Below are 226477 nucleotides of genomic sequence, written 5' to 3' on the forward strand. Positions count from 1 at the left end.
TGCTTAGCCCACTGCTCTACTCTCTGTATACACATGACTGTGTGGCTAGGTATAGCTCAAATACCATCTATAAATTTCCTGACAATACAGCCATTGTTTGTAGAATTTCAGGTGGTGATGAGAGGGCTTACAGGAGTGAGATATGCCAACTAGTGGAATGGTGCCACAGTAACAACCTGGCACTCAACATCAGTAAGACGAAAGAGCTGATTGTGGACTTCAGGAAGGGTAAGATGAAGGAACACACACCAATCCTCATTGAGGGATCAGAAGTGGAGAGAGTAAGCAACTTCAAGTCCCTGGTTGTCAAGATCTCTGAGGAACTAACCTGGTCCCAACATATCGATGTAGTCATAAAGAAGGCAAGACAGCGACTATATTAGGAGTTTGAAACAGTTTGGCATGTCAACAAATACGCTCAAAAACTTCTATAGTTGCACTGTGGACAGCATTCTGACAGGCTGCATCATTGTCTGGTATGGAGGGGCTACTGCACAGGACCGAAAGAAGCTGCAGAAGGTTGTAAATCTAGTCAGCTCCATCTTGGGTACTAGCCTACATAGTACCCAGGACACCTTTAGGAAGTGGTGTCTCAGAAAGGCAGCATCCGTTATTAAAGAACTCCAGCACCCAGGGCATACCCTTTTCTCACAGTTGAAGTGTGTGAAGGCACACACTCAGCAATTCAGGAACAGCTTCTTCTCCTCTGCCATCCGATTCCTGAATGGACATTGAATCTTTGGACACTAACTCAGTTTTTTAATATATAGTATTTCTGTTTTTGCACATTTTTAATAATCTATTCAATATACATAATTGATCTACTTGTTTATTTATAATGTTTTCTTTTATTATTCTCTCTCTCTCTCTCTCTCTCTCTCTCTCTCCCTCTCCCTCTCCCTCTCCCTCTCCCTCTCCCTCTCCCTCTCCCTCTCCCTCTCCCTCTCCCTCTCTCCCTCTCCTAGATTATGTATTGCATTGAACTGCTGCTGCTAAGTTAACAAATTTCACATCACATGCCGGTGATAATAAACCTGATTCTGATTCTGAACTCAGTGTTGCCAATATGTGAAACATAGCAAAATTGATTGTGGTTCGGGGCCAGACATCAAACACACAAAAAACAAAATCAAACTTAAATAAATATGAACATATGAACAGACTCAACAATTACCAGGAGAACAAGGAGAGTGGCAAACACCATTTAGTGGACAGTTGGTTATTAGACCTGAGTGAGTTTGTTGAGAAGCTGGGTAGCAACAGGAAAGACGTTTCAGAGATAAGATGTGGTCCTGGTGGTGATGGACTTGTGGTGTCTCCTTGATGGCAATTTGGTGCATAGGTGACTGCTAGGGTGGGTGGAGTCAGCAGTAAAGTTTTCAGCTCTTTTCTTCTTTCTGGCAATGAACAGATATAGTGGGTATTTCTTGTAGCCGTACACGTCATTGCACTGGTCAGAATACAGAGCAGGTTCACCAGGACTGAGTCATAGAGCCACAGAGCACTCTGGCACTGAAGCAGGCCCTTCAGCCCATCTAATCCAAGCCAAACTGTCATTGTGCCCAGATCTGTCAATCCACATCTGGACGACAGCTCTCCATACCCCTCCCATCCATGTACTTATCCGAACCCTCTTCTCATTGCTACCATCAGGGAGGAGGTACAGGAGCCTGAAGACACACACTGAACATTTCAGAAACAGCTTCGTTCCCTCCGCCATCAGATTTCCGAATGGACAATGAACCCATAGGCACTGCCTCACTATTTTATTTATCTTTCTTGCACTACTTATGTGATTATATATAGCTATAGTAATTTATAAGTTTTATTATTATGTATTGTGCTGCATTGCAGCTGAAAAACAACAAATTTCACAGCATGTGCCAATGATATTAAACCTGATAGTGAATAAATGTTGTAATCAACGTTGTGGGTTGAAGGGCTGTATCTGTAGGGAGAGATTGAACAGGCATGTTCCCTGGCAGAAGGAGGTCGAGGGGGGTGACCCAATAGATAGACATACATAAAAATATGAGGCATAGAAAGGCATAAAGGCATAGTGAGAATCTTTTATCCATGATAGGAGTATCAAAAACAAGAAGATAAAGGATCTGAGTGGAATGTTATTTGCACAATGTGATATCTAGATCTCACTGCATGAGTGTGTGCATCAATCATTCACTCTACAGCTTTGAGACGTTTAAACACTTCAACTGACAAAGTATAGAAATATACAGTCCTATTGAGTGCAAATGGAAATAGTTCAATGGGCAAAATAGTCATAAACAAAGGGGGCTGAAGAGTTTTTTTCTATGCTCTACCACCTTTGACTCAGTTCTGGTCCCATCATTATAGGAAGGATACGGAAGCTTGAGGGTGCAGAGGAGATTCACCAGGATGCTGCCTGGACGAGAGCTTTAGAGAGGGTGACTGTATTTGATACTTCTATTAAATTTGAAAAGATATGGAGACCATTTATTCAATATTTTCATATGATGTAATGGCCCTGTGCCAGGCTTATTGGTTTTTTCAGCCTTAATCGTATGTATGTTGAGAGGATCAGAGTTGACGACATTGATGTTTATGTATGCTTGTGAGATACTATGAACAGCCCTTTTTTTTCTTCTCTTTTTTTTAGTTTTTTCTTCCTCTTTTGTTTTTTTTTCTTAGATATTAGATTAGTAGATTAGTTAACTTTCATATATAGATTTATTTTTTTTCTCTTTTTTTATATTATATATGATGGAATATCTAGACTTACCTTGTTCATATATACACTATATGGTTTATGTTTGGGAAAGCTTACTTATACTGTATTCATTGTTTATGTATTCCTTCATGTGTAATGGGAGTTTATATGTTTGTAATCCATTATTAATATTTTAATTGTATTTTGTTCATAATATTTTTAATACTAATAAAAAGATTAAAAGAGAGAGGGTTGCCCGGACTACAGGGCTTTAGAGAGGGTGCAGAGGAGATTCACCAGGATGCTGCCTGGACTAGAGGGCTTTAGAGAGGGTGCAGAGGAGACTCACCAGGATGCTGCCTGGACTAGAGGGCTTTAGAGAGGGTGCAGAGGAGATTCACCAGGATGCTGCCTGGACTAGAGGGCTTTAGAGAGGGTGCAGAGGAGATTCACCAGGATGCTGCCTGGACTAGAGGGCTTTAGAGAGGGTGCAGAGGAGATTCACCAGGATGCTGCCTGGACTAGAGGGCTTTAGAGAGGGTGCAGAGGAGATTCACCAGGATGCTGCCTGGACTAGAGGGCTTTAGAGAGGGTGCAGAGGAGATTCACCAGGATGCTGCCTGGACTAGAGGGCTTTAGAGAGGGTGCAGAGGAGATTCACCAGGATGCTGCCTGGACTAGAGGGCTTTAGAGAGGGTGCAGAGGAGATTCACCAGGATGCTGCCTGGACTAGAGGGCTTTAGAGAGGGTGCAGAGGAGATTCACCAGGATGCTGCCTGGACTAGAGGGCTTTAGAGAGGGTGCAGAGGAGATTCACCAGGATGCTGCCTGGACTAGAGGGCTTTAGAGAGGGTGCAGAGGAGATTCACCAGGATGCTGCCTGGACTAGTGGGCTTTAGAGAGGGTGCAGAGGAGATTCACCAGGATGCTGCCTGGACTAGAGGGCTTTAGAGAGGGTGCAGAGGAGATTCACCAGGATGCTGCCTGGACTAGAGGGCTTTAGAGAGGGTGCAGAGGAGATTCACCAGGATGCTGCCTGGACTAGTGGGCTTTAGAGAGGGTGCAGAGGAGATTCACCAGGATGCTGCCTGGACTAGAGGGCTTTAGAGAGGGTGCAGAGGAGATTCACCAGGATGCTGCCTAGACTAGAGGGCTTTAGAGAGGGTGCAGAGGAGATTCACCAGGATGCTGCCTGGACTAGAGGGCTTTAGAGAGGGTGCAGAGGAGATTCACCAGGATGCTGCCTGGACTAGAGGGCTTTAGAGAGGGTGCAGAGGAGATTCACCAGGATGCTGCCTGGACTAGAGGGCTTTAGAGAGGGTGCAGAGGAGATTCACCAGGATGCTGCCTGGACTAGTGGGCTTTAGAGAGGGTGCAGAGGAGATTCACCAGGATGCTGCCTGGACTAGAGGGCTTTAGAGAGGGTGCAGAGGAGATTCACCAGGATGCTGCCTGGACTAGAGGGCTTTAGAGAGGGTGCAGAGGAGATTCACCAGGATGCTGCCTGGACTAGAGGGCTTTAGAGAGGGTGCAGAGGAGATTCACCAGGATGCTGCCTGGACTTGAAAGCATGTTTAATGAGCACAGGTTGAGAAGCTAGGTCTTTTCTCTTAGGAGTGAAAGAGGATGAGATAGAGATGATAAGGGGCATAGATATGGACAGCCAGGGCAGAAGTAGCTAATATGAGGGGGCATCATTTTAAGATTATCAGTGGGGAATGTCGGGGTAGATTTTTTTACACAGTTTGGTGGGTGCATGGATTGCAGTGCCAGGGGTGGTGGTAGAGGCAAATAATATAAGGGGCATTTCAGACACTCCTAGATGGTCATATGGATGAAAGGAAAATGGATGGTGTGTAAGAAGGAACGGTCAGATTGATCTTGGAGTAGGTTAAAAGGTTGGCACAGCATTGTGAGCCAAAGGGCTTGAGCTGTACTGTACTGTACTGTATTGTACTGTATTGTACTGTATTGTACTGTATTGTACTGTACTGTACTGTGCTGTACTGTGCTGTGCTGTACTGTACTGTACTGTATTGTACTGTATTGTACTGTACTGTACTGTGCTGTACTGTGCTGTGCTGTACTGTACTGTACTGTATTGTACTGTATTGTACTGTACTGTACTGTGCTGTGCTGTGCTGTACTGTACTGTACTGTACTGTACTGTACTGTGCTGTACTGTATTGTACTGTACTGTACTGTATTGTACTGTACTGTACTGTGCAGTGCTGTACTGTGCTGTACTGTGCTGCAGAGTTCTGTACTGTACTGTGCTGTACTGTACTGTGCTGTGCTGTACTGTGCTGTACTGTGCTGTACTGTACTGTACTGTGCTGTGCTGTACTGTGCTGCAGAGTTCTGTACTGTACTGTGCTGTACTGTACTGTGCTGTGCTGTACTGTGCTGTACTGTACTGTACTGTACTGTACTGTGCTGTGCTGTACTGTGCTGCAGAGTTCTGTACTGTGCTGTGCTGTACTGTACTGTACTGTGCTGTACTGTACTGTACTGTACTGTGCTGTGCTGTACTGTGCTGCAGAGTTCTGTACTGTGCTGTACTGTGCTGTACTGTGCTGTACTGTACTCTGCTGTGCTGCAGTGTTCTATCTTCTAGGACCTGGAGGCTCTCAACCTAGGGACGACAACACCCACAGTTAATGGTAAGGCCCAGCAGCATAAGAAAGGTTTGGACCCCCCGCAAAAGGGTAGAAGAATGAATGGTGCTCGAGGCACCTGGATGAACGTAATTCCACAGAACGAACATAGAAGTTCAGAAACAAATTAGAAAAGTATTGCTGACATTTTCGTCAGAAGATTTGAGGCCAAGTGCTGAGACATCTCATTCCAACTGGATGGAGTCCCAGAGAGACTGCACCTGTTACAAGCTTGCTCTCCCTGTCCAAGGAAGCATGTACTTGTGATTGACCAAGACTCGCCATTGATTCCTGGAACAGCAGTGTTGGCAAAGAGATCAACATTAAATAGACGGCATCCTGAAACATCACCCCTAACTGAGCATCTGCCCCCACTGTTCCTGTGTATCTTGGTATGGTGTCCTTTGTATTCCTGTGCAGCAAGGTGCAAATTAATTCCAGATTCTGGGCTGTGTTGCTCTTCCCACAGAGAACTGCCTGGCTGTGAGGATGCAGATGAAAGACAGAGGGTGACACCACCCATAGAGTCACCAAGTCCACTTGTGGGGGCTGTTTACACTGGTACATACAAATGTGTTCAATATTGTCACAGGTACTGAGGTTCAGTGAAATCTTTGTTTTACCATCTGAACAGACCTTTTCATCTCGGAGTCCTGCCATGTGCAGAAGTTCGCTGATGACACGGCCATAGTGGGGTGTGTCAGGAATGGACAGGAGGAGGAGTATAGGAAACTGATACAGGACTTTGTGATATGGTGCAACTCAAACTACCTGCGTCTCAATATCACCAAGACCAAGGAGATGGTGGTGGACTTTAGGAGATCTAGGCCTCATATGGAGCCAGTGATCATTAATGGAGAATGTGTGGAGCAGGTTAAGACCTACAAGTATCTGGGAGTACAGTTAGACGAGAAGCTAGACTGGACTGCCAACACAGATGCCTTGTGCAGGAAGGCCAGAGTCGACTGTACTTCCTAAGAAGGTTGGCGTCATTCAATGTCTGTAGTGAGATGCTGAAGATGTTCTATAGGTCAGTTGTGGAGAGCGCCCTCTTCTTTGTGGTGGCGTGTTGGGGAGGAAGCATTAAGAAGAGGGACGCCTCACGTCTTAATAAGCTGGTAAGGAAGGCGGGCTCTGTCGTGGGCAAAGTACTGGAGAGTTTAACATCGGTAGCTGAGCGAAGGGCGCTGAGTAGGCTACGGTCAATTATGGATAACTCTGAACATCCTCTACATAGCACCATCCAGAGACAGAGAAGCAGTTTCAGCGACAGGTTACTATCGATGCAATGCTCCTCAGACAGGATGAAGAGGTCAATACTCCCCAATGCCATTAGGCTTTACAATTCTACCGCCAGGACTTAAGAACTTTTTAAAAGCTATTATTAATGCTTTTTGAGATAGTGATTTAGATGCATATCATATTTTTTTACTGAGTTAAGTATTGTATGTAATTAGTTTTGCTACAACAAGTGTATGGGACATTGGAAAAAAAGTTGAATTTCCCCATGGGGATGAATAAAGTATCTATCTATCTATCTATCTATCTATCTATCTATCTATCTATCTATCTATCTATCAGTGCATTGAGATAGTAGAGGGGAAAACAATAACTGAATGCAGAATAAATTCCATTTCAGATTCAGATACAGTTATTTACCACATGTACATTGAAACATACAGTGAAAGCACTGCTTGCATTAACAACTAAGGATGTGCTGGGGCAGCCCCTAGGTGTTGCCACACATTCCAGCACCAACATGGCATGTTCACTATGTTCAGCAGAACAACAAAAACATCAACAACAACAACAAAACAAAAATGGCAGAACAAGCCCAATTCCCAATCACAGGCCTCCAACCCTAGGACAAGAGTTACAGTTCCAGAGAAAGTGCAGTGCCAGCAGACCATAAGGTGCAAGGTCATAACCAGGGAGATTGTGAGGTCAAGGGTCCATCATATCGTACTGGGAAATGGTTCAAGGTTCTGATAACAGTGGGGTAGAAGCTGTCCTTGAGCCAGGTGGTATGTGCTTTCTGGCTTTTAGACCTCCTGCCTGCTGGAAGGGGGGGAGAAGAGGCAGTATTCAAGGTTTTTGATTATGTTAACTGCTTTACCAAGACAGTGAGTAGAATAGACAGAGTTCTTGGTGGAAACTCATTGGGTTTATTTAAAACACGGGTTGATAGGTTCTTGATTAGTCAGGGCATCAAAGGTTCTGAGAAGAAATCTGGAGAATGGGGTTGATTGGACAAATAACTCAGCCAAGATCGAGTGGCAAAGAAGATTTGATGGGCTAAATGACCTCCTCCTGCTCCTATGTCTTACTGATTCTCTGAGTCAGCTTATAAACTTACTGCATGGAAGAGTTCAGTACAGCAATCTCCCCACTGTTCATGATCTACCGCAACCAGTCCTACGCAGTTCCACATTGCTGTGACCACCGGAGACTGGTCCACCTTCCCCAGAGGATTTCTGATGTAAAAGGCTGGAGTCCCCGATGGACTGACCTCCACTGGAGCCCACCGCTCTTGTCCCTCACCACCAGATGGTAGGATGGGTGCAGTGTTACCAGATGGCCCCCACCATCCAGGCCATGCTCTCTTTTCACTGATGCCATCAGGGAGAAGGTACAGGAGCCTCAGGACCTACACCACCAGGCTCAGGAACAGTTATTACCCCTCAACCATAGGGTTCCTGAACCGAAGGAGTAACTTCACTCAACATCACTCCCCCAACACTGAACTGACTATTTCCACAACCCATGGACTCACTCTCATGTTCTTGATAATTTTTTCCAATTTGTATTTGCACAGTTTGCTGTCTTTTGCACGTTGGTTGCGTGCAGAGAGGTGCCGGGCTCTCAGGCTTGCAGACACTGGGCCTGCAACTTCAGATTTCACCCAGCACTCACCACTCATGGGTTCAACCTTTGGGCCCTGAGCTCTGAGTCCAGGGGAGTCAGAGACAACTTGATGAGCCTGAATATCTGACTCGGGTGTTGTGGATGGCCATAGACTTGTAGCTGGTATCTAGACAATCTCTAGTTGGTGATGTCATTCCAGGAACATCCTGAGGGCCTCGTTCTCAACTTCCTGAAATGTCATTTATAGAAAACCTGAGGAAAGAAACAGTATTGAAAGAGATTTTGCAGATGCTGGAAATCCAGAGAAACACACTCAAAATGCTGTAAGATCATCAAGGACCCCCACCATCCAGGTCATTCTCTCTCTTGTTGTTGCTGTCAGGAATGAAGTACAGGAACCTCAGGACCCACACCACCAGGTTCAGGAAAAGTTACTACAGGGGTGTTCAGAAGCAGCCACATTCTGTCCCCTCAAAACTATTCAATAAGCTTCAAAACCTTGAATTCTATACCTTCTTGTGCAACCGGATCCTCAATTTCCTCACTTGCAGACTCCAGACAGATTGGCAACAACATGTCCTCCACCATCTTCATCAGCCCAAGAGCACCTCAAGGCTATGTGCTTACTCCCCTTCTCTGCTCACTCTATGCTTATGACTGTGTGGCTAAGCACAGCTCCAATGCAATATTTAAGTTTGCTGACAACACCTCTGTCATTGGCCAAATCAAAGGTTATGCATATGGGTCAGCATATGGGAGGGAGATTGAAAATTTGGCTGATTGGTGATACAACAAATACCTCTTACTCGATGTCAGCTGTGGTAAACTGTGTATACCTGTCTGGACACACCCCTCTGCTGACTGCTCCTGTGGCTCCTCCCACAGACCCCTGTATAAAGGCGATTGGAGGCACTGCTCCTCCCTCAGTCTCCGAGATGCTGTGCTCCGTTTTGCTGCTAATAAAAGCCTATCGTTCACCTCCAGTCTCCGAGAGTTATTGATGGTGCATCATCAGCAAGACCAAGGAGCTGATTATTGTCTCCAGGAGGAGGAAACCAGAGGCCTGCGAGCCAGTCCTCATTGGGGGGGGGGGGGGGCGTCAGCAATAAATTCCTCGGTGTTATCATTTCAGAGGATCTGTCCTGGGCCCAGCGTGTAAAGTCCATTATGAAGAAAGCATGGCAGCACCTCTAATTCCTTACAAGTTTGCTTAAATTCAGCATGACATCTAAAATGTTGACAAACTTTTATAAGATGTGTGGTGGAGAGTAAATATACTGGCTGCATGACAGCCTGGTATGGAAACACCAATGCCCTTGAACAGAAAATGCTACCAAGTGTATTGGGTACAACCCGGTCCATCATGGGTAAAGCGCTTCCCACCACTGAGAATATCTGCATGGAGCATCGTTACAGGAAAGTAGCATCCATCGTCAGGGACCTCACCATCCAGGACATGCTTCCTTCTTGCTGCTGCCGTCCGGAAGGTGGTACAGGAGCCTCAGGATTCACATCGCTAGGTTCAGGAACAGTTACTGCCCCTGAAGCATCAGGCTCTTGAACCAGAGGGATAATTTCACCCAACTTCACTCACCACAACACTGAACTGTTCCCACAACCTATGGACTCACTTTCAAGGACTCTTCATCTCATGTTTTTGATATTTATTGGATTTTTTTCTTTTGTATTTGCACAGTTTGCTGTCTATTGCAATTTGACTGTTGGGTGTGGGCTTTTATTGATTCTATTGTGTTCCTCTGTATTTCATGTGAATGTAAAGATTGTGAGAGGGAGTAGGTTGAAAGGGGTTGCCCTGGTTCGGAGAGCGCTGGCTGCCGGGACATTGGGAGAGGCAAATACATTGGACATTTAGAAGGGGCACATGAACGTGAGGAAGATGAAGGCATATGAACACTGTGTAGGTAGGAGGGATTAGTTTCTCGCAGGGGGTTGATTTACTTTTTATCTGGTTCAGCACAACATTGTGGGCCGAATGGCCTCTTCCTGTGCTGTACTGTTCTAGTTTCTATGTTCCACATAATGTCCACAGGAAAATGAATCTCGGGGTTGCATATGGTGATATATATGTACTTTGATAAGAAATTCACTTTGAGCTTTGAACTGCCTACTCAGGACACAACTAGATAGCAAGTTCAAGTTTACAGACATTCAATGGTACACATGTATATTGTATACATCTCAACTGTCTGCAGTCTGCAAGTGAGAAAATCGAGGATCCAATTGCACAAGAAGGTGAAAAACACTACATATAGTTACACACAACACATACAGTGTAACTGTCGTTATGGTACAGCACATAGTTACAATGCAGCACGCATACTTACGATAAGCACATGTAGTTACAATACAGCACACATACTGTGGCATACAAAAGTTTGGGCACCCCAGTCAAAACTTCTGCTTCTGTGAATAGTTAAGTGAGTAGAAGATGAACTGATCTCCAAAAGTCATCAAGTTAAAGATGAAACATTCTTTTCAACATTTTAAGCAAGATTAGTGTATTATTTTTGTTTTGTACAATTTTAGAGTGAAAAAAAGGAAAGGAGCACCATGCAAAAATTTGGGCACCCCAAGAGATTTGAGCTCTCAGATAACTTTTACCAAGGTCTCAGACCTTAATTAGCTTGTTAGGGTTATGGCTTGTCCACAGCCATCGTTAGGAATGGCCAGGTGATGCATTTATAAATACCCTGACTCCTCAAACCTTGTCCCAACAATCAGCAGCTATGGGCTCCTCTAAGCAGCTGCCTAGCACTCTGAAAATTAAAATAAATGATGCCCACAAAGCAGGAGAAGGCTATAAGAAGATAGTAAAGTGTTTTCAGGTAGCCGTTTCCTCAGTTCGTAATGTAATTAAGAAATGGCAGTTAACAGGAATGGTAGAGGTCAAGTTGAGGTCTGGAAGACAAGAAAACGTTCTGAGAGAACTGCTTGTAGGATTGCTAGAAAGGCAAATCAAAACCCCCGTTTGACTGCAGAAGACCTTCAGGAAGATTTAGCAGACTCTGGAGTGGTGGTGCACTGTTCTACTGTGCAGCGACACCTGCACAAATATGACCTTCATGGAAGAGTCATCAGAAGAAAACCTTTCCTGTGTCCTGACCACAAAATTCAACATCAGAAGTTTGCAAAGGAGCATCTGAACAAGTCTGATGCAGTTTGGAAACAAGTCCTGTGGACTGATGAAGTTAAAACAGAACATTTTGGCCGCAATGAGCAAAGTTATGTTTGGAGAAAAAAGGGTGCAGAATTTCATGAAAAGAACACCTCTCCAACTGTTAAGCACGGGGGTGGATCGATCATGCTTTGGGCTTGTGTTGCAGCCAGTGGCACGGGGAACATTTCACTGGTAGAGGGAAGAATGAATTCAATTAAATACCAGCAAATTCTGGAAGCAAACATCATACCATCTGTAAAAAAAGCTAAAGATGAAAAGAGGATGGCTTCTACAACAGTATAATGATCCTAAACACACCTCAAAATCCACAGCACATAGTTACGATACCACACATAGTAACAATACAGCACAGATAGCTATGATACAGCACCGATAGCTATGATACAGCACATAGTTATGATACAGCACAGATAATTACAATACAGCACTCATAGTTACGATACAGTATACATAGTTACAATAAAGCACAGTTATGGTACAGTACACATAGGTACGATACAGCATACATAGTTACAATAAAGCACAGTTACGGTACAGCACAGATGGTTTAAATTCAAAGTTCACAGTACGTTTATTATCTAATTATGCATGCCATATACAATACGATAAAGCACAATACAGTCACAGAATAATATTAGCACAAGTTCCTATGTGACGTAGCCGGTAGATTGATGGTGTCCTGGAGCCATGTTCCCTTTAGGTCAGGCATGCAGCATTTCCTCATCTGGCACTGGTTCAGTTGCAGACAAAGATATTCCAGTTTGTTTTCCGGGGAACAAACAATGGAGAGCCATGCTCTAGGTCCCACTAGACAGGCACACATCACACCTCTGGGAAGCTGCAGTTCAGATACACAGACATTCCAAAAATAGATGTCCCAGGATCACAGAGTGCTTTTAACAGTATTGATGTGAAAGCAACTCGTTAATCAGCCTGGAACTTCTTGTGCAGATGATTAATTCTGTTAAATTCTTTTTCTTTGCCCTTTCCTCAGACCTCATTCTGCAGTGATTGCGAAACCCTGCTGGATTCTGTGTCGACTTGTGATGATTTTCGTTGTTCAACTTCACCTATGCAAGTTTGTATTTTTATATAATCACTCATAGACATGATCATAATTCGAATCAGAATCAGGTTTAATATATCGGGCATATGTTGTGACATTTGCTGTTTTGTGGCAGCAGTACATTGTAATACAGAATCATAAAAACTGTAAATTGCCAAACTATATATATATATATATATATATACATACACACATACACACACTGCTTAGGGGAAGGCAGTAGAAAAATTTGCCAAGAACAATCATGGTCATGAGCTCATGATCATCTATGTCATATGACACGGCACATAATGATGATGATAGATACAGAGGGACAGACAGACAGACAGCCAGAGGAGAGATGAGTGGTGCAAGAAGAGAGGAGGAAAGACACTGAGGTAGTGTTCATGGGTTTGTTGCTCATTCAGAAATCTGATAGCAGAGGGGAAGAAGCTGTTCCTGAAACACTGAGAGTGTGTCTTTAGACTCCTGTACCTCCTCCCTGATGGTAGCAATAAGAAAAGGACATGTCCTGGGTGATGGGTGTCATGTAATTGTTCAGTGAATTTTACATTAATTACGGTACAGTTGCTTCTATATTTTTCTAGAAACTCAGCTTTTCTGTAGCAGGTGTCATATCATTTGAATCTGGCTACTTCATCGGTGAATTGTTCTCACTGGACTCCTGTTATCACTAGTCTGAGTAAAAGATGACAACAACTGCTTTTATTCTTTTCTTTGTTCTCTCAGTTCTCTTGTTCACTCTGCACTCTTGTAACATTTAATAAAATGGCCAAAAACAAGTTTTATGTTCATTCTTGACTTCCAAAGAACCTTTGGATCTGAAAAGTATCGAGATCCCACAACCCCACCCCTCCAGACATAGGGAACTGATTTTACATGCTTTGCCCAACACAACGTCCCTCAATGTAACCTCACAACCCTAACCTCCATGTACCACAATCCTCTCTCTATTTCTACTCTCCCCACAACAACAACCCTCTGCTTCTACTCCTTTCCCACCTCTGCAGGCCACCTCCATAGTAACCCTTAACTGCTGTAACCCTTCCTACCACACCCACCCAACTAACACAACCCCTTCCCTCTGCTGCATCTCCCAGTCCACTTATGGTGTGGCCCCTGCACCCAGCCTCCCTCCAATGCAATTCCTGCAAGCATCTCTCCCTGGACTGCAGCTTCTCTCTCCACTGCATGCCACTCTCTACTGTAAAGCCCCTCACCAGAGGGAATGTTTAAGGGGAACCTGTGGGGGAATAACTTCTCTCAGAGGATGCCATGTGTGTGGAATGAGCTGCTGGTGGACGTGGTTGATGTAGGTTCGATTGCAATATTTAAGAGAAGTTTGGATAGGTACCTGGATGGCAGGGGTAGGGAGTAGACAGAATAAAGGTTAACATGGGCCAAAGGGCCTGATTCCGTGCCATAGTGCTCTGTGACTCAGTACTGTACCTCAATTGTCAGGCTGGATAATGAGCAGAATCGTTTGGGATTTGAGACCAGGAGCTGGTGAGTGGGATGTCAGCATCTCCCTGCCGAGCAGAGGCAACCCCAGTCTGCTTCATGTCGGCAGAAACAGCCACTTCCTGCAGGCAAATCTTAAAATAAATCTGAAGAAACATCCACACTGGGAATCGTGTCCCCATAGCAACCACAACATATCACATGTCCTGCCTGTGATGGTAAGGTGGAGAGTGTTGGAGTGAAGTCGATGAGTGGGAAGTTTTCTGTGTACAGTCAGAACAGGGTGGATCGTAGTCTGTCTCCCCAGAGCTGGAGGACCAATCAGAGAGTGACCAAAGCAGTGGGTGTTGGGAGCTCAGAGCTCAGAGCAGGCTGGAAGTCGTCATCTTCTCTTGTAGGGAAGTTATGTGAACAGAGCAGATATTAATTCAAACTCAACCAGTCTTCAGTTCTTCATGTAAATTGTAAATTACAAGCAGTAAATTGAAGTTAAAAGCACATCTTTGCAAATAAACAATGCTGTCTGTAAGAGATATTGTTTACAAAGTGGTGATCATGATGTGTTTGCATATGCTTCAGCCAAATGTTAAGACAATGGGGTTGTGTTAACTGGCTTGCATCAGTTGAAGGCGCTTGAACCTTCAAGTTCACTTTCAAGTATAATTTTCATTCACCCAAATGAAACAGTATTTCTCCAGGGCCAAGGTGCAAAACACATTACATTCAGACCCTGCATAGCGCTGTTTCGTTACAACGGGGTTATTAAATTCTTTATTGAAATTTGTAAAAATGACAAAAATTCATTCTAAAGAATACTTGAAGCTTCTCAAGAGCAGCCACCATTAGAGTAAACATTCAATCAGCCAATGAGAGCACCTTACATACACTCTGGGCCACTCACAGCCAATCACATATTAGTTCACACTCTGCCTCTCCCGCACGTGTAAACATTCTTACTCTCTCACTAATTTATTCCTTGTTTTCACCCATAATGTCTGTAAAATGGACTGTAACTTCCAGTGAGGGTAGTACACCTAGGAAAAGCAATAACATGGATGATGATGTTGAAGAGTCAATAATGAAGACCTTTGAGAATTGGCAGAGCAATGCATCCTGGGTGAATCTGAGGACATGGATGGAGAAGAGGAAACACCGGTAAGAAACCTCACCACGAGATTCCTCAGCACTAGCATCACCATGATCACACAAATCATGGACCAGTTCATCGATAGTGACCCTGACTGAACTGCGAAGCAAAAGAGAGGTGTTCTCAACATGATTTTCTGCTACTGAGAGCTGCTTCATGACAGGAAACTTAAGAAAAGGCAGTCAAACATTGTAGCCTACTTGAATAAGAAGCCAGAGTTAGAGGAAGACTCACAGCCTGGTCCGGCCTCGCCAATGGAGTGCACCAACTTCTACTCCTCTCTCCTGGGCGGCTGTAAACAGGCAGCATGGCGCCTGAGAACCAGTCCTTGCTACAACCAAGGCCATCGCTACCATCCACCAATAAGTCAGTGAATCAGACTTGCAGCATTCCATGTTAACACTAAACAAAAGGGTCTTCCAATGTCTTGTCAACTACAAGGTGCTTCTACTGTAGGTATGTAACTCAAACAAACTATTTGTCACCAAAGTACTGGAATGAATGATGTCATTGTGACTATTGAAACTGTAATGAATCATCTTTGATCTGAAGGGTATTATGTTTGGTGAGGACTCTACCATAAGGGTCTCCAGAAGAATATCGGTTTGTTGTGATGAATAAAGACTTTCATATCCATAACTTCAGTGGCTCTCTGATGACTCTGATCACAGTTACAACATTGGGGAGCTCCTGAACAATGGTCCCTGCACAAACCGACCACAGACCAACAGGATCAGGGGAGACCAGACCCAAACATTAAGCAATAGGAGTTGGGAAAAGCAGATCCACCTACTGGCCAATGGAAACAAGGTGGGGGGGAGCAGATCCACCTACTGGTCAATGGAAACAAGGTTGGAGAGGAGCAGATCCACCTACTGGCCAATGGAAACAAGGTGGGGGGGAGCAGATCCACCTACTGGCCAATGGAAACAAGGTGGGGGAGGAGCAGATCCAATCATTGCCCAATGGAAATGGGGGAAAAGCATAAACATGAGAGATTCTGCAGATGCTGGAAATCCAGAGCAATAAACACAAAATGCTGGAAAAACCTAGCAGGTCAGGCAGCATCTATGGAATTGAATAAACGATCTATGTTTTGGGCCATGACCCTTCATCAGGACCGGAAAGGAAGGGGGAAGATGCCAGAAAAAAAAGATGGAGGGAGGGAAAGGTGTACAAGTTAGAAGGTCGACAGGCCCAATCACTGACCAATGGGAATGTACAAGGACAGCTCCAATCCTGACCAATGGGAATGTACAAGGACAGCTCCAATACTGACCAATGGGAATGTACAAGGACAGCTCCAATCCTGACCAATGGGAATGTACAAGGACAGCTCCAATACTGACCAATGGGAATTGAAGAAAACAGTGTTGGCCACTGATCAGTGGGTCTCATTTTTACTGGGTCCATCTTCCCTTGTGGATTTCTCTGCCTCTGTCCCATTCATTGAGCTCCATTCTCCCCTCTTATTCGTGTTGGCTATATTTCACTTATTGATGGCATTTTTCTGTATCATCCTAGTCCTAGAGTCGTACCCTTCAGCCCACCATGCCTACGCTGAACACCATGTCCATCTATAACATTCCCACTTGCCTGCATTCTTTCCCTGTCCCTCAGCGCCCAGTTCATTCAAGTACCAGTCCCAGTGTCAATTAAACACTGTGACTGTTCCTGCCTCCATCTCCTCCTCCAGCAGCTCATTCGACATCCAATCAGAATCAGGTTTAATATCTCTGAAATATGTCATGAAATGCAGCTGTACATTGCAATTTATAGTAACTAGGCTATGTATTACATTAAGAATACATAAAAATTAAATAAGTAGTGCAAAAAGAGAGGGAAAAATCTGAAGTAGCATTCATGGGGTCATTGTTCATTTAGAAATCTGATGGTGAAGGGGAAGAAGCTGTTCCTGAAATGTTGAGTGTGGGTCTCCTCCCTGATGGTAGCAATGAGAAGAGGGCATGTACTGTGTGATGAGGGTCCTTAGTGATGGATGCCACCTTTTTTGAGGCATCATCATTTGAAGGTGCCCTGGGGGATGGGGACTAGTGCCCATGATGGAGCTGGCTGAGTTTACAACTTTCCGATCCTGTGCAGTGGCCCCTCCGGACCAGACAGTAACACGGTAATCAGTGGGAATGCTGTCCACAGTGTAAAATAGGAGGAATTCTTTTAGCCAAAGGGTGGTGAATCTGTGGAATTCTTTGACACAGGTGGCTGTGGAGGCCATCATGGAGTATATTTAAAGTGGAAGTTGCTAGGTTCTTGATTAGTAACGGGGAAAAGGCAGGAGAATGGAGATGAGAGGGATGTTGCATTGTGGTCAGTACAACCCCTTACAGTGTCAGTGACCCCGATGCTGCCTGTAAGGATTTGTACGTTTGCTCCATGACCATATGGTTTTCTTCCAGGTGCTCTGGTTTCCTCCCACAAATCAAAGATGTAGCAGTTGATAGGTTAATTGGTCATTGCAAATCAATCGGGCAGGGGTGAAACTGGGGGTTGCTGGGTGGCATGGCCTGAAGGGCTGGAGTGGCCTGTTCCATGCTGTATCCCAATGGGAAGGCAGCACAGACTGAATGGGCTGAATGGCCTAATTTGCTCCCATATCTTATGGTTTTATTTACCCCTCAGTTCTTCTTTATACCTCCTCCCCTTCACCCTGGTCCATATAGTTTTTGACACTGGCCACTGACCATAAAACCCACCTATGCTTCTCAGAATCTGATAAATCTCCATCATATCACCTCTCAGCCTCCTTCCTTCCTTCCAGGGAAAAGAGTCCCACTCTGTCCACCTCTCCTTATAACTCCAGCCCTCCAGTCCAGGCGACATCCCTGTGAATCTTTTCTGCAACCCCTGAAATGTCTTCCTTTTCCTTAACTATGGTGGTTTCCTTAAGCAAACTCGAGCAAATCTGCAGATGTTGGAAATTCAAGCAACACACACCAAATGCTGGTGGAACGCAGCAGGCCAGGCAGCATCTATTGGAAGAAGCACTCTCCCTATAGATGCTGCCTGGCCTGCTGCATTCCACCAGCATTTTGTGTGTGTTGCTTGGTTTCCTTAAGGTTGTTCGAGCCGGGGTGAGGTGGGGCGTAGGTAGGGGGATCAGCTCTGCTACCTATGACACGCTCCTAATGTTTGTGTTTCAAGTAGCCTCCAACAACCAAGTCCAGCTCCTGGCCTTCACGTCCGGCTTAGCCTCTAAGCCCCGCAGAACATTTCCACTGACAGAAGAAGGTGAAAAGGCAGGTCACTGATGCTTTAAAACCAGGGGCTCTGGGGAAAAAGGGGCCTGTCAGCCATAGTTGACAGCTTATCCGGGAGAAGGAGAACTCTACCTCTGACCTCCGCTGCCTTGCAGCAATACCCACACATGGGGAAGGCTTTGGGACTAACCCTGAGGAAAACTCCGGAGCTGGAATCCCTGAGGCACTCCTACACTGAATTTAATGCTGATTTGCAACACCTGCAATGCCACTGGTGTCAAACCGCATCAGTCTCTGCCGTTCCTTCAGATTCATCAGCTGTGTGGAGAGGGGGAGCCTGTGCACGGGGCAACAGCTTGCTCTCCATATCGTACTGCCCTGGCTTGCGTATTGACACATCTATAGTCAACTCCAACGAATGCAGCCCAGGGTAAGTGATCAGAACTGCTCTGCAACGTGTCAGCATTCAGCCGTTTAGCCCAGCCGACACAGAGACTGTGCCTCTCTCCTCAGAGTGTCTCACACCTTAAAGAAAAGGCTGAGTTTCATTTGTCACATGCACATCGAAACACGCAGTGAAATGTGCCATTTGTGTCAATGACCCACACAGGGTGAGGATGCGCTGGGGGCAGCCTGCAAGTGTGACCACACTTCTGGTGCCAACATAGCGTGCCCACAGCATACTAAACTCAGCCTGTAAGTGTTTGTAATGTGGGAGGGAATGGCAGCACCTGGAGGAAACCCATAGGATCACGGAGTGAGTGTACAAACTCCTTTAGACAGCGGTCGCGGAGTGAGTGTACAAACTCCTTCAGACAGCGGTCACGGAGTGAGTGTGCAAACTCCTTCAGACAGCGGTCATGGAGTGAGTGTACAAACTCCTTTAGACAGCGGTCACGGAGTGAGTGTACAAACTCCTTCAGACAGCGGTCACGGAGTGAGTGTACAAACTCCTTCAGACAGCGGTCACCGAGTGAGTGTACAAACTCCTTCAGACAGCGGTCACCGAGTGAGTGTACAAACTCCTTTAGGCAGCGGTCATGGAGTGAGTGTACAAACTCCTTCAGACAGCGGTCACGGAGTGAGTGTACAAACTCCTTCAGACAGCGGTCACCGAGTGAGTGTACAAACTCCTTTAGGCAGCGGTCACGGAGTGAGTGTACAAACTCCTTCAGACAGCGGTCACGGAGTGAGTGTACAAACTCCTTCAGACAGCGGTCGCGGAGTGAGTGTACAAACTCCTTCAGACAGCGGTCGCGGAGTGAGTGTACAAACTCCTTCAGACAGCGGTCACGGAGTGAGTGTGCAAACTCCTTCAGACAGCGGTCATGGAGTGAGTGTACAAACTCCTTTAGACAGCGGTCACGGAGTGAGTGTACAAACTCCTTCAGACAGCGGTCACGGAGTGAGTGTACAAACTCCTTCAGACAGCGGTCACCGAGTGAGTGTACAAACTCCTTCAGACAGCGGTCACCGAGTGAGTGTACAAACTCCTTTAGGCAGCGGTCATGGAGTGAGTGTACAAACTCCTTCAGACAGCGGTCACGGAGTGAGTGTACAAACTCCTTCAGACAGCGGTCACCGAGTGAGTGTACAAACTCCTTTAGGCAGCGGTCACGGAGTGAGTGTACAAACTCCTTCAGACAGCGGTCACGGAGTGAGTGTACAAACTCCTTCAGACAGCGGTCGCGGAGTGAGTGTACAAACTCCTTCAGACAGCGGTCACCGAGTGAGTGTACAAACTCCTTTAGGCAGCGGTCACGGAGTGAGTGTACAAACTCCTTCAGACAGCGGTCACGGAGTGAGTGTACAAACTCCTTCAGACAGCGGTCACCGAGTGAGTGTACAAACTCCTTTAGGCAGCGGTCACGGAGTGAGTGTACAAACTCCTTCAGACAGCGGTCACGGAGTGAGTGTACAAACTCCTTCAGACAGCGGTCGCGGAGTGAGTGTACAAACTCCTTCAGACAGCGGTCACCGAGTGAGTGTACAAACTCCTTTAGGCAGCGGTCACGGAGTGAATGTACAAACTCCTTCAGGCAGCGGTCACGGAGTGAGTGTGCAAACTCCTTCAGACAGCGGTCATGGAGTGAGTGTGCAAACTCCTTCAGACAGCGGTCACGGAGTGAGTGTACAAACTTATTCAGACAGCGGTCACGGAGTGAGTGTACAAACTCCTTCAGACAGCGGTCGTGGAGTGAGTGTACAAACTCCTTCAGACAGCGGTCACGGAGTGAGTGTACAAACTCCTTCAGACAGCTGTCGTGGAGTGAGTGTACAAACTCCTTCAGACAGCGGTCACGGAGTGAGTGTACAAACTCCTTCAGACAGCTTTCGTGGAGTGAGTGTACAAACTCCTTTAGACAGCGGTCACGGAGTGAGTGTACAAACTCCTTCAGACAGCTGTCGTGGAGTGAGTGTACAAACTCCTTTAGACAGCGGTCACGGAGTGAGTGTACAAACTCCTTCAGACAGCGGTCACGGAGTGAGTGTACAAACTCCTTCAGACAGCGGTCACGGAGTGAGTGTACAAATTCCTTCAGACAGCTGTCACGGAGTGAGTGTACAAACTCCTTCAGACAGCGGTCACGGAGTGAGTGTACAAACTCCTTCAGACAGCGGTCACGGAGTGAGTGTGCAAACTCCTTCAGACAGCGGTCACGGAGTGAGTGTACAAACTCCTTCAGACAGCGGTCACGGAGTGAGTGTACAAACTCCTTCAGACAGCTGTCGTGGAGTGAGTGTACAAACTCCTTTAGACAGCGGTCACGGAGTGAGTGTACAAACTCCTTCAGACAGCTGTCGTGGAGTGAGTGTACAAACTCCTTTAGACAGCGGTCACGGAGTGAGTGTACAAACTCCTTCAGACAGCTGTCGTGGAGTGAGTGTACAAACTCCTTCAGACAGCTGTCGTGGAGTGAGTGTACAAACTCCTTTAGACAGCGGTCACGGAGTGAGTGTACAAACTCCTTCAGACAGCTGTCGTGGAGTGAGTGTACAAACTCCTTTAGACAGCGGTCACGGAGTGAGTGTACAAACTCCTTCAGACAGCTGTCGTGGAGTGAGTGTACAAACTCCTTTAGACAGCGGTCACGGAGTGAGTGTACAAACTCCTTCAGACAGCTGTCGTGGAGTGAGTGTACAAACTCCTTTAGACAGCGGTCACGGAGTGAGTGTACAAACTCCTTCAGACAGCGGTCACGGAGTGAGTGTACAAACTCCTTCAGACAGCGGTCACGGAGTGAGTGTACAAACTCCTTCAGACAGCGGTCACGGAGTGAGTGTACAAACTCCTTCAGACAGCGGTCACGGAGTGAACGTACAAATTCCTTCAGACAGCTGTCACGGAGTGAGTGTACAAACTCCTTTAGACAGCTGTCGTGGAGTGAGTGTACATATTCCTTCAGACAGCTGTCATGGAGTGAGTGTACAAACTCCTTTAGACAGCGGTCGGGGGTAAGCGTACAAACGCACAGCTCTTCACTCCCTCTGCACCAATCCTAACCTCACCATCAAACCTGCAGATAAGGGAAGTGCTGTAGTAGTCTGGCGGACTGACCCCTACCTTGCTGAGGCCCAGCGCCAACTCTCAGACCCCTCCTCTTACTTACCCCTCCAACAGGACCCCACTAAGGAGAATCCAGGCATTGTCTCCCACACCATCAACATTATTGTCTCTGGGGACCTTCTATCCACTGCCATCAACCTCAAGGTTCTCGCACCCCAAACCTCCCGTTTCTACCTCCTACCAAAGATCCACAAACCTGCTTGCCCAGACCCATTGTTTCAGCTTGTCCCTGCCCCACAGAACTCATATCGGCATACCTTGACTCTGTTTTATCTCCCCTAGTTCAGTCCCTTCCTACCTACATCCTCGACACTTCACACGCTCCAGACCTTTTCAATGATTTCAGGTTCCCTGGCCCCCATCATCTTAATTTTACTATGGATGTCCAGTCCCTATGCGTCTCCATCCCCCACCAGGAAGGCCTCAAAGCTCTCCACTTCTTTCTGGACACCAGACCCAACCAGTTCCCCTCCACAGCCATTCTCCTCCGTCTAGTGGAACTTGTCCTCACTCTAAATTATTGTTCCTTTGGCTCCTCCCACATCCTTCAAACAAAAGGGTTGCCATGGTCACTCTCAAGGGTCCCAGCTAGGCCTGCCTGTTTGTCGGCTACCTGGAACAATCGATGTTCCAAGCCTACACTGGTGGCCGTCCCACACCTTTCCTGCGCTCCATCGACAACTGCATTGGTGCTGCTTCCTGCACCCATGCTGAACTCGTCAATTTCATCCACTTTGCCTCCAACTTCCACTCTGGCCCACTTCTGATACTACCCTTCCCTTTTTCAATCTCACTGTCTCTATCTTTGGAGACAGCATATCCACCAATGTCTATTATAAACCCACTCACTCGCACAGCTACCTGGACTATACCTCATCCCACCCTCCATCTCCACCACATCTGCTCTCAGGATGAAGCTTTTCATTCTAGAATGAAGGAGATGTCCTCATTTTTCAAAGAAAGGGGCTTCCCTTCCTCTACCATCAACACTGCCCTCAACTGCATCTCTCCATTTCACACATGTCTGCTCTTACTCCATCGTCCCAGTCCGTCGTCGTGGCTCTCCCTCGAGGTCAAGGATGATGGTCTTCGGACAGAGCGAAGACGCCTGTGCTTGTATTTGTTTAATGTGTACTCGAGGTTGCAGTCCAAGAAGTACACGATACTTCACAAATCAACCAACTGATTCCAATGGCATGGAATCCATGACGATTGGAGCCAATGGATTTGTTGCAGCCTTCATCCACCTTCACAGCCGTTGAGTTCGAAGTAACTTTGTCCGCCTGTTCCACCGTTGAGGTCTTGGTTGGATTGTTCTTTGTCAGGGACCTCACCCTCGACCTTACCACCATGGGTGACCCTACCAGGGGCATAGCTCCAGATGGCATCGCTCTCGGGATCTCAGGACTACACAAGCTTCTCCACGACAAGGTGACAATCCATGGAGAAGATCCTCCCAGCACCCTACCATGGACAGGGTTCTTCTTGTCCTCACCTACCACCCCACCAGCTTCCACGTCCAGCGCATAATTCTCCGAAACTTCCACCATCTCCAACTGGATCCCACCACCAAACACATCTCCCGCCCCCCCCCCCCCAACTTTCTGCTTTCTGCAGGGATCACTCCCTATGCAACTCCTTTGTCCTTTCGTCCCTCCCCACTGATCTCCTTACTGGCACTTATCCTTGCAAGTGGAACAAGTGCTACATCTGCCCATACATCTCCTCCCTCACTACCAGTCAGGGCCCCAAACAGTCCTTCCAGGTGAGGTGACACTTCACCTGTGTGTCTGTTGGGGTCATTTACTGTGTTTGGTGCTCCTGGTGTTGCCTCCTGTACATTGGTGAGACCCGACATAGATTGGGAGACCGCTTCGCTGAGCATCTACGCTCCGTTCACCAGAACAAGTGGGATCTCCCAGTGGCCACCCATTTTAATTCCACTTCCCATTCCCATTCCGATATGTCCATCCATGGCCTTCTCCACTGTCGTGTGATGAGGCCACATTTAGGTTAAAGGAACAACACCTTATATTCTGAGCAAACACGAGGAAATCTGCAGATGCTGGAAATTCAAACAACACACACAAAATGCTGGTGGAACACAGCAGGCCAGGCAGCATCTATAAGGAGAAGCCCTGTCGACGTTTCGGGCTGTCAACAATGGTTCTCCTTATAGATGCTGCCTGGCCTGCTGTGTTCCACCTTATATTCTGTTTGGGTAACCTCCAACCTGATGGCATGAACATTGATTTCTCAAACTTCCGGTAATGCCCCCTCCCCTCCTTCACCATTTCTATCCCCTTTTCCCTCTCTTACGTTATCTCCTTGTCCACCCATCACCTCCCTCTGGTGCTCCTCCCCCCCTTTCTTTTCTTCCATGGCCTTCTGCCTCTTTCACCAATCAATTCTCCAGCTCTTTGCTTCATCCCTCCCCCTCCAAGTTTTACTTATCACCTGGTGTTTCTCTCTCCCCTCCCCCACCTTTCGAATTTACTCCCCAGCTTTATTTCTCCAGCCCTGTCAAAGGGTCTCGGCCTGAAACATTGACTGTGCTTTGTTCCATGGATGCTGCCTGGCCTGCTGAGTTCCTCCAGCACTCTGTGTGTGTTGCTCATACATTAACCCTTTAATTTCCACGATCATTCCCATGAACCTCCTCTGGACCCTTTCCAATGCCAACACATCCTTTCTTCCAGGGCAGCCCACTCTCTCCCCTATATGGAGCAAGGCTTCTCAAAAATGCTGGAATGGCCAGTAATCTCCACTCATTCCCATAGATTCACCTGTCACCAGCCTTACTCTGAGAGATCCCTGCCTCCATAATCCCTCCATGGACTGTCTATTTTCACTTGGTTGCCATGAGCAACAGACAAGCTGGTGAGGAGTGGGCAGATGTAAAGTGCTTCTCAGTCCAAATCCTCTTCTGAGGATCGTGCCGCAGTTTTAAATTTTAATTGAATGCTCAGAGGGTTGGAATTTGTTTAAATCTCTGATGAATAATTGAAGGAAAGAACCCACTGGTGACAATGATAATGAAAAAGTGCAAAGCAATATTTGTCCTTAATCTATTTCTACAGTTTCTGGGAGCCTTACTCTGAATCGGTTCTATCCCTGAGCTGTAACTGTGCAATAGGACAGTGTACAGGAGCTTTACTCTGTAATTAACCAGATTCAGAATCTGATCAGCTTCATTAGCACGGACTTATGTCCCAAAATTTGTTGTTTTGCAGTGCTGTATAGTACAATACATAAAATTGGTATAAATTACAAGAAGAATATATTTTAAAAAAGCATAAAAATAATAGCAAAGTTACAATAACAACTATAAAATATAATAAATAGGGCAAAAAGAGAGCCAAATAGTGAGGGTTTATAGACTATTCAGAAATCTGACAGCTGTTCGTGAATTGTTGAGAGTACCTTCAGTCTCCTGTACCTCCTCCCTGATGGTAGTGATGAGAAGAGGGCCTGTCCTTAATGATGGATGCTGCCTTCTCGAGGCATCACCTTTGAAGGGGTCTTTAATGGTGCAGATCTGAGTGCCCATGATGCATCTGGCTGAGTTTACACCCCTCTACAACTTTTTTGTACTCGTGCTTTGGAGCCTCCATATTAGATGGTGATGCCACCAGTCAGAAGCTTCTCCGCAGTACATCTGTAGAAGTTTTCTATAGTCTTTGGTGACAGACCAACCTCACTCCACTCACTAAGAAAAAAAGGCAGGCAGAAGAAAGAAAATCATGGACCAATTGGCCTGACCTCAGTTGTAGGGAAGTTGTTAGATTCAATTGTTGAGGATGAGGTTTCAGGTTACTTGGAGGCTCAAGATAAAATTAGATTAGATTAGATTCAACTTTATTGTCATTGTGCAGAGTACAGATTCAAAGCCTCTGAAATGCAGTTAGCATCTAACCAGAAGTGCAAAGGAATAGTTTTATTTACAAAATATCTGCAAATAAAAATTAAGTGCTACAGCACACAAATATAAAAGTACTGAGACAGTCCAATATGGGTGCAATATTGCTCTGCGCTGTGATGTGAGGTTCAGCGGGGTCACAGCCTCAGGGAAGAAGCTCTTCCTGTGCCTGCTGGTGCAGGAGCGGAGGCTCCTGAAGCGCCTACCGGATGGGAGGAGAGTAAAAAGTCCATGGTTAGGGTGAGATGCATCCTTGATATGCTTTTCGCTCTGCCCAGGCAGCATTTATGGTAGATGTTTTCAATGGTGGGCAATTGGGTGCCGATAATCCGCTGGGCAGTTTTCACCACCCGCTGGAGTGCTTTGCGGTCCGATACGGGACAATTGCCATACCACACTGAGATGCAGTTGGTGAGTATGCTCTCAATGGTACAGCGGTAAAAGTCCATCAGTATCCTGTTACAGAGGTGATCTTTCTTGATGCTCTGCAGGAAATAAAGGCACTTTTGTGCCTTTTTGATCAGGATGAAGGAGTTCAGGGACCAGGTGAGATCATCGGAAATGTGGACACCAAGGAATTTGAAGCTTGATACACGCTCCACTGCAGCTCCGTTGATGTAGATGGGGATGTGAGTGTGGCTCCTAGCATGCCTGAAGTCCACAATGTTCTCCTTGGTCTTCTGGGTGTTAAGATTCAGGTTGTTATCGACACACCACACGGCCAGGTGCTGGACCTAGTCCCTGTAGGCCATCTCACCATCCCCTCTGATCAAGCCAACCACTGTGGTGTCATCTGTGAACTTGATTATGGAGTTAGAACCGTGTACAGGACCGCAGTCATAGGTGAAAAGGGAGTACAGAAGAGGGCTCAGCACACAACCTTGAGGCACGCTGGTGTTCAGGGTGAGAATGGAGGAGGAGAGGTTGTCTAACTTAACAGATTGGGGTCTGTTAGTCAGAAAGTCCAAGGTCCAATTGCAGAGGGATGAGCTGATACCAAGCTGGCGAAGTTTGGCAATCAGCTTGGAGGGGGTTACAGTATTGAATGCCGAACTAAAGTCAATGAACAGCATTCTGATGTAAGAGTTGGGGCTGTCCAGGTGGGTCAGGGCAGAGTGAAGTGCTGTGGAGATGGCATCCTCTGTTGACTTGTTGGTGCGATAGGCAAATGGTGGGGGTCCAGGGTAGTGGGCAGACAGGATTTCAGATGTGATAGAGCCAGTCTCTCAAAGCACTTTGCAATGATGGGGGTTAGTGCAAGTCATTCAGGCTCGTGGCAGTGGAATGCTTTGGCACTGGCACGATGGTGTCATTCTTAAAGCTTGTGGGACAACTGCCTGGGCCAGGGACAGATTGTAAATGTCCGTGAGGACCCCGGCCAACTGCCCTGCACAGACTCTGAGCACACGGCCAGGTATTCCATCCGGACCATCTGCCTTCCGTACATTCACCCTGCTCAGGGTGAAAACCCCGGCCAACTGCCCTACACAGACTCTGAGCACACGGCCAGGTATTCCATCCGGACCAGCTGCCTTCCGTACATTCACCCTGCTCAGGGTGAAAACCCCGGCCAACTGCCCTACACAGACTCTGAGCACACGGCCAGGTATTCCATCCGGACCAGCTGCCTTCCGTACATTCACCCTGCTCAGGGTGAAAACCCCGGCCAACTGCCCTGCGCAGACTCTGAGCACATGGCCAGGTATTCCATCCGAACCAGCTGCCTTCCGTACATTCACCCTGCTCAGGGTGAAAACCCCGGCCAACTGCCCTGCACAGACTCTGAGCACACGGCCAGGTATTCCATCCGGACCAGCTGCCTTCCGTACATTCACCCTGCTCAGGGTGAAAACCCCGGCCAACTGCCCTACACAGACACTGAGCACACGGCCAGGTATTCCATCCCGACCAGCTGCCTTCCGTACATTCACCCTGCTCAGGGTGAAAACCCCGGCCAACTGCCCTACACAGACTCTGAGCACACGGCCAGGTATTCCATCTGGATCGGACCAGCTGCCTTCCGTACATTCACCCTGCTCAGGGTGAAAACCCCGGCCAACTGCCCTGCACAGACTCTGAGCACACGGCCAGGTATTCCATACAGACCAGCTGCCTTCCGTACATTCACCCTGCTCAGGGTGCCGCAAACGTCGGAGGTGGAAAGTGAGAGAGGCAGTTCACCAGGTGGGAAATCCGCTTTGAGGGTGACCTCCTTGTTCTCTCGGTCAAAGCGAGCATAGAAGAAAAGGGCCAAAGTCAGCATGGTTTCCTTAAGGGAAGATCTTACCTGACAAATCTGTTGGAATTCTTTGAAGAAATAGCAAGCAAAGGAGAATTGGTTGGTATTGTGTACTTGGATTTTCAGAAGGCCTTTTAGAAGGTGCCATGCATGAGACTGCTTAACAAGGTAAGAGACCATGGTATTAAAGGAAAGATTCTAGCGTGGATAGAAGATTGGCTGACTGGCAGGAAGTATGAATAAAGGGGGCCTATTCTGGTTGGCTGCTGGTGACTAGAGGTGTTCCGCAGGGGCCTGTGTTGGGACTGCTTCTATTCGATGATTTGGATGAAGGAATTAATGGCTTTGTGTCCAGTTTTGCGGATGATATGAAGATAGGTGGAGGGGTAGGTAGCACTGAGGAGGCAGGGAGTCTGAAGAAGAACTTAGACAAGTTTGGACAATGGGCAAAGAAGTGGCAGTTGGAATACAGTGTCAGGGCGGGCACTTTAGTAGAAGGAATAAAACAGTAAATGGGAAGAACATTCAGAAATCAAAGGTGTAAAGGGACTTGGGAGTCCTCATGCATGATTCCCTAAAGTTTAATTTGCAGGTGGAGTTCGTGGTAAGGAAGGCAAATGCAAACTTAACATTCATTTTGAGTGGACTAGAATATAAAAGCAAAGATATAATAGGAATGGGAATATAATGTGGAATGGGTTGCCGGCAATGGTGGTGGTGGCAGATATGATTGGGATCTTTTAACAGGCTTTTAGATAGGTAAATGGAGCTTAGTAAAATAGAGGGCTATAGGTAAGCCTAGTAATTTCTAGTCTGAAGAAGGACTAGTAATTTCTAAGGTAGGGACATGTTTGGCACAACTTTTGTGGGCTGAAGGGCTTGTACTGTGCTGTAGGTTTTCTATAGGGGCAAGAGAGGGAGGTGTTGCATTGCTTGTCCGAGAAAATATTACAGAGGTGCTTTGGCAGGATAGATTAGAGTGCTTGTCTAGGGAGGTTACTTGGGTGGAATTGAGGAATGGGAAAGGTGTAGTAACACTTATAGGGGTGTATTATAGACCACCTAATGGGGAGCGAGAATTGGAGGAGCAAATTTGTAAGGAGACAGCAGATATTTGTAGTAAGCACAAGGTTATGATTGTGGGAGATTTTAATTTTCCACACATTGATTGGGAAGCCCATTCTGTAAAAGGGCTGGATGGTTTGGAGTTTGTAAAATGTGCACAGGATAGTTTTTTGCAGCAATACATAGAGGTACCAACTAGAGAAGGGGCAGTGTTGGATTTCCTGTTAGGGAATGAGATAGGTCAGGTGACGGAGGTATGTGTTGGGGAGCACTTCGGGTCCAGTGATCACAATACCATTAGTTTCAATATAATTATGGAGAAGGATAGGACTGGACCCAGGGTTGAGATTTTTGATTGGAGAAAGGCTAACTTTGAGGAAACGCGAAAGGATTTAGAAGGAGTGGATTGGGACAATTTGTTTTATGGGAAAGATGTAATAGAGAAATGGAGGTCACTTAAAGGTGAAATTTTGAGGGTACAGAATCTTTATTTAGGTTGAATCTGTTAGGTTGAAAGGAAAGGTTAAAAGTTTGAGAGAGTCATGGTTTTCAAGGGATATCGGAAACTTGGTTCAGAAAAAAAGAGAGATCTACAATAAATATAGGCAGCATGGAATAAATGAGGTGCTCAAGGAATATAAAGAATAAAGAATGAAGAGGAGCATCCCTCCCCCTCTGGATGAACCAGACCTGGTGGCATCGAGATTCATCGTCACCGAGGAGGACGTTAGAACGGCCTTCCTGAAGATAATTCCAAGGAAGGCGACGGGCCCAGGTGGCATCCTGGGACGGGTTCTCCGGGCCTGTGCAAGTGAGCTAGCTGGAGTGTTTGCTGACATCTTCACTGCTCCTTGCTTCAGTCTAAGATCCCCTCGTGTTTTAAGAAGGCAACGATAATCCTGGTGCCAAAGAAAAGCAAGGTGACATGCCTGAATGACTATCGACCTGTGGCTCTGACATCAATTGCTATGAAGTGCTTCGAGCAATTGGTTACGGCACACATCAACCATAACCTACCGGTCAACCTCAACACTTTGCAATTCGCCTACCGGAGCAACAGGTCAATGGCAGATGCCATCTCTCTGGCACTACCTTCCCCCTTAGAACACCTGGAGAATAAAGACGCATATGTAAAGCTCCTTTTCATTGACTGCCTTTAATACCATCATTCCAAATAAACTGATTCCTAAGCACCGGAACTTGGGTCTTAGCACTCAGATCTGCAGCTGGATCTTCAACTTCCTCACAGACAGGACCCAGGCTGTAAAAATAGGGGACAAGCTCTCCTCTATAATCACTCTGAGCACTGGTGCCCCACAAGGCTGTGTACTCAGCCCCCTGCTGTACTCACTGTACACCCATGATTGTGTAGCCAAGTTTCCATCGAACTCAATATATGAGTTTGCTGATGACTCCACAATTGTAGGCCGTATCTTGGGTAATGATGGGTCTGAGTACAGAGAGGAAATTAAGAACCTGGTGGCATGGTGCGAAGACAATAACCTATCCCTCAACGTCAGCAAGATGAAGGAATTGGTTGTTGACTTCAGAAGGAGTAGCAGACCGCATGACCCCATCTACATCGGTGGTGCACAGGTGGAAAGGGTCAAAAGCTCTAAGTTCCTTGGGGTGAATATCACAAGTGACCTGACTTGGTCTAACCAAGCAGAGTCCACTGCCAAGAAGGCCCACCAGCGCCTTTACTTCCTGAGAAAGCTGAAGAAATTTGGCCAGTCCCCTAAAATCCTCACTAATTTTTATAGATGCACTGTAGAAAGCATTCTTTTAGGGTGCATCACAACCTGGTATGGAAGTTGTCCTGTCCAAGACCGGAAGAAGCTGCAGAAGATCATGAACATAGCCCAGCACATCACACAAACCAATCTTCCATCCTTGGACTCACTTTACACTGCACGCTGTCGGAGCAGTGCTGCCAGGATAATCAAGGACACGACCCACTCAGCTAACACACTTTTTGTCCCTCTTCCCTCCAGGAGAAGGTTCAGGAGCATGAAGATTCATATGGCCAGATTTGGGAACAGCTTCTTTCCAACTGTGATAAGACTGTTGAACAGATCCTGACCCGGATCTGGGCTGTACCTTCCAAATATCCGGACCTGACTTGCACTACCTTACTTTCCCTTTTCTATTTTCTAATTATGATTTATAATTTAAATTTTTATTATATTTACTTCAATTTGTACTTCAGGGAGCGCGAAGTGCAGAATCAAATATTGCTCTGATGATTATACGCTCTAGTATCAATTGTTTGGTGACAATAAAGTAAAGCTGTGATTTCTGCCTATCTGAACTTGTCCTTCCCACAGCATGACTTTCCCTCAGTATCACCCCTCCCTCAATACCACCCTTCCCACAATGTGACCCTCCCTCGGTACCACCCCCCACAGTGTGACCCTCCCTCAGTAACACCCTTCCCACAGTGTGACCCTCCCTCGGTACCAACCCTCCCTCAGTGCCACCCCTCCACACAGTGTGACCCTCCCTCAGTAACACCCTCCCACAGTGTGACCCTCCCTCAGTGCCACCCCTCCACACAGTGTGACCATCCCTCGGTACCACCTCCCACAGTGTGACCCGCCCTCAGTAACACCCTCCCACAGTGTGACCCTCCCTCGGTACCAACCCTCCCTCAGTGCCACCCCTCCACACGGTGTGACCCTCCCTCGGTACCACCTCCCACAGTGTGACCCTCCCACAGTAACACCCTCCCACAGTGTGACCCTCCCTCGGTACCACCTCCCACAGTGTGACCCTCCCTCGGTCCCACCCCTCCCACAGTGTGACTCTTCCCTCGCTGCCCCTCTGTCTGTGCTCAATACCTCCCCCTGTTGGTTACAGTGTTGGAGACGACCATTGGGCGGTAGGAAACTGGGTGGCGCGGTGCGTTCTGGGATCAGTAGTCCGCCCTCTTTTCTGAGAGCCCTTGACTCCGCCCCGTCCGATCTGATTGGTTATCGAATGTCGAGGCGGAGCGCTCCTGCTGAATTAAGCACATGACAAGTCAAATGACCAGTCACATGAGAGATCTGTGGCAAGATGTCTACGGTTGAGCGGTAAGCTGTGTTCGGTTGTTAGGAATGCGTTTGAGAGAAAGTAGCTGGCGTTGTGTCGGGGACGAGGACAGGATATAGTGGCCAGGTCATTACCAGGGCCGCGCTTTTAGCCAGGATTTGGGGAAAGGGGACTAGCCGAGATGGGGTGGTCGCCCGGTGTGTGGGCTGCGTGTAAGGTAAGGGGGCCAGGCTTTGTACGAGTCATGATCCACGGACTTTTACTAAGATAGTTCTGACTACACGGCTACCGTCTGAAGGTTTGTAAAACTCAACCGCAAGTCGGCGTTGGCCTCTTGTTGGAGTGTTGAACCTCCTGGAGAATGAAGAGCCTCTCTCAATCTCCAACACTTGGTGCTCCGATACCAAACTTGTAATTATGTTCAGTTCTTGATTATTGACAATTCCAATAGAATTTGCTAGAGTGGGTGAGATACAGAAGAGGCCCCAAAGTTATTGTAAGTTGGCTGGTCTCTGATTGACTTGGGTGTCCAATTTGTTGTGCCGGCCCATTAACCCAAGATCAATCTAACCTTCCCTCCCAACATAGCCCTTCATTTTTCTTTTCTCTAGGCGCCTAAAGAATCTCTTAAATGTCCCTGATGTATCTGCCTTTATCGTCACACCTGGCAGTGGTTTCTATGTGTTTACTGTGTAATTTTTTAAAAAAACTACCCTCTGACATTCCTCTAGTCACCTTAAATAGTCAGCTTCCTAATGGTCTCTGTCATCAAGGGGAAAAAGTGTGGCTATGCACTCGATGCTGCTGGTCAGCTTGTACACCTCTTTCAAGTTTTTTTCTTTAGGCAGAAACCTGGTAAATGCTCTCTGCTCCCACTTTTTAAAATTTCTGTATTCTTTATAATGTGGTAACCAGAATTGAGCACGATACTCCCAGTGTGGTCAAACCAGAGTTTTATAGAGCTACAACAATGTTTTCAAAGGGGGCATGCCTTCTGGGCAAGTAGAAGTGTGGTGAGCTCTTTCGGCTGTGGTGTTTAATATGACCCGAGCAGGGTATTGATGATGTTCACACGTAGGAATTTGAAGCTCTCAAACCTAGACCTCAGCACTGTTGATGGCAACATGAACGTGCACCACCCTCCCTTCCCGAGCTTAATGACCAACTTTTGTTTTGCTGACAGTGAAGAACGTTGAGATGCCATGCCCCTTAGCTGTTAAAAGGGAAAGTGGTGGGTGTAGTCGGTCTAATTTTCTAAAAGCACTTACTTAGGGTTGACAAAATAAGGGTTGGTGATTAATGGTTGGGGATAGTTAAATGATAGAAGTCAGTTGAGGATGGTTGGCTTTGTTGGGGGGGGGGGGGGCTCCCGACATCAGTTGTTGGTGCTTGGGTATTTGCACTCTATTTCTTTTCTATTCTTGTGAACTCGTCCATTCTCTGCATCTGTTGAAGTAAAATTTATTATCCAAATTCCTATGTTACCATACCTGAGATTAATTTTCTTTCAGACATTTACAGGGAACTAAAGGAATACACTGGAATCTACAAAAAAAAAACTATGCATAAACACTGACAAACAACCAATGTGCAAAAGATGTCAAATGGTGCAACTAAAATTAACTGGGAGCACGAGTTGTTGAAAGTGAGTCTGGTCAGAGTTGTGAGTGAAGTTGTCCATGGTGGGGAAAGTCTTGTAGAGATTGAACAGGAATCAGTTCAATGATTCCTGTTGTAACAGTCTGCAGGCTTGAACTTATCTCTGCCATAAAGTGTAGCTGCTTTGCCTGTGCAGAATTAAGTGGTTGTCTTAAGAGAGGGTAAGAGTGGCTTCTACATGGTGGGTAAAAAGGAGCATCGGTGTGATAGGGTTTCACTGTAACACCTCAGATTAGATACAAAATTCTGCTGACATAGTGAAATTTGTTTTGTGGCAGGAGTACAGTGTAATGCACAAATACTGCAAGTTACAATAATAAATATTAAAAAATAAGTAGTACAAAATAGTAGGAAGCAACACATGTTTGTGCCTGAATGTTGACTGTTTATTCCCCTCCATGAATTCTGAGTTTCTCCAGTGTTTTAAGGTCAGATTAAACTTCTTTACATGTATTAAATGTTTGTAATTGGACACATCCAGCAGGGCAGACCGTAAGACAGCAACAGTTGGGCCACTTGATCTATTGAGTCTGCTCCACCATTCCAACCTGGCTGCTTTATTCTCCCTCTCAACCTCATTCTCTCCTGCCTTCTCACTAAACCTTTTCCCTGTCTAATCAATCACCACCGTAAATATACCCAGTGACTTGGCCTCCACAGCAGTCTGTGGAATTAAAATCAAATAAATATGATTTTAATTTTAACTGGCATGAAATGTGCTTAACGCCCTGTCTTGGAAAGTGGGGCTGGAATCAGTGCCTTGTATCAGTACATTGGAATCAGTTCCTTGATTATAGGCAATACTCTAGATTTATAGAGTGAGATAATGTCTGATAAGACATTCTTAGTAATGATTCCAGTGTCTGAATCTTGCTGATCTCTTACGATTGTTCATTGCCCTAGTGAACCTCATTCCAAACTCTGTCATACCCATTCCTTGGGGTGGAGATCCAATGTCTGAAAGTCCAGAGCCAAGGACTTGAAGGGGGCCTGCCTCTCTGATGGGTGGTTAGGAGAGTGGAAAGGGGCTTGTTTCTGCCGTTGTTGCTGCTTGTGGTGTTTACAGGCCCTGTGACCATTGTGGGCATGTGTTGGTGCCAGAATGTGTGACAACACTTGTGGGTTGCCTTGCATGTGTTGGTGGTTACTGCAAACATTGTTTTGATGTACACATGATAAATTGAATTGACTTTAGTTCTTACATCTTCACCTGAGGATTAAAAGTCTTTGTTATGTCTCGTCTAAATGTGCAATCATAGTAATTTATAATAGAACAGTCAATGTAACATAGAGTATACTCAAATCAGCATAAGGTAATGAATCTGATGGCCTGGTGGAAGAAGCTGTCCCGGAGCCTGTTGGTCTTGGCTTTTATGGTGCAGTACCAATTCCTGAATGGTAGCAGTTGGAACAGTTTCTGGTTGGGGTGACTCGGGTCCCCAGTGATCCTTCATGCCCTTTTATACATCAGTCTTTGTAAATGTCCTAAATCATCAGAAGTTCACAGCTACAGATGCTCTGGGCTGTCTGCACCACTCTCTGCAGATTTACAAGGATGTTGCCTGGATTGGGAAGCATGTCTTAAGAGAATAGGTTGAGTGAACTTGGCCTTTTTTCCTTGGAGTGATGGAGGATGAGAGGTGACCTGATAGAGGTGTATAAGATGATGGGGCATTGATCATGTGAATAGTCAGAGACTTTTTCCCAGGGCTAAAATGGCTAACATGAGAGGGCATAGTTTTAAGGTGCTTGGAAGTAGGCACAGAGGAGATGTTGGGTAAGGTTTTTACGCAGAGAGTGGTGAGTGCATGGAATGAGCTGCTGGCAATGGTGGTGGAGGCGGAAACGATAGGGTCTTTTAAGAGGCTCCTGAATAGGTACATGGAGCTTAGAAAAATTAGAGGGCTATGGGTAACCCTAGGTAATTCCTAAAGTAAGGACATGTTCGGCACAGCTTTGTGGGCTGAAGGGCCTGTATTGTGCTGATGAAGGGTCTCGGCCCGAAACGTCGACAATGCTTCTCCTTATAGATGCTGCCTGGCCTGCTGTATTCCACCAGCATTTTGTGTGTGTTGTTTGAATTTCCAGCATCTGCAGATTTCCTCGTGTTTGCTCTGTAATATGTTGTAGGTTTACTATGTTTCTGTGCAGGGTCCTGCAATTAAGGGAAGTACAGTTCCCATACCAGGCAGTGATGCAGCCAGTCAGGATCCTCTCAATTGTGCCCCTGTAGAAAGTTCATAGGATTTGGGGTCTCATACCAAACTTCTTCAGCCGTCTGAGGTGAAAGAGGCGCTGTTGTGTTTTTATTAGTTCTTATTAGTCAGAGTGTCCAGAAGGCAGGAGAATTGGGTTGAGGGGGATAAGAAATCAGCCCTGATGGAATGGTAGGCTAGCCCTGATGGGCCGATTGGCCTAATTCTGCTCCTATTGTTGGAGCTCTTGTCATTGCTGAGGACAAGATTGCAGTGTCACTTCCTGGTGCAATGTTTGAGCTGTTGTCGGTGAGTGCGGGGGGTGTGGACACATCGGGAGAACGTGAGGAGAAGGGCTAAGGAGGACAGTCTTGTTCCAGAATAGTCTGGGGATATGATTGAGCTGAGAGGAGCAACGTAAAAGGAAGTCGGGCAGCTTTTCTCACAGTGGTGTGTATATGGAGTGTAGTAGATGTGGGTACAATATCAACATTTAAAAGGCATTTGGACAGGTGCGTGGATAGGAAGGGTTTAAGGGGATATGGGCAGAGTGCAGGCAAATGGAACTTCAATTAAGACATCTTGGTCAGCATGGATGCATTGGGCTGAAGGGCCTGTGTCTTCATGGATATTGGAGAGGCTGGACATATAGTTATTCACTTTTGTGGACTGGATGTGCCAAATGGTCTGATCGGAGTTAATAATCAGGTTCATTATCACTAACGTTTGTTGGGAAATTATTTTGTGGCATTAATTACCATAAGCTCATAAAGATGTTTAATGTTGTGGGCCCATGGACCCCTCGGACATCTAGTAATGGAAGAAGCTGTTTCTAAAACGTCGAGTGTGGGTCTTCGGGCTTCTCTACCACCTTCCTGGTGATAGCAATGAGAAGAGGGCATGTCCTGGGTGATGGGGGTCCTTCATGATGGCTGCTGGTTGATCTCCTCTGGGGAGGGTTGTGCCCTCGATGGATGCTGCCTTCTCCCGTTGATCTCCTCTCTGCCATACAGCCCTCTACTTTTCTATCCTCTTTGTTTCTTAAATGCCTTTCATGTACCTCCCTCTACCACCACCCCTGGCAGTGTGTTCCACGCACCCACCACTCTGTATTAGAGAAAACGGCTGCTTCTGTTTTCCCCAGCCCCGGACATTCTACCAATCACCTTAAAATTGAGGGATATTATCATTTTCCATCTCTGAAAGATCTCTGGTTATCCACTCTAATGTGCCTCTTGTTGTCCTGTACACCTCTATATTTTTACAAGCTAATAGACTTGGAAATTCACATGTCTATACATTGCCAAGGAATCATAACGCAAAGATTTTTACTCCTCGTTGTGGGATGGATGTAAGGTTTAAATAAATTCAATTCCATCTAGTCACCTGTCAACCTTCGCTTCAAAGAGAAATGCATTGGCTCGCTCAACCTATTCTCATCTCAATGTTGAGTCTTTTTGTTCCTTGGGATTCCAATCTTCTCCTCAAAACATCCCTTTTTGCTCTTTCTCCTACCCTTTTTCTCCAGCTTGCATCTGCCCTTTTCCTGGGCCTGTTGCATGTCTTCCCTCCCCCGTTGTGCTGAGCTTGCCACTCTGACTAGATCTTGCACTGTGAGTGCTGTGTCAGCACAATGAGCTGCAATTAATCCTGCAATTGCTTCCAGGCCTTTCTCCTGGCTGCTTATGATGGGTCAATGTTTAATCTAAGCACTAAACTCCTCTAATTTGTATTGATGAGAGTTCATCAAAGATGAAGATGAGTTTTATTTAGCATTGAAACATGCAGTGAAATTCATTGTTTGTGTCTGAGGATGAGCTGGGAGGAAGTGTAGCTATGATTCCAACGCCAACATCGTGCTCACAGCTTGCTCACCCTAATCCCTACGTCGCTGGAACGTGGAAGGAAACGTAAACCATCAGCAGGATCCCGCACTGTCACAGGGAATGTACCAAATCCTTACAGACAGCGTCAGGAAGCGGACCCTGATTGCGACAGCTGTCTCTGTAAAGTGTTGTCTGTGCTACCACACTGCTTGATCAGGATAGTTTATGAAAACACAAATCTCTTGCCGGTTGTCGTGCTGGGGAGGTCCCTTGTCACTGGGCCGTGCTCAGTTATGGCTGACCATTCATTCTGCCCCAAGTACTCCGGCGTGTCCGTCTCCCTGGATTGCTGATTGTCACTTACAGGCTGTTCCAAGTTTTATCAAAATACCACCATGTACAGCCCTGAGATTCATTTTCTTGTGGGCATTCACAAGAATTAGGAAAAAATTCAATAGGATCAATGAAAGACTGTATCTAACAGGACAAACAACCAATGTGCCAAAGACAACAAACTGCATAGATGAAATGAGGGGGGAAAAAGCAATAAATAGAGAACAAGTTGTAGAGCCCTTAAGTGTGTGTATAGATTGTGGGAAGAGTTCACTGATGGGGTGAGTGAAGCTATCTCCACAGGTTCAAGAGCCTGATGGTTCTGGGGTAATAATTCTCCCTGAACCTGGAAGGTGAGTCCTGAGGCTCCTGGTGGCAAAGGTGAGAAGAGCATGGACTGGGTGGTAAGGGCCCCTGATGATAGACACTGCTTTCCTGCTCTTTGGTGGGGAGGGCTTCACCCGTGATGGACTGGACTGTATCCACCACTACTTGTAGCATTTTTCATTCAGGGGCATTGGTGTTTCTATACCAGGCTGTGATGCAACCAGCCAATATACTCTCCACCACACATCTATCGATGTCATGCCAAATCGTCACAAACTCCTAAGGAACTAGAGGCACTGCTGTGCTTTCTTCATAATTGCACTTGTGTGCTGGGCCCAGGACAGGACCTCCAAAATAATAATACGGAGGGGCTTCTGCTGACCCCCTCCACCTGATGAGGATTGGCTCATGGACCTCAGATTTCCTCCTGCTGGAAATCTATAATCAGCTCCTTGGCCTTGCTGATGTTGAGAGGTTGTTGTGGCATCACTCGGCCAGATTTTGTCCCCCTTCTATACGCTGATTCATCCCGATTTTTGATTCAGCCTCTGACAGTGGTGTCTTCAGCAAACTTAAATGTGGCATTGGAGCTGTGCTTAGCCACGCAGTCATAAGAGTAGAGCAGGGAGCTAAACACACAACCTTGTGGTGCACCTGTGCTGACAGTGATCGTGGGGGAGATGTTGTCACCAGTCTGAACTGACTGAGGTCTGCAAGTAAGGAAATTGAGGATCCAATTGCACAAGGAACAAGCATTCATTCCTGGGGGAGGCAAAGTTCTCCCCTTTACCCATTCTGGGAATACAGGTTCAAAATTCCTTGAACGTGGCATCATAGGTTAGATGAGTTTGCAAAGAGCTTTTGGGACTTGGTTAAGGTTTAATTAAAGTGGTTTGTGGATTGAACTCTAGTTCATGTTAGTCTTTTGTGCAGTTTGGATTGGGGCAGACTGCAGTCAATGAATGATGGTGTTAAATTGAACTGAATGAATGAATTGAATTGAACATCCTCTACATAGCACCATCCAGAGACAGAGAAGCAGTTTCAGCGACAGGTTACTATCGATGCAATGCTCCTCAGACAGGATGAAGAGGTCAATACTCCCCAATGCCATTAGGCTTTACAATTCTACCGCCAGGACTTAAGAACTTTTAAAAATCTATTATTAATGCTTTTTGAGATAGTGATTTAGATACATATCAGATTTTTTACTGAGTTAAGTATTGTATGTAATTAGTTTTGCTACAACAAGTGTATGGGACATTGGAAAAAAGTTGAATTTCCCCATGGGGATGAATAAGTATCTATCTATCTATCTGAATGTTCCTGGACTGTTTCAGTGACTCTGATTCGATGTTTTGTCCCTCGCTCGCTTTTGGCTGCTAGTACGATTTGTATTTCTGCGCGTTTGATGTTTTCTCTGGGTTCCATGGTGTTTCTTGGCCGTCTGTGGGAAGATTAAACAATTGTATTCTATGTACTTTGAATCTTTGATTTGACGGGAGATTTGATAGGTGTACAGAATTGAGGGGTCTAGGCATAGGCAAGTGACGCTGCAGCTGTATAAACTTTGAGGCTACGTTACGGGTCATTCTGGTCACCCCATTACAGGAAGGACATAGAGACTTTGGAATGGCTGCAGAAGAGATTGAAAAGGTTATTGCCTGGATTAGACTATGTTGGTTGTAAGGATGGGTTGAGCAAACCTGGAATTTCCCCCCACCCCCTGGGAGGGTGAGCTGACTGGGTATAAAATTCAGAAGCTTGAGTTGTGCAAGTAGTCTTTTTTCCCTTGCCCAGCAAATGTCAAAACTAAAGGGCAGAGCATTGAGACAATCAGAGTTTAAAGGCGATGTACAAGGCAAGTTGCTATACGAGCCACGCAGGCCAGCTCCTCTCCAATGTCCATTGTCTGGAAGGTAAGCTGACTGCCTTCATCTGTGGCTGACCCAACATGAGATGAGGAGACGCTGTGTGTTTGTTCTTGCAGAAACAAGGCTCCAGACCCACATACATGCTCCAGCGATTTACAAGCCAGGCCATTCGGACTTGTGGTGACTGTATGTGTTGGATCATAACTATATGTATTGTGTGTGATTATGTAGCTGGCCCCAGAGGAACCCTGTTTCATTTTGACTGCAGAACTAGGCCATTTGGCCCATCAGTGTTATTATCTGTCTCAACCCCATTCTCCTGCCTTCTCCCTGTAACCTTTGCCCCACTAATCAAGAGCCTGTCAACCTCTGCTTTAAATATACCCAATGACTTGGCCTCTGCAGTTGTCTGTGGTATAAAATTCCACTGATTCACTATCCTCTGGAGAAAGACATCCTCATTGCTATTCTAAATGGACACCTCTCTATTCTGGGACCGTGTGCTTTGGTTGTAGACACATGTATGTTGGGTGACAATTAAATGAGGCGTTTAGAGAGATTGTGTCAGCACATGGGGTTGGCTTACACTGGTCAGCACTGATCGTGGGCTGAAGAGCCAGTTCTATCACCACTTGCTGGTCTTTCTCTTCCCCTTTATCAGCAGATTGTTCAGCAGTGGTGTGTGTTGTTTTTATTGTACTCATAAACCATTTTTCCTTGCTGACGGTTGCAAAATGGTCATTGGCGTTTACTGCCTGTCAGATAATGAAGCAATTGGTATGCTGCACAACATGTCAATATGAGGAACTGAGCAGGTCAGGCAGCATCCATGGAGATGAATAAACAGTCGCTGTTTTGGACTGAAACCCAGTCACAGACGTGTACTGCATTAAGCAGCAGTTTTAAGAATTTAATTTTTTAATGTATTTTTGTTGTAATTTATAATTTTTTATGTATGCTGCCCAAAACAAATTTCAATATGTACTCTCTCCCATGGTCCTCTTTCCTCTCCTATTAGATTCCTCCTTCAGCCGTTTGCTTTTACCACCTTTCACTTTCCAGCTTGCTCTCCTTCCCCTTCCACCACCTTACTGTTCTGGCATCTTCCCCTTTCCTTTCCAGTCCTGATAAAGGGTCTCAGCCCAAAACATCAACTCTTTATTCATTTCCATAGATGCCACCTGACCTGACTTCCTCCAGCATTTAGGCTACGTCCACACTAGACCAGATAATTTTGAAAACGCCGGTTTCACATAAAAACAACAGGTGTCCACACCAGATGTTTTTAAAAATACCTATTTGGCGAATATTTGGGTGAATCTCCTACTGGGCATGCACAGGATGCACAGAAAACAAGCGAAGAGGAAACAGTATACCTGGTGTGCGTTTGTCCGGTTACAGACTAGAAAAACTTAAAAGGAAATTGCCAAACGAAAGACTTGGTGCAAGTTTGTTTGTTCAGTTAGACTAGAAAAACTAAAAGGAAATTGCCAAACGAAAGACTTGGTGCAAGTTTGTTTGTTCAGTTAGACTAGAAAAACTAAAAGGAAATTGCCAAACGAAAGACTTGGTGCACGTTTGTTCAGAAACATTTCCTACAGACATAGTCTCTTCACCAATGAAAGGGACAACAGCTACAACTAAATGCAATAAGGCTTGTTACTGGGCAAAAGTGAGATTTGCTGTTTCCTCATTTGTTTGCCTTTACTTTTGCCATGTCTTTGTATTACTTTGCTGTATTTAATGTGCAATAAAACGCGTTACTGGGCAAAAGTGACTATTGCATCTATTGAATGTTTGCACAAGCAATACATTAATAAAGCACCTTGTTAAGTGTATAAGACATGGCTTCATCAGTGTTATCTTGTATTTCCATACAATGTTACGTTAGGCTGTTATACATCTATTGTCAGATATTGTTGTGGTGTTGGAGGTTGCGTTCAAGAAAACAATTAAATGCCCCGCTGCCGCCACCATTTGTTCCAGCACATCATGACAGTGGTTTTAAAAATAGCTGGTTACCCTGTAAGCACTATGCTGGGTTTTAGGCATTTTCAGATTTATTCACTCTGGAGAGCGTTTCTGAGAATCTCCGTTTTCGGGCAAGGAAAAAGCCTTTTCAGTGTGGACGGAGGGTCAAAACGAAGCAAAAAAGCTTTGGTTACAGATTTATCTGGTCTAGTGTGGACATAGCCTTAGTGTGGGTTGCTCTGGACTTCCAGAATCACATGTGTCTAATGAATATCGGTGACATTGTGACAGAGACCCCATATCCTGATGGGGCAGCGTGGTAGTGTAGGGGTTAGCACAACTGCTCCACACTGCCAGTGATCATGGCTCAATTCCTGCTGTTGTCTGTAAGGATTTTGTACTTTCTGACTGTTGGGGTTTCCTCCCACATTCCGAGCGTACAGGCAGGCTAGTAAGTTGTAGACGTGCTATGCTGGCGCCAGAATCAAGGTGACACTTGGCTGCCCCCAGCGCATCCTCGCGCCAATGGTCATTGACGCAAACAATGCATTTCACTGTGTTTTAATGTACACAGGACTCTTCTTTGAGAAGAGCAGTCTTCCCAAGGATATCCAGAGGATGAAATGTACCTCTTTACCCTCACTGCTATCCTTGCGCCATGCTTTTAGGCTTCTGCATCTTCTGCCCAATGGGAGAGGGGAGAAGAGAACGTCTGGGCTGGGTGAGTTCTGCTGGCTGCTTCGCTAAGGCAGGGAGAAGTGTAGTCATTGTCCATAAAGAAAAATGCAAAAACAGGTCAGGCAGCACCTAAATAAAGAGTTGACATCTTTAGGCCAAGACTTTGATTGGGACCCTTCCTGGTCCTGATGAAGGGTTTTGACCTGAAACACCAACTGTTTATTCAGGGATGCTGCCTGACCTGAGTTTCTCTAGCATTTTGTGTGTTGCTTTGGATTTCCAGCATCTGCAGATTCGTTATTTACCATAAAGAACATGAACTCCAATATGGGCTTTGGAGAGGGAGACTGGAAATATATAGACATGAGTAGAGCAGACCAAACTACGAGATGGCACATCGAGTCCCTTTCCAAGGAGAAGGGAGCATGGCCTAGGTGGTGAGGACCCTGCTTGATGATGGATGTAGATACGTTCGGTTTGCTAGAGCCGTTGACATACCAAATCTCCTCAAGCTAATGAAATGCACGTTGGGGATGAGTATACTATGATATGGCCCAGGTTTATGTCTCATCTGAAAGGTGATGTTTGGTCACCTGGTTGAGAGTACCCCTGCAGGGCCACCTCTGCTATCCAGGTGGTGGTGTTTCAAAGGTACATTTAATGTCAGAAATGTGGACAATATACATCCCGGAATTCTTTCTCTTTGCAACAATCCACAAAAACAGGAGTGCTGCAAAGAATGAATGACAGTTAAATGTTAGAACCCCAAAGCCCCCCCCCCCCACTGACAAATAAAAGGATTGGCACCCCCCCCCCCACACACCAAGCACTCTCTCCCTAATAAGGGAAAGAGGTGTCTCTGTTTCACAGTGAGGGGAGACATAACAAAATTTGCTGATTTACAATGTTAGAAGTCTGTTGCATCGCTTTTTCTGAGCTCTGTGCCCAAGGAACTCGGGTGTCTGGGCACACAAACAGCTCACTGCTTTCGATCTACCGACTCCCACGACGCCAGGTTCCTGCGGAGGCACTGACCTTGAGTGTCCCTGCCTCCAGAACCCCAAAGATGAGCTAGTCTTCTAGGCTGCACCGTTGGCGTGCCGAACAACGGCAGTCTTGAGATCCAGAGAGCGGGTCCCATTCCCACAAAGAACTGAAGTCAGCGTGCAACTCCAGATCAGGGTCTTCAAAAGAACACAAAGGGAAGTCTAGAGATATCACAGATGGAAATAGAGCTGCTTCCGAAGATGCAAGCAAAGGAGTCGTCGTTCGGTGCCATCATCTCCTGTTTATTGTGAATTTTGGGAGAGGTTTAATAAGAACCCAAGTGTGGTCAGTGTGTACAATGTGCTGCCACAAGATGTGATTGAGGCAGGTACATTAATAACTTTTAAAGGATACTTGGACAAGAACATGGATGGGCAAGATTAGGGGTATGGACCAAACATGGATAACTGAGATGGGAATCTAGATCATCACAGCCCAGCTGGGCCAAATGACCTGTTTCCCTGCTGTGTGACTGTTATTCATTTGTGTTGGGTTTTGATGTTTAGCCACTAATGCATTCCTTTTTTTTTTCAGGCCCTCCTTCTCAATGGGAAATGAGACCCTCAGGGTTCCCATGGCCCTATTTGCCTTGAACAGGCAGCGGCTGTGCGAAAAACTGCGGAAGAATGCGGAGGTGCCGAAGAAATCAGTGATGGTTCTGCAGGGGGGTGAGCAGACGCAGCGATACTGCACTGACACTGACATCATTTTCCGTCAGGTGGGTCTGGGTAATGGCCGCTCTGTTAATCAGGTTACAGGCAGGTTGGTGCTGAATCAAAGCACATCCACCATGCAAACAGTGCAGTTATCCTGACTGGTTTATACTCCAGGATTAATGGCAGGATTCTTAGCAGTGTGGAGGAACAGAAGAATCTTGGGGTCAGAATTTTCAGAATTCTACGGTTGGGGGATTAGATGATCAGGTTTTTCATTTATTTACCTTTAGTACAGGTTAAAGCCACCTCAGTCAACTTAAACTGCTTCACACTGTACAGTGTTATCATGGATCCTCCTTGTGGGGCAGATGCATGTTGATGAATATTCCAAAGAACAATATGGTCTCTGCATCTGCCGATATCAATAAATCACCCACTGCCAACTTGTACATATTCAGGATGGACCAGAATTCATAGAAAAGGATAGATTAAGATCTGAGCAGATGCTAGAAATCCAGAGTCACACACACACAATGCTGGAGGAACTCGGCAGGCCAGCTAGCAGCCATGGAGAGGAATAAACAGTCAGTGTTTCAGGCTGAGACCCTTCAACAGGACTCCGGACCGGGAAGATTCTGATGAAGGGTCTTGGCCCAAAGCATCAACTGTTCACTCTGTTCACTCTCCTCCATAGATGTTGCCTGACCTGATTTCCTCCTGCATTTTGTGCGTAACTCTGATTAAAATCCGGCATTCTGTCAGCAACCAAGGTGGATTCAATGGGGTGTGAGAGCTAAGAGCTCTGTCTCCTGGTCAAACGTTGTGCCGTGGAGATCTGGGAAAGGTTGCTGCCCTCACCGATAACTTGGTGTGTAGATAAATCAGCACATCATGATCCTTTAGCATTGGCAGGGGAAAAGTGGAAGCCAATGGGAAGAGGGTATAGAGTTCCGAGTGAGTAATGATGAGCCCATTGGTTCAGAGGCAGGTACATAGCAAGCCAATGGGAAGAGGGTATAGAGTTCCGAGTGAGTAATGATGAGCCCATTGGTTCAGAGGCAGGTACATAGCAAGCCAATGGGAAGAGGGTATAGAGTTCCGAGTGAGTAATGATGAGCCCATTGGTTCAGAGGCAGGTACATAGCAAGCCAATGGGAAGAGGGTATAGAGTTCTGAGTGAGTAATGATGAGCCCATTGGTTCAGAGGCAGGTACATAGCAAGCCAATGGGAAGAGGGTATAGAGTTCCGAGTGAGTAATGATGAGCCCATTGGTTCAGAGGCAGGTACATAGCAAGCCAATGGGAAGAGGGTATAGAGTTCCGAGTGAGTAATGATGAGCCCATTGGTTCAGAGGCAGGTACATAGCAAGCCGTCTGCCTTCTTTCATTCTGGACGGTGAGCAGAATTTATCTGCCAAGCTACAGAGAGACCTCCCAATAAAGGCAGGGTGATTTCCCTCAGCAATGAAAGGTATGACTGAGTTGAAAACACTGTAAACACAGTTGCTGTTCCCCAAGAGGTCCCAGAAGACGTAGGAGAATTAAGCCATTTGGCCTATCAAGTCTATTCTGCCATTCCATCATGGCTAAGTTATTATCTTCAGCCCCATTCTCCTGCCTTCTCCCCGTAACCTTTGACACCTTGTCGAATCAAGAATCTTTCAGCCTCAGCTTTAATGACGGCCTCCACAGTCATCTGTAGCAATGAATTCCACAGATTCACCATCCTCTGACTAAAGACATTCCTCCCATGTCTGTTCTAAATGGTTGACCCTCTGTTCTGAAGCTGTGCCCTCTAGTTGTAGACTCCGCCGTTAAAGGAAACATCCTCTCTACATCCACTCTATCGAAACCTTTCAATATTCAATAGGTTTCTATAAACCCTCCCCCCCCCCCCCCCCCTCATTCTTCTAAACTCCAGTGAGTACAGGCTCGGAGCCTTCAAACGGTCCTCACGAGGAGTATGTCATTTGAAACTCGGCTGCCAGGGAAGATGGAGAACAGAATGCAGCTTATAATCAGATCTCATTGACTTGGATGGGAGTTGGCACCTGATCCCTTCTGTCAGTGCAGCTGCAGTAATTAAAGGAGAGAAGTGTTACAGGAGAATCTGGCATTTAATTACCCTTACAGATAACTTAGTATTGCATGCCTTTGAGCGGCAGTGCGACAATGAGAGAACGAGGCTCTGAGTCTGGCTCTCTGTGTGTTGTGGGAGACGTGTTTGTTGGGTAGGAGGGTTGACTGGAAAACTCCAGATGACAAGGAACAGGTATCCAACATTGAGGGGTAGAGAGGGGGTGAATAGAAATTCAAAATTGAGTAGTGGGAGGGTATATAGGTATCCAAAATTGAGGCGTAGGGGGAGTGGATGAATAGGTATTCAAAATTGAGGGGTAGGAGGAGGGTAGATGTTTCAAAAATTGAGGGGTAGAGAGGGTAAATGGGTTTCCAAGACTGGGTGGTATAGATAGGATAAATCCAGGCTTTTCTGTTGAGGTGGGGTGAGACTACAACCAGAGGTCATGGGTTAAGGGTGAAAGGTGAACTGTTTAAGGGGACCATGGGGGGGAGGGGAGAGAGACTTCACTTAGGATGGTCGAGTGTGGAATGAGCTGCCAGAGTTGGACAGGTCAGAGGAGGAAAGTCATAGACCATTTCGGCACAGTGTAGGCCCTTGGGCCGACAATGTGCTGACATTTTGACCTACTTTAAGATCGATTTAACTTTTCCCTCCCATCTAGCCCTCCCCTTTTCTATCATGTATGTGCCTCCCGAAGAGTCTCTGAAATATTCAATGCCATCATCCCTGGCTGCATGCTCCGCATGCCCACCACACTCTGTAGTTTTAAAACAAAGTTTGCCTCAGACATCCCACTGTACATTCCTCCAAGCACCTGGAAAAGCTGTCCCTTGCACACCAGGGAAGCCTGTCCACACGACCTCTGGTTGTCATCCTCTACACTAATCATTGGAAACACTAGGAAGGATGCATCGCGTGAATGTCACAAATAATTGGATGAGGTTATGAAAATTAAAATCAATGTTCATTATGGCAAATGTAGGTCTGAATTAAAATTTCCAAGCCTGCCTATGTTGTCTGCCTCTTTGCCATGTTGATGTCAGAAACCTTTGCTTTTTTATGTGGGGTTGGGGGGGGTGGGGAAGAGGAAGGAGGGTTAGCTGGAAGTCGATGGGTGAAGCCAGGTGTGTGGGGGAAAGTAAAGGTCGAAACTGGGTCAGTACATGGTTGAGGTAAGAGAGCGAGCAGTGAGAGACTCGCTGAACTCCCATTAAAGATGATATAACCTTCAGGGTAGGCATCCCTCAATGTCCCATCTTCAACAGGAGTTCACTGAGACCCTTTCTCACTGCTCCTCCTCCTGTGACCTCTGCTGTTTTGACTCTTCGAGCACCTACTCAGCCTTTACTTTTCTCACCTACCTGGCTTCTAGCTGATCCTTCCCCTCCCCCATCTTATTCTGGCACTTCTCCCTTCCTTTCCAGCCCTGATGAAGGGTCTCAGCTTGAAACATCAACTCTTTATTCATCTCCATAGATGCTGCCTGCCTTTTGTATGCATTACTCTGGATTTCCAGCCTCTGCAGGATCCCTTGTTTGTTTTTCTGTGTTCCGTGTGTGATGTATGTACTGTTGTGCACCGTGGTCCCTGGGACACGTTTTGTTTAGCTGGGGTGCCATGGTAGCAGAGCGATCAGTGCAGTGGCTGCTCGACGTGGCAGAGTTCAGAGTTGAATTAGTGTCCTCTGTAAGCAAGTTCGTAAGTGTGTTCCCTTGTGTGCTCCGGTTTCCTCCCACAGTCCAAAGAGGAACCAGTTAGTAGGTTAATCGGTCATTGTAAATTGTCCTGTGATTAGGCTGAGGTTAAGTAGGTGGGTTGCTGGGCAGTGTGGCTTGAAAGGCCTTTTCTCTCATTAAAATAATTCCATGTGTACAGTTGAATGGCAGTAAACTTCAACTTGTTTTGAATGTGTATTCCTTGTTTTAGGAATCTTACTTCCACTGGACATTCGGCGTGACGGAGGGTGACTGCTATGGTGCTGTGGATGTTGCTACTGGCAAGTCCTTGCTGTTTGTGCCAAAACTACCAGAGAGCTATGCCACGTGGATGGGAACGTAAGGAACTTCTCTTCAGCTTGTTCTTCCTATTCCTGACTCGTGTTGACAGTCGTCCAAGAATCACAGCCTTGTATTCAAATTCTCCCACTTTCACTCCTCTCTCTCCTGTAATATCTTCCAGCTCCTCCAGAGTTAAAGATTAAATAGGTTAGGACTTCATTCCCTGGAACATAGGAGAATGAGGGGAGACTTGATAGCAGAATACAAAATTGTGTGGTATAGATAGGGTAAATGCAAGCGGGCTTGTTCCACTGAGGTTGGGTGAGTCTAGAACTGGAGGTCAGAGGTTAAGGTTGAAAGGTGAAATGTTTAAGATGAACATGGAGGGGAGGAGACCTTAATCAGAGGGTGGTGAGTGTATGGAACGAGCTGCTAACAAGAGATGTGGATTTGGGTTCAATTGCAACACTTAAGAGAAGTTTGGATAAGTATGTTGATGGGAGGGGTATGGAGGGCTATGCCCTGAGTGTAGTTCAATAGGTCTGGGCAGAATATGAGTTTGGAGATGACTAATGGGTTGGAGGGCTTGTGTCTGTGCTGCAGTGCTCTATAACTCTATGACCAAACTTTTGACCATCTTCATTCTATCTCCACATGTGGCCAAGTGTTGCTTTTGTGCTTAGTAAGTTCACAGCAGCTGGGTCTTGTGATGTTTGTGTTAACAGTTTCAGTTCTATTGTAACTCCTAATTTCTCTTTCCAAATGGTAGCTAAATTCCCAGTGATGTTTGCATCATTCCTGTACAGCTGCTGTTTCCATTTAGCATGGCCACAGTATCATGACAGCAAGGACACAGGGTCTTGTGCAGGGACCCAAAGGGGCTGTTTGCTGCTATCAAGCTTGCTTGCGGCATATTAATTGGGATGTTTGATTTTGACTGTTCAGGGCTCACATCCACTCTCTACACTTCTCTCTAAAATACACTGATTGACATGGAAACTTTTTTATCACCTCTTCTCCCCCCCTGACCCCCACCCCTCTTTCTCTCATGGTCCGCTCTTCCCTTCTGTCAGATACCTCCTCAAGCCCTTACCTTTTCCTCCTTCACCTTCCAGCTTCTTACTTTATCCCTCTTCCCCCACCCACCTTGCTTCACCTACCTTGTCTTCCTTCCCCTCCCCTCCCCCCTTCCTTTCCAGTCCTGATGAAAGGTCTTAGCCCAAAACAAGTTTGTTCCTGTCCATAGATGTTACCTGACTTGCAGAGTTCCTCCATTCTGTGTGTTGCTCTGGATTTCCTGCATATCCAGAATCTCTTGTGCTGTCTATTTAATTATCTCCTTTAGAGAATTTGAGATGTTCAGACTAGATCCTGATTGAAAGGAATTGGTGCAAGACCTGGGGAGAGGTAACAAAGGATATTTATCTTTATCTGGGGTGCATTTGGCCTCCATTGCTTCAGCAGTGGCTGCTTGTATTTTCCAGAGCTGGAATTGACAAGTATCTTGTAAGCCAGTGTTGTCAAAGACACCAGCGACGGCAAAGTCTGCAACCTGGAACAACAAACAATCTGCTGGAGAAACTCAGCAGGTCGAGCAGCATCCGTGGGGAGGAATGAAATTGTCAAAATCGGGTTTATTATCACTGACTTGTATGTCAGGAAATTTGTTTCTTGTCAGCAGAGATAACAATTTCTATGAATTTCAAAATGAATAGTCCAAGTAAAGTGAATGTAATGGACACAACCTGTGGACTCACTTTCAAGGACTTCATCTCATGTTTTCAATAGTTATTGCTCATTTATTAATATTTCTCTATTTGCAGTTTGTCTTCTGTACTCTAGTTGAATGTTTGTAGTTTTGCATCAATTCTGTTATGGTTGCTATTCTATATATTGAGTATGCCTGCAACAAAATGAATCTCAGGATTGTATATGGCGACTTATGTTCTTTGATTATAAATGTGAACAATGCATGTTTAAAGACAGCCCTGTTGCATAGTTCGATGTAACCTCGTCTCGTTACGCAGTGTGTGCCTGTACAGAAGAAAGCCACAGAAGACGACGTCAGCTCGAGGTTCCCTATGTACAGGAGATCGAGAGATACAGACAAAACATTTCCTCTTTATCACATCACTTTGATTAACGAGGCAGATGGAGTTCAGTCTAGAAAAGTGCGAAATGATACATTTGGAAGATCAAATTTGAAGGCAAAGTACAGGGTTAATGACAGGATTCCTAATGAGAGGAAAGAAAAGGATCTTGGGTCCCATGTCCGTGGGACCCCTCAGAGTTGATAAGAAGGCGTATGGTGTGCTGGCCTTCGTTAGAAACATAGAAAACATACAGCACAGTACAGGCCCTTTGGCCCACAATGCTGTGCTGAACATGTCCCAACCTTAGAAATTACCTAGCGTTACCCATAGCACTCTTTTTTTTCTCTGACCTCTTGCATACCTATCCAGGAATGTTTTTAAAGACCATATGAGAGAAGCTCCGACGGGCCTCCACCACCGCCACCGGCAGCCCATTCCACACACTCACCATTCCCTGCGTAAAAAAACCTACCCCTGACATCTCCTCTGTACCTACTTCCAAGCACCTTAACACTGTGCCCTCTTGTGCTAGACATTTCAGCCCTGGGGAAAAGCCTCTGACTATCCACACGATCAATGCCTCTCATCTTATACACCTCTATCAGGTCACCTCTCATCCTCTGTCGCTCCAAGGAGAAAAGGCCAAGTTCACTCAACCTATTCTCATAAGGCATGCTCCCCAATTCAGGCAACATCCTTATAAATCTCCTCTACACCCTTTCTATAGTTTCCACATCCTTCCTGTAGTGAGGCGACCAGAACTGAGCACAGTATTCCAAGTGGGGTCTGACCAGGATCCCATATTGCTGCAACATTACCTCTTGGCTCTTAAACTCAATTGCACAGTTGATGAAGGCCAATGCACTGTATGCCTTCTTAACCACAGAGTCAACCTGCGTAGCAGCTTTGAGTGTCCTATGGACTCGGACTATAAGATCCCTCTGATCCTCCACACTGCCAAGAGTCTTACCGTTAATACTATATTCTGCCATCATATTTGACCTATCAAAATGAACCACCTCATACTTATCTGGGTTGAATTCCATCTGCCACTTCCCAGCCCAGTTTTGCATCCTATCAATGTCCTGCTGTAACCTCTGACAGCCCTCCACACGATCCACAACACCCCCAACCTTTGTGTCATCAGCAAATTTACTAACCCATCCCTCCACTTCCTCATCCAGGTCATTTATAAAAATCAAGAGTAGGGGTCCCAGAAAAGATCCCTTGAGGCACTCCACTGGTGAACGACCTCCATGCAGAATATGACCCATCCACATCCACTCTTTGCCTTCTCTGGGCAAGCCAGTTCCGGATCCACAAAGCAATGTCCCCTTGGATCCCATGCCTCCTTACTTTCTCAGTAAGCCTGCATGGGGAACCTTATCAAATGCCTTGCTGAAATCCATATACACTACATCTACTGCTCTTCCTTCATCAATGTGTTTAGTCACATCCTCAAAAAATTCAATGAGGCTCGTAAGGCATGACCTGCCCTTGACAAAGCAAGGGTCAGGTCATTCGGTTCAAGAGCCCCAAGGCAACTTTGCAGCTCTAACACCAGTTCGTCCAGACTTGGTGTTCAGTTCTGGTTACCTCATTAAAGAAAGAACGCAGATTCTGTGGAGAGGGTGCTGAGGGGGTTTACCAAAATGGCGTCTGGATGAGAGAGCATGTCCTAAGAGGAATGCATGAGTGAGTGAGCATGACTTTGGAGTGAAGGTGAGAAGCATCCTAACCCCAATGCAAGGTACAAGAGGAGAGGCATGGACAGAGCAGCCAGTCTTTTCCCCAGGTGGCAATAGCCAGTAGCAGAAGATGTGTTTGAGAAGAATGGAGGAAAGCTGAGGTGGGATGTGGGTGCCTGGGGGTGGGGGCAGAGGCTGACACAATAGAGATATTTAAGAGGCACTCGGGTACATGGAAGTGAGAGAAGAGGGTTGTGTGCTATATGGGGGGAAGGGATGGATTAATCATAGTGTAGCTGGATGGAAAGGGTGGGCCTGTATTGGGCTGTGCTGTATGTTCTGAGATAGGGTTCATGGACCATTCGGAAATCTGGTGAGGGGGAAGGAACAGAATGTCTTCAGGCTGCTGTGCCACTTCCCAGAGGGCACGGCCTGAATGTTAAGGGTCCCCAGTGACGGAGGCACGACTTTTTGGAAATGTCCTTTTTGGTGACGAGGCTAGTGTCTGTGTTGGAGCTGGCAGAGACTACAACCTTCAGCAGCCTCTTTCGATCCGTGCCTGGGAGCCTCCAGACCAGACAGTGATGCAACCGGTTAGAATGCTCCCCACAGTACTTTTGCAGACATTTGTAAGAGTCTCTGGAGACGTACCAAATCTCCTCGCAACTCCGAATGAAATACTGCATCGTTGTGTTGAGCCCAAGAACTTGAAACTGCTCACAATTTCCACTCCATGAGGACAGGTCTGCAACATCAACAATTCCTTTCCTCCCATAAATGCTGCTCGACCTACTGTCTGTAAGCCATTGTTAATAAGCCCATTACCCCTACTGGGTGGAAGACTGCAGAGTCCTGTGTCCTGAGCCGGTCTTTCACATTGTTTCCAGGAGTAGCCCATCTTCAAAGCTCCATCCTCTTCCAGGGGTGAGGTCTTCGGAGCTTCTGTTAGCATTTCTGTAGCTCCGGGTTTTACAGGATAGGGTCGCTAGCCTCAGCCTAACCCTCCTCCTTATAGTATCCCCAAGCCCCTCCTCTCACAGCCGGGCAGGGCACTGTCCACGGCAGAGTTATAGTATCCCCAAGCCCCTCCTCTCACAGCCGGGCTGGGCACTGTTCACAGCAGAGTTATAGTATCCCCAAGCCCCTCCTCTCACAGCCGGGCTGGGCACTGTCCACAGCAGAGTTATAGTATCCCCAAGCCCCTCCTCTCACAGCCGGGCTGGGCACCGTCCACGGCAGAGTTATAGTATCCCCAAGCCCCTCCTCTCACAGCCGGGCTCGGTACTGTCCACAGCAGAGTTACAGTATCCCCAATCCCCTCCTCTCACAGCCGGGCTGGGCACTGTCCACAGCAGAGTTATAGTATCCCCAAGCCCCTCCTCTCACAGCCGGGCTCGGTACTGTCCACAGCAGAGTTATAGTATCCCCAAGCCCCTCCTCTCACAGCCGGGCTGGGCACCGTCCACAGCAGAGTTACAGTATCCCCAAGCCCCTCCTCTCACAGCCGGGCTGGGCACTGTCCACAGCAGAGTTATAGTATCCCCAAGCCCCTCCTCTCACAGCCGGGCTGGGCACCGTCCACAGCAGAGTTATAGTATCCCCAAGCCCCTCCTCTCACAGCCGGGCTCGGTACTGTCCACAGCAGAGTTATAGTATCCCCAAGCCCCTCCTCTCACAGCCGGGCTGGGCACTGTCCACAGCAGAGTTATAGTATCCCCAAGCCCCTCCTCTCACAGCCGGGCTCGGTACTGTCCACAGCAGAGTTATAGTATCCCCAAGCCCCTCCTCTCACAGCCGGGCTGGGCACTGTCCACAGCAGAGTTACAGTATCCCCAAGCCCCTCCTCTCACAGCCGGGCTCGGCACTGTCCACAGCAGAGTTACAGTATCCCCAAGCCCCTCCTCTCTCAGCCGGGCTCGGCACTGTCCACAGCAGAGTTATAGTATCCCCAAGCCCCTCCTCTCACAGCCGGGCTCGGCACTGTCCACAGCAGAGTTACAGTATCCCCAAGCCCCTCCTCTCTCAGCCGGGCTCGGTACTGTCCACAGCAGAGTTATAGTATCCCCAAGCCCCTCCTCTCACAGCCGGGCTCGGTACTGTCCACAGCAGAGTTACAGTATCCCCAAGCCCCTCCTCTCACAGCCGGGCTGGGCACCGTCCACAGCAGAGTTATAGTATCCCCAAGCCCCTCCTCTCTCAGCCGGGCTCGGCACTGTCCACAGCAGAGTTATAGTATCCCCAAGCCCCTCCTCTCACAGCCGGGCTGGGCACTGTCCACAGCAGAGTTATAGTATCCCCAAGCCCCTCCTCTCACAGCCGGGCTGGGCACTGTCCACAGCAGAGTTATAGTATCCCCAAGCCCCTCCTCTCACAGCCGGGCTGGGCACTGTCCACGGCAGAGTTATAGTATCCCCAAGCCCCTCCTCTCACAGCCGGGCTGGGCACTGTTCACAGCAGAGTTACAGTATCCCCAAGCCCCTCCTCTCACAGCCGGGCTGGGCACCGTCCACAGCAGAGTTATAGTATCCCCAAGCCCCTCCTCTCTCAGCCGGGCTCGGCACTGTCCACAGCAGAGTTATAGTATCCCCAAGCCCCTCCTCTCACAGCCGGGCTGGGCACCGTCCACAGCAGAGTTATAGTATCCCCAAGCCCCTCCTCTCACAGCCGGGCTGGGCACTGTCCACGGCAGAGTTATAGTATCCCCAAGCCCCTCCTCTCACAGCCGGGCTGGGCACTGTCCACGGCAGAGTTATAGTATCCCCAAGCCCCTCCTCTCACAGCCGGGCTGGGCACTGTCCACAGCAGAGTTATAGTATCCCCAAGCCCCTCCTCTCACAGCCGGGCTGGGCACTGTTCACAGCAGAGTTACAGTATCCCCAAGCCCCTCCTCTCACAGCCGGGCTCGGCACTGTCCACAGCAGAGTTATAGTATCCCCAAGCCCCTCCTCTCACAGCCGGGCTCGGCACTGCCCACAGCAGAGTTATAGTATCCCCAAGCCCCTCCTCTCACAGCCGGGCTGGGCACTGCCCACAGAAGAGTTATAGTATCCCCAAGCCCCTCCTCTCTCAGCCAGGCTCGGTACCGTCCACAGCAGAGTTATAGTATCCCCAAGCCCCTCCTCTCTCAGCCGGGCTGGGCACCGTCCACAGCAGAGTTATAGTATCCCCAAGCCCCTCCTCTCACAGCCGGGCTGGGCACTGTCCACAGCAGAGTTATAGTATCCCCAAGCCCCTCCTCTCACAGCCGGGCTGGGTACCGTCCACAGCAGAGTTACAGTATCCCCAAGCCCCTCCTCTCACAGCCGGGCTGGGCACTGTCCATGGCAGAGTTATAGTATCCCCAAGCCCCTTCTCTCACAGCCGGGCTCGGCACTGTCCATGGCGGAGTTTGCCATTAGCACTCTCCTGCATTGTGGCGATGTCCACTGCTTGCTCCTCCTTGATCTCCTCACTTGTGCAAGAAGATCTGACTGAGTTGTGCAGGAATGGTGTTTATGGTTTGAGTGTTATGGCAAGTGGCCCCATGCCCTTTGGTGGCTTGTTTCTGCAGTACTTACTGAATTGTGTAATAGATTGATGGGATTCATTTTTCACGTGTACAGTGAAAAGCATCACTTTGTATCTATGACTATTACGGTTTGTAGATGTGCTGGGTGCAGCCCACAAGTGTCGCCACATTTCCTGCGCCAACATGGCATGCTGAGAAATTCCTAAACCTAACCTATGTCTTTGGAATGTGGGAGAAAACAGGAGCATCCGGAGGAAATCCACCACACGGTCGTGTCGTGGGTAGAATGTGCAAACTCTTTATGGACAGCGACGGGAGTTAAACTCTGACCACTGGTGTTGTAAAGCATAATGTTACTGTGTCACCCTGTACTGGACTCTCCCTGTAGTTTGAGCCCGGTGTGCTGGAGAGTGGTAGGGGCTGCGGGCTGCATGGGGCTGGGTGCCTGGACTGTTCGCTAACTCAGCTGATGAAGTGAGTCAGGAATTGCATCTTATAACTGCAGTTGTCCTTCTATGCTATAGCTGGGTGACCGTTTGTTCTAATTAAAATCAGCATTGTCTTGTCCTGTGCCTCTGGTGTGGGTCCTGAGGGTTCTGTATCACTTTCCTGATGGCACCAGCCAGAAGGGAGCACGGCCTTAGTTGAGGGGATGTTTCCTATACTGGGGAGTCTAGGACCTCAGAGCACAGCATCAGGGTAGAGAGACGTCCATTTAGAACAGAGATGAGGAATTTCCTTAGCCAGACAGTATGAATCTGTGGAATTCAATGCCCCAGGTGCCTGTGGAGGCCAAGTCATTGGGTATATTTAAATCAGAAGCTGATGAGTGTCAGTGTGCCAAAGATAATGGGGTTGAAAGGGTAATAAATTAGCCATAATGAGATAGCAGAGCAGACTGGATGGGCTGAATGGTGTGGTTCTGCTCCTATGTCTTATGGTCTATTGTTGAAATATCTACTGTCGCATAGTGGGACAAATGGCAAAAGTTCAACTTTAGACAAAGATGATGGAATAAAAAGCTGCCATTCCCCTGTTATTTGAGCTGGTCCAAAGGCCGGTGAGGTGAGGGTGCTGTGCTCTGTCTCTGTAACGTGGGACCAACTGAAATCCCAACCACTGAGCTCTCCAGTTAAGATTAACTTTATTGGTCTTATTTATCTATGCAGTGGATTCCGGTTAATCCTGGCAGCTGTTTAGTTGGGACAACCCTTAAAGAATAAAATCTATTCAAGAAAATAGGCAGGAAATTCTCTTTGTTTATTTAGACACAATGCCTCTTAATTGGGACAGCAGACTTGACAGACAATTAGTTTTTAACTAGTGCCAGTCATGTGCACTTGCTGTTGGACCCTACACCATGCTAAGAGTGAACAGCTTTTAAATAGTGTCAGTTGTGTGTGTGTTCAGAAAGCAGTGATTTTTGTCACTGATAGTTGGCAAGAAATAAGCAGTAAGACAATTCAAAACTGTTTTGTTCACTGTGGTTTCAAGCATCAGTCTTGGAGATGCCAGAAATGACCAGGAGAGAAAATGAAATTATTTCACTACTTCAGGTTAGGAATTACATACAGTTTGGTTTTGACAATCATCTTGAATATAAAATTGAAACTGAAGATTTGGAGGATACAATCATTGAATGCATTGTATGAAGACAGTTCATCTGCACTCGGTGTCTGTGCTGACTTTGTTCATTTACAGCAAATCAAAAGAACATGTCAGTGAACACTGGATGGATTCCTGTGTTATTGTTGGCACTAATGCACTTTTATAGACTGTAGTGGTGGTCTGTTCTAATTTGTTCTGTACTTCATTTATATAATTTCTTACTCAGTTAAATGGTAGTTTGTCTTTTTTTGTTAACTATTTGAATGAAACTTTGGCTAATTTGGGCCAAAATGGACTGGTCCTGATGTGTCCTGATTAACCTGGGATCCACTGTATTGTGATCCAAGGAGAGGAACGAGATCCTGAGAGCAATGGCATTTGGAGTTTAGCCTTATGGCGTTCAGTTCCTGGTAAGGTCACTCATTGCAGTAAAAGGTCAATGGGGAGGTTCCAGACGCAGTGATCACCAAGACCTCAGAGGTGGAACTGGCTGAAGATGATGACGCATCACAATGGCAGTGAAGGATCCCTGTGCCACTGGACCCTAACCCCAATCTGTCAACCACAGTGTGGCAGCTGCCTATGCTTCAGTCACACGTAGGTGAACTCCCTAACGTCCTGCTTGTGGATGCCAGATTGGCCTCTAGAGCCACCTGAGCATCCACCAAAGACAACTTCTTAAGAGAATGTCTTACTTGACTTGTGATCACACTAACACATTAAGAATGTGCTGTGGTGTCTTGGCACAGTATGCAACAAACAACATTCAACAATTAAAAGCATAAAGAACTATATAAAAATTGGAGGTTAAAGTACAGATATGATATAAAATGTGCAATAAATACCATGTATTTACAATGTAAGCAACATTATAAAAAGTTATTTAAAGTGTTGCTGTGTCCTGAGGTAATCAATAGGCGGGGGACTAACTAGAATGGTTGTTCAGATTAACTGCCTGGGTGAAGAAACTTGTTTGATGTGGGGTTGGTTTTTTGTTTTAATAGCCTTCTAGTGCTTTCTAGAGGGAACGTTTGGAAAAGGCAAGTTTGTTGGGTGGTTAGTATTCGTGATGTGAGGCAGACATACCCAGCCTTGCGCATCCTGTTCCATTTTGAGTGTCTTGAATCAGATTTATTTATTGCATTACATCAGGAAACAGTGAAATGTGTTAACAACCAGCAGTCTGAGGATGTGCTGGGGGCAGCCTGCAAGAGTTGCCACACATTCCAGCACCAACACAGCATATCGACAAAGTTCAGCAGAACACGGCACAAGCAAGAAAACCAGCCCCTTTGATCCCTCCCTGCCCCCTCAGAGGTGTTTCTTATGCCACTTCAAGCATCATCTCTCGCATTGCCCTTGGAATTGGTTTATTATTCTCACATTTATCAAGATACAGTGAAGGTCTAGTCTGGTTAGGATAGGCTGAGTGAGCAAATGCATTGCACAGATGGCTGTGGAGGCTAGGTCATTGGGTATATTTAAAATGCAGGTTGATGGGTTCTTGTTTAGTCAGCCTGTTAAAGGAGGCAGGAGAATGAGGTTGAGGGGGGAAATAAAGCACTCATGGAATGGCAGAGCCTGGTCTAATATTGTTTATGCAGATCAGATCATTACACAGTGCGGTGAGGTAGAACAAGGTAAAACAATAACAGAATGCAGAATAAAGTGTAACAGCTACAGAGAGAGTGCAGTGCAGATAGGTTGCAAGATCATAATGAGGTGGTTTGTGAGGTCAAAAGTCCATCTTCTTGTCGAGAGCCATTCAATAGTCTTTTGCAACAGAAAGTAAAAGTTTGGTGATGTGCTTTCAGGCTGTTGTATCTCCTGGAGAGGGTGAAGAGAGAAATTCCACAATGGATGAGTCTTTGATTATGCTGAGGCAGTGATAGAGGGGAGGCTGGTTTCCGTGAGCTGCCGATGAGCTTGGCGGTTTCTTGTGGTCATGTGCAGAGCAGTTGCTGTACCGAGCCTTCAGGGATGCAGATAGGAGGCTTTATGTGGTGCCTCTTGCTACCATCCTGGAAACGGTCCAGTTATTGACCTGAGCAGAGCCTTGCCTACAGAATTAATAATAGAGCAGAAAAGATTTGGAAAGTGTCAATTCCTGATTGGAGTTCTTGTTTAGTTCCTTTCGATTCTGGACCCATAGACTCTTCTGCAAATGTACTTCAATAAAAACATTCTCCAAGGAATCTTGAAAATGTTTAGGTAGTAAGATTGGGAAAGTCTGTGATGAGCAGCCGTGATCACTGCTGCTTGTATAGCTTAGCCAGGGTCTGGGCAAATTCAAATTTAATTCATTCAACCATAGAGCCAACTGAAACAGCTTGACTCTGGGTCCAAGGTGCAAAGCACAATACCAGCAGCCATACACAGCACAAGGCACATACAACACGGATAAGACAGCAGTAATCATAGTCACACAAAAAAAATACAGTATAGCCCAAGCTGCTGAGTGAAGTTTCCTGTAGATTGATGGTGCTTGGGATGTTGTCAGCAAGAACAAGTTCACAGCAGTCCAGCTTGTCTGCCTCTGAGTGAGCACTGGAGGGCAGCACTCACGCGAGGTGCCAGTAAGGAAGCAATGCCACATAGCCTCTGGAGTTTCCTCTCCCGGACAGCTACCGCTGGCGATGATGGCCTAGTCGCGCTACAGCTGCTGTTACGAAGCTCCCCCCCACCGTCGGTCCAGTGAACCAAACTTGCAGTATTCTACATTAAACAGAAAGGGGAGGAGCCTCTGCCAAAGGAGAGAAAAGGGACTGTGGGCAAAGGCAGGATCTTGGCATCATTCGAAGTGAGTGAATCGGTCTTCCTGGCAGCCAGGGAGCCACAGGAGATAGCGAAATGTGGAGTTGGACAGCTCACCAGCTCCCGGTGAAGGGAGGCAGGTCTTGGGGAAAGAGAAGACGTGCTCCTTCAGAATATCTGCAATATTGCCTTCCTGACTTCCCCTTGAGAGGTGTGCACGCTGATAGGAGGTGTAGATAGAGTGGGCAGCCAGAGACTTTTTCAGGGTATGAGAAGGCATAGTTTGAAGGTGATGGGTGATTGGGGACAAGTACGGGGGGATGACAGGGGTAAGCTCTTTTTTTCTTAACTTTTTTTAAAGAGTGATGGGTGTGTGGACCTGCCAGAGATAGAGGCAGATACATTAGACATATTTAAGAGACTTTTAGAAAGGCACATGGGTGATATAATAATGGGGGATTATACGGGAAAGAGAGGTTAGATTGACCGTGGAGTAGGTTAAAAAGTTGGTTCAACATTGTTGACCGAAGGTCTGATACCGTCTATGTTCTGTCACGTTGGGGATTGAACTAGGAGTGTGTCTGCTCTGTTGTTCTACAAGTTCCTGGCTGATCCTGTCTCTCAACTGCATGCCCACTTATCCCTCAGTTCCCACAAAGCACCTGTACTGTGTTTTAATTTTCAGTGTTCTCTCTCGCTCTCTGCAGGATTCACTCCCGTGAGCACTTCAAACGTAAATACGCTGTGGATGAAGTTCATTTTACCTGTGATGTAAGTATGACTCTTCAATCACAAGGAGCTGAGCAGTGCAGAGTCTGAGGGAGAGTCACAGGGCTGGAGGAGATCGGCCTCTGGGGGGGGGAGGATGGTAGCTTGCAATGGTGTCTGATTGGAGGGGATCGGCCTCTGGGGGGGGAGGGTGGGGAGGATGGTAGCTTGCAATGGTGTCTGATTGGAGGGGATCGGCCTCTGGGGGGGGAGGGTGGGGAGGATGGTAGCTTGCAATGGTGTCTGATTGGAGGGGATCGGCCTCTGGGGGGGGAGGGTGGGGAGGATGGTAGCTTGCAATGGTGTCTGATTGGAGGGGATCGGCCTCTGGGGGGGGAGGATGGTAGCTTGCAATGGTGTCTGATTGGAGGGGATCGGCCTCTGGGGGGGGAGGGTGGGGAGGATGGTAGCTTGCAATGGTGTCTGATTGGAGGGGATCGGCCTCTGGGGGGGGAGGGTGGGGAGGATGGTAGCTTGCAATGGTGTCTGATTGGAGGGGATCGGCCTCTGGGGGGGTGGAGAGGATGGTAGCTTGCAATGGTGTCTGATTGGAGGGGATCGGCCTCTGGGGGGGAGGATGGTAGCTTGCAATGGTGTCTGATTGGAGGGGATCGGCCTCTGGGGGGGGAGGGTGGGGAGGATGGTAGCTTGCAATGGTGTCTGATTGGAGGGGATCGGCCTCTGGGGGGGGAGGGTGGGGAGGATGGTAGCTTGCAATGGTGTCTGATTGGAGGGGATCGGCCTCTTGGGGGGGAGGATGGTAGCTTGCAATGGTGTCTGACTGGAGGGGATCGGCCTCTGGGGGAGAGGGTGGGGAGGATGGTAGCTTGCAATGGTGTCTGATTGGAGGGGATCGGCCTCTTGGGGGGGAGGATGGTAGCTTGCAATGGTGTCTGATTGGAGGGGATCGGCCTCTTGGGGGGGAGGATGGTAGCTTGCAATGGTGTCTGACTGGAGGGGATCGGCCTCTGGGGGGGAGGATGGTAGCTTGCAATGGTGTCTGACTGGAGGGGATCGGCCTCGGGGGGGGAGGGTGGGGAGGATGGTAGCTTGCAATGGTGTCTGATTGGAGGGGTGGGTGGGGGAGTTGGTGGAGAATGTGCATGGATGGAGTGTACACATTGATGACTCTGCTGTGGAGAGTGAAGAGCACAAAGTTCCTTGGTGTACACATAATGGACGATCTAATCTGGACCCACAGCACCACCTCACTAGTCAAGGCACAGCAGCATCTATACACTCTGAGGAGATTGGGCTCCCGTCTATATTCTAATAACGTTCTAAAGGAGCGCCATCGAGAGCGTCCTGTCTGGCTGCATCATTGTGTGGCACAGAGCTGCAGGGCATCGGACTGCAGAACCCAACAGGACAGAGACCAGCCGGCACCGGGAGGATTATTGGAGACTCCCCCACCTCCATCCATTTGTGACTTTTACTGGGAGTGTTGTAGATGAAAGGCCCAAAGCATTGGTGAGGATCTCTACCACCCAACCCACGATCTTTTTGACCCACTACTGTCAGGAAGGGGGTACGGGAGCTTCAGGATTAGGACTGTCAGTCTGGGTAACAGCTTCTTCCCTCAGGCTGGGAGACTAATGAATACCCTGCCACCTCCGGGCTGTTTACTGTTTACCTATGCTGTGCACTAAATACATTTCGAATTGTATTTTATTAACTTGTGATAGTATTGTTTTACATGTTGTGTGGAATATGTTGTGTGGGTGCACCATGGTCCAGAGGAATGTTGTTTCGTTTGGTTGTATATACGTACAGTCAGATGACAAACTTGACCTTGATGAAGGGTTTCAGCCCAAAACGCTGTTTATTCATTTCCATAGATGCTTCCTGATCTGAGTTTCTCTAGCATGTTGTCTGTGTGTTTCTCTACATTTCCAGCATCCGCAGAATCTGTTGTTTGTTAGTGCTTCCTAATGTTTGCCCACCTGCTTCCTGGCAAAGCTGCTGTGGACTCTGCCGCTCTACCCAGTTAGTGCTGACCGTGTCGGAGCTAATGCATGTCTTGAACAACAGCCCGGGTTTTCTGAATCTTTTAAAAGGTGGGCTATGAAAACAGAGACGTGGGCAAATCGGCTAAATCCTGAGAGGTCTCTGGGGTGGGGAGGCCTTCGGTTAACCAGGGAAGTGGGTGACGTGGTAACGTGTGAGGTTGAGTTGAAAGAAATCTCGCAAATGCAAGAGATTTGCTGCCGGTGTTATCTGGAATACTGCATGGTTGAGTTTATTCCTCAGACATGCAGATGAATGTCAGCACCAAAGGCTTACTGCTCTTGCTCCTTCTGCCCCTCCTGCACCCTGCTCGAATTGCTGTGGGTAAAGGGCTGGTTGCGGGCCATCTGACCTGAAGCACAGATTTATTTATTTCGAGATACAGCGAAACACACTGACTGCTTTGACCAGCAGCTCACCAACTTGACGCTAGCCTAATCACAAGACAATTTACTGTGAACAATTAATCTGCTAATCGGTAAATGGGAGGAGACCCATGGGCTCACGAGTTGAACATACAAACTATTTCCAGATGGCACCGGCTCCTCAAAGGACATTTTCAACCTCTCACTGCTACGGGTGGGTGGAAGTTCCCACTTCAAAAAGGCAACAGTTATACCAGTGCCCAAGAAGAATAATGTGGGCTGCCTTAATGACTATCGCCCAGTAGCACTCACATCGACAGAGATGAAATGCTTTGAGAGGTTGCTCATGACCAGTCTGAACTTCTGCCTCAGCAAGGGCCTGGACCGATCGCAATTTGCCTATCGTCACAATAGGTCAACGGCAGATGCAATCTCAACGGCTCTTCACACGGCCTTAGACCACCTGGACAATACAAATACCTGTGTCAGGATGCTGTTCATTGACTATAACTCAGGGCAGAAAGAAGCTGCAGAGGATTGTAAATTTAGTCAGCTCCGTCTTGGGTACTAGCCTATAATGTACCCAGGACATCTTCAAGAAAGAGTGTCTCAGAAAGGCAGCGTCCATTATTAAGGACCTCCAGCACCCAGGACATGCCCTTTTCTCACTGTTACCATCAGGTAGGAGACACAGAAGCCTGAAGGCACACACTCAGTGATTCAGGAACAGCTTCTTCCCCTCTGCCATCCAGTTCCTAAATGGACATTGAACCCTTGAACACTACCTCACTATTTTAATATTTTTCTGCTTTTTCACCTAATTTTTAATCTATTCAATATATATAGTAATTACAATAATTATTTTTCTCTGCTAGATTACGTATTGCATTGAACTGTTACTGCTAAGTTAAAACATTTCACATCACATGCTGGTGATAATAAACCTGATTCTGATTCTGACTCACTCAGAAGGTTGTGTGTGAGTGTGGAACAAACTGCCAGCACAAGGGTTCCATGTGAGCTTGATCTCAACGTTTAAGTGAAGTTTGGATAGATACAGATAGTAGGGATATGGAGAGCTATGGTCCCTGTGCAGGTTGATGGGAGTGGTAGTTTAAATGGTTTTGGCATGGACTAGATGGGCCGAAAGGCCTGTTTCTGTGCTGGTACTTCCCTATGACTACAAAGCCTCATTTGATGATAATACCTCTAACTGCATTCTCTCCTCACCGAGTTGGTTCCTTAAGGCTGTCATGGCTGGTGGGGGCTGGAGGCATCGCTGGTGAGGTGGGGATAAGCTCCCACTATCTATTAAATATTGCCAATGGCACGCACCTCAAATAGCTTCTGACAACCAAGTCCAGCATCTGCCCTTCAAGTGTGATTTTAGCTGCTAATCCTGCCAGAACTGTTTCTACTGACAGGAGGAGGAAAGGCGGGTTACTGGCACCTTAAAACCAGTCACTTTGGGCAGATGGGGCTCATCTAGGAGGAAAAAAAACTCGGATCTTAAACCCCCCCCCACTCCCTCGTGGCTTTACCCACTCGTGGGGAACAATCAGGATCTGGAGTCCCTGAGGCAGTCCTATGTTCGGTTGGAGGCTGACTGGCAACTCGTGTGATGCCAGTGGTGGCGAGTTGTATCGGTCACTGCTGCTCCTCTTGGATCCATCAGCTGCGTGGAGAGGGAGCCTGCTGCAACAGCAACGGCTTTCTCTCCATATTACACTGCCCAGGCTTGTGTAAGCAGCTAGGACACAACATCCATGGTCAACACTGATCAACAGAGGGGTTCTGTGTTTGTGGCGAAGGTTTATGTTCATTTCCAAATACCTTTTCTTTAATGTGCTTCCGAAGCTGCTGGGATTTAAGTTGATTGTTTGAGATTTCACATCCTAACCCAAGACCTTGCAAGTCCCACTTGACGTGTTCCAGAATCAGATTAAACCTTTCACGACTCGACACCGCTGACAGCTGGTGAACAGGCTGCTGTGAAGTAAGTATCTGATTCTGCATTTCAGATTCATCCTAGGATTGTCCCTGGAGAGGCTGCGTTTAAAGGCAGACCACAACGTCCAGGATGAGTGCTGAATGCCTGTCAATAGCATCGCTGTCCCTTCCTCTGCAAATATCTGTAGAATTGGGATTGAGGGGTGTATCCTGAATTAGAATCAGGTTTAATATGGCTGACATTTGTGGTGAAATTTGTTTTGTGGCAGCAGTACATTGCAATACATTAAATTACTGTAAGCTTCAATGAGAAGTATCAAAAAAAAAAGTAGTGAAAAGAGCAAAATAGTGATTAGTGTTCATGGCAAATTTCAGGTCACATGCCAGTGGGAATAAACCTGATTCTGATTCTGGACTATTCAGAAATCTGATGGCAGAGGGAAAGAAGCTGTTCCTGAAACAGTGTGTGTGTTCAGGCCCACCATGTAGTCGCCACCCCTTTGCTTCACACTCTCCCCCCAGCATATGGGAACTGTTTCTGACTTGCCTATCTCATTCCACTTTAACTAGTGACAGACTGTCTGTCTCTCCATTCTACTTGAAGTATCATCGTGGGCAGTGCTATAGTGTAGCAGCTTCACAATGCTGGCAATCGGCTCAGTCCCTGCCACACTGCAAGGAGTTTTTTTTTGTTCTCGATCACATGGGTTTTCCCCCCACATTCCAAAGGTGTATTGGTAGGGGTTACTAAGTTGTAGGCATGCAGTTTTGGTGACCGAAACATGGCGATACTTGGTGAGAGTGAAGTTGCCCTCTGATTCAAGAGCCTGGTGGTTGAGGGGTAATAACTGTTCCTGAACCTGGTGGTGTGGGTCCTGAGGCTCCTGTACCTTCTCCCTGAAGAGAGCGTGGGCTGGGTTGTGATGATGGATGCTGCTTCCTGTAGATGTGTTCAATGGTGGGGAGGGCTTTACAGGTGATGGACTGAGCCATATCTACTAGTTTTTGTTGGATTTTCCGTTCAAAGGGATTGAGGTTTCCATTAAAGGCTTTGATGTAACCAGTCAAAGCATAGAGGCGTTGGTTTCCTCAAACCTTAAAGGCAAAGAGAGACATGGGTTAGGTGGGGACTGAGGGATTGAGAATATTTTCCTTTATCTGCTGATCAGGAAGCCTCTGCCAGAGTTGTCTGTACTAAGGATCCCTACGTGAAATGCCGACCAGTTCTTTGCCTCCAGCAAATGCTGTTCAATAGGCCGCTGCTCGTACGGTACGGAGGCCCAGTCGCCGCTGCTCGTACGGTACGGTACGGAGGCCCAGTCGCCGCTGCTCGTACGGTACGGTACGGAGGCCCAGTCGCCGCTGCTCGTACGGTACGGTACGGAGGCCCAGTCGCCGCTGCTCGTACGGTACGGAGGCCCAGTCGCCGCTGCTCGTACGGTACGGTACGGAGGCCCAGTCGCCGCTGCTCGTACGGTACGGTACGGAGGCCCAGTCACCGCTGCTCGTACGGTGCGGTACGGAGGCCCAGTCACCGCTGCTCGTACGGTGCGGTACGGAGGCCCAGTCGCCGCTGCTCGTACGGTGCGGTACGGAGGCCCAGTCGCCGCTGCTCGTACGGTGCGGTACGGAGGCCCAGTCGCCGCTGCTCGTACGGTGCGGTACGGAGGCCCAGTCGCCGCTGCTCGTACGGTGCGGTACGGAGGCCCAGTCGCCGCTGCTCGTACGGTGCGGTACGGAGGCCCAGTCGCCGCTGCTCGTACGGTACGGAGGCCCAGTCACCGCTGCTCGTACGGTGCGGTACGGAGGCCCAGTCGCCGCTGCTCGTACGGTGCGGTACGGAGGCCCAGTCGCCGCTGCTCGTACGGTGCGGTACGGAGGCCCAGTCGCCGCTGCTCGTACGGTACGGTACGGAGGCCCGGTCGCCGCTGCTCGTACGGTACGGAGGCCCGGTCGCCGCTGCTCGTACGGTACGGAGGCCCAGTCGCCGCTGCTCGTGCGGTGCGGTACGGAGGCCCAGTCGCCGCTGCTCGTACGGTACGGAGGCCCGGTCGCGGCTGCTCGTACGGTACGGTAAGGAGGCCCAGTCGCGGCTGCTCGTACGGTACGGTACGGAGGCACGGTCGCGGCTGCTCGTGCGGTGCGGTACGGAGGCCCGGTCGCCGCTGCTCGTAAGGTACGGTACGGAGGCCCGGTCGCCGCTGCTCGTACGGTACGGTACGGAGGCCCGGTCGCCGCTGCTCGTACGGTACGGTACGGAGGCCCGGTCGCCGCTGCTCGTACGGTGCGGTACGGAGGCCCGGTCGCCGCTGCTCGTACGGTGCGGTACGGAGGCCCGGTCGCCGCTGCTCGTACGGTGCGGTACGGAGGCCCGGTCGCCGCTGCTCGTACGGTGCGGTACGGAGGCCCGGTCGCCGCTGCTCGTACGGTGCGGTACGGAGGCCCGGTCGCCGCTGCTCGTACGGTGCGGTACGGAGGCCCGGTCGCCGCTGCTCGTACGGTGCGGTACGGAGGCCCGGTCGCCGCTGCTCGTACGGTGCGGTACGGAGGCCCGGTCGCCGCTGCTCGTACGGTGCGGTACGGAGGCCCGGTCGCCGCTGCTCGTACGGTGCGGTACGGAGGCCCGGTCGCCGCTGCTCGTACGGTGCGGTACGGAGGCCCGGTCGCCGCTGCTCGTACGGTGCGGTACGGAGGCCCGGTCGCCGCTGCTCGTACGGTGCGGAGGCCCGGTCGCCGCTGCTCGTACGGTGCGGAGGCCCGGTCGCCGCTGCTCGTACGGTGCGGTACGGAGGCCCGGTCGCCGCTGCTCGTACGGTGCGGTACGGAGGCCCGGTCGCCGCTGCTCGTACGGTGCGGTACGGAGGCCCGGTCGCCGCTGCTCGTGCGGTGCGGTACGGAGGCCCGGTCGCCGCTGCTCGTGCGGTACGGTACGGAGGCCCGGTCGCCGCTGCTCGTACGGTACGGTACGGAGGCCCGGTCGCCGCTGCTCGTACGGTGCGGTACGGTACGGAGGCCCGGTCGCCGCTGCTCGTACGGTGCGGTACGGAGGCCCGGTCGCTGCTGGAGAAGGTGCAGCACAGGCTGGTGATGGATGCACATACAACTTTGGTATTTGAGACCATTAGGTAGGCACATGAGCGTGTGTAGGTGGAAGGGATTTATTGTGATTTGGCATTGTGTTCAGGGTGGATGTCCTGCTCTTGGAGCAGTCGGAGAAACTGATTAACAGCTGGTTTGAGTCGGATGGTCGGAAACTTGCCTCTGCAAGTGGGGCAGGTTCTACACCTGCCCCCACACCGCTATTCAGGGCTCAGAACAGTCCTTGCAGGTGAGGTGGCACTCTCCATCTACTGTATCCGGTGCTCTGGGTGCAGTCCCCTTGGTCTTATTGGTGAGACCCGAGGCAGGCTGGGGACCACTTCAACAAACTCCTTCACTCTATCCGCCACAAAATGTGGGATTTCCTGGTGGCCATTCCGCTCTGACTCGTCAGTCCACGGCCACCTCTTCTGCCATGATGAGGCACAGCACGTCATGTTCTGTCTGGGCAGCCTTCAACCTGATGGGTGAACATTGATTTCTCTAACTTCCGGTAACTTCTCTCACTATTCCACTTTCTCTTTTATCCATTTTCCACTCTGGTTCCCCTCTCACCTTCCCATCACCTCTCTCTGGTTCTCTCTTCTCCCCCCCCCCCCCCCCCCCCCCCACTCTCCCATGGTCTACTCTCCTCTCCTCTCCCAGCCCTTTTCCTTTCCGCCAATCTCCTCCCGCTCTGTACTTCACTCCCCCTGCCCCCTCACCTATCACCTGCCAGCTTGTACTCCCCTTCCCCTCCTCCCACCGTATTCTGGCTCCTGACCCTTCCTTCCCAGTCCTGATGAAGGGTCTTGGCCCAATTATCTATTCCTCTCCATAGACACTTCCTGACCTGCTGAGTTCCTCCAGCTTCTTGTGTGTGTTGCTCTGGATTTCCAGCATCTGCAGAATCTCCTGTGACTGCATTGCAAGAGTGAGGGAAGATAAATGAAAGGGATGAGCTCTGGAAATGCAGAATCCATAGCAGGTGACTGAGGATCAAAGGGAACGGCTGTTATAGATTAAGCTTAAGCCCATCTCCTCTATTGGAGCATAGGTCACCGAGAGCAGCTTGCCCTGGGCCTCCTCCCTGGCTCAGTCTTTCGTCTTTTTTCCAAAGTGTAGAGCATCTTCAAAGATCCTTCCTCTGCTGGGGATGAGGTCTTTGGAGCTTCTGTTGGTGTTTTGGTAGCTGTGGGTTTTTACTGGGGGGGGGGGGGGGGGGGGGAGGAGGTGAGTTCCTGTCCCCCATGCTCAACCCTTCTCCTTTCACAGCCCAGGCTTGGGACCATCGATGGTGGAGTTTAAAGCTTACCTTTGTTTGTCATATGTATGTTGAAACATAGTGAAATTTGTTGTCTGTCAAATCATATCAGCAAGAATGTGGTGGGGCCAGCCCACAGGTGTTGTCATGCACGTCCACAACTTACTAAACCGCAGCACTCAAAGTCACAGGGAGAATGTATCGGCTCCTTGCAGACTGTGACCCCTATAGTTCCTGTCAGGGGACAGGCGGGCAATTCTGAGCATGCGAAAAGGAAACACAGATGGTAGTTTGCCTCCAGGTACCAGGGTCTGCAATGTTTCTGAACGAGTCCACAACGTCCTGAAATGGGAGGGTGAGCAGCCTGAAGTCGTGGTACGTATTGGTACCAACGACCTGGGTAAAAAGGGGAGGATGTTCTGAAAACAGAATACAGGGATTTGGGAACAAAGCTGAGAAGTAGGACCTCAAGGGTTGTAATCCTGGGATTACAGTCTGTGCCATGCAACAGTGAGGACAGGAATAGATTGAGGTGGTGGTAAATGTGTGGCTGAAGAATTGGAGCAGGAGGCGGAGATTCAGATTTGTGGATAATGGGAACCGCCTCTGGGGCAGGTGGGACCTGTGCAAAAGGAATGGGTTGCACTTGAATCCAAGGGGACCAATATTCCTGCAGGCAGATTTACTAGGGCTGTTGGGAGTAGTTTAAACTAATATAGCAGGGGGATGGGAACCAGTATGACAGAGCTGAGGGTGAGCCAGCAGGTTTACAAGTAGATGATGGGTGTAACATGAATGTAAGGAAGGATAGGCCAATGCAGACAGCGCAATGTTAAATTGTACCACAGAGGCAAAATTCAGAAGGTTGAAGACTGTAGGACTAATGGTGCTAAACCTAAATGTGCTTAGCATTCGGAATAAGGTGGATAAACTCAGGGTGCAAATTAGAGATTGGTCGGTGTGACGTTGTGGGCAACACTGAGTCGTGGCTGAAAGAAGGCCATAGTTGGGAGCTTAACATCAAATAATATACTTTGTATTGAAAGGACAGGCAGGAAGGCATAGGTGGTGGTGTGGCTCTGTTGGTAAGAGATGAAATTACATCTTTAGTAAGAGGTGGTCAGAGAATGTTGAATCTTTATGGGTGGAGTTAAGAAACTACGAAGGTAAAAAAAAATTATGGGAATCATATAGGCCTCCAAATAGTAGCCAAGACGTGGGGTTGAGATTGCAAAGGAGCTGGAAAAGGCGTATAAGAAGGGTAGTGACACAATTGTAATGGGGAACTTCAGTATGCCAAGGGATTGGGAAAATCAGGTTGGTGTTGGATCACGAGGGAATTTGTTGAATGCCTACGAGATGGCTTTTTAGAGTAGCTTGTGCTTGAGCCTACTCAGAGAAAGGCTATCTCAGATTGGGTGTTGTGTAATAACCCAGATCTCATTAGAGAGCTTAATGTAAAGGAACCCTTGGGAGGCAGTGATCATAATATGATTGAATTAATACCGCAATTGGAGAGGGAGAAGCACAAGTCACGGGTATCAGTATTTCAGTGGAATAAAGGGAATTAGAGGCATGAGAGAGGAACTTGCCCAGGTGGATTGGAGGAGGATACTGGCGGCAGAAGTTTCTGGGAATAATTCACAAGGTGCAGGATAGATATGTCCACAGAGGAAGTTCTCAAGTGGTGGGGTAGGCAACTGTGGTTGACAAAGGAAGTTGAGAACTGCATGACAGCCAAGGAAAGGGCATATAGCATAGCAAAAGTGAGTGGGAGTTGGATGATTGGGAAGATTTTAAAATCCAACAAAGGGCAACTAAAAGAGCTACAAGAAGGTAAAAGATGAAGTGTGAGGGCAAACTAGCCAATAATATAAAGCAGGATACCAAATGTTTTACAGTTATTTAAAGAGGTAAAGGAAAGTGAGAGCTGATATTGAACAACTGGAAAATGATGCTGGTGAGGTAGTATTAGGGGACAAAGAAATGGCAGATTAACTTAATAGGTGCTTTGCAAACATGAGAAAATCTGCAGATGCTGGAAATTCAAGCAACACACACAAAATGCTGGCGGAACGCAGCAGGCCAGGCAGCATCTGTAGGAAGAAGTACAGTCGACGTTTCAGGCCGAGACCCTTTGTCAGTCCTGCTTCTCCCTATAGATGCTGCCTGGCCTGCTGTGTTCCACCAGCATTTTGTGTGTGTTGCAGGTACTTTGCATCTGTCTTCACTGTGGACGACACTAGCAGTGTGCCAGAGGTCCGTGAGTGTCAGGGAGCAGGAGTGAGTGCCATTGCCATTACAAAGAAAGTGCTAGGCAAACTGAACGGTCCTAAGGTGGATAAGTCACCTGGGCCAGATGAACTACATCCCAGAGTCCTGAGAGAGGTTGCTGAAGAGATAACGGATACACATTGGTAAGATTCAAGAATTACTTGATTCTGGCAAGGTCCTGGAGGATGGGAAGATTGTAAATGTCACTCCACTCTTTAAGGGAGGAAGGCAAAAGAAAGGAAATTATAGACCAGTTAGCCTAACCTGAGTGGTTGGGAAATTGTTGGAGTCTATTATTAAGGATGAGGATTCAGGGTACTTGGAGACTAATGATAAAATAAGTCAAAATCAGCATGGGTTCTGTAAAGGGAAAGCATGCCTGACAAATCAGTTAGAGTTCTTTGAGGAAGTAACAAGCAGGATGGACGAAAGAGTGGCAGTGGATGTCATTTACTTGGATTTTCAGAAGACATTTGATAAGGTGCCACACATGAGGCTGCTTAACAAGATGAAATCCTATGGCGTTACAGGAAAGATACCGGCATGGATAGAGGAATGGCTGACAGGCAGGAAGGCAGTGAGTGGGAATAAGAGGGGCACTTTCTGGTTGGTTGCTGGTGACTAGTGGTTCCTCAGGGGTCAGTAGTGAGACTGCTACCTTTCACATTGTGGTAAAGTTTGTGGATGATACAAAGAAAGGTGGGGCTGAGGAAGCAATACATTGCCAAGTTTGTGGGTGTATTTAAGGCAGAAGTTGGTAGTTTTCTGATCGGTCAGGGCATCAAAGGATGTGGTGAGAAGGCAGGTGTATGGGGTTGAGGGGGATCTGGGATCAGCCATGATGAAATGGTGGAGCAGACTGGATGGGCTTAATGGCCAAATTCTCCTATATTTTGTGGTCTTATGGACCCTGATGGTCCTGACAGATAATTAAATCCCGATCGCTGTTGCGGTAAGAGCAGTATGCTGCTATGCCACCCCGATTGTTGGTGCTGATCGGTGGGCCAGTTGCTGCGTTGGAACAGTAAAATGTGAGCAAGGAATTTAGAATGAAGCTGGCCAGACCTTCCTAATGGGCTGGATAATAGGCAGCCACTTCGGTGACAACAGCAATTACTGACTGCTGCAAGGGAGTGGAATTTGAAATTCTGCTTGAAAGGTCCTATCCTGTTAACTTGCCACAGTAACTATTTGACTCTGGTTCTCCAGTTTCATTACCACAGTGCAGTGGGATGATGTGTTTCCCAAGTATAATTAAAGCACCCAGCCCTGGGTGGCAGAATTATGAGATTCCTGATGTGTCACGGGCAAGTTTTTCTGTTCTGGCCACTTAGAATTCCCACTGTCAGTCAAGAAAACTAATCAGCCTTGAAGTTTCCTTTCCAAAGATGTTGTAAGTGAGGAAAGGAACACGAGGCATGGTAGTTGAACTGGATGCAGCATTTTGCCTCCGATCCTAAGCAGATTCTGGGTTCTCAGGGTTACGTGAGTTACAGGCAAGATTCCTAGCAGTGTGGAGGAACAGGGGTAGTGGGGTTGCCTATTGAGGGGACACTGGAGCTTGCTGTATGCTGTTGGGTTTGAGATTGCTGTTCACTCGGGGGACGAGCTGGACTGCGTTCGACTCCAGCTGCAGGAGTGTGTGATGAGTTGATGCAGAAATATGACTCCAGGGCAACATCCCTGCGCCATCAGTTGACAGGCCATGACAGTCAGGGACTTAGGCTAGATTATTGTTTTTTTATAACTATTTTCTGCTAACCTTCTTGTACTTGCTCTGTGTGCTGTGTGACTGTTGGTATTGTGTTTTTCACCCTGGCCCCGGAGGTCAGGTTGAATGACAATTAAACTTGAAATCCACATCCGTAGATCACTCAAAGTTCAAAGCATGTGTGTCAGTGTATTCAACCTTGAGATTCATTTTCTTCTGGGCATTCACAGTAAATCCATAGTAGAATCAATGAAAATCTGCACGAACCTGAGCGTTCAACCGGTGTGCAAAAAGCAAACTATGCAAATAAAAACAAATAATAATAACAAATAAATAAGCAATAAGTATTGAGAACATGAGATGAAGAGACCTTGAAAATGAGTCCAGAGAGTGTGGGAACCGATGAGGCAAGTGAAGTTATCCCCTTTCGTTGAAGAGCCTGATGGTTGAGGGGTAATTGTTCCTGCACGTGGCCCTGCAGGTCCTGAGGCTCCTGTACCTCCTTCCTGATGACTGAGGGGTAATGACTGTTCCTGAACCTGGTGGTGTAGGTCCTGAGGCTCCTGTACCTCCTTCCTGATGGCTGAGGGATGATAACTGTTCCTGAACCTGGTGATGCAGGTCCTGAGGCTCCAGTACCTTCTACCTGATGACAGCAGTGAGAAAAGTGCATGTCCTGGGTGGTGGGGGCCCCTGATGATGGATGCTGCTTTCCTGCAACAACATTTAGTGTAGATGTGCTCAATAGTTGGGAGGGTTTTACCTGTGATATACTGGGCTGTATCCACTACATTTTGTACGATTTTCTATTCAAAGGGATTGGTGTTTCCATACCAGGCTGATGCAGCCGGTCAATATACTCTTCACTGCACGTCAATCGAAGTCTGTCGTGGTTTTTGATGTCATGCAGAATCTTCGCAAACTCCTAAAGAAGACGAGGCGCAACCGTGCTAGAGACCTTTCCCAGGCGGAATGGCTAAAACGAGAAGGCACTTGGAGGGAAGTGTAGGGAGAATGTAAGAAAGTGTATTTTTGCACAGTAGTGGGTGTGTGGAACACCCTGCCAGGGTGGTGGTAGAGGGACATTTAAGAAACTCTTTAGTCAGTCACGTGGATGAAGGAAAAATGCAGGGCGATGTGGGAGGGAAGGGTTAGATTGATCTTGGAGTAGGTTAAAAGGTTAGCACATCCTTGTGGGCCGAAGGGCCTGTACTAAGCTGTAATGTTTTATGTTCACAGGTGGCAGAAGTGCTGAAGAAGCTGCAGCCTGATGTACTGCTCACCTTGGTGCGTAACCATGGAGTGGTAACCTGGGCAACCGAGGGTTGCGTACTTTTCCTGCCGCCCGGCTCTCTCGCGAGCTCCCCTCGCGGGCCCCCGCCCGGCTCTCTCGCGAGCTCCCCTCGCGGGCCCCCGCCCGGCTCTCTCGCGAGCTCCCCTCGCGGGCCCCCGCCCGGCTCTCTCGCGAGCTCCCCTCGCGGGCCCCCGCCCGGCTCTCTCGCGAGCTCCCCTCGCGGGCCCCCGCCCGGCTCTCTCGCGAGCTCCCCTCGCGGGCCCCCGCCCGGCTCTCTCGCGAGCTCCCCTCGCGGGCCCCCGCCCGGCTCTCTCGCGAGCTCCCCTCGCGGGCCCCCGCCCGGCTCTCTCGCGAGCTCCCCTCGCGGGCCCCCGCCCGGCTCTCTCGCGAGCTCCCCTCGCGGGCCCCCGCCCGGCTCTCTCGCGAGCTCCCCTCGCGGGCCCCCGCCCGGCTCTCTCGCGAGCTCCCCTCGCGGGCCCCCGCCCGGCTCTCTCGCGAGCTCCCCTCGCGGGCCCCCGCCCGGCTCTCTCGCGAGCTCCCCTCGCGGGCCCCCGCCCGGCTCTCTCGCGAGCTCCCCTCGCGACTGTAGATGCCTACCACTCCAACCCTGAGACTCCACGTGCTACCTTCGTGACTGCTTTCCTCCTGCACAGTATTGAGGGTGTGAGGACTGATGGGCTGTTATTATAATTTCAGCGTGGCCTCAACACTGACAGTGGGCACACCACACGAGAAGCCTCGTTCGAAGGGATCAGTCAGTAAGTGCTTGTGATACCTTTGCCATTCATATCATTGGGGCTCCTCCTGATTCGCTCAGTGCTGCCCTCCAGTGTTACTTGATGGAAGAACAAGCTGGACTCTCAGGGTCTGGGCTTCTTGATGACTGTTTTTCTGAAACTTTTACCATTTGTGGTATGTGCTGTTGGTAGTGTGTTTTGCACCTTGGCCCCAGAAGAATGCTGTTTCCTTTGGTTGAATGATAACTAACCTTGAACTTGATGCTGAATTTAACTTAATAGTTATGGCAATACTTCACTTCCAATCTCTGAGCAGACTGCACTCGTGTAGAATGACTGAAGGTTGGGTATACCTTGAAGCATCATCACAGTGGAGTCTCAAAACAGGCTTGAAGTGAAAAACAAGCTGCTGTAGGAAATCAGTCGGTCAGGCAGCATCTGTAGGAGGCAGAAGGATGGTCAGAGTTCATAGCAAGTTTGGTTCCTTTTAATATCAGCGAATGTATACAATATTCGTCTTCAAGTTCTTACTCTCTGCAGACATCCACAAAAAAGAAAAGCCCAAAGAATGAATGACAGTAAAACGTTAGAACCCCAAAGCCCCCCTCCCCCTCCTACACAGAAGTAGCAGCGAGGCATTAACCTTCTCCCCCCACCATGCAGGCAACAGCAGAGCCCCAAAAAAATCCATCAAAAACCACAGACTGGCTTGCTGTCTCGCTCAGGGGAGAGAGTTGTCACTCGCCACAATGAGAGGAAAGACCAACAGCTCAGTTAGATAGATAGATACTTTATTCATCCCCATGGGGAAATTCAACTTTTTTCCAATGTCCCATACACTTGTTGTAGCAAAACTAATTACATACAATACTTAACTCAGTAAAAAAATATGATATGCATCTAAATCACTATCTCAAAAAGCATTAATAATAGCTTTTAAAAAGTTCTTAAGTCCTGGCGGTTGAATTGTAAAGCCTAATGGCATTGGGGATTATTGACCTCTTCATCCTGTCTGAGGAGCATTGCATCGATAGTAACCTGTCGCTGAAACTGCTTCTCTGTCTCTGGATGGTGCTATGTAGAGGATGTTCAGAGTTATCCATAATTGACCGTAGCCTACTCAGCGCCCTTCGCTCAGCTACCGATGTTAAACTCTCCAGTACTTTGCCCACGACAGAGCCCGCCTTCCTTACCAGCTTATTAAGACGTGAGGCGTCCCTCTTCTTAATGCTTCCTCCCCAACACGCCACCACAAAGAAGAGGGCGCTCTCCACAACTGACCTATAGAACATCTTCAGCATCTCACTACAGACATTGAATGACGCCAACCTTCTTAGGAAGTACAGTCGACTCAGTGCCTTCCTGCACAAGGCATCTGTGTTGGCAGTCCAGTCTAGCTTCTCGTCTAACTGCACTCCCAGATACTTGTAGGTCTTAACCTGCTCCACACATTCTCCATTAATGATCACTGGCTCCATATGAGGCCTAGATCTCCTAAAGTCCACTACCATCTCCTTGGTCTTGGTGATATTGAGACGCAGGTAGTTTGAGTTGCACCATATCACAAAGTCCTGTATCAGTTTCCTATACTCCTCCTGTCCATTCCTGACACACCCCACTATGGCCGTGTCATCAGCGAACTTTTGCACATGGCAGGACTCCGAGTTATATTGGAAGTCTGATGTGTACAGGGTGAACAGGACCGGAGAGAGTACGGTTCCCTGCGGCGCCAATGTTACAGTCTGCAGTGTCACTTTATTTCGAGTTCCCCAACTTGAGAATCAACGAAGCTCTCTCCCTTCGAGGGAGAGTGATTGCCGACGGCCACAGTTTTGTTCCGATCTCTCACGATGCTGCTTTAGATGGCTGCTCCAGTGAGGAATGGATGCACGGGGCCACAACCCAAGGGCAAATGTCTTCCAGGCTGCCCCTGGAGAAATCCGAAGTGGCTACTTGGCGAGCTGTGAGAGTGGGAACCCGCCGCCGTGAAGGACTGCAGTTTGAGTGAACTCTGACAGGACCCCAGCCACCTGGAAAAGGAAAGAGGAGGCATTAGAGAGAAAATTTAGACGGATGTATATGTCACTACATGCCAACCCAGCATTCATTTTCAGAATCAGTCAGTTTAATCTCACTGGTATATTTCATACAGCAGCACCAGTACATTGCAATACATAATAAAATCTGTAAATTCCATTATGAAATTAAATAAGTAGTGAAAAATGAGAGCCAATGGTGAGGTTGTGTACATGGTTCATTGTCCGTTCAGAGATCTGATGGGCAGTGGGGAAGAAGCTGTTCCTGAAACGTGTGGCATTCACAGTAATTACGGGCACTCACAGTAAATACAGAAGGAAATGGAATCGGTGGAAACACTGTCCACAGACGGACAACTGATGTGCAAAAAACAGTGTTCAAATACAAAACAAAAGACCAATAATAAGTATATAAATAATGAAGTGACTCACCACTTTCACCTGTTCCAGTCCATCCAACTCAAACCAGTTGATCTCACTTTATCCCAAACATGAGAAAGTCTGCAGACTCTGGAAATCTCGAGCAACACACACATCGTGCTGGAGGAACTCAGCAGGTCAGGCAGCATCTATGGAGAGGAATAAGCAGTCGATGTTTCGGGCTGATACCCTTCATCAGGACAGTTTATTCAGATTTATCGGAACATTCCTATTAACTGATTTTCATACAGAACAGTACAGCATGGGGACAGGCCCTTTGGCCCACAATATCAGTTCTGAACACAGTGCTAAATTAAATTCCTTCTGCCTGTACACCTCCATTTCAACGATGCCTGTATAACTGCCCCTTAAGCGCCACCATTGTATCTGCTTCCACACCAGCTCTGGCAGCCTGGTCTTTATAAAATTGCTGCAGCACTCTGTCCAGTAGTCAGTGGACCTCCACGCCGAACTACAATAAACAGCTGTAGAGTCCTTGAAAGTGAGTCTACAGGTTGTGAATCATAACAGCGCGATGGTTCGGGGTGAGATTATGCATCTGTGTTGTTTCTGCAAGCGTTGGACGTTTCGATATGGATAGCTTGTGGGTTGGTATTCCAGTGTAGAAGGGGGAGCCAGACTTGAGCGAGTGATGAGGAACTGCTACTGCTCTTGCAGAAACATGGCTCCAGCACAACATCCTGGACACCATCGATCTACAGGCCGTGACTCTTAGGAACTTGGGCTATATTATAAGACGTAGGAGCAAAATTAGGCCATTCAGCCCATCGAGTCTGCTCTGTCACTTCAACATGGCCAATCCATTTCACTGTCAACCCCCATTCTCCTGCCTTCTCCCCATAACCTCTCGCACCCTGACTAACCAAGAATCTATCAATCTCCGCCTTAAACGTGGCAAAGGTGCCGAGCTCCGGGATGTTTCAGATCGCATCCAAGATATCCTGCAGTGGGAGGGAGAACAGCCAGAGGTCGTGGTACATATTGGTAACAATGACATAGGTAGGATAAGAGAAGAGGTCCTGAAAAAAAACTACAGGGAGTTGGGAAGGAAGTTGAGAAGCGGGACCACAAAGATAGCAATCTTAGGAATAGAATGAGGAGGCGGATAAATGCGTGGCTGAGGGATTGGAGCAGGGGGCAGGGATTCAGATTTCTGGATCATTGGGACCTCTTTTGGGGCAGGTGTGACCTGTACAAAAAGGACGGGTTGCACTTGAATCCCAGGGGGACCAATATCCTGGCAGAGAGGTTTGCTAGGGCTACTGGGGAGAGTTTAAACTAGAATTGTTGGGGGGTGGGAACCGAACTGAAGAGACTGGGGATGAGGAGGTTGGCTCACAAATACAGAAAGCTAGTAGACAGTGTGAGAGGGAGGATAGGCAGGTGATAGAGAAAGGTCGAGCTCAGACCAAAGGTTTGAGATGTGTCTATTTTAAAGCAAGGAGTGTTGTGATCAAAGCGGATGAGCTTAGAGCGTGGATCAGGACTTGGAGATATGATGTGGTGGCCATTACAGAGACTTGGATGGCTCAGGGACAGGAATGGTTACTTCAGTTGCCGGGTTTTAGATGTTTCAGAACGGCCAGGGAGGGAGGCAAAAGAGGTGGGGGTGTGGCACTGTTGATCAGAGATAGTGTCACAGCTGCAAGAAAGATGGACACCATGAAGGGTTTGTCTACGGAGTCTCTGTGGGTGGAGGTTAGGAACAGGAAGGGGTCAATAACTTTACTGGGTGTTTTTTATAGGCTGCCCAATAGTAACAGGGATATCGAGGAGCAGATAGGGAAACAGATCCTGGAAAGGTGTAATAATAACAGTGTTGTCGTGATGGGAGACTTTAATTTCCCAAATATAGATTGGCATCTCCAGCAAAGGGTTTAGATGGGGTGGAGTTTGTTAGGTGTGTTCAGGAAGGTTTCTTGACACAATATGTAGATAAGCCTACAAGAGGAGAGACTGTACTTGACTTGGTGTTGGGAAATGAACCTGGTCAGGTGTCAGATGTCTCAGTGGGAGAGCATTTTGGAGATAGTGATCATAATTCTATCTCCTTTACAAAAGCATTGGAGAGAGATTGGAACAGACAAATTAGAAAAGCATTTAATTGGGGTAAGGGGAATTGTGAGGCTATCGGGCAGGAAATTGGAGGCTTAAATTGGAAACATGTTCTCAGGGAAAAGTACGGAAGAAATGTGGCAAATATTCAGGGGATATTTGTGTGGAGTTCTGCATAGGTACGTTCCAATGAGACAGGGAAGTTATGGTAGGGTGCAGGAACCGTGGTGTACAAAGGCTGTAATAAATCTACTCAAGAAGAAAAGCTTACAAAAGGTTCAGAGAGCTAGGTAATGTTAGAGATCCAGAAGATCATAAGGCTAATAGGAAGGAGCTTAAGGGAAATTAGAGCCAGAAGGGGCCATGAGAAGGCCTTGGCGGGCAGGATTAAGGAAAACCTCAAGGCATTCTACAAGTATGTGAAGAGCAAGAGGATAAGACGTGAAAGAATAGGACCTATCAAGTGTGACAGTGGGAAAGTGTGTATGGAACCAGAGGAAATAGCAGAGGTACTTAATGATTACTTAAGTATTCACTATGGAAAAGGATCTTGTTGATTGTAGTGATGACTTGCAGCAGACTGAAAAGCTTGAGCATGTAGATATTAAGAAAGAAGATGTGTTGGGAGTTTTTGGAAAGCATCAAGTTGGATAAGTCATCAGGACCGGATGAGATGTACCCCAGGTTACTGTGGGAGGCGAGGGAGGAGATTGCTGAGCCTCTGGTGATGATCTTTGCATCTTCAATGGGGGCAGGAGAGGTTCCGGAGGATTGGAGGGTTGTGGATGTTGTTCCTTTATTCAGGAAAGGGAGTAGAGATAGCCCAGGAAATTATAGACCAGTGAGTCTTACTTCAGTGGTTGGTAAGTTGATGGAGAAGATCCTGAGAGGCAGGATTTATGAACATTTGGAGAGGTATAATATGATTAGGAATAGTCAGCATGGCTTTGTCAAGGGCAGGTCGTGCCTTATGAGCCTCATTGAATTTTCTGAGGATGTGACTAAACACATTGATGAAGGAAGAGCAGTAGATGTAGTGTATATGGATTTCAACAAGGTATTTGATAAGGTACCCCATGCAAGGCTTATTGAGAAAGTAAGGAGGCATGGGATCCAAGGGGACATTGCTTTGTGGATCCAGAACTGGCTTGCCTACAGAAGGTAAAGAGTGGTTGTAGACGGGTCATATTTTGCATGGAGGTCGGTCACAAGTGGAGTGCCTCAGGGATCTGTTCTGGGACTCTTACTCTGTGATTTTTTTTAATATAAATTATCTTTATGAGGAAGTGGAGGGATTGGTTAAGTAAGTTTGCTGATGATACAAAGGTTGGCGGTGTTGTGGATAGTGTGGAGGGCTGTCAGAGGTTACAGCAGGACATTGATAGGATGCAAAATTGGGCTGAGAAGTGGCTGATGGAGTTCAAAACAGTTAAGTGTGAGGTGGTTTATTTTGGTAGGTGAAATATGATGGCAGAATATAATATTAATGATAAGACTCTTGGCAGTGTGGAGGATCAGAGGGATCTTGGGGTCCGAGTCCATAGGACACTCAAAGCAGCTGTGCAGGTTGACTCTGTGATTAAGAAGGGGTACGGTATATTGGCCTTCATCAATTGTGGAATTGAATTTAGGAGCTGACAGGTAATGTTGCAGCTGTATAGGACCCTGGTCAGACCCCACTTGGAGTACTGTGCTCAGTTCTGGTCGCCTCACTACAGGAAGGATGTGGAAGCCATAGAGAGGGTGCAGAGGAGATTTACAAGGATGTTGCCTGGATTGAGGAGCATTCCTTATGAGAATAGGTTGAGTGAATTCAGACTTTTCTCCTTGAAGTGATGGAGGATGAGAGGTGACCCGATAGAGATGTACAAGATGATGAGAGGCATTGATCATGTGGATAGTCAGAGGCTTTTTCCCAGGGCTGAAAGAGGACACAGGTTTAAGGTGCTGGGGAATAAGTACAGAGGAGATGTCAGGGGTAAGTTTTTTTTACTCTGTGGTGAGCGCATGGAATGGGCTGCCGGTAACGGTGGTGGAGGTGGATCCAATAGGGTCTTTTAAGAGACTTCTGGGTAGGTACATGGAGCTTAGAAAAATAGAGGACTATAGGTAAGCTTAGTAATTTCTAAGGTAGGGACATATTCGGCACAACATTTTGGGCCGAAGGGCCTGTATTGTGCTGTAGGTTTTCTATGTTTAAACTCACCAACTGACCTGGCATCCATAGCCACCTGTGGTAACGAATTCCACAGATTCATCACGCTCTGGCTGAAGAAATCTCTCCTCATCTGTTCTTTTAAAAAAAAAAAAAAACATCTCTATTTTGAGGCTGTGTCCTCTGGTCCTTGACTCCCTCACCAAAGGAAACATCCTCTGCATCCTCTCTATCATTTCAGCATTCAATAGGTGTCAATGAGATTCCTGTTCATTCTTCTAAATTCCAGCAAGTACAGGCCCAGAGCCTTCAACCACTGATTGTATGATAACCCTTTCATTCCTGGAACCTCCTCTGGCCCCTCTCCAATGCCAACACATCCTTCCTTAAATAAGGGGCCCAAAACTGTTTTCAATATTCCAAGTGAGGCCTCACCAGTGCCTTATAAAGCCTCAGGATTACATCTTTGTTTTTATATTCTAGTCCTCCTGAAATGAATTCTAACATTGTATTTGCCTCCTTAACACCAATTCAACCTGCAAATTAACCTTTAGGTTAAAAAATATATTAAATAAATACGTATTATTTTTTGTAACGTTTTCTGCAATCATAATTGTAAGTGCTGTGTGTGATTGAATGGTCTGTGTCTTGTACCTTGGCCCTAGAGGAACACTTTTGTGTGGCTGTATTCATGTGTATGATTGAATGACAATTAATCTTGAAGCTGGGAGATCATTGCCCTGCTGGTAATGAATGCTTCGAGCAAGCTGAATGCTGGAAATTTGGCAGCGAGATTCAGGGAGAGTGGTCCCTGTGGGTAGGGGGAGGTGGTTCTTTACAAAGTTTGGCAGCGGGATTCAGGGAGAGTGGTCCCTGTGGGTAGGGGGAGATCACCCTTCTTGCCTTAGGATCAAGGACATTTTTCACAATAGAGGGAATATGCTAATAATGTGAGAGGTTGGCACTGTTGGCCCTTGGTGCTCAGGGTTGTCTGGTAGAAGCGAGTTTCAGGTCTAAGCTGTCAGTGGGAAGGGGCTTCCTATCATCTCCCTTGAGTTCTCCGATTCTCAGATTCATCTCCGTGGAGGGAGCAGGTCTTCGCCAACTGATTCTTCCTTGACCAAGGCAATTCAAATTCAGCCTGTTGTGAAGTAAGCCTCATAGTTGATCAGAATCAGGTTTATTATCACTGGCATTGCGGGGAAATTTAACTCATCATGCACAAACCAGCAGAATGCAAGAGCTGGAAGTTCAGTAAGTGGAGGGACAGTTGGGGGGTGGGAGAATGTCAGAGGTAAGTGTTGTGCACAGAGACTGGTGTGTGCCTGGAATCAGAATCATGTTTGTCATCACGTACATACACATCTTGAAAGTTGTTTGGTGGTTGCAGTCCATTGCAACATTTAGTATAAACTGCAATAAGAATGCTATAGTACATTACAATAAAATTTTATAATAGATATTAAATTATATTAAATAGACATTACATTATATTAAATAGATATTACATTATATTAAATAGATATTAATAGATATGATATTAAATAGAATGAGATGGAGGATAAATGTGTGGCTGAGGGATTGGAGCAGGGGTCAGGGATTCAGATTTCTGGATCATTGGGACCTCTTTTGGGGCGGGTGTGACCTGTACAAAAAGGACGGGTTGCACTTGAATCCCAGGGGGACCAATATCCTGGCGGGCAGGTTTGATAGAGCTGTTGGGGAGGGTTTAAACTAGTTTGGCAGGGGGGTGGGAATCAGAATGTGAGTGCAGGGATTGAGGTAGAAGAACAAGGGCATGATGCTAAGAGTTCTGAGTCGATGAGGAAGGACAGGCAGGGGACAGAACATAATTGTAGCCAGTTAAAGGGGTTGAAATGTGTCTATTTCAATGCTAGAAGTATTAGGAACAAGGAGGATGAACTTAGAGCATGGATTAGTACGTGGAACTACGATGTTGTGTCCATTACTGAAACTTGGTTGGAGGAAGGGATAGTATCATGGCTATAGAAATGGAGGACGCTGCAGAAGGAGTGTTCACGGAGTCAGTCTGGGTGGAAGTCAGAAATAGGAAGGGATCAATTACTGTGCTGGGAGTAGTCTATAGGCCCCCAAATGGCCCTCAGGACACCTAGGAGCAGATAAACAGGCAGATTTTAGAATGGTGCAGGGTAGTAGTTATGGGTGATTTCAAATTCCCTCATATTGACTGGCACCTCCTGAGTGCAAGGGGGATAGATGGGGCTGAATTTGTCAGGTGTGTTCAAGAAGGATTCCTGACACAGTATGTGGACTGGCCGACGAGAGGAGAGGCTATACTGGATCTAGTTCAGGTGACAGACCTCTTGGTGGGGGAGCATTTTGGTGACAGTGACCACAACTCCCTTAGCTTCAGCATAACTATGGAAAGGGATAAAATCAGACGAAATGGTAAAGTGCTTAACTGGGGAAGGGCTAACTTTGAAGGGATGAGGCAGGAACTAGTGAGAGTAAATTGGAAACAGATGTTCATAGGGGAAAGCACATAAGTAATGTGGGAGAAGTTTAGGGACCACTTGAGCAGGGTTCAGGATAGGTTTGTCCCACTGAGGCAAGGAAAAAATGGTAGGAAAAGGGAACTGTGGCTGACGAAACACGTGAGGCAACTCGTCAAGAGGAAAAAGGAAGTATATGTTAGATATAAGAAGCAGGAAGTAGGAGGGGCTTATGAGAAATATAGGGTAGCCAGGAAGGAGCTAAAGAAAGGACTTAGGAGAGCTCGAAGGGGGCATGAGAAAGCCTTGACATGTAGTATTAAGGAGAACCCCAAGGCATTCTGTGTGTATGTGAAGAACAGGATGACAAGAACGAAGGTGGGACCGCTAAAGAATAAAGAGGGAAACGTGCTTGGAAGCAGAGGAGGTTGGGGAGGTCCTAAATGAATACTTTGCTTCAGTATTCACAAGTGAAAAGGATCTTGATCAGGATGAGGTCGAAGTAGAGTGGGCCTGTGTGCTGGACAATGTGGAGATTAAGGAAGAAGAAGTGCTGGATCTTCTTAAAAACATTAAGATTGATAAATCCCCAGGGCCGGATATGATACACCCCAGGTTGTTGTGGGAATTGAGAGAAGAGATCGCAGGAGGTTTAGCTATGATCTTTGAATCCTCTTTGGCTGCAGGGGAAGTGCCGGAGGACTGGAGAATGGCAAATGTAGTTCCCTTGCTTAAAAAAGGTAATAGGGAGAAACCTGGGAACTATTGACCCGTGAGTCTTACGTCAGTCGTATGCAAACTACTGGAAAGGATTCTTAAGGATAGGATCTACAAGCATTTGAAGTACAGTCTACTCATGGATAGTCAACATGGCTTTGTGAAGGGAAGATCATGCCTCACAAGCCTGATTGAGTTTTTTGAAGAACTAACAAAAGAAATTGATGAGGGTAGGGCAGTGGATGTGGTCTACATGGACTTTAGCAAAGCATTTGACAAGGTCCCTCACGAGAGACTCATCCAGAATGTCATGAGGCATGGGATAAGTGAAACCTTGGCTGTTTGGATAAAAAATTGGTTTACAGGAAGAAAGCAGAGGGTAGTTGTGGAAGGTAAGTATTCTGCCTGGAGGTCGGTGACTAGGGGAGTGCCGCAGGGATCTGTCCTGGAACCCCTGCTATTTGTGATTTTTATAAATGACCTGGATGTAGAGGTGGAAGGATGGGTGAGTAAGTTTGTGGATGACATGAAGATTGGAGGAGTTATGGATGGATCTGCAGGTTGTCGAAGGTTACAAGAGGATATAGACAGGCTGCAGAGTTGGGCAGAAAAATGGCAGATGGAGTCCAATCCAGACAAGTATGAGGTGATGCATTTTGGAAGGACAAACCAGAAGGCTGAGTACAGGATTAATGGTCAGTTACTTAAGAGTGTGGATGAATGAAGGGACCTTGGGGTTCAAATCCATACATCCCTCAAGGTCGCCGCGCAGGTTGATAGGGTAGTTAAGAAGGCCTATGGGTTGCTAGGCTTCATTAACAGGGGGTTTGAGTTGGAGTAGAGAGGTCATGTTGCAACTCTACAAATCTCTGGTGAGACCGCACTTGGAGTATTGTGTTCAATTCTGCTCACCTCATTATAGGAAGGATGTGGAAGCTATGGAGAGGGTGCAGAGGAGATTTACCAGGATGTTGCCTGGTTTGGAGAACAAGTCATATGAAGCAAGGTTAGCAGAGCTGGGACTTTTCTCTTTGGAGCGTAGAAGAATGAGAGGGGACTTGATAGAGATCTACAAGATTATGAGAGGCATAGATAGGGTGGATAGTCAGTACCTGTTTCCCAGGGCACCAATAGCAAAGACCAGAGGGCATATGTACAAAATTAAGGGAGGGAAGTTTAGGGGAGATATCAGGGGTAAGTTTTTTTTTTACACAAGGTTGTGAGTGCCTGGAATGACTTGCCAGGGAAGGTGGTGGAGGCTAAAACATTAGGGGTATTTAAGAGCCTCTTGAACAGGCACATGGATGAAAGAAAAATGGAGGGGTAGTGTGGGTTTAGTACTTTTTTTGAAGGATTATATGGGTCAGCACAACATGGAGGGCTGAATGGCCTGTACTGTGCTGTAGTGTTCTATGGTTCTAAAGTAGTGAGCAAGGTAGTGAGGTTGTGTTCACAGGTTGGCTTGTCCATTCGGAAATCTGAAGGCAGAGGGACGAAGTTGGTCCTAAAATGCTGAGTGCCTTTGGGCTCCCATGCCACCCCAGTGAAGAGGACATGTCCTGGGTGATGGGATCCTTAATGACAGATGCCACCTTTTTGAGATCTCCTTTCCAAGATGTCTTCTGATGTGAGGTCAACGTCCATAATGGAGCTGGCTGAGTTTACTCCTCCAGGAGTAGTGGTAGAGGCAGATACAATAGAGACATTACATACACTAAGCAGGTGCATGGGTGTGAGAAAAGTGAAGGGTTAGGGGTTTGTGATTTGGGCAGATAGAGCTTATCAGCTGTGGTTGGCAGCTCATCTAGGAGAAGGAAACAGCTAGGACATAACATTGACCAACAGAGGACTTGTATGGGTTTGTGTAGGAGGGAGAGGGTATAGATTAGCACATTGTGCTGTGCTGTGGTGTTCTATGATGTGATCAGCACGCTGCTTCTCCACACTGCTACCTTTGCCTAACATGAGTCTCATACTGACGCCTCTGTACGAAGTCTCAAAATAGTTCATCTTTGTTACTGTGTCCCTGAGGGAACTGAGTATTCTGTGTCCCCAAGGAAAACATCACAATAGGCTTAAGACTGATGAATGATTTATTGTCTCTCGAATGGCCCAGCCACAGCGAGAGGTTGTACTTTTCTACAGAAATTGCCAGTGTGATTTAATGCAGGGAGAAGGTTAAGCAAAGTGAAATTTAATATCTGGATGACGCTGCCAGACTGAATCCTCCTCTTGATCAAACACAGTTAAAGAAAGAAGCTGCCTTTAGCTGGGAGAGGGGAAAGAATTTCATTTAAAGAATGATACTCTATAAAAGCACACACAAATGATTCTCACTTTGCTGGGTGAGTAGCTCCTCGTGAGTGAGATTTCTAACTGATGCTTTGCCCAAAAAAGTCTATCTGTGCTTGTGATGCCACTGGTGACAATGAGGTAACGTTCTGTATTTAGATTCGTCTTTCACACGAAATGTTCATCTTTCCTCAAGCATTAGCTCTGTGTCACGTGTACATTGAAACATAGTGAAATGTGCCCTTTGCAGTTGCAAGGAAATGTTTGTATCCTTTGCAATTACTTAGTTTTCTGCATTAATTACTCATAAAACATGGACCGGTCTTCTGGTGAAGATGGTGCCTGTGTACCATGCCTCTTGGGCCGACACCTTTTGGATAGATCAGGAAACCATATTTCACTTTATCTTTTTTACATCTGTTTTTCACCTTCAATGTGACTTTGAATTAATCAGAATCATCTTCATTATTACTGGCATGTGTTGTGAAATTTGTTAACTTAGCAGCAGCAGTTCAATGTGATACATAATATAGAAGAAAAAAATAAATCAATTACAGTATACATATATTGAATAGATTAAAAATTATGCAAAAAATCCCAGAAATAATATATATCAAAAAAGTAAGGTAGTGTTCAATATCCATTTAGGAATCGGATGGCAGAGGGGAAGAAGCTGTTCCTGAATCTCTGAGTGTGCGCCTTCAGGCTTCTGTACCTCCTACCTGATGGTAACAGTGAGAAAAGGGCATGTCCTGGGTGCAGGAGGTCCTTAATAATGGACACTGCCTTTCTGAGACACCACTCCCTCAAGATGTTCTGCGTACTTTGTAGGCTAGTACCCAAGATGGAGCTGACTACATTTACAACCTCCTGCAGCTTCTTTCAGTCCTGTGCAATACTCCCCCATACCAGACAGTGATGCAGCCTGTCGGAATGCTCTCCGTGGTACACCTATAGAAGTTTTTGAGTGTATTTGTTGACATAGCAAATCTCTTCAAACTCCTTATGGAGGATGGAGCCTGTGATTTGCAGCCTGGAGATCATTTGGGTGTTTCAGCACTCTGCAGTCTCAGAGGATTCCGGGAGACAGAGGTGGTGTGAGGGAACTTGGTAGCAAGAAGGCTGCAAGCCGATGATCAACTCCAGTTCGCCGATTAAGGAGGCGAGGGAGATTGAAACATTGAGGCGAATGAGGAAGGTGAACACGGGCTGCCTGCCTTTTTATCGCTGGTGGGGTGGGGGGGGGGGGGGGTTGCTCTTCTGCCGGAGAGGGGAGACTACCTTTCTGTTGCTGGTAAGATTACTCTGCTGCCAGAGAGGGAAAGGCCTACAGCTGTGCCCGGAGAATGTTATCCAGGTTTCCTGTGTTTTGGGATATGGGCTTGAACTGTAAACTTATTTTCCTGCCTTAATTTTTTTAAATTCTGTGTTTATTGCCCAATCTTTCTTGTCTTTTTGCAGGTGGGGTATTTTTGGGTAGATATCCCTGTTCTGTTTTTGTTCTTTTTGTGCGGGGAGGAGGGATTTCGAGGAGGTTCTGTGGTCATATTGCCGTTCTTTCTTGGTTTTGTGGCTATCCGGAGAAGATAGTTTTCAGAGTTGTATACTTTCATAATAAATGAACCTTTGAAACTTTGATCTTCTAAGTCACCATAACAGACAAACACAATCTGCCTGAATTAATAATACACAATTATACCTTCATGTCTTTATTGAACACATTGTTTAATCATTCACAGTCCAGGCTGAAAAATGTATGTGAACCCTTGTATTTAATAACTGGTAGAACCTCCCTTGGCAGCAGTAACCTCCGCCAAATGTTACCTGTAGCTGTTGATCAGTCTTGCACAACAGCGAAAAGGAATTTTTGACCATTCGTCCATACAAAACTGTTCCAGTTCATCAATATTTCTGAGATACCTTGCATGAACATCCTTCTTCAGGTCATGCCGCAGCATCTCAATTGGGTTAAGGTCTGGACTCTAATTTGGCCATTCCAAACACAAATTGTCTTTTTAAACTGTTTTGCTGTTGATTTACCCTTGTGTTTTGGATCATTGCCTTGTTGCATCGTCCAAGTTCTATTAAGGTTCAGATGACGGACCACTACCTGACATTCTCCTGTAAAGTGTCTTGATACAATTTTGAATTCATTGTCCCTCAATGATTGCAAGCTGTCCAGCCCCTGAGGCAGCAAAGTAGCCCCAGACAAAGTATGCCTGGAGTTTCCACTCATGGGTGTGTGAAGAGTCATGCTAACCATACTGGCCTCTAGCATATTTCAGGGTCTGGATGTGCTCTCCAATGTACTGGACAACCCTCCAGCCGGTATTTGTTGTTTATCTCAGGGCAATTTCTGGGACCTGACTGGTTTCTGTGTTTACTACATTTGAGATTATACAGTAACACTGATAAACCACTATCCCAGTGGTTTGACCTCTAGCTCATCAGGTGATGCTCTCTGTCCCCTCACTGGGTTCCTGGTTCATGAGCTCCTTTCCACTCGAGTTCAGTGGAAATATTATACATCTAAAGGAAAACAGAATTAAATATATGTTGCTGCATAACACAAAGGAGCAGGATTGGGCCAGTCAGCCCATCAAGTCTGCTTCACCATTCCATCATGGCTGATTCATTATCCCTCTCAATTCCATTCTGCTGCCTCTCCCTGTAACCGTTGATGCTCTGACTAATCAAGAACTTATCAACCTCTGTTTTAAATACACTCAATGACTTGGCCTCCACAGCCGTCTATGGCAATGAATTCCAAAGAATCACCACTCTCTGGCAAATGAAATTCCTCCTCATCTGTTTTAAAGGGACATCTTTGTATTCTGAGCCTGTGCCCTCTGGTTGTAGACTCCCCCACTATAGGAATCCTCCTCTCCACAGCCACTCCATCTAGGCCAATAGAGTGGACATGGAGAGGATATTCCTGATAGTCCAAAAATCCTGCACCACCAGTGTTGTGACTGTTAGATATTAGTTTTACTCTTTAATATGCACAGGGGTGTCCTGAGGCTCTGTCATTCATTATAGAAATGTAAAACTTTGTTAAATTTCTGAGAGGACAACCACAGCAAAAATTGTTCTCACCTGACGGACATTCCTAAACTTGAGACTGTGGTTGGCATGGATGTGTTCAACCTACACACTCATTTGCAAGGTCTCTACAATTCGTGTTTCTATTTGCACAATTTGTCACCTTCTGTACATTGGTAGTTTGTCAATCTTCATTTATGTTGTTTTTCATAAATTCAGTTGTATTTTGTTGTTTTCCTGTATATGCCTGCAGGAAAAGTATGTCAAGGGGGAATTTCTAGAATGCCTACGAGATGGGTTTTTAGAGCAACTTGTGTTTGAGCCCACTAGAGGATCAGCTATTCTGGACTGGATGTTGTGCAATGAACTGGAATTGATTAGAGAGCGTAAGGTAAAGGAACCTTTGGGAACCCGTGATCATAATATGATAGAATTCATCCTGTAATCTGAGGAGAAGCTAAGGTCAGATGTATCAGTATTACATGGAGTAAAGGGAATTACAGAGGCATGAGAGGAGCTAGCCAGAATTGATTGAAAAGGAACACTAGTGGGGATGACAGCAGAGCAGAACTGACTGAAATTTTTGGTACCAATTCATAAGGTCCAGAATTTACATGTCACAGAGTAAGAAGAGTTCTAAAGTCAGGATGACACAACCATGTCATAACTTTGAGAAGTCAAAGTTGAAATCAAAGCCAATAGGGCATATAATAGAGCAAAAATTAATGGGAAGTTAGAGAATTGGGAAGCTTTTAAAAACCAACAGAAAGCAATTAAAAAAAAAAACCCAGAAGGAATAGATGGAATATGAAGGTAAATTAGCCAATAATATTGAAGAGGATAACAAGTTTCTTGAGATACATTAAGTGTAAAGGAGAGGTGGGAATGGATATCAGACTACTGGAAAGGAATGCTAGAATGTTTGTAATGGGAAACAAGGAAATGACAGTCAAACTGATACCTATTTTGCATCAACCTTCACTGTGGAAGACACGAGCAGTATGCCAGAAGTTTGAGAGTGTCAGGAGGCTGAAGTGTGTGAAATCACTATTACTAGAAGATTCTTAGAAAACAAAGATCTGAAGGCATGTAAGCCCAGGGTTCTGAAAGATGTGGCTGAAGAGATTGTGGAGGTATTAGTAATGATCTTTAAAGAATCAATTGATTCTGGCATGGTTCCAGAGGAATGGAAAATTGAAAATGTCACTCCACTGTTGAAGGTAGAAAGGCAGAAGAAAGGAAATTATAGGCAGTTAGTCTGACCTCAGTGGTCAGGAAAATGTTGGAGTCAATTGTTAAAGGTGAGGTTTTTGGGGTACTTGGAGGCACATGATAAGATGGGCCATAGTATGGTTTCCTCAAGGGAAAATCTTGCCTGACAAGTCTGGTGGAATTTTTTGAAGAAATAACAAAGGAGAATTGGTTGAAGATATGTACTTGGGTTTTCAGAAGGCCTTCGGCAAGGTGCCGCACATGAGTCCATGTATTACAGGAAAGATACTAGCATGGAATAAAGGGAACCTTTTCTAGTTGGCTGCTGGTGATTAGTGATGTTCCACAGGGGTCTGTGATGGGACTGCTTTTTATATTGTATATCAGTGATCTGAATGATGGAATTGACGGCTTTGTTGCAAAGTTTGCAGATGATACGAAGATGGGTGGAGAGGCAGGTAGTTTTGAGGATATAGAGGGTACAGAAGGACTAGACAGATGAGAATGGGTTAAGAAGTGGTAGCTGGAATGCAGCGTCGGGAAGTGTATGGTCATGCAATTTGGTAAAAAGAATAAAAGCAAAAACTATTTTTTAAATGGAAAGAAAATTCAAAAATCAGAGGTGCAAAGGGACTTAGAGTTCTTGTGCACGATTCTCAAAAGGTTAATTTTCAGGTTGAGTTGGTGGTGAGGAAGACAAATGCGATATCAGAATCAGGTTTATTATCACTGGCGTACATCGTGAAATTTAACTTAGCAGCTGCAGTTCAATGCAATGCATGATAATAGAGAAAGAAAAGAAAATAGATAATTAAATCAATTACAGTAAATTTATGTATAATATAGATTAAGAATAGAGCAAAAAACAACAATATGTATTTTTTAAAATGTGAGGTAGTGTCCAAGGGTTTAATGTCCATTTAAGAATCGGATGGCAGAGGGGAAGAAGCTGTTCCTGAATCATTGAGTGCGTGCCTTTGGGCTTCTTGTACCTCCTTCCTGACAGTAACAGTGAGAAGAGGGCATGTCCTGGGTGTTGGGGGTCCTTAATAATGGATGCTGCCTTTCTGAGGCACCGTTCTTTGAAGATGTCTTGGGTACTATGGAGGCTCGTATCCAAGATGGAGCTGACTAATTTTATGACTTTATGTAGTTTATTTTGGTCCTGTGCCGAAGCACCCCCCCCACCCCCACCCCCAACACTCACCAGACAGGATGGTGATGCAGCCTGTCAGAATGCTCTCCATGGTACATCTGTAGAAATTTTCGAGTGTTTTAGGTGACAAACCAAATCTCTTCAAACTCCTAATGAAATATAGCCGCTGCCTTGCTTTCTTCATTGCTGCATCAGTATGTTAGGACCAGGTTAGATCCACAAATCGTAACACCCAGGACCTTGAAATTGTTCTCTCTTCAATTCTGATCCCTCTGAGGATTGGTTCACCCTTCCTGAAGCCAAAAGTCAGCTACTTGGTTCTACTGACATTGCGTGCCAGGTTGTTGCTGTGACACCACTCCACTAGTTGGTGTATCTCACTCCTGTACGCCCTCTTGTCTCCATCTGAGATTCTACCAACAATGATTGTATCACCAGTAAATTTACAGATGGTATTTGAGCTACGCCTAGCCACACAGTCATGTGTATGTAGAAAGTAGAGCAGTGGGCAAAGCACACACCCTTGAGGTGCCCCAGTGTTGATCGTCAGCAAGGAGCAGATGTTATCACTAATCTGCACAGATTGTGGTCTTCAAGTTGAGAAGTCGGGGATCCAGTTGCTAAGAGAGGTACAGAGGCCCAGGTTCTGTAGCTTATCGACCAGGACTCTAGGAATGATGGTGTTAAATGCTGAGCTATAGTCATTGACATAAGTGTTTGTGTTGGCCAGGTGATCTAAGGCCATGAGAAGAGCCATTGAGATTGCGTCTGCCGTTAACCTATTGTGGCGATAGGCAAATCGCAGTGGGTCCAGCTCCTTGATGAGGCAGGAGTTCATTCTAGTCATGATCAACCTCTCAGAGCATTTCATCACTGTAGATGTGAGTGCCACCGGGGGGTAGTCGTTAAGGCAGCTCACATTCTAATTAGGCACTGGTATAATCGTTGTGTTTTTGAAGCAGGTGGGAAGCTCTGACTGTTACAGTGAGAGGTTGAAAATGTTCTTGAATACTCCTGCCAGTTGGTACAGGTTTTTAGAGCCTGGTAAGGTACTGTCTCCTTGTGAGGGTTCACCGTCTTTAAAGACAGCCTAATATTGGCCTTTGGGTCAGAGATCACCTGGTCACCAGGAGCAGCTGTCATTGTGCAGTATTCAAGGCAGGCATAGAAAGGGTTCAGCTCATCTGGTCGTGAAGCATCGCTGCCATTCATGCTATTGGGTTTCGCTTTGTAGGAAGTAATGTCTTGCAAACTCTGCTAGAGTTGATGTGCACCCGATATCACCTCCAGCCTCGCTTGGAATTGTCTCTTCACTGTTGAAATGCCTTCTGTAAGTTATACCTGGTTTTCTTGTGCAGACCTGGGTCACCAGACTTTTAAATGCCACAGATCTGGCCCTCAGCAGATGACTTACCTCCTGGCTCATCCACAGCTTTTGGTTTGGTTTGGGAATTGCGCACACTACGAAGTTTTGAAGTGTGTGCACCTACTTTGTCAGCATTCATTTCCAGAGGACTGGAACAGAAAAGCAAGAATGTAATATTGAGGCTTTATAAGGCATTGCTGAGGCCTTATTTTGGAGTATTGTGATCAGCTTAATGCCCTTTATGTAAAAAAAAAAAGGAGGTGCTGACATAGGAGAGGGTTCAAAGTAGGTTTACAAAAATGATTCCGATATTAAAAGGCTTGTCATATGAAGACTGTTTGATGGTTCTGGGCCTTTACTCACTGGAATTCAGACAAATGAGGGGTGACCTCATTGAAGGCCAAGTCTCTGGATATGTTTGAGGCAGAGGTTGATAGATTCTTGATTTGCCAGGCATGAAATGATACAGGGCTGAGAGGGAAAATGGATCAGCCATGGTGAAATGGTGGAGCAGACTCAATGGGCCAAATGGCTGCCTGCTCCTCTAACTTAAGGTTATATGTTAACCTGTAGAACTGTCACTCACTGGACATTTTTTTTTGTTTTTTACATCATCCTCTGTAAACTCTGGAGACTGTGCATGAAAATCCCAGGAGATTAGCAGTTTCTGAGATACTCAAACCACCCTGTCTGGCACCAACAATGATTCCACAGTCAAAGTCACTTAGATCACATTTCTTCCCCATCCTGATGTTTGGTCTGAATAATGACCAAATGTCTTGACCATGTCTGCATCTTTTTATGCATTGGGCCACATGATTGGCTGATGAGACATTTGGATTATGAGCAGGTGGGCAGGTGTACCTAATAAAGTGGCCACTGAGTGAATGCATACTTTGATAATAAATTAACTTTGACTCTGTGTGCAGAGTTAATTCTTTGCAAGAATTGAACTGTCCATCCTTATTCCTGAGGGTTAAAAATAACAGTGCTGCAAGTATATTTCAGGGGAAAGAAAGAGAGAGTGATCTATTTATAACTGGTAGAACGCATTAGAGTCTGACTCATGCAGCCGATATCGTTACAGAGTCACATATACTATCTGAAAATCAATGTGCTCTCAGAATGGCCAATATTTATACTGAGATAATAAAACACGATTAGACTGGGAACCGTTTGTGCAGAAAGGTTAACTAGCCTGGCAGAAAAAAATGCACATTGTGAAATGTTTTATTGACTGCTAATCTGTTGCCCCTTTACCCTCTAGTGAAATTAGATTTCATAAGTCAGCTCATAAAGTACATCTGAAAGCTGCTAACAAGGCAGGCGCCAACCCCTTGCTCCAGACAGCGAACGTGGCTCCTGTCTCTGGGGTGAGCTACTGTTTCCTGACATCTCTCATCAACACCTTCCCATTATCCTGCATTTTCCCCCTCCTTCTCCTATTTTAGCCTCAAGACAAAGATGTCCCTTAGAACAAAGATGAGGAATTTCTTTAGCCAGAGGGTGGTGAATTTATGGAATTCATTGCCATAGGTGGCTGTGGAGGCCAAGTAATTCGGTATATTTAGGAGGAGGTTGATAGGTTTTTAATTAGTCGGTGCGTCAAAAGTTATGGAGGTGGGGGGAAAGCAGGAAAATAGGGTTGAGAGGGATAATAAATCAGCCATGATGGAATGGCAGACAGACTCGATGGGCTGAATGGCCTAATTCTGCTCCTATGTCTTATGGTCTTATTTTCATAAGGACTATGTTGGCCTGAAGAGCTATCCTATTCTCCCACCAATTATACCTTACTCCATAAATTCCCATCAGTTCCCCACTCCCCCCAGATTGATAGCAGCAAAGATCAAGTTGACAGCCAGCGACTTTTTCCCAGGATGAAAATAACTAATATGAAGAAGCATAATTTTAAGGTGATTGGAGGAGGGATGTTAGAGGTAGGTTTTAAACACTGAGTGGAAAGTGAGTGGTACACACAGACGGGTACATTAGACATTTAAGACTCTTAACATCTATACACCTTTCCTCCTCCTCTGCTTCAAACAAAACATGCCCTAACTCAACCCAACTACAGTGACTATAGGACATAGAAGCAGAATTAGACCATTCGACCCATCGAGTCTGCTCTGCCATTCCATCTCGGCTGATTTATTATCCTTTTCAACCCTGTTCTCCCGCCTTCTCCCCGTAACCTTTCACACCCTATCAAGAACCTATCAACTTCCGCTTTAAATATATCCAAGGACATGGCCGCCACAGCTGTCTGTGGCAATGAATTGCAGATTCACCATTCTGTGGCTGAAGAAATTCCTCATCTCAGTTCTAAATGGACATCTCTCTATTCTGAGACTGTGCCCTCTGGTCCTACTCTCTCCTACCAAAGGAAACATCTTTGCCACATCCACTATCTAGGCCTTTCAATATTCAATAGGTTTCAATAAGATTTCCCCTCTTATTCTTCTAAACTTCAATGAGTACAGGCCCGGAGCCATCAAGTGGTCCTATAGGCTAACCCATTCTTCCTGGAATCCTTCTTGTGGATCTCGTCCAGACCCTCTCCAAAGCCAGCACCTTTTTGCTTGGATAAGGGGCCCAGAACTGCTCACTGTAGTCCAAGTGCCTTCAAACCTCTGTTGTTGTAGGCTGAAATTATGGTTCTCAATTTTCTGGAACAGTATAGCACAGGAACAGGCCTTTCAGCCCACAATTTTGTGCTGAACCATTTAAATTCACAATCAAATGGCCAACTAAACTCAGCTCTTCTGCTTTCTCAATATCCATATCTGTCCATTTTCCTCTCATGCACGTGCTCATCTAAACGTCTCTTAAAATCTCTGTATCTGCCTCTGCCAGCACCCAGGAAGGGCACTTCAGGCACCCACTATTCTGTTCATTTAAAAAAAACCTTGCCCTCACATCTTCGTTGAAATTACTCTCTCTCACCTGAGGTGCATGCACTCTGGTATTAGATAATTCAAACCTGGGGGAGAAATACTGCCTATCTATATGTCTCATAATGTTAGAACCCTCTCTTCCTGGAATGGGACTTGGATCCATGATTACTTATTAATAAGTCCGACAGAGAAATGTACTTATTGAAACAAATGAGGATGCAGAGCTTAGTCATGGACTCAAGATTCTGCAGAGCATCGTACAGTTAGCACAATGTCGGCTGTTTGTTCCTTTTCCTGGATGTTGCCTGACCTGCTGAGTTCCTCCAGCAGTTTGTGTGTTGTAAGGCTTAGTGTTGCTGGGACTGTTTGAGGCAATTGGGTGTAATGTTTTCTAAAGGAGATGGGAGGTGTGTGTCACCATCGTTGTTCAGATCTGATGTCTGTCCCATTACAGCTGTTGACCTGTTCACCCTCAGGGCTTTTCAGTCTTTGCACTGTCATTGCTGTATTTTAGGATGTTCAAAGCAGTTTATAATCAAAGTACATAGAGTGTCAAAAAACGTGCCCACCATGAAACAAGGCATGAAAACTTCCAGGGGGGTGGATACTTTTTATAGGCACGATATGTCACCATATTCACAAAGAAACTAGAGAATCGTTGAAAGACCACACATACTAAGATGGGCAAACAACCAATGTGAAAAAGACAAAAAACTGCAAATAAAAAAGAAGCAGCAATAAATACTGGGAACATGAGATGAAGTCTTTGAAAGTGAATCCATAGTTGTGGGGACAGTTGAGTGTTGTGGTGAGTGAAGTTATCCCCCCTGGATCCAGAGTTCAGTGGTTGAGAGCTAATGACCACTGACCCTGATGTGGGTCCTGTACCACGTTACTGATGGAAGCAGTGAAAAGAGAGCCTGTCCCGATGGTGGGGGTCTCTGAATGTAGATGTGCTCAATGGTGGGGAGGGTTTTACCCCTGATGGACTGGGTTGTGTCCACTACTTTATTAGGATTTTCCACTCGAGTATTGTTGTTTGAGGAAGGTGATTGGAAGGGGGAAACTGCATTGAATTTCAGTGAAATTGATTATCTTTTCTTCTCTCCAGGTTTAATGTGAACAACGTTCTGCTTCACCCGGAGATGGCAGAGTGGTGAGTACCTGTTTAACCTTGTCTCTGGGTAGGCAGTGCAGGTGTCAGGGCAACGCGAGTACCACGCCACTCTGATGTCCCTGCCCAGTTACCACAGCAGTCGGCATTTGCATAGCACCTTGAATATCTGCTCGATCAGACTTGAGCTCCCCTCTGGTGACCAGTGGGCTCAGACCACTGGAGAGGGAGAGTTCTGCATTGACCATTACAGCACAGTGCAGGCCCTTTGGCCCACAATGTTGTGCTGACATCTTAACCTAGTCCAATGTCAATCTAACCCTTCACTCAGACATAACCCTCCATTTTTCTTTCACTTATGTGCTGATCTAAAAGTCATTAACTGCCCTTAAGGTATCTACCTCTGCCAGCACGTTCCACACACCCACCATTCTCATCCAGCGCATCTTGGTAAATCTCTGCATCTTCTCTGAAGCTTGATGATCCTGATCATTTTGGTGTCTCTTTGACTGATGGAAAATGAGCCTGGCTGAGCTGTGGGGAGCTGGAGTCTGTACTGACTGCAGACTGTGCTAATGGGACAAGTAACGTATCCAGGGAATTGGAAACGGGCCGGAACCTACTGGGTGAACCTGTGTAGCTCATCCTCATTCCCCTGCTCTCTTCTGATAGTTATCAGTCTTATCCTCCTTGGGATTACAAAAAAAAATGAAATGACCTCCACCTGACCCTCCTCAGGGGCAAGATGTTCCAGCATCCATGTCTGAAGAGATTTCTGAGGAACAGTGTCCTCATATTTTTAGTAAAATCAATCCCCGGCCGTGCCTGGCTGGCATTGAGTTGGCTTCGATTTCCTGCGCTGTGCTTCTGCTGTCACGTTACATTAGTCAAACGTAAAATCAGATTTGAATTTCGCAGAATGAGATGTTGTCTTTGGTGCTTTGGTTCTGAGGGGTCTGACCTTGAATGTGGGTGAACCGGACGAATCAGTTCGATATTGAGGCTGTGCTGTGACTGAGATTGTTTTAACAATGAAGTCTCAAGTTATCAGGTATCTAATAATGTCAGATTTCACAGCCCAGTGATACGGTAAATTTAGTAGTCAGCGAACGGGATATAAATTTGATTGTATGTGATTGGCTAGGATATCTCCCTCTGATTCCCAGAGCTTTTGTGGTGAACTGCTTTCAGCTAGGGATCAATGGCACCTTGCTGGACACATCTCCCCAGTTCCCAGGAGTCAATGCTCCTTGTTGGACACTTCTGTCCAGTTCCCAGGAGTCAGTGCTCCTTGTTGGACACATCTCCCCAGTTCCCAGGAGTCAGTGCTCCTTGTTGGACACATCTTCCCAGTTCCCAGGAGTCAGTGCTCCTTGTTGGACACATCTTCCCAGTTCCCAGGAGTCAGTGCTCCTTGTTGGACACATCTTCCCAGTTCCCAGGAGTCAGTGTTCCTTGTTGGACACATCTTCCCAGTTCCCAGGAGTCAATGCTCCTTGTTGGACTCTTCTCCCCAGTTCCCAGGAGTCAGTGCTCCTTGTTGGACACTTCTGTCCAGTTCCCAGGAGTCAGTGCTCCTTGTTGGACACTTCTGTCCAGTTCCCAGGAGTCAATGCTCCTTGTTGGACACTTCTGTCCAGTTCCCAGGAGTCAGTGCTCCTTGTTGGACACTTCTCCCCAGTTCCCAGGAGTCAGTGCTCCTTGTTGGACACATCTCCCCAGTTCCCAGGAGTCAATGCTCCTTGTTGGACACTTCTCCCCAGTTCCCAGGAGTCAATGCTCCTTGTTGGACACATCTCCCCAGTTCCCAGGAGTCAATGCTCCTTGTTGGACACTTCTGTCCAGTTCCCAGGAGTCAGTGCTCCTTGTTGGACACATCTCCCCAGTTCCCAGGAGTCAGTGCTCCTTGTTGGACACATCTCCCCAGTTCCCAGGAGTCAGTGCTCCTTGTTGGACACTTCTGTCCAGTTCCCAGGAGTCAGTGCTCCTTGTTGGACACTTCTGTCCAGTTCCCAGGAGTCAATGTTCCTTGTTGGACACTTCTCCCCAGTTCCCAGGAGTCAGTGCTCCTTGTTGGACACATCTCCCCAGTTCCCAGGAGTCAGTGCTCCTTGTTGGACACTTCTGTCCAGTTCCCAGGAGTCAGTGCTCCTTGTTGGACACATCTTCCCAGTTCCCAGGAGTCAATGCTCCTTGTTGGACACTTCTGTCCAGTTCCCAGGAGTCAGTGTTCCTTGTTGGACACTTCTGTCCAGTTCCCAGGAGTCAGTGCTCCTTGTTGGACACATCTTCCCAGTTCCCAGGAGTCAATGCTCCTTGTTGGACACTTCTCCCCAGTTCCCAGGAGTCAGTGCTCCTTGTTGGACACTTCTCCCCAGTTCCCAGGAGTCAGTGCTCCTTGTTGGACACTTCTCCCCAGTTCCCAGGAGTCAGTGCTCCTTGTTGGACACATCTCCCCAGTTCCCAGGAGTCAGTGCTCCTTGTTGGACACATCTTCCCAGTTCCCAGGAGTCAATGCTCCTTGTTGGACACATCTCCCCAGTTCCCAGGAGTCAGTGCTCCTTGTTGGACACTTCTGTCCAGTTCCCAGGAGTCAATGTTCCTTGTTGGACACTTCTCCCCAGTTCCCAGGAGTCAGTGCTCCTTGTTGGACACATCTCCCCAGTTCCCAGGAGTCAATGCTCCTTGTTGGACACTTCTGTCCAGTTCCCAGGAGTCAATGCTCCTTGTTGGACACTTCTGTCCAGTTCCCAGGAGTCAGTGCTCCTTGTTGGACACATCTTCCCAGTTCCCAGGAGTCAGTGCTCCTTGTTGGACACATCTTCCCAGTTCCCAGGAGTCAGTGCTCCTTGTTGGACACATCTTCCCAGTTCCCAGGAGTCAGTGCTCCTTGTTGGACACATCTTCCCAGTTCCCAGGAGTCAGTGCTCCTTGTTGGACACTTCTCCCCAGTTCCCAGGAGTCAGTGCTCCTTGTTGGACACTTCTCCCCAGTTCCCAGGAGTCAGTGCTCCTTGTTGGACACATCTCCCCAGTTCCCAGGAGTCAGTGCTCCTTGTTGGACACATCTTCCCAGTTCCCAGGAGTCAATGCTCCTTGTTGGACACATCTCCCCAGTTCCCAGGAGTCAGTGCTCCTTGTTGGACACATCTTCCCAGTTCCCAGGAGTCAGTGCTCCTTGTTGGACACATCTTCCCAGTTCCCAGGAGTCAGTGCTCCTTGTTGGACACATCTCCCCAGTTCCCAGGAGTCAATGCTCCTTGTTGGACACATCTCCCCAGTTCCCAGGAGTCAGTGCTCCTTGTTGGACACATCTTCCCAGTTCCCAGGAGTCAGTGCTCCTTGTTGGACACATCTCCCCAGTTCCCAGGAGTCAGTGCTCCTTGTTGGACACATCTTCCCAGTTCCCAGGAGTCAGTGCTCCTTGTTGGACACATCTTCCCAGTTCCCAGGAGTCAGTGTTCCTTGTTGGACACATCTCCCCAGTTCCCAGGAGTCAGTGCTCCTTGTTGGACACTTCTCCCCAGTTCCCAGGAGTCAGTGCTCCTTGTTGGACACTTCTGTCCAGTTCCCAGGAGTCAGTGCTCCTTGTTGGACACATCTTCCCAGTTCCCAGGAGTCAATGCTCCTTGTTGGACACTTCTCCCCAGTTCCCAGGAGTCAGTGCTCCTTGTTGGACACTTCTGTCCAGTTCCCAGGAGTCAGTGCTCCTTGTTGGACACTTCTGTCCAGTTCCCAGGAGTCAGTGCTTCTTGTTGGACACTTCTCCCCAGTTCCCAGGAGTCAGTGCTCCTTGTTGGACACTTCTGTCCAGTTCCCAGGAGTCAATGCTCCTTGTTGGACACTTCTGTCCAGTTCCCAGGAGTCAGTGCTCCTTGTTGGACACATCTCCCCAGTTCCCAGGAGTCAGTGCTCCTTGTTGGACACTTCTGTCCAGTTCCCAGGAGTCAGTGCTCCTTGTTGGACACTTCTGTCCAGTTCCCAGGAGTCAATGTTCCTTGTTGGACACTTCTCCCCAGTTCCCAGGAGTCAGTGCTCCTTGTTGGACACATCTCCCCAGTTCCCAGGAGTCAATGCTCCTTGTTGGACACTTCTGTCCAGTTCCCAGGAGTCAGTGCTCCTTGTTGGATACATCTTCCCAGTTCCCAGGAGTCAATGCTCCTTGTTGGACACTTCTCCCCAGTTCCCAGGAGTCAGTGCTCCTTGTTGGACACTTCTCCCCAGTTCCCAGGAGTCAGTGCTCCTTGTTGGACACTTCTCCCCAGTTCCCAGGAGTCAGTGCTCCTTGTTGGACACATCTCCCCAGTTCCCAGGAGTCAGTGCTCCTTGTTGGACACATCTTCCCAGTTCCCAGGAGTCAATGCTCCTTGTTGGTCACATCTTCCCAGTTCCCAGGAGTCAATGCTCCTTGTTGGACACTTCTCCCCAGTTCCCAGGAGTCAGTGCTCCTTGTTGGACACTTCTGTCCAGTTCCCAGGAGTCAGTGCTCCTTGTTGGACACATCTTCCCAGTTCCCAGGAGTCAATGCTCCTTGTTGGACACTTCTGTCCAGTTCCCAGGAGTCAATGCTCCTTGTTGGACACTTCTCCCCAGTTCCCAGGAGTCAGTGCTCCTTGTTGGACACATCTTCCCAGTTCCCAGGAGTCAATGCTCCTTGTTGGACACATCTTCCCAGTTCCCAGGAGTCAGTGCTCCTTGTTGGACACATCTTCCCAGTTCCCAGGAGTCAGTGTTCCTTGTTGGACACATCTTCCCAGTTCCCAGGAGTCAATGCTCCTTGTTGGACACTTCTCCCCAGTTCCCAGGAGTCAATGCTCCTTGTTGGACACTTCTGTCCAGTTCCCAGGAGTCAGTGCTCCTTGTTGGACACTTCTGTCCAGTTCCCAGGAGTCAATGCTCCTTGTTGGACACTTCTGTCCAGTTCCCAGGAGTCTGTTCCTGGCACCTATGCTTCATGAAAAGGTGCAGAGGAGGTAACTAAAAATGCTCTAAGAAGGGAAACGATGAAATATGAGGGCAGACTAACCAATAATATAAAGCAGGAAAGCAGGATACCAGAAGTTTTTTCAGTTATATAAAGAGTAACAGGGAGGTGAGGGTTGATATTGGACCACTGAAAAATGATGCTGCTGAGGTAGTAATGGGGGACAAAGAAATAGCAGATGAACTTAATAGATAGTTTGCAGCAGTCTTCACTGTGCAAGACACTAGCAGTGTGTCAGAGGTCTGTGAGTGTCAGGGAGCAGGAGTGAGTGCCATTGCTATTACAAAGGAAAACGTGCTAGACAAACTCAAAGGTCTTAAGGTGGATAAGTCACCTGGATCAGAACACCTGGATCTGTTGGAGTTTTCGAGGATGTAACCAGGAAGTTAGACGGGGGAGATCCAGTGGATGTAGTGTAACTCGATTTTCAGAAGACATTTGATAAGGTCCCACATAGAAGATTGGTGGGTAAAATCAAAGCTCAGGGCATCGGGGGGGAAGGCATTGACATGGATAGAAAACTGGTTGGCAGATAGAAAGCAAAGGGTAGCGGTGAATGGGTGTTTCTCGGAATGGTAGGTGGCGACTAGTGGGGTGCCACAGGGCTGGGTATTGGGACCACAGCTGTTTACCATTTACGTTAACGATTTGGATGAAGGCATAGAAAATAACATCAGCAAATTTGCTGATGATACTAAGCTGGGTGGCAGTGTGACATGTGATGAGGATGTTAGGAGAATTCAGGGTGACTTGGATAGGCTGGGTGAGTGGGCAGATACTTGGCAGATGGCGTTTAATGTGAATAAGTGTGAGGTTATCCACTTTGAGAGTAAGAACAGGAAGGCAGATTATTATCTGAATGGTGTAGAGTTGGGTAAGGGAGAAATACAAAGATCTCGGAGTCCTTGTTCATCAATCATTGAAGGTGAATGAGCAAGTGCAGCAGGCAGTGAAGAAGGCTAATGGAATGTTGGCCTTTATTACAAAGGGAATTGAGTACAAGAGCAAGGAAATCCTCTTGCAGTTATACAGAGCCCTGGTGAGACCACACCTGGAGTATTGTGTACAGTTTTGGTCTCCAGGGTTAAGGAAGGACATCCTGGCTGTAGAGGAAGTGCAGCGTAGATTCACGAGGTTAATTCCTGGGATGTCTGGACTGTCTTACGCAGAGAGGTTAGAGAGACTGGGCTTGTACACGCTGGAATTAAGGAGATTGAGAGGGAATCTGATTGAAACATATAAGATTATTAAGGGATTGGACAAGATAGAGGCAGGAAATACGTTCCAGATGCTGGGAGAGTCCAGTACCAAAGGGCATGGTTTGAGAATAAGGGGTAGGTCATTTAGGACAGAGTTAAGGAAAACCTTCTTCTCCCAGAGAGTTGTGGGGGTCTGGAATGCACTGCCTCGGAAGGTAGTGGAGGCCAGTTCTCTGGATGCTTTCAAGAAGGAGCTAGATAGGTATCTTATGGATAGGGGAATCAAGGGATATGGGGACAAGACAGGAACCGGGTATTGATAGTAGTTGATCAGCCATGATCTCAAAATGGCGGTGCAGGCTCGAAGGGCCGAATGGTCTACTTCTGCACCTATTGTCTATCAGAAGGCGTTTGTTAAGGTTCCATTCATGAAGCTGCTTCAGATAAAACGCTATGGTGTTACAGGAAAGATACTGGGTTGGATAGCAAAATGGCTGATAGGCAGGAGGCAGTGAGTGGGAATAAAATGGGCCTTTTCTAGTTGGCTGCTGGTGACGAGCGGTGTTCCTCAGGGGTCAGTATTGGGAACGCTCCTTTTCACGCTGTCAATGATTTAGATAGTGGCTTTGTGGCAAAGTTTGCAGAAGATACAAAGATAGGTGGAGGGGTAGGTAGTGCTAAGGAAGCAATGCGATTTCAACAGGACAGACAAATTGGAAGAATGGGCAAAAAAGTGGCAGATGGAACACAGTGTTGGGAAATGTATGATAATGCATTTTGGTGGAAGGAACAATAGTGTGGGCTATTACCCAATTTGGGAGGAGGTTCAAACGTCAGAGATGCAGAGGGACATAGGAGTCCTTGTGCAAAACTCCCAGAAGGTTAATTTACAGTTTGAATCTGTGATAAAGAAGGCAAATACTATGTTAGCATTTATTTCAAGGGCAATAGAATATAAAAGAAGGAGGTAATGCCAAAGCTTTATAAGACACTAGTCAGGCCACACTTGAAGTAATGTCAACAGTTTTGGGCCCCGTATATCAGATGAGATGTGTTGTTATTGGAGAGATTCATGATCTCTGGAATGAAGAGGTTAACCTATAAGACTGCTCCTTTCAATGAATGCTGCCCGACCTGCTGAGTTCATCCAGCTTGTTTGTACGTGTTTATCTAGCCACAGCATCTGCAGTGTACTTTGTGTAACCTATAAGCGTTCGGCAGCTTTGGGCCTGTACTCAGTCAAATTTAGAAGAATGTGTGGAGATCTCATTGAAACCTATCAAATGTTGAAAGGTCTAGATAGGGTGGATGTGGAGAGGATGTTTCCTGTGGTGGGGGTGTCCAGAACTAGAGGGCACAGCCACAAAATTAGGGGGTGATCTTTTAGAATGGATGTAAGGCAGAATTTTTCAGAGAGTACTGAATCTGTGGAATTCTCTGCCACAGGTTGTGGTGGAGGCCAACTCTGTGCATATATTTAAGATGGAAGTTGATCATTTCCTGATGGGTCAGGGCATCAAAGGACGTGGTGAGAAGGCAGGTGTATGGGGTTGAGTGGGATCTGGGATCAGCCATGATGGAATGACAGGGCAGACTCGATGTGTTGAATGGCCTAATTCTGCTCCTATGTCTTATGATCTTATGACCATGACCACTACTGTGCCTCGTCATACCATCACTCTCCCCGAAGCATTGCCGCACTACCTTCCAGGTCGTGGGATCTCACTGTAGATCCCATCTGCCCAGTCCGCCAGAGCTGACTGCACGTGCTAGGACAGACTTGTCCCTATCTCACTGTAGATCCCATCCGCCCAGTCCGCCAGAGCTGACTGCACGTGCTAGGACAGACTTGTCCCTATCTCACTGTAGATCCCATCCGCCCAGTCCGCTGGAGCTGACTGCACGTGCTAGGACAGGCTTGTCCCTATCTCACTGTAGTAACACCTGCACTTCAGCCTTCACATAGTGTCTAGCATTACCAGTGAATGTGTGAAGGCTGAATGCCAGTGTTGGCTGATGGTCACTTGGCGAGAGACAGGAAGAGTGTTGAAAAGCTGACAGGCTTGCTTGTGGGAATGGGTGTGTGAGGAATTTGAGTGTTAGTGTTGAGAGCTGTGGTTCCCTTTGTCTACACTGTGGGTGTCTGTGTGAGCTAGTTGTGAATTGTTACACTCCCATTCCCAGACTCCTCGGGTTGATCCTTGTACTTGGGGTGGCCATGCATTCTCATCCTGTTAATTTACCACCCTCCCTCAGTGTGAACGTTTGGGGCAGTACTGATTCATTTTCCTGCAGACATTTAAAACAAAACAATAGAATTTATGAAAAACATAATAAATACATAATATAAAAAATAAAAGATTTAAAGTAAAGACTGACAATGTGTAAAAGATGACAAATTGTGCAAATACAATTAATATTGAGTTCGTGAGTTTAAAGTGCTTGAAACTGAGTCTATAGGTTCTGGAGTCAGTTGAGTGGTGAGGTGAGAGGAGTGATCCACACTGGTTCAGGAGTCTGGTTGTGGGGTAATAACTGTTCCTGAACCTGGTGCTGTGGGACCTGAGGCGGCTCCTGTGTTACCTGCCTGATAGTAGCAGTGAGAAGAGGGTCTGGTCCGAGTGGTCGTGTGTGCTGGCGAGCTGTGATATCACATGGTGACTGTTGTCTTTCTCTCCTCTGCCCCCACCCCCATACCCCTGAAGCCGTGTGATAAAGACGGACATGGAACTGGAGCTCCTGCGTTACACCAACCGCATCTCCAGCGAGGCCCACAAAGAGGTGAGTGTCCAAAAATCTCCCAATGTATCTGTGAATGTTCGAGTCATAGGGCACTACAGCACAGAAACAGTTTTAATAACCACCTCGTCCATACTGACGTGATCTTCAAAGTCCCGTGGACCAGCATCTTGATCATCGCCCTCCATGTACCTATACAGTCGGCCCTCCTTATCCACGGGTTCCGCATGTGTGGATTCAACCAACCGTGGATCTGGAAAACCCGGAAGCTGAGCATTGTTCGCCTGGCATCTCATTCGTTCGCTCCTTGTGTTGTGAGCGAGAGGAAGGAATTTAAGGCTAGTAAGGGATGGCTGGCTAGCTATATAAAGCACTACAGCCTCAAGAACTTAAAGATCGCGGGACAATCGGGATTGGCTGATGCCGAGGCAGCATCAGCGTTCCCAGAAGAGCTACGATGGTTGCGTCTGTACTGAACATGTACAGACTTTTTTCTTGTCATTATTCCCTAAACAATACAGTATAACAACTATTTACATAGCATTTACGTTGTATTAGGTATTATAAGTAATCTAGAGATGATTTAAAGTATGCGGGAGGATGTGTGTAGGTTATATGCAAATACTACGCCATTTTATTTAAGGGACTTGAGCATCCAAGTTTTTTGGTATCCATGGGTGGTCCCGGAACCAATCCCCTGCAGATAAGGAGGGCCAACTGTATAAACTTCTCTTAAATGTTGAAATTGAGCCTGTATCCACCACTTCTGCTGGCAGCTTGTTCCACACCCACACCACCTTCTGAGTAAAGAAATTTCCTCTCTTATTCCCTTTCACCCTAAACCTGTGACCTGTATTTACCCCTCATAATTTTTGATCTACCATCAAGTCTCTAATTATCAGATCTTCCTTCATTCTGTGCAGTGCCTGCACTTGGAGATTAGAAGAAAGGGTGGGGGATCTCATTGAAATCTATTGAATATCGAAAGGCCTAGATAGAGTGGATGTGGAGAGGATGTTTCCCATACTGGTGGAGTCTAGGACCAGAGGACACAGCCTCAGAATAGGAGATCCCTTTAGAAGAGATGAGGAGGGATTTCTAACGGCAGAGGTTGGTGAATCCTTGGGATTCATTACTACAGATGGCTGTGGAGGCCAAGTCATTGGGTATTTTTAAAGCAGAGTCATTGTTACTAAGCACAGAAGAAGGCCATTTGGCCCATCTGGTCCATGTCTAACTATTATTCTCCATACATCCACTGACCTGCACTGGGTTCATAGCTCTCCATACCCCTCCTACCCACGTACCTATCCAAATTTCTCTCAAATGTTGAAATCACCACTTCCACTGGCAACTTGTTCCACACTCACACCACCCTCACTGACTGAAATCCCCCTAAACTCTTCACCTTTCACCCTTAACCCATAACCTCTAGTCTGAGTCTCACCCAGCCTCAGTGGAAAGAGCCCACTTGCATTTACCAAAGAGACAGAAGTTGATAGGTTGTTGATAGAAACGGCAGCAAAGGTTAGGACAGGGTTCCCGTGCTGGGGTCTACGGACCCCTTGGTTAACGGTAGAGGTCCATGGCATTAAAACGGGAACTGCTGGGTTACGAGGAGATTGGGGATAAAATATCTGCCACGATTGACTGGAAGTAAAGACTTAATGGGCCAAGTGGCCTAATTGTGCTCCTGTGTCTAAGGTGTTGTTGTACACGGAGTCTGATAACAGTGGGATGGAAACTGTCTTCCAGCTTGCTGGTAGGTGCTTTCAGGCTTCATATTTTCTGCACAGTGGAAGAGGGAGATGAACGTCAGGAATGAGTGGGGTCTTTGGTTCTGCTGACTGCTTTACTGAGGCAGTCCGTGAGACGAGGTTGGTTCCCGTGATGTGCTGAGCTGAATCTGCCCATCCAAGAGATAATCATAGCAGGGTACAGACGATGTTGGGCTGGCCTTTTAGTCAATATTATGCTTCTCTCCATTTTCTGTCATCCACGTGCCACTAAGCTGGGTTCGCAGTGTACAATTATTACAGCCCGAAACAGCGACTGGTTATTCCCTTCCATAGAAGCTGGCTGACCTGCAGAGTTCCTCCAGCACTTAGTGTGTGTTGCTCTGGATTTCCAGCATCTGTGAATCTTAACTTTACATTTTTGAGATAAGTTGAGTTATGAAACTTGTTGGGCATTTGTAAATTATTTAGGCCGTGGATTCAGGAGGAAAATGCGGTTCACCTTCATAGAGTAAGCAGTTTTCTCCCTCTGGTGGGGTTGTGGGAGTTGTCACTGACTGCCTGTTGACAATGAGTGGCAGAGTTCTCAGCTGAAATCATTCATCATGGCTGTCAAGTGCGGAGCTGACACACCAGCTGTGCTGTCTGACAATATGTGTGGACCCAGAGGAACAGCGTCGTGTGTGGGGGAGAGTAGTTCACCATCTGTAGAATCAGGCAGTGTCTGCTGCGTCCAACACTTGGAGCCGATGAGATGTATTAAATGTGCTGTGTGCACCACGGTCACAGTTTAACCATTGGCAGAATCTAACTTAGTCCTTTCAAACTGCACATTCCTGGTTATTGTTCAAACAAACCTACGACTTTATTCTTTGTTATCAACCAGGTTTTTTATTCCTTGGAAGGCAGGAAAATGGGTGTGGTTGGCTGTGATGTTATAGAAACACTTAAAACGGGAGGCATAGATCAGGTGGATGATAAATCTTTTCCGTAGGGTACGGGAGCCCAAAACTAGGGGGCACGGGTTTAGGGTGAGGGGGAAAGATTTGAAAGGGATCTGTGGGACAGCTTTTCACACAAAGTATAAGGAACGAGCTGCCGGAGGAAGTGGTTGATGCAGGTGCAGCAGTATCATTTAAGAAACGCTTGAAGGTACATCGAGAAAAGAGGCCTGGGGGTGCAGGAGCTGAATACAGGAAACAGGAGACGGTGCCTCGACTATCACTAATGGCCCCCACCATCTGGGACATACCATCTCATCAGAGTGAGTGGTACAGGAGCCTGAAGACAAACACTCGACGTTTCAGGAACGGCTTGTTCCCATTCCTGAATGGTCCATGAACACTACCCCATTATTCCTCCTTTGTACTCTTCTGCTGCCACAAAATGTCAAATTTCACAAAACAACTAATTTTGTCGGTGATGATGAGCCTGATTGTGAGCTGTGTGGACACCGTGGTCGCAGACTGGATGGACTGTTCAGCCTGTGTGCTGTAGTGCCCTATGATTGCAGGACATCACCTTTTTGTGTGACGCCCCCACCCTGGCCCATTTCCCAGAAGCAGCCTTCAGGGAACAGGTTCCAGATGTCCAGAACACAGAACAGTACAGCATCATCCAGGGTTTTTGTCCCATGGTGTTGTGTCGACCTTTTGACCTATTCTAAGATCAATCTTAACCCTTCAGTCCCTCTTAGTCCCCCGTTTGTCTATCATCCCTGTGCCCAAGAGTCTCTTAAATGCCCCTAACATATCTGCCTCTATGACACTTATAGATACATGAAAAGAAAAAGATTGGTCAAGACAAATGTAGGTCCTTTACAGTCAGAAACAGGTGAATTGATCATAGGGAACAAAGACATGGCAGACCAATTGAATAACTACTTTGGTTCTGTCTTCACTAAGGAGGACATAAATAATCTTCCGGAAATAGTAAGGGACCGAGGGTCTAGTGAGATGGAGGAACTGAGGGAAATACATGTTAGTAGAGAAGTGGTGTTAGGTAAATTGAAGGGATTAAAGGCAGATAAATCCCCAGGGCCAGATGGTCTGCATCCCAGAGTGCTTAAGGAAGTAGCCCAAGAAATAGTGGATGCATTAGTGATAATTTTTCAAAACTCCTTAGATTCTGGATTAGTTCCTGAGGATTGGAGGGTGGCTAATGTAACCCCACTTTTTAAAAAAGGAGGGAGAGAGAAACCGGGGAATTATAGACTGGTTAGTCTGACATCGGTGGTGGGGAAAATGCTAGAGTCGGTTATCAAAGATGTGATAACAGCACATTTGGAAAGAGGTGAAATCATCGGACAAAGTCAGCGTGGATTTGTGAGAGGAAAATCATGTCTGACGAATCTTATAGAATTTTTTGAAGATGTAACTAGTAGAGTGGATGGGGAGAGCCAGTGGATGTGGTATATTTAGATTTTCAAAAGGCTTTTGACCAGGCCCCACACAGGAGATTAGTGTGCAAACTTAAAGAACACGGTATTGGGGGTATGATATTGATGTGGATAGAGAATTGGTTGGCAGACAGGAAGCAGAGAGTGGAAGTAAACGGGACCTTTTCAGAATGGCTGGCAGTGACTGGTGGGGTACCGCAAGGCTCAGTGCTGGGACCCCAGTTGTTTACAATATATATTAATGATTTAGACGAGGCAATTAAATGCAGCATCTCCAAGTTTGCGGATGACACGAAGCTGGGCGGCGGTGTTAGCTGTGAGGAGGATGCTAAGAGGATGCAGGGTGACTTGGATAGGTTAGGTGAGTGGGCAAATTCATGGCAGATGCAATTTAATGTGGATAAATGTGAGGTTATCCACTTTGGTTGCAAGAACAGGAAAACAGATTATTATCTGAACGGTGGCCAATTAGGAAAAGGGGAGATGCAACGAGACCTGGGTGTCATTGTACACCAGTCATTGAAGTTGGGCATGCAGGTACAGCAGACGGTGAAAAAGGCAAATGGTATGTTGGCATTCATAGCAAAAGGATTTGAGTACAGGAGCAGGGAGGTTCTACTGCAGTTGTACAAGGCCTTGGTGAGACCGCACCTAGAATATTGTGTGCAGTTTTGGTCCCCTAATCTGAGAAAAGACATTCTTGCCATAGAGGGAGTACAGAAAAGGCTCACCAGATTGATTCCTGGGATGGCAGGACTTTCATATGAAGGAAGACTGGATCGACTAGGCTTATACTCACTGGAATTTAGAAGATTGAGGGGGGATCTTATTGAAACGTATAAAATTCTAAAGGGATTGGACAGGCTAGATGCAGGAAGATTGTTTCCGATGTTGGGGAAGTCCAGAACGAGGGGTCACAGTTTAAGGATAACGGGGAAGCCTTTTAGGACCGAAATGAGGAAAAACTTCTTCACACAGAGAGTGGTGAATCTGTGGAATTCTCTGCCGCAGGAAACAGTTGAGGCCAGTTCATTGGCTATATTTAAGAGGAAGTTAGATATGGCCCTTGTGGCTAAAGGGATCGGGGGTATGGAGAGAAAGCAGGTACAGGGTTCTGAGTTGGATGATCAGCCATGATCATACTGAATGGCGGTGCAGGCTCGAAGGGCCGAATGGCCTACTCCTGCACCTATTTTCTATGTTTCTACACCCCGGCAGGGTCACACCGCTCTCCCTAACGTGTCTGCCCCTGCAGCCACCCCGGCAGGGTCACACCGCTCTCTGTGTATAAAACAACTGCCTCTAGACTTCCAATCACTTTAAAAATGTGCGCACTCTTCGTAGCCATTTTCACCCTGGGGGGGGAAGTCTCTGGCTGTAAAATGTGCGCACTCTTCGTAGCCATTTTCACCCTGGGGGGGAAAGTCTCTGGCTGTAAAATGTGCGCACTCTTCGTAGCCATTTTCACCCTGGGGGGGGAAGTCTCTGGCTGTAAAATCGACCTGTGCCTCTTGTTTTGATGAAGGGGACTCTCCCCTCCCTCCATAGATGCTGTCCAACCTGCTGGTTTCCTCCAGCAATTTGTGTGTTACTCTGGATTTGTAGCATCTACAGACTCTCTTGTGTTTCTGATCAGTTGCCTCTTATCACCTTGTACCTCAGCTATGTCTTTGAGATTGTTGAATGTGGATTGTGATCTTTGTCTTGGGGAGCGATTAAACGGAGCGGGAGCGGGTCCCACTTACCCAGACGAGGAGCTCAGACATTCATTGTATGGCTGAGCTCTGCATGCTGAAGGTGTTTCTGCCTTTCACCTTGCTCTCTGATCTTCCTCCATGCAGAGTTAGCATTTGCACTTGCGAGTCTTTGCAAAGTGATTTATTGCTGGCAGAGCACCTTGGGGTTTCTGAGAGCTTGAGAGAGAGTGAATCCCGCGTGCTTGAACTGAAAGGAAGTTTATTGATATCTCTGGCCACTGGTGTTTGTGGTGATTGACAGGAGCTGTTCGGAAACCTCTCACAACCACTGAAGTAAGCACAAAGAGAGACTCTGGTAATCCTGACTCTGTTAAAGTCTTTATCTTTGATACAGAGCTGCTGTGAAATCCTCCGGGAACACTGATTTACACTTGCTTTATTTTCTCCCTCCATCTCCCAGGTGATGAAGGCGGTGCGTGTGGGGATGAAAGAATACGAACTGGAAAGGTCAGAGCGTCTCACTTCTGTTTTCAGCTTATTCAGTCATCTTCATGTGACTGGTTACAACTCCGAGGAAACATCTTTATGCTAATGTCATCTAGTTTATTATTTTATTTATTTATTTGGAGATAAAGCGCGGAACCATCCCTTTCGGCCTTATGAGCCGCACTGCCCAGCAACCCACTTATTTAACCCTAACCTAATCACTTGACAGTTTATAATGACCAATTGACCTACTAACTGGTATGTCTTAGGACTGTGGGAGGAAACCCATACAGTCACTGGGAGAACATACGAATTCCTTATGGCAGATACAGACTATGAACTCGAGGAAGTGCCCTCCCTGAGCTTAATAGCATTGTGCTAACCCCCACACTACCGTCACACCCACCTAGTCTGTTGCTAGTTGGGAACCCATTACTCAAGTCTATCTCCAATTTACTTATTTCTTAAACTGCTGATTGCAAGTTCTGAAATTGCTGTCAGTAATGATTAGCTGATGCACAGATTTTGAAATGCGATGTGGCAGTGAGAAAGAGCTGCAGTACAGATTTTGTCAGACATAGGATTTGTTTCTTAGATTCAGAATTATTTATCACATGTACATCGAAACGTACAGTGAACTACATTATTTGCGTTAACAGCCATCGTGACCCACTGTCCACAATGTTCAGCAGAATAACACTACAGCAACAAAACAACAACAGGGAAACAAGCCCCTTTCTTTCTCAGAGAGAGAGAGAGAGAGAGAGAGAGAGAGAGAGAGACACACACACACACACACACACACACACACACACACACACACACACACACACACACACACACACACACACACACACACACACACACACACACACACACAGTGATGAAGGCGGTACACGTGCGGATGAAAGAATATGGACTGGATACAGGGATCTAACAAGCCCCTGTTACCCAACAACAACACACCACATTTCCGTCTCTTTATTCAGAGATACATGACGATAACAAACCCACACTGGATTACCATCTCTTTATTCAGCGACAGAGGACAGTAACAAACCCACACTGGATTACCATCTCTTTATTCAGCGACAGAGGACAGTAACAAACCCACACCGGATTCCCATCTCTTTATTCAGCGACAGAGGACAGTAACAAACCCACACCGGATTCCCATCTCTTTACTCAGCGACAGAGGACAGTAACAAACCCACACCGGATTCCCATCTCTTTACTCAGCGACAGAGGGCAGTAACAAACCCACACTGGATTCCCATCTCTTTACTCAGCGACAGAGGACAGTAACAAACCCACACCGGATTCCCATCTCTTTACTCAGCGACAGAGGGCAGTAACAAACCCACACTGGATTCCCATCTCTTTACTCAGCGACAGAGGACAGTAACAAACCCACACTGGATTCACATCTCTTTATTCAGCGACAGAGGACAGTAACAAACCCACACCGGATTCCCATCTCTTTACTCAGCGACAGAGGACAGTAACAAACCCACACCGGATTCCCATCTCTTTACTCAGCGACAGAGGGCAGTAACAAACCCACACTGGATTCCCATCTCTTTACTCAGCGACAGAGGACAGTAACAAACCCACACTGGATTCCCATCTCTTTATTCAGCGACAGAGGACAGTAACAAACCCACACTGGATTCCCATCTCTTTATTCAGCGACAGAGGACAGTAACAAACCCACACTGGATTCCCATCTCTTTATTCAGCGACAGAGGACAGTAACAAACCCACACTGGATTCCCATCTCTTTATTCAGCGACAGAGGACAGTAACAAACCCACACCGGATTCCCATCTCTTTACTCAGCGACAGAGGACAGTAACAAACCCACACTGGATTCCCATCTCTTTATTCAGCGACAGAGGACAGTAACAAACCCACACTGGATTCCCATCTCTTTATTCAGCGACAGAGGACAGTAACAAACCCACACTGGATTCCCATCTCTTTATTCAGCGACAGAGGACAGTAACAAACCCACACTGGATTCCCATCTCTTTATTCAGCGACAGAGGACAGTAACAAACCCACACCGGATTCCCATCTCTTTACTCAGCGACAGAGGACAGTAACAAACCCACACTGGATTCCGATAGCTTTATTCAGAGATAGAGAACAGTAACAAACCCTTGTGGTTTGGCAAGCCTATGTTGGACTTATTTAAAGATACAGGGCAATAATAACCCCTGCAGCCTGCACTATTACACCCCTGTGACCAATTAATCTAGTAAACTGTGCATCTTTGTAATGTGGGAGGAAAATGCGGCACCCGGAGGAAACCATCCCTGCAGGCTGTGGCAGTATTTGAACCCGAATCAGAATCACGTTTATTGTCACTGATGTGTGTCATGAAATTTGTTGTTTTGCAGTGGCAGAATAGTGCAGGACATTATAAAAATGTTCTAAGTATAATAAGAACTTAAACAAAATGAGGGAAGAAAATAGTGGAGTCAAGTTCATGGGTGGATTCTCCATTAAGAAATCTGATGGTGGAGGGGAAGAAGCTGTTCCTGAATCACGGAGTGTGTGTCTTCGGGCTCCTGTACGTCCTCCTCGATGGTAGTGATGAGAAGAGGGCGTGTCCTGGGTGATGGGGGTCCTTAATGATGGATGCTGCCTACTGGCTAGGAAGGAGGTACAGCAGCTTTGGGACTTTCACTGCCGGGTGTAGGAACAATTATTACCCTTCGGCAATCAGACTCCTGAACCAGAGGATAAATTCAGTCACCGCCAACACTGAAATTTCCCACAGCCCAGTGACTCTCTTTCCAGGGCTCTTCATCTCATGTTCTTTATTTATTTCTTACTTTTTTTTTCCGTGTTTGCACAGTTTGGTGCCTTTTGCACACTGGTTGTCCACCCTGTTGGTGCCGTCTTTCATCGATTCTATTACGGTTATGAGATTTATCGAATATGCCCACATGAAAATGAATCTCAGGGTAATATATGGACTCTGAGGCATCGCCTGTTGTGGAGGTGACTGGCACTGAAAACCCAGTAACCCTCTGCTACCGTGTTCAGGGTTTGCCCCACAATCCATGCTACGTCAGTGTGCTCTGTGTTGACTGGGGTGTGACCATCCCACTGCAGTTGCCTCAACGTCCCTTTCTACAGGGGCCATCCTGACTGGCAGCATCACTGCCTGGTATGGGAACTGTACCTCCCTCAATCGCAGGACTCTGCAGAGAGTGGTGCAGACAGCTCAGCGCATCTGTAGATGTGAACCTCCCATGATTCAGGACATTTACAAAGACGGTGTGTAAAAAGGATCATTGGGGACCCGAGTCACCCCAACCACAATCTATTCCAGCTGCTACCATCTGGGAAATGGTACCACAGCATAAAAAGCCAGGACTAACAGGCCCTGGTACAGCTTCTTCAACCAGGGCATCTGACTGCTTAATTCATGCTGACAAAACTGTATTTCTATGTTATATTGACTATCCTGTTGTACATACTATTTATTACAAATTACTATAAATTGCACATTTAGAGAGAGACGTGATGTAAAGATTTTTACTCCTCATGGATAGGAAGGGTGTAGGTAATAAAGTCAGTTTAATTCAATTCACAATCCTGATCAATGCTCTCCCTTGCCTAAACATGAACGGACCAAGTACACTTCCCGCTGTTTGTGGGACCCCGCTATCTACGGGTTAGCGCAATGCTCTTACGGCTTGGGGCATTGGAATTCGGAGTTTAATCCCAGCATCGTCTAAAGATTTTGAATGCCCTCCTGTAGATTGCATGGATTTCCTCTGGGTGCTCTGGTTTCTTCCCAGAGTTCAAAGGCATACTGGTTAGTTGTCATTGTAAATTGATCTGTGATTACACTAGGGTTAAATCAGTGGGTTGCTGGAAGGGCTCTTCCCCAATGTGTATCTAAATAAATAATAAATATTTTAGATTAACTTCATTACTAGATGAAGAAGATTCAAAAATGAATAAGTTTTCTCTTCCTGGGCACTGAGTGCTGAGGCGCGTTGCAGTTGTACTGCTGGAGCTGGCTTTGTGTTCATTATCAAAGTACATCGATGTCACCACGTTCAGCCTGAGATTCATTTTCTTGTGGGCACTCACAGTAAATACAAGAAACACAATAGAATCAATGAAAGAACACACACAACAGGTCAGGCAAACAACTAACGTGCAAAAGACAACCTGTGCAAATGCAAAAGAAAATAAAATAAATAAACAATACATGGTGAGAACCTAGAACCATAGAACACTACAGCACAGTACAGGCCCTTCAGCCCTCCATGTTGTGCTGACCCATACAATCCTTAAAAAAAGTACTAAACCCACGCGACCCAATAACCCTCCATTCTTCTTTCATCCATGTGCCTGTCCAAGAGGTTCTTGATGAGATGGAGAATCCTTAAAAGTGAGTCTATAGGTTATGGGATGAGTTCAGTGTTGTAGTGAGTGAAGTTATCCCTCTGGTTCAAGAGCCTGATGGTCAAGGGTTAGTAACAGTTCCTGAACATGGTGGTGTGGGTCCTGAGGCGCCTCTACCTCCTTGCTGATGGCAGCTGTGAAAGGAGGGTATGGCCTGGGTGGATGGATGGGATGGTCCAAGGGAGAGCAGATGCACCTTTGGTTTTCTTGGCCTACGTGTTTTCCATGTATGCTAGTATGATTTCTTAATGTCGTTTGTTGTTAACACAGATGTGATTTGATTGTTGATGAATTATTTGTTAATTAAAGGCTTTGTGGAGAGTCAGTCACCTTGCAGGAGACGAGCTCCTTTCCACGAGTAACAGATTGGGGCTGATCATCTAACTATTAATGACATCGTTGCTCTGTTTGACAGTTCGGGTCAGACTGCACTCTGTTCCAGTGAGTGTTTATAGCGCTCAACAGCTGGTGATGAATTTCACTAAACGCTCATTCAGATTCATGTGTACATTAAACCAAACAGTGAAATGGGTCGTTTGCAAATGCAGGTTTTAGTCCCCGAGTTGTCGCTCTTCAAGGGCACACTGCTCACGGCTTTGATGGATCAGCGTTTGATGGCTCTGGGCCAGTACTCGTGGGAGTTTAGAAGAATGAGTGTGGATTTTATTGAAAGCTATCAAATATTGAAAAGCCTAGCTAGAGTGGATGTGAAGCGGATATTTCCTATTGTAGGGGGAGTCTGGGACCAGAGGGCACAGCCTCAGAATAGAGGAACAGAGATGAGGAGAAATGAATTCCACAGATTCAATACAAAGACTGCAGTATGTCTTTGGGCTGTGGGAGGAAATCGGAGCACCTGGAGGAAACCTACTCGATCACAGGGAGACTGTACAGACTTCTTACAGACAGCAGCGGGAGATGAACCCGGGTCGCTGATACTGTAAAACGTTGTGCTAACCCCTCTGCTACCATGCCACAGTGTCTGAGTCTCTTAAAAAAGTTAGTCTGTCCTGAGCCTTATAGGCTCATCAGGCCAGTGCTTATGCTGATTTCCGTGGTGTGAAGCGACTGAGAGTACAAGACCCACCTCCCCTGGATAGGACGCCAGTCCATCGCGAGGTTGACCCCCAGCATTTTGTCGGTACCAGTCAGCTGGGTGGACTGGAACAATGTGTGGTTTAAGTGCCTTACTCAAGGACACAACATGCTGCCTCGGCTGGGCTCAAACTCACGACCTTCAGATTGCTAGTCCAACGCCTTAACCACTTGGCCACACACCACACTGTCTGAGTCTCTTAAATGCCCCTAATGTATCTGCCCCTGGCAGAGCATCCCATGCACCCAGCACTCTCTGTGTAATTAAAAAAAATCTTTGACATCCCCCCACCTCCTATACTTTGCTCCAATCGGTGTAAAATTATGCCCTCTTGTATCAGCTATTTCTGCCCTGGGAAAAGAAAGGTCTTTGGCTGTCCACTCTTCATCATATGCACCTCTATCAAGTCACCTCTCATCCTCCTTTGCTCCCAAAAGACAGTCCCTAACTCACTCACTCAACCTTCCTCTTCTGATAAATCTCCTCTGCACCCTCTCAAGGCATTGTTTCCTCTAATTTTGTTTATATATAGATAAACAACTATATATTCACACTATATATAACAGTTGATTCACACACTATATATATATACTGTGTGAATCAAACTGTTGCCCTGAGGAGGAAATTTTTGCGCAACCTGAAAACTGCCCAGCGCATTAAATATTATTCTGTAATGAGCACATCAAGGAAAAATCACAATGCACAACACAACAAAACAATATCAGACAGTTATCAAGTTGCATTGCGCCACTGACGTCCATTCTGTGTTTATTGTTACAATTTGTAACGGCGTTGTAACTTGAAACACTGACAATGTTTAAAAGTAAATATTGTATGTTTGTTTAGAAAATTTATGGATTATACTCATTAACACAGTTACAGGGTATTTAATGATTATATTAACATAGATTACAAATTATATTAGCATAATTTCAAAGTTATATTAAAGAAAATCCCAGCTGCATGTGCGCAGGAATATTTCTGTTACTGCGTCTTTGCACAATAGCACCTTAGAGGGAACAGTGGTCTAAAGCTTGGGCCAATGTTCAATTTGCTCATTCTGCTGAAGTTTCTGTGGGAGTTTGCTACGTGCAGATTGGCTTTAGACTTCCGAGCTGCAGCAAAGTTCAAAGTACTTGTATTTCACCATATACTACCCTGAGATTCAGTTTCTCACAGTAAGTACAAATGCAAATAAATACAATAGAATCCATGAGAAACCGCGCACAACAAGACAAACAACCCATGTTCAAAGGACAGCAAATACAAATAACTAAATAATAAATATTGAAAGCATAAGACAATCCTTGAAAGTGAGTCTAGATGGTGGGAACAATTCAGTGATGGGACGAGTGAAGTTATCCCCTTTGGTTCAGGAGCCTGATGGTTGAGGAGTAATGACTGTTCCTGAACCAGGTGGTGGGGGTCTTGAAGCTCCTGTACCACAACCTTGCAAGAAAAGAGCATGGGCTTAGTGGGGTCCTTGATGGATGCAGCTCCTTGTAGATAAGCTCAACACTGGGGAGGGCTTTAGATGTGATGAACTAAGCTGAATCTACTACATTTTGCAGTCTTTTCAAGGACATTAGTGTTTCCATACCAGGCCATTCTGCAGTCAGTCAGTTTACATCTATAAAAGTTTGTCAAAGTTTTAGATGACGTGTCAAATCTTTGCATGCTTCTAAGGAAGCAGAGTAATGGTACTTGCTTGCTGGACCCTACACAGATCCTCGAAGATGATAACACTGATTTGGCAGTGAAAAACCAAACAAAAGATTTTTGTGAACGCAAGAGATTATGCAACTGTTGGAAATACACACACACAAAATCACTTCATCCCCCTTCCCCTCCGACCTAGCTTCACCTATCACCTAATTGCCCCCCTTCCCCTCCCCACCTTCTTATTCTGGTACATTGAGCAGATAGGGAGATACTTTCTGGAAAGGTGTAATAATAACAGGATTGTTACGGTGGGAGATTTTAATTTCCCAAATATTGATTGGCATCTCCAGAGAGCAAAGGGTTTAGATAGGGTGGAGTTTGTTAGGTGTGTTCAGGAAGGTTTCCTGACATAATATGTAGATAAGCTACAAGAGGAGAGGCTGTATTGATCTGGTATTGGGAAATGAACCTGGTCGGGTGTCAGGTCTCTCAGTGAGAGAGCATGTTGGAGATAGTGATCAGAATTCTATCTCCTTTACCATAGCTTTGGAGAGGGATAGGAACAGACAAGTTAGGAAAGCGTTTAATTGGAGTAAAGGGAAATATGAAGCAATCAGGCAGGAACTTGGAAACATAAATTGGGAACACATGTTCTCGGGAATGTACAGTAGAAATGTAGCCAATGTTCGGGATATTTGCGTGGCATTCTGCATAGGTGCATTGCAATGATATGGGGAAAGGATGGTAGGGCACAGGAACCGTGGTGTACACAGGCTGTTGTAAATCTAATCCAGAAGAAAAGAAAAGCTTACGAAAGGTTAAAAAACCAGGTAATGATAGAGATCAAGAAGATTATAAGACTAGTGGGAAGGAGCTTAAGAATGAAATTAGGTGAGCCACAAGGGGTCATGAGAAGGCCTTGGCGAGCAGGATTCAAGAAAACCCCAAGGCATTCTACAAGTATGTTAAGAGCAAGAGGAAAAGATGTGAGAGAATAGGATCAATCAAGTGTGACAATGGAGAAGTGTGTATGGAACCGGAGGAGATAGCAGAGGTATTTAATGAGTACTTTGCTTCAGTATTCACTATGGAACAGGACCTTGGTGATATAGGGATGTCTTACAGCGGACAGAAAAGCTCAAGCATATAGATATTAAGGAAGAGGATGTGCTGGAGCTTTTGGAAAGCATCAAGTTGGATAAGTCTCTGGGACTGGATGAGATGTACCCCAGGCTCCTGTGGGAGGCGAGGGAGGAGATTGCTGAACCTCTGGCAATGATCTTTGCATTATCAGTGGGGGCAGGAGAGGTTCCGGAGGATTGAAGGGTTTCAATGTTGTTCCTTCATTCAAGAAAGGGAATAGAGATAGCCCAGGAAATTATAGACCAGTGAGTCTTACTTCAGTGATTGGTAAGTTGATGGAGAAGATCCTGAGAGGCAGGATTTATGAACATTTGGAGAGGCATAAGATGATTAACAATAGTCAGCATAGCTTGGCATGGGCAGGTTGTGTTTTACGAGCCTGATTGAATTTTCTGAGGATATAACTAAACACATTGATGAAGGTAGAGCAGTAGATGCAGTATATTTGGATTTCAGCAAGGTATTTGACAAGGTACCCCATGCCAGGCTTATTGAGAAAGTAAGGAGGCATGGGATCCAAGGGGACATTGCTTTGTGGATTCAGAATTGGCTTGCCCACAGAAAGCAAAGAGTGGTTGTAGACGGGTCATATTCTGCATGGAGGTCGGTCACCATTTGAATGCCTCGGGGATCTGTTCTGGGACCCCTACTCTTTATGATTTTCATAAATGACCTGGCTGAGGAAGTGGGGGGATGGGTTAGTAAATTTGCTGATGACATAAAGGTTGGAGGTGTTGTGTATAGTGTGGAGGGATGTCGGAGGTTACAGCAGGACATTGATAGAATGTAAAACTGGGCTGAGATATTGGCAGATGGAGTTCTACCCAGATAAGTGTGAGGTGGTTCATTTTGATAGGTCAAATATGATGGCAGAATATAGTATTAATGTTAAGACTCTTGGCAGTGTGGAGGATCAGAGGGATCTTGGGGTCCAAGTCCATAGGACACTCAAAGCTGCTGCGCAGGTTGACTCTGTGGTTAAGAAGGTATACGGTGCATTGGCCTTCATCAATCATGGGATTGAGTTTAAGAGCCGAGAGGTAATGTTACAGCTATATAGGACCCTGGTCAGACCCACTTGGAGTACTGTGCTCAGTTCTGGTCACCTCACTACAGGAAGGTGTGGAAGCCATAGAAAGGGTGCAGAGGAGATTTACAAGGATGTTGACTGGGTTGGGAGCATGCCTTAGATAGATAGATAGATAGATAGATAGATACTTTATTCATCCCCATGGGGAAATTCAACTTTTTTTCCAATGTCCCATACACTTGTTGTAGCAAAACTAATTACATACAATACTTAACTCAGTAAAAAAAATATGATATGCATCTAAATCACTATCTCAAAAAGCATTAATAATAGCTTTTAAAAAGTTCTTAAGTCCTGGCGGTTGAATTGTAAAGCCTAATGGCATTGGGGAGTATTGACCTCTTCATCCTGTCTGAGGAGCATTGCATCGATAGTAACCTGTCGCTGAAACTGCTTCTCTGTCTCTGGATGGTGCTATGTAGAGGATGTTCAGAGTTTTCCATAATTGACCGTAGCCTGCTCAGCGCCCTTCGCTCAGCTACCGATGTTAAACTCTCCAGTACTTTGCCCACGACAGAGCCCGCCTTCCTTACCAGCTTATTAAGACGTGAGGCGTCCCTCTTCTTAATGCTTCCTCCCCAACACGCCACCACAAAGAAGAGGGCGCTCTCCACGACTGACCTATAGAACATCTTCAGCATCTCACTACAGACATTGAATGACATTGAATTCTTATGAGAATAGGTTGAGTAAATTCTTTTCTCCTTGGAGCGACGGAGGATGAGAGGTGACTTGATAGAGGTGTATAAGATGACGAGAGGCATTGATCACGTGGATAGTCAGAGGTTTTTTCCCAGGGCTGAAATGGCTAGCATGAGAGGGCACAGTTTTAAAGTGCTTGGAAGTAGGTACAGCGGACATGTCAGGAGCAAGTGTTTAACGCAGAGAGTGGTGAGCGCGTGGAATGCCGGCGACGGTGGTGGAGGTGGAAATGTTAGGGTCTTTTAAGAGACTCCTGGACAGGTACATGGAGCTTAGAAAAATAGAGGGCCCTGGGTAACCCTAGGTAATTTCTAAGGTAAGTACATGTTCAGCACAGCTTTGTTTTTCTATGTTTCTATGCATCTTACATCTTCCTTTCCAGTCCTAAAGAAGGGTCTAGGCCTGAAGCATTGACTGTTTATTCATTTCTACAGATGCTGCCTGACCTGCTGAATTCCTCCAGCATGTTGTGTGTGTTGGTAGAAGAATTTTGTTGATGGATGAACAGGATTAATTGAACACATGAACTGCACTGAGCTAAATCCAACCTAATTAATTAAACTTCTGTCATTATGATCGCCAGAGCTGGTTTCTTTGAAATGATGATTGACATCTTGTCATTATTGGAACCTAATTCGCTTTAAATTAGCCTCTTTGAATTGTTATTCTCCACTTGGTTATTTTGTGTATCAGGGGAGGAAGCGTTATGTTTCTGCTTCTTAGTCAAAATAATTAGATTCTTGAGAGATTTTAAACCTTTAGCCTTCTGAATAAACAGCTTCTCTCTATAGTTACCAGAGAGTAACCCTTAGTCGCTCAGTAATCAAAAGCTGCATTACAAATATATTCAGAAAATTTTTTCCAAGTAGATTGTCATCCAGTGCAGGTGAATATAAAAGGTAGTGGGGCCTACGATCAATAAAGAAATAAATGAATGTGTGGACTCAGGAATGCAGGTAATTCTGTACGGATGCTCTGTGCATCATTATCCTTCACTCCTGGGGCACCGCGGTAGCGTAGCAGTTAGCACAGCCCAGTGGATTCGGAGTCAATCCTCGGGTCATCTGTAACCAAGTTTGTGCTTTCCTTTCTGTGTGTGCCTGGGTTTTCTCAGCACCATCCAGCAAAGCCAATTTAACCCTGGCCTAATCGTAGACAATTTACAGTGACTAATTAACCTACCAACTGGTACGTCTTTGGACTGTGGGAGAAAACTGGAGCACCTGGAGGAAACCCACGCAGCCATGCAGAGAATTGTAGACGGTGGTGGGGATTTAACCCCAGGTGTTGGTGCTGTAGAGGGTCGTGCCACCAACAAAAACTCCAGTTTCCTCTCATAGCCCAAAGACGTACCGGTTAGTAGATTAATTGGTCATTGTAAATTGCCTCGTGATTAGCCTTGGGTTAACTAGGTACCTTGTTGGCTGCACAGCTCGTTGGACAGGAAGAGCACGTCCTATGCTGTTTCTCAATAAATAAATAGATAAACTGTTTAAGATCCTCAGTTGCCAAGGTCTGCGGTTATTCGGTATTAATTAGCATCATTTGAGCTTTATATGAGTGAGGGTCTGGATACAAACAGCGTAAGAAATGAGAGTAGGTATTGATCGGTCGGTCGTGCGGTAATATCTGTGCATCATTAATTGGTCTGGTTTGTATGACCCTCCATGTCCCATATCTCATTTCCATTTCTGTGTACGGAGAGATTTACTCAGTCTAGCCCACACTATCCCTGCCCTGGGAGTGTGTGATGGGACAGTGTAGAGGGAGATTTACTCAGTCTAGCCCACACTATCCCTGCCCTGGGAGTGTGTGATGGGACAGTGTCGAGGGAGATTTACTCAGTCTAGCCCACACTATCCCTGTCCTCGGAGTGTGTGATGGGACAGTGTCGAGGGAGATTTACTCAGTCTAGCCCACACTATCCCTGCCCTGGGAGTGTGTGATGGGACAGTGTCGAGGGAGATTTACTCAGTCTAGCCCACACTATCCCTGCCCTGGGAGTGTGTGATGGGACAGTGTCGAGGGAGATTTACTCAGTCTAGCCCACACTATCCCTGCCCTGGGAGTGTGTGATGGGACAGTGTCGAGGGAGATTTACTCAGTCTAGCCCACACTGTCCCTGCCCTGGGAGTGTGTGATGGGACAGTGTCGAGGGAGATTTACTCAGTCTAGCTCACACTGTCCCTGCCCTGGGAGTGTGTGATGGGACAGTGTCGAGGGAGATTTACTCAGTCTAGCTCACACTGTCCCTGCCCTGGGAGTGTGTGATGGGACAGTGTCGAGGGAGATTTACTCAGTCTAGCCCACACTGTCCCTGCCCTGGGAGTGTGTGATGGGACAGTGTCGAGGGAGATTTACTCAGTCTAGCCCACACTATCCCTGCCCTGGGAGTGTGTGATGGGACAGTGTCGAGGGAGATTTACTCAGTCTAGCTCACACTATCCCTGTCCTCGGAGTGTGTGATGGGACAGTGTCGAGGGAGATTTACTCAGTCTAGCCCACACTATCCCTGCCCTGGGAGTGTGTGATGGGACAGTGTCGAGGGAGATTTACTCAGTCTAGCTCACACTATCCCTGCCCTGGGAGTGTGTGATAGGACAGTGTCGAGGGAGATTTATTCTGTGTCTAACCCACACTGTCCCTGTCCTGGGAATATGTGTGTATGTTTTGGATAGTGTTTTATTAATCTGGTGGTTTATGGGGACACAGAATCCTATTGTTCCTTTCCATCTCCCTGTAGAGGATGGAGTTGTGTGGTGCACACACTGGTTACTGGTCTCTTTCGATTGGTCCTTTAAGAGTTCTGTCATTGTTTGGTGTTCCCTGTGTAGGTGGGGAGGGGGGCGCTTAGCAATGTGTATTGAAGTATTGTAGGTATAAAGTCCTTGAATGTTTCTGTTTGTAGATTGGGTTGGTGAACATTGGGTACGAACTGATTAATTACATCCGGTTTAATGGATCTGAGGAACTGTTTGAAATGTTTACATGGGACAAACTTGCCGTAACAGCATCTCTTTGAGTAAATCCTTAACTCATGAAGGGTTGAAATCCAAGTGATATTAGGCCATGACAGTTGCATAGTAGGCATTTTAGAGTAGTGGCCATTGCAACACTTCACAGGAACACTGATCACCGAATTGGGTTCAGTTCCTACCGCTATCTGTAAGGGGTTTGTCCTTCTCCCTGTGACTGTGTGGGATTCCTCACGGTGCTCCAGTTTCCTCCTACAGTCCAGATACATACGGCTTAGTGTAAGTTGTGTCACGCTGTGGTGACACTGGAAACATGGTGACATTTGTGGGCTGTCCCCAGCACATCCTCGGACTGTGGTCATTGACACAACAACACATTTCACTAAGTTTCATTATACCTGTGACAAATAAAGCTAATCTCTCACCTTAAAATTTTTTTTACCCTTGGCCTTGAGCCTTGTAGATGACAGAAAGCCTTTGCATATCAGGGGATGAGTCACTGAACGACAGGACCCCAAGTGCCAGACTTGTTTTGTTGTGTTTGTATGCAGTGTTCATTTGAGTTTGTGGGTACTGATCCGGATACCCCAGGGGTTTGTGGGTACTGACCTGGATACCCCAGGACTCCGAGGTAGTTATCTGGTTAGAATCTCTTTTGTTGAAGGTAGTCATTTCTTTGTGTGTGTGTGTGTGTAGCTTGAAGTTTTTATCATCTGAGTGTATGTCAGTGTGCCTAGACCCTAGATTGGGAACCTCTGCTCTAAACCTTTCCATGTACCTGTCCAAACACTATTTTGATTTCTTCTAATCTTCCCTTGTGAACCAGAGGTCCAGCAGGGGTTTACAACCAGCTCTGACTTGGCACCCCTTCCCTTTCAGCCCCTTCCTGACTTGGTGCCCAGTACCTACAAACCCCTGGGGTATCCGGATCAGTACCCACAAGCCCTTGGGGTATCCAGATCAGTACCCACAAACCCCTGGGGTATCCGGATCAGTACCCACAAGCCCCTGGGGTATCCGGATCGGTATCCGGATCAGTACCCACAAACTCAAATGAACACTGCATACAAACACAACAAAACAAGCCTGGCACTTGGGGTCCTGTCGTTCAGTGACTCATCCCCTGATATGCAAAGGCTTTCTGTCATCTACAAGGCTCAAGGCCAAGGGTAATCTGAGACCAGATTGCTTTTTATTTTTATTTAGAGATGTGGCACAGGAGCAGGCCCTTCTGGAGCACCGAGCCCGCTTAAAGCCATGTGACCAATTAACCTACTAGCCCGTAGTCTTTGGAATGTGGGCGGAAACCAGAGCGCACACGGCCACGTGGAGAACGTACAAACTCCTTACAGACAGCGCCATAACCGTACTACACCACCGCTTATTTATCAAATTTTAAATTGAATTCAAATTTTACGAGGTTTTCTGTGTTTGTACTTACAGGGACAGCGTTAGGATTTGAACGCCAGCCGCTGGCGCTGTGAAGCATGACGTTAACGAGTACGCTGTCGTGCTGTGCATTACAATGCAGATCTAATTTAATAATTTCAAAGTTGCTTTATAATCCCCTCTATCAGAATCAGAATCAGGTTTGGTATCACTGGCACGTGTCAGGTAATTTGTCATTTTGCAGCAGCGGTACATTGCAATACATAATAAAAAACTATAAATTAGAAGAGCTATGTATAAAAAAATTAAATTAACTAAGTACTGAAAAAAGAGTGCAAAGAAGTAGTGAGGTAGTGTACATGGGTTCATTGTCCATTCAGAAGCTGTTCCTAAAACATTGTGTGTGTCTTCGGGCTCCTGTACCTCCTTGATGGAAACAATGAGAAGAGGACGTGTCCTGAGTGATGGGGGTCCTTATGATGGATGCCAGGCTTTTGAACTGGCTGAGTTTACAGCTTTTTCCGATTCTGTGCCGTGGCCCCTCCATACCAGACTGTTTTCTCCTTGCTGAGTTCTTTTGGAGATTATCACAGCATCTGGGAGCTAATGGAAAATCACGAGCAGTAATGTGGATAGATTGGGAGGGTTGTGTGTGTGCATTGTGATGAGTTAAGGGACCGAATGAATAGTCTCTGTGCCTCGTCCAGGTCCCTGATTTAGACATGTGGATAATGGTAACCTGGGCAATTGGTCCCTTTGGGATTAATTTCTATGCTCTTCTGGGCACGAAGCCTCGAGATCATAAACAGCCAGGATACCCAACCTTCTCTACACTAATGGGATATTTCCTCCGTCGCTGGCTCAGTCAGTGAACAGAGTTGAAGCATTTTAATTTCCACCCCTTTTTTTCAACTCTTTACTCTTCTCAATCTAGAAATGACTGGATCTCATTATCAGTGTAAAGTGCTGAGATTTTACAAAATGCCTCCTCTGCTGGGAGGAACAGTTATGTCATAGTTAGTGCAATGTTTTTCCAGCCCCAGTGACCGGGGTTCACTCACACCGCCGTCTGTAGGAGTCTATACGTTCACCATCAGGCCACTGAGTTTCAGCCCCAGTGACCGGGGTTCACTCACACCGCCGTCTGTAGGAGTCTATACGTTCACCGTCAGGCCACTGAGTTTCAGCCCCAGTGACCGGGGTTCACTCACACCGCCGTCTGTAGGAGTCTATACGTTCACCGTCAGGCCACTGAGTTTCAGCCCCAGTGACCGGGGTTCACTCACACCGCCGTCTGTAGGAGTCTATACGTTCACCGTCAGGCCACTGAGTTTCAGCCCCAGTGACCGGGGTTCACTCACACCGCCGTCTGTAGGAGTCTATACGTTCACCGTCAGGCCACTGAGTTTCAGCCCCAGTGACCGGGGTTCACTCACACCGCCGTCTGTAGGAGTCTATACGTTCACCGTCAGGCCACTGAGTTTCAGCCCCAGTGACCGGGGTTCACTCACACCGCCGTCTGTAGGAGTCTATACGTTCACCGTCAGGCCACTGAGTTTCAGCCCCAGTGACCGGGGTTCACTCACACCGCCGTCTGTAGGAGTCTATACGTTCACCGTCAGGCCACTGAGTTTCAGCCCCAGTGACCGGGGTTCACTCACACCGCCGTCTGTAGGAGTCTATACGTTCACCGTCAGGCCACTGAGTTTCAGCCCCAGTGACCGGGGTTCACTCACACCGCCGTCTGTAGGAGTCTATACGTTCACCGTCAGGCCAATATGCTGAGGTGTTGGGGCGTTATGTTGCAGTTGGATAAGTTGGGTGCCACAGTAACATTGTGGTTTGCGTGATGCTGTCACAGCTCATTGCACCGGAGTCCAGTTCCTGCACCGTCTGTAGCAGCTTGCACGTGCTCCGGTTTCCTCCCGAAGACGGACTGGTTGGTCATTGGGGGTGGTGCTGCTTGTTGGGCCGAAAGGGCCTGTTCCGCTGTATCTCTAAATTGAGCGAGGCCACACTTGGGCCCTGTTATAGAAGGATATGGTTAAACTGGAAAGAGTGCAGAGAAGATTTACAAGGATGTTGTCAGGACTAGAAGTTCTGAGGTAAAGGGAGAGGTTGGCCAGACTGGCTCTTTATTCCTTGGAATGCAGGAAAGTGACCTTATAAAATGTTTAAAGTTATGAGATGGTAACAGTCTTTTCCCCAGTGTAGGGGAGTCCAACGCTAGGGAATATTAGATAGGTTTAGGGTGAGAGGGGAAGGGTTTAATAGGGACCCAGAGGGTGGTGAGTGTATGGAACGAGTTGCCAGATGAACTGGTTGAGGCCAATACAATAGTATCATTTAGGAAGCACTTGATAGGTACGTGGAGGGACGGCATTAGAGGATATGGGCCAAACACAAGGAATTGGCACCGGCTGGAAGGTCACTGTGGTCAACATGGTCTGGTTGGGCTGCGGGGTCTGTGTCTGTCCGTGTATATAGCCTCCCCCCGCCCCCAGCATGGAAGTGTCTGGTATATGCAATGGAGCTCAGGTTTGCAGTGAAGGAAGGGAACTGCGTGTGCTTTACACTGGTAACAGAGTGGATGGCGCTGTGGGTGGAAGAGGAGAAAGCAGGTACAATAGTGACGTTTACAAGTCCTGCACAGGCGGGGGGAGGGTATAGATCGTAGAATCAGAGCACTACAGCACATACAGGCCCTTTGGCCCATCTAGTCCATGCTAAACTTTTATTCTGCCTCGTCCCATTGACCCACACCTGGACCGTAGTCTTGGGAGCTTAGCAGTTAGTGTGACTCCATTACAGCTCGGGACATTCCCGAGTTCAGAGTTAAATTCTGGCGCCGCCTGTAGGGAGATTGTACGTTCTCCTCGAGGAGCGCATGGGTTTCCTCCAGGTGCTCCGGTTTCCTCCCACGGTCCAAAGGCCTACTGGTTAGTAGGTTAATTGGTCACTGTAAATTGTCCTGTGATTAGGCTAGGGTTGTTGGGAGTTACTTGGGTAGTGCTGTTCAAAGGAGAAAGGCTAAAGTTAAATACAAACAATTTGTCTTGTGATTAGGCTCGGGTTTCATCGATGGGTTGCTCATTGGGCAGGTAGAGCTTTGTTCCACGCTGTATGTCTAAATAAATAAATGAAATAATCCTGCTATCCATGTACCTATCCAATCCAAGCTTCTCTTAAATGTTGTAATCAGGTGCAGGATGGCTTTAATTTGACCTGACGGGCCAAAGGGCCTGGACCTGTCCCGATGCTGTTCTTTTCTTCCTTCTGCACAAGTGTATTAGAACCAGGTGACTGCTCCAACAATTTGCTCAGTGAATTTCCCCGCTGCTCCCCCTACCTGGTGTTCCTGATTTACATTATTTTATTTATGGATTGGGACACAGTGCAGAACAGGCCCTTCCAGCTCTGCTGGGCAGCCCTCGATTGAACCCTAACGTAATCGGAGGACAGTTCACAATGACCAATGAGCCCGCCAACTGGGTGGAAACCCATGGGGTCAAAGGAAGAACATACGAACTTTCTTACAGGTGATGTCAGAATTGAGCTCTAATAGAGTCGTGCAGACTGTGATGCTACACGGTATTTCCAGCATCCTCTACAGAGGTGACAGATGCAAATTCCTCTTCAACTCAGCTGCATTAGTCCCCCGACACACATTCCACTGCATCAGCATCTTCGTTAAGTTATTTTTAATAACCTTCTGGAACTCCTACCTGTTTTTATGTTTATGAGCTTGTGCTCTAATTCCTCTTTCCTAATTACCCTTTAGTCGTTCTTTTATCTTAAATATTCTTCAGTTGAAGAAGATTGATTTAGTTTGTGCAGTGAAGTAGCCACACAGGAGTCTATTAAGGTGTTTAACAGATGCTGATTTAGTAAGCTCCTGTATTTGATGGTGGTGTCTTGGCCTCAGGACAGCCCCCTCCTGGCCATCCTGTGGAGGTGCATCTGTACTTTCGGATCTCAAACCTCGATGCAGGTCTGCAGCATGAGACCATTCGGCCCATTGAGCCTGCTCCTCCATTTAATCACGGCTGAATTATTGTCCCTCTCAACCCCATTCTCCTGCCTTCTCCCTGTAACCTTTCACTCTGTTACTAACCAAGAGCCTATCAACAGGTTTAGTATTACTGACGTATGTCATGAAATTTGTCGTTTTGTGGTAGCAGAGCAGTGAAGTACAATAAGATTTTTTTTTAAAAAAAGCACTGCAAAAAGGGAACAAGATGGTGAGGGAGTGTCCAGACAGCGATGCGACCAGTTAGTATGCTGCATGGTACATCTGCAGAAATTTGCTAGTCTTTGGCGACGTGCTAAGTCTCCTCCAACTCCTAATGAAGGCTGTTGTGCTGTCTCTGTAATTCACAGTCAGGTTTATTATCTCCGGCACATGACGTGAAATTTGTTAACTTAGCAGCAGCAGTTCAATGCAATACATAATCCAGCAGAGAAAAAAATAATAATAAATGAAATAAAACATAATAAACAAGTAAATCAATTATATATTGAATAGATTTTTTAAAATGTACAAAAACAGAAATACTGTTTTTTTTTTTTTAAAGTGAGGTAGTGTCCAAAGCTTCAAAGTCCATTTAGGAATCAGATGGCAGAGGGGAAGAAGTTGTTCCTGAATCTCTGAGTGTGCGCCTTCAGGCTTCTGTACCTCCTACCTGATGGTAACAGTGAGAAAAGGGCATGTCCTGGGTGCTGGAGGTCCTTAATAATGGAAACTGCCTTTCTGAGACACCGCTCCCCAAAGATGTCTGGGGTACTTTGTAGGCTAGTGCCCAAGATGGAGCTGACTAAATTTACAACCTTCTGCATCTTCTTTCGGTCCTGTGTGGTAGCCCCTCCATTCAAGACAGTGATGCAGCCTGTCAGAATGCTGTCCGTAGTACAACTATAGAAGTTTTAGATTGATTTGTTGACATGCCAAATCTCTTCAAACTCCGAATAAAGTATAGCCACTGTCTTGCCTTCTTTATGACTACATTGATATGTTGGGACCAGGTTAGATCCTCGGATATCTTGACATCCAGGAACTTGAAGCTGCTCACTCTCTCCACTTCTGATCCCTCTGAGGATTGGTATGTGTTCCTTCGTCTTACCCTTCCTGAAGTCCACAATCAGCTCTTTCGTCTTACTGACGTTGAGTGCCAGGTTGTTGCTGTGGCATCATTAGCTTATCTCACTCCTGTATGCCGTCTCATCACCATTTCTAGATGGTATTTGAGCTATGCCTAGCCACACAGTCATGGGTATCCAGAGAGTAGAGCAGTGGGCTAAGCACACACCCCTGAGGTGTGCCAGTGTTGATCGTCAAGCCACACAGACTGTGGTCTTCCGGTTAGAAAGTCAAGGATCCAATTGGAGAGGGAGGTACAGAGGCTCAGGTTCTGCAAATTCTCAATCAGGATTGTGGGAATGATGGTATTAAATGATGAGCTATAGTCAATGAACAGCCTCCTAACATAAGTGCTTGTGTTGTTTAGGTGGTCTAAAGCTGTGTGGAGAGCCACTGAGATTGCATCTGCTGTTGACTTGTTGTGGTGATAGGCAAATTGCAATGGGTCCTCAATATGTTGGTCCAGGATAGGTCGTCAGAGATGCTGACCCCTGAGGAGCTTGAAACTGCTCACCCCTTCCAGTGCCAGTCCCTCAGTGATGACTGGTGTGTGTTCCCTCGACTTCCCCTTCTTGAAATCCACGATCAGTTCCTTGGTCTCACTGTCGTTGAGTGCAAAGTTTTTACTGCAACACCACACAACCAGTTGACCTGCCTCACTCCTGTACGCCTCTCTGTCGCCAGGTGGGAGGGATGTGAGCATTGGAGAGGGTGCAGAGGAGATTCACCAGGATTTGGTCAGGCATGGATTAGATCTGAGGACAGTTTAGAGGAGGTTGAGTGGGCAAATGATTGAAGTATAGATAAGGTAAACTGCTTGAAACTCCACACACCCCCACCCTGTACCAGATATAGATATAACTAGAGGACACTAATATTGAGTAAGGAACAAAGGACCTTTTAGACTGTAAGACACAGGAACAGAATTAGGGCATTTGACTCATCGAGTGCGCTCCATCATGGCTGATTTATTATCTCTCTCAACTCCATTCTCCTGCTTTCTTCGTGTAACCTTTGACACCCTGACTAATCAAGAACCTATCACCCTCCACTTTAAATATTCTCAGTGACTTGGCCTGCACAGTGTTCTTGGAAATGAATTCCACAGATTACTGCCCTATGGCTAAAGAAATTCTCCTTTCTATTTGCTCTAAATGGATGTCCCTCTATTCTGAGGCTGTGCCCTCTGGCCTAGACTCCCCCACCATAAGAAACACCCTCTCCACATCTACTCTATCTGTGTCCTCTGGTCCCAGACTCCTCCACGATAGGACACACCCTCTCCACATCCACTCTACCTGTGTCATCTGGCCTAGACTTCCCCACTATAGGAAACATTCTATCCACATCCACGTTATCTAGCCTTTCGTTAGGTTTCAGTGAGATGCCCCTCATTCTTCTAAACTCAGGCATATACAAACCCAGAGCCATCAAATGCTCCTTTCATTCCTGGAGTCATACACATCAACCACCTCTGGACCCTCTGCGATACCAGATAAGGGGTCCCAAAACTGCTCACAATACTGTGTGGTCTGACCAAGTGCCTGATAAAGCCTCAGCATTACAAACTTGCTCTTGTATTCTACTCCTCTCGAAATGAATGCTAACATTCCGTTTACCTTCCTCACCAACGTCTCAGCCTGTAGGAATCCTGCATGAGGACCCCCAAGTCCCTCTGCCCTTCAGATTTCAGAATTTTCTCTCCATTTAGAAAATAGACTACCCTTTTATTTCTGCCAAAGTGCACTTCCTGACAATCAATTCCATCTGCCACTTCTTTGCCCATTCCTGTAATCTGTCTCCTTCAATGTGTAACAAAGCCATCAATTCCATCGTCCAAATCATTGACCTGTAATGTGTAAAGAAGCGGTCCCAACACCGACCCCTGCAGAACACCACAAGTCACCAGCCACCAGCCAGAAAAGGCTCCCTTTTTGATCACCAGGAGAGTGGTAACGATCTGGAGTGTGCTGCCTCAGGTGGTGATGGAACTGGTCAGTGGCCAGGTAACACAGGAATCACAACGCCATGGGCTAGGTACTGGAAAGTGGACTTAGCGTGGACTTGATGGACAAAATGGCCTGTCTCCGCGAGGTATGACTGAAGGATGTGGCTTGTCTACCCGGATGGAGTGGGGGTAAGGCTTTCTGAGGTTGGTTCATCATCCAGTGTTCAGGAAGTTTGAGGATTAAACTCGGGCATTTGCAATGTACCTGTGATGGAGCTGGCTGAGTTTACAACTTTCTACGGTTCTTTCCGATCTTGCTGCTGCAGACCAGACGGTAATGCAATCTGTTAGAACGGTACATCAGTAGAGAAAGAGAGCACGTGATCAAATTTTAAACCGGAACGAATACAACAGAGGGAGGGAAGGAAGAATTGAAAAAGGAGAGGAGTGATTAAAGATGTGCAAAATTCAGCAAGTGTTTGACAGGCTAAGTGATGCCTCTGGCTGGGGGAAATAAAAGGGACAATGCCTCAAGATGTTGGCTCCCATCAGAGAGAGTTCCCGTCATCCGGGAGATGTTACTGTGATCAGAGAGGTTCCCAGCATCCGGGAGATGTTACTGTGATCAGAGAGGTTCCCAGCATCCGGGAGATGTTACTGTGATCAGAGTTCCCGTCATCCGGGAGATGTTACTGTGATCAGAGAGGTTCCCGTCATCCGGGAGATGTTACTGTGATCAGAGAGGTTCCCGTCATCTGGGAGATGTTACTGTGATCAGAGTTCCCGTCATCCGGGAGATGTTACTGTGATCAGAGAGGGTTCACATCATCTGGGAGATGCTTTCTTCATGTTACTGTCATCATGGAGGAGGTACAGGAGCCTGAAGATTCAGTCAATGATGTAGAATCTGCTTCTTCCCTCTGCAGTCAGGTTTTCTGAACGGTCCATGAACACTATCTGATTCTTCCTATTATTTGCTTTATATATTTTGCATCAAACAAAGTTGTATTGACCTAACCTATTCCAAGATCAATCTAACCCTTCCCTGTGACGTATCCCTTCCTTTCTGTTCCACCCACGTGCTCTCTTTAAAAATGTCCCTAACGTATCTGCCTCTGCCACCACTGGTTATATTTGTAATTTATAGATTTTGATGTCTTTGCTCGCCTGCTGCTGCAGAACAGTAGATTTCACGTCGTATGTCACTGGTAATGAATGTGATGTGGAACTTGGGCAGTGCTCCGGAGAAGAGTTAGCCATCCGGGGGTGGGATGAGGGACTATTGTGGTGAGTGTGAATCTCTGTACTGGGTGGGGGGTGGTTGGCTGCAGGTGATGGGGTACTGAGCAGTTTGCGGACCGGGATCGGTAGGTTTTCGTGGAACTGAGGGGTAAGAGGGTGTGGAATTCAGGGCAGGAGATGATCAGGATTGTGTAATACAACAGAGCAGTCTAAATCAGAGAACATAATGAACATTTATGTTCTAAATCATAGTTCGTTACAGTACACACCTTGTGGCCCAGAATGCTGTGCTGTTAACTTGCTCTCAATCTCCTCCATGGCCTCTGTTTTTTCTATCATTCATGTGATTATCTATGAGATCCTTAAATATCCCTATTGTATCTGGCTCTACCCCACCCTGGCAGCACGGCCAAGCACCCACCGTTCACTGTATTTAAAAAAAACTATCTCTTGCATTCCTCCCCCCCCCCCCCCCCCCCCAACCCCTCCATTCTTCCTTCCAATCACCTTAAAATTATTCCTTCTCATTAACCATTCCTGCCCTGGGGAAAAGTTTCTGGCTTTCCAGTCTGCCTCTGCCTCTTATCGTCTTGTACCCCTCTATCGAGTCACCTCTCATCCTCCTTTCCTCCAAAGAGAAATGTCACAGCTTGCTCAACCTTTCCTCATGAAACAGGCTCTCCAATCTAGATGTATCCTGGTAAATCTGCTCTGCACCCTCTAAAGCATCCACATTCTTCCTCGAATGGGAAGACCAGAAATGAACACCCGTGCTGCAGGTGTGGCACAGGTCAGTTCAAAGAGGTTGCATTTAGTGTCGCATTTATGGGTTCATGGGCTATTCAGACATCTGTAGACTGAGGGAAGAAGCTATTTCTGAATCGATGAGTGTAGGTCTTCAGGCTCCTGTATCTCCTCCTTGATGGTAGGAATGAGAAGAGGGATGTCCCGGGTGATGAAGACCCTCGTTGATGGATGTCACCTTCTCGAGGCATCTCCTGAGGGTGGGGAGGGTTGTGTCTGTGATGGGGCTTGGCAGAGTTGACAACCCTCTGCAGCTTCTTTACGATCCTGTACATTGGAGCTTCTGTAGCAGGCAATGAAGCAACCCGTCAGAATGGTTCTCAGAGTCCTAGGTCACGTACCGAACCTCCTCACCAGTTATCAAGGGATCTGGGGACCCTGGATCTTGGCCTTTCAATACTTGATGTTTCATTGACGCACCCCCCCCCCCATTCTTCTAAACTCCAGTGAGCCAGAGCCATCAAGTGCTCCTTGTATGTTAACTACAGTGGGGATGGCAGGGAGTTTGTGAATGCTCCTGATTTCTTGTATATTAGTTACAGTGAGGATTGGACGGATATTGTAGTACTCTCTGTTTCTCCATTAACTATGGTGAGGATTGGACGGATATTGTAGTACTCTCTGTTTCTCCATTAACTATGGTGAGGATTGGACGGATATTGTAGTACTCTGTTTCTCCATTAACTATGGTGAGGATTGGACGGATATTGTAGTTCTCTCTGTTTCTCGTACGTTAACTACGGTGAGGATTGGACAAGGATGTAGTTCTCTCTGTTTCTCCATTAACTACGGTGAGGATTGGACAAGGATGTCGTTCTCTCTGTTTCTCCATTAACTACGATGAGGATTGGACAAAGATGTCGTTCTCTCTGTTTCTCCATTAACTACGGTGAGGATTGGACAGGATGTAGTTCTCTCTGTTTCTCCATTAACTACGGTGAGGATTGGACAAGGATGTAGTTCTCTCTGTTTCTCCATTAACTACGGTGAGGATTGGACAAAGATGTCGTTCTCTCTGTATCTCCATTAACTACGGTGAGGATTGGACAAGGATGTAGTTCTCTCTGTTTCTCCATTAACTACGGTGAGGATTGGACAAAGATGTCGTTCTCTCTGTTTCCCAATTAACTACGGTGAGGATTGGACAAAGATGTAGTTCTCTCTGTTTCTCCATTAACTACGGTGAGGATTGGACAAGGATGTAGTTCTCTCTGTTTCTCGTACGTTAACTACGGTAAGGATTGGACAAAGATGTAGTTCTCTCTGTTTCTTCCATTAACTATGGTGAGGATTGGACAAGGATGTAGTTCTCTCTGTTTCTCCATTAACTACGGTGAGGATTGGACAAGAATGCCGTTCTCTCTGTTTCTCCATTAACTACGGTGAGGATTGGACAAGGATGTAGTTCTCTCTGTTTCTCCATTAACTACGGTGAGGATTGGACAAAGATGTAGTTCTCTCTGTTTCTCCATTAACTACGGTGAGGATTGGACAAGGATGTAGTTCTCTCTGTTTCTCCATTAACTACGGTGAGGGTTGGACAAGGATGTCGTTCTCTCTGTTTCTCCATTAACTATGGTGAGGATTGGACAAGGATGTAGTTCTCTCTGTTTTCTCGTACGTTAACTATGGTGAGGATTGGACAAGGATGTAGTTCTCTCTGTTTCTCCATTAACTACGGTGAGGATTGGACAAGGATGTAGTTCTCTCTGTTTCTCGTACGTTAACTACGGTGTGGATTGGACAAGGATGTCGTTCTCTCTGTTTCTCCATTAACTACGGTGAGGATTGGACAAAGATGTAGTTCTCTCTGTTTCTCCATTAACTACAGTGAGGATTGGACAAAAGATGTAGTTCTCTCTGTTTCTCCATTAACTACGGTGAGGATTGGACAAGGATGTAGTTCTCTCTGTTTCTCCATTAACTACGGTGAGGATTGGACAAGGATGTAGTTCTCTCTGTTTCTCGTACGTTAACTACGGTGAGGGTTGGACAAGGATGTAGTTCTCTCTGTTTCTCCATTAACTACGGTGAGGATTGGACAAGGATGTAGTTCTCTCTGTTTCTCCATTAACTACGGTGAGGATTGGACAAGGATGTAGTTCTCTCTGTTTCTCGTACGTTAACTACGGTGAGGGTTGGACAAGGATGTAGTTCTCTCTGTTTCTCCATTAACTACGGTGAGATTGGACAAGGATGTAGTTCTCTCTGTTTCTCCATTAACTACGGTGAGGGTTGGACAAGGATGTAGTTCTCTCCGTTTCTCGTACGTTAACTACGGTGAGGATTGGACAAGGATGTAGTTCTCTCCGTTTCTCGTACGTTAACTACGGTGAGGGTTGGACAAGGATGTAGTTCTCTCTGTTTCTCCCATTAACTACGGTGAGGTTGGACAAGGATGTAGTTCTCTCCGTTTCTCGTACGTTAACTACGGTGAGGGTTGGACAAGGATGTAGTTCTCTCTGTTTCTCGTACGTTAACTATGGTGAGGATTGGACAAGGATGTAGTTCTCTCTGTTTCTCCATTAACTACGGTGAGGATTGGACAAGGATGTCGTTCTCTCTGTTTCTCATACATTAACGATGGTGAGGATTGGACGGATGTTGTAGTGCTCACAATCTTTCTTGTTTCTGCAGCCTGTTCAAGCACTACTGTTATAATCGAGGAGGAATGCGCCACACCTCGTACACCTGCATCTGTGGCAGGGTAAGCATTGGTCTCTGTGGGAGGGGCCGGGCTGTGGTGGGGGGTGTGCAGGTGGTGGAGTGATTTGGGATGAATCCTTTAAGGCTGACTCACAGGTTGAGATGGTGAGGAAGGCAAATGAGTGAAAGTTCTGGGCCTGTACTCATCGGAGTTTAGAAAAATGGGGGTGGAGGTGGGTGGGTGTGGTATCTCATTGAAGCCTACTGAATATTGAAAGGCCTAGATAGAGTGGATATGGAGAGGATGCTCCCTATAGCAGGAGAATCTAGGACCAGAGGGCACTGCCTCAGAATAGAGGACCTGTTATTTAGAACAGAGGTCACTGAATCGTGGCTGCAGGATGGTTGCAGTTGGGAGCTAAAAACCAAGGTTACGTGTTCTATCGGAGGGATAGGAAGGTGGGCAGAGCGGGTGGCGTGGTTCTGCTGGTAAAGAATGGCATCAAATCAGTAGAAAGATGTGATGTAGGATCAGAAGATGTTGAAACCTTGTCAGTTGGGTTAAGAATTTTCAAGGGTAAAAGGACCTTGTTGGTAGTTATATACAGGCCTCCCAACAATAGCTGGGAGGTGGACCACAGATTACAACAGGAAATAGAAAAGGTGTGCTGAAAGGGCAATGTTATGATAGTCTTGGGAGATTTCAAAGTTGGAAATGGATCTCAAAACTGAATTTGTTCAATGCCTACGAGATGGCCTTTTAGAGCAGTTTGTCATTGAGCCTACTAGTGGATCAGCTATACTGGATTGGGTGTTATGTAATGAACTGGAGGTAGTTAGGGAGTTTAAGGTAAAAGAACTCTTAGGAGGCTGTGATCACAATATGATTGAGTTCAATTTGAAATCTGATAGGGAGAAGGTAAAGTCTGATGTAGCGGTATTTCAGTGGAGTAAGGGAAATTACAGTGGTATGAGAGAGGAGTTGCTAAAGTAAATTGGAAGGAGCTGCTGGCAGGGATGACAACAGAACAGCTGGGATAAGTGAGGAAGGTGTGCCACACCTCATACACCTGCATCTGTGGCAGATAAGCATCGGTCTCTGTGGGAGGGGCTGGGCCGTGGTGTATTTCAAAAATGAAGGAATACTCAAATGGCAAAATAGTACAACCATGGCTGACGGGAATTCAAAGCAAAAGAGAGGGCATACAACAAAGCAAAATTAGTGGGAAGACAGAGGATTGGGAAGCTTTCAAAAACCTACAGAGAGCAATGAAAAGAATCATTAGGAGGGAAAAGATGAAATATGAAAGCAAGCTAGCAAACAATATCAAAGTGGATTTTAAAAGCTTTTTCGTGTATTTAATATTAAAAATAAGAGAGATAAAAGTGGATATAGGACCACTAGAAAATCAGGCTGTAGAAATAATAACAGGGGCCAAGGAGATGGCAGATGAAGTAAATAAGTATTTTGCATCGGTCTTCACTAGCAGTATGCCAGAAGAGCACGAGAGAAGACAAGGGAGAACAGTCACTATTACAAGGGAGAAGGTGCTCAAAAAGCTGAAAGACCTGAGGGAACATGAACCATCCAGACCAGATGAACTGCACCTAAGGATTCTGAAAGAGGCATGATAGAGATTGTGGAGACATTAGTAATGATCTTTCAAAAACCATTGGGCTCTGGCATGGTTCCAGAGGACTGGAGAATTGTAAATATCACTCCACTCTATAAGAAAGGAGGAAGGCAGCAGAAAGGAAATTATAGACCAGTTAGCCTGACCTCAGTGGTTGGGAAGATGTTGGAGTCATTTGTTAAAGATGAGGTTCTAGAGTACTTGGTGACACAGTACAAGATAGGACAAAGTCAGTATGGTTTCCTTCAGGGAAAATCTTGCCTGACGAACCCATTGGAATCTTTGAGGAGATTACAAGTAGAATAGATAAAGGGAATGCAGTGGATGTTGTATATTTGGACTTTCAGAAGGCCTTTGGCAAGGTGCCACACATGAGGCCAGGTTAAGAGCCCATGGTATTACAGGAAAGTTATTGGCATGGTTAGAGCATTGGCTGATTAGTAGGAGGCAGCGAGTGAGAATGAAAGGATCCCTTTTCAGTTGACTGCCGGTGACTGTTGCTCTTTCAGCAGGGGTCGGTGTTGGGACAGCTTTTTAAGGTGTATATTTGTGATTTAGATGGCTTTGTTGCCAAGTTTGCAGAGGATATGAAGATTGGTAGAGAGACAGGTAGTGTTGAGGAAACAGGTAGGCTGCAAAAGGACTTGGATTAGGAAAATGGACAAGAGAATGCTAAATGAAATACAGTGTTGCAAAATGCACCGTCATGCACTTTGGTAGAAATAATTGTGCAGACAATTTTCTAAATGGGGAAAAATCCAAAAATCTGAGAAGCAAAGGGATTTGGGAATCCTTGTGCAGAACATCCTAAAGGTTAACTTGCAGGTTGAGTCAGTGGAGAGGAAGGCAAATGCAATGTTGGCATTCATTTCAAGAGGTCTAGAATATAAAAGCAGGGATGTGATGCTGAGGCTTTATAAGGCACTGGTGAGGTCTCACCTTGAGTGTTGTGAACAGTATTGGGCTTGTCATCTAAGAAAAGATGTGCTGGCATTCGAGAGGGTTCAGAGGAGGTTCACAAGGATTATTCCAGGAATGAAAGGGTTATCATATGAGGAACGTTTAATGACTCTGGGTCTGTACTCGCTGGAATTCAGAAGGATGAGGGGGAGTCTCATTGAAACCTTGGGAATGTTGAGAGGCCTAGACAGAGAAAATGTGGAAAGGATATTTCCCATGGTGGGAGAGTCTAGGACAAGAGGGCACAGCCTCAGGGTAGAGGGACGCCCATTTAAAACAGAGATGTGGAGAAATTTCTTTAGCCAGAGGGTGGTGAATTTGTGTAATTATTACCACAGGCAGCTATGGAACCCAGGTTGTTGGTGTAATTAAGGCAGAGATTGATAGGTTCCTGATTAGACACGGCATCAAAGGTTACGGGGGGAAAGCCAGGGAGTGAGACTGAAGAGGGGTAAAAAAAAGAATCAGCCATGATGGAATGGCGGAACAGACTCGATGGGCCAAATGGCCTAATCCTGCTCGTAAGTCTTACGGTCTTATGGGGATGAGGAGGAATTTCTTCAGCCAGAGGGTAGTGGATCTGTGGAATTCATTGCCATGAACAGCTGTGGAGGCCAAATCACCTGATCTTTCTCCCTCTTGTGTGTAGGATTTTGCCATAAGACTGGAGCAGAGTTCGCCATTTGGCCCATTGAGTCTGCCCCACCATTCAATCACAGCTGATTTATTATCCCTCTCAGCCCCATTCTCCTGCCTTCTCCCCGTAACCTTAGACGCCCTGAATCAGGATTATCAAGAACCTATCAACTTCGGCTTCAAATACACCCAATCACCCAGCCTCCATAGCTGTCTGTGGCATTGAATTACACAAATCTGCCGCCCTCTGGCTAAAGAGTTTCCTCCTTGTCTTGCTCTGTAGTTCAGTAGCTCCTCCCTACGCCACAGTCGTGGGAATACAGCTTGGGATAATCGGAGCTGATGTGAACCGAGCCCTCTGTACTGAGGGTGACCACTGACCACATCGTCCTCTTGTGTTTTTCTGGCAGTGGACTGAACTCCTCTGTCCTGCACTACGGCCACGCAGGCGCTCCCAATGACAAGACCATCCAGGACGGGAACATGTGGTAAGAGCAAACACTTCATTCATTTATCAGAGAGACAGCGCGGAACTGAGCCACACTGCTCAACTCCCAACCCTAATCAGAAGATTTACACCACCAACTAACCAGCAGGTCTCTGAACAGCACGGGGAGACTCCTTTCCCCCTCTCCTGGTGCCTGGACCCCGAGACTTCCCCCCCGTCAGTTCCGAAAACCCCACCTCCCTCCCAGCAGCCTGCTCACTCACCATTGTGTCCCTTCATAGGTTTGCTGCCCTGCAGCCCCTCCCTTCTCCCCCTCCCTTCTCCCCCTCCCTTCTCCCCCTCCCTTCTCCCCCTCCCTTCTCCCCCTCCCTTCTCCCCCTCCCTCTCTCCCCCTCCCTCTCTCCCCCTCCCTCTCTCCCCCTCCCTCTCTCCCCCTCCCTCTCTCCCCCTCCCTCTCTCCCCCTCCCTCTCTCCCCTCTCCCCTCCCTCTCTCCCCTCTCTCTCTCCCCTCTCCCCTCTCCCCCTCCCCCCACCATTGTCTGATCTAACCCGTCCCTTCGGGGGTTCACTGGCCTCCAACCCCTCTCCTCTCCTTCTCCGCAGCTGCAGTGTGTCAGTGTCACTGTTCTCAGAGCTATCTTTGTGGTTCCTTAACTGTCATAGATTGGGGGGGGGGGGGGGGGTGGTAATGGAGGACAAGTTCCCACTATCTATTAAATGCTCCCAATGGCGCACAACTCAAATAGCCTCTGGCAGCCAGCTTCAGCACCTGGCCTTCACGTGTGGCTTAGCAACTAAGCCCAGTGGAACTGTTTCTACTGACAGGAGAAGGGGCAAAGGTGGGTCGCTGGCACCTTAAAACCAGTCGCTTCAGGCAGATGGGAGTCATGAGCCGTGGTTGACAACTCATCTGGTAGAAGGAAAACTCTGATCTCAAACCTCCGCTGCCTTGTGGCTGTACCCACTCATGGGGAAGGCTTCAGGAGTAAACCCCGAGGGAAAATCCCGAGTTGCAGTCCCTAAGGCAGTTGAGTTAAGTTCAACACAGACTGGCAACTCCTGTGACACTGCTGGTGCCAAACTGTACTGGACTCTGCTGTTGGTTTGGAGAACAGTACATGGAGAGGGGAGTCTGCTGCACGGGCAATAGCTTGCTCTCCATATTGTACTGCCCTGGCTCGTGTACAGCTAAGACACACAAACATGCTCAACCCCGACTAATGGAGGACCTCCTCACTCATCCATTGAGTGGTTGTCTCATGACTCAGCCCCTCTTGTCCCACTGCCTGATATCGTGTCTTAGCCTGGCCTCCACATCGACTCCTCTTGTCCCAAATGCCCAATGTTCAGCCTCAGCCTGGCCTCACATCAACCCCTCTGGTCCCGGTCCCTGAAATCGTGCCTCAGCCTGGCCTCACATCAACCCCTCTGGTCCCGGTCCCTGATATCGTGCCTCAGCCTGGCCTCACATCAACCCCTCTGGTCCCGGTCCCTGAAATCGTGCCTCAGCCTGGCCTCACATCAACCCCTCTGGTCCCGGTCCCTGATATCATGCCTCAGCCTGGCCTCACATCAACCCCTCTGGTCCCGGTCCCTGAAATCGTGCCTCAGCCTGGCCTCACATCAACCCCTCTGGTCCCGGTCCCTGATATCATGCCTCAGCCTGGCCTCACATCAACCCCTCTGGTCCCGGTCCCTGAAATCGTGCCTCAGCCTGGCGTCACATCAACCCCTCTGGTCCCGGTCCCTGATATCGTGCCTCCGTTCCTGCCACGTCCTCGCCCGTGCAGCCCTTTTCTGGTATCAGCTGTTTGGACATCTCCAACATTAATCCTTTGTGATTATGTGAATATGGTGGCCTGGGCCCAGAGACCCAGAACTCCCTCATCAAACTACCAACCCCTCACTCCCTACCCACCCCTCCCTGTCTAAGACCGATACTGACACCAGTCTACACACCATTGAGGACAGATATATAGAAAGGTGCTGGAAAAGGGCCAGTAACATCATGAAAGGTCTCACCCACCCTGCTTATGGACTGTTTGTCCCACTCCCATTGGGGAGGAGGCTACAAGGCTACATAGCCCACACTAGGATGGCCAGACTCAAAAACAGTTATTTTCCCCAAATAGTAAGGCTGATCAACACCTCCACCCACTAACCCACCCCTCCACACCCCCCACCACCACTACTTTATCATTTCCTGTCAGTCACCTTGTGTACAGACACTCCTGTGCATAGTGTCACTTTATGGACATACAATCAGTCTGTGTATATAAGCTATCTGATGTATTTATATTTATTGTGTTTTATTATTATTGTGTTATTATTACTCGTTTCTGTGTTGCATCTGAGCCGGAGTAACAATTATTTTATTCTTCTTTATACTTGCATACTGGAAATAACATTAAACAATCTTTAACTGTAAAGCTTTAGGAAAAGCTTCTGGTCACTGGTACTGATGTGAAGTTTGCCCAAGGGGATATTTTCCTGAGTGCAGATAAGTGTGTCGATATAAGGTGTACTAAAGGACTTCAGCCCGAACTGTAAATACCGTAGTTTATTGTCAATACTGTACATTGTGCTGGCAATGCACCGCCACCAGGTGGCAGTGGTGAGCTGCAGGAGGGGCAGTGGTTGGGCCCTAAGGCAGGTCCTAACCTGACTGCCCACCAACACTGTTGTCAATAAAAGCACCGTTGGGTCCCCTCGTCCCTTAGCTGTGAGGACCATGTAAATCAGAGGCAGAGAACTTAGTTGAATTTGATTTTTCATTTATTCTGCTATCACATTTGGATAGCAGTAGAAGGATCAGTCCGAGTCAGCATGGATTTATGAAGGGAAAATCATGCTTGACTAATCTTCTGGAGTTTTTTGAGGATGTAACTATGAAAATGGACAAGGGAGAGCCAGTGGATGTAGTGTACCTGGACTTCCAAAAAACTTTTGATAAAGTCCCACATAGGAGATTAGTGGGCAAAATTAGGGCACATGGTATTGGAGGCACAGTACTGACATGGATTGAAAATTGGCTGGCTGACAGGAAACAAAGAGTAGTGATTAATGGGTCCCTTTCGGAATGGCAGGCTGTGACCAGTGGGGTACCGCAAGGTTCGGTGCTGGGACCGCAGCTGTTTACAATATACATTAATGATTTAGATGAAGGGATTAAAAGTAACATTAGCAAATTTGCTGATGACACAAAGCTGGGTGGCAGTGTGAAATGTCAGGAGGATGTTATGAGAATGCAGGGTGACTTGGACAGGTTGGGTGAGTGGGCAAATGTATGGCAGATGCAGTTTAATGTGGATAAATGTGAGGTTATCCACTTAGGTGGCAAGAACAGGAAGGCAGATTACTATCCAAATTGAGTCAAGTTAGGAAAAGGAAGTACAACGAGATCTAGGTGTTCTTGTACATCGGTCAATGAAAGCAAGCATGCAGGTACAGCAGGCAGTGAAGAAAGCTAATGGCATGCTGGCTTTTATAACAAGAGGAATTGAGTATAAGAGTAAAGAGGTCCTTCTGCAGCTGTACAGGGCCCTGTTGAGACTCCACCTGGAGTATTGTGTGCAGTTTTGGTCTCCAAATTTGAGGAAGGACATTTTTGCTATTGAGGGAGTGCAGCGTAGGTTCACAAGGTTAATTCCCGGAATGGCGGGACTGTCATAAGTTGAAAGATGGGAGCGACTGGGCTTGTGTACACTGGAATTTAGAAGGATGAGAGGGGATCTGATTGAAACATATAAGATTATTAAGGGATTGGACACACTGGAGGCAGGAAGCATGTTCCCGCTGATGGGTGAGTCCAGAACTAGAGGCCACAGTTTAAGAATAAGGGGTAGGCCATTTAGAACAGAGATGCAGAAAAACTTTTTACCCAGAGAGTGGTGGATATGTGGAATACTCTGCCCCAGAAGGCAGTGGAGGCCAAGTCTCTGGATGCATTCAAGAGAGAGTTAGATAGAGCTCTTATAGATAGCGGGGTCAAGGGATATGGGGAGAGGGCAGGAACGGGGTACTGATTGTGGATGATCAGCCATGATCACAGTGAATGGTGGTGCTGGCTAGAAGGGCCGAATGGCCTACTCCTGCACCTACTGTCTATTGTCTATTTACTTACTGTAATTTAAAGCTTTTATTATTCTGTATTATAGTCTACTGCTTCAGACAGATGGGGCTCAACAGCCGTGGTTGGCCGCTGACCAAGGGGAAGGAAAACTGATTTCAAACCTCTGCTGCCTTGTCGCTATGGGGGGGGAAATCCCGATCTGGAATCCCTACATTGAGTTCAACGCTGACTGGCAGCTCCTGTGATGCCAGTGGTGTCAAACTGTCTGGGTCCCTGCCGTTCCTATGGGTGTGTCAGCTGTCTGGGTAGCAGCTTGCTCTCCATATCGTACTGCCTGGGGTTGTGTATCACGTAAACAGCTCGGACACAATGTCCATGGCCGACAATGTATTGCAATGTCCTGTTGCCGCAGAACTACACATTTCATGACATGCCAGTGATATTAAACCAGATTCTGGAAGTGATGTCAGTGACGGCACCCCCCCACCCCGCTAGGCTCCCGGGCCTCCCGCCTGTGACCACTGGACTCGGGCACAGCCGGTGAGGTGAATACTGTGGAGAGACCACGATGGCAGGAGGTCAGCTGCACACAGTGCTTTTGGGGTCCCACCTCGTGATGGCCTTGTACCAGGAGACGCTGCTAGGATCTGAGGGTCAGACTAACTTCCCCCTGCAGTCAGTCAGGGGCTTGTATGTTCTCCCTGTGACTGAGTGGGTTTTCTCTGGGTCTCACTCAGTTCCCTATGAGTTAGGGTTACTAAGATGTGGGCACTGGAAGTGTACTGGTACTTGGGGCTGCCCCCAAATCGACCCCGGGTGCACACAACGCATTTCACAATATGTTTTTAGACATGGCCCTCTGATTGGGTTGACCATGGATGTTGTGTCCTAGCTGTGGAATTCGATACACAACCCCGGACAGTACGATATGGAGAGCAAGCTGTTGCCCATGCACAGGTTCCCCCTCTCCACAACATGACGATACGGTTTGGCACCAGCAGCATCACAGGAGTTGGCAGGCAGTGTTGAACTCAACAAGGGACTGCCTTGGGTACCCTAGCTCCAGATTTTTCCTCGGGGTCTACTCCTGAAGCATAGTAAAACAATAAATATATGCATACGATTAGCATATCGGATGTACATGTGGCGAACAGAGCCGGGCTTTATCATGGGGAAGGGACGGATACTGAAGCTGACTGGAGCTGCCGTTACTTACTGACCACAGCCCTGTCGAGCAGCATTCCAGAGGCTGGGATCGGCAGCAGGAATCTGGGAGGGAATACCTTGCATTCACAGCCTGCTCCGATAACCAGGAGTGGTGTGAGAGCAGGCCAGTTAGAGGCGTTCTCTCTGAACCACACTCTCTCCCACTCGGCAGGGCTTCCAAGAATATTCATCAAGTTAAATTCTTAGACATTTACGGAGATCTGTTAACAAGCAGCCATCGGCAGAGCAGTTAAACAGAGTATAAATGCTGGGGTAACAGAAATGGCAAGAGACCTCGCTCAGCTGGGCAGCATCTATGGAGAGAGAAACTCCTCAATGTTTCAGGGTTAGAGACCCTTTCTTAGAAATCTATTTAACAAGAGGTACAGTGCAGAATAGGCCCTTCTGCCCATCTAGCTATACTGCCCAGCAACCCGTGATTTATCCCCAGCGTAATCACAGGATAATTTACAATGACCAATTAAGCTGCCAACCAGAACGTCTTTGGACTTTGGGAGGAAACCCCACACACACACAGGAAGAACATACAGACCTGCTTACAGAGGACGCCAGAGCTGAGTTCTGAATCGAGACGCCCCGAGCGGTTAGCGTGATGCCGTTACAGCTACGCTGCGGTGAAAGGGGATGGAGTGGTGTTAGTTTTCAGAACAGGGAGCAGGGAGACAGAAGCAGGGTCGGGAAGGGTGCTGATCGTTAGGGAGCAGGTTTATACAAAGGGGGTGAGAAAGATTCATTAGTGCAAGAACAGGAGACAGTGTCTCCAGCGTAAACACCAGAAATTCTGCATATGTTGGGGGAAGAACAGCAGAATTTCCTGGCTGTTACCGTATCCGCTACGGTGGTGAGGTCTGACGTAGATTGGGGGACTGCTTTGTTGAACATTTCCACTCCATCTGCAGAAAGCAGGATTTTCCGGTGGCCAAACATTTTAATTCCTGTCCTCATTCCCATTCCAACATGTCTAGCATGGTCTCCTCTACTGCCACTCCCAAAATGGAGGATCAACACCTCACATTCAGTCCAGGCAGCCTCAACCTGATGCCGTGAACGTCCATTTCACCAGCTTCTAGTAATTTTTACCCTCTCTCTTCCCTCCTCTTCATTTCCCCACTCTGGCCCCTTACCCCTTCTCCTCACCTGCCAGTGCTCCTATCTATCAGATTCCTTCTGCTCCACCCCTCCCCACCCACAATCTCACCAATCTCCTCTGGCTTGTCCTCCTTCCCTTGCCCCCCTCCCACCAGAGGGAAGCCCCCTCTGGCTTCTTTCCTCTCCATTCCCACTCTTTGCCTCCTGCCAATCAGCCACTGCTTTATCCATGCTAGAATCTTTCCTGTAATACCATAAGGCTTGTTAAACAATCTCAGGTGGGGCATCTTGTCAGAGGCCTTCTGAAAATCCAAGTACACAACATCTACTAATTCTCCTTTGTCTATCCTGATTGTTAGTTCTTCAAAGAATTCCAACAGATTTGTCAGGCAGGATTTTTCTTTGAGGAAACCATGCTGACTACGGCCTATTTTATCATGTGTCCCCAAGTACCCTGAGACCTCATCCTTAATAATCGACTCCAACATCTTCCCAACCACTGAGGTCAGACTAACTGGTATATAGTTTCCTTTTTTCAGCCTCCCTTCTTGAAGAGTGGAGTGACAGTTGCAATTTTCCAGTCTTACGGAACCATTCAAGAATCTAGTGAAAGATCATTACTAATGAACCCTGGGGTTTACACTATGTGATCCAGGTGACTTATCTACCTTCAGACCTTTCAGTTTCCCAAGAACTTTCATCTTAGTAATGGTAACTTCACACACTTCTGACCCTTGACACCTGGAACTCCCACCATACTGCTAGTGAAGTCTGACGCAAAATACTTATTCAGTTCATCCACTATTTCGTTGTCCCCATTACTACTACCTGTCCAGCATTGTTTTCCAGTGTCCGATATCCACTCTCGCTTCTCTTTTACACTTTGTGTATCTGAAGAAACCTTTGGTGTTCTCTTTAATATTATTGGCCAGCTTACTTTTGTATTCTGTCTTTATCTTAATGACTTTTTTAATTGCCTTCTGTTGGTTTTTTCCTTACTACTGTTTGGGGGGGGGGGGGTCTGTATAGAACTCCCATTGGGGTCTTTTTACCCTTGGAGTTCCTTAGCTCTATTCACAATGATTCCACACCTTCTGACCTAATGTCACCTTTCTAATGATTTTTTACCAACAGAGCAACCCCCCCCCACCCCCCCCCCCCCCGTCTTCCTGTGGGTCTTTTAGATACAGTGCGTATTCTTGGACATTAAGCTCCCAGCTATAATCTTTCAGCCAGAATTCAGTGATGCCGACAGTATCATACCTGCCAATCTGCAACTGTGCTACAAGTTTATTGACCTTCTTCCATATACTGCACGCTTTCAGATACAACACCTTCAGTCATGTATTCATCCTTTTCAATTTCATCCACCTTTTACGTTGCAACTCATCCTGTTGACTACAATTTTGCCCTATCTTCAGCCTCTCATCACTGCACATTGCCTGTTTGTAAACCAGCTACCTCATCTTCAGCACTATTATCCGCCTTTCCTCCGATACTTCTTGCATTGAAGCGGGAGAGGCCGTTAGTGAGCGCAGAAACGGGAGAGCCCGTTAGTGAGCGCAGAAACGGGAGGGGCCGTTAGTGAGCGCAGAAACGGGAGGGGCCGTTAGTGAGCGCAGAAACGGGAGGGGCCGTTAGTGAGCGCAGAAACGGGAGAGCCTGTTAGTGAGCGCAGAAACGGGAGGGGCCGTTAGCGCAGAAATGGGAGGGGCCGTTAGTGAGCGCAGAAACGGGAGGGACATTGAAGAGGCACATGGTGCTGCAGAGGCTGAAGGGATATGGGTCGTGTGTAGATTAGTTGCATTAGGCTTTGTTAATTCAGTTAGTTTGACACAACATCGTTGGCCTGAGTCCTTTCCTGTACAGTACTGTTCTATGTCAGAAATAGTTCATTATTTAAAAATGCTTAATGTACTCAACCCAAGTCAACATGGTTTTCTTCAAGAGATTAACAGTTGACAGCTCTTGTTCCATCCCTCCCCCACCTTCCCCACACCCCCCTTTCTTTTTATACTGGCTTCCTCCCCTCTCTCAGGATGTGTGGGCGACAATGTGGGGTGGGGTGTTTAAAGGAGACGTGTTGGGCAAGGTGTTTTTTAGGCAGAGTGGTGGACGTGACGGTGTAGCAGCACAACGCTATTACAGCTCAGTGTGTGAGTTCAGAGTTCAGTTCCAATATTCTTTGTAAATCCTCCCTGTGGAATGCCAGGGTTCCCACTGGCTGTTCCAGTTTTCTCCCACAGTCCAAAGATGTACCAGGTAGGTGAATTGGTTGTTGTAAATTGTCTGGGGATTAGGTAGGGTTAAATTGGGGTTGCTGGGCGGCGTGACTCAAAAGGACTGAAGGACCAGTTCTGCACTGCATCTCAATAAATAAATAAAGTCAAATTAAATAAAATCTTTCAGTCCAGATGAAAGGGTTTGAGCCGGAATCCCAACAGTTCACTCCTCTCCATAGATGCTGCCTGGCCTGCCGGGTGCCCCCAGCATTTAGTGTGTGTACAGCGTGAAACCCCCTGGGTTCCTTGGAAAACACTCTCCAGGCCTGCCACACGCCTGAGATTGAGACAGCTCTGCCACACCAAACCCCGGTGCTGGGTAGTTTGCTCCCGTTACAAATTTTTACCACAAAGTAATAGACAGTATATTGCATATGATAAAAGGAATTATATTTATGAATCTTAACTGAAGGGTTAGTAAAGAAAAACAAAAAGAAAAGGGCCCGTTCTAATTAAACAGTCAAAGTCGGAGCTCATGTTGAACTCGTGTCACTCATGAGCTGGGCCTCGGTTGGCATGAAAGCTCACATCACCTTCCAAACATCACTCACTCGTAATCCGTCTCGAATGGGTCTCACACCACCTTCCGAACGTCACTCACTCGTAATCCGTCTCGAATGGGTCTCACACCACCTTCCGAACGTCACTCACTCGTAATCCGTCTCGAATGGATCTCACACCACCTTCCGAACGTCACTCACTCGTAATCCGTCTCGAATGGATCTCACACCACCTTCCAAACATCACTCAATCGTAATCCGTCTCGAATGGATCTCACTCCACCTTCCGAACGTCACTCACTCGTAATCCGTCTCGAATGGGTCTCACACCACCTTCCGAACGTCACTCACTCACAATCCGTCTCGAATGGGTCTCATGTCGGTTCATCCTACGAACAGTTCTCCCCAGTGTCTTCTCTCTCATCTCCTGCCGGACCAAAAAAATTCCCAAGACCAACCATATTGTCCCTCGCCAAGAAAACCTCCCCCTAATTCGACCATCCTACTTGGATGGCACACATTCCTTATCTTCAACAATAACCCAAACAGGCTGCCAGCAGAACAGACTGCTCACACAGAACTGCTAAATGAAATACATGGAAACATAGAAAACCTACAGCGCAATACAGGCCCTTCGGCCCACAAAGCTGTGCCGAACATGTCCCTACATTAGAACTACCTAGGCTTACCCATAGCCCTCTATTTTTCTAAGCTCCATGTAGCCATCCAGGAGCCTCTTAAAAGACCCTATCGTATCCGCCTCCACCACCGCTACCGGTAGCCCATTCCACACACTCACCACTCTCTGTGTAAAAAAAACTTACCCCTGACATCTCCTCTGTACCTACTTCCAAGCACCTTAAAACTATGCCCTCTAGTGTTAGCCATTTCAGCCCTGGGGAAAAGCCTCTGACTATCTACATGATCAATGCCTCTCATCATCTTATACACCTCTATCAGGTCACCTCTCATCCTCCATCGCTCCAAGGAGAAAAGGCCAAGTTCACTCAACCTATTCTCATAAGGCATGCTCCCCAATCCAGGCAACATCCTTGTAAATCTCCTCTGCACCCTTTCTATGGTTTCCACATCCTTCCTGTAGTGAGGTGACCAGCATAATAGTGAAAATATGAACCAGGGCATTACAAAAATATACCTGTCGATAGTGAATGTAGATTTTTGAAAGCTGGTGGACAAGAAGGGTGGGAGATGGAAGATGGCTGTTGTACAAGGGGGTAGTCATTTAAAGATACAATGTCCACACAGCCAACTCTTGCTTGTAGTGTTTGTGTGGAATCTGTAATTTCAGCTTTTGGAAGTTTAAGCATTCATTGTGAACACTCAGAATACTCTTCTCTATAGCAATGGGAAGATGCCAAAAACTTTTTGTAGCATTTCAAATGCAAACTCGTTAAGCTGTTCCAGGGAGTGGTTGGGCCTGGTGCCAGTTTCAGCTAAAAAAACTCTGTCACTCAATCATCAGGCTCTCGAACCAGGGAGCTACCTTCACTCGCCCCATCGCTCAAATCTTCCCACAACCTGTAGGTTCACTTTCAAGGACACTTTATCTTGTGTTCTCGATATTTATTGCTTATTTATTTATTTATTATTACTTATTATGCATTTTTACACTTTGCTCTTTGTACATTGGGTATCTGCCTGTCCTGTTGGGAGCAATCTTTCATACTACAAGATGATGCATCAAGGTTGGATTTGGTGACGTGCATATATGTAATTTGAGAAGAAATTCACATTGAACTTTTGAACTTGAACTTTGAAAATGAAATTTATGTAGGAGTGTTGTAATAAATGGTTAATGGTTAGCTCAGAAGGGGTGGGCGAAAGAACTTGTCTCTCTGTCTATCTATCTCCCCCTCCCTGCCTCTCTCTCTCCACCCCTTTTCTCTCTCCCTCTCTCTTTACCTCTGTCTCTGCCTCTCTCCCCCTACCCCCTGTCCCACCCCGCTACCCCCACTCTCCCCCTCTCACCACTCTTGCCCTGCCTCCTACTCTGCACCTCCTTTCTCCTGAGGCTGCTGTTGGTGTGGGCTACCTGGGACCAGCATCTAACACACACCTTCCAGTAGGCTGGTGTCTCTTCAAGGAATATCTGAATTTGTTCAGATCACTTTTCCCAGCAAACAATTCCTCCTGCCGCAGCACGAAACAGTGCCTTCAGCAAAGGGGAGGATCAGCTGGTTGCACTGTGGGTTTGGCACTGCACCAGTTCCCATTCGCTTCTTAGAACCTGGCACCTGAAACCCCTGCAACTAGAGCAGGGCCCGATCCCCAGTCCCCGGTCCCCCTTGGGCCCAGTCCTCCGTCTTTCCACGCCAGTTTCCAGTAATCCAGCAGCCACAACTTTGGGAGAGAGCTACCTTACAAGGATAATTAGTGTAGTGGGCCCTCGCCCCATCAGTGTGGTACAGTGTACCCAAACTCCACTGGGAAGACCCAACTGACACTGGAAATCCAGAGAATTTTGGAGGTGGTCAGCAGCATCTATGGAGAGGTCTCAGGCCGAGGCCCTTCATTAGCACTGGAAAAGAAGGGAGCAGAAGTCAGAAAATGTTGGTATTAAAGTGGCTAGAAAAATCGAGGGATAAGACCATAAGATATAGAAGCAAAATTAGGCCATTTGACCGGTCGAGTCTGCTCTGTCATTCCATTATGGCTGATCCATTTTCCCTCTCAACCCCAATCTCCTGGCTTCTCCCCATATCCCTTTGTGGTCTGAAAGATCCAGAAACTATCAATCCTTAATGACATGGCCTCTGCAGCCACCTGTGAAAACAGATTTCTCACATTCACCACTCTCTGATGAAAGAAGTTCTTCATCTCCATTCTAAATGGATGTTCCTCTATGGTCCTAAATTCCCAAACCATAGGAAACATCCTCTCCACATCCACCCTATCGAGGCCTCTCAACATTCGATAGGTTTCAATGAAGTCATCTCTCGTTCTTCTGAATTCCAGTGAGTACAGGCCCAGAGCCATAAGTTTTTCAATCCCTGCATCATTTTCAGGAACCTCCTCTGGACCCTATCCAATGTCAACACATCCTTTCTTGGACAGGAGGAGCAAACCTGCCCACAATACTCCAAATGAGGCCTCACCAGTGCGTTATAAAGCCTCAGCATTACATCCTTGCTTTTATATTCTAGTCCTCTCGTAATGAATGCTGACATGGTATTTGCCTTCCTTGCCACTGACTCAAACTGCAAATTAACCTTTAGGGAATCCTGCACAAGGACTCCCAAGTACCTTTGATTTTTGAATTTGCTCCCCATTTAGAAAATAATATACACCTTTATTCCTTCTACATAAGTGCATAACCATACACTTCCTACACTGTATTCCATCTGCCGCTTCTTTGCCCGTTCTCCCAATCTGTCCAAGTCCTTCTGCAGCCTCTGCTTTCTCAACACTACCTGCCACTATCCAAATCATTGACATGTAATGCAAAAAGAATCGGTCCCAACACAGACCCCTGTGGAACACCACTAGACACCGGCAGCCAGTCAGAAAATGCTCCTTTTATTTCCACTCCTTGCTTCCTGCTTTATCTATGCCAGTATCATTCCAGTAATATCATTTATTCTTAACTTGCTAAGCAGCCTCGTGTGTGGCACCTTATTGACGGCCTTCTGAAAATCCAAGTACACATCAACTGATTCTCCTGTCTATCCTGCTTGTTATTTCTTCAAAGAATTCCAACAGATTTGTCAGGCAACATTTCACTTGAGGAAACCTTGCTGACTATAGTCTATTTTATAATGTGCCTCCAAGCACGCCAAAACCACACCCTTAACAATTGACTCCAACATCTTCCCAGCCACTGAGCTTGGATTAACTGGCCTGTAAGTGGCCACAGGGTTGGAACACCCAATCTAGTCTACCTGATCTCCTAGTAGACTCAATGGCAATTGCTCTTAAAAGCCATCTCGTAGGCATTCAGCAAGCTCTCTCTCTTACCACCCTGATTTTCCCAATCGGCCTCCATGTTGAAATCTCCCATGACTGTCATAACATTGCCCTTTTGACTCACCTTTTCTATTTCCTGTTGTAACCTGTGGTCCACATCCCAGTTATTGTTGGGAGGCCTGTATATAACTGCCATCATGGTCCTTTTACCCTTGCAGTTTCTTAATTCAGCCCACAAGGATTCAATGTCTTTCGATCCTATGTCACATCTTTCTAATGATTTACCAGCAGAGCCAAGCCACCCCCTCTGACTACCATCCTATCCCTCCGATACAACGTGTAACCTTGGACATTCAGCTCCCATCTACAACCATCCTTCAGTCACGATTCAGTGATGGCCACATCATACCCGACGATCTGTAATAGTGTAACAAGATTATCCACCTTGTTTCTTCTACTGCATGCATTGAGAATAACACTGAGTACTGTATTTGCAGTGTTTTTATCCTGCACCCCTAATGCACTAATACTCACCCTTCTGTCTGCAGTTTTGTCCTATCATCTTCCTGACAGTCTGACTGCACGCTATCTTTGCTTTTTTAACACGTTCTATCCTGAGCCCCTTCACTCTGATTCCATCCCCCCACCAAATTAGAGTAAGCCCTCCCCAACAGCGCTAACAAACCTGCCTGTGAGAATATCAGTCCCCCTCAGGTTCAGGTCAACCCGTCACTTTTGTACAGGTCATGCCTCCCCCAGAAGAGATCCCAGTGATCCAGGAACCTGAAGCTCTGCCCCCTGCACCAGCTTCTCAGCCAAATCGTCCTGTTTCTACCCTCATTGGCCCATGGCACAGGCAGCAATCCAGAGATTACTACCCTGGAGGTTTTGTTCTGCCTAGCTCACTAAATTCTCTTTTCAGGACCTATTTGATTTTCCTTCCCATGTCATTGGTACCAATAAGTACCAAGATATCTGGCTGCTCTCTCTCCCTCTCCAAAATGCTGTGGACGTCCCTGACTCTGCCACCTGGGTGTCCCATTCACGTTCACAGAATCTCCTGTCTGTTCCCATCACTATCGAGTCCGCTATCATTACTGCTCCCCTCTTCTCCCTCTTTCCCTTCTGCACCACGGACCTGTGCTCATGATACATTTCACGTTTCAATGTACATGTGATACATAAATAGGCTTTCCTCCCACAGTCCAAAGACGTACCAGTTAGTGGGTTAATTGGTCATTGCAAATTGTCCCGGATCAGGCAATGGTTAAATGGGGTTGTTGGGTGGTGTGTCCCAAAGAGTCAAAAAGGCCTGTTCCACGCTGTTCTATACGTTCAAACTAAAATTTATTATCAGAGGTTCTTGCCCTGCGGGCATACTTAGCAAATCTGTAGAACAGTGACTGAACAGGATCAATGGACAACAAACTGTGCAAATATAAACAAATAGCAATAAATAACGAGCATGAAATGACAAGATAGAGTCCTTAAAGTGACACGCCGATTGTGGAAACACCAGAAAGGGAAAAACCATGGCTGCATCACTGTCTGGTATGGGGGGGTGAATATTCTGACAGGCTGCATCACTGTCTGGTATGGGGGGTGAATATTCTGACAGGCTGCATCACTGTCTGGTATGGGGGGGCTACTGCACAGGATTGAAAGAAGCTGCAGAAAGTTGTAAAATTAATCAGCTCCATTTTGGGTACTAGCCTCCATATTACCCAAGACATCTTCAAGGATTGGTGCCTCGGAAAGCTGTTGTCCATTATTCAGGAATCCATCACCCTGTCTTCTCGTGGTTATCATTAGGAAGGGGGTACAGAAGCCTGAAGGCACACTGTCAGTGATTCAGGAACAGCTTCTTCCCCTCTGCCATCCAATTCCTAAATGGACATTGAACCCTTGAAGACTGCTTCACTTTTATTATTTCTGTTTTTGCACTTTTTAATTTAGCTATCTTATACTTTAATTGATATTGCATTGTACTGTTGCTGCTAAGTTAACAAATTTCACAACATATGCTGTTGATATTTTACCTGAATGTGATTTTTCTCAATAAATTAACAAGTATAATGTTTTTGTGTTATGTATTTAACTGGGTTATCTTTATCCAGTTTTAGCACATGTGAAGATCTGATCACATTTTAGGTCATATTTATGCAAAAATAAAACAGGGTTTTAAATAAAAGCAGGGTTCACAAACTTTCTAGCACCCCTGTATATGTATATGTACTTTGTTAATAAATTTACTTTGACAAGGGGCAGGCCGAGAGAGCATGGGGGTGACTGTTTAACTGCCCAAGTGGTGATCTGACCCACTGAGCCCCTGCTGTCTGTAACCCTCAACCTTTCCCAATGTTTTATGGTATAAACCCAGACCAGGATTATTTGAGGGAGTTTCACTGTGCTTGGGGTGTGTTTTGGATACTGGTCTGTCCTTTGTGAACGTGTTGCATGCCTTGTCTTTGCAGCCTCTTTGATATGGGTGGAGAGTACTACTGCTACGGGTCAGACATCACCTGCTCCTTTCCAGCCAATGGCAGGTTCACTCCCGAGCAGCGCGATGTCTATCAAGCCGTTCTGAAAGCTTCGCGGGCAGTGCTGAGTGCCATCAAACCAGGTACGGTGATGTCTTCCTCAGTACCACCCTTTGACCAGGCTCTTTACGTCTCCCTCCCTGGCTCTAGAGTTGCTTGGTTCTTGATTTAATAGATGCTATTCCATCCAAACATCTTCATTTTACACTGTTAAATCCTCATCCATAAATCATAGGGGTAGAATTATGTAGTTCAGCCCATCGAGTCTGTTCTGGCATTCCATCAAGGCTTGCTTTCTTATTTATTTATCCTCCTTCCCGATTCTCCTGTCTTCTTCCATAACCTTTGACATCACTGACTAAGCAAGAACCTCCACTTTAAGTAGACTCAGTGACTTGGCCTTCACAGCCGTCTATGACAATGAATTCCACAGATTCACTGCCCTCTGGATAAGAAATTCCTCCTCATCTCTATTCTAAACAAAGGTCCCTCTATTCTGAAGTTGAGTCCTCTGGTCCTAGACTCCCCACTGTAGGAAATGTCCTCTCCACAACAGTCTACTCTGAGGCTGTGCCCTCTGGTCCTAGACTCCCCACTGTAAGAAACATCCACTCTATCCAGGCCTTTCAGTATTCTACCATCATAAATTCATAGAAAGTTGTGGGACTCAGCCATATGTACAAGGGAGTCCTGGAGTTTATTTTGAGATATAGCAGGGGGTAGGTTATTCCACACCATGAGAGACCCCGATGAACCCTAACCTAATCACCGGACATCTTATTGCACGATGACAAATTAACCTACCCGGTACATCTGTGGACTGTGGATTGGAAACCAGAGTACCCACACGTTCCACAGGGCTGAAATACACAGACTCCTCACGGAGGATGCCAAGATTGAACATCCGAACTCCGCAACACCCTGAGCTTGTAATAGTATCGGGCCAATCATCATGCTGACCATCTGCCCTGCGGTACATCCAGGGATTTAACGGTGGTGAGAGTTTCTGCCTCCAGCGTCTTCCCAAGCATCCGCAAGGGTCCCCAGGATGAGCAACTTTTCTCCAGCTCCCTTCAAATTCTTTTTACAGTCCTTCCCCAAGTTACGGATCTGTTTCTGGGAACTCTTCGTATCCCAGACAGTTTGCAAGCCAGAAGTATGTCCGTAGTAGCCCAGTGCATCCCACCTCACCACACGCACTCCTCCATATGCACAAAGACTCATAACCTTGGGAAGGACCCGTACTGATCAGCTGGTGGCTTTGATCTCAAGATGCCCTTTCGTGACCTCTTCTTTTAAATATGATTAAATTGAAGATAAGTATTAAAAAGGTTGACTTTATTTGTCACATGAACATTGAAACATACCATGAAATGCACGTGTCGAATCAAATCAATGAGGACGTGCTGGCGACAGCTCATAAGTGCTGCCTTGTGTCCGACACAAACGTAGCATTCCCACAACTCACTCACCCTGACCCACGTGTCGTGGGAACCAGGGCTCCCCACAGTCACGGGGAGAACATACAAACTCCTACAGACAGTGGCAAGAATTGAAGCCAGGTTGTTGGTTCTGTAAAGTGTTGCATATCCCTCTCCTTTGTTCTGCGATTATTTCCTTAATTAATACTGATGCACCCACATTTCTAAGAGCACACCCACTACTGACCCTTTCCACCTTCTAATGGTTTTGGATTCTGTTCACAGCTCCTTCTGCTGCTCTTGCACTCTCCAAGCTCGCTCTCTCGCTCCCACCCTTTAACTCCTGGGTTTTTATAGTTGCTACTGTTAATATGTATGTTTTGTAACTACTGTGGGTTTGTATTAAATGCTTCGCCAGAGTAAACGAGGTAACTGTTTGGCCGAACCACTGTGTAAGTTAAATACTCAGATCACTGACATGTGATGGAACATGTCGTCTTGTGTCATCAATACATGAAAATTACTAAGTTACAAAATAAGAAAGTTGTTCAAAAGGCGAATAGTGAGGCGTGTTCATTGTCCATTCAGAAATCTGATGGCCAAGGGGAAGCAGCTGTTCAGATATGTATTTATTGACATGCAGAGTCCTTGGAGCCACGCTGCCCAGCAATTCCCCCGCCCCCCCAGTTTAACCCTAGTCTGAACACACAACAATTTACAATGACCAGTTAGCCCACCAACCCACACGTCTTTGGACTGTGGGAGGAAACCCGCGGTCATGGGGAGAACGTACAAACTCATCACAGACAGCGTGGGGAAATGAACTGGATGCCTGTACAACCATGTGCTGTCCGTTACACTACCCTGTGCTGTCCGCTATACGACCCTGTGCTGTCCGCTGTGCGACCCTGCGCTGTCCTCTGCGCGACCCTGCGCTGTCCGCTATACGACCATGCCACATTAATTATGTGACTTCAGACTCCCATGTGCAGAATAGTTGCAGAGAAAGTGCAGGAAGGGCAGATTTAAGTTTATTTAGAGCTACAGCATGAAACAGACCCTCCAGCCCACTGACCCATGTATTTAATCCTAGTCTAATCATGGGACAGTTTTCATTCACCAGTGTAAACGGTACATCTTCGGAAAGAGGGAGGAGACCGGAGTGCCTGGAGGAAAGCCTCACAGTCATGGGGAGATTGTACCAACTCCTATAGCCACAACGCTAAATGTTACACTAGATGTAAGATGCGAGGCCACAAGGAAGCAGATTGTGAGAACATGTCCAATAACACTGGGGTAAAAGCTTTTGGTACGTGTTTTCGGGCTCCCTGTGGGAGAGGGGAGAAGTGGGTAGGCGGAGTGGGATCTTTGAATACACTAGCTGTTTTACAGAGGCACTGAGAATTACAGTCTTTAATGATGGATGTTGTCCACTTGAAAACTGTCTCTTGAAGATATAGTCACTGGTGGGCCACTGATGGACCTGGCTGAGGTGGAGACTTCAGGCTGGTGAATTAGTGCTCAGACAGGGGTTTAGGAAAAACTTAGGGCAGAAGGGAGCCGGGGGTGGGTCTGCCAATTGAAAGAAGTAGAACTGGAGAGAACAGTTCCTTTCCCCAAGCAGTAAAGCTGATAGAAACATAGAAAATAGGTGCAGGAGTAGGCCATTCGGCCCTTTGAGCCTGCACCGCCATTCAGTATGATCATGGCTGATCATCCAACTCAGAACCCTGTACCTGCTTTCTCTCCATACCCCCTGATCCCTTTAGCCACAAGGGCCATATCTAACTTCCTTTTAAATATAGCCAATGAACCGGCCTCAACTGTTTCCTGTGGCAGAGGATTCCACAGATTCACCACTCTCTGTGTGAAGAAGTTTTTCCTCCTCTCGGTCCTAAAAGGCTTCCCCTTTATCCTTAAACTGTGACCCCTCGTTCTGGACTTCCCCAACATCGGAAACAATCTTCCTGCATCTAGCCTGTCCAATCCCTTTAGAATTTTATATGTTTCAATAAGATCCCCCCTCAATCTTCTAAATTCCAGTGAGTGATGAACACCTCCACCCACAAACCCAACCCTCCACACCCCCAACCACCACTTTATAATTTCCTGTCAGTCACCTTTCACACATATATATCTGTTTATTTATATACTTGCTATCTTATGTGTTTATATTTAATGTGTTTTTATTATTATATTCATTATCTATTGTGTATTTTTTCAGATCCACAGTAACAATTATTTTGTTCTTTACATTTGTGTATTGTAAATGACATTAAACAATCTTATACCTTAGGACATAGGAGCAGAATTAGGCCATTCAGCCCATCAAATCTGCTCCGCCATTTCACATGGCTGATTTATTATCCCTCTCAATCCTATTCACCTTCTCCCTGTAACCTTTGACAGCCTGACTAATCAAGAACCTAACACCCTCCACTTTAAATACACTCAATGACTTGCCTTCAACATCTGTCTGTGGCAATGAATTCCACAGATTCACCACCCTCTGGCTAAAGAAACTCCTCCTCACCTCTGTTCTAAATGGACATCCCTCAATTCTGAGGCTCTCTGGTCATAGTGTCCCCTACATAGGAAATATCCTCTCCACACCCACTCTATCATTATTCGATAGGTTTCAATGAGAACCCCCCCCCCCCCCCAATTCTTCTAAACTCTAGCCTGTACAGGCTCTGTGCCATCAAATGTTCCACACATGATAACCCTTTCATTCCCAGTATCATTCTCATGAGCCTCCTCTGGACTCTCTCTAACGTCAGCACACCCTTTCTTAGATAAGGGAACCAAAGCTGCTCAGATACCCCAAGTGTGGTCTGACCGATGCCTCACAAAGCCACAGCATTACATCCTTACTCTCATATTCTAGTCTTCTCAAAATTAATGCAACATTACATTTGCCTTCATTACCACTGACTCAATCCACAAACTAACCTTTAGGGAATCCTGCACAAAGACTGCAAGTCCCTTTGCACCTCAGATTTTTGATTTTTTTTTCCCTGTTTAGAAAATAGTCTAACCTTTATTTCTTCTCCAAAGTGCATGACCATACACTTCTCTACAGTACATTCCATCTGCCACTTCTTTGCCCAATCTCTCAATCTGTCTGTCCTTCTGCAGACTCTCCGCTTCCTCAGCATTACCTGCTTCTCCACCATTGTCTGCAAGCTTGGGCACAAAGCAATCAGTTCTATCATCCAAATCATTGACATATAACATAAAAAGTATCGGTCCCAACACAGACCCCTGTGGCATACCACTAGTCACCAGCAGCCAACCAGAAAAGGCTCCCTTTATTCCCTCTCTTTGCCTCTTGCCAATCAACCACTGCTCTATCCATGTTAGAATCTTCTCTGTAATACCATGGGTTCCTAGCTTGTTAAACACCTTGTCAAAGGACTTCTGAAATTGCAAGTATACAGCATCAACCAATTCTTCTCTGTCTATCCTGCTTGTTATTTCTTCAAAGCATTCTAACAGACTTGTCAGGCAAGATTCTCCCTTAGGAAAACCATGCTTACTTTGGCCTGCTTTTGTACCCCAAAACCACATCCTTAACAATTGACTCCAACATCTTCCCTACCATTGAAGTCAGGCTAACTAACGTATAATTTCCTTTCTTCTGCCTCCCTCCCTTTTTGACGAGTGAAGTGACATTTGCAATTTTCCGGTCCTCTGGAACCATTCCAGAATCTAGTCATTCTTGAAAGATCATTACTAATGCCTCCACAATCTCTTTCAATGTAGTCCATCTGGTGCAGAAGACTTATCTACCTTCAGACCTTTTAGCTTCCCAAGCACTGAATCTTGAAAGCAGACATCTCAGAGGTTACAGAGTTATCCTGTCAGATCGTGGAGATCAGTTTACAGCTGCAAACCTTAGTTCCATGGGTCTGCATATAGCATCAGAAATGAGGTTGCCTGTTGGGATGTCTGTGGTGGGTGAACAGACTCCTTATCCAAACAGTGTTCTTCTCTACACAGAACTATCCCCTGAGCCACCACTCTCTCAAAGTGGACGCAGCAGCCCCTCATCTGGCTGGTCCCTTTGTCAATGGGATTGACTTGCTCCTGGACACAGGTGTCAGTTTGGAGATCTGCAGTGTGGGAATTAAACTCTGAGCTTTCATGGGTCAACCCTGGAATCTGACTGGTGTGTTATTGGAAAGGGCGTGGAGGCAGAATAAAAGGGGAACTGCATAAATAGATGGAAAGGAAGTCTGCGTGGGCTGTGAGCGAGAGCGCTGAAATGGGGGGTGGGGGGTGGGGGAGGAAGAGGCACAACCTATCGGCTCTGCTCCACAGTTTAACATAACATGGTGCTCAGCACCAACTGTAACTGTTCCCCAGCCCATGAGTGCGAGGATCAGAGTCCGGGGCCCAGAGGAGGCCTGTCCTGGGGATGGAGGTAGGGGTGGGTGGGTGTGTGGTGAGGGGGCTTGTTGTTGTTATTGTTTTGTTGCTCTGTTGAACATGTCCATGCTGGGATGGGTGGCGACATTTACGGGCCGCCCCAGGCTGCGTTTGTGGTTAACACAAACGATGGATTTCATTGTATGGTGAAATGCATTGTTTGAGTTGTGAACAACACAACCGGACGATGTTCCATTCTGATTGTGATAATAGATCTGAAAATATCAAATATTGATCCTTCTCTCCTTCAAATGGTATTGGAATTGAGTTATTATCATCACGTGTGGAAGTACAGTGAAAAGCTTCTCTTGCTACTCGTCATACGGATGAGATGCATTAAAGTAGAACAAAGCAAAGCGGTAACAATGCAGAATCAAGTGGAAATACTTATGCAGATTGAGTACCCCTTATCCAAAATGCTTGAGGTCGGAAATGTTTCAGACTTTGAATGTTGGAATATATAATGAGATAGCTTGGGATCGGAATCATTTCTGACACTGGTAAGCAGTCTTTATCTTACACTTGTTCATCACACATATATACTGAAGAAGCTATACAGTGTGATAGATTTTCATCAGCAATGATCTTGGCAAACTCTTCAATGAATTTCTCTGCTGTTTCATGATCAGCAGATACTTTAAATGTAATGCCATGCCTTTGCTTAAACTTCTGCAACCAGCCTATTCATAATTACCATAAGACATAGGAGCAGAATTAGGCCATTTGGCCCATCGAGTCTGCCACCATTCAATCATGGCTGATCATTTTTTCTCCCCCTCCTCAGCTCCACTCCCCAGTCTTCTCCCCATAACCTTCAATGCCCTGTCCAATCAAGAACTTATTAAGCTCTGCCTTAAGTACACCTAACAGCCTGGCCTCCACAGCTGCCTGTGGTAATAAATTCCACAAATTCACTACCCTCTGGCTGAAGAAATTTCTGCATCTCTCTGTTTTGAAAGGATGCCCCTCTATCCTGAGGCTATGCCCTCTTGTCCTAGACTCTCCCACCATGGGAAACATCCTCTTCGCATTTTCTCTGTCTAGACCTTTCAACATTTGAAAGGTTTCAATGAGACTCCCCCTCATCCTCCAAAATACCAGTGAGTACGGACCCAGAGCCACCAAGCGTTCCTCATATGATAAACCTTCATTCCTGCAATCATTCTTGTGAACTCTTGGACCCTCTCTAATCCCAGCACATCTTTTCTTAGATGAGGAGCTCAAAACTGTTCACATTATGTAAGATGAGGCCTCACCAGTGTCTTATAAAGCCTCAGCGTCACATCCCTGATCTTGTATTCTAGAACTCTTGAAATGAATGCTACCATTGCATTTGCCTTCCTCACCACCGACTCAACCTGCAAGTTAACCTTGAGGGTATTCTGCACAAGGACTCCCAAATCCCTTTGGATCTCAGATTTTTGGATTTTCTCCCCATTTAGAAAATAGTCACACATTTATTTCCACTACCAAAAGTGCTCAACCTTGCATTTTCCAACATAGCATTTCATTTGCATTTCAAAAATCTGAGGTGCAAAGGGACTTGCAGTCTTTGTGCAGGATTCCCTAAAGGTTAGTTTGTGGATTGAGTCAGTGGTAATGAAGGCAAATGTAATGTTGCATTAATTTTGAGAAGACTAGAATATGAGAGTAAGGATGTAATGCTGTGGCTTTGTGAGGCATCGGTCAGACCACACTTGGGGTATCCGAGCAGCTTTGGTTCCCTTATCTAAGAAAGGGTGTGCTGACGTTGGAGAGACTCCAATGCTCTAACTACCTTTCCTGTAATACCATGGACTCTTAACTTGGTAAGCGGCCTCATGTGTGATGCCTTGTCAAAGGCCTTCTGAAAGTCCAAATATACAACATCCACTGCATCCCCATTATCTATCCTACTTGTAATCTCCTCAAAGAATTAAACTCCCGAATCACCTCCAGTTCATTCCATTACACCCAATCCTGTATGATTGGTTCCCTAACAGGCTCAACAAAAAACTCCTCTAAAGAGCCATCTCATCGACATTTAACAAACTCACTCTCTTGAAATCCATTACCAGCCTGATTTTCCCAAGCGACATGCATGTTAAGATCTCCCATGAACATTGTCGTTTTGACACGCCTTTTCTAATTCCCATTGTAATCTGTGGTCCACATCCCAGCTGTTGTTGGGAGGCCTGTATACAGCTGCCATCAGGGTCCTCTTACGCTTGCAGTTTCTTAACCCAACCTACAAGGTTTCAACAACTTCTGACCCTATGTCACATCTTTCTACTGATTTGATGCCATTCTTTACCAGTAGAGCCACACCACCCCCTCTGCCTACCTTCCTATCCCTCCGATACAATGTGGGACCTTAGACATTCAGCTACAAACAACAACCATCCTTCAGCCACGATTCAGTGATGGCCACATCATACCTGACAATCTGTAATAGTGTAACAAGATCATCCACCTTATTTCTTATACTCTGTGCATTGAGATATCACATTTTGAGTACTGCATTTGCTATCCTTTTTGATTCTGCATCCCTAATGCACTGATGCTCGCCCTGCTGGCTACAATTTTGTCCTATCAACTGCCTGCCTTTCCTGACAGTCTGACTGCATGCTATCTTTGCTTCTTTACCATCCATTCTATCCTGAGTCCCTTCTCTCTGGTTCCCACCCCCTGCCAACCCTCTCCAACAGCTCTAACAAACCTACCTGTGAAAGTATTTGTCCCCCTCAGATTCTGGCGCAACCTGTCACTTTCGTGCAGGTCATGCCTCCCCCAGAAGAGATCCCAGTGATCCAAGAACCTGAAGCCCTGCCCCTGCACCAGCTTCTCAGTCACGCACTAATCTGCCAAATCGTCCTGTTTCTACCCTCACTGGCGCATGCCACAGGCAGCAATCCAGAAATTACTACCCTGGAGGTCCTGCTTCTCAGCCTTCTGCCTAGCTCTCTAAATTCTCTTTTCAAAACCTCTGTTTTTCCTTCCTGTGTCATTGGTACCAATATCTACCGAGACATCTGGGTACTCTTTCCTCCCCTCCAAAATGATGTGGACGCAATCTGAGATGTTCCTGACCCTGGCACCAGGGAGGCAACATACCGTTTGGGTGTCCCGTTCATGTCCACAAGGTCTCCTGACTGTTCCCCTGACTATTGAGTCCCCTATCACTACCACTCCCCTCTTCTCCCTCTTTTTCCTTCTGCACCACGGATCTATGCTCAGTGCTAGTAACCTGGTCTCCGTGGCGTTCCCCTGGGAGGTAATTCCCACAACAGTATCCAAAACTGTATAGTTATTATTGAGGGGAATGGCCACAGGAGTGATCTGCACTAACTGCCTGTTCACATTTCCGTTTCTCCTGACAGTCACCCAGATACTCAACTCCTGCAACTTCAGGGTGACTACTTCCCCGTAACTTTGATCAGTTATATCCTCACTCTCCCATACAAACTGAAGATCATCCAGCTGTGGTCTTCAAGGAGCTGCAGCCAGATGCACTTCACGTAGATGTAGTTCCCTGGGGGACTGGGTGTCCCAGGAGTCCAACATCCAGCATGAAGAACACACAACGGCCATTTACTACACTAGGTAGGAGAGGAAAAAAAACCTTAACAGAAGCTTACCCAGAGCCAACGCCTCTTCCGAGCCGAAGCCTCCTTTGAGCCAAAGCCTGACACTCCCACTCTCACCACTGGCCACCCTGCTTATCCTTTCTGTACTTTTAAACCAGCATCTCCGATCTGTGAGAAACTTCATCATTGTGACCTGCTCCCACTGCTGATTGGGCTATCGGAATGAGCCTGAACACCCGTAAAACTCCCCTCTTAAACCAGCATCGCCGACCTGCCAATACACCTCATCGCTATGCTCAGCTCCCAGCGCTGATTGGGCCTGAATGCTCACAAAGTTCTCTTTTTAATGAGCTTTGCTGAGGTTCGATTTTCAATTTGTGATGATAGGTATTTGTTTGTTTCATGATCGACATACTGTTAAGACAAATATGTTCACTCCAGTGCTGACAAATTCACTCTTTCAATAACATAATAAGATCTTCATTTTTCGCTTTATATAGTTTTTTAAATTTTTCGTTAATTTCTGTTCAATATGAGGTCATTTCTCAGAACTGTCTGTCGTGTAGAGAGACCTGCGCGTCACCTGGGAATCTTCCCGGCGTCTTGTAGAATTTTCCCATTTGTGACGTCATGTCAGTGGTAAAAAAAAATTGGGATGTTTGAATTTTGAGTAAGTGGTTCTCATATTTATAATGATCCAGCTTCCACCACTTGATTTGAAATTCAAGGTTATTTATAGTAATTTCCAGTACACAAGTGTAAAGGAGAATGAAATAATTGTTACTCTGGATTTGATGCAGCACAAAAAAACACAATAAGATAAAGAGCACAGTAATAAAAAACACACAGTAATACATAAGGTAGCTTATGATCATAGATTGATGATAAATGACACTAGGCACAGGAGTATCTGTACATAAGGTAGGTTATGATCATAGATTGATGATAAGTGACACTAGGCACAGGAGTATCTGTACATAAGGTAGCTTATGATCATAGATTGATGATAAGTGACACTAGGCACAGGAGTATCTGTACATAAGGTAGGTTATGATCATAGATTGATGATAAGTGACACTAGGCACAGGAGTATCTGTACATAAGGTAGCTTATGATCATAGATTGATGATAAGTGACTCTAGGCACAGGAGTATCTGTACATAAGGTAGCTTATGATCATAGATTGATGATAAGTGACACTAGGCACAGGAGTATCTGTACATAAGGTAGCTTATGATCATAGATTGATGGTAAGTGACACTAGGCACAGGAGTATCTGTACATAAGGTAGGTTATGATCATAGATTGATGATAAGTGACTCTAGGCAGAGGAGTATCTGTACATAAGGTAGGTTATGATCATAGATTGATGATAAGTGACACTAGGCACAGGAGTATCTGTACATAAGGTAGCTTATGATCATAGATTGATGATAAGTGACACTAGGCACAGGAGTATCTGTACATAAGGTAGCTTATGATCATAGATTGATGATAAGTGACACTAGGCACAGGAGTATCTGTACATAAGGTAGCTTATGATCATAGATTGATGATAAGTGACACTAGGCACAGGAGTAATCTGTACATAAGGTAGCTTATGATCATAGATTGATGATAAGTGACACTAGGCACAGGAGTATCTGTACATAAGGTAGGTTATGATCATAGATTGATGATAAGTAACACTAGGCACAGGAGTATCTGTACATAAGGTAGCTTATGATCATAGATTGATGATAAGTGACACTAGGCACAGGAGTATCTGTACATAAGGTAGGTTATGATCATAGATTGATGATAAGTGACACTAGGCACAGGAGTATCTGTACATAAGGTAGCTTATGATCATAGATTGATGATAAGTGACACTAGGCACAGGAGTATCTGTAGATAAGGTAGCTTATCATAGATTGATGATAAGTGACACTAGGCACAGGAGTATCTGTATATAAGGTAGGTTATGATCATAGATTGATGATAAGTAACACTAGGCACAGGAGTATCTGTACATAAGGTAGCTTATGATCATAGATTGATGATAAGTAACACTAGGCACAGGAGTATCTGTACATAAGGTAGCTTATGATCATAGATTGATGATAAATGACACTAGGCACAGGAGTATCTGTACATAAGGTAGGTTATGATCATAGATTGATGATAAGTGACACTAGGCACAGGAGTATCTGTACATAAGGTAGCTTATGATCATAGATTGATGATAAGTGACACTAGGCACAGGAGTATCTGTACATAAGGTGAGTCCAAGAGGGAAAGGTGAAGTTGGGAAGACAATTCCGGAGACTCACCACTCTCTGCCAGAAGAAATTCCCACACTGCTCATTTGTACTGACCAGCTCCCTCTCGGCTAGTTCTGTCCCCTTGTTTTGAGGGTGGGTCTTGTGGGAAGCCCTGCCAATGAGCCAGCCTGGTGCAGTGGACCGAGAGTTCTTGTTCTTTCCCTTGAGATTCTTTGAACTTAGCTCCAGTTGTTTGTTATTGGTAGGATGGTATTTTTAGTTTCACATCTGAGTGCAGGCTTTCCGGGTCTGAGAGACGCTGTGTGCCTGTGTCAGCTGAAAATCTGCTGTGTCAGCCTTCCCGAAGGTCCAATGTCCCTGTGGTCAGGGGAATGTTGTCCTTATGATCCCTGTACCAGGGCTGCCGATTGGGACAGCTGATTGAAGTAATTAGTGTTTGTGAGGCAACATTTTGTGGGCTGCACTAGGCTGAGTCAGCCATCTGTCTCTGTCCAGACAAGCTCATCTCCACCATAAACGCTGGTCCTCAGCACTGCTATCGGTGGAACCAGTCGGGTTTACTCTCGCTGAAGTAGATAGTCTAATTCACAGCAGCTATACAATTCATCTTGAACCCATCTCCCCACTAGGGCCTGGGCACTGACAGCAGCTTGCCAGAGTCCTCTGTCCTGCACCTTTCGTCAAAGATCCTTCCTCTCCCAGGATGAGAACTTTGGAGCCTCTGATGGCTTTCCTGTACAGTTGCGTTTTTACAAGATGGGGATGGTAGCCCCATGCCTAACCCTCTTTTCACAGCCGGGCTTGGGACCGTCCATGGCCAAGTTTGGCAGTACAGTACAGGACATGAATTACACTGTCTCCATAAAAAAAAGTTTTGCAGGCAGAGGGCAAATACTGAGGAAATGTTCATGGGTTCATTGTCCATTCAGAAATCTGATGCAGAGGGAAGAAGCTTTTGTTAAGTCATTGAGTGTGTGTCTCCAGGCTCCTGTACCTCCTCCCTGATGGTAGTAATGAGAAGAGGGAAGGTCCTGGATGCTGAGGGCCCTTTTGGATGGATGCCACCTTCTTGAGGCATCGTCTTATAAAGATGTCGTCTGTGGTGGGGAGGCAGGTGCCCATGATAGTGCTGGCTGAGTGTACAACCCTCTACAGCTTTTTCCAATCTTGCGCAGTGCCCCCATCCCCCATACCAGATGGTGATGTAGCCTTGTGCAGCTGGATCCTAGACTTCCTGTCAGATTGCCGACAGGTGGTAAGAGTGGGCTCCCTCACCTCTGGCCCTCTGCCCCTCAATACAGGTGCTCCCCAGGATTGTGTCCTGAGTCCCCTCCTCTACTCCCTTTACACCTATGACTGTGCTACCACACACAGCTCCAATCTGCTGATCAAATTTGCAGATGACATGACAGTGATCAGCCTTATTTCTAGCAGTGACGAGACAGCCTGCAAAGGAGAGGTTAACACCCTGACACAGTGGTGCCAAGATAACAATCTCTTCCTCCGTGTCCCAAAAACAAAAGAGCTGAATGTGGAGGAATGGAGACAGGCTCGGCCCAATCAACATCAATGGGACTGCAGTCAACCTCAAGGATGAGTAGTTTCAAGATCTTCATCACCGAAGATCTCATGGACTGTACACAGCGGCTGTGTGGCTAAAAAAAAAGCACATCAAAGTCTCTTCCACCTCAAGCGACTGAAGAAGTTTGGCATGGGCTCCCAAATCCTCGAGGTCTTCTACAACTGAGAGCATTCTGTTCGGCTGTATCACCACCTGGTATGGGAACTACACCAACCTTGATCACTGGGCACTGCAGAGAGTGGTATGGACAGCCCAACACATCTGTGAATGTGAACTTCCCTCCATTGAGGACATTTATAGCAGGAGGTGCATAAAGGAGGCCTGGATGATCATCGGGACCACCAGTCACCCCAACCGTAAACTGTTTCAGCTGCTTTTGTCAGGCAGGACCAACAGGCTATGGGACAGTTCTTCCTACAAGCCATTAGACTTATATAAACCCCATTTCCAGAAAAGTTGGGGTATTTTCCAAAATGCAATAAAAACAAAAATCTGTGATATGTTAATTCACGTGAACCTTTATTTAACTGACAAAAGTACAAAGAAAAGATTTTCAATAGTTTTACTGACCAACTTAATTGTATTTTGTAAATATACACAAATTTAGAATTTGATGGCTGTAACACACTCAACAAAAGTTGGGACAGAGTTAAAATAAGATTGAAAAGTACACAGAATATTCAAGTAACACCGGTTTGGAAGACTCCACACTAAGCAGGCTAATTGGTAGCAAGTGAGGTATCATGACTGGGTATAAAAGTAGCGTCCATCAAAGGCTCAGTCTTTGCAAGCAAGGATGGGTCGTGGCTCACCCCTTTGTGCCAAAATTCGTGAGAGAATTATTAGTCAGTTCAAAAGGAACATTTCCCAACGCAAGATTGCAGAGAATTTAGGTCTTTCAACATCTACAGTACATAATATTGTGAAAAGATTCAGAGAATTCAGAGACATCTCAGTGCGTAAAGGGCAAGGTAGGAAACCACTGTTGAATGCGCGTGATCTTCGAGCCCTCAGGCGGCACTGCCTAAGAAACCGTCATGCTACTCTGACAATTATAGCCACCTGGGCTCGGGAGTACTTCGGAAAACCATTGTCACTTAACACAGTCCGTTGCTGCATCCAGAAATGCAACTTGAAACTGTATTACGCAAAGAGGAAGCCATACATCAACTCTATGCAGAAACGCCAGCGAGTTCTCTGGGCCCGAACTCATCTCAGATGGACCGAAAGACTGGAACCGTGTGCTGTGGTCAGATGAGTCCACATATCAGCTAGTTTTCGGAAAAAACAGGCGTCGAGTTCTCCGTACCAAAGATGAAAACGACCGTCCTGATTGTTATCAGCGAAAGGTGCAAAAGCCAGCATCTGTGATGGTATGGGGATGCATCAGTGCCCATGGCATGGGTGAGTTGCATGTATGTGAAGGTACCATTGACACTGAGGCGTATATTAGGATTTTAGAGAGACATATGTTGCCATCAAGGCGACGTCTCTTCCTGGGACGTCCATGCTTATTTCAGCAGGACAATGCCAGACCACATTCTGCACGGGCTACAACAGCGTGGCTTTGTAGACACAGTGTGCGTGTGCTTGACTGGCCTGCTGCCAGTCCAGATCTATCTCCCATTAAAAATGTATGGCGCATCATGAAGAGGAGAATCAGACAACGGAGACCACGGACTGTTGAGCAGCTGAAGTCTTATATCAAGCAAGAATGGACAAAATTTCCAATTGCAAATCTACTACAATTAGTATACTCAGTTCCAAAACAATTAAAAAGTGTTATTAAAAGGAAAGGTGATGTAACACAATGGTAAACTTGCCTTTGTCCCAACTTTTGTTGAGTGTGTTGCAGCCATCAAATTCTAAATTTGTGTATATTTACAAAATATAATTAAGTTGGTCAGTAAAACTATTGAAAATCTTTTCTTTGTACTTTTGTCAGTTAAATAAAGATTCACGTGAACTAACATATCACAGATTTTTTTTATTGCATTTTGGAAAATATCCCAACTTTTCTGGAAATGGGGTTTGTAAATTCACATGTCTGTACTTTACGACAGAGTCATAACACCAGGATTTTTACTCCCTCACATTGTGAAATGGGTATAAGATTTAAGTTAACTCGATTCAAATATAGCCGCCAGTTTGCCTGCTTTGTAGTTGCATGAGTATGTTGGGCCTAGGATAGATCTTCAGAAATGTCAACAAAAGGTTTGATTCTTCCTTCAGCTGCATGAGACAACCTGTGTCGAAATGGAGCCCAGTCTCTGTCCCTCTCGCTGAAGGTGCCCCATTGGCAACTGGTCCAGGGACTTGAAACAATTTGTACTTTCAGAATAAATTCACTTAACCAAAGATAACCTTAGCCTCACCATAGAGACACCAAGAGATCCTGCAGGTGCTGGAAATCTACAGTAAAACACACAATGCTGGAGGAACTAAGGAGGTCAGGCAGCATCTATGGAAATGAATGCTGTTGATATTGCCGGCTAAGACCAGGACTGGAAAGGAAGGGGGAAAACGGTGGGGGAGATGGAGTAGTACAAAGTTCTCTGAAAGGACATGTGGCTGTGTTGAACAAAAAATCCTAGACTAATCCTGCATTCCCTCTGCTTGGTCTACTGTCCTATCAGATTGCTGTTTCTTCAGCCCTTCGCCTTCCCCACCAATCACCTCCTGGGTTCTCACACTCCATGGTGTTCCAAAGGAATTGTGGGAAATCTCTGTGTGGATAGGGTTCGCAGGATAGAGGGGAGGGCTGCCACCACCTCTCTGTGAATCACTCTGAGGAGAGAATGTGAGGATAAGCCTGCAGTGAAGGTTATTGGCATAGCTGGGATCATTTTGTGTACTGAGACCAGTTGGACTAGCTCAGTAAAAACAGCTGGATTCAATCCTGGATATACTTCAGGATGGGATCCCATTAAATACCAGACATGTGTGAAACATCCCCCCCCCCACCCCCCCAAGTCCAAATACACAACATCCACCGCATCCCCTTTATCCTACTTGTAATCTCCTCAAATAATTCCAACAGTGTGTCAGGCAGGATTTTCCCTAAAGGAAACCATGCTGATTTTGTCCTATCTTGTCCTGTGTCACTAAGTACTCCATAACCTCATCCTTAACAACTGACTCCAACAGCTTCCTACCCACTGAGGTCAGGCTAACTGGTCCATAACTTCCTTTCTGCTGCCTCCCTCTTTTCTTAAAGAGTGGAGTGACATTTGCAATTTTCTGGTCCTCTGGCACCATGCCAGACTCCAATGATGTTTGAAAGATCATTACTAATGCCTCCACAATCTCTACTGCTACTTCTTTCAGAACCCTAGGGTGCAGTTCATCTGGTCCAGATAACTTATATACCATTAGGTTTTTCAGCTTTTTGAGAACCTTCTCCCTTGTAATAGTAACTGCACTCACTTCTCTTCCCTCACACCCTTCAACATTTGGCACACTGCTAGTGTCTTCCACAGTGAAGAATGATGCAAAATACACATTTAGTTCATCTGCCATCTCCTTGTCACCCCTTATTATTTCTACAGCCTCATTTTCTAGTGGTCCTATATCTATTCTCATCCTCTTTTATATTTTACATACTTGACAAATCTTTTACTATCTGCTTTGATACTGTTTGCTAGCTTGCTTTCATATTTCATCTTTTCCCTCTCAGTGACTCTTTTAGTTGTTCTCTTTAGGTGTTTAAAAGCTTCCCAATCCTCTGCCTTCCCACTGATTTTTGCTTTGTTGTATGCCCTTCTTTTGTTTTTATATTAGTCTTGACTTGCCTTGTCAGCCACAGTTGTACTAAATTGCCATTTGAGTTTTTCTTCATTTCTGGGATACATCTATCCTGCACCTTCCTCATTTTTCTCAGAAACTCACACCATTGCTGCTCTGCTGTCATCCCTGCCAGCAGCTTCTTCCAATTTACTTTGGCCAACTCCTCTCTCATACCACTGTAATTTCCTTTACTCCACTGAAATACTGCTACATAAGACTTTACTTTCCCCCCATCAAATTTCAAGTTGAACTCAATCATATTGTGATCACTGCTTCCTAAGGGTTCTTTTCCCATAAAGCTCGCTCATCACCTCCGGTTCATTACATAACACCCAATCCAGTATAGCTGTTGGCTCAATGACAAACTGCTCTAAAAAACCATCTCATAGGCATTCAACAAACTCACTCTCTTGAGATCCATTACCAACCTGACTTTGCCAATCAACCTGCATGTTAAAATCTGCCATGATTGAACACCACGTGCACTGGTGGCCCTCAACCTTGAACGCCTGAATGACAGAAGAAGAAACGGGTGAGTGGTTTGATCTGATGGCCGGGTTCCTCCGACTGTCATTCCCAAGCGAAAGGTATAGACTGCCAGCGATCATGAGGACTCTCTCATTCTAAACAAGTTAAAACAAAAATACTGGTGGCTCACAGCTCCACCCGTGCCCCAAAGCAAGCAGAACTGACAAGACAACATAAACACATGAGATTCTGCAGGTCTGACAATCCACAAACTGCTGGAGGAACTGGGGCAGGTCAGGCAGTGTTGTTTCTTTAGGCAGAGCCTGGTAAATTGTGGAATTTGATTCCACAGGCAGCTGTGGAGGCCAAGTTGTTGGGTGCATTTAAGGCAGAGATTGATAGGGTCCTGATTGGGCATGGCATTAAAGGATACAGGGAATGGGACTGAGGAGGGGTTAAATAGAGATCAGCCATAATGGATGGCAAGCAGACTCAATGGGCCAAATGGGCTAGTTCTGCTCCTATGTCGTGTTGTCTTGTGGTCTACTCACCCTGCTGGCTGCAGTTTTGTCCTAACATCAGTCTGCCCTTCCTGACAGTCTGACTGCATGCTATCTTTACTTTTTTACCATCCGTCCTGTCTGAGTCCCTTCACTCTGCCAAATTAGTTTAAATCCTCCCCAACAGCTCTAACAAACTTGCCTGCGAAAATATTGGTTCCCCTCGGGTTTAAGTGCAACCTGTCACTTTTGTACAGGTCATGCCTCCCCCAGGAGATTCCAATGATCCAAGAACCTGAAGCCCTGCTCCTTGCACCAGCTTCTCAGCCACGAATTAATCTGCCAAATCACCCTGTTTCTACCCTCACTGGTGTGTGACACAGGCAGCAATCCAGAAATTACTACCCTGGAGGGCCTGCTTCTCAGCTTTCTACCTGGCTCTCTAAATTCTCTTTTCAGGACCTCTTTGCTTTTCCTTCCTATGTCATTGGTACCAATATGTACCAAGACATCTGGCTGCTCTCCCTCCCCCTCCAAAATGTTGTGGACATGATTTGAGACGTCCCTGACTCTGGCACCTTAGAGGCAACGTACCATCTGGGTGTCCTGTTCACGTCCACAGAATCTCCTGTCTGTTCCCCTGAGTATTGAGTCCCCTATTACTACTGCTCCCCTCTTCTCTCTCTTTACCTTCTGCATGACGGACCTATGTTCAGTGCTGGTAACCTGGTCGCTGTTACGTTCCCCTGGGAGGTCATCCCCGACAACAGTATCCAAAACGGTATATTTATTATTGAGGTGAACAGCTACAGGGGTGCTCTGCGCTAACTGCCTATTCACATTTCCATTTCTCCCGACAGTCACCCAGCTACTCGCCTTCTGCAACTTCGGGGTGACCACTTCCTTGTAACTGATCAACTATCTCCTCCTCTTCCGTACAAGCCAAAATTTATCCAGTTGCTGCTCCAGATCTCTAACACAGTTTTCAAGGAGCTACAGCCGAATGCACTTAAGTGTTGTATGTGAGTTATGTGTATTGTGTTGTGCACCTTGGTCCAGAGGAAAATTGTTTCATTTGGCTGTATACACATGTACGGCTGAATGACAATAAGCTGAACTTGAACTTTCACCTTCCATCATGGGAGTTGTGGATGACTCTAAAATAGGTGGTGACTTAGTGAAGAAGACTATCAGATCATCCTAAAGTTGATGTAGCACATTCACCAACTTCCTCGCACCTACCCTGCTGCTAACAATCTTAACCATTCAGGAGACACAAGAGACTGCAGATACCAGAATCTGGAGCAAGATGCTGGAGGAACTCAGTGGGTCAGACAGCATCTATGAAGGGAAAAAGATAGACAACATTTTAGTTTAAGATCCTTCACCTGGACCAAGAGATAGAGGGAGGATAACTGGCATAAAAAAGCTGAGAGGTAGGTGGTGGTTCAATTCACACTGTGTTTGTCCATTGTTCTTGTGACCACCTGGGTTTCCACTGGTGCTCCAGTTTCCTCCCATGCTTCAAAGATGCACTGGTTCGGGTTATTAAGTTGTGTGCATGCTATGTTGGCACTGGGAGGCCAGTGACACTCGCAGGCTGCCCCCAGCACATTGTTCGACTGTGTTGGTCGTTGACATTAATGAAGCAATTCACAGTATGTTTCAATGTACACGTGACAAATAAAGCTAATCTTTATCTCTCTTCTGGGGAGCAACACACAATCTGCTGGAGTAACTCAGCCGGTCAAGCACATCGTTAAGAGGAAAGAAACTGTTGAGGTTTCTGGTCGAAACCCACTGATGCTGTCTGACCCATTTACAACTCATGTTGTCAGTATCATCTGACCATCTGTGTGTTTGTTTTGTGAACATTGGTTGTTTGTCATTCTTTGTAGTTTTTCATTGATTCCATTGTCTTTCTCTGTTCTACTGTGAATGCTTATAAGAGAATGAATCTCAAAGTAATATGTGTCGACAAATATGTACTTTGATAATAAATTTATTGTGAACTTTGATTTTTTTCTCCAGCAGACTCTGTGGTGCTCTGGGTTCCAGCATCTCCTGTACCCTGTGTCTCCATTGATCTTTCATGGGGACCTTCCTTACAAGTGTTCTCTGTTACAGTGCTTGTAAATATTATTCACCACCCCCCGGAAGGTTTCATGTTTTATTGTTTTACAACATTGAATCACAGTGGATTTAAATTGACTTTTTGGACACTGATCTACAGAAAAAGACTCTTTTGTGTCAGTGAAAGCATCTCTACGACGTGATCTAAATTAATTACAAATATAAAACACACAATAATTGGTTACATAAATATTCACCCTCTTTGATATGACACACCAAATCATCACTGGTGTGCCAATTTGTTTCAGAAGTCACATAATTAGAGAAACAGATCTGTTTTTGGAGACCTGTGTCCAGTCACGGTGTTTCAATTGATTGTAGTAAAAATACGCCTGTATTGGGAAGGCCCAACTGCTGGCGAGTGAGTATCCTGGCAAAAACTGCACCATGAAGACCAAAGAACACTCCAAACAACTCTGTAAAAAGGTTATTGAATAGCCTAAGTCAAGAGATGAATACAAGAAAATTACCAAGCCATTGAATATCCCTCGGAGTACAGTTAAGTCAATCATCAAGAAATGTAAAGAATATAGCTCAGCTGTAAATCTACCTAGAGCAGGCTATCCTCAAATACTGAGTGAACTTGCGAGAAGGAGACTAGTGAGGGAGGCCACCAAGAGCCCTGTGACAACTCTGGAGAAGGTACAAGCCTCAGCGGCTGAGATGGGAGAGACTGCGCATAAAATACCTATTGCCCGGGTGTTTCACCAGTCACAGCTTTATGGAAATGTGGCACTGTTGAAAAAATCTCACATGAATTCACAGCTAGAGTTTGCCAGAAGGCTTGTGGGAGACTCTGAAGTCAGAAGGAAGAAGGTTGTATAGACTGATGAAACCAAAATTGAGCTTTTTGTCCATCAGAATAAATGCTATGTTTGGCAAAAGCCAAACACTGCACATCATCAAAAACACACCATCACACCATGCTGTGGGGATGTTTCACTGCAGCAGGCCCTGGAAGGCTTGTGAAGGTAGAGGGTAAAATTAATGCAGCAAAATACAGGGAAATCCTGGAGGAAAACCTGATGCAAGAGAACTGCGACTTGGGAAAAGATTTGTTTTCCAGCAAGACAATGAGCCCAAGCATAAAGCCAAAGCTACACAGGAATGGTTTAAAAACAACAAAGTTAATGTCCTGGAGTGGCCAAGTCAGAGTCCAGACCTCAATCCAGTTGGGAATTTGTGGCTGGACTTGAAAAGGGCTGTTCACACAATCCCCATGCAATCTGACAGAGCTTGAACAGTTTTGTAAAGAAGAATGGGGAAAAATTGCAGTGTCCAGATGTGTAAAGCTGATAGAGACCTATCCACACAGACTCGAGCCTGTAATTGTTGCCATAGGTGCATCTACTAAATACTGAAGGGAGTGAATACTTACATAATCAATTATTTTGTGTTTTATATTTGTAATTAATTTAAATCACTTTGTAGAGATCTGTTTGCACATTGGCGCATTTTTCTATTGATCAGTGTCAAAAAAAGCCAAATTAAATCACAGTGATTCAATGTTGTAAAAACAAGAAGTCGTGAAAATTTCCAAAGGAGTTGAATACTTTTTATAGGCACTGTTCTCGGTAATCCACAAATATTGACTGTTATTCATCTCCATAGATGCTGCCTGCCCCGAGTTCCTCCATCATTTTGCGTGATGCTCTGGAATTCCAGATCAGCAGAACCTCATGTGTTTGTGTTGTCTTGTCAGTTCTGCTTGCTCTGGGGCATGGATGGAGCTGTGAGCCACCAGTATTTTTGTTTCAAACCACTCACTCATTACTTTGTCTGTCTTTCAAGGCTCCAAGGTTGAGGGACACTAGTGCATGTGGTGTTCAATCATGGGAGATTTTAACATGCAGGTTGATTGGGAAATTCAGGTTGGTAATGGATCTCAAGAGAGAGTTTGTTGAATGCATACGTGATGGCTTTTTAGAGCAGTTTGTTGTTGAGCCTACTAGGGGATCAGCTGTACTGGATTGAGTGTTACATAATGAAACAGAGGTGATTAGGGAGCTTAAGATAAAATAACCCTTAGGAAGCAGTGATCACAATATGATTGAGTTCAGCTTGAAATTTGATAGGAAGAGAGTAAAGTCTGACAGCAGTATTTCAGCGGAGAAATTGGTGTGCCTCAGGGATCTGTTCTGGGATCCCTACTCTTTGTGATTTTTATAAATGACCTGGATGAGGAAGTGGAGGGATGGGTTAGTAAATTTGCTGATGACACAAATGTTGGGGGGTGTTGTGGATAGTGTGGAGGGCTGTCAGAGGTTACAACGGAACATTGATAGGATGCAAAACTGGGCTGAGAAGTGGCAGATGGAGTTCAACCCAGATGAGCATAAAGTAGTTTATTTTGGTAGGTCAAATATGACGGCAGAATATAGTATTAATGGTAAGACTCTTGGAAGTGTGGAGGATCAGAGAGATCTTGGGGTCTGAGTCCATAGGACACTCAAAGCTGCTGCGCAGGTTGACTCTGTGGTTAAGAAGGCATACGGTGCATTGGCCTTCATCAACCTTGGGGTTGAGTTTAAGAGCCGAGAGGTAATGTTACAGACCCCACTGTGCTCAGTTCTGGTCACCTCACTACAGGAACGATGTGGAAACTATAGAAAGGGTGCAGAGGAGATTTACAAGGATGTTGCCTGGATTGGGGAACGTGCCTCATGAGAATAGATTGAGTGAACTTGGCCTTTTCTCCTTGGAGTGACAGAGGATGAGAGGTGACATGATAGAGGTGTACAAGATGATTAGAGGCATTGATCGTGTGGATAATCAGAGGCTTTTTCCCAGGGCTGAAATGGCTAACACGAGAGGGCACAGTTTTAAGGTGTTTGGAAGTAGGTACAGAGGAGATGTCAGGGGTAAGTTTTTTTAATGTGGAGAATGGTAAGTGCATGGATTGGGGTGCCAGCGATGGTGGTGGAGGCAGATACGATAGGGTCTTTTAAGAGACTCCTGGATAGGTACACAGAGCTTAGAAAAATAGAGGGCTATGGGTAACCCTCGGTAATTTCTAAGGTAAGTACGTGTTCGGCGCAGCCGAAGGGCCTGTATTGGCTGTAGGCTTTCTATGTTTTTATATTACAATGAGCAATTAAGCTACCAACTGGTAATCTTTGGACCATGGGAAGAAACCGAAGCAGTAATAATCTTTCAAGAGAAAGATTGTGGAATGGTTTTAGCGGACTGGAGAATTGCAAATGTCACTCACTCTTCCAAGAAGGGAAAGAGACAAAAGAACGGAAATGATTGGCCAGCCAACCTGACCTCAGTGGTTGTAAAGATGTTGGAGTCCATTATGAAGGATGACGTTTTGAGGTACTTGGAGAAACATGTTAAAGTAGGCCAAAGTCATATGGTTTCCTTAAGGGAAAATCTTACCTGACAAATCTATTGGAATTCTTTGAGGAAATAACAGGCAGCATAGACGAGTGAGTCAGTAGTTGTTGTCTATTAGGATTTCAGAAGGCCTTTGACAAGGTGCAGCACATGAGGCTGCTTAACAAGTTAAGATTACAGGAGAGGTACTAGCATGGATAGAGTTTTAGCTAAATGGGAATAAAGGGAGCCTTTCCTGGTTGGCTGACGTTGACTACTGGTGTTCCATGGGAGTCTGTGTTGGGTCCGCTTCTTTTACATTATATGCCAATGATTTGGTTGACAGAAATGGTGGCTTTGTTGTCAAGTTTACTGATGAGGCGGAGAGGCAGGGAGCGTTGAGGAAGCAGGTAGACTGCAGAAGGACTTTGATGGATTGCGATAATGGGAAAAGTGGCAGATGGAATATGGTGTGGTCATGCACTTTGTAGAAAGAATAAAAGCATAGACTATTTTCTAAATAGAAAATTCAAAAATCAAAGGTGTAAGGGAACTTGGAGTCCTGGTGCACGATTCCCTAAAGGTTAATTTGCAGATTGAGTCAGTGGTGGGGAAGACAAATTCACGTGCATTTCTAGAGGGCTAGAATATAAAAGCAAGGATGTAATGCTGAGGCTTTGGTCAGGCTGCACTTGGCACATTGTAAAGCAGCTGTGTGCCCCTCATCTAATTAAAGATGTGGAGGGGCCCACAGGAGGTTCCTAAGTATGATTCCAGGGATAACAGATGAGCATTTGAAGGCTCTGGGCCTGTGCCCACTGGAGATTAGAAGAATTGGGGGTGGCAGGGGTGTGGAGATCTCATTGAAACCTATCAAACATTGAAAGGCCTAGAAAGAGTGGAAGTGGGGAGGATCTTTCCTGTAGTTTGGAGTCTAGGACCAGACAGCAGAACCTCAGAATAGAGGGACGTTCATTTAGAACTGAGGTGAGAAAGAATTTCTTTAGCCACAGGGTGGTGAATCTGAAATTCATTGCCACAGATGGCTGCAGGCAAAGTTCTTGAATATATTTAAAGGGAGGTTGATAGGTTCTTAATTAGTCAGGGTGTCGAAAGCAGGAGAATAGGTTTGATGGAATTGCAGAGCAGATTTGATGGGCCAACTGGCCTAATTCTGCTCCTATGTTTTATGGTCTTATGGTATCAGAAACAGGTTTATTATCACTGGTATACAGTACTGTGCAAATGTCTTAGGCACACATATATAGCTGGTGTGTCTGAGACCTTTGCACAATACTGTATTTGCAAACGTGTAGTGCAGACTGAATTTGTAAATCTGGCCAGAGCAAAGAATGCTGGGAATGGTGAGGATGTTGCACCACGGACATGGTGTGGGACAAGTGGCAGAGAAGGAATGCCACAGGTGGAGTGGTGCTAGCACGGTGCAGACCTCAAGCATGGTGAGGCCTTACTCAATCTGGAGGAGCAACACCTTATATTCCATCTGGGTAGCCAGTAATTGGATTCCCCCCCCCCCCCCCCCCACTTCACTATTTCCCATTCTTTTTTTCCTCTCTCACCTTATCACCTCCCTCTGGTGGTCCTCCCCCTTCCCTTTCTTCCATAGTCTTCTGTCCTCTCCTATCAGATTCTGCCTTCTCCTGTGCTTTACCTCTTTCACTAATCAACTTCCCAGCTCTTTAATTCACCCCTCCCCCTGGTTTCACCTATCACCTGCCACCTTGTATTTCTAACTACCCTCCTCCATCTTCTTACACTGACTTCTCTTGGTCTTGGTCCAAAACATTGACTGTACTCTTTTAGATGCTGCCTGGCCTACTGAGTTCCTCCAGCAAATTTGTATGTATCGCCCCGGGTAAGGTCATTTGATTCCAAGCGGTGGGTTTATTGATCATTACAGAATGTCTCTCTGGAGCTTCAGCTCCTTCCCATCTCTCTGCCTACTTCCTTCCCACTCTCAGCCCTCTGTAGAGACCCCTGTCAGAATCAGGTCTATCATCACTCACGTGTCATGAAACTTGTTTTTTTGTGGCAGCTGCAGTGCTGTGCAAGGGTCTCGGGCACCCCAGCTGTACACGGTATGTGCCGATGACTTCTGCACACTACTGCACGTCACAAAATCCACATTCAACTGCTGCTGCTGCGTTTCAGGTGACATGCCGGTGATAATAAACCCGATTCTGATTGTGATCTGTTACTCTGCAGCAGTACAGCGGTGGTAGTTGTCCATGGTGTCTGTTATATCTGACAACGTGTACAGGAGAGCCCTTGCACTGGGGGAGTTCCACTCTGACCTCAGAAGGCCAGGTCCAGTGGTAAGAACAAGAGTCACAAACTGGGTCTTCCGTGGTTGCAGTGGATGACCATGACATCTCCTGTACCTGTCATGTCCTTCGCTCTCCACGGAGCGTTGCAGTACCAGCTTCCTGGCCGTTGGATCTCACTGTAGATCTCACCCCCCCCCCCCCCCCCCCCCAGTCCACAGGAGATGAATTATCTTAAGAATATATTTAAAGAATAGTGCAAAAAGAGAGCAAAATAGTGAGGCAGTGTTCACAGGTCACGAACCTTTCAGAAATCTGATGGCAGAGAGGAAGAAGCTGTTTCTGAAATGTTGGGTGTGTGTATTCAGGCTCCTGTACCTCCATGTCGTCACATTTCCAGTACCAACATAGTGTGCCCACAACCTACTAACTGAATCCTGCTGTAGGACCTTAGAATGTGGGAGGAAACTGGAGCGTGCAGACGAATCTCACGCGGTCACTGGGAGAATGTACAAACTCTTTACAGTGTAACAATGGGAGTTGAACCGGGGGGGGGAGTTAGGGAGTGTGATTGATGAGCAGTGTAGCAATGGTCCCAAACGGGTTTGGCCAGTCAGAACTTTGCCTCTTTTTGTGCCTGTTTTCTGTTGCTGTCTGCTTTGGTGATATTTCGGACAGCCTCTGCTCTCTGTGTGAGCACTGCCAGGTTGGCTGAGGAAGTTTACATTGCAGTCATTCTTTCTCGAGCAGCACCACTTTAACCCTTTGTGAACTGACAGTAGTCCAGCACACGTTTAAGACCAGAATGTTACCCTGATTCAAGGTAGTTTAACTCCATTTCCAGTACACAAGTAGATAGGAGAAGAAAATAATTGTTACTCCGGATCTGATGCAGCACAAAAAGACCACAATAAGACAAAGAACACAATAATTTTAAAAAAACACAATAAATATAAATACATAAAATAGCTCATATACATTCATTGTATGTCCATAAAGTGACACTAGTCACAGGAGTGTCTGTACATAAGGTGACTGACAGGAAATGATAAAGTAGTGGTGGTTGGGGGTGTGAAGGGCTGGATTAGTGGGTGGAGGTGTTGATCAGCCTTACTGCTTGGGTGAAGTAACTGTTTTTGAGTCTGGTGGTCCTGGTGTGGATGCAATGTAGCCTCCTCTCCGATGGGAGTGAGACAACCAGGAGTTGGATCCTTCATGATGCTACTGGCCCTTTACCAGCACCTTTCTGTATATATGCCCATGATAACAGGTCAGCTGGAGCTGATGATGTGTTGGCAGTTCTAACTACTTATTGTGGAGGCTTCCTGTCTGTCACAGTGCAGTACAGATGAGCCCTCCTGCCCACCTGAGATCCGTGGCCCTCCAACTCAAGTCTTCTGTATTAAGACCATAAGACGTAGGAGCAAAATTAAGTCATTCAGCCCATCGAGTCTGCTCCGCCATTCCATAATGGCAGATCCCAGATTCCACTCAACCCCACACATCAGCCTTTGCCGACCTTTTAACTACTCAAAGATCAATCTAACCTCTTCCCTCCCACATAGCCCTCCATTTTTCTTTCATCCATTTACCTATCTAAGAGTTTCTTAAATGCCCTGATGTATCTGCCTCCTCCACCTCCTAAGTACCCCCTACTCTATGTTTTAAAAAAAATTATCTCTGGCATCACCCCCCCTCCCCATACTTTCACTTAAAATTATGTCTCTTGTATTAGCTCTGTCCACCCTGGCAAAAGTCTCTGGCTGTCTACTCTATGCCTCTTCTCATTGCATCAATCTCAGTCAAGTAGCTCTCAGCTTCCTGCATACCAAAGAGAAAAGCCCCAGCTCACTCAGCCTTTCCTCATACATGCTCTCGAATCCCGGCAGCATCCTGATGAGAGGTGGTACTAAGCCAGTGACAGGGATGCACACACTGCTGTGAGTTAACAGCACTGAGCCATCTCAGTTGGTAGCATCAGTCCCAGACAGAGGTGAAGTGCCCCAGACCTCTGCGACTATTGCCCCATCGCAGTTGGTAGCAACAGTCCCAGACACATTGAGGAAGTGTCCCAGGTCATGCTCTCTTCTCACTATTGCCACAGGAAAGAAGGAAGAGGAACCTCAGGCTCACACCACCAGGTTCAAGAACAGTTACAACCCCTCAACCAACAGGTTCTTGAACCACAGAGGATAACTTCACTCATCCCATCATGACCTACAAACTCACTCTCATGTTCTCAGTATTTGTTGTTTATTCATTTTGTTTCTTTGTATTTACTGTGAATGCCTGCAAGAGAATGAATCTCAGGGTTGTATATGGTGACATTTATGTACTTTGATAATAAATTTACTTTGAGCTTTGATCGTTATGTCCTGATTAACTAGGGGATTATATTTCCATCATATTATGTCCTGTGGGAAATGTCTAGTCAGGCAGTGAGGCTAGAGAGAAGGCAAGTCGGTGTTTCAGATCCAACGCCTGATTGAATCTCCCTCTGAGCCAGAAGTACAGTTGTTGTGAGACAAATCAGCCAGCCTCCCTCTTTGACACTGAGGACTGAGGGTTGACCACAGATCTTCTGAAGCCACAAACACAAAATGATGGAGGAACTCAGCAGGTCGGCACCATTTATGGAAGGGAATTAACTGTCAACGTTTTAGGCCAAGACCCTGCATCAGGAAAGGCTAACATGTCCATTGATGCTGCCTGAACTACTGAGTTTCTCCAGCATTTTGTGCGTGTTACTCTGGATTTCCAGCATCTGCAGAATCTCCTGTGTTTCTGATTCACTGCCCCTCTTGTCTCCATGGCTTATGATCTCAGATTTTGGCCTTCATGTCAAATTATTCATATCACGAAAGTGCCCAGCCGCCAGCAAGAGGTAAAATGGAGCCAGGCTGACTACTAGGAGAGTTAAAGGACAGAGGTAGGCCAGTAGTTGGCAGAGGTGGAAGAGTTGCAGCAGTAGTTGGCCGTGCTGAAGGAATTGGACCTGTAGTTGGCAGTGCCAATGGAGTTGGACCTGTAGTTGGCAGTGCCAGTGGAGTTGGACCTGTAGATGTCAGTGCTGGTGGAGTTGAACTGGTAGTTGGCATTGCCAGAGGAGTTGGACCTGTAGTTTGCACTGCTGGAGGAGTTGGTCTGGTAGTTGGCACTGTGTGCCCATTAAGTTGGTGCAGGTCAGGCAGTGATCAGAAGGCATATTGAGTCACAGGGTGCACGGTGTGACAGTGAGGGAAAGACGTCCACTGCCTTCTCTGTCTGTCCATACCCGCGATCATCCACTCTCCCCCCCTCGAGCCCCTCCCCTTCCCCTCTTCATTTCTTACCCTTTTTTTTCTTTTTTATAATATTATTTATTTATTGAATTTTAGAAATTACAAGAATAAATGTAATAATGAAATGGTAAGAAAAGTGATATTAACCCTCCCCCCTCCCCTTAACCCTCCCCCCTTAACCCTTATCTAAAGAGAAGAAAGATTGACTTTCTTATCTCCTGTCCACACACTCTTCCCTTCCCTCCCTCTCTTCTATCCGATACAGTCTCTCCCCCCTTTCCACCTTCCCCTCTGTCCTGTCCACACTCTCTCCCCTTCCCTCTCTCTCTCTCTCCCACAGTTTTCAGTCTGTGTTCTGGGGTTTCAAGATTCCCAAGCATTTCTCTCTTCTCTCGGTTGTTTCTTGACCTGAGCATGCTGTTTCTGCAGACTGAGCTGCTCAGGCCAGTAAATATTTACACTCTGACAGTGATGTGTCTCTGTGCTGGCGCCATGCACACTTGACAGACGTTCTTGGATGGAGGCTGGCTGGGTCACTCTGGGGGTCTGCACATTCACAGACCCATGCTCTGACTGAAGCTTAATGAGCGATGATTATACTCTCAAAACAGGCCCTTCGGCCCAACCTGTTCATGCTGGCCAAGCTGTCTTCCTGAGCTAAGCACATTTACCTGCATTTCATATCTCATACCTTTCTCTATCCATGTACCTGGCCAAAGTTCAAAAGTTCACAGTAAGTTTATTATCAAAGTGCGTATACATCACTGAGATTGTTTATTTATTTAATTTAGCAGTGTAGCTCAGAGTAGGCCTTTCCGGTCCTTTGAGCGCACTGCCCAGCACACTTCCGATTTAACCCTAATCTAATCAGGGGACAATTTACAATGATTAATTAACCTAGCCAGTACATCTTTGAACTGTGGGAGGAAACCAGAGCATCTGAGGAAATCCACGCATTCCACGGGGAGAGCCTACAGAGACTCGTTACAGAATGGCGCCGGACTCCGGAATGCCCCATGCTGTATTAGTTTCACACTAACTGCGATGCTACCATAGGGCCTGCAGTAGCATTCACAGTAGAATCAATGAAAAACTGCACCCAACAGGACAAACAGCCAATACACAAAAGATAAAACTGTCCAAATACAAAAAAGATAAATATCAAGAACCTGAGATGAAGAGTTTTTGAAAGTGAGTCTGTTGTTTGAGGGAACAGCTCAGTGTTGGGGTGAGTGAAGGTAATAAATCAGCCAGGATTGAATGGCGGAGCAGACTCAATGAGCCAAACGGCCTAATTCTACTCCTGCATCTTATGGAACATCATCGGTCACTGGCCTGAGTTCTGAAAAACAATACTCTGATTCCTTCCATAAAGCCAATTTTGTATCCAGTTAGCTCAGTCTTGGCCTGTCTTGTGGAATATGGTCTAAAGCCTTGCTGAAGTCCACTGCCCTGCCTTCATCAATCCCGCTTCAACAAACGTGATCACACTTATGAGACGTGAGTCCCTACATACAAAGGCATGCTGACTATCCCTAATCAGTCCCTGCCTTTCCAAATGCAGATGGATCCTATTTCTCGAATCCTGTTCCCATCACTGATGCATGTCTCACTGGCCTGTAGACCCCAGTTTGTTCTTCCAAAGGTGGCATGGTAGGGTAGTGGTTAGTGTAACATTATTACAGCGCCAGTAAACCGGGTTCCGTTCCACCGCCGGCTCTACATTTTCCCTGTGACCACCATAAGACACAGGATCAGAATTAGGCCATTCAGCCCATCGAGTCTGCTCTGCCATTCCATCATGACTGATGCCAGATCCCACTCAACCCCATACACCTGCCTTCTCACCATATTCTTTGATGCCTTGACCAATTGGGAAACGATGCAAGGATTTGGCCTCCACCGCAGTCTGTGGCAGAGCATTCCACTGATTTACTACTCTCTGGCTAAAAAAATTCCTCTGTTCTAAAGGGTCGCCCCTCAATTTTGAGGCTGTGCCCTCTAGTTCTAGATACCCCCACCATAGGAAACATCCTCTCCACATCCACCCTATCTAGTCCTTTGTGAGAAACCTAACCTAAGCATGGGACAATTTACAATGACCAATTAACCTAGCAACCAAGGAAACCGGAGCACCCGCTGGAGACCCATGTGCTGACAGGAAACCGGAGCACCCGCTGGAGACCCACGTGCTGACAGGAAACCGGAGCACCCGCTGGAGACCCACGTGCTGACAGGAAACCGGAGCACCCGCTGGAGACCCACGTGCTGACAGGAAACCGGAGCACCCGCTGGAGACCCACGTGCTGACAGGAAGGAATGTACCATCTTGCTTACAGAGGATGCTGGAATTGAACTCCAGATGTAGAGGCCCTGAGCTGTAATGATGGTGTCCAGTACACCACAATTTAACTGTTATGTTTTCCTGGCTTGTGTTGTTGGAGAAGGTTGTAATTCTGTTCAGACCAGGGATATTGTACATTTCCCAAAGCTGATGCATTTTGAGGGCTTTGATAAGACTAGGACATACATCACGATTAGTCCGGTTTATGGAGAACTGCAGAACAGGGAGACCTTAAGAGAATGGCCATCGATCCTTAAGGGCGGCAACAGGCATGGATAACGTGGTTAGGAACGTGGAAATAGCCTTCACTGGTCAGGGTATTGAAGACATGGGCAGAGAAAACATGATCCCACATTATAAAATACATTCATTCCAAATTTGGAACCCCATTCTGCCCGTGATGTGTAGGTTTCCTCGGAGTGCTCTGTTTCCTCTCAGTCCTAAGGCATATGAGTTAGGATTAGTAAGTTGTAGGCATGCTATCTTGGTGCCAGTAGCCTGGTGAAACTTGTGGGTTGCCCCCAGCACATCCTCGGACTGTGTTGGTCTTTGACGCAAACAACAGATTTCACTGTGTGTTTTGAAGTCTCAATGTACTATACATGTGACCAATAATGCTAATCTTTAAACAGTCTTGAAACACTGGTGAGAGCACAGCTGGAGCTCCGCATACGGTTCTGGTCACCAGACTATTGGAAACACGTGCCCGGGGTGCAGAGGAGATTTGCCAGAATGCTCCCTGGGATGGAACAGTTCTGTTACAAGGAAAGACTGAAGAGGCTGGTCTGCTCTGCCTGGAGCGGAGCGACTGTGGTATATAAGATGATGAAGAGTATAGATAACTTGACGGAGACGGAGACGTTGGAAGTGATGTGCGAGGAAGCAGAAGCGAGGCAAATGGGCAGGGGTCCGTGCCAGGCTAAAAGCAAACCCTAGCCGGCCGGCTCTCCCATCCATTCTGCTCTCCAATGTCCGCTCCCTGGACAATAAAATGGATTACATCTGACCCCAACGTAATACTTGGTAGGAGTACAGAGTTTGCTCCGCATTTGTCTTCACAGAGACATGGCTCACTGATGGGATTTCGGACGCTGCCGTCCAGCTAGACGGGCTAGCTTTGTTTCGTTCTGACAGAGATGCAGCTGTCTCCGGTAAGACTCGCGGTGGTGGTGTCTGTGTTTACATCAATACGGAATGGTGTAAGAACTCTGTGCTGGTTTCCAGACACTGCTCATCGTTAGTGGAGTTTGTGGCAGTTCGATGCAGACTATTTTATTTGCCACGGGAATTCACCTCTGTTCTTATACTCGGTGTCTACATTCCCCCCAGCACTAATGCTAAGGAGGTGCTCTGTGAACTGTACGGGGCTATTAGCGAACTGCAGAACACACACCCTGATGGTCTGTTTATTGTCGCCGGTGATTTTAACCACGCGAACCTTAAGTCAGTGCTCCCCAAATTCCATCAGTATGTGGACTTTGCAACGAGGGGGGAGAACATGTTGGACCTGGTTTACACAAACATCCCCGACGTGTACCGGGCAGAGCCCTGCCCCCACCTCGGATACTCAGACCACATCTCTGTTATGCTAATCCCAGCATACAGACCGCTCGTCAAGCACTCCAGACCAGTTCAGAAGCAGGTGAAAATCTGGCCAGCAGGAGCCATCTCTGCTCTTCAAGACTGCTTTGAGCACACTGACTGGCACATGTTCAGGGAGGATGCAACCGATGGTGACTCTACCAACTTAGAGGAGTACACAGCATCAGTGACCAGCTACATCAGCAAGTGCATTGATGTTGTTACTCTGTCCAAGACCATCACTATACGTGCTAACCAGAAGCCATGGATGACCGCGGAGATGCGTGCACTGCTGAGGACCCGTGACTCCATCTTCAGAGCAGGCGACAAGGCAGCTCTAACAACAGCAAGGGCCAAACTGTCCCGGGCCATCAGAGGGGCAAAGCGTGCACACGCCCAGCTAATCCACAGCCACTTCCAGGACAGCGGTGACATGCGGCGCATGTGGAAGGGCATCCAGGACATCACCAATTACAGGACAACATCTGACTGTGCAGGTGATGCCTCTTTCCCAGATGCGCTGAATAACTTCTGCGCCCGGTTTGAGGCGGAAAATGACGTGGCGGCGAGGAAGTCCACCCCTCCTACAAATGACCAGGTGCTGTGTCTCTCCGTGGCCGACGTGAGAAGAACCCTGTGCAGGGTCAACCCACGGAAGGCTGCTGGACCAGACAACATCCCTGGTAGAGTGCTCAGAGGATGTACAGACCAGCTAGCAGATGTTCTCACTGACATCTTCAACATCTCCCTGAGCAGCGCCACCGTTCCAACGTGTTTCAGGGCCGCCACCATCGTCCCCGTGCCGAAGAAGTCTTCAGTGTACTGCCTAAATGACTACCGTCCCGTTGCACTTACATCCATCATCATGAAGTGTTTCGAGAGGCTCATCATGAGGCATATCAAGACCCTGCTGCCCCCTCACTGGACCCCCTGCAGTTTGCGTACTGTCCCAACCGTTCAACAGATGACGCCATTGCCACCACCCTCCACCTGGCCCTAACCCACCTGGACAAAAAAGACACATACGTTCGGATGCTGTTCATAGACTTCAGTTCAGCATTCAACACAATCATTCCTCAGAAACTGATTGGAAAGCTGAGCCTACTGGGCCTGAACACCTCCCTCTGCAACTGGATCCTAGACTTCCTGACTGGGAGACCTCAGTCAGTCCGGATTGGGAGCAGCATCTCCAACACCATCACACTGAGCACGGGGCCCCCCCAGGGCTGTGTGCTCAGTCCACTGCTGTTCACTCTGCTGACCCACGACTGTGCTGCAACACACAGCTCGAACCACATCATCAAGTTCGCCAATGACACGACCGTGGTGGGTCTCATCAGCAAGAACAACGAGTCAGCTTACAGAGAGGAAGTGCAGCAGCTAACGGACTGGTGCAGAGCCAACAACCTGTCTCTGAATGTGAACAAAACAAAAGAGATAGTTGTTGACTTCAGGAGGGCACGGAGCGACCACTCCCCGCTGAACATCGACGGCTCCTCGGTAGAAATCATTAAGGGCACCAAATTTCTTGGTGTTCACCTGACAGAGAATCTCACCTGGTCCCTCAACACCAGCTCCATAGCAAAGAAAGCCCAGCAGCGTCTCTACTTTTTGCAAAGGCTGAGGAAAGTCCATCTCCCACCCCCCCATCCTCATCACATTCTACAGGGGTTGTATTGAGAGCATCCTGAGCAGTTGCATCACTGCCTGGTTCAGAAATTGCACCATCTTGGATCGCAAGACCCTGCAGCGGATAGTGAGGTCAGCTGAGAAGATCATCGGGGTCTCTCTTCCCGCCATCACGGACATTTACACTACACGCTGCATCTACAAAGGAAACAGCATTATGAAGGACCCCATGTACCCCTCATACAATCTCTTCTCCCTCCTGCCGTCTGGGAAAAGGCTCCGAAGCATTCGGGCTCTCACGGCCAGACTATGTAACAGTTTCTTCCGCCAAGCTATCAGACTCCTCAATACCCGAAGCCTGGACTGACACCTTGCCCTATTGTCCTGTTTATTATTTACTGTAATGCCTGCACTGTTTTTGTGCACTTTATGCAGTCCAGTGTAGGTCTGTAGTCTAGTGTAGCTTTCTCTGTGTTGTTTTGTTTTATTACGTAGTTCAGTCTAGTTTTTTGTACTGTGTCATGTAACACCATGGTCCTGAAAAACATCTCATTTTTACTATGTACTGTACCAGCAGTTATGGTCAAAATGACAATAAAAGTGACGACTTGACTTGTATGGGGTGTCCAGAGAGGAGTAGCACCTCTGGTGAAGGGGCTTGTCGTGTCCATTGCTTTGGGACCCTCTGGACTCAGCTCTCACCTATGGCTCCAAGCACGCGACAGTGTCTACCAACCCAGTACACCGCTTCGATAGACGGGCTAAACCAGATGAGGGTAGCTGGCAGGCCTCATACCTCAGTGAGATAGGGTTATGCCTGTCCTAGCATATGAGGTCAGCTCTGGCAAACTGGGCAGATGAGATCCACCTTGATCACTCTGTGGAGAGCAAAGGGCATAACCAAGTCATGGTCATCTACAACTGTAGGACCCCCATTGTGATGCTTGTACCACCAGACACGGACTTCCGAGGTCAAGAGAGAGGAACTGCCCGAGTGCGATGGCTTTTCCACTTTAAAAGCTCTCCCACACAGGTTTCCTGCCATCGTCAGATACAACGGACAACCACCATCAGACTGTAGGAAACTGTTCCCTATATCAGAAAACAGATTTTGGGTAAGGGGGAGGAGACCCAGAGAGTGATGAGAACCCGGGAAACCGCCAGTACTTGAGCATTAGGTGGCTGATTGAGTTTTGATCTGGAGATGTAGCACACTAACAGGCCCTTCTGGCCGAGGAAACCCACGGGAGGACAGTGGCAGGAATTGCTGTTGTTCTGGTATCATTACTCTATTTGGCATGTCATGTAAAACTATAGAAGCACAATGGAGAGAATCCTGAATGGTTATGTCACAGCCTGGTATGGGAACACCAATGCCCAAGAAATGAAAAGTGATGGATACATCCCAGTCTATGACAGGAAAACCCCCTCCCACCATTGAGCACAGCTACATGGAGTGCTGTCCCAGAAAGCATCAAGGACCCCCACTTCCACATTGCTACTGTCAGGCAGGAGTTTGAGAAGCCTTGGTTCACACACCACCAGGTGCAGGGACAGTCATTACCTTTCAGCCATCAGCAGCGAGGATTCAACTCTAAACTGATCACTGAACACAACCTATGGCTCACTTTTAAGGTCTCTACAACTCAATACATGTTCTCTGTATTAATTAATTGGTTGATTAATTGCATTTGCAGAGTTTGTCTTGTTTTGTACATCGGTTGCTTGCCAATCTTTGTGTGCAGTGTTTCATTCACTACATTGTACAGTATTTCTGTATTCCACTGTGAATACCGGTAAGAAAGTGAATTGCAGGGTTTATATGGTAACATAGATGTACTTTGATAGTAAATTTAATTTGCACTTTGAACCACAATGCTATCATACTGCTACACTACTGTGCCACCCCCATCAATACAAACGGTCAGTGTGGGCGAGTCGAGCCGAATGGCTGCAGGAGTCTCTGGTTCAGCCTCCAGTGGGGGTGTGGGTCTGAAGAATGATGAGAGAGTGGGGATGGTATGAATGGGACGGGTCCTCTGTAGTTTGTGTAATGTGATTCTGACAGCTGGTCTGTCCCGGGACAGGGGTGGCCTGGCCGGATATGCATCGCCTGGCTGAGCGAGTGGGGATGGGGATGGTCTCTGACTGGGAAAGTTGTACACTGAGACTCTTGACAGCTGGTCTGTTGGTCTGTTCCGGGACAGGGGTGGCCTGGCTGAGCGAGTGGGGATGGGGATGGTCTCTGACTGGGAAAGTTGTACACTGAGACTGACTCTGACAGCTGGTCTGTTGGTCTGTCCCGGGACAGGGGAGGCCTGGCTGAGCGAGTGGGGATGGGGATGGTCTCTGACTGGGAAAGTTGTGTACTGAGACTCTGACAGCTGGTCTTTTGGTCTGTCCCGGGACAGGGGTGGCCTGGCTGAGCGAGTGGGGATGGGGATGGTCTCTGACTGGGCAAGTTGTGTACTGAGACTCTGACAGATGGTCTGTTGGTCTGTTCCGGGACAGGGGTGGCCTGGCCGAATATGCATCGCCTGGCTGAGCGAGTGGGGATGGGGATGGTCTCTGACTGGGAAAGTTGTGTACTGAGACTCTGACAGATGGTCTGTTGGTCTGTCCCGGGACAGGGGTGGCCTGGCTGAGCGAGTGGGGATGGGGATGGTCTCTGACTGGGCAAGTTATGTACTGAGACTCTGACAGCTGGTCTGTTGGTCTGTCCCGGGACAGGGGAGGCCTGGCTGAGCGAGTGGGGATGGGGATGGTCTCTGACTGGGAAAGTTGTACACTGAGACTCTGACAGCTGGTCTTTTGGTCTGTCCCGGGACAGGGGTGGCCTGGCTGAGCGAGTGGGGATGGGGATGGTCTCTGACTGGGCAAGTTGTGTACTGAGACTCTGACAGCTGGTCTGTTGGTCTGTTCTGGGACAGGGGTGGCCTGGCCGGATATGCATCGCCTGGCTGAGCGAGTGCAGCTGGAGGAACTGGCGAGGATTGGCATCCTGAAGGGCAGTGTGGACGACATGATGAAGGTCCATCTGGGAGCCGTGTTCATGCCTCACGGTCTGGGTCATCTCCTGGGATGTGACGTCCACGACGTTGGCGGGTACCCAGAGGTCAGTCCTGTGCTAAACAGCAGAAACACTTGGAGTTAACCCTTTCAGAGCCTCTGCCCTGTGCTGAGTCTCCAGAGTCAGAACACTACAGCTCCGAAATAGGACTTTCTGATCCTTGCCAAACTCTTTTACTTCCTATTCCATTGAGCTGCATCTGGACCCCAGTCCTCCAAAGCCCATACATCCACGTACCTGTCCAAAGTTCTCTTAAACGTTGCAATCGAGCCCGCATCCACCGGGTGCTGGCAGCTCATTCCACACTCTCACCACCCTCTGAGTGAAGACGATCCCCTCATGTTCCCCTTTAACATTTCAATCTTCACCACTGTGGAGCCCTGTGGGCTGTTTGAAGCCCCAAACCCATCGTGACATTTTGTCAGAGGTGTACGCTGCTGAGCATGGACCAGTCGAGACTCTTGGCATGGGTGTGAATCTGGCACTACTTCCTATCTCAGCTCTGATTTCCAACCCGTCTCCTACAACTCCCACAGATTCACCCATATCTGCTTTGTGCAGAGAATTCCATAGCTTCTGCAGTCTTTGACAGGAAATCGGAATCAGCTTTATCATTACTGACGTTTGTGTATAAAATAGATTCCTGCCGCTGCTGTTTGAGAGGAGCCCCTTGGCAGAGTCTGTGTTTGCCATGCCTTTGTGTTGTGTTCCAGGGCGTGGAACGGATCGATGAGCCTGGTCTCCGAAGCCTCCGCACCGCGCGGCATCTTTTGGCTGGCATGGTGCTGACTGTTGAACCAGGTATCTACTTCATTGACCACGTATTGGACCAAGCTCTCGCTAACCCAGCCCAGGCCTGTTTCATCGACACTGACGTGCTGGCCCGATTCCGTGGCTTTGGAGGGGTGAGTCCTGTTCAGATGCAGAACCCGAGGCATTTCAGCACTTTGATCTTTCACAGCTTGTGTGCTCTGCCTTCCCAAATGAACTTGTCCATTGATAGAATCTGCTTTGCCAACAATTGTCATCTTGGGCCAAGAGGGAGCTTCACCTGAGGTGTCCCTGGCCTGGAGCTGTGTGATGGCAGAACTCAGTATGATGTTCTCCTAAGAGGTTAGTCCCATGGAGAAAGCCGGTGTATGACTTTGTTTAACATGGGGAGGCTGAAACACAAGCAGCCACCACACAGTCCTTGACAGATTGGGGTTGGGGTCCAGTGACGTGGCGGGGGGGGGAATGACTGGGGACCCTTCCCTACTGCAGCCTTCCTCCACCCTCACTGTCGTCATGATCTGTAAGATCGATCCAACCCTTCCCCCTCACATAGCCCTCCATTTTTTCCTCATCCATGTGCCTATCTAAGAGTCTCTTCAATGTCCCTAATCTGCTTCTACCACCACCCGCTGGCAGTGCGTTTCACTCTGAGTAAAAAACACCCACCTCTACACTTTCCTCCAGTCACCTGGAGTTTATGACATAGTCATCAATCAAGTTGAACCTGGCAGTATTTGATGGTATTATTTTTAAACATAAGCCGTGGGAGGGGTGTGGGACCGCTGGCAGAGAAGGAGTGCTGGGGTGGGGGTGTGGTGCATGTGTATACACACCCAGCCCTGAGACACCAGGCAAGGCCATTTGATTCCATTTTATTGATCATTACAGAATGTCTCCAGTGCTTCCCACTCCCTCCCCTCTCCCTGTCCCCTTCCCACTCTCAGTCCACAATAGAGATCCATATCAGAATCAGGTTTATCATCACTCACATATGTCATGAAGCCTGTTTTTTTTGAGGCAGCAGTACAGTGCAATGCATAAAAATTACTACGGTACTGTGTAAAAGTCTTAGGCATGCTAGCTAGATACATGTGCCAGACTTTTGCAGAGTACTGCAGCTGAGTGTTGTACAAACCCACAATTGGTGTGCCTGAGGAACGTGTTATACTGGTTTCTGGAACAGGCCAGTGTACCTGGGCTACCTCTGTTCAAACTTCCTTACAAGGTCAGAGTCGTACTGGCGGCATGGGAGCGACCTTCACTTTACAGCTTGTCAGCTTCACTCCTAATCAGTTTGGCCATTTATTGAAGCGTTGTGATGGGTTATGGACCGGCTGATCACAGTGTCAGGGCTTTTTCTTGTTGGAGATAACCCCTGGCGAGGGCTGTGCGACATAATGAATCACACATTAATCTGGACCCGAGTGCCAACGGGAGCAGCAAGCACTGCTGTCAGTCACCGATGGGATCAGCAAACTTAACCCCTTCCTATCTCCCGCAACCTTCTGAGATTTATTTATTTAGAGACAACACAGAATAAACCTTCTGGTCTTTCGAGCCATGCCACCGATATAACCCTAGCCTAATCACTGGTCAATTTACAGCTGGGGTTCCCAACCCATGGACCCCTACCATTAACTGAGGGGTCTGTCGATCCCAGGTTGGGAACCCCTGATGTACAATGACCATTTAACCTACTAACACGCATGTCTTTGGAAGGTGGGAGGAAACGGGGGATGTACCAATCCCCTTACAGAGGATGCCGGGATTAAACTCTGAGCTGTAATGGCGTTGTGCTGTTACACTACTGTGGCGCCCGTGAGATGTTTTGAGGAGTTCGGAGGTGTCAGATCCCTTGTCAGTCACATACAGGCCAAGTGTTTCCTAACCTGGCTCTACTGCTTCCCCTGACAGCTCATTCCTTACACTCATCATCCTCTGTGCGGACAAAGTTGCCCCTCTGCTCCCTCTCTCACTCTAAGCCTATACCCCTAAAATTTTGGACTCCCCTGCCCTGGGGAAAAGAGTGTCACCATCCATCTGATTTAAGCCCCTTACACTTTTAAATATTTCTATAAGGTGGTCCCTCATTTTCCTACACTCCAACGAATAAAGTCCTCACCTGGCCAACCTCTCCCTTTAACTCAGGTCTTCTAGCCCTGGCAACATCCCGGCAACTCTCTTCCCAGTTTAACCACGTCTTTCCTAGATCAGAGTGACCAAAACTGTACACAATACTCCTGAGTGCAGCCTCACCAGTGACTTGTGCATCTGCACCATAAGACCTTAATTCCTGACTGATGAAGGCTAGTATACTAAAAGCCTTTCTTTACCACACTGTCTACCTGTGGTGTTGCTTTTAATGAACTATGCATTTGGATCCTCGGCCTCTCTGTTCCACTACACTCCCTAGTGCCCTGCCGTTCATAGTGTAAGGTACATACTGGTTTAGCTATCCAAATCTGTTTTTGCCACTCCTCGGCCACTTCCCTAACTGATCCAGATCCCCCTGTGATTTACCATAACCATCTTCATGGTCCTATTTTATACTGAATGCATCCTTGCGCAGTCAGCTCCCTGATTTCCAGACCACCGTTATTCCTCTCCATAGCTACCCTAAACTCAGTACTGCTGTCACTACCCTTAAAATCCTTGGCAACAAATACTTAATAAGCTATAAGACATAGGGTCAGAATTAGGCCATTTGGCCCATTGAGTCTGCTCTACTATTTCATTATGGCCTATCTATTTCCCTCTCAACTCCATTCTCCAGTCTTTGTCCCTTAACCTTTCACACTGTGACCAATCAAGAACCTATCAACCTCTGCCTTAAATTCCACAGATTCACCATTCTCCGGATAAAGAAATTCCAGCTGATCTCCATTCTAAATGGATGACTCTTTGTCCCGAGGCTGTGCCCTTTGGTCCTAAACTGCCCCCTGCCCTGCCCCATAGGAAACATTCTCTCCACACCTGCTCTGTTTAGGCCTTTCAACAGGTTTCAATGAGATCCCCGCCCTATTCTAAATTCCAGTGAGTATAGGCCCAGAGCCTTCAATCGCTCCTCATATGCGAAACCTTTCATTCCCAGAATCAGTCTCGTGAACCTCTCCAATGTCAGCAAATCCTTTCCTTAAATAAGGGGTCCAAAACTGCTGGAAGTACCCCAAGTGAGACCTCACCAGTACTTTACAAAACCTCAGTATTTCATCGGTTTGCCCAGCTTCATTCTGCAGGGTTTGATCACTGAAGAAAGCTGTCCTGGATGCACATGGAAGATTTCCACCCCCTGTAGGCACCGGAGGTCTGGTGACACGCACAGGCTGCCCCCCCAGCACATCCTTGGACTCTCACCATGGTGGCCTTTGATGCAAACGATGTATTTCACTATATGCCTCGATAATGTACGTTTGGACTGTGGGAGGAAACCCACACGCACAGTAGAGGAATGTTTAAACCCATGTCGAACGGACACTGGCGGGAACCGAACCCCAATCTCAAAGCATACAGGTTCAAGCTGAGAGCTACAATAGTATTACACTAACCACTACGCGGTGTGGCACACAGTGACAATAACCAACAATTCCAGTTTCTCACATTAAATCTGCATGGTCTCCCATCCCTGCTGAAGCCACCTGGTCAACATCAGGTGTGACACAAGTGTCATCCCCATCCCCACACACATCAGCTTCCTGCACGTACAGTCGCCCGAGGGTGGTGCACACTCTACTCCAGCCCCGCTGTCACCTTTGGGCCGCACTGCCTCACTCCTCGAGTTCCTGCCCCCACCCCACCCTGATCTTGTGGCCTTGGGTAACATGACAGATAAAGCTAATAAAGACAGAATGAAAAGCTTGTCTTGCATACAGTTCATGGGCCATGCAGAAAACACTCCCCTGTCCACGTGTCTCAGAGCTGGTGGGGAGGGGGTAAGAGGAGAGGTTAAAAATCAGGGTGACGAGGACGGAGGAAGGTAGGAGCGGTGTTTGATCTTTGTCAGAGGTTTGCAGCTGTTTTCTTCTGGGAGGAAGGCTGTTTTGTTGAGCTTGTGCCCAGGCCATGGCAGCAACAGTGGCTGGCGGCTTGCCAAGGTTCTTTTAGTGAGAACAGGGACGGATTTCTCCTCTCCCACCTGGAGTACTCGGCCCAGGTTGACAGTGTAAAGAGTTTTGTGGAGAATCCTTGGTCAGGTGGAGAAATATTGGAGCAGCCTAACTGCGCACTGGGAGGGTCAGTGCTGGAGCTTCATCACTCAGACTTTCCTGCCTGAGGAGACTACTATCCCCATCTGGAGGATACTTTTTCTCCCCTCAGGACTGCTCTTCGATAAACTGATGAGTGTTGTGACTGAGTTCTTTTTGATTTCTGGCTGTGTGGGGCTTTAACATGACTGGCTACAGCTACAAAGTGACAGGACCTAGTTTCTGGTGAAAGAACTCCTTCAGAATGAAAAATGCAGTGCAGTGCGACATTACTGCACCCCTGTAAGTGCTAAATTATGTTAGTTATTATGGCTACGTCTGTGGCTGGAGGTAAGGGCATTATTGGGATCGGTAAAAGTCCCTTTTCTGCCGACGGTCTGCTGGAGAGGTGACCCCAGACCTGTGGAAGGGCTGCTTGTCCCAGTAGGGCCATCAACAGGTCCTCTGTAGAAGGTGACACTACATGATGTGCACCTTCTCCACAAGGTAGACCTCCTCCCTCAGCAGCTTCCTTTGGGGGTTGCAGTCACCCATATATGACTCAAGCCAGGCTGAGATTGCTTTGTATGCCCTTATTGTGAGGTACTTGTGGAGTTGGAATGGCTGGTGGGTGCTGAGGGGTACTTTCATGTGTGGCCTGGAAGGGAGCATTACTGGATTCGCTAGGCTGAGATGCCATGTCTGCGAGGAGTCGGGGCATATTCATAAGAATTGCCCTGAATGCCAGGCCCCTACCTCCACCATGGCAACAGGGCACCGCAGGGCTCACACCCCCCACCCCCCGCCCGACCCTGTGGTGGAGGGTAGCAAGGGCAAGTGTGGCATGGGTAGTGAGGAGGGGCAGGTGGAAGTAATGATCAGGAAGGCCAAGAGTGAGAAGAAAAATTTACAGGCTCAGCAAGTGCCTGCAGCAGCGATGGAGGGTGTGGAGCAGAGGACCGAGAGTTCCTCCAGAATGGACCTTCCCCACCCCAAACATCCTCTGAATCCAAAGGTAAGTGTGAAAATTATCTGCACAAAAGGCTGCATGCCTGAGGCAAAGTTCCCTTCTGGAGGTCCGTTGGGATCTGGCGTTCTCCTAGGTCACCGTCCTCCCCGAAGGAGCAGCGGGTCAATAAGTGGAGAGGTCGTGTATAACCCAGGGGTGGATGACCAAGGCCACCTGTGAGGCCAAGGTGGCTTCAACCCTTCTTTCAGGCTCTGAGGGGGCCGATGTAGAGAGCAGTGTCAGCCAGTAAGGGGACCAGCCCTGTTCCACGCCAGGAACAGGCTGTTGGTGGCGTTGATGATCCGGGGGTGCGAGCCTCCCCCCGGCATTGGTTCTGAGACTGGTGTCACATCCGTGGTGGGGCCACTCGATGAGGCTGCTTCCAGTAGTGGGGTGTGCGTGTGCAAATGGGACACTGAGGATGAGGAGGACTCGTGAAGCAGAGATGGCAGAAGAGCTGACTCCTGAGGCAGACAGCTGATTCAGAGGTGGTCGGGAGGGAGTGACACTATTCCAGGGAGTTCTTGAAAGCCCTGTTTGGAGTGCACAGTCACAGGGCAAGGAGACCAGCTCCCACTAGCCAGGCGTTGGCATGAAGTTGTAGCACAATCATGAGGAGCACAGTAGCAAATATTAATGTCAATAGCGGCAGGGAGTCTTACCACAGGTTCCAGCATCTCTCGGTCCTCAGGGAACAGAGATACAGGGTGAGCTTCCAGTTTCAGATGAACCCACTTGGCTACTGAGTTGACATGGAAGGGTCTACATGAGTCAGCTCAGCTCCAGTTTGAGCAGGGTGGTGATATTGTTGGGCCCAGACTTCCAGCTGGAGATACTGAAAATAAACACACTTGAGCCAGGCCACTTGCTACATCTCAGAGTGTGCTTGGATGGGATACCGATACACTTAGTTAATGTGTATGCCTCCAAACATACACAATGCAGAACTGGGCTGAGAACTGGCAGATGCAGTTCAACCCAGATAGTGTGAAGTGGTTCATTTCTTGGCAGTTCATTTAATGGTTACACTCTTGGCAGTGTGGAGGATCAGCGAGATCTTTGGGTTTGTGTCCATAGGTCACTCAAAGCTGCTGCTCAGGTTGACTGTGTAGTTAAGAAAGCATATGGTGAATTGGCCTTCATCAACCGTGGGATTGAGTTCAAGAGCTGTGAGGTAATGTTACACCTATATAAGACCTTAGTTGGACCCCACTTGGAGTACAATGTTCAGTTTTGGTAACTTCGTTACAGGAAGAATGTGGATACTATAGAGAGAGTGCAGAGGAGATTGACAAGGATGTTGCCTGGATTGGAGAATGTGCCATATGAGAATAGGTTGAGTGAATTCAGCCTTTTCTCCTGGGAGCGACAGAGGATGAGAGGTGACCTGATAGCGGTGTACAAGATGATGAGAGGCATTGATCATGTGGATAGCCAGAGGCTTTTTCCCAGGGCCAAAATGGCTAACACGAGAGGGCATCATTTTAAGGTGCTTGGAAATAGGTACCGAGGGGGTGTCAGTGGTAGATTTTTCAGACAGGTGCATGGAATGCACTGCCAGCAACAGTGGTAGAGGCAGATACAGTAGGATCTTTTAAGAGACTCTTAGATAGGCACATGGAGCTTAGAAAAGTAGAGGGCTATGTGCTAGGGAAATTCTAGGCAGTTTCTGGAGTAGGTTACATGGTCGGCACATCATAATGGGCTGAAGGGCCTGTGATGTACTATAGATGTCTGTGTTCTATGTTCAAACCTGGTCCGCTTGTTTTGTGAGATAGTTGTGCTGTTGGACTCCTTTGACAGAGGCAAGTGCGTTGTCCTTGGCGGGGGGGTGGGGGGGCTGATTTCAATTATGCACTCACGAAGATCACTCTGGTCCTCAGAGAGCAAACAAGCATTAGTGCGGCTGTTGAGGGAGTTGGTTGGACCATTTGATTTGGTGGATGTCTGGCACAGCCTCTGTGCATTCTCCAGGATGTCAAGAGGAGGAGGTTCTCAACTCAACTGACTGTACATTTGCAGGACGCTCATCTCTCACGTATTGGCAGACTCCAAGCAGCCAGTGTCGTACTCGGACCACCATCTGGTGCGAGCAGAGCTTAACACACTGCCTACACAGCTGGGCTCTGCCAAATAACATCTCAACAACTGGTTGCTGGAGGATGGCCTGGGTAGCTTGGAGGGAAGAACCCCTGGTGGGACGTGGGCAATGGTTGTGTCCGACTCTTATGCAAGCAATATACACAAAGATCGAACAAGAAGTGGGTGTCCCAGATCTAACAGCTTGAGAAAGAGCTGCTCAACCTGCAATTCCAGTAACCCCACACGGGGAGTCAATTCCCCTCTACCACCACTCTCCTCCGTCTACGTCGACAGCGCTTCTCCCAATAGATGCTGCCTGGCCTGCTGTGTTCCACCGGCATTTTGTGTGTGTTGTAGCTTAAGAAAGAGCTGCTCAGCCTGCAGTCTCCACTAACCCCACACGGGGAGTCTGTTCCTTTGGCAGAAGTACCAGGGCAAGAAGGAAGTGCTGAGGGACCTGCAGCTTGAGGGGACCCAAGGTGCTTTTGGGATGTCTAGGATCCAGCTGTTCCAAGATCTAGACTCTGCCTCACCCTTCTTTTACTCTCTCAAGATATGGAGGGACGTGTGCAGGCAACTTGTGGAGCTGCTGGTAGACAATGGCTGTCCGGTGAGAATTATTCATGTAGTTCGTTCATTTTATGCGACCCTGTTCTCGCTAGATCCATCAAGTGAGAAGCCACTGGGAGTGCTGTGGAAGGATCTGCATAGGTCAACTCTGAGGCTGATGGAGCTGACCAGTTCCCTTAACCAGCTACGGAGAGGCAAGTCCCCGGGGTTGGATGGGTTGACTTCTGGGTCATGTTTGGTTAGACTACATCAGGGTCCTGGGCAAAAGCCTGGCTACAGATGAGATGCCCCTCTCTTGGCGCAGGGCAGTCATGGTTCTGCTGCTGAAGAGAAATTGCTGCCCAGTGTCTTGAATATAAGATCTTTGCCAGTCACCTGAGTTCCGTGCTATCCCAAATGATCCACCCAGACCAGTCCTACCCAGTTGGGGCTGGTCCATTCAGACCAATGTCCACCTTGTCCAGGCCCTGATGCATCAGTTCCACGAGGCTAATCTTTCAGTTGCCCTTCTCTCTCGATCAGGAGAGGGTGTTTGATAGCGTGAATCATGGCTACCTCCTTGGGAGTCTGCATGTATTCGGACTTAGAGCAAATTTTGTTGCCTGTGTCAGTCTGTTGTACGCTGCCAGAGTGCCTGAAAAAGGTTGATGGATCCTTGCTGGTGCTCTTTTGGGAAGGGGATTCATCGGGGCTGCCCAATGTCGGTGCAACTGTACTCTTTCTACAGTGGCATGCAAAAGTTTGGGCACCCCTGGTCAAAATTTGTTACTGTGAATAGCTAAGCGAGTAAAAGATGACCTGATTTCCAAAAGACATAAAGTTAAAGATGATACATTTCTTTAATATTATAAGGAAGATTACTTTTTTTTAATTTCCATCTTTTACTGTTTCAAAATAACAAAAAAGGAAAAGGACCCAAAGCAAAAGTTTGGGCACCCTGCATGGTCATTACTTAGTAACACCCCGTTTGGCAAATATCACAGCTTGTAAACACTTTCTGTAGCCAGCTAAGAGTCTTTCAATTCTTGTTTGGGGGATTTTCACCCATTCTTCCTTGCAAAAGGCTTCCAGTTCTGTGAGATTCTGTGGCTGTCTTGCATGCACTACTCTCTTGAGGTCTGTCCACAGATTTTCAATGATGTTTAGGTCGGGGGACTGTGAGGGCCACAGCAAAACCTTCAGCTTGCGCCTCTTGAGGTAGTCCGTTGTGGATTTTGAGGTGTGTTTGGGGTCATTATCCTGTTGTAGAAGCCATCCTCTTTTCATCTTCAGCTTTTTTACAGACGGTGTGATGTTTGCTTCCAGAATTTGCTGGTATTTAATTGAATTCATTCTTCCCTCTACCAGTGAAATGTTCCCCGTGCCACTGGCTGTAACACTAGCCCAAAACATGATCGATCTACCTCCATGCTTAACAGTTGGAGAGGTGTTCTTTTCATGAAATTCTGCACCCTTTTTTCTCCAAATATACCTTTGCTCATTGCGGCCAAAAAGTTCTATTTAAACTTCGTCAATCCACAGGACTTGTTTCCAAAATGCATCAGGCTTGTTTACATGTTCCTTTGCAAACTTCTGACGCTGAATTTTGTGGTGAGGACGCAGGAAAGGTTTTCTTCTGATGACTCTTCCATGAAGGTCATATTTGTGTAGGTGTCGCTGCACAGTAGAACAGTGCACCACCACTCCAGAGTTTGCTAAATCTTCCTGAAGGTCTTCTGCAGTCATACGGGGGGTTTTGATTCGCCTTCCTAGCAATCCTACGAGCAGTTCTCTCAGAAAGTTTAACTGCCATTTCTAATTACATTACGAACTGAGGAAACGGCTACCTGAAAACGCTTTGCTATCTTCTTATAGCCTTCTCCTGCTTTGTGGACATCATTTATTTTAATTTTCAGAGTGCTGGGCAGCTGCTTAGAGGAGCCCATGGCTGCCAATTGTTGGGACAAGGTTTGAGGAGTCAGGGTATTTATAAAGCTTTGAAATTTGCATCACCTGGCCATTCCTAACGATGGCTGTGGACAAGCCATAGCCCTAACAAGCTAATTAAGGTCTGAGACCTTGGTAAAAGTTATCTGAGAGCTCAAATCTCTTGGGGTGCCCAAACTTTTGCATGGTGCTCCTTTCCTTTTTTCACTCTAAAATTGTACAAAACAAAAATAATACACTAATTTTGCTTAAAATGTTGAAAAGAATGTTTCATCTTTAACTTGGTGACTTTTGGAGATCAGTTCATCTTCTACTCACTTAACTATTCACGGTAACAGAAACTTTGACCAGGGGTGCCCAAACTTTTGCATGCCACTGTATGGTAGAGTGCTTACTTTGCGTCTTTGAAAGCAGTCGTCAGGTCTGGTTCTGCACAAGCCAGAGTTGAAGGTAGTCCTTTCTGCTTCCACCAACAATGACCTTATGATCACCGACCCAGTTAAGCTACAGAGGATGTGAGTCCGGCAATGGGTTTTCTCAGCCATCTCCTCTATCTGGAGATCTGCCTAGGTTCCAGTGTGGGGATTTGGCCGGCAAACTTGTGGGATTTCGAGTCGAACATCTCTGCCTGGCTGGGACATTGATCAGGTCTACTCTGTGTCATCTCCTACCGGGCAGGATGTTGCTCATCAACCAGCTGGTAGCCACCATGCCTGGTCACTTTAGTCCCACCCATTGTATTTGTCTCCAGGACAGAGGAAGTTGGTGGACTTCTGGGGCAACAGCAGACATTGGGTCTCCTCTGTGGTCCTGGGTCTTTTGATTACAGAGCACGGTCAGTCAGTGGTGTGCAGTTGGCAGCTCTCCACTTGCAGACCCTGCAGAGATAGATGGAGACTGAGCACCCTCCGAGGTGGTGACACACTTTTTTCACCAGGAGAATTGCCTTTAGGAGGGTACGTAACTCCAAATAGCGAGCATCAGCCATGCCATATGTGAGAGTTGCCAGATTTTTCCTGGGAGCGACTGTAGATCTGAAATAAGGTCTCCTGCAGTCAGAGTCCTCCAGTGCCTGCAGGGAGCAGTGCTACGGCCAGAGGTGGTTCAGGGATGTGGAGACCCCTGCTCTGCCAGAGGTGCTCGTGGGACCTAAACCCAAGACCTCCTTCGGGAGCTGGTCCCACACAACACGAGTCGCCCCACAGAGATACCCACCATGTCATTCCATGACGTGCCGAAACGGGTCCTGTGCGGGCTGTTCCTGCACACTTTGCCCTTGCCTGCTGTCTGGACACACCGCGGTGGTCTGCCTTACCATCAGGCAGTGAGAGAGACCCCCAGTGGAAGCCCCTCTGTGCAGGGTTTCCCCCTGTACATTGGGAACCGGGGGGAGGGTGTTGTTCAGGGCAGAACCATGTAATAGATTCCTGAACAGCTTCACCAATACCTCGTCCACGCAAACTTTCAGCGTACCATGTCTACATGGAGTGCGATAGGTTTGAATATCTGAAGGAGCAGCTCCTCAATTTCTGGCTGCACTTCAGCCCCACGTGCACCTAGTGGGTGGGGGGGGGAAGCATGGGTACAGTGGGGGGTTTCTGGATGTGGTGCCCCCCCAAAGAAAATGAATGCATTAACTGTATTTTAATTTTTATTCACTTACTGTAGTGTAACCCCTAACCTTGTATGGCTTTTGTACATGAATAAAGTGCAAGTTCAAAGGGTGGGGAATGAGGGGCACTGAGGAACTATCTCATTGCACTGTCACTGACCTCACCTGTCTTATCTTCTCCCCCCCCCCCCCCCCAGGTGCGCATTGAAGATGATGTAGCAGTGACCCCCACGGGGATGGAGTTGCTGACCTGTGTCCCCCGCACCGTCGAGGAGATTGAGGCCTTCATGGCCCAGGGATCTGGCCCCACCAAGCAGTTCAGCCAGCAGACCGCCTGAGGGATAACCATGGGGCCACTGTCCCACCTTACCTTGCATCCGGTCTAAATCTAGCCTTGCCTTCCCTTGTATCTGGATTGTTCTGTGATCAGGATCCAAGATTCCAATCAAGCTTTATGCTCGTAAATCTATACAAATAAGTGGATGGACCTAGACCCAACAGACTGCGGTTGTCAGACACAGCAACAAACACAGAATGTATAACATAGAACAGTACAGGCCCTTCAGCCCCTAAAGCTTAACCACCTCCCAGATCAATCTAACCCTTCACTCCCACATAGCCCTCCATTTTTCTATCATCCATGTGCCCAAGACTCTCATAAATGCCCCTAATGTATCTGCCCCTATGACAGCCTGTTGTAACCTCCATTGTCCATAACATCACTTTTGTGACATATGCAAACCTTCATGAATTTGTTTTTGCCACATCCTCAAAGAATTCAATCAGGCTCGTGAGGCACAACCTGCCCGTCACAAAGCCATGTTGACTATTCCTAATCAGACCATGCTTCTCCACAATATGCTTCTTTACAATACTTGTAAATCCTGTCTGCAAGAATTTTCTCCAATGGTTTGCCCACTAATTGTAATTCCCAAGATTACGTTTCTTGAACAAACGAATACCATTTGCCAGCCTCCAATCTGGTACTACTCATGTAGCCAGTGAGGACACAAAGATAGATCATTGCCAAAGACACAACAATCTCTTCCCCCACTTCCCAAAATAACTTGGGGTATATCACTGGAGACATATCTATCCTAATGCTTTTCAGAAATTCCAGCACGTTGACATGTTCAATCATATCGGCCTGTTTTACCCTGTCCTCAAACATTCTCACTGAAGCAAAGTATTCAATGGGAACTCACCTATCTCCTTGGACTCCAGGCATGTTTCCTCTTTTACCCCTGATCAGTCCCATCCTCACTGTAGTCATCCTCCTTTTCTTCACATACGTGCATAATGCCTTGAGGTTTTCTTTAATGGTACTCACCAGGCCTTCTCATGTCCCTTTCTTGCTCTCTGAAGTCCATTGGCCTTCCTGGCTACCTTATGAACCTCAACAACTGGGTTCAACATACACATTAAAAACATGAAAGCAGAATAGACTTCTTCTCACTGACACACACGTATTCCCTCTCCACCACACAAACACCTCTGGCCTGTATTGGTCAATCCCTCTACCTCCAGTCCCTGTTCTTCAGAGTGCCGGGTGGAGAATGGGACTAATGACTGCCTTCAATCATTGTCTTGTTGGGACTGGGAATTCTGTCTTTGTCTGCCACATGGGGATTGATAACCCCTTCCCTGGGGTGAAGTTTCCTCCTCTTTTCCCCTTGCTATGCACTGGGGAATGGGCCAGAGACAAGGCCCCTTGTTGGTCAGGATTGACCGTGGATGCTGTAATACACAAGCAAGAACAGTACGATATGGAGAGCAAGCTGTTGCCCACTCAACTGAAGAATTCAAAGGAACGGCAGAGACTGATAGAGTCTGGCACCAGCACCGTCATAGGAGTTGCCGGTCAGCATTGAACTGCTTTATAGGCTCCAGTTCCAGACTTTTCCTCAGGGTTTACTCCGAAAACCTTCCCCGTGAGTGGGTATAGTTGCAAGGCAGCAGAGGTTTGAGATCAGAGTTTCTCTTCTCAATGATTTGCCAAGCAGTTCTGACGAACCCCATCTGCCCAAAGGGCCAGAAAAGTGAAGAGTGAGTGTCTGAGCCCAGGATCTGTGTTGGGTCTGTGAATGTTCCTACATCTCCTTTAGCCTGCTGTCAAGGAAGACGTGGAAGCGATGCCGATCACTTCATGTTCCTCTTGATTTTTATAATTTTACAAATAAAGTAGCCACGATTCTTGCATGGAGTTTATTGGGTCTGTCTGTCTGGGGGTGGTGGGGGGGGGGGAGAGGGTGGATCTGAAAATTCCCAGAAACCTGTGAGGGGTGAGGTATAGGGCACTTTATAGGGCACTTCCAGGGCAGAACGGGTAAGGGGGTGGTACTGTCTTCCCAGCAGTCGGGGTGATCCACTGGCCGCATTACCAGCTGGTATGGAGAGGCACTGGACAAGATGGTACCAGGCTTAAGTCGAATGGATAGCTAGAAAAATAGAAAACCTACAGCACAATACAGGCCCTTCAACCCACAAAGTTGTGCGGAACATGTCCCTACCTTAGAAATTACTAGGCTTACCTATAGCCCTATATTTTACTAAGCTCCATGTACACTCACCACTCTCTGAGTAAAAAAACTTACTCCTGACATCTCCTCTGTACCTACTCCCCAGCACCTTAAACCTGTTTCCTCTTGTGGCAACCATTTCAGCCCTGGGGAAAAACCTCTGACTTATCCACACAATCAATGCCTCTTATCATCATATACACCTCTATCAGGTCACCTCTCATCCTCCATCGCTCCAAGGAGAAAAGGCTGAGTTCACTCAACCTATTCTCATAAGGCATGCTCCCCAATCCAGGCAATATCCTTGTAAATCTCCTCTGCACCCTTTCTATGGCTTCCACATCCTTCCTGTAGTGAAGCGATGAAAACTGAGCACAGTACTCCAAGTGGGGTCTGACCAGGGTCCTATATAGCTGTAATATTACCTCTCGGCTCCTAAATTCAATTCCACGATTGATGAAGGCCAATACACCATACGCCTTCTCATGAGGGAAATGGCTAATACCAGGGGCTATAACTTTTAAGTTGATTGAAGGGAAGTTCCGGAGGGTTTTCAGAGGTAGTTTTTTAACACAAGAGTTGTGCATGTGTGGAACAAAAGGTGATGAAAGGCAGATACAGTAGGGGCATTTATGAAAATTCTGAGAGGCATACAGATGATAGAAAAATGGGCTACGTAAGAGGGGAAGAGGTTCACAAAAATGATTCCAGGTTTGACATATGAAGAATGTCAGGGACCCAACACTGACCTCTGCATAATACTGGCAGACAATAAAAGGCTCCCTTTATTCCCACTCCTTGCCTCCTGCCTATCAGCCAATGCTCCATCCATGCTAGTATCTTTCCTGAAATACCATTTTAAGCAGCCTCATGTGCGGCACCTTGCCAAGGGCCTTCTGAAAATCCAAGTACATAACATCAACCAATTCTTTCTCTATCCTGTTTGTTATTACCTCAAAGAAATCCAACAGATGTGTCAGACAAGATCTTCCCTTAGGAAAACCATGCCGACTACAGCCTATTATATCATGTGCCTCTATTAGCTGAGAAGTCATCCTTAGCAATCAACTCCAACATCTTCCCGACCACTGCGCTAAGACTAACTGCCCTATAATTTCCTTCCTCCAATTTCCTTTTTTCTGCCTCCCTCTCTTCTTGAAGAGTGGAGTGACATTTGCAATGTTCGAGTCTTCCAGAATCAAGTGATTACATAATCTTTTCAGAACCCTGGGGTGCAGTCCACCTGCACCAGGTGACTTCAGACCTTTCAGCTTTCCATGCATCTTCTTCCTAGTAATACAACTGCACTTACTGCTGTTCTGGCATGCTGTTAGTATCTTCCACAGTGAATACTCAGTAAGTTCATCTGCCATTTCATTGTCCCCTCCATTACTTTCTCATCAGTCATTTTCCAGTGGTCCAATATCCACTCTTGCCTCTCTCTTACACTTAATATATCTGAAAGAAGCTTTTGGACCAACATCCTTGTGGGCAGGTTTACTAGAACTGTTGGGGAGCATTAAAACTAATTTAGTAGGGGACAGGACCAGAGTGATAAGTATGGATATTACTGGCAAGCTTACCTTCATATTTCATCTTTCTTCTGGCTTTTTCAGTTGCCTCTTAGTTTTCCAAAGCTTCCCAATCTTCTAACTTCCAACTAATATTTGCTGCCTTTCGCTTTTACTTCTCTTGATAGCCACAGTTGTGTCATCTTGCCTTTAGTCAGCATTGTTTCCTCAAGAGAAAATGTTTCCTGACAAATCTGTTGGAATTCTTTGAAGAAGTAACAAGCAGGATAGACAAGAGATAATCAGTTGATGTTGTGTACTTGGATTTTCATAAAGCTTTTGACAAGATGCCACAGGGCGGGTTGCTTAACAAGCTACGAGCCCATGTTATTACGGGGAAGATTCTAGCATGGATAAGGAAGTGGCTGATTGGCAGGAGGCAAAGAGTGGGAATAAAGAGGCTGGGGTGAGTTGTGGTGTGACTGATTATTTTTTAAATTATGTGTCAATGATTTGGATGACGGAATTGGTGACTGCTGCAAAGTTGTCAGACAATATGAAGTTTGGTGGAGGGGCAGGTAGTTTTAAGGAAGTAGGGAGACTACAGAAGGACTTAGGTTAGGAGAATGGGCAAAGAAGTGGCAGATGGAATACAGTGTCAGGATACTATTTTCTAAATGGAGAGAAAATACAAAAATCTGAGGCACAAAGGGACTTGGGAGGACTTGTGCAGTATTCACTAAAGGTTAATTTGCAGGTTGAGTCTGTGGTGAGGAAGGCAAATGTGATGTGAGCTATCATTTCAAGACAATAGAAACAAGAGGATGTAATGTTGAGACTTGATAAAGCACTGCTGAGGTCTCACTTGGAGTATTGTGAGCAGTTTTGGGCCTTTATCTTAGAAAGGATATGCTGAAACTGGAGAGGGTTCAAAGGAAGTTTGGGAAAATTATTCCAGAATTGAATGGCTTGTCTTATGACAAATGATGGCTCTAGGCCTGTATTCATTGGATTTCAAAGGAATGAGGGGTGACCTCATGGAAACCTATCAAATGGCAAAAGTTCTCGATATGGTAGATGTGGAGAGGATGTTCTCTGTGGTTGGAGAGCCTAAGACCAGAAGACACGGCCTCATAATAGATGAGTGTCCTTTTAGGATAGAGATAAGGAAGCTCTTTAGCCAGAGAGTGGTGAATCTGTGGAATTCTTTGCCACAGGAGGCCATGTCTTTGTGTATATTTAAGGCAGAGGTTGAAGATTACTGATTAGAAACATAGAAAGCCTACAGCACAATACAGGCCCTTCGGCCCACAAAGTCCCTACCTTAGAAATTTCCTATCCAAAAGTCTCTTACAACACCCTATCTATCGTATCTGCCTCCACCACCATTGCCGGCAGCCCATTCCATGCACTCACCACTTTGAGTAAAAAACTTACTCCTGACATCTCCTCTGTACCTGCTCCCCAGCACCTTAAACCTGTGTCCTCTTGTGGCAACCATTTCAGCCCTGGAAAAACGCCTCTGATTATTCACACGATCAATGCCTCTCATCATCTTATACACCTCTATCAGGTCACCTCTCATCCTCCATCGCTCCAAGGAGAAAAGGCCAAGTTCACTCAACCTATTCTCATAAGGCATGTTCCCCAGTCCAGGCAACATACTTGTAAATTTCCTCTGCATCCTTTCTATGGCTTCCACATTCTTCCTGTAGTGAGGCGACTAGAACTGAGCACAGTACTCCAAGTGGGCTCTGACCAGGGTTCTATATAGCTGTAACATTACCTATCGGCTCCTAAATTCAATTCCATGATTGATGAAGGCCAAAACACCGCACGCCTTCTTAACCACAGAGTCAACTGCTTTGAGTGTCCTATAGACTCAGACCCCAAGATCCCTCTGATCCTCCACACTGCTAAGTCTTACCTATTAATACTATAATATGCCATCATATTTGACCTACCAAAATGAACCACTTAACACTTATCTGGGTTGAACTCCATCTGCCACTTCTCGGCCCAGTTTTGCATCCTATCAATGTCCCACTGTAACCTCTGACATCCCTCCACACTGTCCACAACACCTCCAACTTTTTTATCATCAGCAAACTTACTAACCCATCCCTCCACATCCTCATCCACGTCATTTATAAAAATCACAAAGAGTAAGGGTCCCAGAACAGATCCCTGAGGCACTCCACTGGTGACTAACCTCCATGCAGAATATGTTCCATCTACAACCACTCTTTGCCTTCTGTGGGCAAGCCAGTTCTGAATCCACAAAGCAAGGTCCCCTTGGATCCCATGCCTCCTTACTTTCTCAATAAGCCTTGCATGGGGTACCTTATCAAATGCCTTGATGAAATCCATATACACTACATCTACTGCTCTTCCTTCATCAACGTGTTCAGTCACATCCTCAAAAAATTCAATCAGGCTCATAAGGCACGACCTGCCCTTGACAAAGCTATGCTGACTATTCCTAATCATATTATACCTCTCAATGTTCATAAATCTGAAGCCCAGCCCCATGCACTAGTTCCTCAGTCACATTCATCTGCTAAACCATCCTATTCTTAACCTCACTGACATATGGCACAAGCAGCATTCCAAAGATTACAACCCTGCAGATTATGTTTTTCAGCTTTCTACTGAACTCCCTAAATTCATTCTTCAGGACCTACTCCCTTTTCCTACCCACATCATTGGTGCCAATATGTGGCATAACTTCTGGCTGCTCACCCACCCCCCCCTTTAGAATGCTGTGGACCTGATTTGAGACATCCCTGACCCTAGTATCTAGGAAGCAACATACAAAGTTCAAATTTATTCTATATATAATTAACATTTATTATCAATGTACACTGTATACAACCTTGAGCTTTGTCTCTTTACAGGGAGCCACAGAACAAAAATCCAACAGAACCCAACTGAAATTCACATCAGTAAGTCCATAGTCACAGCCAGTCCAGGAGCCCATTAGTTGCAAGCCACAGTGCAGAGACAAGGAAACATCGCACAACAGTGAGCAGAACACCGGTCCATCCCTTGCCTCCAGTCTACACCCTGGCCCAGAGCTCAAATCGGCCAAACCTCAGGTCGTTTCTCACTCTTGATTCCGGGCACTGCTGCTTCAATATGCTCAGGGGCCTGGGCCCCACTGACTCGATATGGCCTGTACCTGACCTTTCCAATCTGGCCAGGCACTTAAGTTAGCCAAACAGCGATGTAGGCTAAGTATTTATATATATTTGATGCAGAGATTGATAGATTCTTGAGTGTTCAGGGTATGAAGGGATACAGGGAGAAGACAAGAGATAAGGACTAAGAGGAAAATTGGGTCAGTCGTGATGAAATGGACCAAATGGCCTAATTCTGCTCCTATATATTATGGTCTGAGGTCTGGGCCCTGCCACTCTGTTCTGCCAATTTGAATTGCCTCCAGGTCTGCTCCAGCAGTGGCTAAACATGCGTGCTTGTACAATTGTTTGAAAAGCTCAGCTTCAAAAGGGAAGTTACATGTTATTGCTTGCAGTGATTGATTCTGAGAAAAAGTGTGATTAATAAAGCAGTTAATAGTTTTGTTTGCTGCCAGCAAGTCTTCACCATGCTTTACCAGTGCCATTTTAAAACAGAAGCTTCTGGGTGTCTCTATCATGTCCACAGTATCTCGTGTCTACTCCTCTAACTCGGATCTCCTATCACTACTGTAGTCCTCTTCTTCCCATGCTAGGTTATCCTCCTCAAAAGTATCCAAAGTGGTATCCTTATTATTGAGGGGAATGACCACAGGAGTACTCCACACTGGCTGTCTATTTCCTTTCCCTCTCCTCACGGGTACCCGGGTACTTGCCTCCTACAAATCCTTGTAGCTGCTCAGTTGCCCCAGATGTGCTGAAGGTAATCTCGGTGCACCTGGTGCAGATGTCATTATCCAGAAGGCGGGAGGTCACCCAGAATTCACACAAAAACAACACAGCCCCTGGAGCCATTCTCACTGCTCTCAGTATGCACTTGCCGATGAAGAAGAAATAACTTACCAGATACTTACCCAAACCTGTTCTCCAACAGTGGCCACTCCACTTGACTCTGCCTTAATTTTATTTGCCCTTCCTACCGAATCATGATTCGAACCGCCAGAGAAACACCGAAAACCTTTGAATGCTTTTTAAATCTCTGTCCCCAACATGCAAGTCACCTCTTCTCTCATTCTCAATTTGATTGAGCCGCCGGAAAAAGGAAGAATTTTCATCTCCTTTTATTACAGGGGAAAATTAATCCTTTCACCTAGTCTGAGGAGAACCGCCCTGTTACGGTTGGAGTCTATCAGAGCGAACTCTGAACCTGACCCCCCCCCCCCCCCCCATCACAGAGATTCAGATAATTCTACTGTTTGAAAATGAAGGGCATTCTGTTCCTCAGAGAATCTTTGCAACTCTACAGCTGAATAAATTGAGATTGGGAGAACCCTCTCTGCAGCTCCGAATTAGTAATATTACAGCTGCTCTACTGTATGACCTGAACTCCTGGTTCCTGCCTCCTCAGCGGATGTTCACCTCGTTTACTCTGGCGAAGCATTTAATACAAACCCACAGTAGTTACAAAACATACATATTAACAGTAGCAACTATAAAAACCCAGGAGTTAAAGGGTGGGAGCGAGAGAGCGAGCTTGGAGAGTGCAAGAGCAGCAGAAGGAGCTGTGAACAGAATCCAAAACCATTAGAAGGTGGAAAGGGTCAGTAGTGGGTGTGCTCTTAGAAATGTGGGTGCATCAGTATTAATTAAGGAAATAATCGCAGAACAAAGGAGAGGGATATGCAACACTTTACAGCACCAACAACCTGGCTTCAATTCCTACCACTGTCTGTAGATTTTGTCCTCCTCCTATGGCATTTTTGCAAGAGACAGAGCAGGAAGAGGAATAGTCCAGGTAGCTGTGAGAGTCCATAGGCTTATAGTAGACATCAGTAGATAAGCTGTCTCCAGAGATGGAGACAGAAAGATCAAGAAAGGGGAGAGAAGTGTTGGAAATGGACCAAGTAAATTTGAGGGCAGGGTGAAAGTTGGAGGCAAAGTTAATGAAGTCAACGAGATCGGCATGTGCGCAGGAAGCAGCACCAATGCAGTCGTCGATATACTGAAGGAAAAGTGGGGGATGGATACCACTCTAATCCAGGCAGCATTCTGGTCAATCTCCTCTGCATGCTCTTTAATCCGGGCAGCATCCCGGTAAATCTCCTCTGCACCCTCTCTAATCCAGGCAGCATCCTGGTCAATCTCCTCTGCACCCTCCCTAATCCAGGCAGCATCCTCGTAAATCTCCTCTTCACCCTCTCTAATCCAGCCAGCATCCTGGTCAATCTCCTCTGCACCCTCTCTAATCCAGGCAGCATCCTGGTCAATCTCCTCTACACCCTCTCTAATCCAGGCAGCATCCTGGTCAATCTCCTCTACACCCTCTCTAATCCAGGCAGCTCACTGGTCAATCTCCCCTGCACCCTCTCTAATTCAGGCAGCATCCTGGTCAATCTCCTCTGCACCCTCTCTAACTTGGAACATGGACTGTTCCACAAAGCCAACAAAAAGGCAGGTATAGCTGGGACCCATACGGGTGCCCATGGCTACATCTTTAGTTTGGAGTAAGTGGGAGGAGCCAAAGGACTAATTCCGCTAGATGGGGGAGAGTCGTGATAGAGGAGAACTGGTTAGGTCTGGAATCCAAAAAGAAGGTCCCTTTGAGACCTTCCTGGAGGGGGGGATGGAGGTACATAGGGACTGGATATCCATGGTGAAAATAAGGCGGTGGGGGCCAGGGAGCTTAAAATCATTGAAAAAATTCAGAGCGTGAGAAGTGTCACAAACAGGTGGGAAGGGATTGAACAATGGGGGATAAAACAGTGTCGAGGTATGCAGAAATGAGTTCAGTGAGCAGGAGCAAGCTGAGACAGGCAGGTTTGTGGATTTTGGGTAGGAGCTAAAAACAGGAAGTGCGGGGCGTGGGAACTATGAGGTTGGTGGCAGTGGATGGGAGATCCCCAGAGCTGATAAGGTTGGTGATGGTGTGGGAGACAGTGGCCTGGTGCTCCTTAGTGGGGTCATGATCAAGGCGTAAATAAGAAGAGGTATCAGCGAGTTGTCGCTGTGCCTTGGCATGGTAGAGGTCAGTACACCAGACTACAACAGTGCCCCCTCTTATCAGCGGGTTTTATAGTGAGGTTGGGATTGGTGCGGAGAGCAGAGCGTTCGGAAGGAGTGAGGTTGGAATTGGAACAAAGTGTGGTGAAGTCGAGATGGTTGACGTCCCGTCGGCAGTTAGCAATAATGAGATCCAGAGCAGGCAGAAGACCAGAGTGGGGTGTCCATGAAGAGGAGGGTTGAAGATGGGAGAAGGGGTCATCGGTGGGGGTGGGAGAGTCCTTGCCGAAGAAGTAGGCTCAAAGACGGAGCCGGCGGAAAAAGAGTTCAGCGTCATGGCGCACGCGGAAAGTCAATATTGAGTACATCATTTAAATAATCACAGTCTAAGTTTTAAAAAAACTATGTGAACCTCTGGGGGATGCCTTCTACAAAAGCTATTTGAAATTAGGTGTTCCAATCAATGAGCTGAGGTTGGAGGCGTGGGTTGTAGAGGTGCCTTGCCCTATAAAAAGAGACACACAAAGTCAGGTTACTGATAGAGCTTGCTCTTCTCAAGAAAGATATGTTTATGTGCACCATGCTTTGATCCAAACAAATCTCAGAGAATTATATAAGAATTGTAGAGATGCATGAAGCTGAAAAAGGCTACAAAAGCATTTTTAAAGACCTGAGTGTTCATCAGTCCACAGTAAGATTTTATACAAATTGAGGAAATTCAGCACTGTTGCTACTCTTCCCTAGGAGTGGGTGTCCTGCAAAGATCACAGCAAGAGCACAACGTTAAATACCGAAGGTGAAAAAGAACCCAAGGGTAACAGTAAAACACCTGCAAAAATCTCTAGAACTTGCAGAAGTCTCTATTCATGTGTCCACTATAAGAAAAAAAAACACAGAACAAGAGTGGTGCACAAGGAAGGACACCACAAAGGAAACCACTGCTCTCCCAAAGAAAAACATTGCTGCACATCTCAAGTTTGCAAAAATCCATCTTGATGTTCCACAGCACTTCTGAGACAATATTTTGTGGACAGATGATACAAAAGTTGAACTTCCTGACAGAAATGAAAGCATATGTTTGAAGGTAAAGGGGCACTGCACACCAACACCAAAATCCCATCCCAACTGTGAAGCATGGTGGAAGGAGCACCATGGTTTGGGGCTGCTTTGCTGTTTCAGGGCCTGGACAGCTTGCAATCATCGAGAGAACAATGAATTCAAAATTATATCAAAACATTTTACAGGATAATCTTAGGGCAGTGGTCTGTCACCTGAAGCTCAATAGAACTTGGATGATGCAACAAGAAAATGAACCAATACACAAGAGTAAATCAACAACGGAGTGCTTTAAAAAGAAGAAAATTGGTGTTTTAGAATGGCTTAGTCAGAGTGCAGACCTTAACCCAATTAATATGCTGTGGCATGACCTGAACAGGCAAGATATCTCAAAAATATTAATGAACTGAAAAAAAATTTGTATGGAGCAATCACCTAAAATTCCTCCTCACTGTTGTGCAAGTCTGATCAGCAACTACAGAAACTTTTGGTGGAGGTTATTGCCACTAAAGGAGATTCTACCAGTTATTCAATACAAGGGTTCACATATTTTTTCTAGTCTGGACTGTGAATGATTAAGCAATCTGTCCAAAAAAGACATGAAAAGTACAATTGTTAGTGTGTTATCAGCTACTGTATATGTCTATTGAATTGTTTAGTTAAAATAAGTAGTGCAAAAAAAGCAAAAAAATAGGTAGTGTTCATGGGTTCTATGTCCATTTAGAAACCAGATGACAGACGGAAGAGGCTGTTCCTAATTGCTGTGTGCCTGTGGCTTCTGTACCTCCTTCCCAACAGTAACAGTGTGAAGAGGGCATGTCCTGGGTGGGGGTGGGGGGGGGGGGTCCTTAATGATTCACGGTGCCTTTCTAAGGCACTGTACTTTGAAGATGTCTTGGATACTGCAGAAGCTAGTACCCATGATGGAGCTGACTAATTTTACGTTTCTGCAATTCATTTTGAACTTGTGCAGAAGGAGCCCCCCCCCCCCAATACCAGATGATGATGCAGCCAGTCAGAATGTTTTCTGTGATACATTTGTAGAAGTTTTCAAGTATTTCAGTTGACAAACCCAAATTTTCTCAAATTGCAAACAAAATATAGCCACTGACTTGCCTTCTTTATAGCTGCATAAATAAGCTGTGTCCAGGTTAGGTCCTCAGAGATCAACAGCCAGGAACTTGAAATTTCTCACTCTCTTCATTTCTGATCCCTCTATGAGGATTGGTTTGTGTTCCCTCGTCTTACCCTCCCTGAAGTCCTCAATCAGCTCTTGGATTTTGCTAAGGTTGAGTGCAAGGTTGTTGCCGTGACTCCATTCCATTAACCGGTATATCTCGCTCCTGCACTCCCTTTCATCACCATCTGTATTTTTGCCAATAAATGGCTGTATCATCAGCAAATTTATAGATGGCATTTGAGTAATGCTTAGTCACACAGTCATGGGTGTAGAGAGTAGAAGCAGTGGGCTAAGCACACATCCCTGTGGTATGTCAGTGTTAACTATCAGCAAGGTGATGTTATTTCCAATCCACACAGGTTGTCGTCTTCCATTAGGAAGTCAAGGATTCAGATGTAGAGGGAGGTACAGAGGTCTACATTCTGTAGCTTTTGCAATCAGGACTGTAGGAATGATGGTGTTAAATGCTGAGCTATAGTCAATAAACAGCATCCTGAAAGAGGTATTTGCATTGTCCAGGTGATCCAAGGCTGCGTGGGGTGCCACTGCGATTGTGTCTGCTGTAGACCCATTGTGGCAATAGGCAAATTGCAGTGAGTCCAGGTCCTTCCCGAGACAGGTGTTGATCCTAACCACGACAAACCTCTCAAAGCATTTCATCACCATAGATGTGAGAGCTACTTGACGATAGTCATTGAGGCAGTTCACGCTGCTCTTCTTGGGCACTGGTGTAATTGTTGCCCTTTTGAAGCAGGTAGGAACTTTCAACTGTAGCAGTGAGAGATTGAAAATCTTCCAATACCCCTGCTAGTTGGTTAGCATGGATTATCAGAGCCTTACCAGACACTCCATTGAGCCCTGCTACCTTGCAAGGGTTTACCCTCTTGAAAGACAGCCTGACGTCGGTCTCCAAGATAGAGATCACAGGGTTATTGGATGCTGCAGGGATTCTTATAGCTGTGGTTTTATTCTCCAGTTCAAATCAAGCACAAAAGGCATTGAGCTCATCTGCTATTGAAAAATTGTTGCCATTCACAATTTCGGGTTTTGCTTTTAAGAAGTAATGACCTGCAAACCCTGTCAAAGTTGACGTGCATCTGATGTTGCTTGTAACCTCTCCCAACTGCTTCCTGGTTCTTGAAATAGGCCTCCACAAGTCATCCTGGTTTTCTTATACATACCTGGATCATTAGACTTAAATGTCACAGATCTAGCCCTCAGCTGACTACAAACCTCCTTGTATCCTTCCCCAGATTTGTGCTTCTCTATTATCATTTCCCTAACTTGTCTTGAATCCTCTTTTGTCTTTGTTTTGCTTTTTCAGCTTGGTCTGTCATAAAGCTACCATACTGTTGGATCTTAGAGAGGGGGTATACAAATTCATTGAAACAGGTGATCCTCCAATTTTCTACATCAATAAATTGGATGAGGTGTTATGATACAGTACTGCACCCAAGGAAAGTTAGCATAGCAATAACAAAGGGAATGAATACTTATTCAGCCTCACAATGTTGATTTTTAATTTTTAGAAACTTGACAAGCTTTGGAATTTTTCCTTTGATTTGACATGATGCACCATGTTTTGTAGATTAGCTCAAAAATTCTACTTCAATATACTTTAATTTTAGAAAAGGAGACAGTAAATTGTGAAAATAATTGTGGATACTGAATACATTTTCAAGGCACTGCATACAGCTAAAAAGAGTGTTCTTCTGGGGCCAAGGTGCAAAACACAGTACATACAGCCACACAGCATATATATATATTTTCAAAATATATCATCCTGCCGAAACAGTCCCTCGGACATCTGACTGACTTTGCTCCGCCAGCAGTTCATTTTGTTCCATTCTTTCATCCATGCCAACATGTTATCTACTACACCATGAGCTCTAATATTCAACAATAGTTGATGCAGGACCTTATCAAATGCCCCCTTCTAGTCCCTGCATAGAATGTAGAACAGAGCAAAGGAACAGGCCATTTGGCCCACAATGTTGTGGAAGAACCAATTGTTAGTATCAAATGGATTGCTAAACTAGACCCTTCTGCCTACATAATGTTCATATTCTTCCATTTTCCTCACATTCATATGCCTATTATGTCTCTCAAAATTCTATTTCTGCCTCTACACCCACTCCAGGCAGCACATTCCCAGCATCCTCTACATTCTGTATTTTTAAAAAAACTTGCTCCCCACATCTCCTTTGAAATTACCCCCTCACCTTAAATGCATGCCCTCTGGTATTAGACATTTCAACCCAGGGAAAGAGGGATTCTGTCTATGCCTCTCCTAATCTTATAAACCTTTATCAGATCTCCCCTCAGCCTCCACTGCTGCAGAGAAAACCCAAGTTTGTCCATCCTCACATGCCCTCTAATCCAGGCAGCATTCTGGATTAACCACTCTGTGTAAAAACACTTGCCCCTCACATCTCCTTTGAAATGTCTACCAGCTCCTTATGATCCAGGGCATGCGTTATTTCTTCATATAACTCAGACTGATAATGCCTTTCACAGGTCTGTACTGCCTTTGACTGTTACCCTTGAACTTTGCTCCATGACTTGCTAAAACATCTTTAAAAATATCCTCCTCTGGTAATTGTTACACTAACTGGCCATGTACTTTCTTGCTTCCCCTTTGAACAAATCAGATTCTATTGCTATTTTCCATTCTAATAAATTTTCCCCTCAGTCTAGGAAATTTTGGAAAACTAAAATTGTTGGGAGATCAGATACAGCTTTATGTTATGAGGGGCATAGACAGACAGACATCTTTTTCCAAGTGTTGAAATATCTAATACCAGAGGGCATGTAGTTAAGCTGGCTGTCTGGGGTGGTAGTAGTGGCAGAAACATTAGGAACTGTTAAGTCATTTAGATAGGCTTCTGTACCTTCTTCCTGATGGCATTAGCATGACTTGGGTGGTAGGGGTCTTTAATGACAGATATTTTCCTGCAACAGTGCTCCATGCCGATGCACTCAATGGTGGGGAGGACTTTTGGTGGGATGAACAGGGCAGTACCCACTAATTCTAAAAGGGAGGAAGGGGCAGACAACTTCAGAAAGGAACTCCAGACCTCAGGCCCAGTACAGGGAGGCATAAACACCATTAGTGTAAATGATAATGGCCAACTTGGATTTGGTGGCTGAAGGGCCTGTTTCTGAGCTGCATCAAATAAGCAAATGGACAATCAGGGTCTATTGGTCTCACTGGCATACCCAAGGTGCAAGAGTTGCAAGTGAGGGTTCAGTTGGACAGATTAACAGCTGCAAATTCTTGGTTATGTAGGAAAGGACAATAGATTGGAGCACAATGCATTAGGTTCTGGAAGTTCTGGTGTGAGTGACTGAGAGACACCTTTCTCCAAGGGGGAAACTGGCCCTTCAGTCCATTGGGTCTACACTGACCATCAAACCCCCATTTACACTAATTCCATTGTGCTCTCCCCACATTCCCATCACCTCTCAGGAGACCAGCACCAGAGGTGTGGATCGTGCTGTGGTCACAGTGATGTAATAACTCTGCCCTGTATGGGATGCCATATGCAATTTCCAGCCATAAACAACCCTTCATGGGTCCTACACCCCATGAACCTTGATGCTTTATCATTTACTTTGGCTCTGCTGATTTGAGGGGAGCATGTGGATTGGAGGTCATTGTCAAATCTGCCTGGAACATTGCTGTACTTCAAGACTAAGGCACTGTAATCAGGGACACCATATTATTTAGGGGGTAAAATGGGAAAATCTCTACAGTTCATGGAGCAACTGTGGAAAGAGAGTGTTCAGGAAGTCACTTAGACCTGAAATGTTAGCTCTGGTTCTTTTTCCTTATTTTCCTTATTTTTCTTATAAATCTCTGTCCTCTTGTTCAGATACCCCTTCCTTGAGGTTACACTCAGCTCACGACTATAGCTCTTTGCATGTGACAGTGGTCACACCCCAATACACCGCTCCATCCCACATTCCAAAGACCAGTTGAGGGTAACCAGCAGGAGAGATAGGGACGTGTCTATGTCAGCTCTGGCAGACCGGGCAGATGAGATCTAATGGCCAGGAAGACAGATCTGCAATGTTCTATGAAGAGTGAAGGGTATGACGAAGCACAGAAGTCATTGTAATTCCCTACAATCAAGGAAGACCCCAGTTGTGATGACTACCCATACACTGGACCTGGACTTCCAAGCTCAAGAGTGGAACAGGCCCAGTGCAATGGCTTTTCCACTTTAAGAACTCTCCCACACATACCAACGTCGCATATGATGGCAACCACCGCCATGAGATGAAAACATTCCATCTAACCTATTTATGCCTCTTACAATTTTATGTTAGGCTATGCAGGGTGGCATGGTAGCTTAGTGGTTACTGTAATGCTTTACAGCACCAGTGACTTGGGTTAAATCCACTGCTGTCTGTAAGTAGTTTGCACATTTTCCCTGTGACTGCGTGAGCTTCCTCTGGGTGCTCTGGTTTCATCCCACATTCTAAAGACGTACAGGCCAGTAGGTTAACTGGTCACAGGGGTGTAACTGGGCAATGCAAGCTCATTGGGTTGATAGAGCCTGTTACTGTGCTGTATCTCTAAATAAATGAAATTAAGTGTAGCTTTATCAGGTCA

General features: G+C 46.6%; 1 protein-coding gene across 1 annotated transcript; it reads left to right on the forward strand.

Moving 5' to 3' along the window:
* The first annotated feature begins 32076 nt into the window (after positions 1–32076).
* pepd (peptidase D) lies at positions 32077–211655 on the forward strand. The gene is made up of 15 exons (XM_073070487.1): positions 32077–32167; positions 44571–44754; positions 48702–48829; positions 61131–61194; positions 75080–75127; positions 75831–75892; positions 98826–98870; positions 107716–107791; positions 114041–114087; positions 140323–140385; positions 143966–144049; positions 159578–159726; positions 197163–197347; positions 198016–198207; positions 209654–211655. The coding sequence occupies exons 1-15, from the start codon at positions 32151–32153 to the stop codon at positions 209792–209794; spliced, it is 1485 nt and encodes a 494-aa protein (XP_072926588.1). The 5' UTR covers positions 32077–32150; the 3' UTR covers positions 209795–211655.
* Positions 211656–226477: the final 14822 nt, after the last annotated feature.

Source organism: Hemitrygon akajei, chromosome 17 (genome assembly GCF_048418815.1).
Source record: "Hemitrygon akajei chromosome 17, sHemAka1.3, whole genome shotgun sequence".
Classification (NCBI taxonomy): domain Eukaryota; kingdom Metazoa; phylum Chordata; class Chondrichthyes; order Myliobatiformes; family Dasyatidae; genus Hemitrygon; species Hemitrygon akajei.

Excerpts from the sequence above, each read along its gene's own strand:
- pepd (XM_073070487.1), top strand. Across the intron at positions 75,893-98,825 it reads TCGTTCGAAGGGATCAGTCA|GTTTAATGTGAACAACGTTC; the intron begins GTAAGTGCTTGT and ends TCTTCTCTCCAG. Across the intron at positions 198,208-209,653 it reads GATTCCGTGGCTTTGGAGGG|GTGCGCATTGAAGATGATGT; the intron begins GTGAGTCCTGTT and ends CCCCCCCCCCAG.